The sequence below is a fragment of the Haliotis asinina genome, chromosome 16, assembly GCF_037392515.1.
Source record: "Haliotis asinina isolate JCU_RB_2024 chromosome 16, JCU_Hal_asi_v2, whole genome shotgun sequence".
In the NCBI taxonomy this organism is placed as follows: domain Eukaryota; kingdom Metazoa; phylum Mollusca; class Gastropoda; order Lepetellida; family Haliotidae; genus Haliotis; species Haliotis asinina.
The window spans coordinates 22,836,321-23,124,678 of NC_090295.1; the positions used below are offsets into that span (position 1 = coordinate 22,836,321).

A 288,358-nucleotide genomic window follows, 5' to 3' on the forward strand; every position below is an offset into this window, starting at 1 on the left:
TCCATAGTGTGTCCATGTAACCTCATATCTCAAGGTGTATCCATGTCACCTCATATTCCACTGTGTGACCATGTCACCTCATATTCCACAGTGTGACCATGTCACCTCATATTCCACTGTGTGACCATGTCACCTCATATTCCACAGTGTGACCATGTCACCTCATATCTCACAGTGTGTCCATGCCACCTCATATTCCACAGTGTGACCATGTTACCTCATATACAGTGTATCACTGTGTCCAAGTCACCTCAAATTACACACTTTTCCACATCCTTTATTTATTGTTCTGCCAAACATGACAAACTCAGTGGTTACCATTTCATACCACAGTCAGCCTGTATTCGTCATCTCGAGGTGATAACCTATATCACATTTTTTACATGAATCTTTTTCAGTGACACACAATCAAACAGGGAACACGTTTTGACCAAGTTATCTTCAATACTCGCGTTTTACAAGCCTGTGTTAGCCATTGTGTAACAACGTTTGAAATGCATTACGTAATATATGTTGCTATTAAGTAGGTGGCAAAGGTTTGCGATAATTTGTCCTGGAAAGTGCTCCAAGGTTCTTCAAACGCATAGACATCCCAGGCAACCAGAAGTTTGGGGTAAGGTCTATAACAGGTGTAACAATTAATATAATCCTTCGTTGATTAATGTTGGTTTCACATCTAGTTCTGAAGACCTTTAAAGATATTCTTGCTCCTCATTACCGTCCGAACCAAAAATTCGACCCGACTCAAATATTGTTTATTTCTTACGCTGGAGAAATTGCAACTTTGACTCTCAAAATGTACATGAATTTTTCACATTTCTAAGTCTTGATTTTCTGTTGTAGAAAAGGTGTAAGTTTCAAAAAAAATCCAGGTGTTTGGGGAAATAACAGAAAATCTGAAAATGAAATCCGACTGACACATATTTTTCATTTTATTTATTTATTTATTTATTTATTTATTTATTTATTTATTTATTTATTTATTTATTTATTTATTTATTTATTTATTTATTTATTTATTTATTTATTTATTTATTTATGAAGTGATGAGAAACAAGAATTCTGTTATATGTGGCCTAAAGCATCGATTTCCGGTGACCATGTAGTTTAAGCTTAGGAATTAGGAATATCAATATTCTGTCCTGGAAGCAGTTTCACCGGGGAAATAATACACCATGCAAAATATGGAGGAAAGTGAAAAATAATTAAAGAAAATCCCACTGACTCACTTCCTCTTTATTCGCCCCATGGTTATAGTGTATTGTGATTTATCTTCATTGACTTAAAACCCGTGAAGATAAGGGTTGTAACTGATCTTCAGCAACCTACCCTTACCGTAATACACGACAAACGAGATCAGGTGGTCATGCTCGCTGAGTTGGTGAACACATGTCATCATGTCCCAATTGCGTAGCTCGATGATCATGATGTCAATCACTGGATTATCTGGTCCAGTCACAGACCGCCATCACATAGCTGGAAACTGCGTTAAACAAGATACAAACAAAACGCAGCCCATAATTCGTTTTGTTTGATCGGCGTTTTAGAAGTTGAGCCATTTCTGAAGCATGTAACTTGTATGGATGGTAATTTCTTTTTTGGGACTCAACCCAACACACGTACTAGAATCCATACTTTACTAACAAAGTGTAATCCCAAATGTATCATAAGTTACATTTTACCCCTTTCTAAAATAGCATTGTGTAATCGTATATATACATGACACGGGTGGCACTTAATTGAATGAAGCCAGGTGGCGATGACGAACGACGAGTAACGCGGAAGTATCCCCCCGTAACGCATACAGACAATGGGTCTCCTCCACCCAACAGCTCTGGGGGATTAAAACAGTTACGCTTGATTTACTGTGCAAATACTGTTCGTCGTAGGCAGTTTGTAGACGCCTTAAAACAACAACATTTATGGTTCAATGAAAGGATTAGTACTACCTGTTCAGGAGCGGACATTGCTTTTTTAGAAAGGTGGGGTGCACACTTCATTTTCACCCGTTTTCACGAGTATATGGATAGTCAATGAACAAACTTTGTGGATAAAAGGAGGGTGCATCTATCACTAAATTTCGTGAAAAATCTATGTCATAACAAAGACCGTTAACAAAACTGTGTGGCCTTTTCTGACATTGGCTTGAATTTCCACTGTCCGATTTTCTCTGCCATGCGTCATGCTTTGCGTCCGAAAAACGCAAGCAATACTTTTTTCATTTAGACAATACACTAGGTGGGAATTTTGCATGCGTTGCGATCCGATGCAATAAATTGGTAGATAGGTAGGCCTTCTATTTTGACACATCGCAAATGAATTCGCAAGAGGAGTTCCCACGATGAAGTCATTTCAATAAGGTATTTTCCCAACACATGGGCAGTAAGGTAAAGGTATTTCCTCATCTTTCCATAAAAATGCACGAATCCCACTGCAGAGAAGCTGTGATTTTGGTGGGATAATATTCATAATATGTTTGGGCTCCTGTATGTACATAACATACTATAAAATGACAAACATTTGATGAATTTCATTCTCAGGACAAGCAGAATGACAGGGAAAAGACGTCAGTTGATGTCTTATGCAAAACTTTGAGTGAAATGAAACATTGTCAAAGACAGCAGAAAACAGGGGTGCTGAAACACACCAGCTACAGAAGCTTCTTTTAAAGGAAACGTTGCTACCAGCTGCATGGGAAGTCTGTCTTCCATATGTACTAGTCTGTTATGTTTGGACGTTTGAATTGAACATGGTGCTAGTGATTTTGGCTAGTTGTTTTTCCCACAGTATTTCATTTCACCCAAACGCAACGAATTTGTAATATGTTGCTTTACTGCAACTTCTAACATGTCGTTTGAAGTGCTTTTTTAGCACACAAAAAGTTGCATTTACCTTAGAGCATAACTGACCTATCCACGTTTAAATTTATATAGGACTATCAAAATTTAGGTTGTTCCCATACTTTTTTGTTTGTAGTATATTTTCTACTTACATTTAGTTCAATGTTTAGAAAAATCATCTACGGCTGTTAATTAATTTAATTGTTTCATTTTAAGTACCACTGTAGATATTAAAGAGTTCTTTAACGCTTACATTTTGGGGAACGTTGAAAAATCTTGAACATATCTATTAGCTGCACAAAATGCAATTCTTGATGCCACCACAGAGTCAAAAAGCTCTGTCTTATGTCGTACACGATCGCACGAAGTGTATTGGAAAAGACGCCGACTAACGTGATCGGATAGTCAGGATAACTTTAGTTGATGCAGGTCATGGTACTATCCGAATTGCGTAGATCGACGCTGTTGATCATTGGATTATCTGGTTCGGATTCGATTACTTACAGACCGCCGCTACATAGCTGGAATATTGTGTGCGGCGTTAAACAATAACCAAACAAGCTCAACTAAATTCAACAGCAGTGTCGGAAACAGATTCAGTCACGGCAAACTGAACAAAAGAGGGCCTCATAAAGGTCTGTTTAAATGCATGTAGTGAAAATTATATCTGACACTATGCCATTAGCATTTTAATGCTTTTTATATCGCAACAAAGCAATTGACGGGCGGATACTAAATTTCATACAGTCGTTCATAAATAGCAGATTTATCAGTCAACTATAATAAAACTATTTCGGACCCATACCCACAGCATTATGAGAGTAGCCTTTCTTCAGGGTGCGGTGGGGTAGCCTAGTGGTTAAAGCATTTACACGTCACGCCGGCGACTCTTGTTCGATTCTGCACAAGGGTACATTGTGTGAATACCATTTCCGGTGTTGACATTGCTGAAATATTGTCAAAAGTAGCGTAAAACTCAACTCACTCAGTAGATTTCTCCTGCCCTTTTCAACTACTCTATACAAACCCGTTACAACAACACCTAACAACATAAACAAAGCCCTACTTGAAACATTCAAACACAACAATCCACTCTGCCTTACACACCTGGATAAACTCCCATAAAGCCATACAAACGCAGCAGTCTGGCAGAATTCCAGATCAGCTAGTGCATGACACGCCGTAACGCCGCGCCGGACCGTTGATCTATGGGCTGTTGAGTTCTGCGACAAAACTACCGTATTTCTTCTAATCTTTGTTCAACGGACTTTGCGCGTTTTAGAGGCCCACAACTTACTTATTGCACGTACTAGATGGATGCATCGTAGGAGGATTCCGACGCTTACACATATTTTTTGTCTCGGTCTCCTGGTAATAGTGCCCCTTGACTTCAACAGGCTTGGCAGATGCAACACTGGGTCCGACAGTGGAATTCAGTCACCAAGATCTGCAACCGCCTTTCACAGACCTCACAGGACTGTTATATCTTTTGTAGTCGCTCTGCGACTTTGAGATTTAAGAACTGGAAAGTGCACATGAAGCTGAATAGCATTGGATTTCCCCAGTTTATAGCCCTAAGTAATGCTTTAATGGCCAGTTCATATCTGAGTAGGTCAACGTTAAAATCGTGGATAATGTCTTAGAAAATTGGAGGAAAGAAATAGCAAGGCAAACAAACAAATCCAGTAACTGTAACAATGAACTGCGCTTTTGTTGTATTTTTAAATCATCTTTTTCCCAGAAATCTTCCAAGGAGACGCTTACAATGAAGCTGCAAAAGAAATAGTTTTGCTGGCCAGTCGAGGCTAGTTATGCTCAAAGTTAACAGACAATATAATAATTCACTTGGCCGAAATTTGAATGTAGAAAATAAGCAAAATACCATCAAAAACAAATAAGAAACCATAAGAAATATTTCGTTTAGGTTCAAATAGGTCGCTAATATGATTAACATTTTTATCAGACCATAGTCTTACACGAATTAGAAGTATAACAACTCAACATGTCGGAGAAATGACCCTCCGAAAATTCACAAACCAGTCATGCGAATGTCTCTGGAAATTGCAACATAACACAGACACCAGTGAAATCTTTAATAGGCTGGTACACTAAAATGACAATGTGGATGGACTGTGACCTTCACACCCTAGGAGCATTGAACTCTGATCACGTTCTCAACCCTCTGATGTTGATGTTGCATTGGTGACTGGCACTGTAACTTCACTTTCTCTACAGCTTCCACATGACCAAAACATGAAGCCCAATGTAAAATTTAACATGTCAGTGAAAGCGCTCATAAAATCATCATAATAGCCACTGAGAGGCCGAGTCCATTCCACAAAGAGCTCATAATGCTAAGGTGTGCATATACTTTAACACACTTACATTCTCTTTATGAAACGGGCCCTTGGACAGTGTTCTAGTTTTGAGATTGGGAATTAGATCTATCTGAAAAGAATGCCTTATGTTTTGCAGCTCTCAGATGTTTAAAATAATAACTTTGGTGAAACCCTGAGCATGAGAGTTGTGCTGAATAAACAGGTCACAGTGGACCAGATTCATAATCACTACTAAACCTCAAGGAAAAGACAAAATTACTGGGCTTCAAACAGCCATCAGTATTTGACTGATTATTAGTGCATCTTTACACTGCTATACCTCACACCTGATAACCTATAAAAGTCCAGGTAAGAATTGCTATTCAAGAACACACACTTGTTTATGAGGCATGCAGCAGGATTTGGTGGTCAGTTTCCAAAATCCTTTAAGATGTCAATCACTGGATTGTCTGGTCCAGACAATTATATACTGACCACTGTCATACTGCAGAATAATAATCTGATATTGTAGAAAAACAAGGCTGACAAAATGATGTCAGGAAAAGATTTGTGTATTTGCTCATTATATACAGTCAACAGTCAGTATGACGGAACATATCAAAGTTACAAAGCATTAGTACCATCAACAGTCAAACTGGCCGATTGTTATCACTCGAGCCAAGTACCAGACAATACTCAGCACAGTGCAGAACAGATTAATTGTGTAAACAAATACTACACAGAACATTTCTTAAGGAAGCTGAATGCAGAACTAGACTAATTAGAGGTCCTTACTTCTTCACTAATGAACAAAACACCAATACTTATGGTATTACTGGGGTCATGATGCACTGATGGAAGCAAAATACAATCTTGACATGATCACTGAACTGTTGCAAACTTGTATAAATCCTTTATAGGAGAGCTCAAAAATATTTTGTCACAGGCGGAATTAACTGTTTTACAAAGAACCAACATACTTAATCAAAGATATGTTTCAGCACATTTATTAAGGTGTATCTAAACTGGTGTTTAGACAACTTGAAAGCTTTGTCCAAAGACATAAAAAACCTCCATAACAAGAAAAAAATAACAGCCAAAAACAAAATATGAGGGCAAGAGAATCTGGGGTCTTGATAATAGCCTTGTTTAGCTTAATTGTGAGGAGAGTATGAATGACTAACACCTGAAGTCAAGAGCTGGCTTGCCAGGAGCATATCCATGATTTTGGAGAAGGTGTGCACTAATTCATGAAGTCCAAGTTAGGGAAATGCTCCTCAGAGAAAATTTGCTCACATCTGGTAACATGCCTCAGCCAAGTAGTCAAGGTGGTCACATTCAATGATGTGTACAAATTATCTCTGCATTGTTCTGAAGTCTTTCATGTACCTGATAATTATAATCATAGCAAGCAGCATGATGCGCAGTAAGTAAAAAAATGCCTCCACTGTCTGAGTATTTATCAGCTCTGCGAGTACAGTGTATTCTCATGATCTATGAGGCAGTGTAATTGTGGTTACTCTCTTCACACATTGTCACATCCATCTGACCACTGGCGGAGGTCAACAGATCCTCACTCCTTTGACCACTGGTTGAGTCCGACATTCCAGCGCTCTGTCCTGACTCCAATCGAACTGGACTAGCTGCCTTGCTCTTCTCACTTGGTGTATCTAGGCTGTCTGCAACCTGGGGGGATGGGGGGATACTATGTTCAGACTCCAGTTGAACTGGACTAGCTGCCTTGCTCTTCTCACTTGTTGTATCCTGACTGTCTGCAACTTGGGGGGATGCCACAGACTGCAGTGTTGGGGCCAACACATGGTTCCTGCCAGTCTGGCTATTTTCATCAATGTCTGTATAAGGAGTGTTTCCTGACGTGTCAGCTTTGGTGTACAGCTGGAGAGGTCGACGGAACCCTGAAGAAATTATTTTTTTCATGTGAATGAAAGATAAACATTAACAAATATTGCTTTCAAGAATAGTGATAACCTATAGTGACAGCCAAAAACATTGTTTGAAATACCACAAGATAATTAAGTGAGTAAATGGATTTGAACCCTGGTCTTCAGCATGATGATATAGGGTTAAGATGGCTATTTCATGAAACTGGCCACTAAAAGAAGGCTTGTGCTTGTTACCATCCTTTAGAAAGTGTGTATGCAACAAGTGTTGGCAAATGTCTGACTAACGCAAGCATCTATGTTGTCATGGTACTTCCCCTCATGTGTAGTAAACTTTCTATAATGTCAACAAGCACTGAGTGTAGATATCATCTTCAAAAGATCTGAGATTATTAGTCAACATTTCAAACCACAACATGTCTACCTTACCACAATAACTAAGTGATAGAACATGCAATATTAAGTTGAATCCCTGTTTTAATCCCAAGGGAGTTGGTTTTCTGTCACCTGGAACAGTATTACAGTAAAATCATAGTGGGTGAACATAACTTGGAGGGAAATCTGGAAGGAATCCTGGCCTCAGATATTACTACCTTGATGAAATTCGATGAAAATTCCCATGGAGCTTAATGCTTAGATTGGAACCCCAAATCACAAGTTTCTGGTGTATCCATGAGATCTAATCCACACACAGTGTACAAGACATACAGATTTTGAGTACTGCATCAGCTACATGCCCAACTGAACTTAACAGTAATGTATCAGAGAAATAAACAGCACATCTGATGCGTTAGTACTTCAGTCTGGATTTTTAGTGAATGTTGCAAATTAACACCTTAAATACCAAAATGTGTGCCAATGCAGTTGAGTCTTTTCACATTCATGGTAACCATGGTACAGAAGACATGTGGATTATATAAATGTTGTGCCCATGAGTATGCTGTAGCATTAAACAAAAAGGTGCCACTGCACATTTTTCAGTGTGAATGATACTTGCCTGAAGCATTGATGGGGTGGTGAAGGGGAGATAATTTGAAAGAAGCCATCAATTCTTCCCAAAGTCATCCACATAGAGACATAATTCTTAACAGGTAGACTTAAAAGAAACAGATTCCCATATGGCTGAGATATCAGGGGTGGCGTCTAATCTTCTTTATCAAGCCATATTTACCTTGAGTGAAATGGGTTCAATTCTGTACACACACTATCTTTGTTCGCACTGACTACAGCATTAATATAAACAAGATATGCTTTGATATTTGGTGTGCACTGAAAATGTTGGACATTTACAATCGATTCCCACCATGTTTGATTGAAGCTTACGCAGGCAATCAGCATTATTCCAGCTATATGGCAGGGGTCTGTACGTAATTGAGCCTGTACCATATAATCCAGTGATCAATAGCATGAGCATAGATCAAATTGGGATATGATAAAATGTGGAAAACAAGACAACAAGCTTGATCACCCAATGCCACCGGTTGACTTTTAAGTCGCATGACAAGCATGGGTTGCTGAAGACCAATTCTAATCCAGCCTTCATGGGTCTGATGATCAGGTGATTTACCTTTTGATTTGTTGAAAGGCACTCCAATGACTTCACACTTGGAAAATCCAACCTCTTTCAAAAGATAGTTTGGAAAGTTCTCGGGTCTCAGCTTTATGTTCTGATAATTCTTGAAGATTGTTTCCTGAAATAAGAAAACATGTTATAACATGTATTATTTTCATTTCAGCGTAAAATATATACAGTGGAAAATGTCTTAAAACCTCTTCAACTCCGAAGTGTTCTACTTATACTGAGTTCTTCAACTTGGAAAATAGTAAAGTCTACACTGAGCCACAGGACTGAACCCCAAATCTTCTTACACTTCAATATGCCTCCTCAGATAAAATTTGATATCTTATTTGGGCTGTGAGAATCACTGAAAATGATGACACTTCCCCATACAAACAAGATCAGACTGGGTGAATTAGAATCTTGCAACTCAAAATTGCTTCTTTCATCATGCCAGTTTAAAGGGGCACTGATGTTTCTCGCCAATGATACAATTACGAAATCAAACTGCAAGCTGGTCACCCGATCCCTCAACACGGGAACGTCACCAGTGGGACATTAACATGGGTGGATGCCCATCACGTTATTTGTCATCATTCACTCGCTAGTCAGTTAATGAATTTATAACAGGTATAAGTAGTGGTAACACCATCAGATTACCCAACGAAGACTCCCATTGGGCATTTCTCCTGTCTGGGTTAAACACTCAAATGATGAATCAAGGTCTGATGTGGCACATGTAATACATGTTATGTAATTTGTGCATGTAAGTGCAGCAAGAGGAATTATCAGCTGAGTTACAAAGACAAACATCGATCAAAGGATTAACCAATAACACGCTGATTTATTAATTACTTTTATCTTCCACAGCCGATTTGTCAAAAGGTAGTGTCGATTTACTATTCTATATTGAATACAACATGTTGCAAAGTGCCTGTGTAAGAATAACACCCTTCCTGCTAATGATTAACAACCAATCTGTTGACTGATCGCTCATTATTGGTTAACTAAATTACTTAGAATGGCGTACACCATACAACTGGTTGCCAGGTGTGCTATCTTGGGTGACCAATGAGACTACACACCAATGTGAAAAACCTGAAACGATGGATCACTTTTTCGCATAATAGACTGTTGAAAGAATCATGACACAGAGCAGGATTATCTACCACCTGCAGACGAATGGCATATCGTACTTTTATGTGGACACAGACGGACATATTTCTGAGTGAGGTAATAGCCTGACATTGCTATAGCCTTAGTCTATTTTAAATTCAAAGTTTGCATTTTGCTTTAATTCATTTGTTGTAGCATTCAACAGAATGTATATGACAGATAACATACACTAGGTGTGTGAAATATGATTCCCGTTTGGCAATCTATACAATATTTAGATACTACAGTCATGTCATGTCATGTTATAAATCCACCATAAGAACAAGCAGATCATGTGCTTCTTTTCTAATGAAGTTTTAAAATGCACACACAAATGATAATAAACTAATTAGGATTATGAGACAAAATATAAAGATGTACATTTACCTTGTTATTTTTCAGTTCTATTAGTTTTTACCACTGACCGATCATAAGAAGTGTTTTAATTTCCTTTCATAATAGTGAAGTAAAAGTAACTTTTGTTGATCAGTCGAAACTTTCAATAGCGCATTTGGGTGGTGCAGAAGAAGTTACAAACCAGTAACACATTCTGGGATATCATCCAGGCACTCATGGGAAAAGTACAATAACAAAAGCAACAACCCGTCCATGGAAATTGATCTGCATCAGTGCCTCTTTAATCTGTACCATTTACCAGAATTGTACATTTTCAAATACCCTTCTGAAGGCAATTTCAAAGTTTGAAATTTTCATGTTTCTTAGCAACATGATGATGGTCTGTAAGTAACTGAACTAGTGATTGATACTGTGAGCAATGCCATCCATGAATTAACATAGTCAACAAGCATATACTACCATTATTTTCACGATTATTATTACTAACAAGTCATTATTATTACTATTTTCAAAATGATTATGGTGATTGTTATCCTTACATTCAACTTCTTCCTCTTCTTGTAGGAAGCCCATGCTTGCGGTTCTAGGATGAGTTTGCCTCCAGGTCTGAGTAGCTTGAATATTCTTTTGAATGCACGCTTCAATCCATCATCGCCCCAGTTGAGATGAATCCATTTTGTGATGCTGAGAGCTAGGACCAGATCATATTCTTCTTCCTGGAACTCCAGCATCTCATCACTTTCAAGCACTATGTTTCCCTGTAAAAGAAATTACACTGTTATTCCACTTGTTAAGTGCAAATTTTACAAAAGGAATTTGTATTCATATGAACTATGAAAATATATTATTTTGCTTAAGTAGTCAAAATCGCAATCTTCCATGACCATCTCTGTGCACAAAAGAACAAAGGGCACTGAGATTGCTGAGATTTAGAGGTTTGTTGTTTATTGCACTCGGCAATATTCCAGCAACAAGATCAGACAATCCAATGATCAACAGCAAGAGCAATAATCCCTGCAATTGGGTTATGATGACGTGTCAACCAAGTCATCAAGTCTGACCACCCGATCATGTTACTTGCCTCTCACAACAGGCATGGATTTCTCAGATTGCGAGGGAATTTCAGATTTTAAGCTGGTTTTTTATATCACTGAGATTAATGCGTAAAATCTTGCAGAGTAAGTCAGTGAAACCGTGATCAAAGTATATCACATGAAAATGAATACACGGTTATTGTCAGCACAAGAAAACTGCAGCATACCTGCATGAACATCAGGTTATTTGGAAACTGTGGAAATTCATGTCCCTTTCCGAGTGGAGGAGCTGCCATTGGGCCATAGTTCACCGAGCTTGATGTTGCAAACTTTGTTGTGTCAGCTGAACAGGAAGCCAAATAGTAGCGGATGTTCTTCCTGGCGATTTTGATCAGATTTGCATCAATGTCCATACCAATGATCTTTCTCGGATGATAATCTCTGGCGATGGCTAAAGTCAAATGCCCTACATTGCAACCAATGTCCAACACATCCTTTGTCTCAAACCACTCCGATTCAAAATTGATCATCCTGTGATCTTGTTCTGCACTTGGATTCCTGTAGCCATAGTACCTATTGTAATTGCCATAGATAAATTTGGGATTTTTTGCAAACTTCACCGGGCTTTTTGTTTTAGAAAAACTAGAACTTTTTTGGTTGCTGAACTGTCTTTTGGTCTTTTTCGGTGGTGTAAGCTTAGGTTCAGGGCTACTTGTACAGAATAATGCTCTAGATGCATCAAAAGTTGTCTCAGAAATATTACAGGATTCACTAATGGTCTTCCTCCTCCTACGGAGTTTTGGTGATGCTTGGGGGATGACTGGGGATACTATCTTATTGCTGCATTTGTTGGTATTAGCACTCTGAACATCAAGAGTCAGTTCACCACTCGACAATTCATCGCAAATATCGTGACTGGTGTCAATGTCTATTTTCAACGCCTCTAAAAGATCCCTCTTCTTCTCCCCTGGTCCCTCTTTCAACAATGGAGTAGATGTGGAGTGAGATGTACTTTCTTTACGCTTATGTCTGTAACTTCTTTTCCTCTTCTTGCATATTCTACTCATAAACGAATCATCATCAGCATTTAAATTCAATGGGTCTGTGATGTTTGGTGGAATAACGACTTCAACTTTCTGTCGATGTGATGGTGTGGGTATGGGTGAAGAAACAGGTGTTGATTCATTCAAGACTTTTCCTTCTTCATCATGATATAAACTGTTCAGATTGAGAGGATCATTTATATTCCCTCCTAAAAGAAACTTTGTTGGTAAAGTCATCTTTTTACCAGTAACCTTTGCATCCATAAGGAATTTTCTTTTCTTCATGAATGAAATGTGAGATCCTTGAGCAGTTTCACCAAGCTTCTGAGGCATTGAATAACGCCTTTTCCTGTACTGAATTTCTTTCGGCTTGTCTGCCCTGGAAAACGAATTCCTGTGCTGTTTTTCTCCATTTTTATCTTGAAAAGACACATCTTTACCAACTTTATTCTTCGACTCTTTCTGTAACTTCTCGTCGCTGCTATCTCCTGGTTTTAATCGTTCTCCACATTGGAATCCTTCGATTTTAAACTGTGACTTTGTCGGGGTTTTGACTTCCACGCTCATTTTGGCTATAAATGTTTCCTCTTGTGTACAGCTATCACACTGTCACATCCCCACTGTCTGGAAATACTGCTTATGACATATGCTGGAAACCTCTCAGCTGTTTTTAACAGACGACGCAATGACGATACATGTCTAGCGCCCCCTGGCGGACCTAGTGCGTGTCGACATCGTACAAACGTAAATAAACAATACACCTTCAAAAGTAATATTACAGCTGCGTGTGGAAAGGGGCTCGGTGACGTAGCAAACGAAACGTCCTTAAACACCATATATCGCCGATTATGCAGTCCTGTCGGCCAAATTGTAGGCGAACAACTTCTCCCCCTCGCACCTGCTTGGAACACACAATGCCCAACGCGCATGCGCAAGAGTTATAATACAGACACATACTATTTTCCTCACAAATAATTTCTTTATCAACAAACATTCCAGCTATTTTCCGTGCAACACAGTGGTTTGGGTGAAATTCGCTAGTGGCGACATGCCAAAACAGAATGCAACTCTTTGCCAGTACGTAGTTTACCTATCATGTCAGGTAGTTTACCCACCATGTCAGTAGTGCTACGATTCCTACGTATAATGGTTTAATCTTTGCTTTTTGTAAAATAGAAGTCTCAGTTCATCAGCACCAACTGATTTGAAACGGTATACATGCAATGATGAAGCATCGGTTTGACAGAATGTTTGGTGAGAAGGTGTTTTATTACCTACAGGTTGTGATTATCCAAATGCATAATTACTGAAAAATATTGCTTTATAAAGATACCGCAGATATTTCGTGTTTATAAATCAGACTGAGGAAGTCGATGATTTAGTACTATTTTTTGTTCACATCCTTAGATATCTGGTATTATAAAGCATACATGTTGCGATTTAAAAGGGACACAAATCGGAGGAAACTTGACCAACAAACGTTTCATCAAGGAAAATAGAAACAATCCTGGTTTGATTATGATTAAACTTGAATGAAAGGTTGTTCGTCTGCTGCTTACAGAATTCATATATTACGTCACATGATGATAAAATGATAGGCTAATTTTGATACACAGACACCAGTGTGTCGGTATGTGTGTGTGTGTGTGTGTGTGTGTGTGTGAGAGAGAGAGAGAGAGAGAGAGAGAGAGAGAGAGAGAAACCGTGTTTGTGTGTCTGTCGGTGTGTGTGAGAGAGATCTCGAATGTGTGCATGTGTGTGTGAGAGAGCGTGTTAGTGTGTGTGAGAGAGTGTGTGTGTGAGAGAGAGAGGGAGAGAGTGTGTGTGTGTGTGTGCGTGCGCGCGCGTTACTCTCCCCTACCTGTTAAGTTACAGTAAGCTTATCACTGATGTAAGGATTATGGTCGATCAAAAATGAAAAACGTTCAGCATGTTTCAGGCCTCTTGAATATTAAATTATCACACATACCCCTTCTCTCCCTCTGTGTGCGTGTGAGGGCGCGCGCGCGTGCGTGCGTACGGGTGTGTGTGCCTCCGACAGCAAAAGAGTTTGTACAATGAGTGAAGCCCATTTTCGGATGACTCCCGGACTCATTAACTCATTCAAATAATTCCAGGACTCTAAAATTTTACATGTAAGTACACTCACTCTTGGATGTACCTGTGTGTGTGTGTGCCTGTATATACTGTGACTGGAAAGGGGAACGTACGTACAAACGTATGTCCCCCCAACACCATGTCACGTGCTCATTCCATGCATACGTCGTGCATACGTGACCTGAGTATCAAGGATAACGTACATCTCGCCTGTACACATTCTAACAGGCTGTCCTTGCCCAACAGGCCTACACAACAGCGTTCCCTGTGATTGTGCACTCATTTCTGGCAGCCATGTACTATAAGCAACACGTACAATACTAACAAACTGAAGTACAACAACATCGGTTTATAAAAATATATATTCAAGTGTTCATATTTTCTTAACATCCTGCCCTCATGAGCACACATATACAACTGTACTGTGTATCACTGCGGGCACGTCAAAGGGTGTACCTGTCCGTACGACAGCGGTTTGCCGGGGTCAAGACTTCAAGTCATGGAGACTATTATTAGACATTTTCCTATCGTGCATGCTGCATTGTCTCACAGTTCCTGAAGCACATCATTTTCGCTGCTGCCTAGCCCTCCTGGCTAAAGCCCATAATGAAGCAGGTCTAGATTAACCAGGTCCAGAATACATGTATACCCCAATTCACTGGGATCCTTTTCAATTTCAAAGAGTCTATTTGTTACTTTGAGATTCGTGTTAGAAGTGGTCTTCAATTACCCATGCTTGTCGTAAGAGGTGACTAACATGTTACCCATGAGAGGTGACTAACATGTTACCCATGAGAGGTGACTAACATGTTACCCATGAGAGGTGACTAACAGGATCGTGTGGCCAGGCTCGCTGACTTGGCTGACATGGGTCAACATATGTCTCAACAAGCAACACACAAACGGAGAAAACAATACATCCGACACAAATTAAGTCGCTTTCACACTTTAACGTATACCAACTGCGTAGATCGATGCTCGTGCTGTTGGTCATCGGATTATCTGATCCAGACTCTTTTTACGGAGTTAAACAACATCCAACCAACCAACCAACCAAGTAAAACTATGGATAATCACCAACTGAATTCTCATGAGGCAAAACAATAATTTGGTTGAAAGATGCTTCGTCAAAAATTCGTACAAATCTATTTACGGTCTCTCCTTTCTGATCACTATAATATGATGTCTCTAGACCTGAAAACATTTCAAGTGTCATCGCCTCAAATAGCTGTAAAACTGCTGTTGTGGCGTTAAAAAATGCTCACTCATTCTTCATTTCCAAAGAATGTCATTTTCTAATATCAGTAACAAGATTTGGAAATATCAAAACATTGTGAACATGTGCCTGAAATAATCTAAGGATGGACAAGAAATCGACTTCTTATGTTGCATGGGATGATTCATGGGGGTGGAGGCGTGTGGGAGACGGGGGGAGGGGGGAGGGTCTGCCGATGTGTTGGTAATCATACACTGTACGTGCACGTTTGCGTGTGCATGTGCATGTGCATGTGCATAGGTATCTGTACGTTGTTAATGCACTGTTAATGTTGTCAGAACGGTTTGTCAGAACCAGAAATTCAAGTCAGTGTATGTGGTAGCGAGAACTGTTCACGTCGCATGGGTATACAGGACATATCCCACAACGAGATATGTTCCCGAGCCGGACTGCTGGTCACGGCCTGTACAATATAGGGTGGGACAGCATTGTGCCTAAAGCGTTCGATCGTCACCCTGAAGCGCTGGGGTTGATTCTCCGCTTGGGTGCAGTGTGTGAAGCCAATTTCTGTTGTTCTTCGCTTGTTGATACTGCGGGAATATTGCTGAACTCTAAACGACTATACTAGGTACATAAAGAAACTGTGCATACAAAATTTAGAATCTAAATTTATCACACCTGTGTAGAAACATAAGGATTTAAAAATTAGTGACATGTGTCCAACATGCATGCATATGCCACGTTCCGTGACGTCAGTGGTTTCATCCTTGGGACGAGCAATACGTTGTTGCACGTGCATTCCGGTAAAGGGAAACAGAGCAAATGAATGCCACGTAATACTGTCAGTTTGGAAAGGTGAACTCCTGCCCTTGCGATCGTTCCAAAATAATTAACGGCTATTGAACGCATAGTATGCCAAGGCTAACGACTGCAGAACGTCCTGATGCCATTGGGATGTTCCGTTGGGGAATGTCTCAACGACAAGTGGCTGCATGTTGCCACTGTCACTGGTGCACCATTTCTGCACATTTGAGACACTACCAGAACGGATAAGGGTGACCCACCTTCCCCAAAGGTTTCAGACTGTAGTGATGACTGCCCGGACCATCCCAGGACGTCACAATATTCACCCCAACACAGTTCGACAACGTTTGCGTCATCACGGGATCAGACCATGACGTCCCGCCATACGACCTATCCTGACACATAGTCAACGGCGAGCTCGTCGAATGTGGTGCCGAAATCATGTCCGCAGACCCTTGTTTTGGTGGAGAAATGTTTTCAGAGATGAGTCTAGGTTTAACATTTCCAATAGTGATGGACGCCAACGTGCATATAGACGAGTGGGGGAGCATTGTGCACAGGGCTGTGTCTTGGAGAGGAATCGCTTTGGTGGTGGTTTCGTGATCATTTGGGGTGGAATAACAGCACGTCAAAGAACTCATTTGGTGATTGTTCAGAGCAACTTAACTGGTGTGGGCTACAAGGATCACATTCTTCGAAATGTGGCAATTCCTTTCCTGCAACGTCATGGCTCTGGTTTATCACTCCAACAGTGGAATGGAATTCTTGCAACATCACAAAGTTTACTCACTGCCTTGGCCTGCAAATTCACCGGATCTCTCCACGATAGAACATGTTTGGGACGAGATGGATCGACGTCTACGCCGTCTTGCTCATCCGCCAGATAACGCCCTTGACCTTGCAACAGAATTTGAGACAATTTGGCGTGACATCACACAAGCCTTCCTTGCACGTTTGATAGACTCTATGCGTAGTCGATGCACTGTTGTTCTCAATGCCGATGGTGGACATACCCGTTATTGAGCTTCTGACATGGTCGTTTGACCCGTCCCGCTTGTGGACTCGCGACGTCATTGTCATTGACTTTTCAACTGAAATTCTCCAGACCTTTTAGGTCTCATGATCCCTCGATTAAAGTGTACATGTACCCATGAAATTGTTATCGTACTTATCAACTGGGATTACATTTTGACAATTCACAGTTTCTTTATAAGGCTAGTATATAAACTGACTCCCTCGCGCTTCGTGTATAACTCGTTCATAAAAACAAATGAGAGGTGTGGAAGTTTACGTAGTTGTGTGTGTGTGTGTGTGTGTGTGTGAGAGAGAGAGAGAGAGAGAGAGAGAGAGAGAGAGAGAGAGAGAGAGAGAGACTGACACTGGTACAGTTATGCACTATATTTCAAGCATTGAAAGCACATATTGATGCGGGTAATTAACCTATTGTGGGTATAGGGACCGTAAGTTTACTTCGTTTTGGATTGAGCTGAAAATATAGTGTAACTACACGGGCAACATCTATATATTCACGGGTATTAATAATATACTCAGGTCAGTCATGGATGGAGATTTCTCGAATCTTTTATTGGTATGTTATTTTTAAATATAACTGTGAAATGTACAAACCAAGAAAAGAGTTGCATTACATAATGCAAAACAAGGCATTAGTGGTTCAGAGAATAGTTTCATGTTCCGTGCATTATGGGAAGGGTATAAACCGGAAGTTTTGATATCGTCTGTTTTTATGTTGGATTTGCAATCTGTCAGAGGTGGCATTGAAAACTAAAATAGCGTTGGCAGAAGTTTTAAAAATGCATGTATATGCGTGAGATAATTTCATGTATGTATTCTTTTGCGTGCTCTGACAATGCTCCTGATTTTCATGTCGATCGAACGTGAGTTTGACCTAGATAGTACTAAAGTAGGCCATTCCAGTGTCATTCAAGTGGCGGGAGAATATGAACACTATTGATCAGCTGTACGTTCGGAACATAAATGCAGATTTCTGTTTCGGAAACTTAAACATACTTCGTTTGAGAATTCATTGCAGTTTTAGATGAGCGTTGGGTGAACATCGGAAGGGCCAGTATAGGCCCTTAACCCAACTCCTTGTGTTGTATACGGGCTGTCTGTTGTCGCGGCTTTTGTGAAATTTGAAAACATTGGCATTGCAGAAACACTACAGTACATAAACGAAATGCGTAAAATAAATCCATCGCTCCTACAAAAGTAATTTATTTCATTGGAATGCCATGACTGTAATCGTAGAAATATTAAAATTCATCTTTGCAGTGACTTCTGGAACATTTTGAAACAAGTATAACCCCTACCGCTATTACTTGTTGCACAAATCAAACCTTCCTTGGTCAAGAGTAATCCTACGACAACTACAAGATCATTTGCATATTTTCTGTCCTAAAACTGCAACAGGAAGTGACGTAATTTGCAACTTAATTCTGCACACGGCAACAAACTGCTTGGTACGTACATGTTAAGGCACCAAAATTCCTTTTGTTACATTATTGTTTCCGTGCGTCGAAATGTAGCTATATATAAAATCGAGATGTTTTGGTTAAAAACTTGATGATGATATTAATCTTAATGAAATACCTGAATAATTGTTAATTTTAAAACTCTTTAGTTTCGTTATATGTTTGACACCATAATGACAGCGTCCGAAACTAGTAGAGCGTGATATTTAAAAAAAATAGTGATAGGAATAGAGGGTTGCTTCAATTGCAGAGATCCTGTTGAGCGATTTTGTGGCACATTATTTGCAACAGAAATGAAGTTTTAAACACCAATCAACTGAAATTAGATATAAATGACAGTAGAGGTCCATACTCCCGACATTGAAACATAACCGCGATAATAGAAGGTCGCATGATAATAGTTTTACATGCTTGCATCTTTTATATATACTAGCTGGAGGGTGAAAGTAATTTTCTTCACACGTAGCATCTTTTGTTTGTCCATTTGAAAGGTTTCCGATTTATGCGCCAGCCTACGCACCTCTTTAAAAAAAACAAACAAACAAAAAAACATCCAATACACACCCGACACACAAACATAAACCATGAAACAAATTTTTAAAAATGGACCAAACATATACCAAACACCCTGCCTTAATTAGGTTTTACATACCATTCCTGCCAAACATTCATGCTTCGTGTGAAATCAAATGTTGGAAAACATAGATGACATTTTTTTTAACAAATAACATTTATGCAGATGACTTTTGGCATATGAGCTTTATGCCTGATTTCACCTCTAAAATTAACTCCAATTTACATGTTTTGATTAATACTGACTTCACAGTTGAATTCTATCATGTCGCAGTTTATCCATGGCAGCAATATGATTTTGCTATGATTCACAATGTCTATAGCCAGATTTTGTTTGATTCAGACAGACTTATCTGAGTGCAAGCAATTTTATGAACAATGGAGACAGGGAAGAAAAAGGCTAAGCAGTCTTTTTCAGGTTTGTACTTTGCTATCACATTAGTTATGTGACATGATATATGCAACAGAAATCAGTTATGTGGACTCTTTAGAAATGTACTCCATAGAATTACATCTTTGAGTGGTATTGACATGACGATTCAAGTAACATGGGTCCAAATAAGTCCTCAAATCTGCACGATATCATTCAGACTGTGTTTGAAATGTTTATTTTGGTATTTGTGATATTTGCTTTCACTCCCTTGGATATGGTCCCACAAAACAGGTCAATTTGAGCTTGTAGACTCAAACATGTAGCATTTAGTGTACTGTACTGTAGTTTTGCAATTTCTGATTTGTCTGAAAACATTCCTTGAAATTGTATAAGTACTTATGTCCATTAATTACTTTTCTTGAAATGGTTAAATTCTTAGTTGAATTTGCCATAGGGGACCATTCATAATGTATGTGTGTGTGTGTGTGTGCGTGTGTGTGTGTGTGAGAGAGAGAGAGAGAGAGAGAGTGAGAGAAAAATAATATATGATGTTTTTAATGGAGAATCTAGTACAGAGAGGCCAACCACTCTGATTTTGGAGGAGTTACTCCAGTTTTCAAACACAAAATCTACACTCCCATTTGTCTATAAAAACCTACGATTTTTAGAAAATACAAGTATGTTGAAGTATATGTGGTTAAGTATGCCCAGAAATAGCATATTTCCAGCAGACTGAATTTATTTTTGTAGGGGAGGCCCTCCCAGACACCCACTGTCAGAAGGGTCACGATCCCCCTCTCATACTCAGCCCTAACTGGCACCTTCAGGGCTCAAGAATTGCTTGAAAGGCATGACTCTACTTTCTTTTGATTCAGGGTTGGCATCTCTGCATGTACATTGTAAATGAATTTTCATAACAATTGCATGCACAAATCTGCTGACAAATCAATCTCTCTCTTTCTCTCTCTTTCTAGCTCTCTATCCTCCTCCTTCCCCCCCCCCCCCACACACACAGACAGACAGACACAGACAGACACACACGACATAATGGATGATTGATCCACCAATAATTTTAATTGGTAATGCACCCAATTTCTTGAAGAGATATTGCAATGAGCATTTTGTGACTTTTAATTAAACTTTTCAGTGCCGTCTGTAAAATGTGATGTCATACCAGGCGACAAAGAGAAGACAGTACCATGTTTTGATAAAAACATCTGTAAGGTAACAAAGTTAAAAATAATTAGTTTTCCATTCATTAAGTTTCCATGAGTTTCTATGATTTCACTGATACAGTAAGAGTTTAGAATAGTTTATCTGTGCACACACTTCGTGTTACCCATAACAGGCTAAGGTATCAGTTGGATGATATATTTTTACCATTCTGCATGTTTCCATTTTATCTTTTTCTGCTGAATGACAGTGTATTTCTGATTGCAGAAAGTTGATGACAAATCCAGAGGGGTAGACAGCATTAATTTGAAACAGAAGAGACTGCAAAAGCAGACCGTAAATTTTTAGTGTTATTTTTTAATAAATACGGTAATGGATGATGACGCTAGATTCTTATTTAAATAATAAATGAAATACACATGTAGACTTTCATTTGTTACAGATAAAGGAAGCAAAATTTCAGTCCTGGACATATTTCACCTGCAAATAATACAGGATCTATGCATGAAATGCTAGAAAACTGTTTGTATCCTAGATGGGACTCAACCTAACAAAAATGGTAGAATCTTTACCTTACTGAACATGTAATCCCAAATATAACATGTCTTGTATCCCCTAATATCTAATGGTTCAAATTATATTTCTGTTGTAGCCTGCAGCAGATGGGGATGTGCCTAAGCCAAGAAAGGTAGTTGGCAAGTCACTGACAGATGATGAATATGATGAAATCTTCATGGCTGTCTTACAGAGTGTCTCCAGTGCAGAGAAAAGAGGAGAAGGTAGTTCCAATAATGGGCATTGCATTAAAGGCAAAATAATGAAGCCAAAAGGCAGTGCAACATATGTCATATTTGGGATTTCACTTTCTTAGTAAAGTACAAATGCTAGTACTTTTTTCGGTTGAGTCCCATCCGGGATTCGAACCCGCACCCTCAGAGTCAGGCACCCGAGGGTGCGGGTTCGAATCCCGGATGGGACTCAACCGAAAAAAGTACTAGCATTCGAACCCGCACCCTCAGAGTCAGGCACCTGAGGGTGCGGGTTCGAATCCCGGATGGGACTCAACCGAAAAAAGTACTAGCATTTGTACTTTACTAAGAAAGTGAAATTCCAAATATGACATATGTTGCATTTGACCACTTTCTAAATGGCATCGTGTAACCAAAAGGCAGTGTAGATTGATAGTAGTCTCCAGGAGTGACACCAGGTCAAAGTTGAAAACAATGGCCAAATGATGATGTAAATTACATGGTTCTACTAAAAAATGACAAATGCAGAATTAATCAGGTTTGATTCATACGATTTGATCATGCATTAAGCGCTATGAGTCAAAGTGGATGTGGGATGCAGCAATATTGCCAAAGGAATGGAATGTTGTCAATTTCAGTACATAGGTGATCCAGGATTCATCCTGATGACAAAAGTTGATGCAATATTCAGTCTAAGTAACACAGATAAAATAATTAGCGCATCACAGACAATGACACCAATAACAACAATTTCTGACATTCATAGACTTTTTACTCATATTTTCATAAATATGTATACATGTATTTATCAACGGTCCATTTAGTAGATCCTTTCTTTTGTCAAATCCATTTTGTAATTAGACAGTATGAAATGGAAGTTGGATCTTGTTGGCTGTGATCAGGAAATCAGTTTAAAATATTTGTGAAGAAACATTTGAGATCCCAGGACTTCATTCTAATAATTTCAAAAGTATTACTGGATGCTGTCAATGTTTTAACCTCTTTTAAACATGCGATTGTGTCTCTTAGCATCTCAGAGGTGGATATTAGGTACTGTACAGATATATTATTATTTAAAAATAGTTCCATGGTTAATGGAAGGATCGAGCACCCACAACTCTTTTGAGACTAAGAATTGGTATAGACAAGAATAGAATTTTTTGTTTTAAGTGTCTTCTAAAAAGGCAGGAAAGTGAATCTGGTGTTAACCAATTTTTGTGACACATGAAGCACTGGCATAGTGCTAACAATCTTTTTTCATGTTTCAAGTATAAAAAGACTAGATCCAAAATTGTTTGTGTTACATTATGAGAAAATGTGATCGATTACTTGGTCATTTGGTCACTACAAACAATCATTGATTGTTTCAGTTCATCAGAACACTACAAACAGTACTTTACTGGTCTTTGAATATTGCCCAGTTGATGCTAGATAACCAACTGATGTGCATATTTTTAAGGAAAATATGGTCAGTCCTGTTATTTGCAAGTAAGAGAAAATGGTGTAGACTTTCAGTTAAATCAGTTTCAGATGACTCTGCTAAAGAGAACCTTATTCAGGAAGAATCTGACAAAGATGAAACAAGTAGTCAGGTGATCGAGGTGATAGTGAAGGTGGAGGAGACTGAGGATCAGAAGGACTTTGACTACATGGAAAATGAAGACATTGACAAATGGGATAAGTATGTAGAAATGATACGAGAGATGAGGCCGACTGATTTTGCTCATCGACAAGACACCAGTACTATAGCCAATTTTTTATTGATCTTTGATTGGGTTTGATTCAACACTGCTGGTATGCCAACTCCAAGTTTAGATGTACTGTTTGATTATTCCGTCAATAATCATTTTCCTATTTGTGTACAGGTCATTTCTTGGTTTAAATCAAGGCACTGATCAAGACCACAGAAACTGTTTGAAATTAATGGTATTCAGTTTGTAGAAATAGGTGATTCACCTTCAAAAGAGTGTTAACAGTACTCTGTTTTTTCACCCCCTGCTGCATCTCAGTCAGGTTTGGTGACCTTTACCTTCATTTCTAGGTCAAAAGGGGACTTTAAACTTTTACCCCTCTCAGCAAGATATCTCAAGAACCATTCACTGGATTTTCTTCATATTCAAATCCAAGCTTATTCTAGGGAGGGCACAAGAACCAGCAGATTTTGGTGACCTTCACGTAATTTTCAAGGTCATGGAGGCACTTTGAAGATTTCAGCATGTTAAGCTGCATGTTAAGTTGTCAACATGTTATCTCAAGATCTGGTCACAGGATTTTCTTATTCATCACCAAGTTTCATTTTTGGAAGGCACATTTCACTTTGTCTTAAACTATTGATTCATTTTCAGTGCTTTTTAAGTTTAATTTGATAATTTATATCACCTTAGCTTGTATGTTGTTTGAAGTGTATGTCATGATGATGGTAATGATTTGTTGATTTAACATGATTTTCTCACATATACCTACTCCACACATGGGTCCTAGGAGGGTGAGAACTGGAAAATATGTTACCTGTTGTCACAGAAACCACAAAAATCTTCCGAGAAGATGTATCGCTATCAATCGTATCATGTCATAATACTCCTCGTACAGTGCCCAGAGTTCAGAAAATGTTCGGTCAGCTGTTTTTGAGATCACCTTGTATAGATTTATTTTACTGACTTTCAATGCATTATTTAAAAAGAAACTTCACATTCTTTCTTCAGGGCACTATAAAAGAACATGGGATGGTAAGATGATTAAATTGTTATTATTTCATTGCTTAGGTCTGTGTGATGTTCCACAGTCAGTTCCATTAGGCTACATCACCGTTCCACAACATGGGTATACAGAATGTCAAGGCACAAGAATATAAATTCGGAATTTCTCAGTTCAATATTGTCTATGGCCACACCGCACATTCACCACTGCCAAACACCATCTCCTCATCGACTGCCTGATGCTTGTGAACATGTGGTTGGGGATTCGGCGCCATTGCTCTTGCACTAAGCGCTAAGTTCCTGCAAGTTCTGAGGTTGGTTCCTAAGACCACAAAGCCTTCTCCCAAGTGCATCCCATACATGCTCTATTGGATTTAAGGTCAGGGGAGCTCGATGACCAGTCCAGGACATCGTTGATTCCAGCGTTTTGAAGGAAAGGCCGTGTCAACATTGCGGTATGCGGCCAAGCATTATCATGTTGGAACTGTAGACTTGGGCCGTGAGCTGCCATAAAAGGAACAAGTTCAGGGGTGAGCACGAGGTCACGGTAAGCAGGAGCTGTGAGGTTTCAACGGATGACCAGAAGTCGGGAATGGTTGTTCCCACAGAAAGCACCCTACACCATGCAATTTCGCCCCCGAAACTGTTGACTTCCTGTATACAACATTGGGCATCCTGTTCACGACATCATCCCCAGACTCTATGCCTGCCATCCGCAAATATGAGAGTGAACCTGGATTCATCGCTAAAGACGACTCAATTCCAGTTTCTCTGGGTCCATCCATGGAGCCGGCAGAAATCTGTCATGTCGGTGACGTAGGATGATTTGATGGTCTTCTGCTCATGACGTCACTCATGGACGACCCGACCTTTGGCGATCAGAAGTGGTGCCAGTTTGTTGTAGACGACCTCTCATACACAGTCCGACGGCTACATCCCATAGCTCTTGCGACGTCAATAACTGATCTTCCTGCTTGCAACATGCCAACAGCACATTCACGTTGCACATTTGACAATTGTGGCATTTCAAGTACTGTTAGAACTGTGGTTTAAAAGTGTTTTTTCTATGCTTGAGGCCAATGCAAACATGTGCAAATGAAGAAAACTTCGATGTGAAAATCATGTGATCGACTGCATGTGCAAAACCTGATTTGGCACTAACATCATTTGTACGACAAATGGATGGGTTTGAGTGGGTTTTGCTACCGTTTATCTAAAGTCGAAAGATAGGGATCCCATTTCGGATACATAGATGTATCATCATAGAAAAATTATTCATTATTTTTAGAAATTACATTTTGTGAAGTTTCTTTTTTGACTCAGTATATTATATACACTGAGTCATTTGCACACTCAAATAACCATTATTATAGCAGTTTTAAGCTTGTGAGAATAGGTTTCACCGATTTTAAAATTCCATTCGAGAGGGAGATGCCTTTTTGTTTACACGTCTGTAGCAGTATACTGATAATTTGTACATTTAACATGGCGGTGACATATATAAGTTGTATCCTTCTCGGAAGGGTAATAAGATATGATGTATACCTATTTGTAGTAGTGTCATTGCTCGCCTACTGGCTCAGGTGACACTGCTGCAAAAAGATGTACACAGTCCACATCGTTTTACCATTGAGAGAAGCACACAACTTATGTTATATGTCTTTCTGTTTCATGTAAGTTCTTCCATGTGTTTACAATTTACGAGACCAACAAAACTGTTGCCTTATCAGTCTGTGACATTTTCCACAAGCATGAGGTTCAGCTGTTCATATAAAACAACAAAATCCAATCCTTGTCAGTGTTCACAAATAGTGTCTGACCCTCTGACAAATCTGGCAGAATTACCAGCGGTCAGATAGAAATCACCAACCTGCCAGCCCCAGTGTCTGACTGAATATTTCACAATCTCTTTTTGTGAAGTTGTTATTTGCGGCATATGACACTTGTTTGCTGTTCAGAAATCTTACGTTTGTTATCATATAATGTTAATATTTTCAATGCCAATTATAAGAAATGTCAAATCTGAAATGTTTTTTGAACTTTATTCTGTGGGTCCTGTGAATTTTCAGTGGGTCAGACAGACTTCTGAAACTTACAGGACCCAATGTCCTGTTACTTTGAAACACCATCGCGAACACTGCCTTGTTAGGTGCTATTTTTCAGCAATGCTTGATTGAAACTACTTGTTTTGTCTACAAAAAAAGTAGTTGAAGCTGACTTGTCCCTAATTTTATAGAACCACAGCTGGAGGCAATTTGTTTCAGTAAAACATCATTATCCAGGGATAATAAGGAGAAAGAAAACAATGTGCAAATGACACCACTACCTGAGATTCAGTTTACGAAACCCGACTCCACTGTTAAAGGCATGTATATCAACTTGTGTAAAATTACCAAATTTGCACATCTTGTAATTTTTGTGAGGAATCCCTTTTGTTCACATCAAAGCCATTTTAGTCTTGTATAGATGTAAGATATCCAATGTTTTGTCTTAATATTTGGTGAAGCATTTTCCACTATGGCGTTCAAATATATTTTCAAAAGTGTCTTGCCACATGAACATTTTCACTGAAAAAATTTAGAAGCCCACGGAAAAGTAAAATCCCATTATTTCATTCCCAAAAAGGAAAACTGACTTGTCTGGGGCAAATTGGGATTTTTTAACCCCTGACACTGAATCATGTAATGACATCTGATTTCTTGTGCTTTTCAGATACATATACTGCTTCGGCATTTTGTACCAAGTCAGTGAAACCCCCAAAAAGCAAACAGGCCTGTAGCCGCAAAGATATTTGTTCAGGTATGTATTTACTGCTGTGCACCAAGATGTGTATCATTGTTGCTCTAGATAATTAAGAAATTACAAGACATTTGAAGTCACTTTGAAAGACTTGTTTTATTACGACTGTGTTGTCTTTTGTTTGATAGCCATCATTATTTCTTTTCACTTAATGTATCTTCACTAAAAGAATTTCTGTAATTCGGCACGTCCCAAGGATCCGTGTTTGGCCGTCTCTTGTTCATGCTGCAAGGTGTTGATCGTCACAGCTTTGCGAACAACATGCAACTTCTGAGAACATCTGCAGGCAAATGTTTCCAGAATGCTCTCTCCCATGTGGAGGAGTGAACTATTACCATCAAGTCATGACTGACTTGTAACAAACCATAGGTGAACGATGGAAAAACTGAAGCAATCATTGTTGGACAAAATCAGGTAACACATCCATTTGGAGAAAGGGACACTTCAGTTGGTAATACCAACATACCATTTGCTTGTGCCATCAGAAACCATGGTGTTGTGATTGACCCTGATCTGCAGATGGAGGGCCAGGTTACCAACTCTTGCAGAAACTGTTGTCACCATATTCGCAAGACTGGTCACATTTGACGAATGATCTCCAGAGAAGCCACATGTGTCCTTGTACACGCTTGTCTACTGAAACAGTCTGTATTACAGCTTGTCAGAGAGTCACCTCACGAAGCTCCAGAAAGTGCAGAACACTGCTTCAAGGATCTTCAGCAGAACAAAGTACACTTGCAAGGCAAAAGTAGAATTTAAGACACTCACGCTTGCTTATCAGTGCTTTCAAACAACTGTATGAAGTTACCAAAGTAACATAATCTCTGACCACAATCAACTGTGAGAACATAAAAATGTTGATCTTCTACATTCACCTATCTTGCTCCTTCTCTGGAACTCTGTTCCTAATGATATCAGGCTGTCACCAAACCTAGACATCTTCAAACCTCATTTAGTGAAATTCCATGTCTGAAAATACTATCACTGGTGAATTTCCTTGTTCTTACTTGTTTAAAGTACAGTGTATATACTCACCATTGTGCCAAGAGCAGACACTTTGTTAGGACCTTGAGTATTTTAGTATAAATTCACTCGTTATTATTGTTATTAACTTTCTTGTGTGTCACATGCTGGCTAAAGGGATTGACTTTCAAAATATTTTAACATCATAAGAGGACTGGATTATTGAGCTTTGTGCATGGTGTCATGGTGTTAAATCCTTTAATATTTGTGACTGAAGTGTGATTTTTTTTATGTAATGCATGGAACCTAACCAGTGTACAATTATAACAAAATAGTTGAAAGGGCTGAAGAGATAAAACTATGATTTTGATTCACAGAATAATGAAAAAGCAAATGCTTTCGAAAAATATATTTAAAGAGGAGGATCTTCATCATAGCCTTTGTGTAGAAATTCAGTGTCTTAGTGTGTCAACATTGCACAAGATAACCTTATTGATTGTTTTAGATAGTTTACAGACAATGATTATTTTATAGAACTCTTTGTGGTCAAATTAATAACATTTAAGAGCCTTCAGAAATCTAGTTGTCACTTTGGTTATAATAAAATGTTTATTACATATCACAGTATATGATAGGAAGGAAATAGGCATTATCAGGTAGGACTGATAATCATTTAATTGCTTTTCTTGTGGATTTCATTTCAGATACTGTGCATTCGACATCAACAAGTGACACTAAAAAAGTGAAAAAGACAAGTACACTTCCAAAGAAAGTTGGAAAAGGTTTGATTTAGAGCATTTGTTGTCAGTGGTAATCACAAGTATTAAAAGTGCAAATACTGTTCTCTATGACAAGACATGGTTTGTTTGAATGCTAAACATAGAAAATGTACAGAATACTGGAAAATGTAAAGTGTGTGGAAACCCATGTTTCCATTCAATGGAATTTGAATTTGAATTGGATTAACACTTCAGAGTAAGTTTGTTGACTTCATTCAGTGTTGCATATGTTGTATATATTTGTCTTATCAACAGGACACATTGCACCTTAAGTCCGCTAAATTTCCCAGTCTTTAGCATCTTGTCCCAGTGTTCATATGCACTGTTAAGAAATAGTTTGTAAAAGAACTTGCACAAAGCAATATGATACAACAAAGCAATATGATACAATAAACAATTGTATTAAAAGAATACCAAAGTTTACAAACTAATATAAATCACTACTAAGACAAAATAACATTGGCAGTACAAAGTACTGTTGTAGTACAAATTCAAAGGCAGTACCATACAAACACAGTGATTATAGCATTAATGACTGCAGTAAGTCACTGCCTCAATGTCAACAGTGGTCAGGTTTCCAAAATAGTCCTTGGCTGAATGATCTCCACTCAATTTGCTGATCTACTTGTATTACTTGAGATATAATGGGAGATCAAAACGAGTTAGCTCCCCTTGTATTCCTGAGAAGATTCAAGATTAGACTTTCCCACTTTGTGAGTCTGAATATTGTGAAAAGGACCATCGGATTGTAGTGCACTGTAATTCAGAACCCTGTCTAGATATAGCAAACGTCTGTGAAAGGTTATACACATGGAAGATACAGAAGAAATAGCACTGTCACTTAAAAAGAACAGAAATACTTGATACATTTTACTTCTGAAGGTTATTATTGTAACCACAGATCATTGTCAGCATAATTACTGGGGCCATTGTATGTTGAAAAGCATTCACAACTGTTTTTATGTCACAGAAAAGAAACAAGAATCCCAGAAACCTGAGACTTCTCTGAACAAGGATGTTAAAGTGAAGAAAGTGAAACATGTACAAAAAACCTCACTGAAAAAGAAGATGAGTGAGAGGGAGCTTGAGGATGTAGGTGAGTGAGGAATGGTCATCTCCACAGTCAGTAACATTCCAAGCAAAATGACCTGAAGTATGAGCAGTGATTTCGGCCAGTTGATGATGCACAATTAATCAAATAATCATATGTGACAGTGTAATCTGTAGTTGGAGGGCAAGTCCAAGCAGCAGGGTAAGGGGGTGGTACTCTTGAATGAAAACCAACACCTGCTGGGGTGTGAGCTGTGACTTGCACCACAAGTTGATTGCTCAAAATATGTATACTGAGAGGCATTAAAAACGCATATTCTCTACAGTAAGTCCATTTTAGAGATCTTGCTGTTTCCAAAAGTACAATATGGTGAAAAGATGCACAGTTGTGCCCCGTTTATCCCTAACACTTGTGGTTTTATTGAAATTGTCCAGATAAGCGAATTTTCAGATATCTGGACTACGGGCCATATGTACAAAGAAACGTTCAAAGAAACGTACAAAGAAACAAACATAGTAGGCATGAGACATAATCTTTATTGATTACACATAAACAAATATCAGTGCATACAATGTCTCATATCTCTTCATGCAGTTATGCTCGCTTGAAGAAATCAATCATAGCCTTTTGCACTGGCTGTGTAGACAAGCGAGGACTTTCGCCAGTCAGTTGGTCACTGTTGACATTCACAACATCAGCAGCAGCAACAGTCACATATACAACTTGTGCAGAGGATCATAGTGCATCACCAAGTTCCGACAAGGCCATGTCTTCTTGTGGGTCCTCATTTGATTGGATAATATCCACATGACGAAAACAGTTAGCAATTGTCTTTTCGCTCACAGCTGTCCAGGCTTGCTTGATCATCCGGATTAATTATAGTGACCCACAAATTGACACGCCTCAAAGTTCACTCAGTGTCACCTTGCTACTCAGAGGTTGTTAATCTTCTCACACTTCAAGGACTGCCTACTTCTTTCATGTTACGATACGCGAGGCCCTTGGTAATCGTGTGTGTAAACATACAGGTGCTCAACCATCTGGTTATACAAGATAAAAAATGCACATAATTTAGTGTTTTGAATGTGAAAATGACCATATGGTTACGGAAACCGGATTTCCGGATAGGTGAGCAAGTTTACAACGGTGTGAATTCATTTTAAGGAATTTTCGTTCGGAAGGCGAGTTTTCCGGATATGTGAGGTACGGATAAACGGGCCACGACTGTAGTTATGAAATGCACAGCCCTAATGTGTATGTTGGAATCCCACATTTTCAAATCACAGGGATGTGACATATTGAACGTACCAAAGAGCATTTCTAATGACAAACCAGTTGGATGAACAGAAAACCATGGTGCACATGCAATGGGCACACTCAGCTCCCATAATTCTCGATGCCTCGGTTGACCAGTGCATGTCCAAAGGAACTGAACCATTGGAGTGCTGCATGCTGTTGCCAATCACTTCCATGTCCACCAGACGACCCAGTCAAGGCTGTCATAGAGCAATATATAAAGTGTCCAAGACTATCTTCATCTGCCTGATGAGCAAAATCGGACTATATCACTGTCATCCCTCTTCTTCTTCGGAATCACTTCAGTACCTTGCAGACTCCAGCCTGCATAACTGCCCAACGAGGGCTCACACAGTATTGAGATGTGTCATTTGACAGTTGTGTGTTCTCATTACAACTTGTTTTGGGGATGCTAGTAGAGACATCGTTGCATCCATAATCCCCTGTAAACACAGCAGTTCTGTTAACAAGTCTTCATAATGCCCTTTCCTGTACCATCATATGCAAGTTATGGACAAATGAGAAATATGTCCGACATACATTCCTGATGTGTCTTTTTATTGCGTCTTAGTATATTTTATTTTTATTTCACCCTGTAACATTATGAAAAAAATCAATAATCAATAAAACAGTCATGTCACATCTGTACATGTCTGAGATATTGCACATAACGGAAAGAGTTCCCCCTTATTATTTTCCTAGTAACATTTCAGAAGTAATGCAGCATGGTTTGATCCTATATATTGTAATTAATGTTTGGTCTTTTAGTTATGTTTTGTGAGTTTTCTCTTGTGATTATTGTTTTTCTTTTTGTTAATAATTTTAGTACGTATTAATTTATGAATATACTCAATATAAGGGAACACCTGAAAGTACAAGTGTTCCTTTATTGTTTTCCAGGTTTCTTCACAGGCTTTGTATTGTACTATGGATGAAATTCTAGAAAAAAGGAAAACTTGTTCCCCTCATCTCTTTCCATGAGTATACTATTTGAGATTGGGAAATGGGAATAACACTTACTCCTACAGGGGCTGGGAAAGGCAGGATTCATGGGCACATTAAAATTTTGAAATTTACTATTGATACAAAGGCAGGTGCCCGTGGTAAATTCAGAAAATGGCTAATAGTCTTGAAAATGGCCCATCACACATGACCTACATGTAGCAGGGCGTGGAGTCATCCCACAGATGACATCCTTACCTTGTCAGCTTGCTGACGGGGTTAACCTCTTTGGTCATGTGGACAAGGCGTCCGACTTCGGATCAGAGGGTCCGTCGTTCGAATCCCAGCACGGGACTCGGAAATTTTGTGGCCGCTACATTGGCGCCCAACGTGGGGCTGAGCACGTTCATATGAAATTTGAACAAAATAAGCCTCAGTACCCAACTATGCGGCCCGGGACGTGCCTTCTGTTGACGGGGGAGTATGTAGCAGGGCGTGGAGTCATCCCACAGATGACATCCTTACCTTGTCAGCTTGCTGACGGGGTTAACCTCTTTGGTCATGTGGACAAGGCGTCCGACTTCGGATCAGAGGGTCCGTCGTTCGAATCCCAGCACGGGACTCGGAAATTTTGTGGCCGCTACATACACATCACAGAATATTAAACTTAAAACAAAAATAATGTTTATAATATGCTTAAATGCTTAAACATTAGAACCTACTTAATATTTATAATTTAGGTATCTAACCTTTAACAGGGAGTATTTGGAGAAGAAATTTGGAAGTCAGACATCCATCAAAACCGCCAAAACTGTTGTTTTAATGAAGGTGCCACTTGTGCAAATGTTGATGGATGACTAATTTATATTGTGCTGATGTTGGTGAAGAGCAATAGACAACAATAATCTGACAAAAAAGAGATCAAGGAATAGCTTGCCTTCTGAATGAAGCAAAGAACACCCTGCTTTCCCACAATAGAGCCCAGGTCCAGCTTAGGGTAATCAAGCTTGAGACAAATACCATATATACTCCAATAAAACCTCATTCATTAAATTACCACAACCAAACGGTTTAAATACATCATTATGTGTGATATTTAAACAAATAAATAAAATTTTAAAATATGACACAACCACACAGGATATTGACTTGATTGAGGATAGTGTCCTGCTCTAGACCCTATGTTCGTACATAATTCAAATAGAAACAGAGAATCCCATATGATTTTCAGGGACTTTGAGACCTACAGTGTCCCACCCTTTCATTCAGTTTGTTCTAAACTTGGAAATCTTCCTCAAACGTCTTTCTTTAACTGTTCGATTTTAAAATACAGCAAATTTGCTTTACAGTGCAGAAGCATGGGAATCCTAAAGACATGATTGTTTAGAGAAAAAAATCCATCATTTGTCATGTTGAAAATGCCCTCATGTTGGGCGTCAAAGCATGGTTTGTGGTGAATGTGGTGGATGTCCACTACATTTTGCTTTACAAATTAGAAGCCTTGAATTCTGGTAAATGATGTCAACTGAAAAGAGCCTACAATATGCTCTAACATTTAGTAGATACGACAATAGGGGCAATGTATGAAAAACATCAGAGACTTCACACATTGAAAACCTTTATTACATATGGTCAAGATGTTGTCTGTGTAATAGGCCCAGACAGTCGGTAATGTTTGTATATTTTTTAATGAATTCCAGAAATGCTCCCTCCCCCAATATAGATTTGCAATATTGGCATTTGAATGAAAGTAATGTTTATGAATCGTGTAATAGTGTTCTTGAAAGTGGAAAATAATGTCTAAAAAGTTCTGTGACTCATTTGTGAGATTTAGATTGTGTTTTTCAGAATTAATGATCGATAAAGGTAGAAAAATAGGAAATGATGTGAAAAAAAGTATTTATATGTTCTTGTGAGAGGAATAGAAAATGAAATCCACATTTTCTTTACATGTCCTACTTTTAAAGACCTGTGAATTCTGTTCATACCCAAAATGTAAATCACCAGAAATTGCATTCTCTTCTTTTATGATCTCTAGAAATGATACCGATATTTCACACTTGTCATTATGTTTAAAGCATGCCAAAATCTTAAGAAACAATGTACAAAAGCTATCAAACATTCAGGTGTTTAATTCAGCAAAATTTTCAACACCAGCATAAACTCAGTCTCTGCATTTTTTTTCTTTTATGATCGCTGGAAATGCTAGTGATATTTTGCACCTGTCTTTATATTTAAGGCATGCAATAATTTTAAGAAATAATGTACAGTGAAATCTATCAAAATAACAGCTGTCCAATGCAGCAAGTTGTCAACACCGGCCTAAACTCTCAGTGGCATTTGTGGCTAGTACGTTCATTTAAAAACTCTGCAATCCGGCAGCTGTCAATTCCAGATCTCAGCATGAGATGAACCAGCCAAATATGCAGTAATCAGCCCTGTGAATTTCGGCATGTGGCGAGGAATAGGCCAGATCACCAATCAATCCTGAATTGATATAATGGGATTATGAGGGTGTGGCAGCCATCACACATTGAATAACTATGTGGTTGCCAACAAAGATAATTTGAACTTAGTTCAGTTTGGTTATACTTGTAATCAAAATAGGCACAGAACTGAAGCACTTTACTTCATCTGGTGAGATGCACCTGCTGTCCCACATTGAGAACTGAGAGAGTGTCATTTGAGAAGAAACTAACCAAAGCATCTGACTTTTTTCATATTGTGTTAATTTATCATGTCATGTTATTAAATGAATAAAGGTGAATATGAGGTCAGTTCTAGTTGTAGGTAACAGCTCTACTGCTGTCTGGCACTGTCTAAACTGGAATATTTCTTCAGTTCTGATGAGTGCTGATTTAGAATGCTTCCACTGTATTGAAAAATATTGTGTGTTCAAATTGTTGTGTAAGTTACAGTGTATTGTGTGTAATGTATGGGGGTTGGGGGCCTAACTACAGTAAACGTCTTCTGAGCAGAAAAATGTTCATTCTTGTTACAGGCACATGGGTGCAATGTGTTAACAGCAACTGCTTGAAGTGGAGGTATCTTCCCAATGTCTCAGACCCAATGGCGCTTCCAGACAGATGGGAGTGCAGGATGAATACTGGTTGAGTATCAGTCCTCAAGATGGATATTGACTGAACATTGCTCTTGTGTATTATCAAAACTGAACTCCCTTGTGTCTACTTGTCATCAACACTTGATGGCCGTCTGTAAATATTAAAGTCTGGACAAGACGATCCAGTGATCAGCATCATGACTATTGATCTGTGCATTTGGGATATGATGACATGTGTCAATCAAGTCAGCAGGTCTGACCACCCATCCTGCAAATACATGGGTTGTATCAATTCCAAACCACATCTGTGCAGGTATTTCCAACAAATATTGTTGGATGACACATAGTCTGTCTCACAGTCTCTGAACCATATTATTTATCCCACTGTCTTGCCCTCCCTGCAATGATAAAACCCCAGATGTAGCAAGAGTAGATTTCCATGTTCCTAAACTCTGATCCCCCTGGGGCTCCATTTCAGTTTGGGTTTGTTTGTTACTATCAAAATTATATGTTTTCAGAGACAAAGCGTTAGTGTAGATGAGATGCTACATTATGCAAATAAACATGCACTGTGAAACTGATATATTTTAGTTAAATGTAAAATTTACTATTTACATGTATGTAGTTATTGTACCATACTAACATTTTAAAACAGAATCATTTATTTCAAACTTCAAATTCATTTGTTTTATTTGGATGTTAAATGTTTAGCATGCCACTGAAGGGAAAATTTGATGAAAGAGCTTTTATGATGAAAGTGATGTCAGGCTTTTTCCAAACTGAAAATGTGGACAAAAGATACCTAGAAACCAATCTGCCAGTACCCAAAACATTGCCCTGAAATTTCGGTGGTAGGGCAATAGGCTCACAAGGACATAACACCTTCAGACAAAACACCCCTAGGCTAAACGCCCACAGGACAAAAAGTCCTCGGTGGGTAGGGCAAAACGTCCTCAATGAAGATACAACAGAATACCAACAAATCTTTCTTGGAGCACATGAATTTATTCTCACATGAATATAACATGATATGATATAACATTAAATAAAGTCTGTAATAGCACATAATTCACCAGACCAGTTGATACTTGTAATACTTGTAATACAGTTAGTACAAGTCTAATATTGTAGCCAGTACCAGTTAGAAACACTGGCAGTGACTTGTCACCATTGTTGAAGTCTTAGCACAGATTTCACAGTCTGTCTTTGTAGCGTGGCCTTGCTGAAATCCTTAAGTAGCTCCCACACTGACAGATGGTCGTGGCCAGCTAGTTTTTTGAAGGCGCTGTTCTAGGCTTCGCACATGTTGTCTGTTCTCTGGTCATCAGTTTGTGTGGCATCTGCTACGTTCCATATATGAGGACTGAAGAGCGGGTGTGTGCGTTGAAATCGAATGCTGGGAACACTGTCACCAGTAGCTGGCCTCTGGAGTCTGCGGAAACTTCATGACACATAGTTGGCATCAAAGTAACTCTCAAGTTCTTCTAAATCATCCGGGATACAATCCTGTAAGAATGACATGCCATGAGTCACTTGCTCAACAGGTAAGAGGGCCAGTCCACTGAGCATACCACAGAAGTGATTCACCATGGAGTTGTTCTCAGTGCATTCAATGGACCTATTTCAAAATCCATGATCACTTTCGTGGGATCTGCACTATATCCTAATTCTTCACGCTTGCTCTCTATGACATGGAACAGTTGTTCATACATGTCCTGTGTCTTGATGGAGAGGAGGGCATAAACACAGGTGACAGTTGCGTCAGACACTTCAGCCCGAATGACGTAAATCCGGCTGTAAAACTTGAGGGATAAGGAGAAGCAACCATCCATATACCATGTAGATGATGCAGTAAGAACTCTTAGTGTTTCTGCGGTGGCAAAGATGGTAATCCTCTGGTTTCCGGATTCAGTAGTGGTGTCATGGATGATGAAGGGTCTGGGGACACTGCCACCTGTGGTATTCCAAGGCTCTTCAAACGTCAGGTTTGCCAGGGATTCGGGCTCTGTGGGATAAGATGCAGATTTGGTGTACATATACTCATCTAGCGCTAGCTTGACACCACCTTATTGTTCCTAATAACCTCCATGATGCAGTGTGATATACTAGACTTTACAGTCTTAACCCCTTATGTACAGGTGTGGAAGGATGAATTGATAATGCATCATTAACTGTAATAATGGTGCTGACCATCTTAACATGTCACAACGAGTACATTTGGCAGACTTCATTCCACAGTTAAAATAACAACATCATCACTGAGGAGCCCATAACAACTGTCAGCAGTGGGAGGATATGCAAAGAAAACATCATGTTAACTCCTGTCTTCTGGTACTTATCTGTAACAACTGTCAGCAGTGGGAGGAAATGTTCAGAAAAGATCATGTTATCTCCTGTCTTCTGGTACTTATTTGTAACAACTGTCAGCAGTGGGAGGAATTGTTCAGAAAACATCATGTTATCACCTGTCTTCTGGTACTTATCTGTAACAACTGTCAGCAGTGGGAGGAATTGTTCAGAAAACATCATGCTATGACCAGTCAACTCACAGAGGGTGTTTTATCCTATGGGTGTTAATTTGCAAGGTCTTTTTGTCCTGGGGGCGTTTAGCCTAGGGGTGTTTTGTCTGAGGGTGTTATGTCCTTTATGGGCTTATTGTCTGCCCACATGAAATTTCGCATCCGAGGTGGAATATCATCTCATGAAGTGACACCGTGAGTGTATTTTCCATTGAAATTTGACGAAGGAATGATATCTTAAATGATCACCTCTTTCCCATGTCCCAAACACTGTATGAAGAAATGATTGAATATTGGGATATGTTGTCACACAATATACTACAAAACTTTTATAGGTACTATACATAGATGCATTCAGTCATGTATTGCAGGGCAAGGTGGTCTCACAAGGTACTGAAAAGAATCATATCTCAATATATTAGTTTGAATATAACTTTCATAGTTTTTATGCATTTATTAAATATTTGCTGAAACAACTTTCTCCATAATTTTGTGTTATACAAAATTGCTATTGTTCAGACTAAAAGTGCTTTATGGTTCAACTTCTTTATTATACAAGGTCACAACGTTTCGAGACAGATTCTAGTCTCTTCTTCAGGTGAAGTGAGGGTAAAACTAAAGGGTTGCAGTATATATACACATAACAGTAGACTGATAACAATGGGTAACAAGATATACAGGTTTCTATTAATTGATGTACAGGCTTCAACTGATTGGTGTGCAGGCTTGTGTTGGAATGTGCAATGTATGGCTATGTATTTTTCTATTTCAGTGGCAGCTTTTAACAGCTGTGAGAAACCAGAGGAATCATATGATGAATCTGAGCACATTTTCACAAAGTACACAGAGGGTTCTGTTGTTCTGGCCAAGATGGCTGGGTATCCATGGTGTGTGAAACAATGGACAGTCATTACCTTAAAACTTATTTTAGTTTTGAATCATACAGTCTGCAATATCTGACAGTATTACAGGAACACACTGGGTTTTAGAAACCGGCAAACCAGTCAGGCTGTAATCAGAGAAAATGGTGGTTCATATAGTGTGAACCTGAATATGAGGGAGGTATATTTTTCACGAACCAGTACACTGATAAGGATTTAAATGAAGCTGATGATTTTAATTTAGTTGTGTCCTGTATATTCTTGATCAGAATCACTCCTGCCAAATACTAACCCTCAAGCAGCTTGTGATGACTATTTCTATACATGTATTTTACAGTTAGATTTCCTTTCATTTATTGTTTGTCCCATACTGAAAGTGGAAGACGAACACATAGCGCCTTATTAAAAGTGGCCAAATGTAACAAATTATTTTTGGGATTACGCTTTCTTAGTAAAAATTCAGATTCTAGTACAGTTGGGGGGTTGATATAACCCTACACCCGGTTTTAACGACAGCTTAGTCAATCAAGATAATGTCAACAGACTCAGACACGAAGGTTTGTTCAGATTGCGACAATCATACAGGCAAATTTACAACTCCTTCTACCTCTCAGAGTACCCCTGCCTCCGTTGTGTGCCCAGGTTTAATCGGTTAGATTTTTTAACAAGTGGAAGTGAGTTGTGATTAGTGCGCTCAACTTCCCAACATAGTCGCCTCATGGAGAGACAAACCAGTCATGAAGTCAAGTCATAGATGCATCCAGGGTATAGTGGAGATATATTGTAACATATAGCCTTGAGATTATCAAAGATGTGTACTGCACTGAGAAAGAGAATCCCAAATATGATTTGTGTCCGAGCTGTGTGTAGTTTTCTATATGCAGGAACATGAACCTTGGATAACATGCCAATTGCAACATTAAATTGTGGTAATAAATTATCCCCAGGTGGCCTGCCATGATAGAGATAGACCCTGATTATGAAACCTACTATGAAGTTGGTCATCCAGCCAGTATGTTACCAGTAAGTTCCTAATGTTTTTCATGCGTCATGCTCAGTCCCTCCGTGCATGTGTGCACACTTGTCTGTTTCGTAACAGAACATTAAAACTGTTCACTCTTTCCAAACCAGACTTGGCACATAGATAGGGCTAGTGGTATACTGGTGCCTTTGGTAGTTTTTGAAAGTATAAATAAAATATTTCATATTTCAATGGCAACAAGTTTGACTTTGAATTTGGTGAGTGTGCTCTTTTGCAGAGCAGAACCATTCCCTATTTCTTCACCAAACTTGGCACAAAGATAGGTATGGTGGTGTACTGGTACTTGTTGGTTATTTTGGATTTCTGAAATACAATGTTATTTTTTGCTTCCAACAAGTTTGGCTTAACTGAATTTGGTGGTAGTGCTCCTTTCTGGAGCAGAACATAATAACCTTTCAGTACTCTCCTTTCACTTTGCCATGTACACACCAAACCACTTGACATCATCATAACAAGCTGACATATTCATGAAGAGTAGTTTGCTATTGCGGGGAATATTGATGTCTTTGTCGTCTTGTTAATATTTGTCTTGATAATTTTATCATTGTTTATGATAAGAAGTAACTCAGAATATTGAGGCAGCAGAGTTTTCCAAAAGTGAATCAGGATTTTTTTTAAACATTTTTCTCACGTTGAGATTTGTTCAGTACATTTTCTTACGAATTCTCAAGTAAAGGTAATTCATAACATTAGTGTGACTCATGAAATAGCAAACATTTTATATGTTTGTGCTTTGAAATGGTTATTGGTATCCCATCAGTGTTTCTGTTTTCTGGTATAACCAGACTGGTTGAATGGTACTAAGTTAAAATGACCAGAAATTTCAAAGCTGACTGTCATCGTGTCCTGCAAAATTTAACATCATCATTCCATTGACCTCTGTCAATTTTATTTCTCCTTGAAAAATTACATTTTCAGATTTATATGAAGGTGTTGTCAAATGAAAAATAACTGTTTTGGAAAACCCAGCTCTAAAATAGCCTCATTGATGCATTTTGATACCCATTACATTTCTGATTGGTTGTTAAGGTGCAAGTTCTGTTGCACAAAGAAAAGCATGATCACTTGACTGGTAAAGCGTACAAATGACTTGTACTTGAAATGCTAGCTGGTCACAATCTCCAGCTGTAAAAATTGCCTGCGTAGACACTGATCCCAAGTACCACAGTGGGTGTACCTCTTTGTATTAAATAAGTTCAGATGTTGATTTGTGCCTGATTTATTCTTTCAGACCAAGTACCATGTGGTTTTCTTTGATAAGATTGTGTCAAGAGCCTGGATCAACATTGCATCAGTAAAGCCATTTACAGAAATTGATGTGTTACCTGTAAGTGTGTGCATATGTGCAGGCTGGTTGTTAATGCAGCACTTGACAGGATTCCAAGTCTAGGCATATCCAGTGACTGATACTGTGAACAAAATCCATTTTGTCAGGATGTCATGATATGTCTTCAACTACGTCCCCAAACTTGATCTGTAAACTTGCCTTTCAACTGGTAAATGTTGCTTGCAACCAATTCATTACTGTGAGTAAAATATGAAGGGAAAAAGCACCATTTAAATATTTTAATGTGTTTAGGAGACTGCAGATGGTCAGGAATAGTTAGGTTGTCTTGGATGAAGATATACTCGTAGTGAAAGTATTGACTAAATATTCATTTCAGAGAAAATGCAAGGGTCATGACTACACAAGGGAAGTGAAGATAGCTACAGACAATGCCAATGCAGCCTTAAATCTCCCACTAAAGGTTAGTTGCTTTGCACAAGAGTGAGTGAGGTTAGATACACACTGTTTTTTACAATATTCCAGCAATATTGTGGCGGGGACACTAGAAATGAGCTTCATGCATCATACCCATATGGGCAATTGAATTCGGGTCTTCAGAGTAACAAGCAAACACTCTAACCACTTGGCTGCCCCACCGCCTCTTGTGAGAAATGAGGCACAACTGAATATGAAAGTTATAATAAGTGAGGATGAACACACTCATAGCAGTCTGACAAAATACACTGAACTGTTTTTAGTCCTGGCCATGTGCTGTATAACCAACACGCATATAACGAGTGAGTGAGTTGAGCTGAGTTTTATGCTGCTCTTAGCAATACTACAGCAATATTATAACGAACCTGGATCTTTGGCTTGATCTTCAACCACTAGGCTACCCCACTGCCCTAGCATTTAACAAACTGAAGGCAATGCGAAGTAGTTTTATGGTTGTGTATGTCAATGAGAATAATTGATGTTTATAACAAACTCACTGTTTATATCTAAACTGGTCACACAATTAATCAGGGCCCATTAATCAACTGTTTCAAGACATGTACAGAGATGCCCACCTCTACGATTCTATTGTAGTCACTACAAATTTTAGCCACACTACAGAAAACGATTAGAGAAATTTTACAATATTTGAAGAAAGTTTGTTTAAATTTGGATATATCGTCCAAAGCATATATTTTTGTTGATTAAATACATTTTTTTCTGAAACGAAATGACAAAATGAAAGGTAATGCTGATAATTTGGAAATATGCTGTTGCAGGTATGAGTAATGGCAGCTTTGCTCTTGATTTGTGTCACATTATCTTTCTTAGAATTCATCATGATTTTTGAGTGGTCAGTTAACTACTAGTTTTAATGGTTGTTCAAAGTTGTAATAAACAATTGAAGGCAAGGATTAACTGGATTAAGCTGTGATACCTTGTGAGGGACTTACACCCACAGTTTAAAGTAGTAAAGCAAGGGATAGGCTATAGTATTTGAAGTTGACACATAAGGTCCATAAATCAAATGACTGAAATTAGACTGTTCAGCATCAGAAAAAATCATGGCAGTCACACCATCCTGTAAGTATTTACTAATATTGTGTATGAGATGATAAATATTGTAAATATGATGTCATGTAACTTGATCCAAGATGTCTGATATTATTACTGAATGTGTAATTACAGTCCTGATGCTTGTTTCAGGAAAGGTTGAAGAAGTATAGCTTTTCAGCCCGCTTTTCTGGAAAATGGGGGGATTTTAAGAGCAATACTGACCAAGGTGAGGCAACAAAATATATTCTAGGTTCTGAGGCATTACATGGAAAATACCTTACAGCAAACATTCACTGTTTCTTACTTAATTTCAATTCCAAATTCAACAGTATATCATTCTGACCCGTTGCTGCCTTTGCCTGAAAATATGGGTTTGTTCTGATATAGTAGGCATTAACAAATGAGAGCAAGTGTAATAAAGCTTACCATAAATAGGAGCTGTTCCTCTTCAGCATGACATGTATTGTGGTTCTGAGGGATGACAGATTCATGTCCTGACACTAAGGTATTTGAATTGAACAGTGACTCTCAAAATAGTTATCCCATATTTTATGAAAAAATATTTCATGTTAACACTTGATGAATAAATTCTTATGAATACAAAACATGTGACATTGATTTAGAATGTTATCTTAAGAAACTTTTTTCATTACAGACAATGCCAAGGACGAAAGGAAAAAGTCGAAGCTTTCAAAATGTTCAAAAAAGAGAAAGATTGAACAGGAGGACAATCTTGTTGATGATGAAACTTTAAACCAAATACTTAACAATTCACAGTCTGTGTTGTCTGATGTTGCTGGAATCTTGGATTCAATGGAAAATGATGACTTCAATTGTAATGCAAGTAAGTATTTTAATCTGGTAAGCCTTTTCCGTTAAATTTTGATTCTGGAAACAAACTGTAAAGAAAGCAAATGATTTTTCTGAAAGAGTGAGTGAGTGAGTTTAGTTTTACTCCGCACTCCACAATATTCCACCTATATGACTCGATAAATACGATAAGCAAAGTCACCTTTTATGGCAAGCATTGGTTGCTGAAGTTCTTTTCTACCCCGGACCTCTATGGGTCTTTTTCTAAAGGATGATAATGCTACATAAGAGAAATGAAGAAACTTCCTTTTCTAAACATGCAACGACCCATGAAGGTCCGAGGGTAGAATAAGCATTCAGCAACCCATGCTTGCCATAAAAGCGACTATGCTTGTTGTAAGAGGCGACTAACAGGATCGGGTGGTCAGGCTCGCGGACTTGGTTGACACATGTCATAATGTTGATCACTGGATTGTCTGGTCCAGACTCGATTATTTATCATTTATCACTTTCACAAGATCTGAGATCACTGATTTATAGATACTTTTATGGAACTGTTATAGGAAAGACTTTATACAAGGGAAAAAAATTGTTTTTTACTTCAAAATTCAGCTTGAACATCACAAACATCTGCCAGGAATGGGAAAAGGTCTATTCTTTTCAACTACTCCAGGAACAATATTTTCTTAAATGAAATTTCGTGCACAGCAGACACCCGATGTTAGGTTTCTGCACACGGATACATGACTAAATGCATATCCTTTGTTACAAAAGGAATAAAATAAAAAGTATTTGGTCATTTTGTTTGTCATGAAAAATTCCCAAGATAGATTTGTTATTGCTAATGAAGGAGAAATCCGATTTTTAACATATTGATAAAATTTGATGGTTATGTTGAAGTTTGAATCCTGACACTCGAAAAAGCTGACTCATATGTCAATTATGTCAATACTGTGAGTAAAGAGAAATGCACTACAGTTACAGCCAGGAGATTCAAAAGGGAAATATGTTTGGATTTAAGTTTTATATTTTGTTTCAGATTCTGAATATCAGGTTTCAAAGCCTAACTCAACTGTAAAGAAAGTGAAAATTGAGGGAGGTGATCCTGATCTTCAGGGTAAGCAGATTATCAGTTTTTGAAATCAGGGTATCTTGAAATTCAGGATAGCAGTATACTGAATGGACAATCTCACAAAAGAAGTCATAGTGAGATTGAATATTGTGTTGGGCAAAGATTGATTTGCTTATGGAGTGGAGTTATCTCCCTTGTATCACAATGCAATGTCCAATGTGGCACTGCTTCAATTTGTGTTATTTTGCTGTCTGTTTCAGGGTAGTGTGTGGTATCAATGGCACAGTTAACATATTTCAAATAAGACATATATATAAGGCAATAAACTTACTTGGCAACTTTATTGTCATTGAATCAATCAGCTGAACATCATGTTTAATTTGCATCAACCTCATATTGTATGAAAATTTTGATATGGCCCAGAAAATAAGGGGAAGATAGAGTCTCTGGGATTTGGAGCTTGGTATGATATACAATGAAAGAGCCTGCAAATGTTCTCATCATTAGAAAGAGAAGAACATCTCCCTTTAAACGTTTTAGTGATATGTAACTGTTTTAATGATTCCGTTAGTATTTTTTTAACCCCCCAAAAATGCAAGTTTTAGACTTTCATCCAAGTAAATTGCATTATCTTGGGTATTGTGCAAGCAAATCATATTCAGGTTACATCTGAGATGTGGACTCACGAAAATAAGATCCTTTCTCAGCCAAGGAAGGAATCTCTTTAGTACATCAGACAGCTACTTTTGATTCCTTCAGTGTCTAGATGATGGATAGATGAAATTCAGTGATTACAGTCTGTATACCTTGCTATTTCCAGCTAGAATGGAATATCTTTGGAAATGTTTATGTGTTTGGGTTTTTTGTTTTGTTTCGTGTTGGTTTTTTTTCCTTTTGAGGGGGAGGTGGAGAACTACTTTGTATTTGATCTAAGTGAGATACTGAAAATATATCCATGAGCGTAACACATTTTTGCCAAGGCCACTTCTGGCACTGTCATTAGGTTTTAGGTGGCATCATCTGCAATGTATTGCTTTATATTGTTATGGAAGCAAATACATTATATCTTTGTTATTTCAATTTCAATCTCAAACTTTTCATTAAAAAACATTCATTACTGCATAGTTGTAAAACTTGCTGTATTCATTGCACCCCAACTGGAAATATAACACCTAACATATGATGTATTCTGCTTCCATTGTAGTTTCAGATGCCAGATGTGGAGATTCAGAGAGTATGAAGGAAGCTGCCAAGTTCGAGGTTGCCAAGCTAGACATGGACATATTTACCATGGAGTTAGGTTCTGTACAACTTGAATCACAAGACCAACTGAATACAGATCTTCAGGGGGATGATTGCTGCAGCGCTGGAGAAAGTATGGCTTTGCCAGACTCTGTCAATACTGGAAATATAGATGAAACAGGGGCAGCAGAAATGCTTAACACAAATTCAGCAGGTAAGAAGAATAAATCTCAGAAGAAGAAATCAGCTGATGACAAGGATAAGAAACAACACAAACCTAAAGAGCCAAAGCCTTCAGGAGAACAAGACATCTGTGTGCAGGAAGAAACTACCAAAAAGAAAAAGAAAAACAAGAGAGATGGAACAGCAATTGAGTGTCCTGAAGTAAATTTGGAAAAGAGTAAAAAGAGGACTATAAAAGAAGGAAAGACTAGAGATTGTAGTAACAGAAAACCAGGGGAAGACAATGTTGAATGGAAAATGCAACACAAAATGGATGGAAAGAAATCTGACAAGTCACTGAAGTGTACTAGACGTGATGGGAAACCTGAAAGTTCTGTTCTTGGTATGTGTAGTTATAATAAAATGAAAATAAAGAATATATCTAATGAAGGAACAGAGGACAACAATACACTGGAGATCAAGAGAGAAAGTGAACAAAGACAAAATACTGTCTTAGAACTGAAGACCAATATGGGGCAAGACAAGAGAATCAAGAAAAAGAAATCAAAATTCATCAACCCAGTACATGCTGCAAGAGAAAAGGTTTCTAACACTTCAAATTCGGACAAAAAATCTGGAGATAGTGAAGTTTATACAGAAGATAAGAAATACATGACAGACATAAACAATGAAAATACATTAGTCAAACCATCCAGTCAAAGCAGCCGAAAAAAGGTTTTACTTAAGGAAACAGAACAGGATATGAGTGATGGCGAATTGTATTTAGATTTCAACATTCCTGTCAAATCCACCCTTGACAAGATTGATAGTGATGATGATGACTTTATGCTTGATGAGCCCGACATGTCAATTCACAGATCTGCTATGGTCACACAAGAAGAGGATTCAGATCCTCTGGATTTTGAAGAGTAAGATTATGTTTCAGAGGCTATTAACTTATACATTGATAAGTGCTTCTACAAACCTGAACTGCACAATATGGGGTTTCATGTCCCCATAAGGAACAAACATTTATATGACCATTGAGTCAAATATTAAAATAACATTTTTTGGTTTGAATTGTGAAAATTTCTATGTAACTGTTAATTGTGACTTCAAGATATTTATGCTGTTGAAATTAACAAAAATTAAAAAAAGATCTTTTTATGGTAGCCGTTGACAAGAAATATTTGCAATTGTAACTGACTTTGAAAAAACATCAGCAACCAGTCCCTGAAATCTGTAATTTGTTAAATCTGTATGAACAGTAGAATGTTTATTTTTGAAGGTTTCTTTTGTTACAGATATATTCTTATTGTGTTGCATTCTTATCAGTTATGTGTTGGACCATATGATTTTAGTTTTGATTTTGAAGTCTTAGCATTGAGATTTTTACATATTGTTAATATTTATTGATTCTGCATTTAGCTCAGGTGAAGTTAAGCAAGTCTGGAAAGAACTCACAGTTCATGGCATATTGTTGACTGTTATTTTACAGAATAACCACATTATTGTTCATCTGATATTGTTTTCAATTTTATAACAAATAAAAACAAATTATGTTGATGTATGCTTTCTTCTTTAAGTTAGAGTGGTGAGTGAGTGAGTGAGTGAGTTTTAGTTTACGCCGCTTTTTAGCAATATTCCAGCAATATCACGGCGGGGGACACCAGAAAATGGGCTTCACACATTGTACCCATATGGGGAATCGAACCCGGGTCTTCGGCGTGACGAGCGAACGCTTTAACCATTAGGCTACCCCACCGCCCCTAAGTTAGAGTGGAGTGTGGAGCTCTTAATAAGTCTTGGTGATTCCAGAACGGTATTTACATTCAGTTGTGTTAATACTGTTTTTCACTGAATCATCTACATAAGTGGTGCCTACTGCTTTGGATGGAACACTATACATATTTTGAAGAGCTCACATGTGTTGTAGGAAAAACACAAATGCAAACAGAAGCTGGTTTAACCCAGTAAATGGTTTTATTTTTTAACAAAAAAAAGACAAAATGTTTGCCAACACTTTTGTCGATCACAAGATCTTATGTGACCGTGTATTATGCTGGCATTTTAATCTGAACATAGGGCACACCTACTTCCATTAATACTGACATCTCCCGTGGAACCACCGCTGGGACGAACTCAGCTGGAGAGACCCGACAAGGAGACGCTGGCCGGACCGAGGGTGGCCTAGTAGCCAAGTGAAAATAGATAGTGTCCTTACTTAATGTTGTAATAATGCATATCATTCGAGAGAACGCTCTGAGTAGGGTTCTTTAGTATTTTAAACTCCCCTCTACTGCCTGAAACCCTACCATAAAAACAAGCAACACAATGAGGAGATATAATGAAAGTCAGGGTTAGCGTTTGGTAGTGACTTTCGTCTCTACCACCCGCGAACTCTCGAATGACACGAAAATGGTGCCGCGCAAAATTTATAATTTTTATGACGTCACACGCCCTGTCGAATGAAAAGGCGTAGTTTCCGCCATAGTGTTTCTTGACGTTATGTCCCATTAGAGATAGAAAACATTTGGTGTTTTGTTTGTTAATATCGTTATTTTGCACCATATCTCGTCAACCATTTTCATTAGTATGCAATTCTCGGAGAATTTGTTGAAAATAAAACTACTTAACAACTGGAAACAAACAATACGCTTTCATAGTATAAAATTTTGTTTATAACTGTATGTAGTTGTATTCCTATTAGTACATCAGGTGCCCGTCAACCAATAACACGACAGTACCGCAGAAATGGCTGAAAATAACCTGTTCTTGACATTTGCAGACGAAATATTGTGATCGTAACTGAATTATGGCATTATAGGACCATCTTTGGCATTTTAAGGTGAGATGACATACGAAGACTATCTCAAGGCGATTTTTTACTTTATTGGACGTCTTTACTGTCTATCTTTACCTATTGTACAGCAAATTATACCGTTCAAACAATGATACTGATAGGCAGTCAGTCACATGACGCTGTCAAAATCACAGACGATATATCGTCAGTAGCCTCTCGCATACTTTCCTACGAGTTCATTGTCTTTCTTTGAGCGGAGCTTATTAAGGTTTAAGATGCCGTCGAGCCTGTACTGATATTCTATGGTGACAGCTGGAAAATTTTGAGATTTCATAAATTATCATAATAATTACCTATGGACACCATGGCCTTGGCACTCGCAGGAACCAGACCTAATATTGATATCTGTTGAACGCTCACAGATCACTGTCTGAAGTGGATTTGTGTCTGGTGAATTTTTCTTATGTACCTTTTCATGAAGAATATAAAATTATTTTGTGTAGGTATAGACACAACCTTGTCCTATTTTGGATATTACACAGTAAGGTCAGCATTGTGACATCTACAAATATTCTGTGCACATGATGAGTTTTAGATAGAGAGTGCTATGTCTTCATTGTACTTCTCTAGTTTAAGGCTTGTGATTTTTATAACAAATTTATTATTGAAACACTTGTATTGTCATGGTTGGACCTGAAGTTCTATAACATGCCATTTGAATATAAATGTTAAAATCATGATGGGTGACTGTTCGGTGCCAAGCTTATTAAAATTAAAAAATCATTTATGTGCATATGTAATGTTTTGTATTGCATACTGTCTATCATTCACTTATTTCCTATTGGCCTGTGAACATCTGGGTTAGTATTGGTCTTTAGCAGCTCATGGTTTGTACTAAGAGGTGACTGAGAGCATTGGATGGTCAGACTTGCAGATTTTGTTCACACAAGTCATCATGTCCGTGTTGTGTAGATTGATGCTCATGCTGTTGACCACTTGATTGTCAGATTTAGAATCGATTATTTACAGAGTGCGACCATATAGCCGGAATATGCTGACTGCAACGTTTAACTACAGAAAAACGTTAATGATCCTCCTGTCATTACTGAACCACAGTAATCTCTTTCATGATTTTCAAAACCTTCTGACATTGAGATATCACCTCAAAATCCATACATCAGTTACAGAAAAGCTTATATAGAGTTTAGGAACTAACAACATTCACATTTCCTAAGCCTGAATGTACTTGCCTAATATTAATCCTTTGATAGTCAATTTCATACAATATATGTTTTATGTGGTACCTGTACCCCCCACCGCTATCAAAAACCAAAATTACAAACTGACATGCATACCTCACCCTAAATATACATTCAGTAAACTAGAACAGGTATCAAAAACAACTTATTTCAGTGATGGAATATTAAACCGGGGAAGGACTCGCCTTAGAAGAAATTTACAATTTAAAAAGACCGAGGTACGGGCGAAAATACTGGCCTTGGCCTTGAATGAAACATTGATTTCATAAGCAGTCTTTGACCTGTCCACAATATTCAGTTGATCATACTGACATCATCACTTAGACATTCATTGTCAGTAGAGAAGCACATCATCTGTAAGGAAGATCCAGTTGTAGATAATGAGTAATAAAGGAAGGTAGGGTAGCCTTGTGGTTTTCGTGTTCACACACCAATGACCTGGTTCGATTCCTCACATGGGTAAAATGTGGGGAACCTATTTCTGGCGTACTCTTCCGTGATATGTTAATGAAACTATACCTACTCATTCATGGACTAATGCTGAATCTCTAAATACATATGATTTTAAGAGCAACTAGTAGTCCCATTTAAATTGGAAATGAGCACCAGTAAGATGCTAGATTTAGAACCTGGGGAAATCTAGACTTTCTTCAGCATTGCAGGAAAGGTCAGGCAGCTGAGTAGTAGTATATACAATGGGGGTTTTAAAACACTTTCAAGAAAAGTCTCTACAAAGCCTTATTTACTAAATAAGGCTTTGGTTGGGCCCTTAGCTCTTGCTACTATTACCCCTACTACTTAACGTGTGTTGGAGGTAACACTGTGCCGTACGGTACGATCAATAATTCTTCTCTTACCCGGCCTATGTCACGTTTACCTCGATGAAACAGTTTAACGTGAACCGCCTATGATCTCTTTGGTGTTCATAATAAAGGCTTGTTGGGCTTTTTGTATCCCCTGTTCTATGTACTTTTTTTTCTCGTCCTCGCTGATAGCAGACTTACGAGACTTGGATCGAATATCTTGTTTCATTCCGTTATATTTTGTGAGTTCAGAGAGGATTGAACGAAACTCCTCTTCTGAGATCTTACTATCAGAGAGTGCCGTGGAAATACGCCCACTTACTGTGTTGAGCTTTGCTTCGGCCAGAATCCTGATCTCGTCGTGTTTCAATACCTTACGATGCAGTCTGCGTGATACCAACTTAAGCGCCAACCCTAACACCCCTGCCACCCCAGCTGTTATTTCAATACCTAGCACTATAGGTGCAGCCACGATGGTAGCTAACAACCCAACACCTGCCGCCCCTAGTCCCATGCTGGTTATCATAAGGGTAGTGTCAGCCCCGTCCACGATATTGAAAGCTCTATGGTACTTTTTACATAGTGCTTTCCGCGTGTCACGGTCTTGTTCTAGTTGGCGTTTCACATCACATAACTGCCTCAAGCGGAACCCATCTACGGTTTCCAGCGTCTTCGCTACTTCCTCTACGACTGGGTACAGACCCATCTATAATATATATTTTGAAAGATATTTTAATTGGGTTTCAGTTAATAGTCCATAAGTGAATTTGAATTCTACAAGTTCTAGACCACTATTCAGGGTAATAGGTGAGAGGTTAATAGACTTTCCTGTTGTAATAAAAACCCCACTGAGGCTTATTAAGTGGTTTATATGACCCGAGGTATCCCGTTGTATAACAATACGACAATATTGACCTATGTGTTCGTCATACCAGTGTATTGTCAACCCGGGTACAATTTGGTGTACTCTTGAGGTGTTTTCATTGCTTAAATAAAAGAAGACTTCTATGATGAGTGTGGAAGGGGAGAATATATCAACAAGATTTATATTACTCAAATTATTGCTAAATGTTAATTTATTTTTCAATATAGAATTTAACCCATTTTTTTTGTCACCAATAGTTACCATGTGTAATCCCCTCTCCGGAATGAAATCCCCGACCCAGCTACCGTTGTTACTAATCTTAGAGATCCACTCATTTTCGCCTATTGTGATATAAGGTGAGGCGAGTGTTAAGTTGATCACCCATTTGGGCTCTTTAAAATCTGATAACGACACCCGTCTGTACACGTTGTCTTTGAAGTGCAGGATATATAAGGTGTCTTCCTCACCAGGCTGATCGAATCCCTCCGTATCTCCTAGGTCGTTAAGTGTAGTGTTGGGACGATGACTGGTCATTATTATACTATTACGATATAATTTCCAACTGGTTTTTTGATAATAGTTCAGGGGTGAACTTCATACCCATGAAGTGTATGTTGTCAGGCAGGAAGATATTGGTTAGTGATATCTTGTTTTCCACGATCACGTTGACCCCCTGCAGACTGGTGTTGGAGCCGACACCCACCCGCACGTAAACGTTGCAAACTTGATACTGGTGTCGTTTCCCCCACCCGAGTTTGATCCCCTTCACGATCTCGACATCATTCCCCGATGGTTCCCCTAGGTAGACTTTGATGATCAGTGTTGAGTTTGCCGGTAGACTCTCTAGTATAATGACCACGCCTTCGAATTCAGACACCAACTGCAATTTCACGTTTTGTATGGCCGGTTTACTCGATAGCATGTGGGCTGCCATAGTGTTGAGTGGGCTGACGACTACGCTACGTCTCTGAGTTGGGACGTAAGCCACGAGCAGGGTTCCATTGTTCACGACTTTGTTTAGGTGGTTGTCTTTGTTATCCGTGAACACGTAGGGGGAGCCGAGCCTAATATTGAGAAACCAGTCGTTATCGGGTAACAACACCCACTTGCATAAAATGAACACACTTAGAAGTGATGGACATAAGATATACGGACTGACTATAAACAAGACGTCCCTGTCGCCTATGGACACGAAACGTTGGATAGCTATTGATGGGATAAACACATACGCGTATGGACATGAAAAAATTTGAGGCTATTTTCTACAGCCCGCGTGGGTACTGGAAAGGAGCTAGCGCAGTAGATAAGCTAGCTAAAATAGCGCGAGTACCCCCGGAGGAAGCCAAAGCGTGGCTTGAAAAACAAGCCCTGTGGCAGATCTATTTGCCGGCACCACGCTACGTGCCTAGAAGGAGGTTCGGTATTAACATACCTAATAGCGTTCACCAGGCAGACCTACTGTTCCTACCCCACGACAAGAGGTACAAGTATGCCTTAACCGTAGTGGACGTAGCCAGTCGTTACAAGGAAGCCGAACCCTTGACCACGAAAGATTCGGCCCAGGTAGCCAGAGGATTCGAACGCATATACAAACGCAGTCCGCTGACGTGGCCAACAGAGCTGCAAGTTGACCCCGGACGGGAGTTCATGGGTGCCGTGTCACAACTGCTAGCCAAACACGATACAAAGGTCAGGCGTGGCACGGCCGGAGCCCATCGCAGCCAAGCCATAGTTGAGAGATTTAATAGGACTTTGGCTGAGCGCTTGTTTGGCCATCAGTATGCTAGGGAGATGGCCACCCCGGGAAAACGATCGACTGAATGGGTCACGAGGTTACCCAAGGTGGTGTCGGCAATCAACCATGAAGTCACCCGTCTCACCGGTAAGAAACCGGCAGACGCTATCAAACTAAAATCAATAGTTGCAGAGTCGGCCGCTCCATTGCGTGGGAAGGAGAAACAGATACCAGATAGAGCCCTAGTGAGGTATCTATACCAGCCGGGGGAACACGAGGGTGATAACCGTAAGCGGGCCACCGATCCTATATGGTCAGTCAAAACTTACAACATAAATAAAGTGGATATGAAAGCCGACGAACCTAACTTATACTACTTGAGGGATGGGCCGGGTAGGGGGTTTGTAAGAGAAGAATTATTGATCGTACCGTACGGCACAGTGTTACCTCCAACACACGTTAAGTAGTAGGGGTAATAGTAGCAAGAGCTAAGGGCCCAACCAAAGCCTTATTTAGTAAATAAGGCTTTGTAGAGACTTTTCTTGAAAGTGTTTTAAAACCCCCATTGTATATACTACTTGAGTATACGAAAATAATGTGATGGAAGTACTGTCAGACTGGGTAATTCACTTTAAGTGATGATTTGATCATGTATCCTCTTCTATAGTCATCATTTAAATAGGTGAGTCTGTAATTAAGCATAAGACATTTTGAATAACAACTTCCTGTTTACTGCAAATAGTGACATTTCAGTGTAGATTCTTACCCCATAATGAAGCTATAAGTGTCATTATTCAGTATGATATTTTTTGGAACAGGGTGGTTTTGATATCATACTTTAGTAAAATGCATCAGTCATCTCATAGGTTTCAAATGGGGAATGGGATTGTTACACTTTCAAATAATATCTTGTAAGTAAGGAGAAAACGTGCATCCGAAATTTTGGTAGACAATGTAACACCGGAGGGGGAGTGATTTTGCGACCCTGATGGTTTTACATTGTCTACTAAAACAGAGGAGAATTCTTTTCTCTAACATATGAACTGTCAATGATGGGTAATTAAAATGTAAATTATCATTTAATGAAGCTACAGAACAATAGCCGAAGTGCGCTTAAAATCAATTTAATGAAAGTAACTATAAGTAGATAATTTAACCTCACTACCCTCGTCGGCCCAGGGCCGTGTGGTACAGCGTCTGACTTCTGATCTGACATTTGCAGTTCCAATCCCGCTAGGGAAAACATTTGTGTGGTGAGTTTAATCTTGAACAAAATTTTGCATTTGATTTCAAACACTCATGTATCATTTGAATGTTGATGTTCATATAAAGTTAGGAAAAGTAAAACCTGGGAAGCGGTCTTACTAACGAAAAGTAATACCTGGGAAGAGGTCTTTCCAGCGAAAAGTAAAATCTGTCCCTCCAAAACAAAAACCTCAAATGCGGTTACTCTCGGAAAACAAGAGATGACCTAATATACAGTGAGAAGCACACTTTAGGTTTATATATATGTTATGTATTAAACATGTCTCAAGGATGTCTTTGTTGTTTGCAGAACTGGCATTGCTCTCCCTGCCAAAGAATTGCTTATGAAACCAGTCAATAAACATAACTTCCTGAATATGGTGATGATTTCAGCATATCATCACACTGTGCAGATTGATTACAGTTTGTACAGGTGTAGCACATTCTAATTAGATGGACAGATGAAATATGATCACCATTGCAAGCAGTAATGTTTTTCTGATGAATTGTAATCAATGAAATATTGGTTGTACGTGCCAATAACTGTCATTTGTGGTTGATGTTTTTTCATCATAATGTTCATTTATTCTTTTGATTTGACATTTATGAAATAATGGGTGTGAGATTCTAATATTTAAAATCAGTCTTTTTGAAAATTGATGAAAATACAGACAACAATGGTTTTCAATTTAATATTTATTTGATTAATGTTTTTATTACATTTTCCCTGCTCTGAACAAGAATGTCGTCATCACTTTCCCAGACATAATAACATTGCTTTCTATAGGCACATAAATACTCATTTTTGATTGCTTTATTGAACTTCCTAGTCTTCCCTGCCTAGAACTACAACTATAGTTCAAATGTGTCCAGGGTTCATTCATGAAATCACAGCTATACTGATCAACTTATGATCAAGTCAAATGTGTGGAACGAAGCAAATGTTTTGTTGTATAAGTTAGGCATACTGGTTTTGAGCTAGAACAAAGCTCCAGATATTTTTTCAAGCAATTGGGTGTTTACTCCCATGCCTGTTTATGTATGAGCAATTGCATGTTTTGAGGAGTATCTTGCATTTTGTGTACTCTCACTAGTTTAAAGAATTAAATATTTTCATCCAGAGTTTCTTATCCTTAGTGGGTAATTAACACCGATCTAGACTTGCTTTATTTAGGGTTTAATCATTGAAAGGAATGCTAGGCTGTTGGGAAAATAATATCATTCAGGAACTGTGAAACAGACCAGTTCTGAGCCACACATATTACCAGCCCCATGTGTATGTTTTTGACAACAGAATATGTCACCAAAAGCCCTGTGACTTAATGGCAGACCAAGGTAAACCCCATTCCTATGAACCTCTGTTCTAATATGGCCACATTTCCCGGCTCATGTAAAGTCCTATAATGGCAAAAAATCACAACATGAATTTCCTCCCTTCTATCTATCCATTGATATTATATCGACTTATATCAAACTTGTCTAATGCAAGCAAATATGAGGCCACAAATACTCCACCTCTGTCGAGGACTTCACCTGTAATTGTCGGGTACACAACACATTTATTGGCTAGCATGTCCATGGTTGTATAGGGTGATGGAGATGCCATTGTCCCGCCTTTCCAGTGAGTGAGTGAGTTTAATTTTTCACAGCACTCTGCAATATTCCAGCTATATGACGGCAGTCTGTAAATAATTGATTTTGGACCAGACAATCCAGTGATCAACAGCATGAGCATCAATCTGTGCTATTGTGAATTGATGACATGTCAGCAGAGTCAGTGAACCTGACCACCTAATCCCGTCAGTCGCCTCTTACGTTAAACATAGTGGCCTTTTATGGCAAACATTTGTTGCTGAAGGTCAGTTCTACCTCGGACCTTCACAGGTCCTGTCATTACATGACTGAGTTCTGTTTAGAAAAAATATGTCTGGTTTTCTGGAAGCATATAAACATAACCACCGGTTCGCAAATAATTACTTTGGAAACCAACATTGCTGATGGCACAACTAAATCTGATTGCAACCAATCACGAATCCTGAACACTTGCACCTTGAAAGGGCCTTATTAGAACAAAGGTTTGTAGGAAGATATGACAAATAATCTCTGTGGGAAATGAATGGGTAAACCCCTGTTCTCAAAGAAAGTCAATACACATCAAGACATGAGGCCTGACACTTAGTGTTGGGAATCAATTATCGGAGGACTTTTGATTATACTATTATTGATTATGATCAAAATATATACATTTTTTATGTAATCACAAATTTTAATGGTTTTTCCCCTTTTGTATTTTTCTATTTAATGTCCATTATAACTAAATGGGCTTCATACATTATGCCCACATGGGGAACTGAACCTGGGTCTTCGGCATGACGAGTGAACATTGTATCCACTCGGCTACCCTGCCATCCCTCATATGAGCAAGTGAGAGTGGTTTTATACAGGTTTGAGTTATATTCAAACAGTATCATACATAGTCTTCACACATAGTACCAGTTCAAGGAAAGGCTTTATCCTCAATGCCGTCCCTTTGCTTCACGTCTTACAGACAGTGCTAGTAATTATTTTTAGTCATATTAAGTGTGAATAACATTTTTAGAAAAATAACCAGCTCTTCATAAATCTCATTATGCTGCTCTGTAACTATCTATTATCTGGTTTGGGGAACTATATAAACACAGTCTCTTTGTCTGTCTGAATCAATTCAAATCTTTTACTTTCATATGGTAAATGTCTGTATGAGGATCAGAAGTGTACGGGATGCTTCCTTTTCCCCAACAACACATGGTGAGGTGTCGTTGTGAAGAACAAAAGGTCAGGATGACTTTGTTCATTGGCAGAAATTTGTTGTGATTAAAGCCTTGTGACAGTCAACAACTTTAGCCAGAAGTCCGCCCTTTTGCATAATGATTGGAAATGTGTGACTTAAATACCAAAGTGGGTCATTGTGTGATGATTGACACAAGTGTGAGGAATGTCCACACCACTGTAAACACTTGTTGATACTTTATTATGAATTGTAATGATACAAAGTTGCTTGAATGAGTTCATGCTGCTTATACCATTATTACAGCCATATCATGGCAGGGGACACTGGAAGTGGGCTTTGTACATTGTATCCATGTGGAGAATCGAACCCAGGTCAGGTCTTCAGCATGATGATCGAACACTTTAGCCACTATCCTAACCAACTGCCTTATGAAACTGAGACAATTCTGAGACATTGGAGGCCCAAATGGGTGTATTGTGTGAAGCCCTTTCCATGATATTATTAGGGTATTTGCTTTTACTGAAAGCAGTGTAGAACTGCCCTGATAAATTTCAGAGAATAGTCTCAGGATTATAAAATGAGCACTAGGTTTTAGACATTCAGACAAATATAAAAGAAAAGGCTGCAGAAAAAATTGATGCTGGTACTGGGTCGTGTGGGATGCACAGTAATATTATTTGTGCTTAATTGAAAATTGAATTTTTCCGTAATTATAACAATCACTGTAACTTACAATTTATTTCACTAAACCATTTCATTACTCAACAGAACCACCAGATTTCTGTTAAGGACTTTTGAAATTTGTATTTGCATGTCATCTGGACCCTTACATTTGTAGGTCAAGGTAAACCCTGGAATAAGCACTATAATGTTGATAGGTACACATTCTTTTGAATTTTTTGTTGCATAACTGAAGCTCATAAATTATTATACTGAATATTACCATTGCACACCTCAGCAATTGTGTTTGGCTGAGAGATGGACCAGTGCCAAGGTATTGCAAGGCTCTAATATGAACTGCTCTTCTCCACAGCATATAGTCTGCTGGCTTTGGTACAAAACCTGCTGGTGACATTTGAACACCCTGAAGAATATATCCCCAGTGTACCATTAAGAACAAAGAGTGTGCAAGTTTGTAACTAAAAAATTACTTGCATTTTGGAATCATTTCCTAGCTTCAACTTTAGTTATTTTTTGGACCCCGGAGAATTACCTCCATAAAGGTGACAGAGCAATTATGTGTGAGTTTTTTAATAGCTTGTAAAGATCATCTCAGAAAGTAAGATTCCTTGTGACTTACACATGTTGTAATGTGTCTTTGATAAAGTTGCTTATGGACCATCTGTTAAGGTAATGGAAAGAGAGGCGCGTCTCTAAATTTGTGCTGTTACGATTCACTCAAATATTCAGTGAGACCTGTGAAGGTCCAGGGGTAGAATAGGCCTTCAACAACCCATGCTGGCCATAAAAGGTGACTGTGCTTGTCGTACGAGGCAACTAACGGGATCGGGTGGTCAGGCTCGCTGACTTGGTTGGCATTGGTTCTCAATTGTGCAGATCGATGCTCGTGTTGTTGATCACTGGATTGTCTGGTATAGACTCGATTATTTACAGACTGCCACCATATAGCTGGAATAATGCTGAGTGTGGTGTAAAACTAAACTCACTCACTTGCTCACATATTCCATTAAATTTGTCAAAGAGTATCCTTTTATAAATTCAGTTCATTAGTCGCCATCACTGGAATAAAATATTAAAAAAGGGTGTTTTTACCAGAATTCAAAGCAAGATATGCAAAATGGAATTTATCGAAACCTGTGAGTGTGTTTAGTTTTACGCAGCGCTTAGCAATGTTCCAGCTATAGGGCAGCTAAGAGTGGGTAATTATACCGGTTAACTGGTGTATTGCAATTTGGTAGGTCTAAGATATCTGCATTGACAGTTAGGTGGTTTATTGTGATAAATTGTCATGATTTGACATATCAAAGGATATACTTTGTTGATGTTTCACTAAATTTATTTAATAGTTTATCACCAGCTGACTTGTTACTGTATTTGTTACCCAATATTTGTTATTAATACCGATTTGTGTGATATATGTCATAATAGCCTCATACAGCTCTACTCTTTGTCATGATTGAATAGTCAATTTAAAAGATAATTTCTCATTAAAGCCACCAGAACTAAAGTATGAATGCATTGTTTTATGATAGGTTTTGAGTCTTTAATCCAGTCTAAGTAAACTTATCCTCGGTACTTTTTGTTACTCTCCACTACGGAGTCTAACAAAACCTTATGGGAGGTCACGTCAGGTAACCTTTGAGATTGACCAATCAGAACACAGCTTACCAAATCACAAAAGTGGACATTCACACATACCTTTTAAACTTTTTATCTCGAAAAGATTTGTACCAGAACAATTACAAATGCTATTTAGCGTACGCTCTCTTCCGGGTGATGCACACAGCGCAAGTACAACCATGACAACGGTGAGTAAACAGTCGCGGAAAATAGTGTTTTGGGCTTTATTCAAGGATGTCATCTTGTGGATATATTAGCTAATGGTAACCATGTCAACAGAAACCCTAATGCGTATATACTGCAGGTCAAGTAATTGTGTTTCGTGCAGATTAAAGTGCCTCCGATCCCTAAGTAGTAGCCGTTGTCTGATTGGTTAAGTCTATTTAACCGTCTCACGTTTGATTGGATGGTCATTGGTCTCTCAAACGTTTCCTGACACAACCTTCTACTAGGTTTTGTTAGACTCAGTGGTGGAGTGTAACAAAATACACTGAGACTAAGTTTACTTAGACTGGTCTTTAATTGTGATTTCTATACAAGTCCATTTCTGTTTTACTAATATATTTCCTACCACAGGTTTTAAATATTTCATTTTGTATTGATCTTATATTCACATCCTGACACAAATGACAATCAAGTTCCAAAGTTTCTAAGAAATCAGACCCAGACAACCATAGAAAAAAAGCACAAAACGAATCAACAGTCAACTTAAAGTGCTCAAGTACAACTTGATGATTGTTAGACTGTTTACCAACAAGAATGTTTTATGCAATGAAAGTCAGTTTTACTGACTGCCTTGTGTAGTACATTTATATCTGATTTGTTACGCTGGGTCTGTGCCAAATGCAAAGTGGCTAGACTGGAATATTTTGCATAGTCGTGAACAAATGAGATCTTGTATGTGATGATCCATCCATCCATAGCATGACCTGACATGACAGTATTGCCCATTACTCAGGCACATGTGATATTTTCATTCTACTGCACACTTAGCTATTCACCCGTACAGTGAGTATGTTTTCCATGTGTTTTCAAAATGGCATCATTTTTGTCTGTTAATATTTAACTTTGTGGTCTTCATCCAGATCATTTAGAATTTGGTTGGTATCTATTTTTACGAGCTTTCAGTGGGTACCAGGTTATGCTGATGCACGGTATTATACAATATTCACTTCCTTTTTGGGGCATATGTTTTGATAAAACTGCAAAGGGCACATACATTGAGTAGAACTATGGAGACCTATGGTGGTGTGTGGTGACATGTGTTCAGAGGCCAGGGGCTCCTATTCTTTAACATTGCACTAAGGTTACCTTAGTAACCAACAACCATCCAAGTGCTTTGTGAATGGTTTCAGACCCAGGTCCGTGAGTTGAAGTTAGCAAGGTTCACACAGAATCATTTCTTCAGTGACTGCAGCTTGACTCTGAGAGTTTCTTGGACTTCAGTCCTGCCCCACAATAAAGCACTTTTGACACATGTGGTCTCACAATCATTGAATGGGTACCAGGTGGTATAAGATGTTGGCTTTTAGCCTTTTAGTGCCTCAGCTTGGGTAAACTGGGGTGTATTAACTGAGTGTGACTGAGTTGGGTTGAGTCTCAACTGTCACTTTACCTGATGAAAGTATCTAATGATCCCGAAACATGGAGCGGAAAGAATAAAGGAGATTTGACCAAAAAATATCTTGGTCATCTACAACAAGTTCTAAATGCCGCTAAAAGGCAGCAGGGTACATGTAGTGCACCCATCACAAAGTCCAGGAACAGATAGCAGAACTAATCACAGAAATGCTAAAAACCACAGCATTCTACAGAATGAAGTCACTTGTGAAAAAATACCGAAAAGGAAATTCACCTCAATTTTAGAAAGTAGATTTCAATACATTGATTAAGAGTGAGACAGATTCTTTGGACATATTGTCAGCAAGAGAGTCAACCACAGGTGTTTTTCATAAGCTGATATGGCTGTAACTTATGTGTACCTTCTTGTTTATTTTTTTTAAACTAGAAAATAATGTCAAATTTCATATAGTCACCTGACATATATAGCTTGACTAATGAGAAGGCATCCTTGATATCTTCAGGGTATACGTTCCGATAAGTCTCCACTATACCCTGGACGCATCTATGGCTCTGCACGTTAAATTTATTGCCTTCTCACAGTAGCCAATCAGTTAGGCCGCCGTTATAACTGAGCTTGCCAGTGTCAACAAAGGTAGCGGTCGCAACTGCAAAGGTTTGCTCGCAGTGCGTCCCAGATTTTAGTGAAATCATACAAACAAATTGACAGGTCCGAAACTTTAAAACAACATATGCAAAAACTCCTACCTCTTCCAGAGAACCTCTGCATGGTTTCTGTTGCCAAGTATAATCGGTTAGATAATTAAAAAAACGAAAGTGAGTTGTGATTGGTTCGCTCAACTTCCCAGTGTAGACACCTTACTGGATCAAAAGACAGTCAAGGGAGGTAATAAATTTATCGGGCAGAGCCGTAGATGTGTCCAGGGTATAGTGGAGACTTATCGGAACGTATACCCCTGAGATATCGAGGATGATGAGAAGGATGTTCAGATAGATTGATTTTTAGGATACAGCTGAACTTGAGGGAACCTTAAAAGGTTGAGTTTTGAGGGTTTAGGACAATCAACAAAATGACTAAAAAACACCAAACATCCTATTATCAGAGAATATTAGTGCCTTAGATGTTGTGTTATCTAATCTGCATTTAACATGTGTCAATGGCAGTAACAATGCAGTAATTTGCTACTCACTCGTATATGAATACAATAACCAACTTGCACCTGCTGGTCATGTGTACATGTTAATTAAGCTTGACTGATGTAATTGCAACAGTGAGGATGAGTGAGCTGAAAGTTTGGTCAGTTTAGGTATATGATTTATGTTTTATAGGTATACATTTGTGTTGAGTCAAATTAGGTGCTTGGGATTCCCAAATGAGGTTTAAACTAGAATATTTGATCCAGTATAAAATATGATAAGAATATATGAAATGTGAGTCCAATTAATAACCTGGAATTTGACACATCCAAATCTGACAAAAATGAGATTCAACTGTAAATCTAAACCACCAGTAATGATCATGTTATTGAGGTGTGGAAGAACAGGAGATCGCAGCGTGTTACTGTATCTGTATAGTGATGGGTCAGATTATCAGCCCTGCCATATTTCAATGAATTGGTTCAAACTTTACTTTGTTTGCTAACTCGAATACCTGTATTCAGTTGGGTTATTAACCATATTACATGTGGTGACTGTATCCTCGTCACAGAGGGCACATTATATTGCTTGACACTGTATGGTTTATGATCCAAAGGTTCAAAGCAGAATGAAGACCATTTTATGTATATACGGATTCTTTATTCTGTATAGGCAGTGTTTTGACAAATTCTAATGTCCTTGTCGAAAAACTACCTTATAATCTTTGTCAAAACGTATCTGTGTACAATGTAGAAGTTGCATATCCATAAATTGTCCTCATTTCTCATCTTGTCTGAATGTCTACAATGCCAATCAAAGAAGTACAAAGCAGAAAGTGTATCATGAAAGTCTTAAAAAATATGATGTTAGTTTCTCGTTCAAATAGTGTTGCAGTTGGCTTTTCTGCTTAGTATTGACTAATTGAGCATGGAAGGTCAAGGAGTCATTGGTATTGTACCAAAGTTTCAGTTTGAATGTCTTGATGTCCCACTGAGCAATATTCCAGCTATGTGGCAGCAGTCTGTAAATGATCAAATCTGGACCAGACAGTCCAATGATCAACAGCATGAACATAGATCTGTGCAATAGAGTGAGTGAGCGAGTTCAGTTTTGCGCCACATTCAGCAATATTCCAGCTATATGGCAGCAGTCTGTAGATAATCGAGTCTGGATCAGACAATCCAGTGATCAACAACATGAGCATTGATCTGTGCAATTAAGAACCGATGACGTGTCAACCAAGTCAGGGAGTCTGACCACGCAATCCCGTTTGTCGCCTCTTACGACAAGCATAGTCGCCTTTTATGGCAAGCATGGATTGCTGAAGGCCTATTCTACCCCGACCTTCATGGGTCCTATGCAGTTGGGATATGATAAGATCTGTCAACCAGGTCAGCAAGCCTGATTTCCTGGGTTCCTGAATACCAGCGTTAACCCAGATCTTCATTTCTATGAATACTGATAAGTGTCGAAGCAGTATACTCACAGTAAAGACCTAAATACTTCATTCCAATTTTATCCTTTTGAACAAAAGCATCTAAACCAGGCTCACTTGAGTTTGATATAGATTTGTCCATAACCATCTGTTGTTTCAAGTTGTTGAAAAAAATCTGTGACCTTATTTAAATTAATGTTTACTTTTGAACCTTTTAAGGTTTTAAGTTTGTGATGCCTGACATTCACATTTTACATATGCGTCCCTTCATCAATCAATAGATCCAGAATGATCATTTGATTGACTGAGTGGCTTGTTTCATTAGCTCCATGACATAATACACAGCTCCTAGAATGATTCACCCATTCATGAAAGTATAAAGTGAGCCTCAGTTTCGTTACAAATGTTTCATTGATTATGATGATGACATAGGCCCGTAGTTTAGCCTGTGGCCAGTTTGGCTCGTGCAGCCATGTTTGTCCATATCCTCCATTATAGAACCCACTCAAGGGAGGCCAGGTGTGAAAGAACAAGAGGTAATCTGTTCCGCTAGACTAAATGACAAGACCAACAGTTACTGAGGCGATGCCAAATTGACATAATGTCTGCAGATCAATACTCAATCCATTCCCAGCATCCTTTGCAAGTTCAAGCTTAATAGTAATGGATACGTGACGGAATTCTGATCAATATTTCCTAGTTCCTTTGAGGATGGCACTTTGCTGGGCCAGAAATACCATTACCTATGCTAATTTATTAATTTATGAAGAAATATTCCCCAGTTTGCTCAGAACGAGACTGTGTGCCAGTGGTTTCCTGCGTGTAGTGAACAAACAAATGAATAATGTGGTAGCTGGTTGGCATAGAATCAGACATGACGTGATACATTAGCAATTCTTCCCAGCCTCAATGATAATAATAAATACACCTATAGAAAAATGGTGGATCTTGACTTGTCTCCGAAGAACTGCATGGAAGGACAGGCCTTCCAGCATGGATATTAAATAGGATGGAGAATATTTGACAGCCTGACAGAGTTCTAACATCTGGTTCTTGACATCGTGGCTATTTGCTTTCAGGGACTGGATCCTGAGGGGTCGGTCTGGATCCATTTCAACACAAGAGATACAGACCGTATCGCTAGAAACTAACATTTTTGCCAAGTCGGCTGGGAGGACTGCATTGATTTCTGGAAGAAAAATGTAAGTTTCATTATCATCTTTCAGGATTTTGAACCAGTGGAGAGAAAGATGTGTGTCTTTGGTTATGTCACTGTAAAATATGTAATCTTATGACGGAATTTGACAACATCATGTCAGCCACAGTAATGTCCATTTCATTCTGGTTTTGACATTTAGTCTGTCCCAAGACATTTTGGGTACATAGTAATTACAAGGTTTCCCCATAAATTTGTCAGAGCCATGTAATGATGACAAGAATTGACTGACAGGAATGATCTAGAGGAAGCGGATTGTATCAAGGGATTGCAACAGATGAAAACAACTGTGATGATAATAATCTATTGTGTCACGTACATCTTGAAATAAAGTCAATAAATGATGGGATGAAAATTTTGTGGTTTTGGACATTCATTGTCAAGCTGCTTTAAGTAAAAAATTCAGTTCTGTGTTATGACACAACTGTGACTCATCAAGGATGGTGACGAGAAAACATATACATATTGATTAACAGTGCCATTATTAGTGCAAAGCTATTTGGTTCTGTGTTACATGTCAATAAGATGTACTTAGTTTGAAAATGAAGACTGTATTATGGAAGATGACGCCATGGTTGAAAATTGAATGCTGTTAAGATTCAGTCAAAATGGCTGAATTTTATTTGAATGTCTGTCATTTGCAGTGACAACTTTAAGAATCAGTAATGTTTGTAATCCAGATTTAAGGAAAATAAAATTCACAGCATGTAAAGAATAAATGTAAGTTATGTAACAAAGACAAATGTGTTGCTTAACTATTCAAAATTAATCATGAAATTTAAGAGATGGTTGTCAGAACTCTAATGTTAAAAGCTACAGGGTCAGTAGAATCAAAGTATTCAGTGGGAGATACAGTAACCTCAAACTACATGCTGTCCTCCATCATTTTGAATGCTGAAAATGTCAAACAGTCTGTGTATATGACCCCAGTGTGCGAAATAGCCACTGGTCCACTAGCCAAAGGTTTCTACAAATTTAGGATGGCCAGTAAATCTCCACAGTCACTGGCTCGCTTGGCAAGTGAATTTTCATGGCATCAAACTGTAATGTATTAATGATGAAAGCTGTGTGTACATTCACATGTTGGGCTAGTTAATTGCCACTTTTTACAGTGTTCCAGGTACATTATAGCGTGTTTGCTGAATAAGTTGTATCAGACATTTACCACTTTGATGAAACACATGGGTTTATTGCTGGACATTCTCTGGGCCAAAGGGATTCAAACACTGATAGACAGAAGTTGGTTTCCAAGGGAAGTAACTCTACTTGGCAATTGCAATGCCTTAAATGACTGGTCCACGTGCACCCATATAGATTGAAGTTAGTTTGAACTCACGAGTGATGACAAAAGTTTTTCAAAAAGTGCCTTCACTAATATGACGAAGATTGTACAGGTGTAGATTGTTGGAACCGATGAGTTTTTCATGGTAAGCACTCACAGTCAGATCAAGACACAACTGATTGTGACCCTTCAGTCAGGAACGAGTCATTGTGATCCTGATGGAACATGTTATCTTGTATTCAGTGGAGTTATATTTATAAGTAGAGAGTATAAATTGGAGAAAATGTTTATTAGTGTACAAGAGTATAAATGTGTTTTTAGTTAACCATCGCATGATCTCCAGTTGTTTTGGGTATTTTTGCAACAGCTCCTTACCAAAAGACTTTTTTTTCATTGTCATCCAATCATGCAAGTAGTGGGTGTATGGGGGTTGACACTATTCTCTGCAGTAGTGGTGTAATTTGTACCAGACAGTAAGCACATTTTTGTATGGACACAGTAGGCCAAAATAAATCCAGTATAAGGCAAATATGATGAATTTTTGGCAATGAATCCAAGCAGTTGATGTATAATTTATAATTACTAGTTCAACAAAATATGGATTTTTTCAGGGCAACATTAAGTCACCCAGACCTTGATTCAGTTTGATTTGATTTTCGATATTGGACCCTTGATTTGATCATTTTCAATTTGATTCGTCAAACATGTAAAGACATCAATCATTTAACTGTCGGAGTGGGCTGTTTTAGTGTGAAATCCATCAACATGGCAGTGTCTACTAACATCAATTATAATTGGATAATTAGCTCAGTGTCAACCAATCATGTTTCACCTTATTTCAGTGCTTGAGACTGATAAAATAACATTTTGACTGTGTGGAAATGATTTAAACTGGTATTCAAATATGAAATGGAAATAGTGGTAATGATTATTGAAAACAGAAACTTAAATGTCAGATTCAGTTTTCGATGGATCAAACCGATTCCTTTAAGCTTTACATGTTTTTAACCACATTGACTTGTGTTAATTTTTCATGACAGTATTACTGTCAATTTCAGTATGCAGTGTTAGATTTGGGTGAAATTTTGAGTGGGTCCAAATTGATGAAAATGATGTTTCTGGACCCCCTCCAATGTTAAACAGATGGGCAGATGTAAAATAGAGAGGGTCCTCACTGAATCTGATGAGTCAAAACACTCCGAAACCCTCTCTTGAGCCAACACTGAGTATGTAGGCATGTTAAATGTTGTCCTGTTTGGCTTGCATATACTGCATCTTGCAAACATTAACAACACCCAAATTCAAGTAAAAACAAACGGAGGGTAGCCTAGTGGTATAAAGCATTCGGTCATCATGCCAATGACGCGGTTTCGATTTCCTACATGAGTGTTATGCTTGAAGCCCAGTTCTGGTGTCCACTGCCATGATATTGCTGAAATGTTACTAAAAGTGGTGTAAAACCAAGTCATATACTGAAGTGAAAACACAAAGTTCCTGAATGTTTGATCATATTGTGATAATATAGTGAATTCTTGAAGGGGTATGGTTGACAACTCACTGAATATGCAAGGGCATCATCATGAAAGTCCTAACTTGTACTGGTCATAATTAAGCTCAAAACACAATACCCCTTTGACATAGAATGAAATGAGTCAGTGTAGCTGATGATTTGGTCTGAATGGTGGTTACATGACTTGCATATTTGAAACAAGAAGATTTGGGTTGTAGACCGCTTGCTCCTCTGAATTTTCTCTTGGCTCAGACTAACAGTCATTGGTGTGTCTTGCCTTGATGAATGTTATAAACCTTCTTTTATCTCTCTTTGTGATGCACTGGCAGAACACAACTTTGAAATAGCAAAATTACCCTAGTTTTTTATGTTCCATGATTTGTTTGTGAATCTCATGATGTCAGTTTCTAAAAACAATTGTTAAAAAAAGCATTTCTGCAGTTACCATATGAAATGTTTTGACTTTCCAGTATTTTCTTCTTTTGGCCAAAGATTACTATCACCCTGTTTTTCAGAGACACATAAAGAATAATCAGCATGTATGTAATTGCTTTGTCCTTGAAGTGAGTTGATACTTCTCTTATTATCAAAATGAATAGAATAAGAAACAAAAACTGCGATTGAATTCCTTCACAGATATGGCAATCAGAATGCCTCATTAACAAGAGGTCACCTTGACTAGAAGATGCAAGGTGCGCTTTAGATATCCCAATGAAATGGGAAACAACAAAATCAATTTCAAACACCTGGAACCATTTGTCAATTAGCCTGAGAATATCACCGTTGGAGAAATGTGTGACCATTATCAACTGTTGACAGTGCTTGAGGATCTTTATCATGTCCATGATATTCAGGGTTACATCACACACAGGGTCAAGGCTGACCTTGACAAAGCCGTGATACAATGCTGTATCTACAACCTTCTTATCATCCAGCAGCATGTCGAGGCTGATTTAAACAACTGATAACACAGAATAGTAAAGATAAATAAAAGGACTTGCCATACGTGGCTACTTCTGTTGGAAAGACTTCTGTCTTGATAAAGATGTGATACATCTTTTATTATCAAAAGGAATAAAAAATGAAATCCTTACTTCAAGTCAGTTCATATGTGTAGAGGGGTAGTGTGAGTGGCCTAGTGGTTAATGCATTCACTCATCATGACAAAGATCTAGGTTCGATTCCCCACATAGGTATAATGTTTTAAGCACATTTCTGGTAACCTCACCATGACATTGCCTATATATTGCTAAAAGTGGCATAAAACACACCTCACTCATTCATAACTTTTGTCCTCATTATTAAAATTTAGGTTGGGAAGACGGAAGTCTTACCCATCTATTTTGGGTATGCATTTTTAGCAGTTTTAGTTTCTGAAGGTCATAAAAATTACTTTCGTAAACATGTGGCTCAATGCGAGTAATTCATGAGTTTGCTGCATGCCATGTTGTTATGGAAGTTCTTCACATAATCTTTCAATGTTGATGTCGGATATCCAGTATTTATAAATCACTTTGATGTTCACTTTCATGGCTTTGATAATATTAAACCACACAGTTGAGATGATCACCCAACTTTTCAATTAAACCATGCTGTCTCGTCCGTGGTGATTAAAAGGATCAAAACAAATATGGCAGACAGATTGTATGCAAGTGCAATAACATTAAATGACTGGTCATGACTGTTATGCCTAAATTATTGAATATTGCGATCAGAATGCTCCAATTAATCATATGTGTTCCTTCTGCCAGCATTTATCAAAATTATTCATAACTGAGAAATGTGTCGGGCAAAGTTTGCATCCCTCTTTAATTAGAGTCATGGCTGAATGAGACACGAGAGACTATCTTAGAAACAGGGAAAAGACAGTGTTGTCAGTGCAGACAGAGTTGTCAGTCGAGTCAGTGGGTCAGCATGGTCCCTTGTGGTCAGTCAGCATTAGTGAAGGTGGTGTGGCTAGTCATGATAATTGTAAATTGAGGCCTCTGCTGGAATGTTAGCTTAGGGCTCTGTTTGCAAGCCTTGGGAGTTGGTGAATGTCAGAGGTTGCATGGCTCACAGATTATGGAATGGATTGGTATCTTGCATTTTGCCTGTCTTAATATGTCATGAGGACAACTTGTTGAAGTGGCATTTTAGAAGTTGGGAACAAACTATTAAGAATAACAGTACAAGAATCCTTATTGAAATGTTGCACTCATGAATGAAAGTTCTTATCCATAAGGTTTGTTCTGTCATAAGAAGATTCCAATGTTTTAATATGTCATTCAACTGTTTGTTTTTTTTGTATACATTGAACCTGCGTTTTATAAATTCATTTTTATGCTTAGACATTCTTTACAAAGTAAATCATATTATAAAGACCATGCTGAAATGAAATGTTACTTAATTGATTAAAAAGTGCAATGTTGACAAAGGTAACCAATGGCTCTACAATGTACAGTCATAAGTAAATGCTGTATACAATGCTGGCAATAGAGATCAACTGTCAGAAATTGTGTAATTCATAGCGCTGACTAAAATGTTCAATGATTCGAAATGTCATTCATGGGAAGAATTAGAATTATTGATATGGAAGTTGAGTGAATGATATTATTGTGCACAAACTATTGTGATAAATTTAGTATTAATTTACTAGGACACTATACAAAACTACATCTTCATTTGTGAGCTACCTCTAAATTACAAAGCAGTTGAAGTCATAAGTATGACTTGCAGCACAGTATGGTTAGTAACCACTGATCAATTTTAACACAATGAAATAAGTCATGTCTGTGGTGAACTTGAGGATAATTTTCTATCAGATATGAAATAAATATTGTACATGCACACTTGTCATGAGAGTTATGTGTATTATTGTATGCTGTTCATTTGATAAATGTACGTATTGACCAGCCTCTTTAACATATGTTCACATTGCAGTGTTCAGCTATATTACATGACATCTGGTATCCAGTGTTTAGCAAGATACTGATACAATAATTAGTACATCTCAGGAACATCTGGGAGTAGAGGGTAACAGTCTCTTTGTCAGCCATGCTTCAGGTGTTAATTGGTTGTATTGAAACCACAGTCGTTATTTCTTTTGTCATTACAATTGTGCAGGTTGTTAATGTTGAGTCATCTGATTCTTTGCAATCTGCTTCAACAGTTTAGGTTAGATTCATACTTGGTTTCTTAAATTATATAATTTAGAAACTGGTTACTCCATTTTAGTTAAAAAGGAGCCACAGTAAACTAGGGAGTATCAGAACCTGAAGCTGAGGAACATCAACAGCCTTGACAATTCTATTGTCTATTGTGGAAGGGTCTTGGAAGAAGGGAAGTTATGTGGTTCATGGACTGAGAGTCAGTCTGAGGTATACTGAGTGTGCTTCATTAAGGACTGAATTATTGAAGTGAACCCTAATCCTGTGGGTTTGCCAGTTTGGTTTGGGCATGGTTACCTGAGCCTTGATGCACAAAGGGATCTGAGCTCTGAGACAACACTACAAGATAGACTTGCAGTTGTCACAGCACCAAGAGGATATAAGCTCCCACACTCTGGTACAGTCTTTAAGTCGTAGTGTTAATATTGCTTAGGCAGGCTTCTTGGCTTGGAGTAATTTATGGAGATGTGAAACAAAGACAGTGTACTTACACCTTTGCTTGATTAAGCTGCTTGATCATTACAAACTATTCATCTTTACTGATGATACATGTCAGATTATTCCAGTTACGTGATAACTTACAAACCTTGTCATTTCCTTAAAAGAAACCATTGTAATGACCTCTTAATCATGCTCACAAAATAGGAGAGACTGTTTCCTGTTAATTTGTCTGTCTTGTGAACATTGAAAGTACCAGTAATTGTGCGTCATTTTATACGTGACATTGTCCTACTCATGTCTGTGCTAATAGTGAAAGTCATAAGTACATGGTTGAATAGTTGAATAGTACATAGTTGAATTTTGAGGACTGACCTGTTTTTGCTTTCTTGTGGTTTTAGTATCCTGTCCATGATGGATTATCTTGTCTTTAATAAGTAGTATGTAACATCATTTTGTTACATGGTTGTCAAGGTGACCCCTGAAATTGTGGAATTTGATACCAACTACAAAATACAATTTTGGGGTCTTCATGGACTACGTCCCTGCAGAACCTAATAAATAACTTGCACGTTCTTGGTGTTTGACTGCTGCTTGAAAAGTAAGAGTAATGCTTCTAGAGTAATGCTTAGTTGCTGAATATATATGTCAGTTTGATAGAAACAAGCAATACATTTTACATTTCAAAGGAGCTGACATAGAAGTTTCAAGACTGAGGAAACTCTACACTAAATGTCCTGGTTATATAGACTTGCTGTATTCATGGCTTTAGCTTTGCAGAAGGGTCTAGACAGAAGATAAAATAGTGTGGTACAGGGACTGTGTGACGGACTACTGTTGCAAATCTGTGTGTATACAGTATACATACTACTTGGTACTTAATTACTCTGTTATTTGTAACAACAGAGTCAACCCCCTCTCCCTCCCTCACTTATGAGTCCTCTTCTTGTGGTGAGTCTGAGGAAGACGTTTTTTTTAAATGGGAAGGCATTGCCAAATTCTATGTGTGTTTTATGTAATTAATCTATTCCATTTTCTAGTTACAGTTAAGCTGCCATCATGTCATCAGTCAAGGTAGCCGTGAGGGTTCGCCCCTTCAACTCGAGGGAAACATCAAGGGATGCTGAGTGCATTATTAGTATGCAGGGAAACACTACAGGTAGGAGTTATGTCCTCTTGATGGCCTTGTGTTGTTGCACCTTTATAGTTCCTTATTCTTGTCACAACCGTGAATGGTAAATCTGTCGCCAATAACTAATGTCGTTTATACAAAATTTGTGATAGTTATCTTCAAGAAAGGCAACTTTGATTCTTATTGTTGCTGTCATTTCTTTTATGTGATTTTTAAAGGCATCATTTTTCTTGAGGAAATTAATAGATATCAATTTGGCAACAGAAGGAACATTATTTGGAACTTTAAGTCGAAAAATGATGCATGCCTGTCTCCGATGATGCCCATTTGGTCATTGGGTTTTTCCGAAGATCAAACAGCCATAACTAAACGAATTGTAAACTTGGATGATTAACATATTTTTCCCTTTGTAATTTACATTGTCATTTAATATACATTATACCATAAGTTGATATACAGTATACATTATTTTCCAAATTTACTGTATCCTCAGCACTTATGTAAAACAGAAACTTACTCCAGAAAGAGTCTTTGACCAAGGTACCTGAAGTCAGATGATTGTTCTAGTTGATTTTTCTTATTTGTTTTTGTTTTTTTGTCTTTTTTTTTACTTTCTCAAAGGGAGGAAAGTGTTGTTATAGGGAGCATGAGGTGGTGAGTTGTGATAAATGATTATAGAGCCATATACTTCTACTGTCTGTGTGTCTCTTGCAGTCATCGTCCCACCTAAAGACAAGAAGGACGGGTCGCCAAAGAGCTTCAACTTTGACTATTCCTACTGGTCACACACAAATGTAAGAATTTCAATAGTTTTGGCTGTTATAATTCATTCTAGTGTTCATTGAATCAAACCATGTCTCTTTTCAAATTCAGTTCGTTATTCATGATCATTAGTGCTGCGTCTCTTTGAGTTCACCGGAAATCAGGGTCAGTGGGGTACCCAGGTGGTATTTTTTGTTTGCTTGAAATTAAAGGTTTGATTTCAAGGGTACAAGGTGAAGCTCATTTCTGGTGTCCCCCACTGTGATATTGCTGGAATATTACTATGAGGGGAGTGAAAGTAAACTCGCTCGCTCACTCACTCACTCACTCACTCACTCACTCACTCACTCACTCACTCACTCACTCACTCACTCACTCACTCACTCACTCACTCATGACCCAGTGGCATAGAAACTGTTCATTCTGTCAACCACTTGTTTGTCTGGTCTGGACTCATTCATAGTGTGACCCTTGCATAAATCAATAGTAGCATTGCAACTATCAAGACCAAGCTAAAGTCATGATCACCTTACTGTTAAGATAACTGTGGAGAACAGGGCCCCCTGTTAGTCTGTCCAAATCCTATTATGAATGTCTACCAATTTTCAGTGAAACATCATCGCTTTGAAATGATACATTTATGAAAAAATTCTTTATCCAGATAAATTAAATGATACTATCCAGATGAACAGTTTGATTGCATTCATAAAGCTGTAATGTGACATGGTTGAAATATTGCTGACTGGGTATATGATGTCCTACTGACATTTGATGGTTGAGTCTTATTTTGAATTTCTGTTTGAAGGGGGTGAGCAAGTAAAGTATGTAATGACATTTGGACTGCTGATGTAACCGCCTTCTTATTATACGTGGAGTGTGGTTACACCTAGCAGTGACACTGCGGCTTGAAGTCTGTGTGGGAGGGTGCAAAGTGTGTATGTCTGAGTGATGTGTTATTACACATAATCACACACTTCCTGTGTATGATGGGGGCCTCAGGACATCTATGTCAGTGCAGCTGTTTTCGGGTGATTCATAACCCCGGGAACACAGCTCGTCAAAACAGCCATCTGACTCATGCATGTTGATTTGACATTGCGCATAAAAATGTCAAAAGATCAGAAGAGAATATGTTTTTGCTTTGATTGATAAGATTTTTTAATAATCATCAAACTGCAGTTGATTCTGAAACAGTAATAGCGTTTTTAGTAAATGTTGACTTGGAAATAAGAAATGGTTATCTTGATGGCAGAACGATATAGATACCATGACAAGCTCACACACCTTTTCCTAGCTCTTCACTGAATGATCAGTCTTGTTGTTTATTGGTCACAAAATACTTAATTTGAGAACCATAACACTCAGCTGAATTTAAAAACTATGTCAGTGATGTGTTAAAATCATATTTTATATTTGATACAGGGAAAAATCTTTTAAAAAACCCAAACATTTGTATTTAAGTCTTCAAAAACACTCAGTCATTACATACTGGTTCATGGTTGATCTTGTCAAGACAAGTTGTAGTTTTATCTGTCTCGATGTCTTGTCACTGAACCCTACATCAAGCTTCCTCAGTATTTGTTGCTCACACTATTGACCTCTGGTTGATATAGTCAAGTTTCAAGTATCACCTGTCACTGATAGAGTTTCACCGTGCTCAGTCAGAGAAACCAGTCTTCTAGCTCCCTTATAATTTGTTGCTCACACTATTGATCTCTGGTTGATATAGTCCAGTCTTAACTGCCTCCTGTCGCTTACACAGTTTCACAGCGCTTTTGTAAAACCCCACTCCTGTCATCCTCATAATTTATGGCTCACACTGTTGACCACTTGTTGATCTGGTCCATTCTGAAACATCACCTGTCACACAGGGAAACCCTACTCCTAGCTCTCTCATAATTTGTTGCTCATGCTGTTGACCACTGCTCATTTAGACCTCACAGTATCATTGTTCAACACATCATAGCCCACACATGTAGCTTGCTCACAACAGCTTCATCCCGTGTACACATTATCATCTCTGCTGCTGGAAATGGAAAATCAATAATATCTGAGGTAAACTGATTTGATATACAAGTAAAGCTTCCTGTAGAATCCTGCTTATTATCCCCTGCTTATTATTATACAATTGCAAGACAAAGCCATGTTGCTCATCAGCTCCGTGCACTGCAAGACATGGTAAGACACAAGTATTGATCACCTGGCTTTCAAGTAGCCTGATGTAGATAGGACAAGATTACTGAGTGCACAGTATTCACTGTGGCTTCCTCCACTATGCTTTGATTTATTCATCACATGGCGTGTTTCATCTTTCTGAGCATTATTATTTGATTGTTTATGCTCAGAAGCTTTTATCCCCCAGCATATAATGTGGGGGCATATGATATAGTCTATGCCTTGTCTGTCTGTCAGTCCGTCCGTCCGTCCATCATTTTGTTTCCGGAGCAAAACTCAGAAACCGTTCAATATTTTTAGACCAAACTTGATAGGTATAAAAATCTCAACCTATAGTTTTTGCCTTTTTCTATTTACAGAGTTTGGGCATTTTTAATTTTTTTTTGTATTTCCATGGAACATGTTGGTGTTAGTCAGATGGTGGGGTGGGCTTTGTTTCTGGAGCAGAACTCAAAAACTGTTCAATATTTTACTGCAAAACTTAGTATATATATCAATCAGAAACTTAAGTGGTACCTTTTGCTATTTACAAGTTTTTATGATTTACTGTTTTCTCAGGTTTTCATGGAAACGTTTCAGACATAGTCTCAAAAGTGTGAGATGTGTTTCGTTTCCGGAGCAGAACTCAAAAACTATATTTTTCTGCAAAACTTGGTAGATATATCAATTAGAACCTGAAAGGGTGCCTTTTGCTATTTACAGGTTTTTGTGATTTCTTAGTTTCTCAGTTTCCATGGAAACAATTCGGACTTTGTCTCAGAAGTGAGAACAGAAAAACAAACATCAAACCATCCATTCTGGATTTGGAAAAGCCAAGTGTGATTTTTATCCCCCCAGTCATGTAATGCAGGGGACATAGTCAACGCCTCGTCAGTCTGTCCATCCGTCTGTCCGTCCGTAATCATTTTGTTTCCAGAGCGTAATTCAGAAACTGTTCAATCTTTTTTTTACCAAACTTAATAGATATAATAATCTCAACCCATAGTTGTGCCTTTTGCTATTTACAGACATTTGGCATTTTTATTTTGTTTGTTTTTCCATGGAACATGTTGGTGTTGTCTGAAGGTGGGATGGGCTTTGTTTCTGGAGCAGAACTCAAAAACTGTTCAAAATTTTTCTGCAAAACTTGGTAGATATATCATTCAGAACCTTAAGTGGTGCCTTTTGCTGCGTACAGGTTTTTGCAGAAGTTTTGCAGAAAAGTATGGAACAGTTTTTGAGATGTTCTCCGGAAACCAAGCCCATCCCTCCATTTTGAGACAAAGCCCAAAACCTTTCCATGGAAACCGAGAAAATAATAAAGCCCAAAAACCTCTAAATAGCTAAAGGCACCACTTTGGGCTCTGCTACATATATCTACCAAGTTTTGCAGAAAAATATGGAATGGATTTTGAAATGTACTCCAGGAATGAAGCCCATCCCCCCATTTTGAGATTAAGTCTTAAACAGTTTTATGGAAACCGAGAAAATAATAAATTGCTCACTCACCCATGTTCTTATGTGTTTCAGCCAAATGACCCGATGTTTGCATCACAGAGCAAAGTGTATGAGGATATTGGACTGGAGATGTTGGACCATGCATTTGAAGGTTACAATGTGTGTATCTTTGCATATGGCCAGACTGGGTCGGGAAAGAGCTACACCATGATGGGAAAGAATGAACCAGGACAACAGGGGATCATTCCGCAGGTTAGTGGGTCGAGGTCATTTAGTATTGATGTCAGAATATAATGATGTAATACCTGCATAATAATCTTAATTAATAGGTTCAAAACAAAAATGCCTTCAATAGCAGCTTCCTTTAAGGCCTTTAATGTTGAAATAAATATGCTGCATTGAAATGAAATTTTATTGTCTGATTTCTTGACATCTTTGAATATTATTTTTATGCTTTTATGAATATTGATGACACATTTTTAGTGTATTATGTGAGATACAGTGTTGCCAGCATACTGAAGTGATTTGTTTGGAGAGTAATGTGTGGAATTATATTTGCAGCTTTGTGATGATTTATTCCAACGGATCAGAAAGAGCGAGAGTGAGGATGTCCACTTCTCAGTGGAGGTGAGTCTTGTGACAGGAAGTCTATGTTCTGTCAAACAATGTTGTGTCAAACTTGCGGTTGTCCTGAAGTAAAAGCTAGCTTCTTTCAGGGGCTTTCTTTATTGAACAGTTTTCTTTGCATCCAGCCATGGATAACTTAAAGTATTCAAGCAGGTCCCTTGAACTTTAACACAACAATGTTTGACTGTATCTTATCAATCTGCCATAAGTAATAAGGACAGGGGAGCAGATTGCATTTCTGCAGAATGTCCATATCTTATTGCTAATTACAAGATATAACAATGTTTTTGACGATTTTAGAAACATTCGGACACAGGGAAAAGGTTCTGGTGAATTCACAGACAAAGGAAATTCTATGGAATAGATAAAGGACGAGCACCCATACTTTACTTGGATGTAAACATGATGTTGCAAAAACAAAGGACAAAGTTGTGCCAAGGCCTTTCCTCTCGTGGTAGTATTTATAAATATCCCAATGAAATACTGTCATATGTTTTCAGTCTAACTCATAGCACACGCAAAATTACTCAAGTTTCTCTTACCAGAAGCTGCATAAACTCAACCTTTTACATTTAAAGCAGACTGCAAGATCTCATATAAACTGGATGGTTTGTGGAAATGCCCAAATGACAACGTTGCTCTTAGCTTTGTATTTTTGAAAATTTCAACAGTATTAATTATTATATTTTACTCAGGCATTTTAGATTAGCAACAGTGAATGTGTCTGGGTGTTCAAAACTCTACTTCTATATGATCACAAGAATAAACAAGAGACCCACAGTTATTGAAAATTCAGGGTTTTTTCTCATTTCTATTTTTGAGAGTCAGCAGATTAAAAATCCAATTCTGTCTCAAGCTGCATTTTGAAACTATATTGACTCTTTCGATTTCAACCTCAGTCAAAGGAATTTTAGATCCACAAGTCAATTCTGTCTTCAATACTGCCTTAGCTTCTTACCCACTTTCACACAATTCCGCACTAGACTTTTGAAACCCATTGTGTATCTGTAAAATTTAGTGAACCCCACATGGCTGGTTTGATGCCTCACTGCCAGTAAAGTAATGAATTCAATGAATTTAAATATAAAATGTACTACATATTATGACTAGAATCCAGTTGGAAAAAAAGCACTTACCAAGAATCTTTTTATGCAGTGAGACAACATGATCATTAAAGGGTATTTAGGAGTGATTTACATGGGAATCAGTGTTGTGGAAAGAAAAGGCATTTTTTGTCAGTGTTGAAATAGCGGATTAGAACCAAGATTAAAATAAATAAATTCCTTAATGTGCACAAAAGAAATGGTTTGTATGTAAACTGATTGCTTTGCGCAGGTAATTTGTTGTAACCTGCTCCCACAGAGCTTTACATAAGTCAGATTCATGGCTTGTTATCCTTTTTGATATTTTCTAACATGATCCAATGTCATATTTTTTTATACAAAACAACATTCAGTTGATTTAAAATTTAATGGCTCATTTTCACTGCACTGAACATTTTGGCGCTATGGGTGCTAATGTGTCCATTTTCGAAGACATTCTGTGTAGAGACTCAAAATGCCAAATAACGGCCATCAATATACTGTCACCAGAGGGCGCCACTCATCGGAATGTTTATTGATTTGTTCGTTACTTGCCTCACAAAATCGTTAATCTGCTGAGTTGTCAGTATCTTGGCTTAAAGGATGTATGCCCAAAATAACTTCTTATTTCAGCCAAATGAACCCTCTCAAGGTTGAAGAGATGCATGGTGAATGGGCTATACAGCACAGGCATTGATAAGCTTTGATCATACTGATAATGGTCATTTTCATTATCAGTGATGCTATTATTGTAGATATCCAAGAAGGTTATTGTTCGAGAAGCTTTGACATTCTTGTCAATCCTATTTATGACCCATGCCTGCTCCTGCAATTCCACTCAAAACAGTTTATAGTCTTCATGAATCTTCAAAAAGATGAATTCAAGAGGAAATATTTCAAAAATAATTTTGTGAATATTTAATTGCAAACTGTGAAGTGTCTAAAAAAGAAGCAAACCGAAATTAGCACAGGCCAGTTTGAACATTTATACAATTACATGCTTTAGCACTTTTGTCAGTGGATGCTCAGTACATTTGTTGCAGACTTGTGTAATGAAAATGGATTTCTGAGGCTTTAAATTGTTATGAACCAAATTGTTTGTTTGAAGACTGTGAAGATTACCTGGTGTTGACAATTGCTTTCAGATAGAACTTAATTCAAACAGAAGTATGTCTTTCCATATACATTAGTGATCTACAAGACAGGATATGTTGATCAGTAAATCATTAAAGCAGCACCAATACAAAGATCATGATTTCAGCCAGGATGTGTTGCCCAAAAAGGAAGCATGTGTTATTTCTGCGCTGATTAAACAACTTTTGTTATTCTGATCAATACAGCAAATTTGACACTTTGTACGAGCAGACGTGTGAACATTTATCTACTGTTAATAGCATATGCCTAATTACACCTCCAAACTATGGCTTACATCCAAGTACTGCATCAGCAAATGAAGGGATTTAAACTGATAAATTGGATTCCATGGTAACGCTACCAGCAATGTGATTACTAGCAGCTTACAAAATACCCTGTTCTCCAAGTGTCCAATAATAAGATTTTGGAACACCTCGATATTCTTACCAATCAATTTCATTGCAAGATGAAAATGAGAGACTGTTCATGCAGACAACGACGTTTTGTCGTCATTGCCGCTGAGATTTGCGTCAGACAAGGCAGATTGTTGGCTTGGCCTGGCTTCTGGACCATATATAGCTGTAATGACGCTGTACGAGATGCTTGATGGACCTGTCCATCACTGCAACCCAGTCACTGTTCAAGGGAAAAAATCAATAATCTCACCTGCTACATTGTACCCTCGTTAGTGAAGAGCTTTTGCTTTGCTTGCGGGTTGGAGATTGGTTTAGAACTGTGGAGGCGGGAGCTTGTGCTTACAGAAATATTTACCTTGAACCACTTGACCTTTAAACAGCGTGTTTTGAAAGGACTAAATGAAGCAGATAATTGCAGGGTTGAATTCAGGCATTATGCAAGTTTGAGGGAAAGAAAACAGATTTTATTGAACTGTTGATGGATGAGCTGCTTTTGAAAACATTAAATACAGTGTTTTTTTGTGTGGAGCTGTAGCATCAACACCAGAATTTAGTTAAAGATTTTACTTTCTAATTCAACATTTCGGTACTTTTTCTACTACCCTTATAAGACATGTTACCCAGTGTAAAACTATTCACAAAAAAAATAACGAGAACCACTTCTTGATACCATATCAGTTTTTGAAACAAAACTTTATGGATAACAACTTCGTATTTATTGCATAGAGCGACATTTCAAAGTAGGTTCTTTCAGTGTTATCAAGCTAAGATAACTCTCAGGACCATCCTCCAAGGCAATGGCCATAACCTGCCTTCCAAAAAGCAAACCCACAAAGGATTGATCTACAAGATTAATTGTGAATGTGTGGTGACTCCTGTATGAGCAAAACCTCCCACCCAACTGATATCCTCATAGAAGACCTCCACATCCAATGCAGACAGCAAGTCAGCTCTCTCCGATCACCATCAAAGCAAGTTTGACAACATGAAAATCCAATAAACCAAACCACGAAAGGAACATTATTGGAACCCATCAAAATCCACTATCACAAACCTTTGATCAACAGAGACCAAGGATACTACATACCATCAGCCTATGAAGAATTAATCACAGAATAGAATCTATAAAACACCCAATCAGTTTGTTATTACAACCTACTCCCCATGTTTATTGGCTTCCTCACCAGTTTCATTTGTTGTTACATTATATGCCCATAGAAAAGAAAAGGGGAACACATAGATGTGCAAGTTTCCTTTTAATTATTTCTACTATTTCACAGACAGTGCAAAACATGTCCTTTGAAGATACCTGGTAAAGAATAAAGGAACACTTGTACTTTCACATGTTCCCTCATTCGTTTCTGCGAGTGTTCGTGCATGAGTGTGTGCATGTTTGTGCGTGTGAGTGCATATGTACCAGTTGGTGAAAGCAAGTCAGATTTAGGTGAATGAGTACGGTATTTTAAACCTTTCCATCAATATTGCAAGGCAAACTTGAACATTGAATATTTTCCAAAGATTCAGCTTAATACATATGATATGAGGTTATGGATATGACTGTTTTAATGAATAAACAATAATGTTGAAATGAATAATTTGGGTTTTTTTTTTTCAACTGATGCAAAATAGCTTTACAATACTTTTCAGGTCATTGTGATGTCACTGGTTACCATGGCAACATAATCAAATGACACCACTATTCACTGGCAATGCAGTGGAGTAGCTGAACATTTTATACTCAAGACACAAGTTATTATGATTTATAATTGAAAGTATGAAGAATAGTTTAGGATGATAATTTAGGAATCTGACCTTTGAGTCATTTCAAAGATAAACTGTCAGCACTCTGGAAAGAATTGTCAGAGGACCCTCGGGCAGGACTCGCCTTCTATAAGTCTGTAACAGCAATTCAAATTAATTTTTTGTTTTGCAGTGTTTTCCTTGTTTTCAATTTGGAAAGACAGAAACTTATTTCATAATGAGAAGTAGTTGTTTTTGTCTTTGAGGAAGACTTTGAAAAGATATTGCTCTCCATGCAAACAGGAAGTGTTCAAACTGTTTAGAAATAACCACATACTTTTCTTAGATCTTATAGACGTACAAGGAAAAGATAGTGCTCTCCATGCAAACAGGAAGTGTTCAAACTGTTAAGAAATAACCACATTCTTTTCTTAGATCTTTTAGACGTACAAGGGTTTGATCGTTGATATTGTATGATACAATACCTATTTTGTTGCGGGGTTAAGACTGTTCTTACAAAAAATTCTTTGATTTTGAAGTTTGTTTTATTAACATAACTAATGTATTCGATAATTTAAGTCAAAAGATCAGATTGCAACAATTATGAAAATGCTTCTGAACAGATGCAATATTTCTCTTGAAATTTGAAATTTTCAATTGTGAAATATGTTGAATTTCTATACCAATTCTGAAATAGTTCAATTATGTTGATGCTCTCAAAAATATTGTTAGTACTATTTTGATACATCTTGATCAATGTTGTGGCAGCATGCTATTGTTTTGATGGTGATCTAAATTTTGTGGTTTTTTTTGTGTAGGTGAGTTACATGGAAATCTACTGTGAGCGTGTGCGAGATCTCCTGAATCCAAGCAACAAGAATGCGCTACGAGTCAGGGAACATCCATTGCTGGGACCTTATGTGGAGGATCTCTCGAAATTAGCTGTCCAGTCCTTTGAGGACATCAAGAACCTCATTGATGAGGGAAACAAAGCAAGGTACAATGATACAAAGTATCAACTCACATGGAAAAATGTATAGTCATCTGTACTTCTAACTCTTGTTGCAATATGTAAATTAGCTTAACTGGATAAAGGTGCATCTTTGGGCGAAATGTAAGTTGAACTTGTGTGGCAATGTATAAATTCAATTTGCATAGCAAAATTTAAATTCAACTTGTGTGACAAAATGTAAATTTAACTTGTAAGAATATGTGAAATCAATTTATGTAGCAGTTTTTCACAGTCAACGTTTGTGGCAATATGTAGATTTAACTTGTGTGGCAATCTGTACAATTAACTTGTGTGGCAATATATAAAGTGAACTCTCCTGAATTTTGAGGTAAGCTGCTCTGATAAAGTCATTGAGGTAAAACTTTGTATAGTAATACAGGGAAGTATGAGGTTAAGTATGTTGATGAGGATAGGATGAAACTGATCTGAGAGGACCGCCTTCCCATGATTGATTGTGTACCATCATCAGGTTTCTGAATGGAAAATTAGTCAGACTGTTTGAATCATTTCAGAACTGTGGCTGCAACCAACATGAACGAGACCAGCAGCAGATCTCACGCTGTCTTCACCATCATCTTCTCACAGCGCAGATATGACTCAACTACAAACATGATTGGAGAGAAGGTGGGCTGCCATGGTTACATGCATCAACACTAAGGGGTAGTGGAGTTGCCTTATAAATTCGCTCATCACGACAAAAACCTGGGTTCGATTCCTCACATGGTTACAGTGTATTAAGCCCATTTGTGCTGGGATATTGCTAAAGTGGCATAAAATGAAACTCCTCACACTCACTCACTCACTGTAATGACTCACTTGCATTTGACAGACTGGAATTGATGAGGATTTCCAGTCTGAAGAGGTGCGCAACACCACAGAGCTGCACATTACCCTTTTACCTGTCGTCTATTCATCTATTTCTGGGCCCACTTGCACAAAGCAATCTTAGCGCTACGACTGTCTACGTCTTATGTTGAAGAATAGGAGTTACAATCATTGAAGCGCTAAGATCACTTTGTGCAAGTCAGCCCTGGTGTCACCCTGCTGTGATATTGCTGGAATATTTCTAAAAGCAGCATAAAACCAAACTCACTCACTCACCTCACTTGTCGTAAAAACGGACTACAAATACAGAGTAACATTCACATGATAGTGTGTTGTTGTACTGAAAAACATGGGAATCAACAAGTGATGATCACAGATTCCGACCAATAACTTCCAGTTTGTTTGTCTCAAAACAGTATGCAATTGTATTCTGTAATCAAAGGAAATAACCACAATAGTGCAGAATATTTATAAGATTTGCACCTGTGGTTAAATGGGATAAAATTATCTTACATGTGTGCTTCTTGAAGTTGTTATATAAATTCCTTCCATGAAATTTGTTAAGGTCAGCAAAGTGTCCCTAGTTGACTTGGCTGGAAGTGAGAGAGCAGACTCGACAGGCGCAAAGGGAACTCGCTTGAAGGAAGGAGCTAACATCAACAAGTCCCTGACCACCTTGGGCAAGGTCATCTCGGCCCTTGCGGAAGTGGTAAGGCCATTCAGATATACTTGTTTGTTATCAGAGTAGTGTGCCATTTCACTTGGGTACAGACTTCAGAGTTTCTGTGTTTGTGAAGGTATACTGCATATTTGCGCATTGTGAATACCAGGTTTTACTCCATCACTGCAAAACTGCCATTGGAGTTGATTTTGTTGCCTGGCATGATTAATTACAGATCAGTATCATATATCTTGAACGTTTCAGAGAGCAGTGTTTCACAAACATTGTTTTATAGTAAACAAGACTTGATGGCTTATTAAAACATATTTGTGGTTCAGAATAAAAATGAAACTTTGTGGCGATCAGTATTGCATGTAGCTCGAGGAAAAATTCAGATCATGTCCTCATTCCTCATGTTGAAAGCAACTAATGTTTTCTCTTTGTTTTCAGAGCGTGGCTCCAGTAAGTGATGATTCGATATGCAACATTGCCTTTGTTTCTTATCGTTATTGTCTTTATGTTTTTTTCTTCATTTCATTTAGAGGATGCCTTCATGTTGCTGGATTTGACCCAGTCAGTGTGGACACCAGTTGAAAACTTCAGATTAGTTCCAGTACTTGTTGATACATGGAACTTCCAGTCTAAGACATGTTAACATTTCAGACTCAAATTGTCTTTCCAACAATCTTCGAATATCCCTTGCTGGATAAATTCCACTTTTGACTTGTATTAAAAATCCCCTACATAGCCTTCAGGGCCTGAATCAGGAGGGCAGCCAATACCTCTAATATTGCCCCATTATGTCATGATGTAATTGCCAACTCCTGTTTGTTCTCTAATGTACTGGAGATCCTTAAGGATTTCTACTGAAGCAAATAGTGTCATAGTTGTGCCATTGTTTACCATACTGCACTGGTGATACTGGCCTCATCACGATAACGGATTATACCCAGATAGAATAGATCTGTCAGCTAGTCCACGTCATCCTTGCCAACAACAATTATTGATTGTTTTGGGGTCGCTGTGACATTGCTGCCTATTGTGGCAAACAACCAAAACCTGCAAGTTGTCAATAAATTGGTCAATTCTTTTCCAGTGATAATTTCTATTTCACAAAATTGATGCATCTGTCTCCTGTGGCTTGGTCGGTACAATTTGTGTGACAAGCATTTTGACAGGGAATGTTAATTTACAATCACAATAATATTTCTGTTGAGACTTTCAATATTTGGAAAAGGTGTTCAGGGAATATGAAGGCATCTTGTCAATTTGTGAAAGATGTCTTTTAGCGACATTTACAATTTGTTATAGATGACCGACATATATGACATATTAATCTTCTTTAATCTTTTCCACACAACAGTTCACCTGATGAAGGGATCTGTAATGACCCCAAATGTGTTGAAAAGATTAAAGAAGATTAATCTGTGAAATATCTTGGTTATTTGTGGAAGGTGTCTGTTTTCCATTCAACTTATTGGACAGATCTTATTTTTCTTTTGTCTCTGTATTTTGCTTTGTTTTAGAATCAGTGCTTTTATTCTTATGTATATGCATGAATTGATGTAGTCGTCTATAAACTACTGTGTGTTCAGAACAAATTAAGGGGTGTGGGTTTCCTAGTGGTTAAAGGGTTTGCTACTCACACAGAAGACTTCTGCTGTAATATTGCTGTAATTTTGCTAAAATTGGAGGAAAACTAAACTTGTTCACTCTGAACAAAATGTATCATTGGGTGAAATCAATCAGCTGAAAGCATGACACAAGAGTTTGTTTCTGTAGTTTGATCTGTGAAATGAATGTATTGTTTTCCTGTCAACTGACTCCTCTGCCATATCCAAGCCAATGTTTGGCATTCTTTTATGGTGTCATGAAAACATGTAACGAACTGTCAGCTAATGCAAATGGCATGTGCGGGATATTTTGTTATTCTTTTGTTGATGTATGTGACTGAGTACATGTGGAATCTGTATCAGGCCAGCAAGAAGAAAAAGAAGAGTGACTTCATCCCATACAGAGACTCTGTCCTCACATGGCTGCTGAGGGAGAACTTGGGTAAGAACAGTTAACAATTTGGATTGCATGGTTCTTGCCCTGTCGACATTGGCACTGATAGTGGGCATTAGACAAGGGTTTATCTTGACTTATTAGAGCAGGGGTCCAGGGACCTCCATCCATCATCTTTGTTGGTAATATCAGGGTCCCGTAGGTATTGAAATGGTGTGGTGTTATACTCATCTTTGCTGGTAATGTCAGGGTCCTGTAGGTATTGAAATGGTGTAGTGTTATACCCATCTTTGCTAGTAATATGAGGGTCCAGTAGGTGTTGAAATGGTGTAGTGTACTGTACGTTTGGATAATTCCAGGAATGAATCAGTGATCTTGGAACAGTGATCATGACTGATGAGTGAAATAACACATATAGACGTTTGAGAATATTCATACTCTTTTTAGTCAGGGTCTCAGTCGATTTCATCAGTCCCCTGTTAGGGAGCATGAGCATCAAGTTTGTTCTTAATTTGTGTTCCAGGTGGAAACTCCAAAACAGCCATGGTGGCCGCTCTTAGTCCAGCTGACATCAACTATGATGAAACCCTCAGCACACTCAGGTGAGTTTCATGTAAACATCAGTAGCCATTAACCAAGACAGAATCAATGTTCAGTTGCTTTGAAATACTTTGTCTGTCAGCTAAAAAGGTTTACTTTGGAATCTATTGATTCTGGTTGTCAAGGTAACCATCGGAAACCTGACCTTTTGTCAACTTGGATAATACTATAATTAATATGAAAAATAAAAACTTTATGTGTGAATTGAATTATTTTATACATGTTATCTGTTTTCAAATGATATGTCTGCAATGTGGCCAGTGTTTTTTCATGTATATATATTCTGTTGAAGATCTGCGTAAAATTACAAAAGAGGATATTCTTTTAGTCAGTTATTTTTATCCCTGCACACCTCCCCCGCCCCTGCTTCTCTAATGTTGGAAAAACAAGGGAACAAAGTTATTATTATTAACATTGAAAAGCTAGGGCAGTGCCTATTGATAGCAGAGCTCCCAAACCACTAAGGGTTTTTTATGTTTTCTTGACAATTTGAGTTTGTATTGAAAATAAGGGTAGTGGTCATTACCAGTGCACAGCTCAGACCAGTTGAAAATTGAAAAACCTTTATGAAACTTGTTAAACAGATCACAGTGGTTTTTTGAAGTGCTGCTTATAGGTGATTTTGAATTTTTCATTTTTGTTGTTTTTTGTTTTGTTTACTCCCAAAAAATAATCCTCCCCGAAAATACTTTATGTTTACTCTGCAATGTTCCATTACTCCAGATATGCTGATCGAGCTAAACAGATTATGTGTAAGGCTGTGGTTAACGAGGATCCGAATGCACGGTTGATCCGAGAACTGAAGGAAGAGGTAGCAAGGCTGAGAGAACTCTTGGCTAGCGAGGGAATTGAGATTCAAGCAGGTGGGTAGAGTTACCCCGAGTTACATCAGCTGAATCAGAGTTTCTTTGCATCATACCTGCCTGAAGGTTTCATTTACAAAAGACATACTTCAACTACATGTTTTCTTAGAAAAATATTATCAGTACTGATACAGAAACAGGAAGATTTGGGTGATAAATGATGTCAGCAACTCATGCTTGTCACCAAATTCAAGAAATGGGATTTGGTAGTCAGACTTGTTCTTCATGCATGTTGCCAAGTCTCTATTGTGTCAGTCAGTACACACAATGTCTGTCACTGGATTGTGTGGTCCAGACTACTTTACAGACCACTGGCATATAGCTGGAATATGGCTGAGTGTGATACTAAACAACAAATAAACAATCTTGTGATGCAGATGTAAGTATTTCTTAACACAGTAAATTTTAACATTTTACTTCTGACAGATGCCTTTGACTTCTTGTGAATTTATGAAAGTTTTTCTATATTAAAACTCTTACTTTTGCCTTCTCTTTTCCCAGTTGATTCAAATTCTGACAATCCCGTGAAGTTTTCAACGGGTAAATTGCACTAAACAGCACTTTCCCACATGGCAAAAAGATTTTGAAGTCCTCTATCTCGTGTGGCATCTCTGGAGGGGCATTCAAAAACGTTGAGGATAAGCTGCAGTGCCCAATTTATCCAATTTAATCAGTCTGTTTCCAAACAGTAATCTTGTCTGCAGTGGTAGTTTTACCTATCGAAATATGTTTATGGTGAGATGATCATATCATCAATAGCTGCAGTGCTAAGAAGTGCAATATTGAATCATTTGGAAGGTCTTTGTATATCAAATCTAAAGACTCTGAATTTTGCTTATTAACTATTGATGGCTTGACAAGATAGTGTGTTTTATATACATCCTCTTCAGTTTAATCTGACATTGAAGTAAACCCTCCACTGTACAGGAGACGATCGTCATTCTGAATTAGTGACATGTAAAATACGATACAGAGTGTCGTCTCAACATTTAACTCATCATATTATACTGTTCCCCTGTCCCTCTAAATCACCACCAGAGGTGGAGGACTTCACTCCGTTGCTTTCCATTGTGCAACAAGCCACTCATTTGCTACAAACATGCCACCACCATTACCTTTGTCTAAGTTGCCTGCAGAAAAGTAGAACAAATTATTTTCTTTGTCACTCAGTACAGATATACTTCCATGTGAAAGAATAAAACCCTGTGAATCAGAATGGTTACATTCCAAGAGAATTTGTCCAGATTAACAGTATAAACATACACTTAACATCAAAGGTTATGGATCACTTGTTTCTTTCAGTTTAACAGGTAATCAGTCATTGCATGACAGTGACGGCAGTGATATGACAGAATAACATCTAGTTTCTGAAATAAACATATACTATGAAAACAGTTGCTATAAAAAGGATCCCAGATACTTTCCTCATTTTCAGAAACTGATAATCTGGACTTATCATATTTTCTTGACTTCTTTTCGCATGGACAAAACTGGGTATATTTCATGGTCTATTTGATAGATAAGCAATACCATTAAATTGGCTAATCCTTAGGGTTGTGTACATAGTTATGTGTCTAAATATAGATGGACATTTCTAATGTCATTAAATGGGGATTTCCATATTAATGGTGTAATGATTAGGTTTTACTGCAACTATCTTAGATCTGCTGATATGAGATGCCTGTGATTTAATACTTTAGTTCTAGCAGTTGAGCTCTAGCATTTTGGAAATGGCCTGTGCAAGAAGCATTGTTTAAATCAGACTGCTGTGTACATGTAAAAGGATAACCATGTTGACATCAGAAGCTTCTGTCCTCTGTTCCTGCTGCCCTGTAAAACAACCCCTTGTCTGAACATGCCAATACTTTATAAGCGGAACAAATATGTTCTTTGACTGAACATTGCTTGTTTCTGCATCAGCAGTTTTACAGCTATTTCATTTGATCATAAGTCTCATGGAATATAGAATTTTTTCATTGTTGACGTCAATGTGGATGTGCATGAATAATTGTTAAAAACTGAAGCTTAATGTTTAGCTTTGCTCACATTAGATGATTGCATGATAGTAACATAGATTGATGAGGACAAAATAGAAATGTGTACTTGAAAATATGTGGTAGAACATTTTAGAAATTAAGAATTTTAGAACTTTTAGAAATGTTTTTCTTAATAAACGGTAAAACTGATTCTCCCTTTAACCTTCCTATGAGTTAATATAAGAGGAAGATAAAATATTTAATGCTTTTCAGTGGCTTGGATACAGAATATAGGGCACTCTCCTTGCACTTTAATTCTGTGTCTCCATGTAGGTAATGGAAGCATGTCCGAGCATGTGAAGGCCTTGCGGTCTCGGAAGAACTCTGTTACTATTGACGGAGGGGAAGATGCAATGGAAAGACTCCAGATGTCGGAGAAACTCATTGCTGAACTGAATGAATCGTGGGAAGAAAAACTCCGTAAAACAGAGGCCATTCGCAAAGAAAGGTGAGAAGTTGTTTCGGGATTGCTTGCAATAAATGAAGGGGAAAAAAAACTGATGTGGGACAAACAGTTCTTAAAATCTCACTTCAGAGAAAGAATTGAAAGTGTGTTTATAGTTCTCTTCAGCCCAGTTAAAGAAGGATTTATTTGATATATTTGATCATGAAAGACAACATTTTTCAAGTGGGCAATGTTTTGAGCCAGCATTTTTCAGAAAATGTTGGGCAGAGTATTATCAGGATATCTGTGTGCAGTTCTGCCAGGTGAAGTAACAAGCAACATACGTTCTGTTCTTCTACTACAGAGAGGCTGTACTAGCTGAGATGGGTGTGGCTCTTAAGGAAGATGGAGGAACTATTGGGGTGTTTTCTCCCAAAAAGGTGAGCAGACCGAAAATTGATCTGTTTTAGCTTTTATGTTTATGAAGTCTTCTTTGTGTGTTGTTCACCAGTCATGAAATGGACCCAAAATGACAGTCTCTGTAAAATGTTGATGCTTCTAATTTTGGTATCCCTTGAAGATTTGGGTTGGAATTGATGGCTACCAAAAATGTGTGGTCAGGCTGGTGCCTGGCATCGTATCCCCATTTGATAGATCAGTCACTAGGGTTATTTGTCCATACATAGTTATTCACAGGTTGTTGTCATTAAACTAGGATATTGGTCAGTCTGGCCTCAAACAACACACACTGTTGCCATTAAACTAGGATATTGCCAAGTCTGGCCTCAAACAACACAGGCTATTTGCCATTAAACTAGGATATTGCAGAGGCTGTTTCCATTAAACTAGGATATTGCAGAGGCTGTTACCATTAAACTAGGATATTGCCAAGTCTGGCCTCAAACAACACAGGCCGTTGCCATTAAACTAGCATATTGCCGAGTCTGGCATCAAACAACACAGGCTGTTGTCATTAAACTAGGATATTGCCGAGTCAGGCCTCAAAGAACACAGGCTGTTGCCATTAAACTAGGATATTGCAGGATTTGAGTCTGGCCTCAAACAAGAAACAAGCTAATCTAAAGTTTTGGGTTGCTGATGACCACTGGTTAGGTGTGTCAATGATCCCATGTTGCATTTCTTACCATCAGAGATGAATAAACATTGCTTGGTTTTTTTATAGGAAAAAACCACCTCTGATAACATTTATCACATTATCAAACTAAATCCCACTCATCCTCATTCAGACATCTAAATGGATTGTGTGCTGGGCATTTCTTAACCAAGGAAGGGTTTTGTGAATGGTGTGTATCTATGTACCCTGGTTTAGTGTCTAATTACACAGTGATACTGTTGGCCTTAGGTTGTGGGTTGTTTAGGGCACTTGTTGTGATACTGGTATTATAATCTCCCTTCCTTCTTCCAGACCCCCCATCTTGTCAATCTGAATGAAGACCCTCTAATGTCAGAGTGTCTCATCTACTACATAAAGGATGCGACCACCAGGTGAGGGAGGAATATAAATGAAGATATGTTGATGATATTTTGTGACAGATTTTTGTATCGTTTTGTAAAACTCTGAATTCCATCGTCTCTGCCCAAATTGTTGTCACAGGTAAATCTCTGGATGTGGAAACCATCTGAAATACCTAGATTTGATTCTTTATTCTATATTTCAAATATGTTTACCTCCCACTGAAGATGAATTCAGATGAACAAATCTTACAGTTATAAAATGAATCTGTTTTATCTTCCAGAATTGGTCGAGCAGAGGCAAAGAATCCACAAGACATTCAACTGAATGGAACCTACATTCTAGAGGAACATTGTCTGTTTGAAAACAATGAAGGTACGAAACTTGCTGAATACAAATAATCAGTCTAAAGAGGATGTGGGCATTCCCCTCCTTTTTCATCTTTTTATTTTTACTTTTCATACATTAGCAACGTGGAAAAAAATTCTCTCTTTTATTTGCTATTTTTTATTGCATTATTAATAATGCAATTATAGTAATAATAATTATAGTACAGGTTCAAAAGAGCCCACTTCTTCTTCATGTCAGAAAGATTAGTAATTTGGAAGACACCATCTCCTTTGGCACTTTTGGGAATAGACTTTGAATAAATGTCCAACAACCTTCCTTAAGTGAACTGCTTGGGACTGACCCAACACTTTCTCCTGCAGACAATGTGACGCTGGTTCCATTTGATGACGCGTTGTGCTATGTGAATGGCAGACAAGTGATGGAAGCTACTGTCCTGAAGACTGGAGCCCGTGTGATCCTTGGGAAGCACCATGTCTTCCGCTTCAACCACCCCCAACAAGGTGGGAACTAGTGGGGAATATGGAGTTCAATAATTGCAACTCAGTAATTGATCGATAATCAATTATAATCAATTGTAATCGTAAATGCCGCCACCAAACTCATGTGGGTAATAACGGAACACAATCATGGCATTGTGGAAACACACAGGTACAGATTCATACTATGATCAGGTCGATTGATGATATTGAGACATGCATGCATGCATGTTGTTTACATTGCATCGGTTGTTTAAAACCAACATAGCAATAAGAAAAACTAAATTTAAATTCGATATTTCCATTGTTATGAATGCTGACTAGTCTCTCGAGCTCATGCATAAATGCTGTCAACAAGCTAGATCAATCTGATGATTGATTTTTCAATCAATAACTCCAGCAGTAGTGGAAACAAGCTTTCCTGAGGTTTATACACTTGAAGCAGACCTTCTAAACAAACATCTATCAGTTGCAAGACCAGATAGGTGAACATGAAAGGAAAAAAATGGGTCTGCATCGTGTGCGGATATCTTTCCAGGGACTGTTTGATTTGGAGAAATGGCTGTGTAACATGAAAGCCTTGTGGTTTTGTGTAATGGTTCTGATACCTGTAGTTTGTCAGAATTGTTTCCCAAACAATCAGTAGGCTTTTGATTGGCTTCTAATCTGACAACATCTAGTGTAATTACAGTGTATGAAACTCCTACAAAAAGACAGGAAGCCCACAGGGCTGATAACTAAAAATATTGCCGACCCTGGTAAATGTAAGCAGCCCTGTATTAAAAGTAGGAAATTGAGATTTGGAGTTAAAAGAAAGTAGTTAATAAGTTATTTGTAATGAGGTAAACTTAAACATGTATAAAAGCAAATTTAATAAAATCATGACTTGGTGGACATTGTTAATTATTTAGTGTCGCTGGCATCAGAAAAGAACAACATTATTCATTGGCTGAAAGCATTCTCTAGACCAGTCACATTTAGTGTTTGATAAATGGGCAAGTTGATCACAAACTATACAGACATTATCTAGTTACCACGATTGTAAATTATTTTCGAAATATTTCCCGTAGTCATTGACATGGTCAAATACATACCATAGAAAATGTATTGGAGCACAGGGACAGCTATAAAATAAAGTTGTAAGCTGGCCATGTAGCTAGCAAGCAATTTTTTCCGCCAGGCACATGCTATTTCATGCACTGGTAATTATTGTGGAATGTTAGTGAAATGAATACGATCCATGAAAGAAGTCATGACAGATACTGAAATTCCCTCTGATGAAAAGAGAATATGTAAGCGATAGCACCAATATTGCTAACTGTGGCATTTAACAAGATTCACTCCGCTGACGGGATGTATACATGAACAGTATATGAGTTGAAGTCTCTTGTATGATTCTCAGTAACCATATTTTGTTTTCAGCTCGCCTGAGTCGTGCTCTGATGACGGAGTCCATTGACGTACCTATAAGTACGTATTACTGTAAAGATGGTAAACTTGGATGCCATGGATTGTATCCTGCATTACCGCATCTGTAACGCGACTCAAATATTGCTACAAGCCCTGTAGAACCCTTTCCATTCACTCATACTTGTGATTTGAAAGACTCTCAGTATTACGTGTACCTGAAGTCATAGTGATGCATATAGAAATGATCCCTACTTTTTGTCAGTCTTATATGTAAATATGCCGGGTTAGAAACTAGCACGTAACCGCCAGCCTAGGTTGCAGGGGTTCAAAAAAGTTTTGAAAAGCCTCTTGCCACAAGGCAAGTGATCACCCGGGTTAGACTCAAATGCAATATGTAAAGCCCATGCCTGGTGTCCCCAACCAAGATATTGCAAAAATAATGCTAAAAGCAGCATAAAATTCACTCACTCATGAGTGATGTTTGTTGTAGCTGAACCGGTGGACTGGAGTTTTGCTCAGCTGGAACTGCTTGAGAAACAGGGTATTGACCTCAGGAAGGAGATGGAGCAAAGGTCAGTCCGCTGTCATTGGAGCTTTTAGTTTGGGGAGCAAATACTTTTGTCACAACCTTAATGGGTAGCCAAATGGTTGACGTTGTGTTGCCAAAGGCACTGTTTTCACTCCTGATTGCAGGGAAGTGAGGTAGCCAAGTGGTTAAAGCATTTTCTTGTCACATGGAAAACCTGAGTTTGATTGCCTGTGTGTGTGAAGTTATTCTTGTTGTGATAAATTGTGATGGTATGCATGGAGTGATATATCTGTGATGTCTGTTGCTAGGTTATTGAACCTGGAGGAGCAGTATCGGAAGGAGAAGGAGGAAGCAGACATACTGTTTGAGCAGCAGAGAAAGGTACGCCAGTTGGCACATGTTCAGTGGTACTGTGATTCTGCAGACAGGTTAGGAGTAAGAATGGAGAGGGAAGGTTTTGATGGTGAATGTTGGTTGACCATTCAACTGTTACCCAGTGTGAAAATGCTGGGATGGAGAGGGTTGGGTTGAGATGCAAAGTTCATCAGTAGTGTGTGAAGAAATGAAAAGTTAATCCATAGCTTGGGCTGATTTGTCTTTTTGGCTGCCCAGAAACTGTTCCTTATTCATTGAGGAAAGAGACGAGCCAAGATCCATCAGTAGTCCCTTGAAGGGTTACAGATGCTAGAGAAAGAGCAATGATGCATTTGTGCGTCATATTAATGTGATGCATGAAAGACCAGTGACAACTGATTGGAACTGAATATCAGTAACCTATGCTTCTATTAGAGGTGACGAAACAGATCAGGTTTGGTGACTCGATTGATGGCATGCCATTGCGTCCCAATTGATTGATGTTCACATAGTCAATCACAGGATTGTCTGGTTCAGATAGATTAGTGTGGCACTCAATTATTATCTGCTGGCATCTAGTGGAAACGTTGATGTATGACTTTGAACAACAAACTGGCAATGTAAATATCACTAAATGTAGCTTTAATCAAGAGCATGGAGATGTAAACTAGTAAACTATCGTTATGTTGCAGGACTACGAGTTTCGTATTCAGTCACTGCAGGAGCAGGTGGAAAGACACTCCATGATGTCCAGCTGTGTCACGGATGACTTCTTCGAGGATGAAGAACCGGAAGGTACAATCAATGTTTACATGTACTGTACAAGACAAAATAAATTAGGGATATTGGTATTTTTATGACTGATATTTATCAGTGTGTTAATGAATAAATACATCATTATTCATAATTTCAGAGTTTACAAATATCCCTAACTATTTTTGTCTAGTATATATTAGATTGTCAATGTTTTTTCCAGACTTTGGCAGAAACATTAGATTTTTGATTAAGTCTAACAAATCAACATTTTCAAATGTTTAAAGATTTAGTCAGGACCCATGTTTGGATGGTATTCCAAGTAATATCTGTGTTAGTGCCCCCTGTGTATCATCATGGTGGTCATTAAGCATAGATAGCCCTCAGCAAAGTTTCAAAACTGTTTTGTGTAAACAGATTGACATACAACATGGTGATTAGGTGCCATTCTCTGAAAGTTTGGGATCGAATCCCGGATGGGATTAAACCTGTCAAAAGTGCTAGAATCAGTACTTTGCTGAGAAAGTCTTTTCCCTAAATGTGTCGTGTGGTATACGCATGTGTGTTATGTCTCTCCTCAGAATGTAAGTGGACCAATCGAGAGAGAGATTTGGCTGCTTGGGGTTTCCGGAAATGGAAGTATCATCAGTTCACATCACTCAGGGTGAGGAAACATCAGCATCTGTTCCTGAAACAAGGCAGCCATCAGTCCTTAGTGTTTCACCAAAATTGTGTGTGAGATAGCAGTGTACAGCAAAGTTTACCAAGAACTGGCATGAATGTTATAACACAACTCCAAGACTTGGCTGAGGATGTTAAGACTTTGTGTCTTGAAACTACCTTATTTAAGCCCTTTCCTTCTAAATGTGATTTAAGAAATGTTCAAAGAATGCTATATATGTTTCAGTTGCAAAAGAAATTGTGATTACAAATAGAAAGTTTGCATGTTTTGTCCCACTAATATATTCTGAGAGTCCTTTTGAAGAGGTAGTGGCATGAAGGAAATCCCACATAACACCTTGTTCTGTTGACAGGATGACTTATGGGGCAGTGCAATATTCCTCAAAGAAGCCAATGCAATTAGTGTTGAACTGAACAAGAAGGTAAGACCTGATTTTATGATGCGTAATTTTCTTGATGTAATCAAACTTAGTGAAGACAAATAAAATGATTTGTACAAAAGTCACAACGAATCATGTTTCATGCAGAATTAGTATAAATCACTCCAACATCCAATCTGATCCTAACGGCACTTACAAGATATTTTATAAAGACACAATGTCACACATTTGGACAATATTTTAGCTTATATTATATGTATGGGGGCATACACACTCACTTTAGCATCCTATTGATGCAATAATAAACTTATTGTCCCATACCACCAGAGATGCCAACTTCTACGATTTTATCGTAGTCGCTACGATTTTTTAAATTCAAACGACGCCAATACGATTCCATTAGAAATCCTACAAAATTTGAATAAAATGCATTAAAATTCGGATATATAGACAAAAACATATATTTTCAACTATGAAATACATTTTCGGACTTCACGTACCTTCCATTCATCATATTTAATGATATATTTGAACTGGAATGATTGCAAGTAACAAACGTAATTTTAGCAATGCCGATTTCAATACCTTTGCGATTTGACACATTTAGTTGCTGCGGAAATAATTTAACCATGTGTCCATAATATCATTCATTTTTTTCTCCGAATCCATCATGATTTTGTTTATTTAGTGGACTACGAATTTTATGGTCAAACTACTAATTTTGAACATTGAAACTATTTGCAACACTTTAAGGTTGGCATCTCTGTACCACTTGTCTGAAATCGACAATTGAAATTTCGGAACAGCTTTTAGGAAGAGAACACTTGCCATATAAAGTATTGCTTCTGAGTTCGAAAACAGTCACACACAGTTTTATCAGTTTTTGACTAACTGGTTTCAATCACAAGTTGTGCATAGCATATTTGGAAAGAGCATTCATTAGTTTCAACTTTTTAATTTAATATTATAATTTAAATACGTAATTTGGGGGTATAAATTACATGGTGCTTTACCTGAGGGCTGATAGTCAGTACTATTGAGAGAAATGCATCATTTTATTTTATAGAAAGTGCCTTTAGGTGTCCATTCCTGAGATTAGACTAAACCAATAATTTGGGTAACCAACTCTCCCACAGGTACAGTTCCAGTTTGTCTTGTTGACCGACACCCTCTACTCACCTCTGCCTGGTGATCTCATGAACCCGGAGGACAGGGACTACAGCAGACCATTCCCCAAAACAATCGTCGCTGTTGAGGTACAGGATACCAAAAATGGTGCCACTCATTACTGGAATCTACAGAAACTTCGGTAAGTACCCATGCATCTGATAATGACCTTATACTATTTCCATCACAAGATATCATGTGTTTTGCTTGAAATTCAAACATATCAATCATTTATCAGTGATGAAAACATTATTTCTTTTTCTGATTGAGATTCCAAACAGTATTTCGTAAGATGATATATTTTTAAGTGATTCCATCTTTTGAATTGTTCTTTTGTAGACTGTTGCATTGTTGCAGTTTTTTGTTGTTTGTGGTCTGTCTGATTCCTCATCACTCAGTGCATGTGTTGTCTTTCCTTTGTTAAATATATCATACATCTTTGTTTTTATTCCTGTCTATATTTCTGTTTTATTTTTATTGATATTTTGAAACTAAGATTTTTTTCTATGATTTGTTTGTTTATTATTCTATGTATAGGTGAAAAGTCATTTATATTTTTTTAGTTTTAATTGAAAAACATTTTTTAAGCAGGTTAATTTACAGATCATATTTTGTAATTTTGATGTTAAGCTTATGTCTTGTATTTGTTTGTGGCTGTCCTCTCATGCTGTCTTGCTAGAGTTCTCTCCCCTGCCTGTTTCTTTCTGTTCCTCTTTTGGGCAAAGCTTGGAACTTGTGCCCGGTTTGTAAATACCTTTCCATTATCTTTTGATCCCCCCTTTTCAAATTTCCCAGAAATATATTTCCTGCAAGTTTTGGTTATCAACAAATAACAAGCATGGGTTCCAACTTTGTCTAAGTCTCAAATATTTGATCATTTTGAATTATAAGTGCTTGAAATTTTCCAGGCACAAGTCTGTTAACTTTCTTGTATTTTTTTATGATTTTTGTGAAAAATGAAACTGTCAATGTTACAAAACTGCTTTGCTTTGGTTTTGGTATTATGTTTGCATATACAGAATTAAGATTTAAATATTGCCTTTAAAAGAAAAAGGATATTTTGATTTTCAAACATGTAGTTGTTCAACAGTTTTAATAGACATAAAAACAAAAGGTTAGCATTTTGCAGACAGAAAATGGAAGAAAAGTATCTTTAGTTTTTTAAGTTGCCTAAATTTGCTCTTTTTGGATTACTGGTTAAATATGAGTTCAAAATTGTCCGTCCTCAATTTCTGTTATGCCTAAGGTTGGAATAAATTTTATGTGAATTCTGATGGTATTTAGATTAAACCAAACCCCTTTTTTTGAGGAGGGGAAACTCACAGCAGTGGACTCTCATTAAAACTTTTGAACAATTACCAATACAAAATACACCAAATAAAATGTGAAATTGTGAATTTCTTTTCCCACGCTTGACGTAGACAACGGTTGGAACATATGCGAGACATATACAATGAAGACCTGTCTCCGGACACGCCCGAGGCAAAACAAGATTTTTTCCATTGTCTCGCCGGTTGCGGACAACAGAACATGTTTAACTTTTATAACCTTATCCCATCCAGGTCGGTTACCCTGTTGTAACCTTGGTTTATATTTTAGTTTTGTTTTTCAGTTTTCATTGTTTTAGTTTTTGTTCATGTTAGTAGTGTTTTATTCCTCTGTTTGGGCTTTTTCTTCCACTGATGATTGTGAAGGCCAAAGTTTGTCACATTCATACAGTTTTCAGAATTTGTTGAAGGTAGGACTGGATACATATGTTAGAGCTTGGGAATTTGAGAAATAAAGTATTTCAGTTTAAAGAAAACAGGAAACATACATTTACATTTATGACATTGTTACTTATATCAACAAGAGAAAGAAGTACATTATTTACTCAGTATCTAAAGAAATTATACATCACAACCATGTTTTAACATACAGTAGAGAATGTGTTAAAAGTGTTATTTGAAAAGCAAATGGGTCATTTTGTGATAATTTGAGTTTCTGTGACTTTTTAAAAAAATCAGTAATCTTTAATTCATTTTGAAAGAAACAGAAAGAAGTATGAAAAGTTTGCAAGGTTTATTATAAAGGAAAGAAATTTTGGTTTTCACAATTGCATTTATCTTTTTGAAGTCGATGAATATTTTTCAACTGTATTCCAGCTTAAAGTTTAGGTTTACTGTTAGAATTACTTATTAAATTTGGGAAAAAAAACATTGTGGCCTTACCAATCATGCTGATGTTCATGGTGAATCATTCCATTTGCAGCTTGTTACTGTGGTTACTTCCCAAATGTTTTTGTACATTTCCAGTGGCTGTCAAGTAAATACTGTATAGGAATTGTTTTTGTGAAAATTGTCATTCATTTATGGAATGTAGATTGACCTTTTCTTCCACAAATTGAACTTGCATGAAGTGTTTGTAAGGGTTACATAAGAACCTACATTAAGGCTATATATCCCAGAACTGCAGGTCTTTTGCTGTCTTTCATGGCTTTTGGATATTTTTCTAACATTCATCATCCTAGTTGTTGCTGTAATTCTACAAATAGTAATGTGATCAATCATGCTTTAATATGATCCTTTCCCAAACAACCCATTGGTTGCCATGGTGAAAACTATCAAAAGACAAAAGACCATTTAGATTGTTTATGCCACCAATTTTACTCCGATAATTATGTGTATCAAATTGCTCAGACAGGTATTTAATAGTCTTTCTACTGGAAGAAAAAGTCTGTTTTATTTCCGCACTAGGTCACAGTTTTGTGTGACCTTATACCTGAGAATTTCCACTGTATTGTATGATGTTACCCTAACACCTAGTTACATTGAACATTAAGATGTTAACAACTGACATGCAAGAAAGTCTTGCAAGTGCAACATTATTTGCTAAAGCTTTGGTTGTTTTGAAATGTTGTTGGCATGGTAGCATTAAATAACCTTTAAGCCATTCTATGGCTGGAATGTTTCCAAACTGTGTTTAGGAAAATTGTATATGGATAACAAAATGGTTCAGTTTTGCCTGTGGCTGTGTTGTTACCTAGTGCATGTTTCCCTGCTTTATGCCATATCATTGTTACCATGATGTGCAAGGACGTTGTAACTCCCATACTTGATGAAAATACGAATGTGTATCATCATGTGTCTGTTCTCCTTGGTCAGGTAATGAATAAAGCGTATCACCATTGTGGTAGGCGGTTAGTGAAAGCTTCAACTCATACTGCTAAAGGCCTAGGTTGGATTCCCTTTATGGTTAGAATGTGTAGAGCTCATTTCTGGTGTCCACCTCTGTGATGTTGCTGAAATATTGCTAAAAGTGGCATAAAAGCCAGTTTACGAAATCGCTTACCAACAAGGCAAAAATCTAGGACCTGCATCTCTTAAGCTTTCTTCCACATTGAGCTGATAAGCTGTGATGTAATAACGCTGTAACTCATTATGCTGCTCGTGTTACCCAGATTGTAACATCATAACTCTTAACCTATCGAAACTGTTCTAGCTTGCTGTTACCATGATTGTTTCACTTGTGCTTGTAACACCATAATCTAACTGCATACTCTCAGGAGTTGCTTTTCATGAAGTCAGTTTGTTTGTATTAAACACCTTATTGTGGTTGTACACGGAAAATGTCAGAGTTGTGAGTTGTTGCTATGGTTACAGACAACGCCTGGAGTTGATGCGGGAGATGTACCACAACGAAGCAGAGTTGTCCCCCACGTCCCCCGAGCCTAACATTGACTGTATGAGCGGCAGCGATCCCTTCTATGACCGCTTTCCATGGTTCAGGCTTGTGGGCAGGTAGGCACACTTCCAGTTTTGTGTGCATTGGTTGGGGAGGCAATCAGTGTGTTGCGTGTATTTGTAGAGGATGAGGGACAGTGAGGTAGCTTATTAGTTACAGTGTTCGCTCGTTACACCTCATGTTCATGAATACAATGTGGAACCCATTTCTGTTGTCTCCTGTCATGATGGTGCTGGGATATTGCTAAAAGCATAAAAAAAACCATGCTCGCTCACTCACTCACTCACTCACTCACTCACTCACTCACTGTAGAGAGTGATACTGTGAAAAGATCTGGATAAATTCATGACTGTTTGTGAACATGATCACTATCCTTTAAGCTCATCTGAGGAGTTAGATATAAATTGTACAGTACTAAAAATTAAGCAAGGAAGTTACAGTATCCTTTTCATTAGTTGATTTCTGAAACTTCAGGATCTGTACATATTAAAATACAAAATGAGCAAATCCCCTGTTGCCACTTAATTTTGATTACTACTCATATTATCTGAGAAATGTGCAGTTTCTCAGTGTGATGGTTTTATTTGGAAAATGATGCTGAATCATTTTGGGCAGAGAAGTGTGGTATTATTGGTTGAATATAGCAGTGGTAAAATATGCAGTTAGTTACTAAACTGAAAGTTACCCTAGTAGGACCTGCAACTGTATAATGAAATACGAAAGAAATACTATACCATTTTTGATGTAATTTGTGGTACCATAGATTATCCAGTGATTTTGAATCTTAAATTGCAGAGCATTTGTTTACCTGAGCAATCTGTACTACCCAGTACCCCTGGTACACAGGGTAGCCATTGTCAGCGAGAAGGGGGAGGTGAAAGGTTATCTACGGGTAGCTGTACAAGCTGTAACAGGTCAGTTTGTGACATGATACATAAGCCTGCTTTGATTTATTTGTTGTGTATCATGCTTTATTCAGCAATATACCAACTATGCTGTCATCTGTAAATAATCAAGTCTGGACCAGACAATATATATAAGACTCACAGCATTGACTGATGGATATATTTTGTTGAGGGTAAATCTTTTGGTGCAAGTTTAATGGCTGGTATTTCTCCTCCTGTTAAGAGTCAGAATTTAAAAACAAAATTAAATCAGAAGTTTTGGAGGAACCTCTGATCAAAGAGTACAATTTATGTTTGTAACCAAATGTTACATTCTACACAGAATTTCTTCAATTGTCAGGGATGTGTAATAATTATACAAGTTATTGATAAAGGCCCTCTAGGGAATACCTGTTGGTTGGAGGTATATCGCTGATTTTAATGCTGCATTGAAGTCAATGGTTGTATGAGAACTATATGTAAGATTTGAATTTAGAAATGTTTGAAGAATATCAGTTGGAAATAACAGAATGGCTGATATATAAAGCGGGGTTTCATTATATCAGCGATGCTATGACTCCAAGACTTACACTGTCTCATGTTCTGTCGTTGGAAAACAAAATACCGATTTTTCATGGCCTATTTACTGTTATCTTGTATCATGTTAATTTGTGTTGCACTTAGAAATTAAACAAACAATGCTTTTCTAAATTAAATATCACCACAAAACATATCAGTTAAAGGTTTTCCATTGCAAACGTATTTTTTTTTCAATGAAGGTGCACCAAGGCAACATGCATGGTGTGCTCTGTCTTTACATAAAGCAACTTGTCACAGTGTACATTGAGTCTCGAACCAGACCAGAAGGGAGAAGTTGTGAAACCATTTATATCATTTCTAAGGGAGAGTTATCGCTCCTCGCAACAAAAATATCGCCCATTAAATACCTGCATGCAACCAATCTTGTACTGTTGAGATACTTACATTTACAGATACCAGTTGAGGACAGTCAATCACAGTTGTCTGGAGTTTGTGCTTAAACCACTTCTTTATTTATCATTTGAGAAGTCTTCATTGATTTCTGTCTTGTTGCAGAGGCTGATGATGCTCCTGACTACACCCCAGGTATCAAACAATCAGGAAACGCCAAAATCTCATTCAGCGATGCCGACTATTTTGCATCTGTAAGTTTTTAGTCATAAAGTTTTGTCAAATGGTACAGTGGAAGCTCTCAAATCCAGCATCCCTCAAATCAATATCATCACTAGAAATTGATCCCAACAAAGGCTAGTTAATTTATGATCATTAATATGCTGTCCACTCTGGCATAAGTCCATTCCATATTTCGGCGCAACAAAAACTGCCCTATTTCCTGTTTGTACAGTAAATAATATTCTCTAAACTGGCATCAGGTTTCTCGGTTATCTTGTTGAGTGGTTGATTGGCTGAACTTGTGATAACAACACAGTGGATAACCATCAACATAAGGCTGATTGATGTTCCAAGTTGGTGAGTGACACATTTTGAAGAAGCAGAGAATTCAGTCATATTTTACAGCACAGGGAAGATCATACTCAGGTTGAAAAGAAGAAAGTTCTCTAAACCCTCTTTCCCTCTATACCAGCATTTTTTACCAGTCCCAATAAATGCCGGTTTAGAGGGCTTCCACTGTACTCTGGAAGCTGCCAAACCAGCATCTGTCCAATCCGGCAAGTTGTCAACATTGGCATAAAATCTCAGTCCCATCTGTGGCATGTACATTTATCATCAGCTCTACAATCCAGCACATTGCCTAAACCAGAATAATTCTTCAGTCCCAGTGAGTGTCAGTTTAGACAGCTTCCACTGTACTTGAAATTTGAAATGTGATAACTCTCCGCTGTTCGCAGCAGCCCCTTTCTTTCATTTGTGGATGTAATATAGCCTGCATATTTTTCCTGCAAGAAACTATGACTTACAACTAGGAGGGATGAAAAATGTATACATCTCTCTACGTTTAGAATTACACCAATGAAAGGCATTGCAAATGATATGGTTACATGCCTATTCTTTTGAGAGAGAATATTATTTACCTAATAAGCACAGCTCTTGCATACAGTCACTTCACACTTGATTTGTCACAATTAAACATGGATTATCATGAAAGCACTGTGAAAGTGATGGACGTGAACTGAATAAATGTTCCCTTTCATTTCAGCCATCTTTCTTTCAGAAACAACTGACCCACACTGAATTCCCACCAGCCATTGTTGGTAAACCACCCGTATCTGTTCCCTCAATGGAGAATCTGAGAATAGTTGAGGGAGAAGGACAGTCCCCAGAAAACACAGACACAGTCAAAGGTAGATATTTCCATCACACTCACAAGATTCTGAAAGTACCTGATTCTCCAATTTGGTGTTTTTTCAAGATAGGGGCGATGTAGCCCAGTAATTAAAGCGCTACCTCGTCATGCTTAAGACCCTGGTTCAATTCCTCTCATGGGTACAATGTGTGAAGCCCATTTCTGGTGCCCCCCAACGTGGTGTTGCTGGAATATTGCCAAAAGCAGCATAAAACCATACTCGCTCACTGAAAGTTTCAGTGCATATTGTTCCATGAAGCCATCTGTACTGAGAACTGAGCACCCTAGGGCGGTTATGTGTTGTCTGATGTGTTTGTGGGCCATTATCCTCAGACCATGTGGTTTGATGCTTATGCTTTCAGCCACTGGTTTTTGTGGATGAGACTTAATTATTTACATTTATTTACTTATTGATTGTAATAACTGATTAATTAATCAACTGATTGTGACACAGATACTGTGAAAGGTTGAAGCTCTTCAGATCATCTCTTTGTATGCTTATCAGTAAATCAGTCTGTGGGGATAGTGTGTCTAACCATTTGTGGCATTGTGCATCTGCCATAACCCAGCTGTGTCTGGTGTTGCAGTGTCAGACCAGAATGTGACAGCTGACAGTAAGAAGGTGGTCAACCTGGACCAGTGTCCAGATATCAACTCCAAGGAGCTGCCAGAGCACCTGCAACTCGGCTCCCAGTTCCAGTTCCGGGTCACTGTGCTCCAGGCCTCTGGAATATCACCAGAATATGCAGACATCTTCTGCCAGTTCAAGTGAGTAGTAACCTGACACAAAGCAGCGATAACCTTAGTGGAGTTAGTGCTTTAGAATTCCTTTGTTCATTTGAACAAAATTTCAGGGTGTTCCAAGAATGGACTATGATTGATGAGCTCGTTACTGTTACCATAAAATCCCTTCCTGGAATCAGTAATGCATTGATTTATTCCCAGTAGGCAACAAGTTAATATTTGATTAAGATTATCAGACTTTGGTTGGAGCAAACCAAAAATGAAGAGTGACTGATGATTACATTCACATTGATTCCTTATTGAAGAATTTACAGTATATAAGGTGAATATTGAAGGAAATACGAATGATTCAAGTTGAAGATGGTTTGCCTTTGGTGTATGAGATCAATGTCAAGGTCAGACCATTATGTGTATGTTTCCATTCCAGCTTCCTGCACCGACATGATGAGGCGTTCTCCACAGAACCTCTGAAGAACACAGGGAAAGGCCCACCGCTCGGCTTCTACCATGTACAGAATGTAAGTCCCTTCCACTTTACACACGGAAGAAAAATCCAGATTTATGGTAATCAACTTCTTTATTGTGGATAACACGACGTTTCGAAGCATATAAAGTAACTGATATCCACAAATCTGCCTTTTCTTATGCTTTTCACTTCCAAATGCCCTTCAAAGATTTACTCCCAGAAACATAAGAATTTGATTCTTTTTAGAAAGATGAAAATTTTAAAAGCTTTGAGTTATCAACAAATGAAATATCAGTATTGAAATTGACATGGGTATGTTTAATGCTCAAAGATCAGTGTAAACATTGTGAATTATCTTGCATCACACATAAATGGCACTTTTTGATTGTCTGAGCAGACTTCTAAAATTTTCAATGCACCACACTTAATGTGAGTAATATGTTCTATGTTAGAAGCTGGGAATGTGGGAATTCATTAATACTTTCTGTTGCATCAAATATATGAGTTTCATGTGATGTACATAAATTACTGATGTTTTGCGAATGCAAATTGATGGAGAGAAATAATTCGAAATTTGAACATACACAAACATAGAGGGTACATGAACCCATGCCCCTCACCTCTTCGTGACCAGTGAACAACTTACAATGTTAGGTCATGTTATACTGGGATGAGCTGTTTAATACAATGTCAGTCTGATTAAACACAATATTAATGTGGGGAGAATGGACCTCTCTGCTGCAGTTCACTGTGAATGTGACCAAGTCGTTCATTGACTACGTGAAGACACAGCCACTTGTGTTCGAGGTGTTCGGTCACTACCAGCAACACCCACTTCATGAACAAGCCAAGGAAAGACCCTTGTGAGTATTCATTTATCTCTGTTATTGTTTGTGATCATGTTATACCACAACCTGGAATTTTAGTTACAGATGATTCTATAGGTGGAATGTCAATGATACCGTCATTAGAGGAGCAGATGGATAGTGCTATGAGTAGATATTATTGTCTTGGAGATGCAACTCTACTGTTAATGCCCTATGGTGCAAATGAAGACAGCTGTCTGAAGCTTATTTAAAGGTATATTGTTGTCAAGGGAGATTATTTTGAAAACTGACATCCTAACAGTTTTGATTGGGAAGGATTTCTTTCAAAGTGCATGTTCTCAGTCTATCCACTGAGGTGTATGGCATCACAGGATGCTAGCAGCGTCACAGCAAGACCTCACATTAAATATTCGACAACCAACTGGAAATTTCAAATTCAAATTTTCTTAAGCTTTTTCAGCAGAATTCGATCCCCACCAAGCCGGAGTTTCCCATCCCACCTGCCTGTGTCAAAACCTGTACCATCACCCAAGTATGGAGTCATCACTGCCCCAAGGTGAGGATCTGTTTCTGATATCTAAAGAACTGTATGTGTCCCACGTGAAGCACTTGTTTCCCAGTGTCACGGTGTAGCCCTGCTTCCACACTCTCAGTGTCACGCCCCTCTGAGCTGTTAGCTCATCAGTTCCACCTGAGACTCCACCCCAGCTAGGACACATCTGGATGCCAATGAGCCTTGAGAACATTTAACTTGTAACAAGCTGACTGGGTTGGTGTATAAGCACCAACTTGCTGCCCATTTATCGTCAGTTATATGTTTAGTTTCATAAATTCAGTCTCTATGTCCAGATTTGACTTTCCTGGTCTGTTTGGAAAATCATGTTGGTTTTTTTAGTATTGAAGTACTTTAAACAGTATCTGATATTCCTTCCCAAATTTAAAGTAAACAGTCTGGATTATTTTTGTGTTTTTATTAACTGTGTTTGGGTAGTCTTTTAGGGTTTTCAGTGCTAATTAAAGTAATAAAGTAATAAGTCACCTTAAGGGGAACAAAGAGGCATACTGCTTCAAACACAGCAAGCTATAACAAATGCAAGCATAAAGATCATTAGATGAGTTCCCTCTTGTCAAATATTGAATTTGTGAACATATCTAAATGTATTTGACTCTGTGGCCATGCATATGCTTGTAAATTTACACATATTTATCCTTCTTTAAAGCTACCAGTTCTGGTAATTCCCACTATTGTTGTTTCAACTTTCTTTTACTCGTTCATTCCTATCAACAACGGTCCTGACATTGTATTTTTTTATTATTATTACTTTTTTTTTTGTCTTTGTGTGTGTTACTTTATGTGCCAGATAGCATGTGTGCTTCGTATTTTCTGTAATTTCTGGTCAGTGTTGTAATATGCACCTATTCTCCCCAACCAGAAAGAGAGACTTGTCTCTTGTAATGGACATCACTAAGGCAGCTGGGATTGGGTAAGATGTTTCGCATGAACGATGGTGGTGGTCGCAGGACATGTAGTTTGTAGTTTGAGTTGTCTGCCCTTACAACTGACGGGAGCTTTGAATCCATAATCATGCTTTTGCTTTGAACTTTACAGAGGTAATTTTTTTTTTCTTTTTTTTTTTATCTTTAAATGGTAGAGAATATTTTTTTCTTTGGTTTGAATCAATCTATTAAATGTGTTAATGTCTGAATCTTGTCTCAATCAAACCAACACTTTTGGTTTGGAGTGATATGCCCTTACTATTGACAGGAGCTTTAAGTTTATATCCTTGCCTTTTCTTTGAACTTTCATAGAGGTAAAGTAAGCTGTAGTTTCCTCTGAAGTTTGAGAAAATAATTAGGTAAACAAGACATTTTGAACTATTGATTTGAATCTGACATCACGTTTTGAAATTGTAAGATGTCTTAAATTGTCACAGATCCGTGTTCCTCACATGGGTATAGTGTGTGAAACACTTGGTATTTTACTTGCACAAAAGTTTTGCGAAATTCATACTTGCATCTTCCATTTCTCTTTCCATTGTAGAGGATGTAGTTATCTGCCCTTTGCCCATTTATGTGCATGATTATGTGTCTTATATTGATTATGAACAAGGTTGTTTTCTAATGTCAGTAGCAGGTACAAGTGGCGATTTGATGTGTGCAAATTGGAGTAACAAAATTAACTGGTTCAAATATTGTTTTGCACTGATCATGTTTCAAGGTTGTTCAGCACCACACCTCCACTAATGGGTTTCATCAAGGTGGTAAAATGTTTGAGATTTACTCCTGCCATGATATAACTGGAAGAATAATCAACCTGATGTGAAAGCAAATTCACTTGAGTTGTACCCTTAGAGAATGAGCAGTCTTTATTTAAAACAATTGTGGAACCTCCTGTAGAACCATCCTTCATCTGCTCCCTATGCATGAAGCTCACAGTGGGCATTCAAGGTTTACCTGTTCTTCACTACAATCTGATGTTACTAAATGTACTTCTTTCATGAATTAAGTATAATGGCTGACTTCAACTTGTTTTCCCAACTTTCATATCTATTTTACTGAGGCAAGTTTATTTACAGAACTTTAGCTCAAAATCAATGCAAATTGTCAACAAGCAAGCCAGAAGATTTAGAGTTTAGTGTTAAATCAGAGATACTGTCTTGTCAAGGCATATAACAACATTTATTCACTCGTTAGTGGGGAGTTATGAGTTAGTTATGCTCATGGTAACCACTGTTTCGACTGGTTGACTATTGTATTAAACACCATCCACTCAGTTAAACATTCACACAAGTATATCAGTTCACATGGATATCTGTGACATAGGGCAGCAACTGGATATACCAATTCTGATTTATCTGCTTTTTATCATTGTGTTGATTAACATAGTTTGAATTTGTTTATTAACTGAATTTATTGTTTATTAAGCTGTTGACTAATATATTTTTACATCTTCTGTGTCATGTATAGTCCAACTGCATGATCTTGCTTTCCAGTGTATCCGTAAACCCAGTATTTAAATGCTTTTATGTTATCATAGTTATTAATTATCATCCTTTAAGTAAGTGCCATTCAGATCTGCATTGAAGGAAACGAAACCTCAAGCACAGTTTCACTGAGTTTCCTTGTAAGAATGTAAAGGACGTGTTTAATTTCTTGAAATGATTTTAATTTGCCTCCTGGTGAGATCATTCGTGCAAAGCCACTGTGGCTTCAGTTCTCAGGGAATGGTTTACCGTTGTATAGTGGTGTAAAAACCTGAAAGTATGGTTAAACTACTGTTCAGGAAATTAAGCCTTATATTTGGTTTCTTTCAGCTCGAGCCCCGTCTACTCCAGATGTGATCTGCTTGTGTGGTTTGAGATCTGTGAACTGGCCCCCAATGGAGAGTGAGTCATCTATTGGTGTTTTGCAGTGTTTATATCATATCAGGAGTTTAATGGAATGGAAAGAGCTAGTGTGGTAAATACTAAGAAATGAGAGAAACATTGTTGGAAAGAATGTGATACTCATAACATGAGGTTTTGTGTTTCCTCTCTTATTTTATATCTGTTGACAAAACATTTGGGGAGTTGGTCTAAACTTAACTGAAAAGTAATCGACTAAACTTGAATAAACTATATATTCATCATCTGTATGATCATTTATATTGTGAACACTATGGAGAATTTATCAGAAACTAATGCGGTTCTGCGAAGCTTGTACAGAAATGGAGAAATTTGAGTGGAAGAGTGAACTCTAAATTTCTCATACTGACTGTCCCAAAGCGATTTGTGTTGGTGGGGTAGCCTAGTGGTTAAAGTGATCACTCATCACACTGGAGACCTGGGTTTGATTCCCCAGATGGGTTCAGTGTGTGAAGCCCATTTCTGGTGTCTCAAGTCAGAACATAGTTAAATAGTGTGAAACTCACTCACTCACTTATTCAAAGCAAATCAGGCCATCTATTCCATATGGAAGTCTAACACTCTCCATACAGTGGAGTCTTTACAGGATCTATTCTTTATGCCACTTGTGTATTTGAGCAAACAGTTCTGTATTCGAACCATCATGTTTTCTGAACAATATCCCTGACATTTGCTACAGAGTGGAGATAAATGTTGGTGTGTGATCAGGTGGAGCTAAATAGTGAGACATAAACGCCTCATTTTGCAACTTTGAATCTCATGTTTTGTGCTTTGTGTGATGCAGGTACGTGCCGGTGGTAGTGGATCACGGGGAGGAGCTGCCCACCAGAGGGATCTTCATGCTGCACCAGGGTATACAGAGACGCATCCGCATCACTATCGTACACGAGCGACGACATGAACTGCTGTGGAAGGACGTGAAGGAGCTTGTTGTTGGTATGTCCTCCTTGCACCAGGGTGGTTTTGTTGCATTGTATATTGCATGGCTTGGACTTTTCAAGTGATACTTATCAGTGCACAGATCGATGCTCATGATGTTGGTGATCACCAGATTGCCTGTTTCAGTTCCAAGTATTTACAGATTGCTGCCATTTAGCTGGAATATTTCCAAGAGTGGCGTAAAACTCACTCAGTCAGTATTTACAGATTGTTGCCATATGGCTAAAATATTGCTAAACATCAATATTTAATAAAAAATTTTAAGTTCACTTTAATGCATCTGATATATGTGCGCAGGTCGTATCCGCAACACCCAGGAGTACCGTGACTACGACGGAGAGATGACTGTTCTCTCCCTCAACCTCTTCCCTGCCCACTTCCTTCAGTACTCCAACGACGACAGGTGAGTGAGAACTGTAGATGGCACTTATTGAAGAGGGGATGGGAGCTTGACATCTGTAGATATGTGAAGTTACAAATAAAGCACCATGAGTTGTTGAGATGTTAAGAGCTTCTTGACGAAAACATTCAGTGTTGTTAGTACCTGTCCCTCTGCTGACATCCTGTGTACCAGTCAAGGCTGCTCTTGCTGGAAGTAATGAAAGTAATTTTATCATGTCTCTTGTTAGATGAGCCAATCAGAGACCAGAACCACTAACCTCAATTGAGACAATGTGCTCTCAGAAATGCATTCACCCTACCTACTTCACATAAGTATTTCTATACAGGCATTCGTTATTTTGACACTGCCTTGGGTTTTCATATCATTATTTGTGATGTGCAGGTACATTGATTTCTTACAATGTCATGTTTGTGAATTTACATTTGTATTAATCATGGTTCAGGTTTCAACATTTGTCCCCAAACCTGAAAGAGTTGTCTCCCTTTAACAAACAAATGTTTTTTTTGGGGGGTGGCCTGTCGTGAAACGTGGAAACTAGTAGCACCATACCTTACTATATGTTGTTTTTGAATCCAGTGTATCATCACTTAAAAGCAGTGAAACAACCGTTCCTGTTTGATTTTCACATGTCTCCAGTTAATGGCATTATTACAATTTTGTAAGATCAATATTCATTCATATCCATGGAAATGGAGAGGGTGACTAGTCAACTGGATTGGTCATGTGATTCCGGTGTGGCATGAATCATTTTGCTGTTGTCTTTTCTTGAGGGACATAGCACTAAACAGTTACCAGATCATTTCAGGAGAATGAAAGATGACTAAATAGGTCAATATAACTATATAACTGTATAACACATTGTGTTTCAGGGTCTTCTTCCAGTTTGAGGCAGCCTGGGATAGCTCCCTCCACAACTCTTCCCTCCTGAACAGGGTCACACAGTACGGGGAGAGGGTGTACATGACACTATCTGCTTACCTGGAGGTACGCATCTCACCAACACCAAATTACAGCTAGGTTTTGGTTGCAGTTTAAATGCTTTTTTTGTTTGTTTGTTTAACGCATCAGGGATGTATTGGTCAAACGAGCAAGAAGTAGCTCCGGGAACATTGTGACAATGAATGTTTGAAGTTGTCCATAAAAAGTATGATGTATTCTGTTTTGTAGATCTTTGAGCATATGAAAAAAGATTTTGTTATGTGAATGGTAGAACTATAAACTTCTTGCTCTCCTTCCACAGGTTGAGAACTGCGCCCAGCCTGCTTGTATCACCAAGGACCTGACTCTCATCATACACTCCAGAGACACCAAGATCTCAGCTCCAAGGTAGGCTGCACTCCAGCACTGTAGAAAGTCTGTCTGCTCACCTCATGACTGTTTCATGTGGTCAGATCTCAGCTTCTTGGTAAGCTCAGAAACTGTAAGGAATTTGCCTGTTGATATATTTCCAAGGCAGGCTGCACACCAGCACTGTAGAGAGTTTGTCTGTACCCACCTCATGCCTGTTTCATGTAGTCAGATATCAGCTCCTTGGTTGGCTGCACTCCAGCACTGTTGAGAGTTTGTCTCTTAATATATTTATTTCAACTTGACATCACTGAATGTCATTCTCAGTAGTTTTCTATATTTTTCTCACAATGTTATTCTTCAAAACATAAATGCAGCCAGATTTGAAAATATAAATGTTCCTTGATTTGTAAAATCCTGTTAATTTGTATGTTGTCAAATAGATGGCGGTGTCATAATTCATTTAAACTGAAATGTCTTCTAGCTGTGTGTATGATAAGTACAAAAGTCTCAGTTGTAATTTCTTCTGTTTGCTTGTATATTCTATAGTGTGGCTTTTGTAACTGTGTAACAACCACTTATGTTATACTGATGTCATGTATGTTGTATATATCATCTTGTAGTTTTCTAGATCCACCTGGCCATACGCTGTAGTAGATGTCAATATCATGCTTAGATCTGTCTGTCATAGTCTCTCTCAGTTGGTGGTACCAGTGGTGTCAGTAGTCAATATATCCTCCAGCCTTGCATATAGCATCACAACTAACAATAGGTACAGAAGCTGTTTAATTTATGGTTGAGGCAAACACTAATCAGATGGAATTGTCAGCACGGGAGAACTGGGCCAGTCACTGTAGTTACGTCCCTTGGACCAACCAGGGCACTATGTCAACATAATACCTTTAGTCTTTGGTTTCCTGAGCTTATGTGATTCTTCTATGCAATGTTGAACTCAACTCTCTCTCATTTAAAGTATTTTTTGCATAGTTTTCTCTTAAAAGTCTTTTATCCAGCTTTATGAATGTCAGATTTGTCTTGTTAGATATACTCAAATTGTTAAATGTACTCATGCTGGTATTTACTTTTTGAGATGTTAATCAAATTTGCAAATTTAATAATTCACAATATTATAACTGCTGAATGGATATATTGTAAGTTAATAACTTCAAAATATAACTGCTTAATCTTCAGTGTTGAATCTTTTGATAAAGGTTCAAGTTATGTTTAAACACTATTTCCATTTCTTCTAAACATGATAATAGCGGTCTTGTAAAGGATGGAATATGGGTTGGAATTTTAGTTATGTGGCATGAAAAGTGATGAACCTTCACTGAAATCCCACCGCAGATTTTGGTGACATTGCTGCAGCCCAGCATGTTGGGGGGCTTGTGTTTGTGTTGTGTGTTGTATTGTCTCTGTATCATCTATATCATGTCTTATTTACTGTTTGTGATGTCAGCAGTCAGCACTTTGGTGTGGCAGGCATGAGAGGGATGAAGGGAAACAACTCACAGTCAGCATAGCATATTTGATGAAACTAAAGTTGGGATCCTTGGAAAGGAAGATATTTCTGTTGGCATGTGCCGGTATTGTGTTCATGAATTGTTCAAGAACAATGGTTGTGAGAGAATGTATTTTGAGGTTGGGTAAAATGCACAAGCTTTAGTTTCAAGGTAAACTCAGTCTTTGACCATTACCTCTTTGGTTCTGTTTTATTTGGTGTTTCTGAAAATACATTATCTTCCTGTAATGTGACGACAGTTGAATAGCACATCTAGATCAAAGTAGCTAGAAGAATTTCCATTCTTTGTAGTGGGGATCATAGGCCTAAAAAATATCCCACTGTGAAGGTGGTAATGTAGAGGCGGAAGTATATATCATAACATTGGTGCACACATCTGAGGGACACTGTGCAGACACAGGGTGTAGTTGACTCACAAGTCTTGCTGCTCTCCTCTGCAGGTTGCAGGATGCTTCTGTACAAGGTGATCTTAGTTGCTTAGGTGACCATCCATTAACATATGACTGCCATAACGTTATGGTTGCTTGGTTCAACAGCATCCAGTGCATTAGGCAGTACCTTGTCTTTTTCTGAAACATATACCCAATTTGCTCAAATGGATGTGAATATGTTAGCTGTGACCCAAAAGAAACACAAAAATGAAGTTCTGTCGTCCACCTTAGAGCTACGACAGTTGCAACTCCCATACTTTGACACAGGCTTACAGTTGTCATACCTTAAGAGTGCTTTGTGCAACTGGACCCAGGACCATCAGAGCAGAATAAAAGAGTTTAAGTGACTGCAGCAAGGCTTGTTGATGTTGTGAAGCTGGCTTTGGTGGTGATGTTTGTGGCGGTGTTCTAACCGAGGCCCTGTTTGGCATACAGTGTTCGTTTCAGGGCTCTGCGCAGTCTCTTTGGTGGATCAAAGAATGCAGAAAGCAACCGAGTGTCTGGTGTCTATGAACTGTTCCTCAGGAAATTCTCTGAATCAAGTAGTCCAGGTGAGTCTTTTTAGAATGTCATTTGGCATTATTTTGTCTTTGGATGTACATACCAAGATCACATTTCATTAAGATGAAGTAACTGGCAACATCCATTTGTTGCTGAAATATTACCTGTCACTGTTCTATGAATCGGTTATGATCATGTAACCAAAGTTCTTGAGGTTAAAGGTACTTTGTGCATTTTTATTTGGAGATACGTGAAATGCCGAGACAATGTGAAAGAAATAAAAGTCAGGTAGTAAAATGTCAAAATATTTCACTTTAGCATCAGTTAAGGGACAGATTCTGAAAAATTGATGTTTCTGCAAGAAATATGCAATGAAAGGACAATTGTTTTTGCTTTTATGCAGGAGTGCAGCGGCGTCAACGGCGAGTGTTGGATACATCATCTACGTACGTGCGTGGGGAGGAGAACCTGAACGGATGGCGCCCTCGCGGCGACTCCCTCTTGGTTGACCATCAGTGGGAACTGGAGAAACTCACCAGGCTGCAGATGGTGAGATATTCCTTCCTACTGATTGGAGTGCAGAAGGGTTTTGATCCCTTTGTCATTCAAAAAATATAAGAAGATAGTATTTGTTGTTACCCTCCCTTGTCCTAGGCATGAGAGAGGATTGATCGTGTCACAGTCTGTGTCAGTAATTGTGAATCCAATGTTCAGCCAATTTTCACCTTATATAAATAACTGCAAGGGTAACCAAATGTCTGTAGCTGTAGAACACTAACAGAACTTGATGATTTTTTCTGTATTTCATTAAGAATATACTGCTTTGAAATAAAGGAAATGTTTTGTCAGAAAGTTAATTCATGCTTCAGCTGTTATAATAGTGGCTGTTTAACATAAGACTCATGATTAGTATTTATGGTGTGACATGAATGCACAATTTTAGTGTTATGGTGAAGGCATGGAATCACCATGACATGTGGAGCCACAGAGCGATCGTAGCACTATAGTGATCGTAAGTCCCATTCTTGAACATAGGCAGTCATATCTGTATGATCGCTTTGAGGAATGGGGCCGTGGTCCATACATTAGTGAGACAGTCACAGTCTACCGGTTATCAAAAGGTTTTGATCAGATTTCTGATCCGAGACACTAATTTGCACTATATTCCAAGTATACAATTTCTGTGTATGTCAGTATGGTTTACCTTGAGAGAAAAGTGCTATGTGTTTAACCATGTTTTTTGCGTGGTGACATAACAACCACAGGAATCAGTTCAATGTCACATTGCAGGTGGAGAAGGCTCGCCATGTGCTATTGCTCCGTGAGAAGCTGGCTGAGCAGAACAAGACGTCAGAGCTGAGCAAGCTGGACAAGGACATCGTCAACATGCAGGCCAAGTATCGCAGTCAGAAAGCCAAGGAGGAGGAACTGAAAGAGTTACGATCTGACGAGAATCCAAAAGATGTAGACATAAAGGAGAAAGATTTGACAAAAACCTCAAACATTTACGAGTTGAAAACGGATGGGGACAGAGAAAAGGAGCTTGCTGCTAAATGTGTTAAGCTGATGCTGCAGGGAAAACCACCTCTCAAACCACCACCTGTCAGGGTACGTAACATCACAGGACTCTTGAGTCAGAAACAAGCACCTGTTATGGTGTCTGATACCACCACTTTTCTGGGTCTGAAGCAAGCACTTGTGATAGTGTTTGATACCATCACTTGACTGAAACACGCATCTGTTATGTTGTCTCATACCACCACTTCTGTGGGCACCTGGTGTCTTACACCACTACTTGGTAATGCTTAATTCAGGATGTTTCCAGTTTGATAGTGTCTAAAACTGCTACCTGTTAGAATTGGTTGTTTGTGGGGGTTTAGGGTTTTACTGTAAGCTGCATACCTCTATTTGCTTGCGTTGTTTTACCAGACATCACTCACGGACTCCATGTTAAGCTCAACGACTGCAACCTCTGAGGAGAGTGACAGTATGCAGCAGTCAGGAGCAGAATCTCTGGGCATCAGCATGACAAGTTCAACAGCATCTGAACTCTTCAAGTAAGGCCATTGCATTTGAGCTGTTAACATGATAATCATCCTCATAGAATGCAAACATTATAACAGTCATGAACAACATCTGTGACTACAAGAATCTGACGTTTTCAGATTTTAGTATTCATTGTGGCTTATAAATTACTTATGTGATTAATGTTTCAATAGTTATTCTTTGAAAGAGCAATTGAGACAAACAAACACTAAACTTCCCTGACTTTTATCCAAACTGTGTAGGGTGATGCTCATGATTTTGGTCACTGGATTGTCAGGTTCAGACTCACCATAGGGTGACCACCACCATTAATCTCGAATATTTCTGAATGTGGCATTTAACAACAAACAAACACTCAGTGATGTATATTCAAACTGTGTGTTAATGTATGGTACAAAAATAATCAATGTATCCTGCAGTTACATGATAACTAAACAAGAATCATAGCCAACTCAGGGAGGTGGGGTACCTAAGAGATTAAAGTGCTTTCTTATCATGCCAAGGACTCAGCTTCAATTCCCCACATGGGTGAAATATGTGAAACCCATTTCTTGTGTCCCCAACTGTGATATCGCTAAAAGAGGCTTTAAAGTAAACTCACTCACAATCAACTCAACCCTTCTCCTATCAGACCCACCAACCCCACCATCATCCAGCAGTCCAGATCTTGTGACAACCTGACCTCAACCCCCAACAGCAGTGCAGAGAGCGGGGACAGGAAGTTGTCGTTGCCGCTGAAGGGAATCCGTGCCGACATGGAACTGCCCATGTATGTGCCCGATGTGGAGGAGGTGCGCGTCAGTCCTGTTGTGTCCCGTCGTGGCTATCTCAACTTCATGGAGGATAAGAGCAACGGCTGGGCCAAGAAATGGGTGGTAGGTGGTTTAGCGTGTCTCACAGAGGATTGGTGGTGATGCCTTGAAAGTTAAGCCTTGAGACTTGTATGTCAGTGTTATAGTATACAGATTGGTGTATGGAACTAACTGTATAATGTCTTCCATGATAAGCAGAGAAATACCCATTAACAAGCAATACTGAAGACTAGTCTCTTGTAGTTTTTATACATACATTTGGGAATGTGTATTGTATCATGAACTATTTTCTTCAGATCGTGCGTCGTCCATATGTGTACATCTACAACAATGAGAAGGACCCTGTTGTCCGTGGGCTGATCAACCTTGCAACTGCACAGATCGAGTACAGTGAAGACCAGCAAGCCATGCTTAAGGTATGTGTATGATGGCATTGTTGGGTCAGAAACTGATAAACCTGACCTGTATATTTACTTGATGATACTGTACCAGTTCCCAGAATGAAAAGATTGAACTGGTTTGGTTTGACATGATTTGACCTCAAAATCTGATAGCAGTCCATATCTCTCACAAATAGACATGACATGAAAAGCCACATATGAACCTTTGAACAGAGAAGTAGAAAAGAAAAGACCAGAAAAACTTTAATTTTTTGCAGCTGAAGCAATTGTCATTTTTCAATAAAGACAATATTCTCACACAGAAAGATTCCGGCATTCTGAACCAAGACATTTTGGTTTTATGATGCTTTTGGCAATATTCTACCAACATCATGGTGGGAGACACCAGAAATGGGCTTTTTACATCATGCCTTTGTGGGAAATCAAACCTGGGTCTTTGAGTGAAGGTCTAGGGTAGCAACCCATGCTTGCCATAAAAGGCGACTATGCTTGTCGTAAGAGGTGACTAACGGGATTGGGTGGTCAGGCTCGCTGACTTGGTTGCCACATGTCATCGGTTTCCAACTGCTCAGATCGATGCTCACGCTGTTGATCTCTGGATTGTCTTGTCCACATTTGATTATCTACAGACTGGAGCCATATGGCTGAAATATTGCTGAGAGCACCTTAAAACTAAACTCACTCACTCACTCACTCTTTGAGTAATGAGAAAAACATTAAGACTTAATCCAGCAGTGTCGATCCCACCTTTAAAACATCTTGTTTTCTTTTCTCAAGAAGTTTCAAATGTACATTCATTTGAATCCAAACATTTCGGCATGAGGTTTCCAATTTGTAAAGTTTCTGATTTGAGATCAAAGTTTGAATACAGCATCATTTGTATTCACTATGAAAAGAGCGAACAAACCAGCTAGATTTTAAAAATGTCATGGTAGAATTCATATTTCGTTCCATGCTACTGTAGTAAGTTTTGATGTTATTACTTGGATTCCCGCCTAACCTTGACATTCCCTCCCTTCTAGACCCAGAACACATTCTCTGTGATGACGAAACATCGCGGGTTCCTTCTGCAGACTCTTGACGACAAGGACTTTCACGATTGGCTGTATGCCATCAACCCCCTGCTGGCTGGCCAGATCAGGTGTGTAACCATGACAACAGTGTCCCAAATAACGGGTATCGGAACCACAATGATGGATGGTTTGACTAAAGCCTAGTCTCTGTGTAATGTATATAGTAACAAATAAACCCATTTAAATTTAAAAGGAGATTCAGTAGTGTGGGAGATTCCGATCCTGAGGAAGTCCAGTCTTTCTTCATTTAGGGCTTTAGCATTGCAGGAAGTTTAGAAAAAAGGGAAACTAATGTGGTTCAGGGACTGTGAAAATGACTATGAGATGTTAAAGGGTTTGGATGGAACATGTTCATTACAATGTAAATAGAATCTGGTTTTTTTATTGATAAGAAGTCTCATTTCCACACATGAAATACACATGAATAAATAATACATGTACCCCATTTTCAACACTGTTCATCTGTTTTCAGGTCCAAGCTGTCAAGGAGGAAGCAGGCAGTAATGATATGAAATATGTTGTTATCAGTGATGGTAGACTGTCGAAAAGATTCTCCACATATTTCCCAGCATTCCATTGTAGCAACAAAGGAGACTAATCAATTTGTTTTCAAAAGGGACATAACTCTAACGAATGTGATAAGTGTATAAAGTTGTAGTGTGTTCCTAGTCTGGTATGTCAACAAGCTGCTTACATGAAATCAGAGGCCAAAATATCTTCAATCAATTTTGAAAACAAACATTGCGTTAGTTTAGTTAAAATGGGATGGCCATGAGATGAGAAGTTTTCAGAGTGAAATGTGCAAATGTCAAGTTTTAAAGGTTGAACGTGAATGTTTGGGCAGTCCCTTTTTTAACAAAGCTGAGATGATATGTAGTCTTGTTTAAGTGTTTATTTTGTTGCTGTTTTGTTCCTTCATTATTGATTGAAGATACAATCATGTTATGTTCCTCACAAATTTAGAGTTTATTCAAATATTTGGCAAATGTAATTAATGATTCGGAGGGAAAGTTAATTCCTTACTGCAGATGAAGGAGTTTGTTTACACATTATTTGAAATCATTTTGGCTTAAGCAACCATGAGCCCCAAAATGCTGAGCATACAAGGGAAATAACTCCTGAGAACTTTGAGTCAATGTGTTCAAATATTTGTCATTGTTTGTTTTGTGTCAGAAATTGGTGCTTCATCCAAAATGTCATTTTCATGCTAGGGAGTCCTTGTTTGATTATCTCCTGACTGGGTAAGAGAAATGTAATTATTCAGAGTTAAACAGTTGCACAACTGTTGTTCCACACAGAAAGCATTTCAGAACAAAATCTAACTGATAATAATATTAGTCACTGCAGCATAATACTGTCGAACAGGAAGTAAAGAGTTAAGGGATCCTGTGTATTCTCTTACAAGTTACAACTTTATCGATCGTCTGTTGCGGAGGTAATCAAAGCAAGGTCACGTATCAGTTTGGATATCCAGAGAGTGTTCATGTAGGGTAATCGCAATATGTAGTATACTTCATGTGAATTTTGACCTCAAGTCTTGTATTGCCGAATCAATTATTCTACCCTACTATTTACTGTGTATATTGTCCATGTTGCCGTGTGGTTGAAATTGTGATATTCATGTTGACTTCCTATCAACTTAACATACCAGTGCTGATAAATTATTCACAAATTAGTTCATATTATTAGTGTTGGATGTACTTAAATCTTTTGTCTTTTTGGGCATAATTTATTGGGTAGAGTGGTCAGTCAGGAGGAGTGACAAAGGAAGCACCTTGAATGACTTTGGAGACAGGAATGTCTTGGTGATCTTGATTGTCTGAAGAATGACAAAGTTTCAGTATGTTCTTTCCTATCAGGGAAAAGGATTGACTTCAGAAAAAAAATTGTTTTAGATGGTTTCCCATTGGTTTTTTGGAAAATATTTTTAAAACATACATTTCACTCCAGAAACAAGGTGTTGATTGTGATAGTGAGAATCATGTATATGTTGGTAGACCTATGTTAGAAGACAGATGTGAAGACAGTATGAAACAAGTTCTAACTGCAACCTTCCATTGTTGTTGAACCATCTTAAGTGAATTATATTCAGCGGTCAGAATTTGCACTGTTCATGTTTCTTTGTCACTTCTTTGGTGAAATGATCCTAGTCCATTGCTAATCTCTGTTACACTGCAGTGTGTCTTCACTTGCTCAGTTGACTAGCTCACAAACAAAATATGACATTGTTTATCTCAATATACTTCCGTCTATGTTGAATAGTGCTCCTATGTTGTGACATAGAATTACATAGTTTTCATGTCAAGTCCAGCCACAAAATGTTAGGGATTTAAAATGAGTGAATTAGGCAGTATACAGGGTTTTGACTCCAGTCTTTTTTGTTGTAGTAACGTTGAAAACAAGATGATATTGCATTGCTTATAAATCTGATCATTATGCCAGTTGTTTAGGTGCATTTTGGAGTCGTTTATCAGTTTAAAGGGTTCATAAACATCAGACTTCATTAAATGATATTTCTAAAGTGTTTGATAATAATGTATACCTAGCTGTTAGCCATTTGGGTCATTTGAGTGTTAATCATATCAAAGTGTCAAAAATGGTCACGTTTGATGAGTTTACGTGATACAGACAGGTCATTTAGCCTCCTTAATATTTTGTGGGTCATATGTTTCATGTACATATGTAACCATGGTAACAGCATTTATTCACACTATGTGACTACAGTATATATACACTCATCTTGTTTGTATGTAAATGTGACTATGGTTAGTGTTTGACCAATCCCATTACAATTATTTGGGGTCGGATGTTTAAATCCCAGTGTATTGATGTCTTCAGTATGTATTGTTAGGTATATCCAAAAGAATTCCCAAATTTACAGATCACGATTAAATGCGGATTGGACGTATATCAACAAATTCAGTGTTAGTTTGTGACTCCTGAAAATTAGAAGACAAAATATGGAAAAAGTTTGATTTTAATGAAGTCAAGAGTACATGTCAACGATTTCTAAATTTGGTTTGAGTGGTAGAAGGTTATGCAAATGAATTTATTTTCAAATACTAATAAGCATAATTTTTTTAACTGAATGAAAGTACATTTACATTCAAATGTGTATCATATTTGTTATCATTTTGAAAAATATTTTTGGACTGTATTGTTTATTTTTGAGTTTTGTTTTCTTATGAAACTGTGCAAACAAGATTATGTGATTGGTTGTGCTTTTGAATATCTAATATTCAACGGAAAATAAAGAATTTCCCAAAGATTCATTAAAACGGAAAAAATATGTTTTATGCATTTTTTCAAGGGCATTTAATGGTTTTAAGGCATTTTCTTGAAAAGATTAGCTGTGAAGTTGAACAATGAGTCAGATGAAATTACTTCATATTAGAAGAATGACTTCTTTGTTAGATAAATATTTTGTGCAGGCCCTTTCATTCATCATTCTGGAGGTAACATCTCTTATGTTCAAACACCTTTCATAGTATTTAACAAAATTTTTCATAGTATTTAACAAAATTACCAGTCACAAATTTAAACACATTCTATTAAATCTTTGATTTAGGTCAAGTTCTGGTAACTGCCGTTTAACTGTTTTGAGATGTATGCACAGAAATAAGTTGGAATTATTTGACTTGATTTTTGCACAAATGTTTGAATTTACCTGTATACACAATGCATTTAAACAAAAATACAGGTAATCAAATATTTTCCCTAAGAACTGTGATTGCTATTGTCTTTGTCAATTGTACAGTAATCAGTGTGCTATTGTATCTAGCTGATTGTTTCATGTAAAATATGTATGTAGTGCTTGAAATGCTTCTTGTATCATTTCTGCTTGATTAACAGATGTACAGCATAGGTGTATCTTGTTCAAGTTGTTGATCATTCTATGCATGTCTCTTCATAACTCTCTCATTTATGCCTTAATCTGTACAACTTCACAAACAGACTTGTTTCCATTCTTTTGAATCAAATGTTTCTAAGAACATAATTATGGGTTTATCAAAACATACTGAAAATATTGAATTACAAACCCTAAAGATGTTTAGGTTTTATATCTTAGGTTATAAATTTTTGAGTTATGAAAAGAAAATCTCACATAAACATTCATTCCATGACTATCATGATATATCAACGTGCAATATTTATAATCTGTGAAAAATACACCTGTTTTTTTTTTCTTTGTTATTGCAGTCTGAAGGCATATCCAAAAATGTATCTTTTGTTACTGAATTTTATGACTTTTTCTTGAAGACTATTTATGGTTCAGAATGAAAATTTATGTTCATTTTGAAAATGGGTATTAATACTCAGTTAATCCTCAGGTATGTAGCAAATTAAACGTCTTTAATTTGAAATGAATGGTTCTTCTTAAACATCTTTAAAAACACTATAAATCTACCAGATGTATGTACTCTTTCAGAGGACATAGCAAATAGGCAGGTGTTTGGATCTAATTCCGACTTCATTAGAAATTATTTTTGTAAAGGGTTTGATGTTCACAATTCTAGAATTGTATTGAGATATTCTGTCTTGTTCTTTTTGCTGAATTTGCAAAAGGAGCAGGCAACCAATAATGGATATAGTTTTACGTGAAGATTCCATTTTTGGAATCATTCCTATTGAGGTAAGTATCCATATTTGGACCTATTTCGCATCTTTCGTAAGGAAATATTCTCAATTCAAATGGTGAACTTGAACACTTGACTTTATCTGAACTGGTCGTAAATGGAAGTTGTATAATTTGATGTGAAAATCTTGTGTTTACTTATTTAATGCTCTTCATCCACTTTCATTTGAAATGGATGGTTATCTTTGGATTAATCCTTCAGAACAAACGTACACGACTGTGTATGAAGATTGAATGTGTACGGAGTTACACACATGGCATGGTTGTTCTTGTTACCACGTTATTTAGTGCAACAGGGAGACTGCTCAACTTGAGTCCACGCTGTCATGCTTCCGGAAATGGAACATTCACTGCCCAAAAGTCAGTGCTGCCAGCTTGATTGAAAAGGATCACGTATCAGGCAGAATGCTATAAACATCTTTCACTTTGTCCCATTTCATAATTCCTTTTAGATAATCACTTTCAAGCACTTAATGGTTAAATCTGTGCTATTTGTAAATTATTACTTACATATGTACTGTAAAAACTGCTTTTTGCCTTCAAATGGCTTTCTACAGATTGTTCATGAAGGTTTGAACCTGATAAGCACAGAATTCTGTGTGCTGTTACTGCATTGTTCTCACAAGCCAATCAGATCGTTTCTCACATCAGTGGTTGACCCACACATCAGAGAAATCGGCCAATGAAATCCATGTTATATAATTGTATCATCCAATCATATTCTTTGATAGTGTCATCCAATTCAGATAGTTAGGCAAACCATTCCAGTTGTCTATCACAATACTCATTGGCTTTCTAGCCTGTGATGTCATTGTTGCATCAGATATTTGTTGTATGCAGTATAAACTACCTGTTCGCAATACTGTGTATTTCTGCCAGTACGTGGAAATAAATATTGCTTAGTGCAATGTGTCTGTTGTGTTGTTTAAAGTTCATAGATATACACATACCACGTAGTGCTGGTATTGACATTACATACTCACAATACGAAAAATGTGGTCACAACGATATAGAGTCAAAGTATTGTGCAGTGTGATACGGTACGAATTTCGACACAAGGTGGCGATATACGTATACGATACTAAGATCTTTAATTCTAACACCAACTATAATATATAAAACACCTTACGATCAAAACAAAAACAATTCGAGACTATCTAGTCCAACGTTGTTTGTTCGGAAACAAGATAATCATGTTAATAAACGGACCTGCATGAACTGATTACATGCGAGCGCAGTCTCACAGTAACTGCAGTACCTGAACTGAACTTTATTTTCACTCAGGCTGCAAACCGCATCGGTATACCATCCTGGGCACTGGAGATGCGTCCCTTTGGCTGCCTTCCCATAACTCAGTAACGTTTCCAAATAGGCTCGGTAGGGATAGGTTCCCATGGAGGGGGTGATTTCCAACTGGTTGTGTCCCACTTGCACACGCACTTCTCGAAAGAGGGAATGCATCATGTTGTTCACCGTGGACATGACGAGTCGGTCATCCCCATCATGAGTGGCATCCGTGCCATCGGTATTCTTGATTTTGAGGCAGATGCGAAGGTAACACTGATTCAAATCGATGTACGCATTCACAGGGTTGGCAATGTTAAACTGGAGGGGACCCGCCACCAAAGGGGGTGCCAGAGGACTGTATCGAATCCACTGACCCTCTTGAACTGACGTCACCACAGGAGGAACCGAAAAGAGATCCAACTGTGACTTGCCACATTCACAAGCATCCCGGCGCATCATCTTGACAGGTCTGCCCAACAGGTCTTGACAGGTTCGTGTCTGGTGTTGAACTGACCCTTGTTCATGGGAATGATCCTTTTGTATGTCAAGTCTAATGTCACAAAGTTCCATGACGACTCAAAACAAAGCTTGGCGTTTTTGTTGTTGTTTCTTCTTCTTCTTCTTCTTCTTTATGGGACCAGACGGCGGATTTCGTTTTCTTTTGTGTGCCGGTGATGACTGTGACTGCAAGGTGGTCAGTAAGGCCTGTTTTCCATGATGTTTCAAACTGTCCCGTACACTACGACGTCCAGAACGAATATCTTGCACTAAGCCTGGCAGCATCTTCACACCGGTTTTGAGAGCCGATTTTCCCACCGTCTTCAGCATGGAGAGGGCTGAACGGCCCAAGCTTCCCAAGATGTTTCCGAGACCTCTCCCACGTTGATGAATGCGACCTCGGTACGCAGCTAAACCTCGTCCTTGCTGTTGTAGGCCACCCAAGCCGGTGCTGCACCGGTGTCGGATACACTGATGTCCTACCATGTCAGTACATGCCCAGACGACGGGGACGGAAATGGAGTGTCACGATGGTCTTCCCACTCTGGAATGGCACGGGTCGTCCTATGTCATCCATTAAATAGATTTGAATGGCATCCGTGGTTCCCTGACGCAATCCCATGTAGCGTACATGCTGGGGAGTTTTCATCACGACGCTGTCTTCCATCATTCGACGAGATACGGGAACATACATCAGTAAGGGAGCCATGGTATCCCCAACAATTTGATCTTCTACCACATCCGAGTAGACGTACACCGTATCAAAGCCAGCCAGATGGTCGGCTTCCTGTTCCCCCACCACAAGAGGACGGTCAAACACACTCACTTGGACAGGGTAAGTGGAGACTTGACTTATTTCCTCTGCTTCGTCGACCACGGGGAGTTGCATGAATCCGAGCATGCGTACCAAGGAAACAGGCAACACCAGTTGAGTGGTGTAGGCAGACATAATGGCATCGTGGTCTGGTTGGGTGGCTGTTTTGCAGGAAGAACCCGAGATGGCCCTGCACATGTCTTTCGGTGTGGGAGCATAAAAGTTGACGTGCGTTGGGCCACGCATTTCAAATCGGAGTTCTTCTTTGGGGTAGTTCACGGTGACGGTGTAACGACCTCTGGCATCCGCCTGGTACACATTAGCTGTATGTTTTTCCAACAATCGTGCACAGGCACGCTGAAGCAGGATGTTCAGTCTCTGGACCAGTTCTCGAGCGGAATACACGCCTTCGGGAATGATCACCTTTTCGCTGACGGCTCGTATGATGCCTGGGTTCTCTTCGATCACGGTCGCATCCGGTGCTCCTGAACTGTAAATCCTGGTCAAGCGTTCCAAGTTCACACGAAGCACAAACCAGTTGAAGGGGTACGACACGTTGTACCACGTCATGGGAAAATGAAGTACACTGACGCCCACTTCCCACTCTTGACGATTCAATTGAATGGGAAAGGAGAGTTTGACTTCGTAATGGTTCACCTTGTTGTCGGGATGAACATCCATGGACGCATCGCTGGGTAAGGTGACGTAAAAGTCCCGCTTGGAGGAAAACAAGGACATGGTCATCCTTGCGCTTAGGGAACCAGACTGGACACGGAGGGAGTCGAAGATGCGGTAGCGGCAGCAGGAGCAGAAGAAAAAGAAGTCAACGATGACGGCGACGATGATACCAACGTGGGTTGTGGGAGCAAGTATCCCAACGAACTGGCCAACAACGCTGTCCACAACTGTTTCTCACCGTGGTCCAATGCCAACTGAACCATACTCATGACGACCACGCCATATATCAGCAACACTTGGGAGAAAAACACCACTTCACTGCGTGGCAAGTCCATGCCAAAACAACACCAACGTGAGGAGGAGGAGGAGGAGGAAGCCTTGTTGTTGTTGTTCTCCTTGCACCTGAGCCTGGGTTCGCTCTGCATGATTGGGCAGGGAGTATGACCCAAATGACGGTGACAGAGGGATGCCACCCTTATTTAAAAGACCAAATGAGCCGCAGGGATCCATGAATCGAAGCTGGCCGGGTAACCTGACCACCTCACTAACACTTCGTCCTTCTTTTGACGCCGTCGACGTTTCAAGACCTGATCGACTTTGTACACGTCATCCGTTTTCTGAATGGGTTGTAGTTCCTTGGGGTAAAAGGTGCCTTGGAGCACTTCTCCATGATCATCTTTCACTCGGTAGACAGGAGGCACACGTCCTTTCACGACGCGATCCACGGTGAACAATTCGCTGGTCCAGTTGGGAAGATACCCTTTGTCAAAGGTCCCTTTGGTCTTGTTCAAGCGAACACGGGTCCCAGGTAACAAGAGAGAACGCTGGTGTTGATGGTGCTTCTGCTTCTGCTGACGTTGCTTCTGCCGTTCCTTCTGGCGCTCCATGTGATCCAACACCCGAATTTCGTCGTAAGGGTTGTGGGGATGCACATCCACGGGTCGCTGTCCGATCGTGCGATGAATGCGATGATTGTATCCATGCATCAGCTGGGGTAAAGCCTTGAGGTAGTGACGTGTTCCATGTTGGGTGAAATAACGCCACATACGGTTTTTCAACGTTCTTTGAAAACGTTCCACCACCGAGGCTTTGGTTTCTGGGTTTTGGCTGGTGTAGAAATGAATGTCCTGTTTCTTGAGGAAGACTTGGAAAGGTTTATTGACAAATTCGGTCCCTTTGTCCGTCTGCAACATGGAGGGCACACGTCCTTCAGCTTGTTTCAGGATTTGTTGAAAGGCTTCGATCAACGTGGTGCCGGTCTTGGACTTCATGGGTTGCACCCAAGCCATTTTGGAGAAGACATCGATGACACACAGCAGATACCGGTAACCTTGGTTCTCTTTCTGATAGGCGAGGAGGTCGCTCAAATCGGCTTGCCACAATTCGTCCACACCGCTCACACGGTAATGATCCCTGGAAAAGGATCTTCGGGCAGGTTTGTGCAAGGTGTACGTGTCCTGGGTTTTCAACCATTGTCGAACCTGATGTTGCGTGAGTGGGGGTTTCCCCTTCTGGGTCCTCCCCTTCTGGGTCCTCCCCTTCTGGGGTTTCCCTTTCTGGGGTTTCCCTTTCTGGGATCCCACGGCTTGCTGTTTGACTGCTGCTTGCCACAAACCACGCCACCCTCCATAGCCTGCTGGATGTTTGGGATCGTAATAAGTATGGTGAAGCCATTGTGCCCAGGCAGGCGACAAAGAGGAGGAGGAGGAGGAGGAGGACTTGCTGCTGTTGTTGTTGTTTCTCTTGGGACGTCTCATGCTAACACTGTTGTAGATGTCACCCTCTGCTCTCTTTTATGATTAAAAGTCAATCCATTGACGCACTCGGTTCAGAGGGGAAGAGGGAGTCTCTGTCTTCTTCTTCTTGACGCCAGCAAGATTCGATTGAGGTGGTGTTAAAAACAAGGTTTCTCCTCCTGGCCGTTTGACAGGGGTGTCAGGTGGTGTTGCCTGTCGTGTGCCAGGTTGCTGGGTGGTGGATGCTGATCCTTTTGTTTTCATCATCCAGGACCAACGGAGAGGGTTGCCAATCAGTTCATGAGGGACGTTGCTGGAAGCGAGATACTGAGCCAGAACGTTCCAACCCCGTGGAGGATCTGCTTTGGTACGTTGTCGCACCAGATCATTGATGAGATCCACCATGTGAGTCCCAGGCATGGGTTCCCCTTCCACCACGAATTGACCGTTTTCATTCCAACCCAAGTCAGGATGGGCTTGTATCCGTGCCATCAACTGTTTGGCCTTGGCTTGCAGCGTTTTAGGAATCGTTTGCACCACGTCATTCAGAATGAGGTCAGAGGAGGAGGAGTGTTCTGAAACAAAAGAATCAAAGAACAACATGAGTCAGTGACTCTGTAACCGGCTTCGCGCTCTCCATGCTTAGGATGACAGCTCTCTTAGTCTTAAGACTTGTAGACCTAAGACTTCTAGGCGACCTCTACACAGGCCAGAGTGTAACTCAGTAAGTAAACCGTACTTACGGGGAGCAGCTAGGAGGGGAGGAGTCCCTCTTTTCCCGAGGGGTGTTGTTCCTTCCTGACTGGTGTTGGCAGGGATTCCATTCCATGGTTGCGTACGGCTGGTGCGTCGTGCTGTTGTTGTTGTTGCTGCAGCTGCTGCTGCTTTGTCTTGAAACGCCAACATTTGTTGCAACAAGGTGTTATACTGCTGCTCTCTGTCCCTGAAGGGTATCGTGTCATCACGAACGAGGGTATCCATATCGTGAAGCGTGTGTAACCGTTTCTGTTCCAACAGGTTGGACTTGAGCAAATGACGTTGTCGTTTTTTGTCTTGCAGACTTTGCCATACCTCTTCGGGGACCATCACCATCTTCCGTGCATGCTTCATCATGGTGCAGAGACAACTAACCCCAATCCGAGAGGATCCCTGTATTTATGATCATCGCCCCAACAGACCAGACACCAAAGGACCCACCACCGAGGCCAAGGCAGACAAGAGACCCAATCCCCTGCCTTTCTGTTGTAACAGTTTGCGTTTCTTGACCACAGACACTTTCTTTTTCATCAACGTATGCATGAGGGGTCCATGCTTTTGTAAACGATGGCGTTGCTGTGCTGTCATGGGAATGTTACCTCCATACAAATTCACCACACATTCGCAGATGGCTTGAATCAGTTCCGATGGAGCATGTTTCAAAATAGCCTGTCGCATGGCTGGTGTTGCTGTAGGACTACACACATGACAGAGCGCTTCTTTGTGACGTTTCAAACGGGCAGACATGATGTTCCTGCTGCTGCTGCTGCTACCATGGAACTGACGGGGATAAGGATGGGATACCTCTATTTATTTAGGGTAGCGTTGGTGGAGGAAGTGGGAGTAATGCCGTTGTCTTCTTGTTCTTCTTCTTCTGGCTTCGTAACACCATGCGGGTCAAGGCTGCCCCTGGGCCTGTTTTCTTGTTGTTGCCCTTCTTGGTCTGTTTCCTGGAGTGACGACGCCCCTGAGGTTTCCTTTGAGGCTGCCTTTGAGGTGGCCTTTGAGGTGACCTTTGAGGCTACCTTTGAGGTTTCCCTTGAGGTTTCCTTTGGCGACGAGTTGGGTGTTGTCGCTTCTGTTGTCCCTCCTGCAGGTAGGACTGCCAGTTCAACAAGATGCGTGTCAACACGCCTGCCAACGTTCCACTGCCACTGCGTTTCATCAGGTAATTCAGACGTTCATCCACAGGCAAACGTGGATTAGTGATCTTGGTCAAGACGTCTTGGTGTCTCAACAGCCAGGTCTTGTGTTGCGTCTTCAAAGGAACACGTCCTGCTCGCATATTTCTCACGGCGATGGCAAACCATTGCAACAGCCGATGACGTCCTTTGATAGCCACACTCTCTGCCAAAGGCAAGCGTTTCACAAGGCGGATGGGTTTGACTCTTCTGCGTGTCGTCGGTTTGGAGCGTGTCGGTTTGGTGGAGCTAGGAGCACGAGGTCGTTGAATCATGGCCGGAGACGTCAAGGGTTGAAAGGGTTGAATCATGGTAGGAGACGACGACGACGAGAACAAAGGGGTGACATCAAAAGAAGAAGAAGAAGAAGAAGAAGAAGAAGGAGGCGACAAGGTGACGGCAGGTGAAGCACGATGCGTATAGACAGGGACAAACGTGTTTGCTGCTGCCGCCATGGTGGGAGTGGCGGGGTACAACTCTTTTAAGGAAGGTCTTCTGGGTTTGGCAGAGGAGGAGGAGGAAGCAGGAGGAAGAGGTGTCCTGAGACTTTCGTACAACCGTTGTACACCCGAGCGATGACGTTCGGTGGGATCACGTCCCAAGGTGGTGGGGAGGGTTTTATGAGCGGGTTTAAACAAGCCTGTGGCAACAACAGCACGTTTGCGGGGCTGGGTCTGTTTTTGTCTGTTTCCCATGGCAGGTCAGACTCAACTGATGGGTCAGGTCGACAGTCAGCGCTATTTATCACTTGGGAACGTAAAGGGTGGTGGGGTTGCGAAAGAGATGGGTACGCACACGATGCTCTTTGGCCGTGGTGGGTTTCAAGTCCAGAAACAGATAGGAATAAGGAGCCAAGGTGGCATCCTCGTAGGCTTCTCGAAGGAAAGCCGTCTGTCCTGGAAAGATTTGTCGAGCCAAGTGATCCATTTGAGAGGCATCTCTCGGGTTTTTAAACAGCACCAGATAGTGAGCATTTAAACTAATGGTGCGATGATGAGGTGTTGAGGCAAAGAGGTTTTGCGTCAGGTACAACACGGACGTGTTGCGATGATGACTTTTCTTGGTAAACCATCGCAACACGTCTGCCTCTTCCTCTTTGCTATGATCGCCCAGCAAATCGTCAATGATCAACCAGTGGGGTGCAGGCAAACCACCCCCACCCCCACCCCCAGCCCCAACAGACCCTGCTGCAGGTAACTGCGCGTTGGCTTCGCTCATGGTTTGCACAAAGGTCAGGGGAAGGTTTAACTTTGATGTCAACACTTCCAAATCTTCGTGCATGGGTTGCCATTCACTGTACACCCAAACGATCCCCTGAGGGGGTAGATCGAGAATCCCTGGTTGAAACACGTGTTCCAGCAACGTTTTGACGAACGACGTTTTACCCGACCCTGTAGGGCCTGCAATCAACATGGTAAAAGGATGACGTAACGTGAGTGGGGTGACCATGGCATCCACCAGGTCGTCGCCCCTTAACAGTGTCCCTGACTGTGTCCCTGACATGGTCCCTGACAGTGTCCCTGACATACGTCTTATCGCTCTGCAGGTGACACCAGAAATGACCTCAAGGATCGATGAACCTTGAAGATATATACAACACATTCAAACCATTCACATTGAATTTTATTGGAACAACACCAACAACTTGTGAACCACAACAACAACAACAACAACAACAACAGATCACCACCAGTTCAAATGGTCGTGAGGATTACAAGTCGAACAACGTAGAAAGTCCATTTGTCCAGGATGAAAATGATTTTCATCGTTAAACATGGGAATGTCTGGATAGTCCTCGGGAGGTATCATCTCGGATGCAGTCGTCTCGGATGAAGTCGTCTCTGGAGCCATCACGGATGTCATCATGGGATCTGCCGTCATCAGGTCTGAATGAGCAGACGTGTCGGCGGAAGTCTCCCCTGACACTGTTGTTGTTGTTGTTGTCTGCTTTGCATCAGTCATGGGGACAGTCGACGGTGGCATCTCTGGTGACAGCATCGGTAGTAGATCATACAAGTCTTGTAGATCAGGAGGCAACTCATCGTGGGGTGTTGCGTCGGGGCTAGCAGGAGAGGCTAACTTGTCGGGGCTAACATCAACAGTTTGCTGACACTTGACACTCTGTGGGTCTGCTGCCTTGGTGGTGGTAGGGGCTTCCTTCTTCTTCTTCGTCTTCTTCGTGGTAGGGGTACCTTTGGGAGGGGTACCTTTGGGAAGGGTACTCTTGAGACAAGTACTCTTGGGAGAGACACTCTTGGGAGAGGGACCCTTGTGAGAGATACTCTTGGACACCTTCTTAGGGGATGCCTTGACGGGAACCTTCTCCTCCAACTTCTGTTTCTTTTGTTTTGGAGGAACCGTGGCAGGGGTATCCATAGGATTAACCAGGGTCTTCTTGGTGGGTGTTTTCTTCTTCTTCTTCTTGCTGACCACCACCACCACCTCCTCCTCCTCCTCCTTCTGTGTCTTCCTCGTCATTGTGGCGGCAGGGGTTGTCGTCGTTGTTGGTGGTGGTATCACCACCCATTTAGGAGGGACAGCCTTGGGTGTCTTGACTTTTGTCTCTTTGGAGGATTCCGACTTACGAACGGTATAAGTGACACAGATGAGGTCCTCATGGATGATGAGTACGTCCTTCACATGATAGCGTTCATCCTGGAGAAGAGAAAAGTACCTCGAAGGGGATTGGATGTATTCAGCCCTCATGATGTGGTCCATGTTGGAAGAAGGGAGCAGTGGACAATCTCTAGTACCTGTAACATGGAATGGTAAAAATATTAACATCAACGTTTCGACGGTTGCATTGTGCAAGCATGATGCCCTCGGGCCTACAAATGCTCTGTGCGGTCGCGTACTTTGTTGAGTTAAGTAATTGAAAACCATACTTACTGTGCTGACGTGGAGATGCTGCCATGCTGACTGAACTGGTGCGACTGAAGACGTCTCGATGGATCCCGAGTTTTTTATACAGCAGCTGCACGTGCTATGACGTCACGCATTGACGTCACGCATGGCGTCACGAGCCTGTTGCTTCTGCACCGCCTCTTGCACCGCTTGTCTGATCTGTTCTAAGAAGTGTCTCTCTTCCAGATACGTGGCGATCACAAACAGCAACGTGAACAACATGATGATGAATGACAAGTCTCACACACAAACTCTTCTTTATATATACACATACATGCGATGACATCATGACCTTGGATGACATCACTCGGTCGTCTCTGTCACTGTGACTGCTTCTGCATCGCTTCTCTGGCCTGTTCTAAGAAGTGACTCCGTGACTCCGTCCCTCCATAAGATCAGCCTTCTACGATCATCCCAAACATCCTGCAGAGTCAGTTGTCGCCTGTCACTGGGTGGAGTCTCTCTGGGAGTCTCTGTGGGAGCCTCTCTGGGAGTCTCTGTGGGAGTCTCTACTCCCAACACTCTCATGGCGTCTGTCTCGTCACATTCCTTCAACGCTTTGCAAAAGAGGGTGTAAGCTTGGGGTCCTCGCCGGGGTAGAACATCTAATAAAGCTCTGATCCGATTGTAAGAGGTTTGTGGTACCTCCATGATGTCAGCCTTCATGAAGAGGGTAAGGAGTTTAAACTCCACCAATTTGTCGACCACGGCTTCGATATCTTTGATGGCTACGACGAGACTGAGGCGATTGGTCCTGAGCTTATCACAGTGAACGGACTGCATCCTTTTGTGTTTTTTGGCTTGGGGGTGCCGAAACATACCGAAAACCAAGAGGTGAGTGTGTGCTCTCTCTCTGACGACTAAAGTCAGAATGAGGAGTTGCGTTGAGGAGGTCTTTATGACGCGTGACGTCAGGACACGTGACAACAGGGTTTGACCAATGAGGTGTTAGGAGGGTGTGCGACCATGGACTCCACCAGGTCTGTGCCTTACAAGATCATCATCATAAAAAAAAAAAAAAAAAAAAAAGGGTGACCATGGACTCCACCAGGTCTAACCCTGAAGACAAATGACACGACACATGAATATCCATACATCACATGATGTTTTTTTTTTTTATGACTCTTGATAAACATACAAAGAAACAAACCATGTATACAGTATCACCAGTTTTCTTGTCCATGACATGATCAGCAACCACCACAACAGTCACTTTGTTGAGTCCACAGGCATAGTCACTCGCCCTTATTGCCATAAGGTAGTGTTTCGACGGGCATGCCTTCGGAATCGTAAATCACGCGTCGCTTGGTGTACACCATGCGGTACACTTTGCTGGTGTCCTTGGACAGCAAGGTGTTGTTCTGGCGGAATCCTGTCCGTATGATCCGACGTGGATAGGGGACTGTGATGCTGACTCGATCCCTCTTACAGATGAGATTCTTCATGCTGTCAAAGTGAACGTATTAACTTGCTCTGTGATTCAGAGTAAATCCTCGGACTTTGCTGACAGCTACTACACTGCCGTCGGGTTGAGGATGCCGTAGCTTGTAGGTGTAGTTCTTGGGCCCTGCCGATGCAAAGATCTGAATGCTATTGCCCCCTCCCAGCTCGTCGGTGAGTTCTCCCAAGGTGTCTCCCAGTGGAGGGTTGTACTGTAGGGGACGATGAATGTAAATGATGCTGTCTGTATCAAAGTACAGGACGCGGCGATCCAAAGGTTTCAGATAGGAGTAGAGCTTGAGACGGGCTTGGGCTGTGACCCATGCTGCAATGACCACGTTGTGAGCAGGATGTGGGTCGCGAAATTCTGGGCGAGGTTCATACGTGACACAGAGGAGGTCTTCGTTGATAATGTTGACATCCTTTACTTGGCACCGTTCATCCCGAAGGAGGGCAAAGTACCTTTGTGGAGAACTGATGTACTCTGTCCTGTCGAACCCGATACGTTGACCAAACTTGCCCCAGTGGTTGTTTAGGCAGGCTTTCGCGAGGGCACGTAGTCCAGGGTTTTTGCGAATGTGAGCACTATCCAACGTGACTCCTTCTTTTTGCTGAATCTCCCTGATGTACTCCTCGGGGTCTGTACAACCTTCAGGGTATCTGCTGGCCTCTTGTTTGATCTGGAAGAAATTGTTTACATACTTGGCAAACAATCCTCCCTCTTGCGTGTCAGGGTCGTAGGTGGTGAGACTGTCAAAATGCCAAGCCTCGTAGATGTCAAGGACTTGATAGCCACACTCTTGAACGGCATACTGCAACTCCTTGCTGACGTAGGTGCCCACCCATGCTCGATCTTCGTCACCGTGGGGACAGGAGCCAACAAACTCTTCTTCAGCACAAGTGCGACACAGAGGAAACAGCAGCTTGCCATGGACGCGGTAAGGAAGCACAGGATGGTAGAGGTCCGTGGGTGGCAAGACCCGACACTGAATGAGTCCATGTAGGTCAAACAAGTCTGACACGGGAGGATGATCCTTGATCTCGGGATGTCCCAGCACAAGTGCGACACAGAGGAAACAGCAGCTTGCCATGGACGCGGTAAGGAAGCACAGGATGGTAGAGGTCCGTGGGTGGCAAGACCCGACACTGAATGAGTCCATGTAGGTCAAACAAGTCTGACACGGGAGGATGATCCTTGATCTCGGGATGTCCCAAGGGGTACGTGCCATACTTGCAGATGTAAGGGTAGAGAGAACACACGTCCACATATTTGATCTCTTCCTCTTCCTTCGCTTCATAGTAGAGTTTGGTGGCGTTGGTGCGTCCTCCAAAGAAAGCCTCTCTGGGATCCAAGGGGTCAGGCAGGTAAGCCTGAGGTCCTTGCAGGGTGGTCAGGAACGCTCTCAGATCCTCGGTGTCTTTCTGTTCTTTCAAGAAATCACATTCCCACTGGGTCACTACTTGGTCGATGTCAGGATGCTGTCGTAACACACCGAGCCGGTACATGGTGTGATGGAATCGTTCCCAAGGGGTTGTGCCCAGGGTGGCATGGGTTTCACATCGACCTGTCTTGTAACATCGAGTACAGCCATGCCAGAAACAACCCAGGTATTCGTACACGGTACGTGTGTTGGCATCGTAACCGTCCACAGTGTAGCGGCTACCATCACCACCATCAAAGCCAGCTTCCCCACCATTATGAGCATGTTGAATGTGGAGGCCAGGGTGTTGATGCATGATCCAGTTCAACCAGTGCAGACACTGAAGAGAGTAACGACGCTGTGGACGATAACCTTGAGCAGGTATGATGGCAATGGTACGTGGTTCCAAAAACAGCTTTCTGAAAGTGAGCATGCAAGCCATGGGGAGAGTCACTGCTTCGTAGAAAGGGTCCACGTCATTCTGCTGAATGAAGATGTGACGAAAGGCAGCACAACCTCGACGCAAAATATCCACATCACTCTGACAGTAGGCCAACAGTTCTTCGTCCAGATCAAAGGCGGCCCCTTCAGCCACTCGTGCATCGTATCAGGTCAAGAAAGCTTGACGTTCTGCAGGAAACATGCTGTCAGGATCATAAGTGGAGACGGGAGGATAAGGACCCACATAGCCTTGGTTATGGTCGGTGTTGAAAAAGTGTGGAAAGTATCCTTTCTTGAGTTCCGTCAATCCAAACGTTTTTGGAAAATGTTTGAGAGCCATGGTGAGGAAATTGAGGGAATCCTTGAAGACGAGACGCCCCACGTTCATTTGTAAGATCTGATTCCCTCGTAGCGTGACCTGCGGTGCTTTCACGAGATGGCGGTGGAAGTACTGTTGGAGCAAGTGTCCATCATACCCACGGTAATTGTGAGCCATGACCAACACTTCGTCATCGTCAATGGCAACGTTTTCTTCTTGTTCTTCATCATCGTCTTCTTCTTGTTCCACATCAACTGGGGAGGATGGTTTGGCGCGTTTCGAGGGTGGGCGGTTTGATGATGGTGCCTTCCGTTTCTTTGCGGTTTTCTTTTCCGCCAGACTGAGCAACCAGTCGCCCATGTCCTTCAAGGTGGTCGCCCCTCGAAACACTTTCATGCGACTAGGTCCTTCTCCTTCTTTACGCCAGGGACACTTTTCGCAAAGTTCACTCGAGGCCTCAGAGATACATTTGCCACATCCCAGATGGACGACACACAAGTTGGGAACGTGTGTACCTTGATCTTGGGTGCATTCAAAGTCATAAAAGATAAACTGACGCTGTTGCCGTTCTTTGTCTTCATTCCTTTTTTCACCATCATCGTTGCATTTGGGTGGTTCGATGGGTGTCATGTAGCACTGATGGTTGGGTTTCAAGGGCTCTTTGCAGATTTTGCAATTACGATTCGTGCCACACTTGTGATTGGCCATCCCCTGGATGTGTCGAACGTTGACTCTGGCATAGCAGTGATGACAAGTATGGATGGTGGAGCAAGTGCTGGGATGCTTGGCAGAGGCTGCTTGATGGCGCTGAAAACAGGTGGGGTTTCGAAACCATCCTCCACATTGAAGGCAGGAGAGTCCTTCGTTGACCACGTCACCACAGCACCCAGCATGTAGGCACCACTGGCAACAAAATTCGCGAGTGCAGCGATGATTTTCTGGGTGATCGTATCCTTGGTCACAGGTGTCGCAGTAATACGAATAACCTGTAAAAGCGGCCATGGAGGTGATGACATCGTAGTGGTGATGGTGATGATACAAGTGCAGGATCTTGGTCGGTTGAGGCACCTCGCTCTTGTACAGGAGCCGATTCATGACATCCTGAGAGTAAATTTTGAGTTGATAATAAGGAGCCAAACGTTGACTGAACAAGTCCCATGTGGCATGCCCTGTACACAGTCCTTCGGGGATCTTCAGTTGTGTAAATAAGGCCTTGGCTGCTTTCAGCTGAGCGGGTCTACGATGGTCGCAGAGGTACTTCCATTCCTTGGTCCATTCCTTCGTCACGGGATCCGGTTGGTGGACATGGTGGCTGGCCACGACGAGGGCGCGAGCAAAACAGAGTGGATCGTTTTCATTCTTGATTTGGACAATGCATTGTTTCTTTTCCAGGAAAACGTTCAAGCCAGCAATGTGTTTGAGACGTCCGTGTCCCTCGCCAAGACGATCAGGATCATCCACGTGCAGTAAGAAAATGTCCATCGTGTCATCGATGTTCAAGTCACGGTTACTCTGTTGCACGTTTTCCACCTTGGTCATGATGTGTTCCCCCTGGAGGTTCTCCATACGTCGAAACGTGATTCGAATGGGTGTATCCAAGGCAGGGTGTTCTAGGGTCAGTCCCACTCGATCCCCATCATGACCATTCACTTCGTTTCTGAGATCTTGCAAGACGGCATCAAATTGCTCCCTGAGAACGATGGGTAAGTCTTCAGGTTGTTGACGTTGCAGCCATGCTGGGTTAAACCTAAGTTTGTAGCGATGACTGTCAGTACGGAACTTTTTAGTGACTAGTTTGGACGCCGGCTCCAACTGGTAGGGCTCAGGATCCTCTTCAAGGTCTTCTGCTTCAAGTTCATCGCTGTTCGTGGTCGTTGACGGCATGATGAGAACTGACAAGACCCACGCGGAGCCGGCTTTATATAGACGGTTTATGACGTCACGCTATGACGTCATCGTAGGCTGAGCAGAGTGAGCCAGTGCTGGCAGTGTTGGTCTTTGTCGGTCAGTGTCAGTCAACCAGGAGTTCGTGGAGTGCACCAGGAGTTCGTGGAGTGCACTAGGAGTTCGTGGAGTGCACTAGGAGTTGGTGAAGTGATTTATATGTTTCCGAGGGGCAGGCCCATGACGTCACACATCCCTATGACGTCGCGTCACACAAGGCCAGTGACGCTGATTGGCGGTTCGCACCAGCGTGACGTCATCGACTCTATATAAACTCGAGGTGTTCCAGCTTTTCCTCATCAGTTGCTGACTGAAGCTTGAAGCATGCAGACGTCTCCCGCCGTCGCCGCCTCCTCTGTGTCCTTTCGTTGCCGCCTGTGCGAAACAGATGACCACAGTTATCTGCACTGCCCCAAGGTGACCTGTACCGAGTGTGGTGTTCAAGGACATCGCCATTACATATGTCCAAAGAAGACCAACAACGGCAGTATCAACAAGCACGATAACGACACGTGTTACAACTGTGGTAAAAACGAAGGTCATCGCAGTTACGACTGTCCACATCCCTGTCGTCACTGTGGCCATGAAGAGCACAAGAGCATGAACTGCCCTAACAAGACCTCGAAACGTTCGGCTCCCACCAACCGGTCGAGTGAACCGCCGAAGAAAGTGAGTAAACAGGAAGACAATCGCCTACTGACTCGTCTCCACGACAAGATCACCCTCGTTCAAGAACGCATGGACACCATGTACACTCTCATCCAACGCATCTTGGAGTTTGTTGAACCCATGGACGATGACGTCTCCAGCGACAGCAGCAGTGGACCACAGTCATAAACCAACCCCCCCAAACAATATCAACGGCCCTTTTCAGGGCCACCCACCTGCTCCCTAAAGACTGCTTGAAACACGATGCATCCCATCCCATCGCCGTCGTTCCACTCACTCTTCCCTCCTCCCCCTCTCCTCTCCCCCTCTCCTTCCCTTCCCTTCCCTTCCCTTCCCTTCCCTTCCCTTCCCTTCCCTTCCCTTCCCTTCCCTTCCCTTCCCTTCCCTCGTCCCGTCCCGTGCCGTGCCGTCCGTCCGTCGCCATCTTGAAACACGCTTCCTTCTCGCGAGATCCCGCAAGATCACGCGAAATCGCGCACAAACCACCGTTGCTTAGCAACACCCCCGTTGCTAACGACCACGTCACACCTCGTACACACCAACTCATGACGTCATCCTAAAACAATCAAATGACGTCACACCCCGTACACACCAACTCATGACGTCATCCGAGAACAATCGAATGACGTCACCATGCGGGTCACGTGACCGGAAGTGCCGCCATCTTGAAAACGACGCCAGAGAGACGCTGTACACTACTCCCAACCGTTATATGAATGTAAAACCATACTCACTCACTCGGAGAAATGAACGAGCTGCGATATTGATAAAACTTCGGGGTGTTAAAAATAATCGGGGTGAACCGGGATTCGAATCCACAATGACAGGGACCGGAACAAAAGAGTCTGTACCTTGTATACTTAGTTTAGTTGTTTGTTGTTTAACGACTCCTACAGCAATATTCCAGTTATAATGGCGGCGAACTTGGACCAGAAAATCCAGTCAACAATGAACATCGATATACTTGGCGGTCTCGCACATACCTTTTGAATAAACCGTACCCACCTGTACATGATCAGCTGGACTACATGTACACAACTAAGCGTATTCGTACCAGTGTACAAAATAGATTCCAAATTTTGTTTGTCAGTAGGGCTAGCTATGCCTGAAAGTTACAAGCCCACAAAATAATTCACTTGCCCGAAATCTGAATGAAACCACGTATTTCACCATTAAGCTGCTAATATGCTCAACATTTTTATCAGGTGATAATCTTGCATGAGTTAAAGGTATTCGATCACGTACCAAGTCGGAGAGAGTGACATATCTACAAACTGATCCCATGAAAATTCACCAGCCACGCGGGCCAGTGACTGGAGATTTACTGGCCCGACTGGATATTTAATAGCTACGGGCTAGTGGGCTCCTATTGTTATCTGAGCTGATGAAGTCATCCTCATCAGGCCAGCTGGACACTGAGTCCAGCACAGCCAGATACCATAATTTCGGTGTAAGTTTTCAGAATTAACTTCAGTTAAATATGTTTTTCATATATATCAATAAAAAAAACTATTACAATTTTCTGCATTTTTTAAATAGCCATGTTTTCCAAAACAAATAATCTCAAACGTCCTCTGCTGCAAGAGTGAGCAATATTCCAGCAATGTCACAGCGGAGGACACCAGAAATGGACTTCATTCTTTGCAACTATGTTGGGTATCGAACCAGGGTCTTCACCGTGACGAGTGAACGCTTCAACCTTTAGGCTGGTTAGCTCCCATCAAGTACAGTTGTCAAAACACAGGGGTAAGCTTGGAGGGATGGCCTTGAAGGTCTTGTGATCACTAAGAAAGGCCAGCGTGGCGTGACAACGGCGACTTGAAAGGTGAAACTAACACCAAGCGCTAGGGTGTGACGACACATTCAAGGAAATGACGAACGAGAAATTAAATCAAATAATTTCAAAACGTGTTCTCAAGAAAGTCCATGCAAAACATATAATTATGTTTAACAAATAATGTTTTCAAAATAGAATATTCTTTCGTTATGGGTTGTCCAAACCCTGTTTCACCAGTTGTCTGTGTATGCATCCTTCGGATTTCCGGTTAGTTATGCGATTCTCACCGTGTGAGAAGAAGCTCATGTAAAGATGTAAATGTTCTGTTTTATTGTTGCAATGATAAAAAAATAAATAAACAAATAAATAAACCAACAAAAAACAAAAACAAAAACAAACAAAAAACAAAACAAAACAGACGAACACGTTTACATACAGTGTTCCCAGAAATTATTGAGAAAATCTTTGTTTTTTTTCTAATGATGCTAAGATTGGAAAAATGGCTTTCACTATGCACTAAGCATACTAAATAAGGGAGACAACTCTTGAAGGCTTGGAAGCCAGCTCATTACGTCAAGAGTTATCTCCCTTGTCTGAGCAGACGGCTTCCTGTGTTGACATGGCAGAATCTACAGCAAGAGAGAAAAGAAAGCTCATTCTAGATGATTTTGAAAGGGGTGAGGCTGATGCTAAAGTGTTAGCTTGTAGACATGGTATTCCTCTGTCTACAGTATACAGAACTATGAAGAATATTCAAACAGGAACCGGGATAGAGCACAAAGCAGGGGCAGGTGGGCCTAGGAAATTCAGTGTTGTGGATCGCCGAAGACTTGGGCAGATTGTGAGTAGGGGCAAATTGAAAAGTTTTGAGAACATCAGAAATGAAATGATTAGCAGAGGAAGTCCTCAGGTATGCAATGAGACAGTTAGGCAGGAAATACAGAGACTTAATTGGGTGAAAAAACGTGGAATTCCCTCGCCGTTGATGAAAGATGCACAAAAGGAAAAACGTTTAAACTGGTGTCGGGCTCATGAAAATCAAGATTGGGATAATGTTTTCTTTTCGGATGAAAGTTCTGTTTGGCTTTTCTCTAATTGTGTGAAAATTTGGACCAAAGATACTGTCAAACCTATCTACCAGCGACCAAAACATAGCCCGAAGTTTCACATGTGGGGTGGCATATCGGCTAGCGGAGTGACGCCATTGTGTGTTTTCACGGGAAACTTGACAAAAGAAAGATACGTTGACATTCTAAATGGTCACCTTCTTCCGACAGCACAAACATTGTATGAAGATGATTGGATTTTCCAGCATGATAATGACCCAAAACACACTGCGCGCTACACAAAACAGTGGTTGTCGGGCGAAAATGTTCAAGTTTTAGACTGGCCCAGTTACAGCCCAGACCTAAACCCAATTGAGAATGTGTGGGGAGTCATGAAGGACAGAATAAACCAAAAGGGACTGAGAAATATTGAAGATATGAAGGCCGAGGTGGTCCAATATTGGGATACCCTGTCACACGATTACCTACAAACTTTGATGGGTAGTGTGCCTAGGCGTATTCAGGCATGCATTGCTGAACGAGGTCTAACAAAGTATTAAAACAAGACTGAGACTGTTAAAGGATGATGTTTTAACATGTTTATGTAAGTAAAACGCCAGAAGTTAAAAAACGTAATGAGTTACATGACGCAACATGATTCTCAATAATTTCTGGGAATACTATATACTAATACAACTAATATCTTTTATCTTTTCCAGGTTCTCCGAATTCTGAAACACCTCATCACTATGGAGTAAAACACAGCAGCGTCACTGACCACGATGCCGTCCGTAAGTTTCAACGTCCTACTTTATAATTGCCATTACCAAAACAATAGAGTCGAACACGGATAATTCAGGTAATATAATTGTTATCTTTTCTAGGTTCTCCCAAATCTCCAATACCCCATCTCTGTTGGGCAGATACACAGTATCGTAATCGATTTCGAGATGGCGACGTATGGGCCTACAGCTCTATCCGCTCCCACACACAAGTAAAGGCAGCCCTGTAGATTGATCACAAACAGGGTAACCCAAAACAGCTTTATGTCTTGAGTAAAACAGGTTTTCGCATTTGATACTTTTATGCATTTTTGAATAGAGAATAAACTTTTAAAGAAAAACAAAATTAACCATATGTGTCTTATAATATTCTTTTTCATGTTTTCATTTTTTTCTAAATAAACTCAAACCACGCACCCCTGCCTTCTGTATGTACCCCAGCCTGTCTCAGAGTCCATGAAACACATTAAAATTTTCCCTTCGGTCTCTCCTTCTATGCAGTGGAGAAGCAAATCTAGAGTAGATTGTTTGATGCTATGCTAAACTCACTCCCTCACTATTGCATCCAAGCATAGTTCTAGTCTCTGTACGATTTTCACTAATGGTAAAACTAGATCTGGTTAGACATGTCTTTTACTTCTGACGGATAGATTTTATTTGTTTATCATAACACACACGGTGGCAGGAAAATACATGTAACTGTTTAAATACATAATTCGTGAACCAATGTCATCCAAAGTCTCTACTGACTTAACACCAAGCAGGAAATAGATATCCTCAGGTGCGCGCGTTTGCGTGCTTTTGTGCGTTTGCATGCATGCATGTGCGTATATGTCCAGGTGTTCTAAAAGCGCGTGGAGTTTGTTTCCGCATGAGAGTGAACATATCAATAACGACCTAAAATCTCTTCAAAAACCGGATAAGAATCCGGAGCTGCTGAACAGAATGGCGGAAAAGAAATGTTATTGCGCTTTTGTGACTCCTAAACACACCTGTACCTGTGCACAGGTGGCACATACGGAAGCGTACACGGATCGGTCAAACAGAGAGGGGATATTTCATTGGTTGGAGCATAGATGTGTCGACGCACCTCTTTAATATACGCAGCAGCTTAGCCATATAAGTGGAAGAGCAACCAAGTTTGACAGATCGACCCCGTGGACAACGAGGTAAGATATGGTGTTCATATAATTCAGTCTATGAATTTACTGTTAATTTCGAAATGTTTTACATTTAAAAGAATTAAGAAATGATCCAACATGAGATGGATTTTCCGTCGAAATTCGACGTCTAGTAATTTTACAGTTTAAGTAATTGAATAACAGTTCTAATTGTTTTATTGTACCACAGCTATTAAGTGACGGGGGAAAATGTCAGCTTGAACCAGAGAGTCATTCTCTTCCTACAGAGGTTACTCCTGCCATATCTTCTACGTTACGTAGGATGATATGACAGGAGTAACCTCTGTGGGAAGAGAATGCCAGAGAGTTTTACGATTTTACAAACGTTTTGGTATGAAATACCAGAAGGGACATTGTCACGTTGTCTCAGTCACACACAAAAAAAGCAAAAAGTGTCAAAATCACCCAAAAGGCGACAATGGAACAATGCGACAACGTGCCACTTTGGCCATCTGTCGCTTTGCCGCTATGTCGCATTGCCGCTATGTCGCATTGTTGCGCTTTGAATAATATGTAACTATTCATCCAAAGCGCGGCAGTGCGACAACGCTACACTCTACAAGGCCGTAACACGTCGGAATGTGGCATTGTCGCCCTATGTGGCAGTGTCGGAATGTGGCACTGTCGCCCTATATTAAAGGCGTGTAATGAAAACTTTAAACATACGCGACAATGCGACACAATGAACATGTTGCTTTGTCGCGCTTTGGTTCATTTTGACGCTCTCTCTCTCTCTCTCTCTCTCTCTCTCTCTGTGTGTGTGTGTGTGTGTGTGTGTGTGTGGTTCTTTCTTTTAGTTTTCCCTTTGTTTGTTTGTATTTTGTGACGGCGACAGTGCGACTTCGCGACGATGTTCCTTCTAGGATTCCATAGGTTGGCCATTGGCCGACATCCGGAAACATCATCAAGTAGATCTTCTATCGGTCAGTTTTTACAGCTGATCCATTTTTATCCGACTATCAGGTAAAGGATGTAATTATAACGTTTCTTTGAATCCAGTATCTTAGTATTCAGCACAGTGGGAATTCCTGTTAGGTTTATATATAGGTCCCAGCAATATACGCTTCTCTGAGTTCATGGAAATTTAACGATATGGAAATTAAATGTGTAATTGCAGCATTGACCTTTGAGAATTGTAAATAACTGAGATATTGCCTAGAGATTTGACTTGTGGAGTAAAGGTTACAGTAAATGAGATATGGATGTAAGTGCGCGGACAAGAGGGGACGAGGTGCGGGTTGAGATCTCGCAGAGAACGTCGGGATCATGTATGACATTAAGCGGAATCCTCGAATAATTGGCTGTCTGGAAATATCGAGTCTAGATCAGACGATCCGGTGATGTGTCAAAATGTGAAGATCAGTTATAATCCGGATCTTCACGGGTGGAAATCTTAGAGAGATGGTGAATATAGTGGCAAGGTGTTGGGGCTGGGGTTTGCCTGGGGAGTTATAAGCTGCGGAGGGGACTTTAAAGGGAGATTTGTTAGATATTTAATGTTCTCATTTGACTTTTTGCTAATCGTGTCTCGGCGAGAACTACGATCAAGTCGCATGTGAAATTATTACAAAGTTCTAAAAGTTTGTGTTTTGCATGAAGAACACTAACTGAATGTGCCAAAACATACACAGAGGCACGTATTAATGAAAAGGATGTTTTATTTAATTGAACGCGTTCTGTGTATGGATGTATGTATTGCTATATACCCATTCTCGATGTTACTTTCTATAACCATAGAAAATAAATTGAAAGCACAGAGTCTCTAAACTGAGGCCTGGAATTAAAGAAAGATTTGTTCTTGCGTGCAATTTCCTTAATACAGAGGATTTCTCTGTTTATTTGAGCTCAAATTTAAACACTCAACGAAGAAATATTTCGGGATGATTTGCACTGATCACCTGGAAATCCGAATAATCAAACTGACATATATTTGATCACTAAGGTGGTAACGAGATCGTGACAGTGCTGTATAAATGTGTAATAAATATAACCCATTTTGCTTTTACACATTTCTCTTTTTTTATATTGACAGGATGAAGACGGTGTGTGTTTTTGCGTGTCTCCTTGTCGTTTGTGGGGCACTTTCCTCCGACCTAGGTGAGCAAACGTTTCTATGCAACATCGAATAGCTTGAGTTTGTCAGGATACGCTCATCATAGGTTCGAATTCCGTTTGAACCCTGGTTAAGATCTTTCACCTTTGATTTCAAGTGTCATCATAGTGCGGTGGATTAGGCTTGGTGACACATTGTTGACTCTTATCATTGTATTCAAACAGCGTAAATCGGTGCGCGTCATGTCAGTCACTGGATTGTGTGGTCCAGACTTTATTATTTACAGACTGCCATCGTGTACCTGGTGATGGGAAAGATGGGTTAGCCTAATGGCTAAAGAGGTCGCTTGTAACACCGAAGGCCCGGGTTCGCTTCCCAACATGGGTACAGCGTGTGCACAATTCCTGCTGTCCCCCACCGAGATATTGCTCTAATATTGCTGAATTTGGCATAAGACCCAAGTCACTCACTACTGTTCGTTGTGAAAACCTAATATGTATTTTCTGATGTCAGAGCCAGCCTTTATATATCTCGTGTTTCCTTCCAGTTGCAGTGGAGGTAAAAGGTCACCACTTCTGCACATGCGTAATCCGCTGCTGCCCTTTCACTGGCCCATCCATCTTCAAAAGAAGTTTGACCCAAGCTTTCTCAGACATGGCTCACATTCGACATAAGCGATGTTGTCGTTGCACTGACTGCAATCAAACTTCTTAGTTTGATTTATGAGTGTGGTTTAGTACGTCTGTACTAAACCGAGGACCCTGGGGTGGCCTAGTGGATAACGCGTTCGCTAGTCACGACGAACGCGCAGGTTCGATTTTCCTCATGGTATAGTTTCTGGTGATTTTGCTGGAAGCTTGGTACAAGTGGCATAAAACTGCATTCACAACTATACTATATGTACATTCTGTAAACATAGTGTTCGATTGTGATGAAATTACATGTCAAACACTATGAGATGAAATGGTTGTGAAATGTTCAACGTCATAATGAGTATAGAGTAGAATGTGTGACCGGGTGATTCAGTGCTGGTTTCGATATCCGCATTACGAAATTACGTAAAGATTCACATAATTGGAAATTGTTAGGAGATTCGCCTGTGAGTAATTGTAATTGGTCTGTATGTGTAAGATGAGACAACAAATTTCAATGTGTGTTCTCATTGCTTTAGGTAGTAGGGAGTATCACTACTGCCTACTATAAATTTCAGACAGTGTTATTATTGACTCGGTCAATACACTCTCTGACTAACCTTTAGGCATCAGTTGTCTTACTGACTAGGCAGTACCCTATTGGCTAGGCAGTAATGCTGTTGACGGTGTTTCCGTAGTAACGTGAACATCAGGAAATCAGGAGACACTGACTCTATACACATTTTTCAGTGCGCTCTTCATGTTGTTTTACATTGTCCTATACATATCCTTCTACAAATGCGACAGTCATTACATATTCATACAACAGATTTACTCCACCGCTTGACCTGAATAACGAAAAGCACGTCTAACCGCATCACTTATGTAAATAAAGGATCGATGCGCAAATCGACATAGTGTTACACGTTTTTGGATATTTTCTCAGTGAAAGTGGACCATTCTGTCAAAGAATATTGAGTACATGTGTAAACTCGTCCAAACAGAAATCGATAAGAAATATATACCATATATTGAATGGACCAGGGAGGGCATGTATCATGGGATGTGCAGAATGTCACGTGTTTGTATGTCCTGAGGTGATACCGTAAAGCGCAATGTACCCATATGCACAAATCTTTCCTGTTGTTTCTCTGAATATACATGTGATCGATCTCATGTTCTGTTGGACCTGTATAGATTCGGGTGTAGAAGTGATCTACAGCAACCCCTGTTTGTCTCCCCGTGAAGATCCGGGCGATAATCGATCTTCACCAATCCATGGTAGTCGTATGAGGTGACTAGTGGGATCGGGTGGCCAGACTCGCTGACTTGGTGGACATGTGTCATCGTATCTCAGCTGCCGAGACAGATTCTCATGCTGTCTGCTGTATCATCGGATTGTCTGATCCATACTCAAATATATACAGATCACCATCATGTTGCTGCAATACAGCTTTAACCAACAAACAAATAACGTTCCTTTGCGCTGAATCTCAACCGTTCATCGACTGACTGTCACTGTTTTAAGTTATCTTGTTTATAAAGTAATGATTGTTTTGCGCAACTGTTATCAGTTTTCTAGTTGCTAGAGTACCAAATCTCCCTTAAAGTCTCATCTAAAGTATCTCGTCTCTCTCGGCCACATGCATAATGTTACGTCTATCCGTTCTTAAATTAATATATTAGTTTTGAGATCAGTACATGTACTTTAAAGTTAAAGTGACAAGCACGTCAACGCTTGCCACCTTAAGTATGTCGTCCCTCTCAATTATATATCGCTGGCATGCATTAATTTCTTTTCTTACTTTGAACTTAAAATGATTAGCAGGGGATCGTGTGGTCAAGTTTGCCGACTTGGTTGACACATGTCGTCGTTTCCTAGTTGCGTAGATCGATGCTCATGTTGTTGATCACTTGATTGCCTGGTCCAGTCTCGATTATTTACAGACCGCTGCCTTATAGCTGGACTATTACTGAGTACGCCGTAAAACTAAACGCACTCAATCCTCACTGTTTAGGGGCCGGTAGCCTAGTGGATAAAGCGTTCGCTCGTCACGCTAAAACCTAGGTTCGATTCCCTACATGGGTACAGTGTGTGAAGTTCATTTCTGATGTCCCATGTCATGACAATGGAAAAAGATTGCCAAAGTGGCGTAAAACTAAACTCATTCAGTCATGATCATTTGGTTGGGTACGAGGGGCAGCTATCACCCTTACATTGACGAATGCCGAATGTATGTACAGCACTGTTTTCTTATATTAACCGTTGAATGGCCTGTAGAGGCTCGTCTGATGTGAAATCTCGTAAAGTCGTCAGTAAATAAACTTATAAGTATACTTTAGTTTTTCTACATGTACATGTGTATCAGCAGAAAATATAACGTGAAATACAATATTCGAATTTCTTTGTATTTTGTTTGTTAATATGGAACACACAAAATACAAAGTAAGAAAACAATCTCCAAGCCCTTTCCACTGCACGAGAGAGAGAGAGGGGGGGTGGGGGTTAGGTGAGAAGGAGAGGGGGCGGGGGAGGAGGGTGAATAGATGGATAGAGAGGGAGGGGGATGTGCTTTGAATGGTAAGGATGATGACGAGAATGCACTCCAGCAGACCCATTGCTGACGTTAAATTTGATCAGATATGTCAGTAATTTCATGTGCATAATCATATACTGCAATACTGCGCATTTAGTTTTCAAACATACACTTTATTAATCCAGGCTATTTTAAGTACCACGTTTCCCCACACAACTAAAGATGTGACACAGCGAATCAGCGTGAAGCTGGGGTACGTACTTCTCAACGACACAGTTTCCTTGTTATCTCCCTCGTCACGGATGTGCTAAGGATTCATGCGTTATTCACGTCCGGACTGTCCCACGCTCCTCTGCTCTCTGCTTTCAGTCAGTGCAACTTCGAATGTTAAAATGATTGTTCTTTTAACCGAGGTGGTGGGATAACCTCATTGTTAAAGCGTTCGCTTGTCACTCCTCAGATCCGTGTTCGATTCCCTAAATGGTTATAACGTGGGAAGTCCATATCCGGTGTCACCTGCTGTGATATTGTTGGAATATTGCTGAGCGTGGCGTCAAATAAAACTCACTCGCTTTTAAACCGTCGGCCGAATGGTTTTTGTTGTGTTTTTTTTTATTAGAGCACAATCAAAATCAACCATATATTTAAGGCAATGGGTTTTGTTATCACTACATATTGATGTATGGGTAATTTGATGAATCTGCTTTTGCATCAACTGTTTGAACAGGACATATCTTTTTCCAAGGCAAATAAATGAAACATATACCAGGGCAGCTTGGAATAAGTATCATCGAACTGACAATAAATTAACAACAGTGTCTAATGATGAGTGAAAATAAAGTCAACAAGCAAAATGAAAGAAAAAGAAACACAAACGTGATAATGATAAAAACCCTGAAAACCAAAACACAAAATATGAACTAAACCCAAAAGGGACACCAGTAAAAATAATACTCCCGCCCCGAAAAGAAACAAAAACAAAACAGCAACCCTCCCTCTACAAGCAGAGAGTAGTTGGATGGGTGGCCACTTTCCGCAACTTGACGCCTAAGCGCTTCATGTGCCCTACCCTGATTAACATGCAGCAAATGTAGTGTCTCCTTGGTTAAATGTGCATCACAATGTGCCTAAGTTGAATCAGCAGTGGGTACCCGGTAGGATAAGATGGTAATATTACCTTAGTATTCTTGAGCTTAGGAGGATTGTACAACCTACAGCCCGGCGATGTGGTTAAAGCGTTAGCTTATCACTGAAAAGGCTCGGGTTCGAGTCCTCACGTGGGTACGAGTGTGAAGCCTATGTCTGGTGTCCTCTGCCGTGGTATTGCTGGAATATTGCTAAAAGTGGCGTAAAACCCGACTCACTCACTACTGTTCATTGTTAAACACGTGTATTTTCTGATGTTTGACTTAAGGAATGATAGGGTAGCCTGGCGGTTTAGGCACTCGCTCGCCCCGCTGAAGACCTGGGTTCGCATCGCCACACGGATCAGTGGGTGAATAAGCCCATTGCATTGCCCTCCGGGTGATATTGCTGGAATATTGCTGAAAGCGATATAAACTCACTACTGTTCATTGTGAAAACCCTATATGTATTTTCTGATGCATGAAGCAGCGTTTGCATATTGCGTATTTCCTTCCAGGTGCTGCAGCGAGTGTAAAACCACACACACATACTGTCGATATAATGAGTGAGTGAGTTTAGTTTTACGCCGCACTCAGCAATATTCCAACTATATGGCGGCGGTCTGTAAATAATCGAGTCTGGACCAGACACTCCAGTGATCAACAGCATGAGTATCGATCTGCGTAGTTGGGAACCTATATGACATGAGTCTTCCAAGTCAGCGACCACCAGATCCCGTTAGTCGCCTCTTACGACAAGCATACTTGCCTTTTATGAAAATCATGGGTTGCTGAAGGCCGATTCTGCCTGGACCCTCTGGGGTGTAGGGTAATAATTATGTACATGTACATCGCTTAATACACATCAGCACATTCACATGTATGCAGTAACTGTATCGACGAGATGAATACACCTATGTTGAAATATTCGTTCAAGGATCAGGACATGAATATTATTGATCATAAACAATTTCGTCTTGCGTGTATAAACAAGAAGCCTTCATCAGCCAATGAAAGACGAGCTTCCTGGCCCGGTTTGCTGGCTCCGCCCACTCCGACGTCCGGGTTGCAATGTACATAAACCACAGACTTGCCCTTGATTGAGTGACAACCCGCATTTCATGCTTGTGATTCCCTGCAAGGTAGGCATGTTTTGGAGATGCATTTTCTTAACAATCAACGATAATATAGAATTTATTTTAGGTAAGAGGGCAGAACGCTGAAACAGTGTTCAGTTACATTGTGACGTGGATGCTCACATATTGCTGACTCCGATCCTACCCGTCCTTATTTCATCCTCATAGTGAGTGAATTAATGTTTACGACGCACTCAGCAATATTCCAACTATATGGCGTCGGTCTGTAAATAACCGAGTCTGGACAAGACAATCCAGTGACCAATAGCATGAGCACCGATATGCAGAACTGGAAACCGATGACATGTGTCGAACAAGTCAGCGAGGGTGACCTCCCGATCCCATTAGTCACCTGTTACGACAAGCATAGGCGACTTCTGTGGCAAGCATGGTTTGCTGAAGGCCTATTCTAGCCCGGATCTTCACAGACCTTTATCCTCATAACATCGATCACCAGGCACAGTGCCAACAAGTACCATAAATCTCGTATTTGTTATGAATTCTTTGAATCGGCATGAAATATGTGTAACCAATTAGAACAAAGGTTTGTTTGTGTGTCTGTTACAGTGTTGTTTGGCGCCGCAGCAACATTTCAGCAATATGGCGGCGGTCTGTAAATAATCCAGCCTGGCTTCCAATCCACAAAGCGTTCGTAACTTTACGATCTGTCGTAACCCTTTAGTTTATCACATTCTTACGAAGGTCGTAGCGCAACGAAAGCTTTATGGATCGGGACACAGGACCACACGATCCAATGATTAACAGCATGATCTACACAAATGGGATACGATGACTTGTTGACCGAGTCGACGAGTCTGGCCACCCGATCCCGTTGTCGACTGTTAACGACAAGCGTGGGTAGCTGAAGGCCAGTTCTTTCTCGGATCTTCACTGGTACGATATGGGTGTCATCCTTAAGCTGTTAATATGATGAGCGTTTCTAACAGGGTATACTATTTCATGATTTAAAGAAGTATTATAACTTGACAAATCAGAGTGATTATTTACAAATTGACCCCATGAAAATTCAATAGCCAAGTGACTGTGGAGATTTACTGGCCCGACTTGATTTTTACTAGCCACGGGTTAGCGACCAAGTGGCCATTTCGCACATTGGTCACTCATCATTCAAATGATACACTTTCGAAGGCAAGCACTGGGCAGTTTGTTTGGGCTGAGGCTCGATTATTTACAAACAAGGGTCATAAAACTGGACTATTGCCGTATCCATACCTTATACATATCCATACCTTCATTCACAATGGTATCTGATAAGAAGTGAACTTACTCTTCACCCGAAAATATACCGATCCCAGTTGTAAACACACAAGTAAGTGGGACAAGTATATGTATCTGTTAAAGGAATAAAAATAAATAAATGAATAAAACGAAATTATAAATAAATAAAACGAAATAAAAACAAAATCATTGAAAATAATAATTTAAACATAAGTTCCGCATTTTATTCAATACTATTGACTGATCATTTCACCATTTCGTGTTTGTATTATTCTATTGTCCATCAAAAGTGGGCGTTCATTTGCTTTTACCTGACTTTCTTTTTTCGCACGAATGGAAGCTGTAACTGCACGAGAGTAATTATATTTGTTAACATCTTCATCATCACAACTGTTGTTAATTTCAGGATGAACATAGCCGTCTGGATCTCCGCGTTTGTGCTCCTGGTGCCTTCAATCGCCTGTCAGTCATGTAGGTATATCCGCACTCGTATGGAACCCCAGAAGGGACATATATCGCGTTGTTGCATCATGTGGAAAACTCAATGAGTTAATATTCATCAAACTGTTTAAATGTAAACGAGTCAAATTTCTTTATATTTTTTAAATGATGTTTCATCATGAAAAATGTACAACCTGGCATGTAAACCACCCCGTCATCATTTGTACTCTTAACTTTATAGGGCCGGTGGGGTTGCCTAGTGGTTAGTTAAAGTGTTCGCCTGTCACGCTGTACATCCGGGTTCAATTCCCCACATGGGTACAATGTGTGAACCCCATTTCTGATGTTCCCCGCTGTGATATTGCTGGAATGTTACTAAAAGCGACTCAAGACTCACCGATCGACTGACATAACTTCAGAGTGGCGGCCTAAAACTAAACTAAACTCACTCTCTCATTCACTCACTCACTCACTCACTCTTATCAACGAAAGGTCCCTACTTGAGTGATTCGACTGTACAATTTCGAACTGAGAGTTTAATTTCACGCTGCTTTTAGTAATACTAATATCCAATATATGACCCCGGGGGACACCGGAAATGGGCTTCACTTACTGTACCCATGAGGGCGTGACGAGCGAACGCTTTAACCACTAGACCACGCCACTTCGACTTGAACATATGTTTGTAGTGGATCGAACCTGGGTCCCCAGCGTGAAGAGTGAACTCTTTAACCACTAGATCACGCAACTTCGACTTGAACATATGTTTGTGGTGGATCGAACCTGGGTCTCCAGCGTGAAGAGCGAACGCTTTAACCACTAGGCCATCCTACAACGTAAACATCTTACTCGTTTGTAAACACTTTTACTCGTTGTTATTCTACAGATGAAGGTTATGCTAACGACATAGTATACTGCACGTGTGAAATCAGATGCTGTCCCGAATCCCTGTCGAAACTGAGCAAGAGGAGCGTTTCCCAAGCCTTCTTCGACATGGCCTATGTTCGACACAAACGGTGTTGTGGATGCACGCGTTGCCAGGACTACCCATGGATGTCTGACAGAAGATCGAGATGGAATTGATGTCATGCGACTGTCTCCGTAAAACTCCTCAACGATGAAGAAACAAGTGTAGCTGATACTCATTTCGATGTTATTGTTCCCACGGGAACCTTTGGACATCCCACCAACAGGTTCCCAGAAACTAAGATAAAATTCCAACATATTTGAAAAATGTGGAAAGGGGTAATGATGAAAAATAAATCATTTTAATATCTTAATATCAAGTCTTTTTCATGAGAGGTTCAGTTTATCAGTCGTCTTCGCCTATTGAGCCTCGACTTCAAGGATTTACAAAGGCTTGAGCTAAGCTTACTCCACAAGTCTAAATTATTCAGGTCGATTGTTTCATATATAAGATAAATATTAGAAGATATATCTTTTTAAAGGTTTCACTGTGAGAAAAAGTACAATCGTCGTTTGTGACGAAAAAACTCTCATGAATCAGTTGTAATGTACGTAATGTATGCGTGTACCTGGCATCAAGCGTCAAACCCATCTCACTCACATTCATTCTCATTAACCAGTCTTACTCACTCACTCACCCACTCACTCATCCATTCTCACTAACTCAATCCAATGGCCAGTGTATAATGAGTGTGATAGCATGTTCACCTGTGCGCTAGGTAAAAGTCGAAGAGTTCAGGCAAATATATTCTTCAACAAAAGTAGAGGAACTTCATTTTTAATTTAAGATTTTAAATCAATGTTCATATGATAATGAATGTGTTCATCATCACTTGCACTTCCTTATGACTATAGTTGTTTGTGCAATAATTCTTCTTGAAAGCTGATTGGGTAAAACTTTAATTTTCTCACAAAAACGGCTTGAAACAAACACTAACAACTGTGATGCAAGATGAAAAATGATCTACTGTGATTTATCGACCCTCTTGAAAACGACCAGAATCAAGAACGACACCCCATGCGCGTGTATGAGGCTACTACGATATGCACGTGCATTCCATGCGTTGTGTTTTGGGGGTGGTGATAAAGAGAAATGGCTGTGCTTTCACAAGTTGTGTCTTTGTGGCCTTTATTGATTTTCGGAAAGCTTTTGATTTGATAGACAGATATAAACTATTTCACATTTCGCATAAAAATGTATTTGTGGGTAATTGCACAATGTTCTTAGTGATATGTACTGTAAGGTTAAATCTTGTGTTAAAACTTACCATAGCATGTTAAGTCCGGTTTTGTTTGTTTTATTCATTAATGAATTAATATCAGAATTAATACAGAGTGGCTTAAGGGGTATATTTGTTCATGACCAGTTAGAAAAAAATTTATTTTTGTTGTTTGCAGATGATTTTGCTTTGAATGATGATGCAGTTATAGGGTTACCAAAAAGTTATATTTTTTGGGAAAGTTTTGCATGAAGTAGGGACTGAGCGTATATTTTAACAAGAGCAATGTAATTGTATTAAGAAATGGCGGAATTTTGAGGAGTGCGGAAAGGTTCTATTCTGGAGTTTATTAAAATCTGCTACATATCTGCTAATTTTCTTCCAGATTAGTTTCGTCAAAGGTGTGTGGGACTTGAGCTGTTCAGGCTAGAAAAACAAGCTTTCCGGTTCTAAGGCTGCGAAAATCGTTTCCAGTGCTACCAAATACTGATGCAGACTTCTAAACATGCCTGACTATTACTAAGACAGTGCTATTTTATTCTATTATCTTTAGACAAGGTATCACGAAATTCATGGGCAACTAGAATAAAAAAACGTTCTTTTTCAGTTTGGGTTTGGATTTGTTTGGATAAACCAGGAAATTGGTGATCACAAAATATTCACTGAATCATGTAAACAGAGATTACATGATAATTTATACCAGTCTTGTCAATCATCTCTCGATGGCAGTCATAAATCTTGGTACTATAAGCAATTCACAACTTTGTTAAATACAGGGAGCTACTTGATAAATAAAGAAGCCCTTCAATATTTAAAGAATGTATATGCCCGATTTCGGTTTTGTAATTGTAAACTAGCAGTCAAACCCGGTTGACCTACTAATGTTGTTTACGATGAAAGGCATTGCCTGTTTTGCAAATTAAATGGTGTCTTCACTGTTGAAGATTAATGGCATGTGTGTTCTACATGTTTTGTATCTGCATACTTCCATATCAGAAAAAGACCGTATCAACACATTTTGGTAAATGCCCATCAATTACCAAAATTGGCATTCCAAGATTTCAACGTCATCTTTTTGAATACATGTAACTATGGCAATTTTAAAACACATTAGGGAGTTTAGTATGTACTAGAGCCGTTACAGGATCTCTTAAAGAATATGCTGTAAATTTCGTTGTGCATCTCATAAATTGAATGTTCAGCCACTACGTTTGAAACGTTTGAAATACCATAATCAAGTGCTGTGCTCGATGTGCAATTTAGGATCTGTTGTAGATGTACTTCATTTCCTTCTGGTATGTCCTTATTGTAAGAAGTGTAGAGACCTGTTTATATCGCCACATCACTATAATAATGCATGCCATTTGTCTAATTAATGTCAACAACAAATCCTGCTCTTATAAAGAGGATATCACTGTTCCCCAAAAGAAGTTTACCATGTTAAGTAGTCGTGCATTGTATATCACAGGTGATGGTAACCTGTAAACCTTCATCGATTCCCGCAATCTGACGTATTTCTAGGTGACTACAAGTAGACACTTGCCAAGACCATGGCAAGCTGAATGCTTGCCTGGGGAGTACAAGATCACCCATTCCACATTCCACCCTGGTAACAGCTTCACGACCCTTAAAGTTGCCACAATTATAGGTAACATATCCAATGGACTAAGGCTACAAAACAATGTTACTGTATTAAGTATTAGTATAGGAATCAATATTGTTTGTATTATGAAATATACCCCGCAACCTTTTATTTAACTTCCCACCTCTCTCTTTGTTCACATGACGGGTATATTTGAGACGTCAGTGATGTCTTTATCTGAACAGCAATTGTTTTTCTAACATCCAAAAATCTGTGAGGACACGACCTCTGCTAATGTGAGCAAGACAGATTAACACCATGAGATGGTTCATCACATCACCAAGGGGGAATCTCATTAAGGAAAGAGTCGCTTGAAGGAACGAGTCGCTTAGACATGTGCCCGAACGGACATACTTAGTAACTTAGTTATTTCCCAGCAAGCTTGCCCCATAGGAATATACAAATAAAGTTTGGTATGGAGAATGAGGACGTCACGTTGATGTCCAGTTCGATGTTTTTCTCACATAGTTGATCCAGGGTTGCAGAAGATGAACAGTATGCTGGTACATGTACTTGTGTCTGGTACTAACGTAAGATTAATTTGTAAAATCCCTATTTTGTGTTCCTTCTATACCCTGTTTGAAAATATATTTGAGCATTATATAGATCGGTGTGTGTGTGTGTGCGTGGGCATAGTTCAAATTTAGGTAAACCGATTTTGGCATGAAACATATGAAATGTATTTGAGGCTGAAAGGTCGCCGATAGATTAGCATGAAACAGCCCTGTGCGAATAAAGTACCAGTCCCTAAATATACTTCTACTCACAGAAACTGATTATGCAAGTAGTGTAGACAGGTGGCTGGAGTCCGCATGTTACTGCATGTGTTTGCATTGGGTTACTTGAATAACGCCGCACTAAGCAATATTCAAGTTATACTCATAGCATATTTCAATCGATTTTAAGAATGAGAACATACCCGCAACCTTTCCAAATGTTTACTTGATAACACTCACATAAAGATAGCACTATATATACAATATGCATTAGCGTATAAAGATCGTGAAAAATATCAAACCGACACTACTTTCAAATTACTGTAGGGCGATATCTGGGTTTGAATATTACTATCTATAAATCATTCCTTGCAGGTTTTACTCAACCCTTCCAAAATTTATGCAATAATTTATACTCGATCATCTGAAGATTCTTCTTTTAGAAAATTAATTTTGCATGTCATGTATATGGCAGATGTTTAATAAGAAATCACAGCGATTTCCACGATTAGCATAATCGTGAGTGGTCCCTCAAAAACGTGTCTTCTTTTTCAGCCCATATTGTACATTTTAAGTAGTGTCCACCCCCGATATGGAACATGTGCAAGCCAAGTATATGTACATCAGTATATGTATCATCACAACCTTTAATGTGTGAACTAGACTTTCAGTAAGCTGTAAACAGTTCTCATGCCTTGTTTCCAGCAATTTCAAGCCTGTAAATATTTCCAAATATCACTGACCATCCAGGCCGTGACATACGAACTCCTGCACAAAGGGACCCTTTTTGATTGAATTATCGTTGTACTATTGACCCACTGAACAGTAACCTGTCGCATTGTCCACACCGATAAATATTTGTGCATTCCAATCGTCCAGTGGAAACACGGGTTTTCAGTGACTAATAGTTCATACGAATATTGCAAATAATACAAATCAGACGATCACAAATGTAACTTGTTGTCTTTCTTTTGTGGTACAATGTTATCAAGAGCTGTTGGCATCTTGAAGTACTCCTTTACACTGTCCATAATGCTTTAGAGAATTTATTAACACTGACATAACACAGCTCTGAATAGATTCCGAACTTTTGGTTGATGGTCCTTTGTGGTTCAGTGTTGTCAAGAGCTGTTGGCATCTTTTAGTACTAACTGACACTGACAATAACGGGTTGAAGAATTTGTCATTCTTGATCAGCTCGTCTTACACAACTCTGAATATATGGTATCATTCAGGTTTGTTGTTGACTTTCTTTTGTGGCACAGCGTTGTCAAGCGCTGTTGGCATCTTGTAGTATTCTCTGACGCTGTCAATAACGGTTTGTAGAATTTGCCTTTCTTGGTCAACCGAAGCTTTACACAGCTCTGAATATTCATTCACATATTCTTTGACTCCTTTAGGAGACTCCACTGGTCCGTCAGGTTCGGCTGGTTTCACACATGGGGTAGTCGTGGTCTGTTTAGTCCCCTGCAGCGTTACACGTCTGCGTTCAACAGTCATCGAGAGGCAGTCAAATATCTCGCTCTTTGGTGAAGACGAATGCTTAGATGTCCCAATATATACAGCTCTACCCTTCGTGTTTGAAGAATGGCTCAGTGGTAGCTCCTTGAACCTCACACTCTTCTTGGGTTCAGAAAGCCCGGACGATTCTTTCAATGTGTTTGGCGCTTCTTTACTGACAGTGCGACAAGGCGCTTTTTTAGGTGAACCCTTAAGCATATAGTTTATTATGTCCACCTTGACCGTCTCTTTTTCTGGGTCATGGTGGTCATTTGAGTCATGTTTTTTCTCCAGTGAAGCCTCTCCATCAACACTTCTTTGTCTGGGAAGAGACCTTTTGGGGACCTTTTGGTAAACTTCAGCACTTGTATATTCCTTTGGCGTGGGTGAGCTAGCCCCAGATATGATAACTTCGGGAATGGGATGATGAATGCGATGTCCGGTACCCACAGACTGGCTGCTGTCCCAAATATCTTTCTGAACTGTTGACGGAATTTTTGCATTTACAGTATCCCTTGTCAGATCAACCTTTTCAATGCCCATCAATTCCTTGCTTGAGTCTTTGGTGTCAGGGGTATGAACTTGAGTTTGCTTTGATGGAACTAAAGGTCCATCTGTTTTGGTTGATGTTGTGCATGACACCTTTTCCTGCCCACGTTCCAGATCGGAAGCCACAGTGATCCTTGTAACCGATGTGTTCTGTTGAACATTATCCAAGACGTCGTTTTTTAATAATGATGTGGGTTCAACAAGAACTTTGGTGCCTGCTGGTTGTTTAACTTCACGACTTGATCTGGGTGTAGTCCCGGCAATAGTGTATTCCATTGACTCCCACAATTTGCAACAGTTTGGATCAAATGCTGCATAACCACATCGACCTCTCTCAAACACAATAAATGGACCTTTTCCCCACGGCGATGAATCTTGTACGTTTTGTGTGTTGTGTACCTCGTCACATTCTGTTTCATCATCCTCTTCCTTTAGACATTCTGCAGCATTGACAGCAGAGGGTGAGACTGCAGAGTCGGGAGAAGATTCAGCCCTCTGATGCAGTTGTCTAAACCACAAGCTCAGCCTCCGGAATCCTGAAGATTTAGGGCCATCTTCCTTTTCTTGGTTATCGCCACTAACATCAGCTCCACCTCTGTTGAAGAATCTTGGTCGGAATCGACGTAAATAGGACCAATGCCCAACATCATTAAGCTCCTCATCATTAGTGTCATTTTTATCAGCCTGATTCTGGACTGTCCATTCTGCTTGGTCGCCCTCAGTCGCAATTTCTTCCTGTAGGACCTGAGAACCTTGATCACCACTTCCCCGAACTTGGGTGGTCTGGACGCAGCATCCTCCAAAGGAACAACACTTAGACTCTTCCGACTGGTCAGAATCAGAACTCAGTTGACTGGAGAGGGAGGCACGTTGCTGTGACTTCGCATTGCATTGTTTACCACACCAGGTAAAGCACCAGTCTGTGATGCAGCTACAGGAGATGATGAGGTCGTCGTCACGAGTGGAACGACCACGGTAGCGACGGACGCTGCTCCACATCTGTAATGAAATGAAAATGTCCTCAGATTTTCTACAAGAGCATTCGTGTGGCATCTGTCATGGAGAATTTATGTTTACACCCATTCCGACCTGCTGTCAGCTCGGCACATTGTACTAACATGTTTTGAATCACATTATTTTTGTTAAAATCCTGTATTATCAGAATCCTTAGAAAATATGGGTCTGTTGTCTTGGAAACGAATGACATTAAACCGAATCAATAGAAAAATAGTAAGCGATAGGTTACCATTGTGCCTTATTTTATCAACGTCTTTCCACGGTTAAAATATATGAAAACCAACACAAAACCTTGAATAAGAACATTTTGCTCTATCCAAACTATGAAATATGTGAGATTCAAAGCAATCAATATTTGACAAAGATCGCAAATTCTGGTATCGTGAATCGATTTGTTTACTATTCCCATGAAACATATGCAAACTATATGAAAAAAACCCTCTCCTGATTCAGTATTTCAACATTACCTGAAGATATGTATTTTAGAGAGCAACATAATGACAAGTAATTATTTTTACCCACCTCCCTGCCGCAATTCAAACTCCAAGTTCAATGGAAAATCACAATGCTGGCATGGCAACAGATTGGTGAAATATACGACATATGGAACCAGCCATTGCACGTCCAGAAGATGTCCAAAGCGGATATACGTATTCCTTCACGTGGTTCTAGTTCCTCCGTGTAAATACATTACCGACGACCTTTAGCGGTAACCCAAAACGAGATCTGGTGAAAGCGTTGAATTCTTAATAACAGACGTCAAAGAGACTTTCTGAGCTTGCAGCTGAACATATCTGAGAACAGCGTCGACACAACCTGGAATGGAGACTCATGGCTTGCATACCGTTATATTTAACGCTAGTCTGAAAACTTTACATCTCTGAACTGTGAAACGTTACTTGCACACCCTTAGTTTTGATAAATACCTTAAGTTAATGAACTGAAACTGATTTGAAAATATTGTCAGTTTTGACACAAGTAATGCACCGATGATTATGTCTGGTCATACAATACCAGATTGCCTATCCATCACATTCTAGAGTCGTCATGTCCGGTTCAACTGATGCAAATTACTTTACAACCTTGCTGATTCGGTCATGCTGTAATCTTAAAAAAACAAACTCTTTCATACAATCTGTTTGGTGCTACGGATTGATCGGAACATATGTACCGCAGTCTTCCTGCGTCTCTTCAAAACTTTGCCAAACGTCCCTACCCTAGTCACCCTGTATCCCTCATAAAATTGCCAATCATCCTTATTCCAGTCACCCTGAGTCTCTTCATGAAATTGCCAAACATCCTACCCCAGTCACCCTGTGTCTCTTCATAAAATTGCCAAAAAACCCTACATCAGTTACTCCGCGTCTCTTTATAAAATTGTCCAAATTATTTGTCTCCTTTCGCAATGTGTTTTTCGAATCTAATGATTTCCAAGCCTTGATATGGCATATTTAGTAGAATTTCCTATGTTTCTAAGAACTTGGTAGCAGTCTAACCTTGATAAGAATTAACATTCTGCCTTTAACTGATGTTTAATGCTAGTGGGATTCGAACCCGGGAACAACAGGCCCTGGCTTTGGGACGATGCGTAATTTTGAGCAGAAACTAGAAATTGGCAATATTTTTTTATACTGACATCAAATCGTAGTTACATTTGTACTTTTTCTTTTGAATTTCATATTGCAAAACAAACATAATTCTTCATCATGGTATAATGAAATATGATACGTTTGCAATGAAAAATTTAAAGCTTAGCCGGGTAGAAATCGATACAGTTTCCATGGAAACAGCAGTCAGCTTGGCAAATTATTCAAAAGTGCTAGATGTGCCATTTTCCTTTTCTCAGCTATTACTATTGATTTCGTTATGGTCTAAAAGATGTAGGATGCCTGTCATTGTGTGCCCTGAAAAGAGATTCTAAAGGAAAATAGTTTCAATTTGAACATGAAAAAGACTATTTGTGAGTTAGAACCGGGAAGTCTATCAAGCACTAACATAGATAATATCTACCAAGGTCATAGTTATTACTGATACAACCGGAGGTAGCCAAGTAGTTTGAAGCGTACACTCGTTACGCCGGAACCAAGTTCGATTCCCCACATTTCTACAATGTGTGAAGCCCATTTCTGCTGACCATCGCATGATATTGCTAAACGTGGCATAAAACTAAACTCGCTTACACCACCAAGCGCCTAAAGAGTCGTGGTTCGATGATCTAGCAACAATGTATCAAACTGCAGTGAAAGATGGTACTTCATGTTACCCTGTCCCACTCGCCTCATCACAGCACGCCCGGGCACCATACGAACACTGAACAATGGATACTGTGTCGTCTTTAGGTATCAGTCCTAAGCATATATAGCTTCTAATTGAAAATGAGAATTCCAAAGTTAGCAATGTTAGCAAAACCTGAATTATTCCAAAACTGTAGAAGTTACACACACACACGTGCATGCAAACGCCCGCACACACACCCTCACATCCATGGATGAGGATGATCCACTATCTACGCGCCAAAACATTAACGTCAACGACTAACCCAAATTGACATCAGCGTTACTTACTATTCCATAAAATCGTCATTAGTTTTGAATGGTAAAAGTAGCTACACACAGTGGAAACAATAAGATTATGTCTTGGAAGCCTTTACCCACGGGGTATAGGGTGTGTGTACCCTCTGTGTTGTGTTCATTGTAACCCTCGACTGATGACACCAGCAACACATCAGGCACATCAGATCGGAAATCCCTCGCGACACCTTTATATTAAGCAATAGGTGAAAACCAACAGTTACTATGTAAACTGAAACGGTGTGCCTCGTCATTTTTTTAAAAAAAGCAACTTTCTATGAAAAAAGCTACATTATTCATTGACATTTGTAAATTATACACGTATTCAACCCTCAGAAAATAACCACACCAAACAAATTTCTGCTAGCCAGATGGCCAGAAATCCATTTGTCTGACAACCTACATGTCGATATATACAATATATGGAGTTGATAAGTGTTGTATGTCTTCAGATGACAGACTGGATAGATTTAGTTCAGTTTAGCTTTGAGTATTATAGTTATTTTACATTGTGTCACCTCCATCTGGACATCGTAGGGGAAAACGTTGGGCAGGTGGGCTGGAATTCCAACCACGATCTGTATTTGTATACTAAAGGCACCTTCTCATCGAATTGCGGCATTTTGCACAAATACGTTCGGATGTCCATTTGGAGAATATAAATCCAAATTCAAGCCTACTATACTGTATATCCCTGGAGGTTCTCACATGTAAAAAATAAGGACAATTTATTTTTTTGTGTGCATCCTGTTTGTAAGAGAAAATCAAAAGAAACTAAAGCTTCAAGAGATAATCCTTGTGTGCCTCGTTATCATTCTGGATTCCCCAGTTCAAGCTGATGGCAATTTTAGGATATAAAGCTACCGTCAATTTCTGTCCTTTATGAGAGGCATAAAATATGCAAGCGTGTATCAAACTCGCGCTTTTCTGTCTCGGTGAGATTGACAGTTCTCAGACTACGCATGCACCAGAGATGTTTCGAATCATCCTTCTTCACTTTAATAAATCATGGTTCATGTACAGGCTACAATGAACGAACACAAACGAAGGTCAAAGTGCACAAGACGACATCGTTGAAATTAATATTGAGACTGTTGTCGAACAACTGGTACAGTTTCCTTCCACTGACATTGTTGCCAAGATGTCGTTGCGCTATCGAAGATGAAGCTTCCTCTCTTAAGCTGAGCCTCATGGAGGTAGCTGAAAGAGGTCGCTGAGCAGATTTGGACCTTGTGGACGTTCAAAGTCATGTTGCCATGACAATACATCGCCACAGACAAGACTTCTTGTGGTGAAAATTTTCAAAAGTATTTCATGTAAGTAGTGATGTGTTATGTTTTTCGTAAATAACCCTATTTCTCCACCACATATGTGTGTTATACATAACATCGCCATTGTTGGACTAAATCGATAATAACAGACTGAGTCAAAATGTGGTATTGATAATATACTGAAAGCAGTCACTGTTTGCAAAATGCATTCAAGAAGTAACATAAATTTCAAGGCATACTGGTATTGAATTAGTTTTTTCAAATAATATCTGTTTGTTAGTGGATAACGTATGTTAGACATTACTGGTTCAATTTAGTAGGCTGAAGACTGTTCAAGTCTTGCAATAGGTGTGGTGATAGTTGTACAGTTACTAAAGCAAACACGAAGTGTTTACTATTAAATACTTTGTATGTTTTCTCTTTGACGTTTCAGACAATGAGACTACACTCCGAGACTACTCACTGAACACTGCAGGTATATTGGAAGTCTTAAAGAACATTAAAGATTAGAACTATATATTTTGTGTTACGGTGCACTTTATTCAGCTTACAATTTTCTGTTAAACGTAGAAGTTTTAACATGCGTATTTCCCGCAACTACCAAAGGAATGTACTATAAGTAATGGATTGCATAAACAATTAAACTCCTTTCAGATCTACTACATCCGTGGATTACAGGTGTGCTCTGTCAGTACATAACGATGTGGCGTAACCGAAACAGACAACCACAACCTCCCCCTGATTACTGGTCTCAAAGTATTGACTGGATAGATTCATGCATTCCGTGGGAGTGTTTTAGGAATTTCAGGAGGGGGCGCTGGTTCTACAGATGCAGAACATGGGACACAAACATAAGCTGTGGATTTTTCGGTAATTGCTGTAGAAAGAAAAGACAAGATTCCCTTGACTCAGCTCATGGAAGTGCAACAGCAGGTGCTCCAGGCTGTGATGCCCAAACCAGCAACAGAGAGAGAGGAGGATCCTCTGGATGTTTGTGCACATCAAAATCAAAACATGGACCATTTTGTTTTGGACGCCAGTTTCAGTCACATGCAGCTGGCACGACAGGTATTCCAAAACGCAATACAGGATATGCAAAACTTTTGCATGGGCAGAGTCACAAATCGTCTTCAAATGTTGAATTTCTATCACATAGATGCCCAAATCCGGTAGCCTTTCCCAGGTCAAATGTGAACAGCATCAATGACATTAGGTTGCTTTCAGCAGACAGGAAAAGTACATTAAAGTACTCATGGACAGAGGAGAGAGACTCTGTTGTATTCTTCCAAGGATGTTGTGGCTATGCAACATTCAAGCCTAACTGTTGTACAGGCCATCCTTATCTATCTCGATGCCAGTCTCTCAGTGAAAGCCTCCTCTCTTCTAAAAAAGACTATGAAATTGTCTTTTTTCAAGGTAAATGTGGATATGCCTGCTTTGATTCCAACTGCTGTAGGCTCTGGGAAACGATGCATTACAACATGAGAGACGATTCTGAAGAGAGTGAGTGTTCCAGTCCAACACACTCCAATTATTTGGAAAACCACAGCGAAAACGAAATGGAAATTGCACGTGTTGATGTTCATGCAAGGGAGACAACTGTCACAAAGTTTCACCAGGCAGGCAATTCACAACCTGCTTTGCCTGAACTATTAGTTTTATCCTGTGGAGAGCACCAGCAAACATCGGGACCAGTAGGCTCTAAGATGTTGCTGGAATATCTAAAGCATGCAAACGCAAAAGGTGATCGAATTGGTTTAGTTCATACGGACGTTGCAAAACCGCATGACCATGTAGAAAGTCAATTTCATCCATGTCAAGATTCATTAATCATGGAAAATGATGAAACACGTGAAATGAAATGCAAAACCCTTACGTCAGAAATGGAAAAAGAAAATATCTGTGATGGGGAAGGTAACAAATTGGCTCGGCGTGAATCTTGTAACTTAAAAATACATGATCAAGTAATTGATAGAACTTCTGAAACAGAACAAGGGCAGAAACAGAACCAAGTACCAAGAAAGCTTTGCAAGACTGCCGAGACAGTTTCTTTTTGGACTCCCAATTCAGCTTTAAATGGAATTAACAATTCTGAAGAAATAACAGGTGTGGTGAACGAAACTGTTAAACAAGATTCAGCAGCATCTAAATTATCCCTGCAGTCCCGAAACATTTCACTTGAGGTTATCCTGCAAAGGTTAAATGAAACCAAACAGTCACAGTCTACCGCGAGTACGACAGTGGCATCCGAAATACAGACGAGGCAATTTACAAAAGTTGATCCTGCTTTCAACGATGTTCACGACTGTAAACAAACAGAGGCTGTATCTGGTGATCTTGCCAACACTCACTTGGAAACATGTGTGAAAAATGGAAACATTTCATTTGTAGCTGTCAGTTCTCCAAAACGTGAAATTCGGGATTGTGTACAGCCTGTAAATGAATTTGATGAACTCCCAGAAACCCGCTTAAAAACATCTTTAGATGATGAAATCATTTCTTCTGAGGCTCTTGAATCATCTGCGTCAGTGCCCAAAGTATTGATAGAATCCGATGTGCAAATGGGGTCCTCTAAAGTGAGTGACAGAGATATGCAAAACCTCGCCGCCGAAATTTCCTTTCGAGCTATTAATGCAGCCATGGTTGAATGTGAGAACTCTGAAAACACAGCTGTGTGCAAATCGCCTCAAAGCAGACTCACTAGGCAGTCAGAAAGGTTTGAAGGACCGAGAGTCTTTGACGTTGGTTCTGGTGAAAGGGGTGATTTTCAAACGGGTGGTCATGACAGAGAGTTGCTGTTTGTACATTTAACAGTATCACCTGTTTTTGAGTATGGGTCTTCTTCAGGATTGTCAGTGCTTCCAGATTCTGACAGTGATGAGAATCCTTGTGATACTCACGTTTGTGATACCATGGACAGTTTTGGTGTCCGGGGACTGAGAAAAGGGGTGGCTGATGGTTGTATTAATTCCAGCACATCATGTGGAAATTGTATGGACAGTGTACATACAAGTGAGAGTCCCAAAGATGACTTGACAAAGGATTCTGACCTGGAAGTGACAAGCAATGAAACAAGGGAATCCTACAAACAATGCCAAGGTATTCCTGAACATACATCAGATGATTCTGCTCCTCAGATCCACCCCCATCACAGTTTTGACAAGACCACTAATTGCAGTTCAAGAAATATTAAAAGGGAGATTAATGCCATCCCTAAACGCAGATCAAAGTATAAACTCCATAAGAAAAAGAAAAGCATCAAAAGCAAATTGACCAGGCAGTATGGATCCATTGCAGATGTCTCAAAACACAATGATTTTCTGCAAAGGTCACTGAAGCTTATAAGCAGATTAAACCCAGAACACAAATGCTACAAAAAATATGAAAGAACCACATCCATTAAATCACAAGCTAGTAAAGGACTGGTCAGTAATCATCACCAGCAAGTTAAGAAAAAAGTAAAACGGACAAAGACTGATAAAGTCAAATGCAAAGCAGACAAAGTAGAGAAGAAACATAAAATTGCAGCATCCAAGAAGACAAGCTGCAAACCAATGAGTGATCAAAATCGAAAGCATGATGGAGAATCTGTCCCTGCCGACAATGATAAAACTGCGAATGATGACACGTGCAAGACAGTTTGTTCACGTCTACCACACCAGTTATTTTCATCCCATTCAAAGCTGACTGTTAACAACAGAGCAGGCTCTCATCAAATAGATAACATGAGCACTGACATGGAGACAAGAGGTGGAGAATCAAGTACCAGTGAAACCATAATGGAATCATCTTCACATTTTGTTGAAGATGACAGGCGAAAAAGCAAATCAGTGGCTGAAATAAAATCACAAGGGGATGAAAGACATAGTAATCACAAAGGTCTAACTTATGAAGCATCGAACCAAACGAATGGAGGGATCCCATCCATGTATTCACCATGCTATGGAGGAGACCTAGCTAAAGAGGATTCCCAGAAGGGTAAGAATAAAAGAAAACAAAACGGGAAGAAGAAGAAGACTCAATCTAAATCAACGAGAACTGAAGATACTGCAACATTAACATCCCAACCCATGATTCTAGGTCGTGAAATAGATGATGGGACTTATGACAGCTGCATACAATTACCAGACTACAAACCAAGCAGTACAAATTCTTCACAGACAAGGATGCGTTCTGACAAAACGGAACTATTCAAAGAGGATATGGCACAGTACGTGTCTTTACAAACAGAAAACGCGAGTAAACGTGTGGAAAGCGGAAGTGATCGTCATAACGTCTTAGCTAAAGAACCACGTAGCTTTGCCGTTATGAAAGACTCGTTGTTTTGTAACTATGAAAATAACACAGAACTAAATACATTTCAGACCAGGAACAAATTACAACAAAACATAAGCACAGATTCAAACCAGCTCAGGCTTGTTTCCCCTGGTAGCGAGTCTGTTGAAACATTAGAGGCAGACCTTTCAGAAAAAGGAAAATGTATAGGAGACGAGAAAAGACCAACTAATGGGTCCCTCACATTTCAAACTGATGAACAGCTATTTCTTAATACAGACAGTTCAGACCTGGCAGAAACATCATCCCATGTATCTAAGTGTCCAACCACACACTCCGCACCAGTGACATACGGCAGTGTACCTATGTCTGGCAGGTGTAAACAACTTAAAAACGACCAGTCGCAGACTCATTGTCTTCCTGAAGCCAAACACAACACTATTCGACGCTTAAGTGGTGGTATTGATCCGCACGGGCATATGACACACAACCCCATCTGTCAGGCCGGACAATCAATCACCAGTTCAACACTCACTACGCGACCTCAGCTATCACACTGTATACCTGGCAGACCGGGCCAAGACACTGATAAAGGTCTACTTCATCACAGTCGAGGTCACAATGACTTGCTGTACGACCCACGTGTCGACATTCTTGTCGGGGAAAGTATTGTAAAAGCATTAAGTGACTTGAGTTGTTCAGATTCGCCAGTTCAAACACCCCCAACTTTAAGTGAAGGAAAGATATCGAATGACCCAGAAAAGTCAACATATAGTCTGAAGACTGGGAATGCAGGCTCTATGGTTAGTAAGCATCATACCCAAGCGAAAACAAAAAAGAATGGTAGATCCGGGGAAGTAAATCGGGGCCCTAAAGCTCGCAAGTGTAGTGCAAACACAGACAAAGAATCCTCAAGTGTTCTGGCTCCAGATTTTCAAATTCCTGACCTGATAAAAGATGGTTTTTATTACATGCAAGATCAAAATAAATCTCAAAAGGGACATGAAATTACCAGCCAGGATGTGTCACGTGACAAAAAGATTCACGAAGACAATAAGAACCTGCCACAAAATATGGACAATGAAACAATTAAGCCCAGTTTATCTTTTGATCACAACAGTGTTAAAAGTGCGAATCAGGAGAAGGTCTATCTAGGAAGTTTAGTTCGTGACAATCAAAGGAAGACAACCCCTGAAGCAATCGAAGATGAAAATGGAAAATCAGTGAAGGGATTATTGATACCAAGGAAATTATCCCAAAGAATGCATCCTACTCGACCAATCACCAGCCGAGGTTCGGAAATGCCTGCTCTGCGTTCACAAACGAGAAATAAGAAAAACAAAAGTAGGATACCAGTTCCCGGTCATGCAGTGTACGTAGGTTCTGTAAAGCATCCACGGATCAATACTCAACAGTCACATATGCTAAGACCTGATGTAGAAAGTCTCTCGGGCGTCACACAGGTATTATCAAATGGGAACGAGGCAAGTGAGTCCAACTCTCTGTGTGTAGCTACATGTGAGAGGGCTGATAATAACCAAGCAATCAATAAACAAACTGGCGGCACTCGTGACTTAGGCGGCAGGCAGCAACCCCACAAACCTAACATAACATGTGTTGACGGAGGATCAACCAAACAGATTCCCACAGATGATCCAGGAACATGTAAGTTGGGTAAATCAACGAAAAAGCGAAGTAGGAAAAGAATTTCTTCAAACAGATCCGAGCCCATTCCACGTGTGGCTGATTTAAGTAAAAACTTATCTCATGATCACATAAGGAATCAAAGAATAACCAACTGTCAGGATGGAACTTGTTTGAGTAGTGTTGCAAACCCGGAGACCAAAGGAAAAGCAAGTGCAATTAAGAAGGTGGAAAGCACACTGTATTCCCATGGAAGTATTGACTATGGGGTTATAGCACTGGGACCTAACTCTGAAGGTGAAGCTACTGAAGTAGAATCAACTACTTTGAAGGATTCATCATCAGGTTTCAGCTCAGACAGGCAACTTTCACAAAGGAATGTAATTTCATCACCAGTTTATGAGAATGAAAAGGGGTATCATCCTTGGATTGGCGTTCATGAACAACCAATCACAAGGGACACTGACGCTGCAATAAAAATATCAGGAGACACTGAGATATTAACCATTGAAAATATAGACTTCAGTTCCGAGGCTGAACTTTTTTCAGAGCAGCTATCAATACTTCATGATAATGAGAAAACAGCTGACTCCCAAGGGGCTCCTATTGACAACCAACCGTTAGATGCGTATATATTCTCTACTGATAAACGCGTTGCACGCTGTGCCTCAGAAAACAGTTACATCCCGCCCTATGACGACAACGAACTTTCCGAGAGACAAAACAACACTGAGTATGGATACAATATATGTCTGAATCCACACAATAGATTCAGCTCAAGCGTGACGAGTGCATCCATTCCAAGCAGGGGCTGTTTTCGCTGTGATCCATCCTCACCAGTCAGGGATCCTTTGGCAGGACAAGACAACCATGCTGGAATATTGCGTCCTTGCAGATATTCTCTCGAAAGTCGGCTCAGTATTGATATAGCTGAGGGAATTGTGAACGGAGGAAAGACTGATCCCACAGACACCTGTGTAAGTGATTACGTTCGAGAGTATACTGAACTCTGTAAATCTTCCATAGATACAGAGAGAAGAATCTTAAAAACAGTGTTAGAAAGTGTCCGAGGGTGTTATAGTTCTGGTTCAACGGAGAATCACACACTCTCCAACACACAAGAAAATGTTGGTCACCTGGATGGTGACTGCTCACATAGCAATCAATACGGACGCAACTCATATTTAATTGATTCCAGAACCAACAATGATGGTGAAGAACTCAGCAGCTCCCTGAATCTGTTTCCAGCTACAGACTCTAATATAGGCTCCCACTCCGGAAACAATCACCATATTCTGAACCAGAATGATAACGAAGGACATGTTTTATTCAAGGCTATAACAGAGGAAACTGATGAAGAGCTAAGGGCAGAGCTGTCAGTGGGATTAAACGGACGCGCGATAACTAGAGAGCGAGCCACGCCTTCCCTTGAAAGGCGGAAACGACTGCAAAGACAGAAATGTGTGGACGAAGGGAGTGATTCTGTAGACGTCAGTTTCAAAAGGATAAAACAAGAAGGGAAAAAGCATCCTACAAATCAAGGTAAAACCACACGTGACAAGCGGGCAAAACAGAGCAACAGAATTAAGCAAACAGCGTCAGGTGAAGGGGTAAGTGGAGGGTCTAGGACGTTGAAGAAACCCCCTTTGAAAAATCTCAACTCCAAACTGCAGACACGCAAAGGCTCTGCCCTAACGCCAGATAAAGCTGATAAACATATTTTGAACAGACATTCCACAAATCCCACGGGTCCAAGACGGTTTACTGCAGTCCCTGTCAATGAAAGAAGGGTTTCCGGAACAAGTGGTAGTGAAGGAGCAAACAGTCAGAACAGCTTAGATGATGTTGTTGTTGTGGAGAAGCAGAGAGACAACAAAGGAGGAATTGTGAAGAAGGAGAAGAGGTGTAAAACGAAACATAAGATCTCCTACTACGACGAGGACGGCCAGAGTTGCAGGAAGTCTACCGTGACAGTAAAAAGTGAAAACTTTGAAGTGGGCGTTATTCAAACTGAAGATTCTGTAGGATTTACACCGAAACCAGAAGGAGAAACGTTCTCGCACAATATGAACTATAGGAATAGGAAGGACAGTCGGGGAACGAGAGAGAGGGGAAGGTGGAGCAGCAACGACAACGACAACGACAACGACAGATATGAAGACGTCACGGAGGGAAGACGCTCTGCTGGAAAGCTGTCGAGATATTCTGATCCGGATGTTCATTTACGAAAGTCACCAAGATACGAGGCCCGTGACAATGACAAAGGAGCGTATAAAAGTGGAAGATTTGAGGACGTCACAGACGACGCAGATAACGCTGACGGGGCAGGGAGAGATCGCAGACAACAACGGGGGTCGCCTGTTGACTATACAGCACCCGCACTTGGTGATGACTCTGAGAGAAGAGGAACTAATTCACTGATAAGGGAAAAGGTGGCATCGGATGAGGAATATGTGTCAATGATTGCACAGGGCAAGATTTCGTTTTTGCAAGACCTTGAAGGATGGCGGGAAGCGTATAATTTGGATTCAGACGTTATTGAGGTGGAAGCAAGGAAACTCATGGCTGGGGATCTAAGGAATCTGTACAGAGACCTCCCTGAACGAGACAGGCGTGAGGTCGTGAGGAACATAGAATATATGGATTCTCTGACGCACGATGATCTCATCAAGTCTCTCAGAACGTGATAGATGTTTTTGTTTGAACTGAAAGTGAAATTTGCCAAGAGGTAAAGAGACGTGAGTAGTCGCTACTTAGTTTAGTTGATCACACTATGTGATACATAGCAGTGGCCGCAATAATATGAGCTGATATACAGCGATGACTAACTGAGTATGGTTTTACGACACTGTAGAAATATTCCAGCAATATCAGGGAGGGGAACACTCGAATTGGTTCCATGCATTGTACACATGTGGGGAATCGAACCAGGGTCTTCGGTGTAACGAGCGAACGCCTTAACGACTTGGCTAGCCCACATCCCCTAAACAGATCTGATGTGAAATCAGACCATTGCAATTTCTTCATGACTCCGTATAACTGGGTATTTCTGTGGTTAATTTCTTAGATTTTGCAGACACTCGTGCAGTAAGTATTAGATTTAATGACTGTCTGGTTTGTTGGTGACACAAAGCCCCATGGAGGTCCGGATTGAATCTTCAGTAACCCAGACTTGTAAGAGGCGAGTAACGGGATTAGGTAGTCGGAATCACTGACTTGGTTGACACATGTCATCGTATCCCAATTGTGTAGATCGATGTTGATCACTGGATAGCCTTGTCCGGACTGGAAAATTTATAGACCGCTGCCATTAGCTGAAATATTACTGAATGCGGCTTTAAGCAGCAAAGACAACATATGCATTATTATGATGTTTTCACGGCTAGTCGTGCTCGTCTTTTTACTAACGGGTTAACATAAAGGAAGGAATGACAAAATATACAAGATTTCTGTTGAATTCATTCTCTTCCCACAGTGGTTACTTGTCATATCTTCCTACGTAACCTCTGTTCTAATACGACCCTTTCATGGTGCGAGTGTACAAGACTCGTGATTGGAGGCAATCAGATTTAGTAGTGCAGTCAGCGACCTTGTTTCAAAAGTGATCGTTCGCAAGATCTCGGTAATTTCCGGATGCATCCTGAAAACTAGAACCTCTTCCCGAGCGCGATACTCAAATGTTTCTTCTAGACAGAACTCAGTCATGCCATTATTTGTTTCTCCACATTGCTTGCATTTGTCAAGCTGAATCTAGGCCGATATAACACGTGTTCTGATTGGACAGGAAAAAAAAGGAATTAAATTTACTGAAATATTTTGCAGTTATGAGAACCGCGAAATATTCTCCGTATTAGAACAGAGGTTCGTAGGAAGACATGACAAGTAACCTCTGTGGGAAGAGAATGGTTGAATTATGCATTAACGTTATTAACAGCAAAATCATACATTATTTGAAATGTTATTATAAGTGTGTCATTCGTCCCTTTATATTGCTGTCAGGCTCTCTCGGCGTATGTAACGCGATTGGTGAAGGTTTCACGATTTCAATTTAACAAAATGCTCGAGACAATAAATATAGGCTTGCAATATCCGTTACACGTTGTTTTAATGTGTCCCGAATGCCGTCGATACTTCAGAAAAGGTGTTCTTTGTTTAACAATACTTACCTGGATCATCTAAAATAAATCCACGCTAGACTTCCTCATCCTCCTGCCTCTCCCTACCCCAACCCCCACCCCCCACCCTCCCTCTCACACACACGATAAATGACGTAAATGAGCCAAACACAAGCACTAGAAGTGATCTTGTGTCAGACAATGGGGGTGCACGCTATTGGGAAAAGGGGGGTGGGGGTTGCACACTTCTTCTTGACTTCACCCGATTTTCAATGGACATTTAACAAATTGTCGGGACAAAAGGGGGCACCCCCTCCACCTCAATCTCCCAACACACACACACACACACACACACACACACACACACACACACACACACACACACACACACACACACACACACACACACACACACACACACACACACACACACACACACACACACACACACACACACACACACACATGGATCCGCCTATGGTACGATGGTGTAGGCGTCATCAGAGAATATTTGACAGCATAGTTTTATTTCAGACATATGGAGAAAATCTCCAAATCGGGCACATAAGTTACAGAAGTGATGTCCGATACAATTTCCCATTGTGACCTGCATCATATGTTGACGAGTTTCGGGTCGACATTTGACTGGCCTTTGCGTGTGTTTATGACGGGTAGAGCAGGATATGCTCACCACTGGAACACGTCACTGCTTATGGCGAAAAACGTACGACTATTTATAAATAAAATCTTCTTTATTATTTCATGATGCGATTTTTCGGTATACAGGTCAGCTCTTGCTGAAGCTGGGTTTAAACAGTTGAGTGTTCTTTTGAAGAAGGAATAGTTTTGTCGGTATTATTTACAAATTTACGTTTTACACTGATAGAGTATTCGAGATAAACAGTATATTTCATATACCCTACTTTACCACACGTACGTCACTGTACGAGAATTCCAATAACATTACACTTTAACAACTTTGATAATTTGTGTCTTATCATGTTTATTTAACTGAAACAATCTCATGGACAAAAATTATTTCTACGTCAATCCGATGTGGGTCGATAGATATGGTGCATTGTCACTGGGATCTCTAACGTCGCTGTGCTACTGAATCATTGATAAATGTCTTCATTTCATATTTTCGTCGACCGGAGATCGATATGCAACAACCAGTAAGAGCCAATCACCCGAAAAGAGCTCAATGGTCAATTTGGATGTCGATTTATTTTCTCTGGTTTATCAGTGTGTGCAAGATTAGGCACGTTACAAGGCAACAGTGAGCAATGTCAATAAGCAAATACCAATACCATGTTCTCGTTTTATCTCTTTTGAATGGAATACGATAAAATATAATATCAGGTCTTATCATTCAGATAAGGAGTTCTATTTGACATGTTTATGTGTAGCTTTGCATTGACGGCTATGCGTATTCGATTCTTATTCCGATAAGGAGAAATTTGAGTTGCGTGGGGCCTGTGAAGACCCGGGTCCACAGCAACCCATGTTTGTCGTAAGAGGCGACTAAGAGGATCGGGTGGTCAGGCTCGCTGACTTGGTTGACACATGTAATCTTATACAAATTACGTGGATATGTGCTCTTGTTGTTGATCACTGGATTGTCTGGTTCAAACCCCATTATTTACATATATGCCTTCATATAGCTGACGTATTGCTGAGTGCGGCGTTAAACAACAAACCAACCAACCCTAACATGTTGCCGGCCTACCCCTGTATGTCTCTATGTGTCTTTGTCTCACTTTGTCCAGTTGTATGTCTCACCCTGTATGTCTACCTCACCATGTTTAGTTCTACCTCACCCTGTATGTATATGTGTTTCTCTGTCTCAGCACGTTGTCTCCCTCTGTGTCTTTGCCTGTCTCACCCTGTATGTCTACCTCACCATGTCTGGTTCTACCTCACCCTGTATGTATATGTGTTTCTCTGTCTCAGCACGTCTCCCTCTGTGTCTTTGCCTGTCTCACCCTGTATGTCTACCTCACCATGTCTGGTTCTAGCTCACCCTGTATGTATATGTGTTTCTCTGTCTCAGCACGTCTCCCTCTGTGTCTTTGCCTGTCTCACCCTGTATGTCTACCTCACCATGTCTGGTTCTACCTCACCCTGTATGTATATGTGTTTCTCTGTCTCAGCACGTCTTCCTCTGTGTCTTTGCCTGTCTCACCCTGTATGTCTACCTCACCATGTATGATTCTACCTCACCCTGTATATATATGTTTCTCTGTCTCAGCACCTTGTCTCCCTCTGTGTCTTTGCCTGTCTCACCCTGTGTGTCAACCTCACCATGTTTGGTTCTACCTTACCCTGTATGTATATGTCTTTCTCTGTCTCACTTTGTTTTAATGTCTGTCTCACATTGTTTTGTGGTCTGCCTCACCGTGTATGTCTACCTCACTATGTTCATTCTGTATGTATACCTGTTTCAACACGTTACCTCACCTTGTCTATTGATTTCCCTAACCCTGTATGTCTCTCCGGTACCTCGTGTACATTATAATGCAGGTTTGTAATTTTAGGGGCGGTTGAAATATTAGAGCGAAGATCATTTCTGGCAACTCCTTCGTCTAAGACCACCAGACATCTGAATATTGATTAGAAAGAACACATCTACTCAAGATCACGCACGCACATATGCCATTAATGTTTTATCGTTTATTAAATATTTACTTAAGAGTGTACATGACGTGAGCGGGTTACGTAAGGCCATTAAGACCACAGCTAACACAGTTACACCCGTAACCCGGCGATCATTAGATAGAGATAAAAAGTTTGACTAACGGGACTTGCAGGACAGTATTTGCCTTACCGTATTTACCTTACGGTATACACAAGGACTCGCGGTATATGTCAGATCTAGCTATGGGATCCTGGGCGAAAGATGCCCATAAACCCACAAGCTCATTTTCACCAGGTTATGTACGGACGCCAAATACTTCATAATCACATATCTACCACATAGCTGACTTAATCTTTAAGTAAATACTTTAGGTGCATCATGACAATTTAGCATCATGTAGAGGAAAAACCTAAATAGAGGACAGCATTTCACGTTGTACATTTTCACAGAATTATATTTTCCTTTTCATTCGTTTTACTAAGAAAATTACCGTCGTTCTGCTTGGATGATGGGTTAAAGGTCATGTGCAACCAAAAATCAGACATAATTAAAACACAGTTATCACTTATTCATAATATATGAAATGCGTTACTGATTAAGAAAAAACAAAAAAACAAAATTATACGCGTATAATCGCAAATAAAAAGTGCAATATTTTGTACGAAACGAAGCAGCCGCGATACCGAACCCAGTCAGAGCCGGCGGGTTTGCACTCAAATGTAACGAAGACTTTTCATTGGCCACTTGTTCATTGCCGATACGATTAGCCGGCTCTTTGTTTATGGCTTATAAACCCGATAGGTGTTAATTTCAAAATGCATGCGGTCAGTGATTGAAGGTGTGCATTGCAAATTGTCATTAGCAGACAGGCAGGCAGAAATATAGGTGTCAATAAACCAGATATTGAGTTTTCTCTCTGACGGTGTCTGCTCATCACAATCAACATGTTTTTTTTGTGTAATGAGTTGATTATTTACTTGTTTGTGTAACCAAACAAGATTAGACTACTGCTCACGACCTCATACTCCGGGCAGGCATACTGTTTCAAGTTCTACTACACAAAATCAGAATCACATGCTCCCCATTGACCCATGACAGCGGTGATTGGATGAAATAGTGTAATATGTTTTAAAAGCACATCCATCCTGTAATTAAAACGGACCACAATTTTAAGTATTCGGTGCTGTCATTTTTGAATCACCATGACTTATGCTTATGTGTGCACCGATATTTGATGCGGAATGGAGGGTTGAGGTGTTCTGCTTCCTGTACTGGGAAAAATCGCAAGACTAGTTGGAAGGAATTTGTGTTTTATTGTAGTTTAAAGGCCAGACTGTACCCCTATGTACATGGAATGGCTGTTGATAGTCTGGATATGTATGGGGTTTTTTAATATAAGGTTACTATAGAAGTCTATGGGAAAACATCTGGTGTCGTGTAATCTTCAAGCAACCCAGCAAAAATAACTTGGTTTCCGTTATTGCGGAAACCTGATGGATACTGGGTAATGTAGGTTTCCGCTGGGTTTCAGTTTCAGGAAACGCGCAATGAGAGCTTCCGCATAGTTTCCACAACTGAAACTAACAAGTCTTAGTTTCCGTCATGTTTCCGTCAACTGAAACTGTAGTTGGAAGTTTCCATTTAGTTTCAGTTTACTGAAACCTTTATAGCTGGAGTGAGTAAGTTTCTGGTCTTGCGGAAACCTTGTGGATCTTGGGTAATGTAGGTTCCCACTAGGTTTCTGTACAAGGAAGATGACAATGAGAGTTCGGTTAGTTTAGAAAGCTGAAATATGTTGTATTATCTTGTTATATTTATTACATATTTATTTGAACAAAAAACAAACTCTGGAAATGTTATGATTCAACTGTTTCATTTCTTAGAAAAGGTCACATTTTAATGCAACAGAGCAGTTGCAGTAGTACACAATTCGCTGTATTAAGAAACTGGCGCGCTCAGAGAAGAGTAACAGAATTCTCTCCACACAAGCATTGCTCAGGAAGTTGGCACACTGAATGAAGACGAGCTAGTCACTACACAAAGTGCTTTGTTCTTCTGTAGATGTTTGTTGGTGTATGCGAGTCCTGGTTAATATCTGGCGAAACATCTGAATCCGAATCAATCAGGCTCTCACATTGTGGTGGTAATAGCTCGCAAACCTTGAATGTGCTGTTAATATCTTGGTCACTGTCAGTGTCTGGAAAGGAAATGGACATTCAGTTTGAATCATCAATTCAACTGAGAGACAATTCACTGAAGAAAAGCTTGTAAAATCTTAACATTTCCAATGAATGAAACACAGCAATATATATGATAATGCAGATAACATGTATTACAAATATTAAATACGTATTACCATTTGCTCACTTTCAGTTATTACAGTTACATGTATGATACATACATTAAATATATTAAACATGGATAGCAAAGTGACAGTGCAAACTCGATTTTTAGTGAAATCTAAAAATTCTTTGATGACTTACCTGATGAAACATTTGTCATTCACCCGAAAAATCTTTACAAACTAACAAACATCTTGTCGTTACGGAGATGGAGATAACGTGTTTTTCTTGAAACAGACGTCTGGCAGTGAGGACAGAAAAGCCGTATTTCTCCTGGAATTTAAAATATATGTATATATTACGCTTTACACTTTGAGTGAGGTCAAAAAGGTTTGTTGTATGCACTTACATAGTGTCTGCTTCATTATAAAGCTATATGAATAATATTGTTATAATAGAGATTCCCTTACCGGGCATATAACAGATAATATAGCGTGAATTATAAATACCAATGAAGGCGTCTTGTCATTCTCCGAGTTTGTTGGTCCACAATCCATATCTGTAAATCAAATAACTGACACAATGATTCTTTCAGAAATATGAAACTTGAGGTGTGATGATAATGTCAAACCTGATGGATCTCTAACTTAACTGAAACTCAACGGAAACTTGTTTGAGCATGGGTAACGGATACCGTGCGGAAACCCTTAGAAAGTGGGTAATTGAAAGTTTCCGTCATTGCGGAAACTCAGTGTAAAAGAACGGAAACTTACTGGATTCATGGTGGAAACTTAAGTTTCAGTCCACTTTCCATCAGGTTTCCGCACTGCGGAAACCAGGTTATTTTTGCTGTGACCTGTTCACTGCGCATGCGTAATGAGCGCTGCGCAACATAGTTATTAAAACCATTTCCCCCCTAGCGCTGGGGTAAAATTACTGAATCGTTTCAGCTCCGATTTCGCGGACTTTTTTTCATCGTGTGTTTTTTTTTCAACTTTATAGGTTGAATTGGCATTTTTGATGATTTCTTTCGGAAAGTGCATACCGAAAGGTATCAGAATCTGCAAAGTTGTGTTTTACGTTGCACGTGACCTTTAACATTGCGATATAAACATTTTACACTCGCTTCACGGTTTTACTTACAGCACAAGTGTCTTTATTTAACCCTCAGTGCTCTTTGTTGACATTCAGATTATTCTCTGAAGTGTTTAACTAAGTTCTGTCCAAATCCAAAATGCATATAAATATTATATAAATTAGTTTTCTTTATTAACACTGACTTACGTCGATGCACTGTTTGGATGAAAAACAATATTTCTTTGCATTGATATCTTGTTTTCGGATTCGGAGCAGATTTACATTTAATGGCTCGACTTATATGAATTGCCGGTCACAGAAAGTATACAATTGAAATTCGCTTAAACCAAGAAATAAAGAGCGTCACCAAACCGGTACAGGGCTGAAAACTATCGTCGAAACACAACAAACTTAGATTAAAAAAAAAAAACAAAAAAAAAACACGTTCCGAAAAAAACATCATCGCCAGATAAAAAGGTCACGTTTCTTTCATTTTAGTTAAGTTAAACGTGACGTGTATGCCTTATTTTGTCCGGATGTGTAGATACTGATAATTTCATTCGTCGCCGCTCGTCCCTCTCCGTAACCTCCGAGAACAACACGTCCGTCATCTTTCGTCCGCCGATGTAATAGTCGAGTCAGAAGGCTCAAACGGCAAGCACCTCGTTTCAAAATGGCGGTGGGGGTAGTCTTGTGGTTAAAGTGTTCTCTCATCACGCCGAAGGCCGGGGTTCGATTCCCAACATAGACACAATGTGTAAAATCCATTTCTGGTGTGACCCGTCCGACCACCCTATGCCGTTAGTCGCCTCTAATGAGATGCATGAGTTACATGAGATCAATATGTGAGGCCCATCTCTAATTTTCCCCGCCGCGATATTGCTGGAATAGTGCTAACAGCGGCGTAAAACAATATTCACTCACACGTTTCACGAACTAACGAACGATAATCGAAGGTTACTATATGCAAAGACTACAGGAATGTTTTCGTCCAGATCATTGGAGCTTATCAGCTATTCATTGCGGAATTTACCGCTGGGAAAGCCAAGGCGATGTGCTTCAAACACTGCCCATTGAGTTCTGCACAATAGAATAGAGATCGCATAGCTCTGTATCGATCACAATACGATGCAATGAATAATAAGGATACAATGCACGAAAGTCATTGATCATCCTGCCGACAGACACAAAAACACTGATTTAATGTTTTGGTGAAGTAAAAAAGATCTGACTAAACAACAGAGCTTTCCATTTAAACATGGAAGCAACGGCGGCGGTGGGACTGGTGTTTCAGTCTCGGTTACCGTCCGTTACATATTTTTAAAAAAGTTTGAAGACCAATAAGTGACATTCTCCGTTTCTGGAAACATGACATGCGTAACGATAACGCGAGATTTTGGTCAATTTCTCGAAATTTTCAAGATTTGGCCTGTTTGGCAACTGAGTTAGTGCGTTAGGCTTACGGCGCCTAAAACGACAATTCAGTGTTATCGCTGTGTGTGTGTGGTGGGGGACCCATCAAGATCAGGGCTAGAATTGATCTTCAGTAACCTATGCTAGTCGTAAGGGGCGATTGACAGGCTCGCCTACATAACTGTCACATATCTCAATTCCGCAGATCGATGCTCATGCTGCTGATCACAATATTGTCTGGTCCAGACTCGGTTTATTTGAAGCCGAGCAAGAACTCTGAAACTGAGTACGGATGAAGTGCTTAGTTACACAGAACATCCTTACACGACTACGGGAGGCAACTCTCAGTATCCAAGTTAGACCAGAGTCACCGATAGCAGGCTATTTTATGCTAGAAAATATTGTCACATTCGTGAAAACATTTGTGTGCGAAATATGAACAAAACTCGTCTTCCACTTCGTTACAACTCTCTCAGTTACAACGTCTTTTTAATACATATCTTCTCTTTTAACAGTCAGCTCTCTTGAGCAAAGGTCTGATCCATTTCCAATCTTCTAACCTTGACAGTATATTCCTCTCGGCATAGCCCGCTAGTCGGCCCTGAAAGAGACACCGGATGGTCAGTGTGGAGTGTTACAGGTACATTATTGTATGTTTGGGTTAAGGACTCACTCAGGAATATTCCAGCCCAGAACCGATGGTCTGTAAATACGCCGAAACGTGCCAAAATCGGACAATGTCTAACCCTGCCAAAACCGGCATAAAATTTTTGTCCCGCCATTTAGAACGATATTATGCTCATCAAAACACTCTCTACTCCGGGCAGGCATACCGTTTCAAGCTCCACGAACCTGTTCACGATTTGTTTCGGAAAGAGCATACCGAAAGGTATCAGAATCTGCAAAGTTGTGTTTCACGTTGCATGTGACCTTTAACGTCGGATATAAGTGTCTTTATTTAACCATCATTGCTCTTTGTTGATATTCAAATTATTCTCTGAAGTGTTTAACTAAATTCTGCCAAAACCCAAAATGCATATAAATATGTATAAAATAGTTTCTCTTCTCTTATTAACACTGAATTATGTCGATGCACTGTTTGGATGAAAAACAATATTTTACTTCGGTTCCATGGGGTGACTGTTTGGATGTGTTTCACTGCAACAGATACAATGATTGACCATAAACTTGGTTTTAAGCAGGGATACATTGATATATGTCAGCTTAATCAGCGATACTTATATAATTATTATATAATTATCCCCAATCCGCGTTAGTTCCATCGTACACGTAGTCTTATGGGGGGGGGGGGGGGGTGAGTGAGGGTCAGCGAGTGAGTGAATGTATTAGTGTGCTTGAGGTTTCGTGTTATTCTAAAGCCATAGTTCTAATGTATAGGGTGGAGATCAGCGAAAAGAATGCGCATCCCAATGGCGTTTATCGATGCTCTTGATGTCAGTCACTGGACTGGCTGGTCTAGATTCTAGATTCTAGAAAATCACTTAGCTCTCATTGAATGTAAGATCCCTACACTTGCTTATCAGTCCATTCATGGTATACATACCAAAGAGAGTTTTGCGTTTATCCATATCTTATCTGCTCTGTGTAACAAAGTGAAACCTTAAATACTTTGCATACCAGAGCATGGCATCGGTCAAAGAATTCCCCTCCCTGTGAACTTAAACTGTCTCCAACCCTTTACAACTTAAGTGTGATCTCAAAACCTTTCTGTACAAAACCTTATATATCAATTGACTTCATTAATACTTTATTTATTGTTAGCGCTATTAGAATACCCTGCTGTGGTTTGGCTTTGTATAAATGGAGACTTAGAGCGGCATTAAATAATACACGAACCAAAGGGAATTATGAAATATTTTAAGAGAGATACTTTTAGTGTAAACGTGATACCGAATTCATATATAGATTTTGATAATGCTACGTTACAAAAGAAATATCTTAAAAAGATTTTTCCCAAATCTAAAGTGATTTTAGCCTAACCGTTTTTGTCTGGTATTGTATATATTTTAAAATATTAACTCAGCAGTGAAAGAATGAACTTGACGGTCTAAGGGAGACAACTCGCACAATCATCGACCAGTTGAATGTTAGAATGGGAAGGGTCACAGAGGACTTGATATACAACAAAGATTATGCCTTTTAACACCGAGATACAACACCCTACCGCTCTCGCGCTGTTCCATCCACCTCTCGGTCGGAGACCGGAAAAGGTCCGGGTAAGAATTTGCCTTCGTCTTTTAAGTGACTCATGCTTGTCATAAGAGTCGACTAACGGGATCGGATGGTTAGGCTTACAGAATTGCTTGACACATGTCATCGTATCCCAATTTCGTGGACTGATGCTCATGCTGTTGATCACGAGATTGTGTGGTCCAGACACGAGTATTTACAGACCGACGTCATACAGCTGGAATATTGCTGAACGCTACCTTAAACAACTGCAACAAACCTGGTTCGGAAAATATTGTAGGATCGGAAAATACCTTCATGCATGGATGTCGGCGGACGCTTTCCACAATTCTCCTGCAGTCCGACTGGCACTCGGATTCCTTCGTCACATTCCGACAATGTTCAGCGATGTCAGGAATTAGAAGCTCTCTGACCTCTCCCAAAAGCTGATGAAATGTGCAATCTCCATATGACCTTTCTGTAATGAGTTTTGAAATCATTTCATACAGCTTACCAAGAACGTCTCTTCGTTCAAACGACCCAAACCCATGCAGATTACTACTTCTATTTCTTGACACGAAAAGACTTCTTCAAATCAAATTACGTTTTACACATTATTACAACATTTTTAACAGGTTGTGCGTCTGATTTTTCTGTGTAAGTAACGGCATTAGTCACGCACACATGCGCATGGGATCCTTTTTGTGTTAATTACTAGCAGTGTGATGTCAGTTTTTATGGGATTTATCAGCTTGATTTTAGTAAAGTCCAAGTAAATAATCCGCATTAAATTTCGAAGATATCAGTAATGTGTTCTTTTTTCAAGAAGATATGTAGCTCGTACTAGGACTAAACATACAATTGACTGAAAATATATCAGTCATTTAAAGTCATTCATACATTCTGTCATCACCAATACACCGGACGTTTTCCAAGAGAGTGCCTACGGAAAAATAGCTTGCATTCCTCAGAATATCATTGTGTTGCATTTACCAAGTTAGATGAAACATGGTCTAAAAATAATGATGTGAGGCGTCAGTAAAATATTGGTTGGTCGTTCCATCACACATTTGGATTTTCGTGATATTGATGGGATATTGCAAAAAGCGGAGTAAAAGAAAACTCACTCACTCATCGCTTATAGCAGTGTGGGTACACAAAGTACGTGGTTCAGACTACCAGGATTCGACGTTTAGTTTTCCTACGGTGGCTGGGAGGGTTAGATTGCTGATTTTGTGTGCTGACTATCTGACGCCTCATCCTGGGACCGTAGGTTCGAATCCCCATGTTAATATAATTAATTTTGTAATTTACAGGAAAGTATAATCCTGAATGAAGGATTTCTAACATATGGCAGTTTTCACGCAAGTAATTTCACATTTTATCACATATCATCATTTTAAGACCAAGCCATGAACAGGTTGAAATTTGTCGTAAAAATGTTAGGGCAAAACATACCTCCTTGCCGTCCACACACGTCATACTCGGCCAACTGGACACACTGCTCCAAGTGGCCAACAGTTTTCACGCAAGTAATTTCACATTTTATCACATATCATCATTTTAAGACCAAGCCATGAACGGGTTGAAATTTGTCGTAAAAATGTTAGGGCAAAATATACCTCCTTGCTGTCCACACACGTCATACTCGGCCAACTGGACACACTGCTCCAGGTGGTCAACACGTGGATAGTACGTCACGAATGCAAAACACATCTCCGACTGAAATGTAAAGAAGGACAGATGTCGCAAACACTTTGTGTCACAACTAATTTTCAGTGATCCATTCAAGCAATATTTCGGGGCTATTTCGCCCTTTACGCCCACGGCTTACGTTACAGTGGATAATAGGATAATCGAATAATCTTGACTGGTTATCATTTGTCGTTGACGTTTCGAATTTACAGAGTAATACGCAATCGGTCTATTTTTCGGTCACTTGAATGAAATTGTTGGAAGAGGCACTCACTGAAGTCATTTATGTCTGCTTACACTTGAGAGGTAGCCCAGTGGTTAAAGCGTTCGTTCATCTCCCCCAAGGCCTTGTTTCGATTCCCCACGCGTGAAGCCGGTTTCTGGTGTTTCCAGCAGTGTTATTGCTGGAATACCGCTAAAGTGATGTGAAAATCAACTCACTCACTCATTCAAGGTGATACACTATCAAGGACTTACGCTTGAACCTTCACCATAGTACACAGGATGATTTCGGAATCTGTCTCCTGTTTTCGTGTCAAAGTAACATGTGAGTAGTATAGGGAATGATAGTCCGAAAACACTTTTCAAAACCCCCTCTAAAAAGCCTCATTTAGTAAATGAGGCTTTGGTGGGACCCTTAGCTCTTGATACTATTGCCCCTACTACAAAGCCACGCCATCACGTTTACCGTGACTTGGCAGGCGGTAACACTGTGCCGTACGGTACGATCAATAATTCTTCTCTTACAAACCCCCTACCCGGCCCACCCCTCAAGTAGTACAAGTTAGGTTCGTCGGCTTTCATATCCACTTTATCTATGTTGTAAGTTTTGACTGACCATATAGGATCGGTGGCTCGCTTACGGCTATCGCCCCTATGTTATGTTTATATCGATGAAACAGTTTAACGTGAACCGCCTACGATCTCTTTGGTGTTCATAATAAAGGCTTGCTGGGCTTTTTGTATTCCCTGTGCTATGTACTTTTTTTTCTCATCCTCGCTGATAGCAGACTTACGAGACTTGGATCGAATATCTTGTTTCATTCCGTTATATTTTTTGAGTTCAGAGAGGATTGAACTAAACTCCTCTTCTGAGATCTTACTGTCAGAGAGTGCCGTGGAAATTCGCTCACTCACTGTGTTCAGCTTTGCTTCGGCCAGAACCCTGATCTCGTCGTGTTTCAATACCTTACGATTAAGTCTGCGTGATACTAACTTAAGCGCCAACCCTACCAACCCTGTCACCCCAGCCGTTATTTCAATACCTAGCACTATAGGTGCAGCCACGATGGTGGTTAACAACCCAACGCCTGCCGCCCCTAGTCCCATGCTGGTTGCCATAAGGGTAGTGTCAGCCCCGTCCACGATATTGAAAGCTCTATTATATTTTTTACATAGTGCTTTCCGCGTGTCACGGTCTTGTTCTAGTTGGCGTTTCATATCACATAACTGCCTCAAGCGGAACCCATCTACGGTTTCCAACGTCTTCGCTACTTCCTCTACGACTGGGTACAGGCCCATCCTATAATGTATATTTTGAAAGATATTTTAATTGGGGTTCAGTTAATATTCTATCAATGTATTTGAAGTCTATAAGTTCTAGACTGTTAGTCAGGGTAATAGGTGAGAGGCTAATAGGATTTATTGGTATAGAATGAACCCCACTGAGGCTTATTAAGCGGTTTATAGGACCCGTGGTATCCTGTTGTATAACAATACGACAATATTCGCCTTTGTGTATGCTAAACCAGCCTATTGCCACCCCGGGTAAAATTTGGTGTCTTATTGGGCGGTCTCCATTGTCTGAATACTCAAAGAAGACTTCTATGATGAGTGTGAAAGGGGGGGTTATTATTTCAGGATTACTAAATGTTAATTTATTTTCGAATGGAGCCGATAACCCATTTATGCTACTTCTTATTAATGTCCTCTCCGGAATGAAATCCCCGACCCAGATACCGTTATTCCTAATCTTAGAGATACGCCCCACTTCAGTTAATGTGATATAAGGTGAGGTGGGTGTTAAGTTGAGCAGCCATTTAGGCTCTTTAAAATCTAATAACGACACCCGTTTGTACACGTTGTCTTCGAATTGTAGGATGTATAATTCACCTTCCTCACCAGGCTGATCGAATCCCTCTGTATCTCCCAGGTCGTTAAGTGTAGTGTTGGGATGATGACTAGTCATTATTATACTATTACGATATAATTTCCAACTGGTTTTCTGATAATAATTCAGGGGTTAACTTAATACCCATGAAGTGTATGTTGTCAGGCAGGAAGATATTGATTAGTGATATCTTATTTTCTACGATCACGTTGACCCCCTGCAGACTGGTCTTGGAGTCGACACCCACCCGCACGTAAACGTTGCAAACTTGATACTGGTGACGTTTCACCCACCCGAGTTTGATCCCCTTCACGATCTCAACATCATTCACCGATGGTTCCCCTAGGTAGACTTTGATGAACAGTGTTGAGTTTGCCGGTAGACTCTCTAGTATCTTAACCACACCTTCGAATTCAGACACCAACTGCAATTTCACGTTTTGCATGGCCGGTTTACTCGATAGCATGTGGGCTGCTATAGTGTTGACTGGGCTGACGACTATGCTACGCCTCTGAGTTGGGACGTAAGCCACGAGCAGGGTTCCATTGTTTACGACTTTGTTTAGGTGGTTGTCTTTGTTATCCGTGAACACGTAAGGGGAGACGAGTCTAATATTGAGAAACCATTTGTTATCGGGTAACAACACCCACTTGTCATCTTCGGTGAAGACGAGCATATGTGGTTTGTTTTTGACGATGGTAGTGCTCTCAACATCGTCTAAATCGAACAGTTTACCTCCGAATGATGGGTATATTCTCCAGTTGTCATCACCGGTGTTGACGAGGGCGTACTTAGTGTTGGCTGTTGCTCCTGTGGTATCTATCATATCACTTAGGGCTCCACCGGAGGAGACTTCAACGCGTTTGTAAATGTTGTTTTTCAGTTGCAAGGCATACGATTTACCATCTACTCCGGGAGCGTCGAAACCGCGTGTGTCTCCGAGGTCGGAGATCCCGATATTGACGCATTTTTTCACTCCGGGCCCTTGTGCGCTGGTCATGTTACGTGAAGCGTTAAGCTGAGGTATCCTATATTTACAGGATTATGATTTATATCTAACACCGATATTGTCAGCTCAGGTATGTTGCCCTGGGTTAATCTCTTATACTGCCGTGGTGAAAATGACTCGGTTCTACCGTCGTTGAATTTCTCAGTTTTCACCGGCACTGCTCTCAATATAGTGGAAGGGTGACCTCCTTGAATGTTATACGTTGTGCTCACCTGACTGAGATGAATGTACAGCTCTCGGTACGGTACTAGGTCGGGTAACTTCGTGCCTGTGACGGTTGTTGTTGGTTTTATCTCGTCAGGAGACATACCGAGTATCCTTGCTAATGGTCGGCCGAGCCTCAAAGGGTTTATTCCATTGTTGATTAACACCACTGTACCGTTTGAGTCGTTCATCTTGAGTTCGGCTCCCAGGGGTTTGAAGACCTCGTCGTTTAGAGAGCACACGCTGTAGTAGCCGTCAGTTATCTGGCTGCGAGTTCCACTGACGAACAGCTTATTGTTGCTGATATTAATGTTAGTCCATTGCGGTAGGTAGGTGATATCGCAGAGTGCGACTTCGAGTTGACCTGACGTGTTATCGATCGCGTGCGTCAGCTGAACGGCCTCACCGCTCGTTATTCCTGGAAGTGTTATGTACATATTATAATATATGAATTATAAATTATAATATGGATTTAGCACACTTGAAAATCGTGGTGAATGCAGATGGTACGGGGTTTAAAACAACCTTTATTGATATCTTTGAAAAGTATGTTGTGTCTGTTAATAACGCGCAGGCGGTGGTAAACTGGAATCAAAACCCAATGCAGTTTTGGCAGAACCAACTCAACTTTGCTGTGTGGTGTGCGACGACAGGGTCGGGTGTGAAACCAGACTACGGTATAGACGAACTGAGTAAGGCGGTTATTTTGTTTCATATTTATTATCAAACGAGACGAATATTGAAGGAAATAAGTGCTCCTCTTCCCCAAGATAAAGCGTGGAGTATGACGAATAACCCCTATGATAGACGCGCTTATGAACGTGTTTGTGGGGAGTTTGAGATTCCAACGAATAAAGACTTTCGCCTTCCTGGTGTGAACCATGGTCTCGGTATAGTTCTCGTGTACTTCTACAGGTCCGGAAAATATTATGCCGGTTCTAAAGATGGTTCATACAACCCACACCGTCATACATTTACAGGCCCCACAACGAATGAAAAGATCCATGTCAGCTGTATAAAACAAACCAGTCCTGATGCAGCCACAGCCTGGACTAAAATGATCTCAAAAACATCGAAAGGATTCACTCGTGCTGGTACAATACGCTTGAACGACTCGATTCGAACGTACGTGTGGGCGCTGTTGGGTGCGCAGTCGATGACGCGTTCTAACATCCTCGGTAAGGGAACTGCTTACGACGCTCAGACACAATTCGTTTCCAACGTTGAGGATGCTATCAATTCTCCAGTTGATCTCCCGAGGGCCATCGACCGTTACCAAAACGTGTTAGAATACGCCAGATCGAAAGTCAATTACGTGTTCGGCGTGGGGTTATACATGGCTCCGAGTGATATGCAACTGAGAATAAAAAAAGTGGTGGGTTATAACAACAAAATAGTCATAGCCACGGCGGACCAAAAGTTGGGTAAGTAGTATAGGGAATGATAGTCCGAAAACACTTTTCAAAAACCCCTCTAAAAAGCCTCATTTACTAAATGAGGCTTTGGTGGGACCATTAGCTCTTGCTATTATTGCCCCTACTACAAAGCCACGCCATCACGTTTACCGTGACTTGGCAGGCGGTAACACTGTGCCGTACGGTACGATCAATAATTCTTCTCTTACAAACCCCCTACCCGGCCCATCCCTCAAGTAGTACAAGTTAGGTTCGTCGGCTTTCATATCCACTTTATCTATGTTGTAAGTTTTGACTGACCATATAGGATCGGTGGCTCGCTTACGGCTATCACCCCTATGTTATGTTTATATCGATGAAACAGTTTAACGTGAACCGCCTACGATCTCTTTGGTGTTCATAATAAAGGCTTGCTGGGCTTTTTGTATTCCCTGTGCTATGTACTTTTTTTTCTCATCCTCGCTGATAGCAGACTTACGAGACTTGGATCGAATATCTTGTTTCATTCCGTTATATTTTGTGAGTTCAGAGAGGATTGAACGAAACTCCTCTTCTGAGATCTTACTGTCAGAGAGTGCCGTGGAAATACGCTCACTAACTGTGTTCAGCTTTGCTTCAGCCAGAACCCTGATCTCGTCGTGTTTCAATGCCTTACGATGCAGTCTGCGTGATACCAACTTAAGCGTCAACCCTAACACCCCCGCTATCCCAGCTGTTATTTCAAAACCTAGCACTATAGGTGCAGCCACGATGGTGGTTAACAACCCAACGCCTGCCGCCCCTAGTCCCATGCTGGTTGTAATAAGGATAGTGTCAGCCCCGTCTACGATATTGAAAGCTCTATTATATTTTTTACATAGTGCTTTCCGCGTGTCACGGTCTTGTTCTAGTTGGCGTTTCACATCACATAACTGCCTCAAACGGAACCCATCTACGGTTTCCAGCGTCTTCGCTACTTCCTCTACGACTGGGTACAGACCCATCCTATAATATATATTTTGAAAGATTTTTTAATTGGGTTTCAATTAAAAGTCTATCAATGAATTTGAAGTCTACAAGTTCTAGACCACTAGTCAGGGAAATAGGTGAGAGGTAAATAAAATCTCTTGTTGAAACATAAACCCCACTGAGGCTTATTAAGTAGTTTATAGGACCCCCGTGGGTATCCTGTTGTATAACAATACGACAATATTGGTTTATGTGTTCTTTAGCCCAGTGTATTGACACCCCGGGTAAAATTTGGTGTGATATTGGGATGGTTATATAGAAAGACGTAAAGAAGACTTCTATGATGAGGGTGGAAGGGGAGAATATCTCAAGCTGCCTTTCGTGTAAATAACTACTGCTAAATTTTAATTTATTGTCTGGATGAGCCCTTAACCCATTTTTTTCGTAACTAATAGATTCTGTGTTTACTAATGTATTCTCCGGAATGAAATCCCCGGGCCAGATACCGTTGTTCCTAATCTTAGAGATATACCCATTATTTAATATCATATTAGGTGAGGTGGGTGTTAAGTTGATCAGCCATTTAGGTTTTTTAAAATCTGGTAACGGCACCCGTCTGTACACGTTGTCTTTGAAGTGTAGGATGTAGAATTCATCTTCCTCACCAGGCTGATCGAATCCCTCCGTATCTCCTAGGTCGTTAAGTGTAGTGTTGGGACGATGACTAGTCATTATTATACTATTACGATATAATTTCCAACTGGTTTTCTGATAATAATTCAGGGGTTAACTTTATACCCATGAAGTGTATGTTGTCAGGCAGGAAGATATTGATTAGTGATATCTTGTTTTCTACGATCACGTTGACCCCCTGCAGACTGGTCTTGGAGTCGACACCCACCCGCACGTAAACGTTGCAAACTTGAAACTGGTGTCGTTTCACCCACCCGAGTTTGATCCCCTTCACGATCTCAACATCATTCCCCGATGGTTCCCCTAGGTAGACTTTGATGAACAGTGTTGAGTTTGCCGGTAGACTCTCTAGTATCTTAACCACACCTTCGAATTCAGACACCAACTGCAATTTCACGTTTTGCATGGCCGGTTTACTCGATAGCATGTGGGCTGCTATAGTGTTGACTGGGCTGACGACTATGCTACGTCTCTGAGTTGGGACGTAAGCCACGAGCAGGGTTCCATTGTTCACGACTTTGTTTAGGTGGTTGTCTTTGTTATCCGTGAACACGTAAGGGGAGACGAGTCTAATATTGAGAAACCATTTGTTATCGGGTAACAACACCCACTTGTCATCTTCGGTGAAGACGAGCATATATGGTTTGTTTTTGACGACGGTAGTGCTCTCAACATCGTCTAAGTCGAACAGTTTACCTCCGAATGATGGGTATATTCTCCAGTTGTCATCACCGGTGTTGACGAGGGCGTACTTAGTGTTGGCTGTTGCCCCTGTGGTATCTATCATATCACTTAGGGCTCCACCGGAGGGGATTTCAACGCGTTTGTAAATGTTGTTTTTTAGTTGCAAGGCGTACGATTTACCATCTACTCCGGGAGCGTCGAAACCGCGTGTGTCTCCGAGGTCGGAGATCCCGATATTGACACATTTTTTCACTCCGGGCCCTTGTGCGCTGGTCATGTTACATGAAGTGTTAAGCTGAGGTATCCTATATTTACAGGATTATGATTTATATCTAACACCGATATTGTCAGCTCAGGTATGTTGCCCTGGGTTAATCTCTTATACTGCCGTGGTGAAAACGACTCGGTTCTACCGTCGTTGAATTTCTCAGTTTTCACCGGCACTGCTCTCAGTATAGTGGAAGGGTGGCCTCCTTGAATGTTATACGTTGTGCTCACCTGACCGAGATGAATGTATAGCTCTCGGTACGGTACTAGTTCGGGTAACTTCGTGCCTGTGACGGTTGTTGTTGGTTTTATCTCGTCAGGAGACATACCGAGTATCCTCGCTAATGGTCGGCCGAGCCTCAAGGAGGTTCTTCCATTGTTGATTAACACCACTGTACCGTTTGAGTCGTTCATTTTGAGTTCGGCTCCCAGGGGTTTGAAGACCTCGTCGTTTAGAGAGCACACGCTGTAGTAGCCGTCAGTTATCTGGCTGCGAGTTCCACTGACGAACAGCTTATTGTTGCTGATATTAATGTTAGTCCATTGCGGTAGGTAGGTGATATCGCAGAGTGCGACTTCGAGTTGACCTGACGTGTTATCGATCGCGTGCGTCAGCTGAACGGCCTCACCGCTCGTTATTCCTGGAAGTGTTATGTACATATTATAATATATGAATTATAAATTATAATATGGATTTAGCACACTTGAAAATCGTGGTGAATGCAGATGGTACGGGGTTTAAAACAACCTTTATTGATATCTTTGAAAAGTATGTCGTGTCCGTTAATAACGCGCAGGCGGTGGTAAACTGGAATCAAAACCCAATGCAGTTTTGGCAGAACCAACTCAACTTTGCTGTGTGGTGTGCGACGACAGGGTCGGGTGTGAAACCAGACTACGGTATAGACGAACTGAGTAAGGCGGTTATTTTGTTTCATATTTATTATCAAACGAGACGAATATTGAAGGAAATAAGTGCTCCTCTTCCCCAAGATAAAGCGTGGAGTATGACGAATAACCCCTATGATAGACGCGCTTATGAACGTGTTTGTGGGGAGTTTGAGATTCCAACGAATAAAGACTTTCGCCTTCCTGGTGTGAACCATGGTCTCGGTATAGTTCTCGTGTACTTCTACAGGTCCGGAAAATATTATGCCGGTTCTAAAGATGGTTCATACAACCCAAACCGGCATACATTTACAGGCCCCACAACGAATGAAAAGATCCATGTCAGCTGTATAAAGCAAACCAGTCCTGATGCAGCCACAGCCTGGACTAAAATGATCTCAAAAACATCGAAAGGATTCACTCGTGCTGGTACAATACGCTTGAACGACTCGATTCGAACGTACGTGTGGGCGCTGTTGGGTGCGCAGTCGATGACGCGTTCCAACATCCTCGGTAAGGGAACTGCTTACGACGCTCAGACACAATTCGTTTCCAACGTTGAGGATGCTATCAATTCTCCAGTTGATCTCCCGAGGGCCATCGACCGTTACCAAAACGTGTTAGAATACGCCAGATCGAAAGTCAATTACGTGTTCGGCGTGGGGTTGTACATGGCTCCGAGTGATATGCAACTGAGAATAAAAAAAGTGGTGGGTTATAACAACAAAATAGTCATAGCCACGGCGGACCAAAAGTTGGGTATCAACCCCGATATTAACACCCCCTATATCCCACACATCCCACCACGTGAAAAGGGTATAGTGGCGCCACCCCCGGAGCCTAAAGTTCATGTGGAGGTACCCCCGGGGGGTGTGGGGGAAACCCCCACCTATCAGCAGCATATTGATAATAAAACAGCCTTAGTGATTGGTGGGGTAACTTTGGGACTTATTTGGTTAAAGATTTCTTAGCCGCTACGTACACCAGACCCGCCACGGCGACGATGGCTGCCCACAGGTTTTGACTGAGCCACATGGCAGTTTTAGACAGAGCGCTCAACAACCACGAGACGATGCTACCCAGTATGCCGGGAAGGGCTTCGGCGGCTTTACCAGCCAGTTTAGCTAGGCCTTCCCCGAGTTTTTTGATCCAGTCTTTAACACCACCACCACCGCCTGGAGTTCCACCGCCGGCACTTGGGGGTGTGGGGGCACCCCCCACCAGTGACACCACCAAGGTTGATATGATGAAACCCAATGCAGTCAGAATGCTGGCGATGGTGATCCCTTGCTCCCGGAACAATATCCGAATCCTGTTGGCTAAAGTTGTATCTTCATTCAGTATTCTATCGATTGTTTCCCGAATGCGACTGATCTGGGATCGAAGATGTTCACGATTCGAGGAAGCGGCTTCCAATCGTGTACGTCTCTCGTCTTCTAAATCGCGTAGTCGTTCATTGATACGATTCTTCATATCATCGTCGTCAGTTTCGGTGAGTTTGGTTTTTTCCCTAGCGATGTGCTCGTCGATTTCGTTCAGTTTCCCCATGTTGTTCACGAGTTCTCCACGCACGCGTTTCACGGCTTCGTCTAAGCCGTACAGTTCCCTTACCGGAAAGTCAAACCCCGGTAACGGTTTGTCCCAGTAGGTGCTCAACAGTTTTTCTATGCTGTCCGAGGCTTCTGTAGCACGCTCTGGCGTCATTTCATCTATAGTGGTGAGGTGGGATCTGGTAGCTTGCAGATCTTCTTTAACGATCTTAGGTATTGCACCACCGTAATCACGCATGTTTAGATGTTCACGGATAAATTCAGCACCACCATTGCGGCTGGCTAGAGTTGACAAGGCCAGTGGTTTTTTATTGATCTTGTTAAAGAGGTCAACCCCTGGGGCAGACTTAAGACGTAGAACACCCTTTGTATCAACAAAAAAATTCTTATGGTATATACCCTGGGGTTCAACGTAGTTTTTATCGCTTTTTAAACTTTTGTAATAATCATTTACCGTTGTTTCCAAGAGTTCTTGGCTCAATGGTGAACTAGTAAATGAGGTCTCCTGCTCATCAGATGCCTGGGCACTAGCGCCCCGCATATCATCCATAGGTATGTCTTCATCCATTAGTATTTAAATATATTTTATTTATATATAACAATGTACGGTAGAAAATTAGATCCTTTCAGAAAATTGAGAGAGCCATTAGGTGCCAGAGCCGTGCGACAGTCGGTGACCATCACCAACAACCCCAGCAAGATAGACCAGAATCAAACTCTGCTGGTTAGATTTCCAAACCTTGGTGAGAATGACCTCATTGTACCAGGCACTGTTCGACTGGCGTTTAATATCACGTTGACCTCCGACAACGACAAACGCGAGCTAGTGCGGAACGTGGGTCGAGCTATCATCAAGAAAACGACCGTCAAGATCAGCGGTAACGAGGTACTGAGCATCGACGACAGCGACGTGTTTCACTGCTACAAGGATCTCTGGAAAAGCGAGAGAGAACGAGTCAATGATGTGTACCAGGGTATCAGCAAATCAACCCGGGCGCGCATAGGATACGTCTTCACGACAGACCAGCAAGACAAGCTATCGGACGGTGAAAAGGCCATCGCTCTAGCATACGGGAATCGATTCTGCGTGCCGCTTGACTTCGAGTTGCTCACGGGACACGCGCCGTTTTACCAGGCCGCGCTGGGTGATAGACTCGAATACGAGCTCACGTTTAACGACTATAGCAAAGTAGTGCGTACGCCGAACGGTGATGAGGCCAGTTATGCCATAGACAACATCTCTCTGGAGTTCGACATGGTCACTAGCCCGGAGCTGGCCAGGCAGGTTCGAAGCCAGTACTCTGGGAAGATGGCCATCCTGTACGATCGCGTACTGAGGCATAGATCAGTCGTGCGAGATAAGAGCGACACTGTGTGGAATATCAACCTGAACGTGCCGGCGCGATCGATGAAAGGTATCCTGGTCGTCCCCGTGGAGGATTATGATCCATTCCGGAGGGACAGCGAAAAGTTTTTCAACCCCGAGATTGAAAAGGTGGAAGTGACTATCGAGGGCGTGCCCAACCAGCTGTTCAGTCATGGTATGAGACCACACCAGCAGTGGGATGAGATAAAAAAGCTACCAGTGGGGGATTATATAACAAAGGACCTGGACCTCGGCTCCGTGCAGATCGGTGAATACCTGACCACCAAGTACGCCCTATGGTTGGACATGCGATCCACGGATGATGATAAACTGCACGGTAGCGGGCGTCGTATAGATAACGGTAGCGAAGGGATAACCATCCAGATTACTAAGAAGGCTCAAACCGCTGGTAAGTTGAAATTATATCTGTACGTAATTATGGACGCGCAACTTAATATAGACAATGGGAGATTCGTGCAAGCCATCTACTAGTGGGGGAGACCCCCACACCCCCCTGGGGTACCCACAACTACCCACTGACCCACACTGTGCCATAGTGTGCGGGCAGACTGGCTGTGGGAAGACCGTTTTCGTGTTGGATATGTTAGAGGGTTACTACAAGGATGTGTTCGATAACATCGTTATCATGTGCCCTACTCTGAGCATGAATAAAACGTACGCGCGACCTTGGGTGATGACGGACCCGGACGTACACAAAATCGACCCTGGGACACGCCTGCAGGACTGGTTGAAAGCTCTTCACGAGAAATTTAAAGGGGAACCGACGCTGTTCATACTGGACGACTGCAGCGCTAATCGCGAGATAACAAAAAAGAGAGACATGCTATCGTACCTGGCCTTCTCCGGCCGGCATGCAAATCACAGCGTCTGGGTGCTAACGCAGAAGTTCAACTCGGTGTTGAAAGACCTCAGGGAGCAGACGCGATGGGTGGCCTTATTTCACTGCAAGGACAGGGATTCGTTCGAGGAGTGTTTGAGAGAGAACGATGTGATGAGTAAATTAGAACGGGAACGGGTAAAGAAACAGCTCGCTGAAACTAAACACGCTAAGCTCGTACTAAAGACCGACCAACCAGTAGCATATATAGTTTGTTAAGCAAAGCTAAGTAAAAGCTAAGCAAAGCTAAGCAAAGCTAAGCAAATGCTAAGCATAGCTATGATATTTGAAGTATTTGTCGTGTGCAACTTAACTTTCATTTCTCTGTGTTTTGTCTGCATCGGGTATTATATAGTTAAAACTAAATCTTACTTGTTATATTATAAGATGGAGTGTGAGGAATTGCTCGAACAATTGTCTGTGGAGGGTTCCCCAACTGGGGATTCCCCCAAGCGAGAGAAACTGGTGGCGTTGGCTGTTGGCGGCAAAGCCAAACATTACTTTGGAGACTACACCCCGGATAAAATTCACAAAATGTCAGCCGAAGAAATCGATAAGCTGTACGCTAGATACGAGTCCCGGCTCGGAGCAGAAATGACAAAGACAATAGGATCGGCTATGACCCAGATATACACCGGTATTGTGTCACACTTCCTTCCCATTCCACCAGAGCGCCGACTTTACCTATGGGAGGACCTAGATAAAGACCCTTTTATCGAACACGCCGTGAGCTCTATCAGCTGCGGGCTATACCACAAATATGGTATGTTGTTGGCTCCAGTGACGGCGGCGATTATCACAGCAAAACATTGCCAATTTGAGAGAAAGAATAATAATAATAGTATAGATGGATGCTGCACAGGAAACCCCAGTGGAGGTACCCCCAATAGTGATGGAGGAGACCCCACCCCCAACAGTGACCCCTTCAGTGGAGGTACCTCCAACAGTAACCAGACAGAAGAATCCTAAGAGAGTAGCTGCCGGTAAAAAACGGTGGTGTAACCAACATAAAGTGACCAACCCAACCCGACTGTTGTTGGCTGTAGGCGTAACTGCTGCCGTGGTTATAACATGGTTATACACCTCCCACAGTGAGCCACAACCCAACAGTGAGGTAACCCCCAACAGTGGGGGTATGGGGGTATCCCCCATGGTAGACCCGCATATCATGTTATAATTTAAAATATTTTATATCATATACATAATGTCTGAGGGGAAAACGTTCGTCAACGACGCATACCACGCCACAGTGGTAGCCAGTCTAGCCGTAGGGTACGCTCGGTTGACTAAAATGGTGCTTAAACAACCAACTATCAAGCTAGATTTCAACCTGCAGGATATGGGTATGCTCATAATGAACCTTGGTATGGCGATGGCCACAAAAGACATCCTAGTAAAACAAGGAATAATACCTGATAATATAATGAAATAAATATAGGGATGGCCACGATAGCTATGATGGTTGGTGGGGCGTTAGTGAATGCCCTGGCATTTTCCGGGAGTAATTTCCTCTTCTCGAAACTACGAGATGATCACGCGGCTGAAATACAGGAAGAAAGGAAGCGACACGATCTCGCTACTGAGAAATTACAAAGAGCACAGGCCGAGTACGCTAAAAAACGCCTCCAGAGGCTCGATTTCATTAACGAACAACTCCAGCGTGAAAACCATGCCGTTCAAACATTCAACGATGTCGATGAAGCAATGAAAGAATACTACCTACTAACTGGTAAACGATTGGAAGCGCTCAATGAACCCACACTCGCTCAGTACTACACACCATCCAAGGGACAAATGAATCGTGAACTGGGCTTCATAGTGTTGGGTATAGCAGCTACTGCGTTGGTTGCTAAGCAATTAAACTAAAATACCTATATAAGTAAACATGAGACCCGCTCCATACCGATGCGAATATATACTTATGGGGAAGACCGAGGCCTGTGGTAGGAAATGCAGGAATCAGGGGTTCTGTTGTTTCCATATGGGAAGTCCTAACTACACGTGTTCTGTGTGTGGTATCGGGGTTAAAGGGCACTACTGTTTATGTAAAGCTCACGGAGCGAACGTAGTCAGACATCAACTCATATACGAGAATAAAAAAGACTACATAAAAGAACGTAGGCGACTGCTCAAGATAAAATCCAATTAGAGATTGGTTCTCTTAGGTGTAAATATGTCTACTATACATTCTTGAATATGGAAGCCTATCTTACGGTAAAACAATTAAAAGCTATAGCAAAACAGCTTGGATGCCGGCGTTATTCAAACCTGGGGAGAGCCGGGTTAATCGAATTGTTATCAAATAACCAAACACTGATCGATGCCTACATAGATTCACACAAGCTGTTGGAAGACTTACGAGAATTGTGGCCAACAAACCGAGTTTGGTTAATAAGTGATTACAAGAAATAAAATATTTTTTATCAAGAGTGGAGGAGTTACCTCCCCTTACTGTGAACCAATTAGACATTAGTTCTCTTAGGTGTAAACACAATGACTACTGTGCGCGAGCTCAAGAGGGTCGCAAAACAGAGAGGTGTTATCGGGTATTCTAGAATGCGGAAGCCAGCATTGTTGAGATTACTAGGTTTAGAAGTCCCTCCTACGGTAAAACAGTTAAAAGCTCAAGCGAAACAGCTTGGATACACGGGTTATTCAAAATTGGGGAAAGCCGGGTTAACCACATTGTTATCACATACCCCTGTACCCACTGTAAAACAACTGAAAACCGAGGCACACGATTTGGGTTTAGGCGGGTATTCTCGTATGAGAAAACCACAGCTTTTAGAATTATTACGACAGAATAGAGCTATTGACCTACAGTTCGTGCGCACTAAGCACGCTGTAGGCAACTATTTGGGAAGTTGGCGCATGCACGTCGATAGAAACATAGACATTACAGATATTAAGCCTCTGATAGCTGATAAGGTCAACCAGGAACTAAATAATCTAGGAAGTATCAAGTTTCAGATCACAGTGAAAATGTCGCTCGATAAGCAGGTTGGGAGTACCACTGAGTATATTCAGCCTTACTTCCGAGGTAAACAAGAGGTCGTCACACATGCAGAGACCATTGACGCATCAATCGATACAAGTTTTCAGCAGATACGAGAATACCTAGAACGCTACACACACTTAGGGTCCGGGTGGGCTGTAGATAAAATCGATAATGTCTATCTAGATATAGCTAAATACATGCCGTTCAGAGGTGGGTCATACCTAGCCTTGCCTCCCTACTATAAGAACAAACAAGCCATAGTAAACGTTAAGAATAGAGGAAACGATTGCCTGAGGTTATCTATCAGGTCAGCCTTATTTCCAGCTGCCACTAATCCGAACAGACCTTCTAATTATCCACAGGATGATGGGCTCAACTGGGATGGTATAGATGAACCCACCCCAATATCCCAGATCACTAAAGTAGAAAAACAGAATAATCTGGCTATAAATGTCTTTGGGCACGAAGGTAATACAACAATAATACACAGGGTCAGCCCGGTGAAGGATTGTCAAGTTATTAATTTATTCATGATTCAAAAAGGTGAAACGTATCACTACATCTCAGCCGGTTGTTGCACGACCAGTCGAAACACGTTGGGGAAAAACACTTTTGTGTACGATGCCTACACTGTTTCAGTCGGGCTGATTTATTAGAATCCCACCTGGAGGATTGCCAAGGTGTTGGGCAGACGGCCATACGAGTCGACATGCCTAAGGAAGGTGAAAATATCCTAAAATTCGACAATCACAAGAATCAAATGTCTGTGCCTTATATCATATACGCCGACTTCGAAGCCTTAGTTGTGGGTGGGGATTCCCCCAGTGGTGCCTTCACCCACAAGACACAAGAGCATAAAGCCTGTTCGTTTGGATACATTGTCGTCCGTTGTGACGGGGAAACGAAAGCTCCGGTAGTGTATAGGGGTCCTGACGCGGCTGAAAGGTTTCTAAAGTGCTTGCAGGAGGAAGAAAAAATTATTAGGAATGCATTGTATAAAATCGCTCCAATGCGTATGACCAGAGCCGACATACTAGCTCACGCCAGTAGCACTAACTGCCACGTGTGCGACTCGCCACTTAACGGTGATTCGGTGAGAGATCACTGTCACATAACTGGTAAGTATAGAGGCGCCGCTCATAACGCGTGCAACCTCAAGCTTAAAATCAACCCTAAGACAATAAACATCCCCGTTGTCTTTCACAACTTGAGAGGATACGACTCTCACTTGATCATGCAGGCCATCGCGAAAATCGATGGTAATATATCGTGCATCCCAAACAACATGGAGAGATACATCTCCTTCAGCTTAAACGGACTTAGGTTCATTGACTCGTTTCAATTCCTCCTGTCGTCACTCGACAGTCTGGTCAAGGCCAACAATACCTTCCCTATCACAGATCGATACACAGACGCCGAGACTAGACACCTGCTCATGAGGAAGGGCGTATACCCATATGAGTACATGGATAGCTGGGCTAAGTTCACAGAGACCAGACTACCTCCTATCGACTGCTTTTATAGCAAGCTGAATGAAGCGTCCGTCTCACGAGATGATTACTCGCACGCGATTAACGTATGGAATAAACTGGGTTGTAAGAACCTTGGCGATTATCACGACCTGTACTTGAGGACAGATGTACTGCTGTTAGCCGACGTGTTCGAGACGTTTCGGCAAACATGTTTCAAGCAGTATAAACTCGACCCCGCATGGTATTACACCAGCCCAGGTCTGTCGTGGGACGCCTTGCTTAGAAAGACCGGAGTTAATTTGGAATTGCTCACAGATTACGACATGCACCTATTCATTGAGAAGGGCTTGCGAGGTGGGATTTCCATGGCATCCAAACGATACGCTAAAGCAAATAATCAATACGTGAAAGGTTACGATCCTAACAAACCAACCAATCACATTCTATACCTCGACGCAAACAACCTGTACGGCTGGGCCATGAGCCAGTATCTACCTACAGGGGGATTCGAATGGGTACCAAACGTTGATGTTATGAGCATTGCACCAGATTCGAACAAAGGGTATATCCTCGAAGTTGACTTAGAGTATCCCAAGGCATTACACGCATCGCACAACAGCTATCCCCTTGCACCCGAACGTATGAAGGTTAACACAGACTGGATGTCTGAGTACCAACATAACTTGTCAGGTGGTCGTGTGGCGGACGTTGAAAAACTCGTGCCTAACTTAATGAATAAGACCAAGTACATAGTTCACTATCGCAACCTACAGCTGTACCTGTCATTGGGTATGAGGCTGACCAAAATACACAGGGTGCTCATGTTCGACCAGAGCCCATGGATGGAGCCCTACATCAGAATGAACACAGACCTACGAAAAAAAGCCACCAGTGATTTTGAGAAAAATCTCTACAAGCTCATGAACAACTCGGTGTTTGGTAAGACTATGGAAAACCTTAGGAAACGTGTAACCGTGAAACTGGTTAGATCTAGTGAGGAAGACAAGCTCAGGAAATTGATAGCCAGTCCGGCATTCAACCGTAATAAAATATTCACAGACGACCTAGTTGCCATACACATGAAGAAAAGCCACATAAAATTCAACCGACCTGTTTACGTTGGGATGAGTATCCTCGATTTATCCAAACACCTGATGTACGACTTTTACTACAACGAGCTTAAGAAACAGTACGGCGACAGGTGCGAAGTGCTGTACACTGACACGGATTCCCTGCTGATGGAGATTCGAACCGAGGATGTATACGAGGATATGAAAAAACACATCGATTTATACGACACCAGCGACTATCCTAAGACCCATACCATGCACAGCACGGTAAATAAAAAGGTCCTAGGTAAGATGAAGGACGAGTGTGCTGGCACGCCAATAGCTGAGTACATAGGTTTGAGACCTAAGATGTACTCCATATTGAAAGCCGACAATAGTGAGATCCGGAAGGCTAAGGGGGTTAAGAAGTATGTGGTGAAACAACACATCAAACACGCCAGATTCAAGGAGGCTCTGTTCAAGACCCGTACCTTTAGGCATAAGATGAACACGCTTAGAAGTGATGGGCATAAGATATACGGACTGACTATAAACAAGACGTCCCTATCGCCTATGGACACGAAACGTTGGATAGCTATTGATGGTATAAACACATACGCGTATGGACATGAAAAAATTTGAGGCTATTTATTACAGCCCGCGTGGATATTGGAAAGGAGCTAGCGCAGTAGATAAGCTAGCTAAAATGGCGCGAGTATCACCAGAGAAAGCCAAAGCGTGGCTTGAAAAACAAGCCCTGTGGCAGATCTATTTGCCGGCGCCACGCTACGTACCTAGAAGGAGTTTCGGAATTAACATACCTAATAGCATTCACCAGGCAGACCTACTGTTCCTACCTCATGATAAGAGGTACAAGTATGCCTTAACCGTAGTGGACGTAGCCAGTCGTTACAAGGAAGCCGAACCCTTGACCACGAAAGATTCGGCCAAAGTAGCCAAAGGATTAGAACGCATATACAAACGCAGCCCGCTGACTTGGCCAACAGAGCTGCAAGTTGATCCAGGACGGGAGTTCATGGGTGCCGTTTCACAACTGCTAGCCAAACACGATACAAAGGTCAGACGTGGCACGGCCGGAGCCCATCGCAGCCAAGCTATAGTTGAGAGATTTAATAGGACTTTGGCTGAGCGCTTGTTCGGCTATCAGTATGCTAGGGAGATGACCACCCCTGGAAAACGATCGACCGAATGGGTAGCGAGGTTACCAGAGGTGGTGTCGGCAATCAACCATGAAGTCACCCGTCTCACCGGTAAGAAACCGGCAGACGCTATCAAACTAAAATCAGTGTTAGCAGAGTCGTCTGCTCCATTGCGTGGAAAGGAGAAACAGATACCAGATAGGGCCTTAGTTAGGTATCTATACCAGCCGGGGGAACACGAGGGCGATAGTCGTAAGCGAGCCACCGATCCTATATGGTCGGTCAAAACTTACAACATAGATAAAGTGGATATGAAAGCCGACGAACCTAACTTGTACTACTTGAGGGGTGGGCCAGGTAGGGGGTTTGTAAGAGAAGAATTATTGATCGTACCGTACGGCACAGTGTTACCGCCTGCCAAGTCACGGTAAACGTGATGGCGTAGCTTTGTAGTAGGGGCAATAATAGCAAGAGCTAATGGTCCCACCAAAGCCTCATTTAGTAAATGAGGCTTTTTAGAGGGGTTTTTGAAAAGTGTTTTCGGACTATCATTCCCTATACTACTGGGTATCAACCCCGATATTAACACCCCATATATCCCACACATCCAACCACGTGAAAAGGGTATAGTGGCGCCACCACCGGAGCCTAAAGTTCATGTGGGGGTACCCCCGGGGGGTGTGGGGGTTTCCACCACCTATCAGCAGCATATTGATAATAAAACAGCCCTAGTGGTTGGTGGGGTAACTTTGGGACTTATTTGGTTAAAGATTTCTTAGCCGCTACGTACACCAGACCCGCCACGGCGACGATGGCTGCCCACAGGTTTTGACTGAGCCACATGGCAGTTTTAGATAGAGCGCTCAACAACCACGAGACGATGCTACCCAGGATGCCGGGAAGGGCTTCGGCGGCTTTACCAGCCAGTTTAGCTAGGCCTTCCCCGAGTTTTTTAATCCAGTCTTTAACACCCCCACCGCCACTTGGAGTTCCGCCGCCGGCACTTGGGGGTGTGGGGGCACCCCCCACCAGTGACACCACCAGGGTTGATATGATTAAACCCAATGCAGTCAGAATGCTGGCGATGGTGATCCCTTGCTCCCGGAATAATATCCGAATCCTGTTGGCTAAAGTTGTATCTTCGTTCAGTATTCTATCGATTGTTTCCCGAATGCGACTGATCTGGGATCGAAGATGTTCACGATTCGAGGAAGCGGCTTCCAATCGTGTACGTCTCTCGTCTTCTAAATCGCGTAGTCGTTCATTGATACGATTCTTCATATCATCGTCGTCAGTTTCGGTGAGTTTGGTTTTTTCCCTAGCGATGTGCTCGTCGATTTCGTTCAGTTTCCCCATGTTGTTCACGAGTTCTCCACGCACGCGTTTCACGGCTTCGTCTAAGCCGTACAGTTCCCTTACCGGAAAGTCAAACCCCGGTAACGGTTTGTCCCAGTAGGTGCTCAACAGTTTTTCTATGCTGTCCGAGGCTTCTGTAGCACGCTCTGGCGTCATTTCATCTATAGTGGTGAGGTGGGATCTGGTAGCTTGCAGATCTTCTTTAACGGTCTTAGGTATTGCACCACCGTAATCAGGCATGTTTAGATGTTCAATGATAAATTTAGCACCACCATTGCGGCTGGCTAGAGTTGACAAGGCCAGTGGTTTTTTAGTGATCTTGTTAAAGAGGTCAACCCCTGGGGCAGACTTAAGACGTAGAACACCCTTTGTATCAACAAAAAAATTCTTATGATATATACCATTTGGTTCAACGTAGTTTTTATCACTTCTTAAACTTTCGTAATAATCATTTACCGTTGTTTCTAAAAGTTGTTGGCTCAATGGCAAACTAGTAAATGAGGTCTCCTGCTCATCAGATGCCTGGGCACTAGCGCCCCGCATATCATCCATAGGTATGTCTTCATCCATTAGTATTTAAATATATTTTATTTATATATAACAATGTACGGTAGAAAATTAGATCCTTTCAGAAAATTGAGAGAGCCATTAGGTGCCAGAGCCGTGCGACAGTCGGTGACCATCACCAATAATCCCAGCAAGATAGACCAGAACCAAACTCTGCTGGTTAGATTTCCAAACCTTGGTGAGAATGACCTCATTGTACCAGGCACTGTTCGACTGGCGTTCAATATCACGTTGACCTCCGACAACGACAAACGCGAGCTAGTGCGGAACGTGGGCCGAGCTATCATCAAGAAAACGACCGTCAAGATCAGCGGTAACGAGGTACTGAGCATCGACGACAGCGACGTGTTTCACTGCTACAAGGATCTCTGGAAAAGCGAGAGAGAACGAGTCAATGATGTGTACCAGGGCATCAGCAAATCAACCCGGGCGCGCATAGGATACGTCTTCACGACAGACCAGCAAGACAAGCTATCGGACGGTGAAAAGGCCATCGCTCTAGCATACGGGAATCGATTCTGCGTGCCGCTCGACTTCGAGTTGCTCACGGGACACGCGCCGTTTTACCAGGCCGCGCTGGGTGATAGGCTCGAATACGAGCTCACGTTTAACGACTATAGCAAAGTAGTGCGTACGCCGAACGGTGATGAGGCCAGTTATGCTATAGACAACATCTCTCTGGAGTTCGACATGGTCACTAGCCCGGAGCTGGCCAGGCAGGTTCGAAGCCAGTACTCTGGGAAGATGGCTATCCTGTACGATCGCGTACTGAGACATAGATCAGTCGTGCGAGATAAGAGCGACACTGTGTGGAATATCAACCTGAACGTGCCGGCGCGATCGATGAAAGGTATCCTGGTCGTCCCCGTGGAGGATTATGATCCATTCCGGAGGGACAGCGAGAAGTTTTTCAACCCCGAGATTGAAAAGGTGGAAGTTACCATCGAGGGCGTGCCCAACCAGCTGTTCAGTCATGGTATGAGGCCACACCAGCAGTGGGATGAGATAAAAAAGCTACCAGTGGGGGATTATATAACAAAGGACCTGGACCTAGGCTCCGTGCAGATCGGTGAATACCTGACCACCAAGTACGCCTTATGGTTGGACATGCGATCCACGGATGATGATAAACTGCACGGTAGCGGGCGCCGTATAGATAACGGCAGCGAAGGGATAACCATCCAGATTACTAAGAAGGCTCAAACCGCTGGTAAGTTGAAATTATATCTGTACGTAATTATGGACGCGCAACTTAATATAGACAATGGGAGATTCGTGCAAGCCATCTACTGATGGGGGAGACCCCCTGGGGTTACCCACTGACCCACACTGCGCTATCATATGCGGGCAGACTGGCTGTGGGAAGACCGTTTTCGTGTTGGATATGTTGGAGGGTTACTACAAGGATGTGTTCGATAACATCGTTATCATGTGCCCTACTCTGAGCATGAATAAAACGTACGCGCGACCTTGGGTGATGACGGACCCGGACGTACACAAAATCGACCCTGGAACACGCCTGCAGGACTGGTTGAAAGCTCTTCACGAGAAATTTAAAGGGGAACCGACGCTGTTTATACTGGACGACTGCAGCGCTAATCGCGAGATAACAAAAAAGAGAGACATGCTATCGTACCTGGCCTTCTCCGGCCGGCATGCAAATCACAGCGTCTGGGTGCTAACGCAGAAGTTCAACTCGGTGTTGAAAGACCTCAGGGAGCAGACGCGATGGGTGGCCTTATTTCACTGCAAGGACAGGGATTCGTTTGAGGAGTGTTTGAGAGAGAACGATGTGATGAGTAAATTAGAACGGGAACGGGTGAAGAAACAGCTCGCTGAAACTAAACACGCTAAGCTCGTTCTAAAAACCGACCAACCAGTAGCATATATAGTTTGCTAAGCAAAGCTAAGTAAAAGCTAAGCAAAGCTAAGCAAATGCTAAGCATAGCTATGATATTTGAAGTATTTGTCGTGTGCAACTTAACTTTCATTTCTCTGTGTTTTACCTGTATCGGGTATTATATAGTTAAAACTAAATCTTACTTGTTATATTATAAGATGGAGTGTGAGGAATTACTCGAACAATTGTCGCCCGCAGGCCCCACTGATGACAAGCGAGAGAAACTGGTGGCGTTGGCTGTTGGCGGCAAAGCCAAACATTACTTTGGAGACTACACCCCGGATAAAATTAACAAAATGTCAGCCGAAGAAATCGATAAGCTGTACGCTAGATACGAGTCCCGGCTCGGAGCAGAAATGACAAAGACAATAGGATCGGCTATGACCCAGATATACACCGGTATTGTATCACAATTCCTTCCCATTCCACCAGAGCGCCGACTTTACCTGTGGGAGGACCTCGAGAAAGACCCTTTTATCGAACACGCCGTGAGCTCTATCAGCTGCGGGCTGTACCACAAATATGGTATGTTGTTGGCTCCAGTGACGGCGGCGATTATCACGGCAAAACATTGTCAATTTGAGAGAAAGAATAATAATAATAGTATAGATGGATGCTGCACAGGAAACCCCAGTGGAGGAGACCCCAGTGGTGGTACCCCCCACACCCCCTATAGTAACCAGGCAGAAGAATCCTAAGAGAGTAGCTGCCGGTAAAAAACGGTGGTGTAACCAACATAAAGTGACTAACCCAACCCGACTGTTGTTGGCTGTAGGCGTAACTGCTGCCGTGGTTATAACATGGTTATACACCTCCCACAGTGAGCCACAACCCAACAGTGAGGTAACCCCCAACAGTGGGGGTATGGGGGGTATCCCCCATGGTAGACCCGCATATCATGTTATAATTTAAAATATTTTATATCATATACATAATGTCTGAGGGGAAAACATTCGTCAACGACGCATACCACGCCACAGTGGTAGCCAGTCTAGCAGTAGGGTACGCTCGGTTGACTAAAATGGTGCTTAAACAACCAACTATCAAGCTAGATTTCAACCTGCAGGATATGGGTATGCTCATAATGAACCTTGGTATGGCGATGGCCACAAAAGACATCCTAGCAAAACAAGGAATAATACCTGATAATATAATGAAATAAATATAGGGATGGCCACGATAGCTATGATGGTCGGTGGGGCGTTAGTGAATGCCCTGGCATTTTCCGGGAGTAATTTCCTCTTCTCGAAACTACGAGATGATCACGCGGCTGAAATACAGGAAGAAAGGAAGCGACACGATCTCGCTACTGAGAAATTACAAAGAGCACAGGCTGAGTACGCTAAAAAACGCCTCCAGAGGATCGATTTTATTAACGAACAACTCACGCGTGAAAACCATGCCGTTCAAACATTCAACGATGTCGATGAAGCAATGAAAGAATACTATCTACTAACTGGTAAACAATTGGAACCGCTCAATAAACCCACACTCGCTCAGTACTACACACCATCCAAGGGACAAATGAATCGTGAACTGGGCTTCATAGTGTTGGGTATAGCAGCTACTGCGTTGGTTGCTAAGCAATTAAACTAAAATACCTATATAAGTAAACATGAGACCCGCTCCATACCGATGCGAATATATACTTATGGGGAAGACCGAGGCCTGTGGTAGGAAATGCAGGAATCAGGGGTTCTGTTGTTTCCATATGGGAAGTCCTAACTACACGTGTTCTGTGTGTGGTATCGGGGTTAAAGGGCACTACTGTTTATGTAAAGCTCACGGAGCGAACGTAGTCAGACATCAACTCATATACGAGAATAAAAAAGGCTACATAAAAGAACGTAGGCGACTGCTCAAGATAGACTCCAATTAGAGATTATACACACCTACGTATAGCTATGTCTGTGGAAAACATATTCAAATATGAACTGGCCTTATGGGGCAGCTTCAGATTTAAGATAATAGTGGACGTGGTATGGATTAAAGAGGGTGTTAAGTATACTCGCCCCTTCGAATGGGAGCGGGATATCGCGTCTCAATACCATATAGAACGTTTTTCGAGTATAAGTGAATACAAGGAATACTATACCCAAGGCGAGTACTGGATTGAAACAGCCACACTATATATTTTACCAGGTACGTGGGATGATTTGACAGAATGTCTAGAATTGTACCCGGCCACCAGAAAATATTTTTTAAGAGTTACCTCCCCTTTACTGCCGACCAATTAGACATTGATTCTCTTAGGTGTAAACACTATGGCTACTGTGCGCGAGCTCAAGCGGGCCGCAAAGCAGAGAGGTGTTATCGGGTATTCTAGAATGCGGAAGCCAGCATTGTTGAGATTACTAGGTTTAGAAATCCCTCCTACGATAAAACAATTAAAAGCTCAAGCGAAACAACTTGGATACACAGGTTATTCAAAACTGGGGAAAGCCGGGTTAACCACATTGTTATCACATGCCCCCGTAGCAAAACCTCCCACTGTAAAACAACTGAAAGCCGAGGCACACGATTTGGGTTTAGGTGGGTATTCTCGTATGAGAAAACCACAGCTTTTAGAATTATTACGACAGAATAGAGCTATTGACCTACAGTTCGTGCGCACTGAGCACGCCGTAGGCAATTATTTGAGAGGTTGGCGTATGCGTGTTGATAGAAACATAGACATTACAGATATCAAGCCTCTGATAGCTGATAAGGTCAACCAGGAACTAAATAATCTAGGAAGTATCAAGTTTCAGATCACAGTGAAAATATCGCTCGATAAGCAGGTTGGGAGTACCACTGAGTATGTTCAGCCTTACTTCCGAGGTAAACAAGAGGTCGTCACACATGCAGAGACCATTGACGCATCAATCGATACAAGTTTTCAGCAGATACGAGAATACCTAGAACGCTACACACACTTAGGGTCCGGGTGGGCTGTAGATAAAATCGATAATGTCTATCTAGATATAGCTAAATACGTGCCGTTCAGAGGTGGGTCATACCTAGCCTTGCCTCCCTACTATAAGAACAAACAAGCCATAGTAAACGTTAAGAATAGAGGAAACGATTGCCTGAGGTTATCTATCAGGTCAGCCTTATTTCCAGCTGCCACTAATCCGAACAGGCCTTCTAATTATCCACAGGACGATGGGCTCAACTGGGATGGTATAGATGAACCCACCCCAATATCCCAGATCACTAAAGTAGAAAAACAGAATAATCTGGCTATAAATGTCTTTGGGCACGAAGGTAACACAACAATAGTACACAGGGTCAGCCCGGTGAAGGATTGTCAAGTTATTAATTTATTCATGATTCAAAAAGGTGAAAAGTATCACTACATGTGGATAAAACATCTCAGCCGGTTGTTGCACGACCAGTCGAAACACGTTGGGGAAAAACACTTTTGTGTACGATGCCTACACTGTTTCAGTCGGGCCGATTTATTAGAATCCCACCTGGAGGATTGCCAAGGTGTTGGGCAGACGGCCATACGAGTCGACATGCCTAAGGAAGGTGAAAATATCCTAAAATTCGACAATCACAAGAACCAAATGTCTGTGCCTTATATAATATACGCCGACTTCGAAGCCTTGGTGGTAGGGGAATCATCCCCCAGTGGGAGTTTCACACACAAAACACAAGAGCATAAAGCCTGTTCGTTTGGATACATTGTTGTCCGTTGTGACGGGGAAACGAAAGCTCCGGTAGTGTATAGAGGTCCTGACGCGGCTGAAAGGTTTCTAAAGTGCTTGCAGGAGGAAGAAAAAATTATTAGGAATACATTGTATAGAATCGCTCCCATGCGTATGACCAGAGCCGACAAGATAGCTCACACCAGTAGCACTAACTGTCATGTGTGCGACTCGCCACTTAACGGTGATTCGGTGAGAGATCACTGCCACATAACTGGTAAGTATAGAGGTGCCGCTCACAGCGCGTGCAACCTCAAGCTTAAAATCAACCCTAAGACAATAAACATCCCCGTTGTCTTTCACAACTTGAGAGGGTACGACTCACACTTGATCATGCAGGCCATCGCGAAAATTGATGGTAATATATCGTGTATCCCCAACAACATGGAGAGATACATCTCCTTCAGCTTAAACGGACTTAGGTTCATTGACTCGTTTCAATTCCTCCTGTCGTCACTCGACAGTCTGGTCAAGGCCAACAATACCTTCCCTATCACCGATCGATACACAGACGCCGAGACTAGACCCCTGCTCATGAGGAAGGGTGTGTACCCATATGAGTACATGGATAGTTGGGTCAAGTTCACCGAGACCAGACTACCTCCTATCGACTGTTTTTATAGCAAGCTGAATGAGGCGTCCGTCTCACGAGATGATTACTCGCACGCGACTAACGTATGGAATAAACTGGGTTGTAAGAACCTTGGTGATTATCATGACCTGTACTTGAGGACAGATGTACTGCTGTTAGCCGACGTGTTTGAAACGTTCAGGCGGACCTGTTTAAAGCAGTATAAACTAGACCCCGCATGGTATTACACCAGCCCAGGTCTGTCGTGGGACGCCTTGCTTAAAAAGACAGGAGTTAATTTGGAATTGCTCACAGATTATGACATGCACCTATTCATTGAGAAAGGCTTGCGAGGTGGGATTTCCATGGCATCCAAACGATACGCGAAAGCAAATAATCAATACGTGAAAGGTTACGATCCTAACAAACCAACCAATCACATTCTCTACCTCGACGCAAATAACCTGTACGGCTGGGCCATGAGCCAGTATCTACCTACAGGAGGATTCGAATGGGTACCAAACGTTGATGTTATGAGCATTGCACCAGATTCGAACAAAGGGTATATCCTCGAAGTTGACTTAGAGTATCCCAAGGAATTACACACATCGCACAACAGCTATCCCCTTGCACCCGAACGTATGAAGGTTAACACAGACTGGATGTCTGAGTACCAACATAACTTGTCAGGTGGTCGTGTGGTGGACGTTGAGAAACTCGTGCCTAACTTAATGAATAAGACCAAGTACATAGTTCACTATCGCAACCTACAGCTGTACCTGTCATTGGGTATGAGGCTGACCAAAATACACAGGGTGCTCATGTTCGACCAGAGCCCATGGATGGAGCCCTACATCAGAATGAACACAGACCTACGAAAAAAAGCCACCAGTGATTTTGAGAAAAATCTCTACAAGCTCATGAACAACTCGGTGTTTGGTAAGACTATGGAAAACCTGAGGAAACGCGTGACCGTGAAACTGGTTAGATCTAGTGAGGAAGACAAGCTCAGGAAATTGATAGCCAGTCCGGCATTCAACCGTAATAAAATATTCACAGACGACCTAGTTGCCATACACATGAAGAAAAGCCACATAAAATTCAACCGGCCTGTTTACGTGGGGATGAGCATCCTCGATTTATCCAAACACCTGATGTACGACTTTTACTACAACGAGCTCAAGAAACAGTACGGCGACAGGTGCGAAGTGCTGTACACTGACACGGATTCCCTGCTGATGGAGATTCGAACCCAGGACGTGTACGAGGACATGAAAAAACACATCGATTTATACGACACCAGCGACTATCCTAAGACCCATACTATACACAGCACGGTAAATAAAAAGGTCCTAGGTAAGATGAAGGACGAGTGTGCTGGCACGCCAATAGCTGAGTACATAGGTTTGAGGCCTAAGATGTACTCCATATTGAAAGCCGACAATAGTGAGATCCGAAAAGCTAAAGGGGTTAAGAAGTATGTGGTGAAACAACACATCAAACACGCCAGATTCAAGGAGGCCCTGTTCAAGACCCGTACCTTTAGGCATAAGATGAACACGCTTAGAAGTGATGGACATAAGATATACGGACTGACTATAAACAAGACGTCCCTATCGCCTATGGACACGAAACGTTGGATAGCTATTGATGGTATAAACACATACGCGTATGGACATGAAAAAATTTGAGGCTATTTATTACAGCCCGCGTGGGTACTGGAAAGGAGCTAGCGCAGTAGATAAGCTAGCTAAAATAGCGCGAGTACCCCCGGAGGAAGCCAAAGCGTGGCTTGAAAAACAAGCCCTGTGGCAGATCTATTTGCCAGCGCCACGCTACGTACCTAGAAGGAGTTTCGGAATTAACATACCTAATAGAATTCACCAGGCAGACCTACTGTTCCTACCTCATGATAAGAGGTACAAGTATGCCTTAACCGTAGTGGACGTAGCCAGTCGTTACAAGGAAGCCGAACCCTTGACCACGAAAGATTCGGCCCAGGTAGCCAGAGGATTCGAACGTATATACAAACGCAGTCCGCTGACGTGGCCAACAGAGCTGCAAGTTGACCCCGGACGGGAGTTCATGGGTGCCGTGTCACAACTGCTAGCCAAACACGATACGAAGGTCAGGCGTGGCACGGCCGGAGCCCATCGCAGCCAAGCCATAGTTGAGAGATTTAATAGGACTTTGGCTGAGCGCTTGTTCGGCTATCAGTATGCTAGGGAGATGACCACCCCTGGAAAACGATCGACTGAATGGGTCACGAGGTTACCCAAGGTGGTGTCGGCAATCAACCATGAAGTCACCCGTCTCACCGGTAAGAAACCGGCAGACGCTATCAAACTAAAATCAATAGTTGTAGAGTCGGCCGCTCCATTACGTGGGAAGGAGAAACAAATACCAGATAGGGCCCTAGTGAGGTATCTATACCAGCCGGGGGAACACGAGGGCGATAGCCGTAAGCGAGCCACCGATCCTATATGGTCAGTCAAAACTTACAACATAGATAAAGTGGATATGAAAGCCGACGAACCTAACTTGTACTACTTGAGGGGTGGGCCGGGTAGGGGGTTTGTAAGAGAAGAATTATTGATCGTACCGTACGGCACAGTGTTACCGCCTGCCAAGTCACGGTAAACGTGATGGCGTGGCTTTGTAGTAGGGGCAATAGTATCAAGAGCTAAGGGTCCCACCAAAGCCTCATTTACTAAATGAGGTTTTTTAGAGGGGGTTTTGAAAAGTGTTTTCGGACTATCATTCCCTATACTACTATGTGAGTCGCATCTCGTCTCCTGAAAAGAATGATCCAAAACATTATCACTCATTTAAAAATGAAAACCGTTGCAAACAAAGAACCCCATTCAATATACAGCATGAACACCTATTACCAATATTAGACAAATCACCGTGAGAAAACTGCATATTGCTGAGAGCGACTCATGAAGAGACGGGTTAGAAGAGATGTTCAGCAACCCATGCTTTTCGTAAGAGACCAATAACGGGATCAGGTGGTCTGGCTGACAACCAATCAAAAACCTTATTTACAATACAGCCAGGGCTGTGGTTAAAATGTTCGCTCGTCACACGCTGATGACCTGGGTTCGATTTTCAAAGTAGGCACAATGTGAAGCCCATTTATGGTGTCCCCAGCCTCTATATTGCTGGAGTATTGCAAAAAGTGGCGTAAAACTATACTAAGCTCACTCACTCTCAATACATTCCTCCATCACCTGGCTTTATCTCCACGGGTGTATTGTGCACGTGGATGGGCGACAGCTGGTACTGATACTCGGTGTCATCAGCGACAGTCTGAATCAACTTCCCGTCTCGGTAAACCTCGAGTACCCCTCGTACGCCTGAAACAACACGCTTGAGTGAACCTGACACATTCAGGGTATTATTAACAATTAAATTAAATATGTATTCTGGGTATCATTAAAGGCACAGTACAGTTTATATAACGAGTGCAGCAGTACAATTTTCTGAAATAATAATTTCTTCACCATTTTTAAAAAAAATGAAAATATATGTTGATCATAATACATGAAAATAATATATGATTGCAAAAATCTAGATTTTTGTTTTTAAAACGATATTGTCCAAACAGTTATTCGAATCCTTGTGATTAAAGGGTGCGACTAAGTCTTGTGGTAGCAACTTCATGAATGCAACACAGTTGCAGTGTGAATACACCCAAACCGCCACGTTCTGAAATCGCACACAACTAGCCGCAGCTGAATTTTAAGATATAGGATTTGTCGTAATGCTTATAAGTCGCCAGTACTCGGCCAGTGAAATCGCTTAAATCTGTGTCCACCTCAGAGTGACGTCCCTTGCACAACAGGGTTAAAATTTGTCTTCAAAGACGACATATGTTGGTCGTAAACATGCAAGAAACGGAATCGGGTGCTCAGACTCGGTAGTGTGCATGCCACCGCTTCCAAACTGCGTAGATCGATGCTCATGATGTCAACCACTGGATTGACTGGTCCAGACTTTAGACTTACAGGCCGCCTCAAAGCAAAAGAAATCACGACGAAAAGAATTGGATTGGAAAAAAACAATACACATACTTACCAAGGTAATGCATATGTATGTACGTCCTAGTGAGGAAGATTGAACGTGGAAGGAGGTTCTTCGTACAGTTTCCGCTACAACTACCAACTTCACGATGATTGGTTACCCCAGGAGGAATGTCAAGGTCACTCTGGCCAATTTGAACATTCCCTGCATCATAGCGACGTAACATCCGGGTGTAGTAAATGCGCATGCCCGAATTATCTGTAAGAAAGACAGAAATATAGCTTATGCCTGACCTTTATGTAGATACATGTAATCAATATTCGTGCTTGCGTCTAACGCCGCTTTTGGCAGGTTCCCAGTTATTAAATAATCAAATCTGCACAAGTCAATCCAGTGATTGATATCATGAGCATCGATCTGCGCAATTTGGGAAACGCTGACATGCCAACAGAACCTGATTACTCGATCACATTAGTCGCAGTTTACAAGCATGGGTTGCTGAGGATCAGTTCCACTCCGGATCTTCACAGTTATCAGATTTGTGTGTATCAGGTTGCCTTTATTGTTATTGAAACTTACTATCAATTACATATCCAACGAAAAGGGTTGGATACATTCGTTTGAAACAACTTGGTATGGAGTGAGTGAGTATGGTTTTACGCCGGAATCGATCCAGGCTTTATGTGAGACGAGAGAATGTTTTCGTCACAAGCATAGAATGCTTTCGTCACAAGAATAACAGAATAAACGTTTCAGGTTCACGTGTACATATGTCAAGAAACGATGATACTGTTCATAGCTGTGTTAAAGGAAACTACCTTTCTTATCCGGTGTTATCTTTGAATATCAGTCACAAACACACAATGGTTACGCGGGTGAGTTGAGGTTTAAGCCACTTTTAGCAATATTCCACCAACATCACGGCGGGGGACACCAGGAATGAGCTTTACACATAAATCCCATGTGGGGACTCGAACCCTGGTATTCGGCGTGACAAGCTAACGCTTTAACCACACGGCTACCACGCTGTAAAACAAACAAGTCTTAAGTGTCTGTCACGATCTTTGTGCGCCACTGTGCGTCTGGATACGCATTCTGACAAAAGAGAATACAGATATTATTTTGGCTGATGAATGAGTGGGTTGGCTGAGTTTAAAGCTGCTTAAAAACATTTCTGCACCAATGATAAGTGATTAGAGCATTCCTTGGACGTTTGAGCTTCGGTTAGTTGGTTGGTTGGTTGTTAAAGCCCGCATGACGGAGGTTTAATAGTCTAGTCTAATAGTCTAGTCTAGACCAGACAACGCTGTAATCAACAGCCTGATTGTCCATTTTCGCATTAGGAATAAGCAAGTCTGATCTCGTTGAGGTCTCGTTGGTCTCGTTTTGAGCTTTGGGCCAACCAGTGCATATGATGCAAACCTCGAATCACACCGGATCTCTGTCAGAGGTCTAAGGGAGACAACTTTGTTAATCGAATGTGCGAAACAACTGGGCCAACATATGGCTGAACAATACCTGTCATGTTCTTAACCCTCCGCGCGTTGTTCCAGTGTATCTGTAGTGACATAAAAGGGTAGGAGCCTTTCCCAAACCGGATACCAGTTCCTGGATGCGCGCACACCTGTCCCTCAACTCCCATGGTCCACTGCGCCAACCAAGATTGGCACCTTTGGTCGATAAAACTACACTGATGAGGACTCTGCTAAAACAAATTGATGGATTTTCAAAGAAGTCAAAATGGAAGTAGACAGACTAGATTTATCTTCCGAAAAGCACTGGAATGTCCAAATACCACACCTTCTTGGGCTGTGAGTCCAGACTTGAAGAGGTGATTTCAAGGCGAATCTATTGGCTATTCTGCAGATACTAATGAGTATTATATTCCATTCTTTGTCCTTGAGAAGAAATATGAAAAGAGCACGTTTGACTCTTAGTCATTCATCACAAGGGACAACTGTTTCAAACCGTTATCCATGAAGGACCTTTCTAACAATGTCAGTTTTGGATTGGTTATTGTCTTATTGAAGTAAGAGAATTGACCGGCAAGTTCTGATTAATTTCTTTTGTAAAATGTTTTAATTATTAATTGATAGATTAGATAGGCTACCGATATTGTTAGTTGCATCTTGAAAGGGGTTAAAGTATCCTTTTGAGAGGATGCGTAAGTCTCAGGACATTCAAGCAAATCTAATTTTGATTTACCAAGCTCTTAATTGTAGCATAAATGTCATTTTAGGTTATGGCACAGTCACAAGCGCCAACGACTGGACGGATGGTGTACAGAGGCTGCAGACACCATTACAGGAAGCAAATGTTTAGTGTTAGTCCCCTCAATCCATCGACCTCCGTTGCTGGCGATCTGTAGCTTGTTTTTGTGTATTGTTTGCGTGAGTGAGTTTGGTTTTACCCAGCACGTAGTAGTATTCCGGCGAGGACACCAGAAATGGACTTAACTCATTGTTCCCATGTGGGGAATCGAACCCGGGGTCACGGCGTTACGAGCGAATGCTTTAACCACCTGGCCACTCCTCCTAGGTTTGAATAGTGCTATTATTGTAACGTTACATGCATGTCATAATTCTGACTGTGAAACTCCAGATGTTTTACTGTCCATGTTAAATTTGCATGTATTCCTTATCAATGTCAATCTTGTTCTCGACTCGTCATGGCTGAAATCTTGCAGATGTCACGTTTAGTACTATCTCACTCATTGCTCCATAAAGGATGTTTTTTCAATGTGTGTATGCCCTGAAGTGAAGGTATCATTCGAGGTTCAAAAACCAATGACGTGTCTACCAAGTCATCGAGTATATATTTCACTGGCAGTATTAGCACATGATATGGACCTGATACTGTGCAGCAGTGACGTCATCAAGTAATTAGTTACATATGGTGTAAGGATCTACTTGACTAGGGGTAGGGTAGTGGTTAAAGACTGTCACGCCGATGACCGGGGTTCAGTCCCCAGCATGGGTACAATGTGTTAAATCCATTCATGCTTCCAATTTCTGGTGTCCACCTCCGTGATGTTGGTGGAACATTGCTAAAAGCGACGTAAAGCCATACTCTCTCACTGCTCTGAATAAGTGATGGAGTTTAAGTCTCACCATGTCCCCAATTTTGTGTTGGCAGCCAAACAGCAGCAGGTGGTGCATGACGTCATGGTTGTCGATCAAGGGTTCAAAGGCCACTGCGTGGTATGCATCGTCACCTGGAACCTGTACATAAAACAGTAGAAGAGACTGAGTTATGTGGGCATTATGCCTTAAAGTTGTTAATCATACACAGAAACAACTAAATTTGTGTTTGAAATGGAGAGACAGAGGGAGAGACAAATAGAAACAGAGGGGAGCCATATAAATAAATTGAATAATCCTAAAATTCAGGATTGACAAAGGTCCCTATCGCGGATGGGAACAATCACATTGAATCCCATGATTCCTGGTAAGAAGTGAAAAACTATCCAATTCAGTTTTTAGAGAAATTCAAAACGTCAAGCGACGGACTACAACATAGTCTATATGACAAAATGAGATGAAAAAAAAGCAATGATTTAAAATGAAGCAAGACAGTCTTTGTTTTATATAAGCAATAACCTTGAACTGTTGACAAACATAGGTCGTTTCCGAGTCAGGGACTTCTATTTCCGGTATACGGATGTCAAAGTATTTAACATCCGGGTTATTTGTGACAGGACAGGTGTCCCCTGTGACGTCCTTCGCCAGATAGAGAATCAGACAGATGATTAATTCTGCGAAGAACAACGCAAATGCATGTAAAAGGCGATACAATATGAATTAATTGTCTGAAATATCTAGACTCGTTGTGTGATTTAAAAACACTTCACAATACATGAAAATACATAGACTGTTTATCTTATTATGGCGTCATGTCACACAATCCGACAAGATTCAATTGTTTGTTGATTGTTTAACACCGTACTCAGCAATATTCAAAAATTGGTGACCAGTGTTAGCAATACTTTAACTTACCAGTTGTCCATCAGAGCCTGTTGGCTTTAAAACGTACAGGCCCTGATTGAAATCTGTGGTCCCTTTTTGTTAAACTCAAACCAATAAAAACAAAATAGACCACCCTCTACACAGTTTTTCATTGTTTAATTCTATCATTAAATGGAATGACATCAAATTCCTGTTGAAGAAATAAATTGCCAGATGATTTACTGAAAGCCAACAAGGGTCTGCAAATCTTTGAAACTGCCGGTCTGATACAATAACAACCGGTGCGGGACCTTCTGGTCGGCGTTTTGTTTTTCGAGCACCGGGTCAGGTGGTCCGGCTCGCTGACTTGGTTGACAACATGTCATCGTCATCGCCAGTCGATATTCATTCTGTAGATCGATGTCCATTCTGTTTATCGCTTTGCTTTGTCCAGACTCGATTATTTACACACTGCCTCCAAATAGCTGGAATATTGCTTAGTGCGGCTAAAACTAAACTCACTTCCTTCATGATTCGTCATCAGCAACCCAAATTATCGTCAGAGGCGACTAAAGGGATCGGATGGTCAGGCTCGCTGCCTCGGTTAGATCGATTCCCTTAATGGCAATCACTGGACTGATGGTTACACACAGGTTTCTAATGTTTCAAGAAGCAGGTAACTTGAATAGCTTCTTTATAAGATTCACTGCGTTAGCATCGAAACCAATGGGGGCGGTCTGATAGCCTAGTGGGCTTCAAAGCGTTCGCTCTTCATGCCGAAGACAAGGTACTCTTAAACATGGCGCAGTGTGTCAAGCCTATATCTGGTGTTCCCATCGTGATAGTGCTAAAATATTGTTAAATGCGAGCTAAAATTACACTCACTAGCTCACTTGGAAACAAGGATTCAGTTAAGTGAAATGAATCAGAGGCGTGTTCAGAATCGTGAGCACCCACGAACGCCATCGAGCGCTCGATCCTGAACGTCTGTGCCCGGACGAGCGCACGGGAGCGCCCGCGAACCATTGTCACATTTGCCTCTCCAAGCGAACAAAGATGGCGACCATGTTCATTTGTTTTCATTAGTAAGCATTCACCTGACGAAGGGACAAGGAATGGCCATGAAACGCCGTGTAATCAATAAAGAAGTTGACATCCATAACATTTTGTCTTATATACATGTTTAATATCATTTATCACCACTCGCCCTTTCCGTAACCTCAAACAAGAAGACGAAAAGCTATATTCGGCTTGTCCCGGAATAACACCACGAGTTGGCCACGAATGGTTTAATGTCACCAAGCGCTCATGATCACATCTATTCAGGACTCACGCGGTTCTGAACACGCCTCAGTTGTGTGTAACTGTTATGCAACAAGCCAAGATGCACGAGCACGCCGTCTTCCCCCTTCAGGTATTAGATAAGATAGTCAAGTATCACATGTTGTTAGCAAGTGTGGATGAAAGGATACAGGTGGCTGGGAATATTGCACGTGTCGGATGTGAGGTACGTCTTATTATTATTGTGGTTGTCTAAACATATTGTTGTTGTTGGAAAACATAATAACAAAATGCTTCGGTATACCTTTAACCATCAAACAACGAATAATATCAGTAGGAGGTGTTTGAAAGGGACAGGTGAGCTACGACTGTGAATATAATATTCATGACATTTACATGTGTGTTCATACCGTTTGGAATATGTTTGACACGTATTTAAAACCATACTTCAAATGTGATACATACAATTACCAAACACAAACGTAAGTTGCAAGAGAAACTGTCAAACCTGAATTCCGCGCCGCATTGAGACAGAATCACGGTGGCTACTGTCACAATCGTTTGATGACATTGAAAACTTGCATACTGATCATCATTCTGTCTCTGTCAAATGATTCCATTTCTTTACATTTAAAAAGGTGGTGAGGTAGCCTAAAGGTTAAAGCGTTCACTTGTCTCGCTGAGGACCCAGCTTCGACTCCCCACATGGGTATATCGTATGAAGTTCATTTCTGGTGAAATTGATGGGAGTTTGCTAAACCTAAACTTCAATCACCTCGTTTCAAAATTAACGACTTAAGGTTGTTTCATGTTAAATACAAGTATTTTCGTCAAGATCATTGGAGTATATGAGTTTACCATGGGGGAAAATATAGTCGGTGTACTTCAAATAGCTAGGACTGTCTGGATCAAATAGAAAATGAATAAATGTCAAATTTGAGAAGCTAGGCGAAGAATAACAAAATAATCATACTGGTACATGACATTTAAATTATTCAGTCGACGGCTGGAGAACACAAAGTTGTTGCATGCTTTTAATTATATCATATCATATACCTGAGTTAAGAATGGAAACATCTGATGAACTTGGACAATTGCTGTCTCTTAACTATTATTGCTAATTATTGATTACACATTTAAATACTCGTATAAACACAATCATCATGTAGTTTACCTTTACTTGGCCATGACAACATTGTTTTTTGTTTGTTTGATTGTTTGTTTGTTTAACGCCACAATCAGCAATAGTCCAGCTACATGACGGCAGTCTGGACCAAACATTCCAGTGATCAATAGCATGAGAACTGTTTACGCAAACGGGATAAGATGACACTTGCCAATCAAGTCAGCGAGCCTGACCACCCGGTGCCGTTAGTCGCCTCTTAAGACAAGCAGGGCTAGTGAAAGACAATTCTAAGTCACACAATAATTTCTTACTTAATTGCAACTAAGGGACACACGCTCGGGAGTAACACCATGAGCATATTATGATTTCTAAAGCTTTTTCGCCTATAAGACAAACCGCCAAAATTGACAACACAGTCAAATCATGATTTCTCAAGGTTTTGACACAAGAGATACCCCAGAAAGATATTGTTTGTTGCAACAACAAGTAAAGCTCCCAGATCACACAATAAATAATTAAAGTATAAATACTACCAGAAACACACCCAGAATCAATAAATAAAAGACTAATCCCTCACTACTTGCCTGAAATCGATTTTTGAAAACCAAGTAATGTTACCTAAATACTTATTATTATGTTTTAGATATATCATATGGTAACTTCCCTGAGGGTGGATATTTAGTCTATTGAGGGAAATGCATTATGTATTTTAGAGACGCATGGTATGAAGTAGTGCCATTTAAGATCATGTCTTATCTCGTGACCCGCAATTTGTCCTAACTCGCGACAGTCACGTATTGCCTACCTACGGAAGCGTATTAGCGCCACGGTGAAAATCTTTTTCAGTCTCATTATCTACTACGTAGGACTTACTATCTCCTACGTAGGACTTAGTATCTGCCACGTAGTACTTAATATATCCTTCTAAAGGTTCGGATTATGAAGTGTGGTTATTAAATTGAGAAATGTTTGGTTATGCAGGACCTTAGATAGTAGAAATGCACGCCGATGCATGTTTTTGACACTAACGCAGTGTTAATACACAGTGTTATTTTGTGCGTGTGTGTGCGTGTGTGTGTGGCGTGGACCTTGATCTAATTGCAGTTAGGGGTGTTCTCTCTCACACACACACATACACACACGCACGCACGCACACACAGAGGAGGGGACAAAGTTTTCTGTTATTAAATTCTCGTTATGACACGTCCTCCGAAAGTTTTGCTTGTCTTCACATGAGGCTAGGTTGGATCAGATACAACGCTCGTTTGCGGTGTATTTTTTCGTAATTGTTTACAAGTTGTCTTGACTCGAGTGGAAAAGTGTTGAATGCGGCATAAAGCAATACGGAATTGCAAAAGGTTGTCATTATAGTCGTTTGTTACAGTGAACTAACTGCAAAGCGTAACAATAGGGCAAACTGAAGGCAGTAAAGTACAACAGTCGGTTGTAACACATTAAAGTAATATGCAACAATTATACTACCCATCAAAAGTCTAGACTCACTCAAAACGCCCACTATATGTATATGTGTATACATGGTTACAACGAACTTTGGGGGAAACAACATCAAACCTTATGCAGATTAATTGCATGAGGATGATTCATCAAACTGCTGAAAAGCATGTGCAAATATCGTGCATGTGAACTGCTGCGTTTTTGTGTTTGTATACGAATTTGCCATTTTTCACCGAGTTTAATCATTTGTTGAACGCATGACAATAATCTTGTCAACGTTACGAATATGTTTTGTTATACATCAGTTCATGTGTAAACAATACCTTTAAACGGTGCGGAATAGTTTGCAAATTCTAGTAGAGAACAGTTGACTGAAGTATGCGGCTACATTTACACTAGTGAGTCTAAAATTTTCATGGGTAGTATAGTTTAACACAAGAAAAGGAAGGAAACAGTAGACTCGGAGAGTAAATGAAACACATGATAGTAGACTCTAATGGTAAATAATCTCTGAAACAGTGACTGAAACAGTCAAAAAGGAAAGGTTTTCCGTGTCTGGGGGAGCTAAGTTCACTACTTCAGATTAATGTATAATAACAAATATCGAGCATCTCCTACAGGAGATACTACGTCCTACGTAGGAGATACCAAGTCCCACGTAGGAGATACCAAGTACTACGTAGGTGATACCAAGTACTACGTAGGAGATACCAAGTCCTACGTAGGAGATACCAAGTACTACGTAGGTGATAAGTCCTAGGTTGGTGATACTAAGTCCTACGTAGGAGATACCAAGTCCTACGTAGGAGATACCAAGTCCTACGTAGGAGATAACAAGTACTACGTAGGTGATTCCAAGTACTACGTAGGAGAAACCAAGTACGACGTAGGTGATAAGTCCTAGGTTGGTGACAATAAGTCCTACGTAGCAGATAGCAAGTACTACGTAGGTGATACCAAGCCCTACGTAGGTGATACCAAGTACTACGTAGGAGATACGAATCACTACGTAGGTAATAAGTCCTAGGTTAGTGATAATAAGTCCTACGTAGGAGATACCAAGTACTACGTAGGTGATACCAAGTACTACGTAGGTGATACCAAGTCCTACATAGGTGATAAGTCCCATGTTGTGGACAATAAGTCCTACGTAGGTGATACCAAGTACTACGTAGGTGATACCAACTCCTACGTAGGTGATACCAAGTCCTACGTAGGAAATACCAAGTACTACGTAGGTGATAAGTCCTAGAGTGGTTATAACAAGTCCTACGTAGGAGATACCAAGTACTACGTAGGTGATACCAAGTATTACGTAGGAGATAACAAGTACAACGCAGGAGATACCAAGTCCTACGTAAGTGATACCAAGTCCTACGTAGCAGACACCAAGTACTACATAGGTGATACCAAGTACTACGTAGGTGATACCAAGTACTACGCAGGTGATACCAAGTACTACGTAGGTGATGAGTCCAATTTGGTGATAATAAGTCATACGTAGGAGATACCAAGTACTACGTAGGTGATACCAAGTCCTACATAGGTGATAAGTCCTATGTTGGTGATAATACGTCCTACGTAGGAGAAACCAAGTACTACGTAGGTGACACCAAGTCCTACGTAGGAGATACCAAGTACTACGTAGGTGATAAGTCCTAGGTTGGTGATAATAAGTCCTACGTAGGAGATACCAAGTACTACGTAGGTGATACCAAATACTACGTAGGAGATACCAAGTACTACGTAGGTGATACCAAGTACTACGTAGGTGATAAGTCCTAGGTTGGTAATAATAAGCCCCACCTAGGAGATACAAAGTACTACGTAGGTGATACCAAGTCCTACATAGGTGATAAGTCCTATGTTGGTGATAATAAGTCCTACGTAGGTGATGCCAAGTACTACGTAGGTGTTACCAAGTCTTACGTAGGTGATACCAAGTCCTACATAGGAGATACCAAGTACTACGAAGGTAATAAGTCCTAGGTTGGTGATAATAAGTTCTACGTAGGAGATACAAAGTACTACGTAGGTGATACCAAGTACTACGTAGGAGATATCAGGTACAACGTAGGAGATACCAAGTACTACGAAGGTGATAAGTCCTAGGTTGGTGATAATAAGTCCTACGTAGGAGATACCAAGTACTACGTAGGTGATACCAGGCACTACGTAGGTGATACAAAGTCCTACATAGGAGACACCAAGTACTACATACGTGATACCAAGTCCTACGTAGGAGATACCAAGTACTACGTAGGTGATACCAAATCCTACATAGGTGATACCAAATCCTACATAGGTGATAAGTCCTAGGTTGGTGACAATAAGTCCTACGTAGGTGATACCAAGTACTACGTAGGTGTTACCAAGTCCTACGTAGGTGATACCAAGTACTACGTAGGACAAACCAAGTACTACATAGGTGATAAGTCCAAGGTTGGTAAAAATAAGTCCTATGTAGGAGATACCAAGTCCTACGTAGGTGATAAGTCCTAGGTTGGAGATAATAAGAACTTCGTAGGAGATACCGTGTACTACGTAGGTGATACCAAGTACTACGTAGGTGAAAACTCTTAGGTTGGTGATAATAAGTCCTATGTAGGTGATGCCAAGTCCTACGTAGGAGATACCAAATCCTACGTAAGAGATACCAAGTACTACGTAGCTCATAACTCCTAGGTTGGTGATAATAAGTCCTACGTAGGAGATACCAAGTACTACGTAGGCGATACCAAGTGCTCCGTAGGTGATACCAAGTACTACATAGGAGAGAGCAAGTAATGCGTAGGAGATACCAAGCACTACGTAGGTGATAACAAGTCCTACGTAGGAGATGCCAAGTCCTACGTAGGGGATGCCAAGTCCTACGTAGGAGAAACCAAGTCCTACGTAGGTGATACCAAGTACTATGTAGGAGATACCAAATACTACGTAGGTGTTACCAAGTACTACGTAGGTGATAAGTCCTAGGTTGGTGATAATAAGTCCTACGTAGTTGATACCAAGTCCTACGTAGTTGATACCAAGTCCTACGTAGGTGATACCAAGTAATACGTAGGTGATAAGTCGTAGGTTGGTGATAATAAGTGCTACGTAGGAGATACCAAGTATTACGTAGGTGATACCAAGTCCTACGTAGGAGATACAAGTACCAAGGCTGGTGAAAATAACTCCTATGTAGGAGATACCGTGTACTACGTAGGTGATACCAAGTACTACGTAGGTGAAAACTCTTAGGTTGGTGATAATAAGTCCTATGTAGGTGATACCAAGTCCTACGTAGGAGATACCAAATCCTACGTAAGAGATACCAAGTACTACGTAGCTCATAACTCCTAGGTTGGTGATAATAAGTCCTACGTAGGAGATACCAAGTACTACGTAGGCGATACCAAGTGCTACGTAGGTGATACCAAGTCCTACATAGGAGAGAGCAAGTCCTACGTAGGAGATACCAAGCACTACGTAGGTGATAACAAGTCCTACGTAGGAGATGCCAAGTCCTACGTAGGGGATGCCAAGTCCTACGTAGGAGAAACCAAGTCCTACGTAGGTGACACCAAGTACTATGTAGGAGATACCAAGGACTACGTAGGTGATAGCAAGTCCTACGTAGGAGATACCAAATACTACGTAGGAGATACCAAGTACTACGTAGGTGATAAGTCCTAGGTTGGTGATAATAAGTCCTACGTAGGAGATACCAAGTACTACGTAGGTGATACCAAATACTACGTAGGAGATACCAAGTACTACGTAGGTGATACCAAGTACTACGTAGGTGATAAGTCCTAGGTTGGTAATAATAAGCCCCACCTAGGAGATACAAAGTACTACGTAGGTGATACCAAGTCCTACATAGGTGATAAGTCCTATGTTGGTGATAATAAGTCCTACGTAGGTGATACCAAGTACTACGTAGGTGTTACCAAGTCTTACGTAGGTGACACCAAGTCCTACATAGGAGATACCAAGTACTACGAAGGTGATAAGTCCTAGGTTGGTGATAATAAGTTCTACGTAGGAGATACAAAGTACTACGTAGGTGATACCAAGTACTACGTAGGTGATAAGTCCTAGGTTGGTAATAATAAGCCCCACCTAGGAGATACAAAGTACTACGTAGGTGATACCAAGTCCTACATAGGTGATAAGTCCTATGTTGGTGATAATAAGTCCTACGTAGGTGATACCAAGTACTACGTAGGTGTTACCAAGTCTTACGTAGGTGACACCAAGTCCTACATAGGAGATGCCAAGTACTACGAAGGTGATAAGTCCTAGGTTGGTGATAATAAGTTCTACGTAGGAGATACAAAGTACTACGTAGGTGATACCAAGTACTACGTAGGAGATACAAGTACCAAGGCTGGTGAAAATAAGTCCTATGTAGGAGATACCGTGTACTACGTAGGTGATACCAAGTACTACGTAGGTGAAAACTCTTAGGTTAGTGATAATAAGTCCTATGTAGGTGATACCAAGTCCTACGTAGGAGATACCAAATCCTACGTAAGAGATACCAAGTACTACGTAGCTCATAACTCCTAGGTTGGTGATAATAAGTCCTACGTAGGAGATACCAAGTACTACGTAGGCGATACCAAGTGCTACGTAGGTGATACCAAGTCCTACATAGGAGAGAGCAAGTCCTACGTAGGAGATACCAAGCACTACGTAGGTGATAACAAGTCCTACGTAGGAGATGCCAAGTCCTACATAGGGGATGCCAAGTCCTACGTAGGAGAAGCCAAGTCCTACGTAGGTGACACCAAGTACTATGTAGGAGATACCAAGGACTACGTAGGTGATAGCAAGTCCTACGTAGGAGATACCAAACACTACGTAGGTGTTACCAAGTACTACGTAGGTGATGAGTCCTAGGTTGGTGATAATAAGTGCTACGTGGGAGATACCAAGTCCTACGTAGTTGATACCAAGTCCTACGTAGGAGATACCAAGTCCTACGTAGGTGATACCAAGTAATACGTAGGTGATAAGTCGTAGGTTGGTGATAATAAGTGCTACGTAGGAGATACCAAGTACTACGTAGGTGATACCAAGTCCTACGTAGGAGATACCAAGTACTACGTAGGAGATACCAAGGACTACGTAGGTGATACCAAGTACTAGGTAGGAGAAACCAAGTACTACGTAGGTGATAAGTCCTAGGTTGCTGACACCAAATACTACGTAGGTGTTACCAAGTAGTACGTAGGTGATAAGTCCTAGGCTGGTGATAATAAGTCCTACGTAGGTGATACCAAGTCGTACGTAGGAGATACCAAGTCCTACGAAGGTGATACCAAGTACTACGTAGGTGATAAGTCGTAGGTTGGTGATAATAAGTGCTACGTAGGAGATACCAAGTACTACGTAGGTGATTCCAAGTACTACGTAGGTGATACCAAGTCCTACGTAGGAGATACCAAGTCCTACGTAGGAGAAACCAAGTCCAACGTAGGAGATTCCAAGTACTACGTAGGTGATAAGTCCTAGGTTGGTGATACCAAGTCCTACGTAGGTGATACCAAGTACTTCGTAGGTGATACGTCCAAGGTTCGTGATAACAAGTCCTACGTAGGAGACAACAAGTAGTACGTAGGTGATACCAAGTACTACGTAGGAGATACCAAATGCTACGTAGCTCATAACTCCTAGGCTGGTGATAACAAGTCCTATGTAGGTGATTCCAAATCCTACTTAGGTGATACCAAGTACTACGTACCTCACAACTCCTAGGTTGGTGATAATAAGTCCTACGTAGGAGATACCAAGTACTACGTAGGTGAAACCAAGTGCTACGTAGGTGATACCAAGTCCAACGTAGAAGGTAGCAAGTACTACGTAGGTGATTGCAAGTCGTACGTAGGAGATAACAAGTCCTACGTAGGTGATACCAAGTACTACGTAGGTGATAAGTCGTAGGTTAGTGATAATAAGTGCTACGTAGGAGATACCAAGTCCTACGTAGGAGATACCAAGTACTACGTAGGTGACACCAAGTCCTACGTAGGAGACACTAAGTCCTACGTAGGAGATACCAAGTACTGCGTTGGTGATACGAAGTACTACGTAGGAGATACCAAGTACTACGTAGGTGACAAGTCCTAGGTTGGTGATACCAAGTCCTACGTAGGTGATACCATGTACTACGTAGGTGATACGTCCAAGGTTCGTGATAATAAGTCCAAAGTAGGAGATACCAAGTACTAGGTAGGTGATTTCAAGTACTACGTAGGAGATACCAAGTACTATGTAGGAGATACCAAGTACTACGTAGGTGATAAGTCCTAGGTTGGTGATAATGAGAACTTCGTAGGAGATAACAAGTACTACGTAGGTGAAACCAAGTGCTACGTAGGAGATACCAAATACTACGTTGGTGTTACCAAGTACTACGTAGGTGATAAGTCCTAGGTTGGTGATAATGAGTCCTACCTAGGTGATACCAAGTGCTACATAGGAGATACCAAGTCCTATGTAGCTGAAACCAAGCACTACGTAGGTGATACCAAATACTACGTAGGTGATACCAAGTCCTACGTAGGAGATACCAAGTACTACGTAGGTGATACTAAGTACTACGTAGGTGATAAGTCGTAGGCTCGTAATAATAAATGCTACGTAGGAGATACCAAGTACTACGTAGGTGATACCAAGTACTACGTAGGAGATAGCAAGTACTACGTAGGTGATACCAAGTCCTACGTAGGAGATACCAAGTTCAACGTAGGAGACACCAAGTACTACGTAGGTGATAAGTCCTAGGTTGGTGATGCCAAATCCTACGTAGGAGATAGCAAGTCCTACGTAGGGGATGCCAAGTCCTACGTAGGTGATACCAAGTCCTACGTAGGTGATACCAAGTACTGTGTAGGAGATACCAAGTACTACGTAGGTGATACCAAGTCCTATGTAGGAGATACCAAATACTAGGTGTTACCAAGTACTACGTAGGTAGGTGATTTCAAGTACTACGTAGGAGATACCAAGTACTATGTAGGAGATACCAAGTACTACGTAGGTGATAAGTCCTAGGTTGGTGATAATAAGAACTTCGTAGGAGACACCAAGTACTACGTAGGTGAAACCAAGTGCTACGTAGGAGATACCAAATACTACGTTGGTGTTACCAAGTACTACGTAGGTGATAAGTCCTAGGTTGGTGATAATGAGTCCTACCTAGGTGATACCAAGTGCTACGTAGGAGATACCAAGTCCTATGTAGCTGATACCAAGCACTACGTAGGTGATACCAAATACTACGTAGGTGATACCAAGTCCTACGTAGGAGATACCAAGTACTACGTAGGTGATACTAAGTACTACGTAGGTGATAAGTCGTAGGCTCGTAATAATAAATGCTACGTAGGAGATACCAAGTACTACGTAGGTGATACCAAGTACTACGTAGGTGATACCAAGTACTACGTAGGAGATAGCAAGTACTACGTAGGTGATACCAAGTCCTACGTAGGAGATACCAAGTCCAACGTAGGAGACACCAAGTACTACGTAGGTGATACCAAGTACTGTGTAGGAGATACCAAGTACTACGTAGGTGATACCAAGTCCTATGTAGGAGATACCAAATACTAGGTGTTACCAAGTACTACGTAGCTCATAAGTCCTAGGTTGGTGATAATAAGTCCTACGTAGGTGATACCAAGTCGTACGTAGGAGATACCAAGTCCTACGTAGGTGATACCAAGTACTACGTAGGTGATAAGTCGTAGGTTGGTGATAATAAGTGCTACATAGGAGATACCAAGTCCTACGTAGGTGACACCAAGTACTACGTAGCTGATCAGTCCTAGGTTGGTGATAATAAGTCCTATGTAGGAGATACCAAGTCCTACGTAGGTGATAAGTTCTAGGTTGGAGATAATAAGAACTTCGTAGGAGATACCGTGTACTACGTAGGTGATACCAAGTAGTACGCAGGTGATACCAAGTACTACGTAGGTGATAACTCTTAGGTTGGTGATAATAAGTCCTATGTAGGTGACACCAAGTCCTACGTAGGAGATACCAAGTACTACGTAGGCGATGCCAAGTGCTACGTAGGTGATACCAAGTCCAACTTAGGAGATAGCAAGTACTACGTAGGTGATAACAAGTCGTACGTAGGAGATACCAAGTCCTACGTAGGTGATACCAAGTACTACGTAGGTGATAAGTCGTAGGTTGGTGATAATAAGTGCTACGTAGGAGATACCAAGTACTACGTAGGTGAAACTAAGTACTACGTAGGTGATAACTCTTAGGTTGGTGATAATAAGTCCTATGTAGGAGATACCAAGTCCTACGTAGGTGATAAGTTCTAGGTTGGAGATAATAAGAACTTCGTAGGAGATACCGTGTACTACGTAGGTGATACCAAGTAGTACGCAGGTGATACCAAGTACTACGTAGGTGATAACTCTTAGGTTGGTGATAATAAGTCCTATGTAGGTGACACCAAGTCCTACGTAGGAGACACCAAATCCTACGTAAGAGATACCAAGTACTACGTACCTCATAACTCCTAGGTTGGTGATAATAAGTCCTACGTAGGAGACACCAAGTACTACGTAGGCGATACCAAGTGCTACAAAGGTGACACCAAGTCGTACGTAGGAGATAGCAAGTCCTACGTAGGAGATTCCAAGTACTACGTAGGTGATAACAAGTCCTACGTAGGAGATGCCAAGTCCTACGTAGGGGATACCAAGTCCTACGTAGGAGATACCAAGTCCTACGTAGGGGACACCAAGTACTATGTAGGAGATAGCAAGGACTACGTAGGAGATACCAAGTCCTACGTAGGGGATACCAAGTACTATGTAGGAGATAGCAAGGACTACGTAGGAGATGCCAAGTCCTACATAGGTGATACCAAGTCCAACGTAGGAGATACCAAGTCCTACGTAGGTGATACCAAGTTCTACGTAGGTGATGAGTCGTAGGCTCGTAATAATGAGTGCTACGTAGGAGATACCAAGTACTACATAGGAGATACCAAGTACTACGTAGGTGACAACAAGTCCTACGTAGGAGATGCGAAGTCCTACGTAGGGGATACCAAGTCCTACGTAGGTGATTCCAAGTCCTAAGTAGGTGATACCAAGTACTATGTAGGAGATACCAAGTACTACGTAAGTGATACCAAGTCCTACGTAGGAGATACCAAATAATACGTAGGTGTTACCAAGTACTACGTAGATGATAAGTCCTAGGTTGGTGATAATAAGTCCTACGTAGGTGATATCAAGTCGTACGTAGGAGATACCAAGTAGTATGTAGGTGATACCAAGTTCTACGTAGGAGATACCAAGTACTACGTCGGTGATAAGTCCTAGGTTGGTGATACCAAGTCCTGCGTAGGTGATTCCATGTACTACGTAGGTGATACGTCCAAGGTTCGTGATAATAAGTCCTACGTAGGTGATACCAAGTCCTACGTAGGTGATGCCAAGTCCTACGTAGGTGATACCAAGCATTACGTAGGAGATACCAAATACTACGTAAGTGATAAATCCTAGGTTGGTGATAATAAGTGCTACGTAGGTGATACCAAGTGCTACGTAGGAGATAGCAGGTCCTACGTAGGAGATACCAAGTCCTACGTAGGTGATAACAAGTCCCACGTAGGAGATGCCAAGTCCTACGTATGGGATACCAAGTCCTACGTAGGAGATTCCAAGTACTACGTAGGTGATAAGTCGTAGGTTGGTGATAACAAGTGCTACGTAGGAGATACCAAGTACTACGTGGGTGATAAGTCGTAGGTTGGTGATAATGAGTGCTACGTAGGAGATACCAAGTACTACATAGGTGATGCCGAGTACTACGTAGGTGATGCTAAGTCCTACGTAGGAGATACCAAGTCCTACGTAGGAGATACCAAGTACTACGTAGGTGATGAGTCCTAGGTTGGTGATGCCAAGTCCTACGTAGGTGATATCAAGTACTACGTAGGCGATACGTCCAAGGTTCGTGATAATAAGTCCTACGTAGGAGATACTAAGTCCTACGTAGGTGATACCAAGTACTACGTTAGAGATACCAAGTACTATGTATGAGATGCCAAGTACTACGTAGGTGATAAGTCCTAGGTTGGTGATAATAAGTATTTCGTAGGAGATGCCGTGTACTACGTAGGTGATACTAAGTACTACGTAAGTGATACCAAGTACTACGTAGGTGATAACTCTTAGGTTGGTGACAATAAGTCCTACGTAGGTGACACTAGGTCCTACGTAGGTGATACCAAGTCCTACGTACGTGATGCCAAGTGCTACGTAGGAGATACCAAGTACTGCGTACGTGGTAAGTCCTAGGTTGGTGATAATAAGTCCTACGTTGGTGATACCAAGTCCTACGTTTGAGATACCAAGTACTACGTAGGTGATAAGTCCTAGGTTGGTGATAATAAGTCCTACGTAGGAGATACCAAGTACTACGTAGGAGATACTATGTCCTACGTAGGTGATACCAAGTACTACGTAGGAGATACCAAGTGCTACGTAGGTGACAAGTCCTACGATGGTGATAGTAAGTCCTACGTAGGAGGTACCAACTACTACGTAGGTGATACCAAGTACTTCGTAGGTGAGACCAAGTAATACGTAGGTGACACCAAGTCCTACGTAGGAGATGCCAAATACTACGTAGGTGTTACCAAGTACGACGGATGTGACACCAAGTCCTACGTAGGTGATACCAAGTCCTACGTAGGTGATACAACAAGTACTTAATATAAACTACGTAGAACTTGGTATCTCCTACGTAGGACTTGGCATCAGCTACGTAGGACTTGGTGTCACATCCGTCGTACTTGGTATCAGCTACGTAGTAGCTGGTATCACCTACGTAGTACTTGGTATCTCCTACGTATTAGTTATTATCACCAACCTAGGACTTTTCACCTACGTAGTACTTGGTATCACCTACGTAGTACTTGGTATCACCTACGTAGTACTTGGTATTTCCTACGTATTACTTATTATCACCAACCTAGGACTTATCACCTACGTAGTACAGTGTTTCTAGAAATTATTGAGAAAATCTTTGTTTTTTTTTCTAATGATGCTAAGATTGGAAAAAGGGCTTTCACTATGCACTAAGCATACTAAATAAGAGAGACAACTCTTGAAGGCTTAGAAGGCAGCTCATTACGTCAAGAGTTATCTCCCTTGTCTGAGCAGACGGCTTCCTGTGTTGACATGGCAGAATTTACAGCAAGAGAGAAAAGAAAGCTCATTCTAGATGATTTTGAAAGGGGTGAGGCTGATGCTAAAGTGTTAGCTTGTAGACATGGTATTCCTCTGTCTACAGTATACAGAACTTTGAAGAATATTCAAACAGGAACCGGGATAGAGCACAAAGCAGGGGCAGGTCGGCCTAGGAAATTCAGTGTTGTGGATCGCCGAAGACTTGGGCAGATTGTGAGTAGGGGCAAATTGAAAAGTGTTGAGAACATCAGAAATGAAATGATTAGCAGAGGAAGTCCTCAGGTATGCAATGAAACAGTTAGGCAGGAATTACAGAGACTTAATTGGGTGAAAAAACGCGGAATTCCCTCGCCGTTGATGAAAGATGCACAAAAGGAAAAATGTTTAAACTGGTGTCGGGCTCATGAAAATCAAGATTGGGATAATGTTTTCTTTTCGGATGAAAGTTCTGTTTGGCTTTTCCCTAAGTGTGTGAAAATTTGGACCAAAGATACTGTCAAACCTATCTACCAGCGACCAAAACATAGCCCGAAGTTTCACATGTGGGGTGGCATATCGGCTAGCGGAGTGACGCCATTGTGTGTTTTCACGGGAAACTTGACAAAAGAAAGATACGTTGACATTCTAAATGGTCACCTTCTTCCGACAGCACAAACATTGTATGAAGATGATTGGATTTTCCAGCATGATAATGACCCAAAACACACTGCGCGCTACACAAAACAGTGGTTGTCGGGCGAAAATGTTCAAGTTTTAGACTGGCCCAGTTACAGCCCAGACCTGAACCCAATTGAGAATGTGTGGGGAGTCATGAAGGACAGAATAAACCAAAAGGGACTGAGAAATGTTGAAGATATGAAGGCCGAGGTGGTCCAATATTGGGATGCCCTGTCACACGATTACCTACAAACTTTGATGGGTAGTGTGCCTAGGCGTATTCAGGCATGCATTGCTGAGCGAGGAGGTCTAACAAAGTACTAAAACAAGACTGAGACTGTAAAAGGATGATGTTTTAACATGTTTATGTAAGTAAAACGCCAAAAGTTAATAAACGTAATGAGTTACATGACGCAACATGATTCTCAATAATTTCTGGGAATACTATACTTGGTATCACCTACGTAGGACTTATTATCACCAACTTACGACTTATCACCTACGTAGTACTTGGTATCACCTACGTAGGACTTGATATATTCTATGTAGGACTTACTATCACCAACCTAGGACTTATCACCTACGTAGTACTTGGTATCACCTACGTAGTACTTGGTATCACCTACGTAGGACTTGGTATCTATTACGTATTACTTATTATCACCAACCTTGGACTTATCACCTACGTAGTACTTGGTATCTCCTACGTAGGACTTGGTATCTCCTACGTCGGAATTGGTATCACCTACGTAGTACTTGGTATCTCCTACATAGGACTTATTATCACCAACCTAGGACACATCACCTACGTAGTACTTGGTATCTCCTACGTAGGACTTAGTATCTCCTGTGTAGGTATTGGTGTCACCTACGTAGGACTTGGTATCACCTACGTAGTACTTGGTATCAACCACGTAGTACTTGGTATCTCCTACGTAGGACTTACTATCACCAACATAGGACTTATCACCTACGTAGTACTTGGTATCACCTACGTAGTATTTGGTATCTCCAACGTAGGACTTGGTATCAGCAACGTAGTACTTGGTATCACCTACGTAGCACTATTATCACCAAACCACGACTTATCACCTACGTAGTACTTGGCATCACATACGTAGTACTTGGTATCACCTACGTAGTATTTGGTATCTCCTAAGTAGGACTTGGTGTCTCCTACGTAGGACTTGGTATCTCCTACGTAGTACTTGGTATCTCCTACGTAGGAGTTTGTATCACCTACGTAGTACTTGGTGTCTCCTACGTAGGACTTGTTATCACTTACTTTGTACTTGGTGCATCCTACGTAGTACTTGGTATCACCTACGTAGTACTTGGTATCACCTACGTAGGACTTGGTATCACCTACGTAGTACTTGGTATCTCCTACGTAGGCCTAATTATTACTAACCTAGGACTTATCACCTACGTAGTACTTGGTATCACCTACGTAGTGCTTGGAATCTCCTACGTAGTACTTGGTATCAACTACGTATGACTTGATGTCATCTACGTAGGACTTCCTATCACCTGCGTAGTACTTGGTATCACCTACGTAGGACTCATCACCTATGTAGGACTTGGTATCACCTACGCAGTACTTGGCATCTCCTACGTAGGACTTCGTATTACCTACGTAGTACTTATCACCTACGTAGTACTTAGTATTACCTACGTAGTTCTTGGTATCTCCTACGTAGTATTTGGTATCACCTACGTAGTACTTGATATCTCCTATGTAGGACTTATTATCACCAACCTAGGACTCATCACCTAGGTAGGACTTGGTATGACCTACGTAGTACTTATCACCTACGTAGTACTTAGTACTACCTACGTAGTACCTGGTATCTGCTACGTAGTGTTTGATATCTCCAACGTAGGACTTGGTATCAGCAACGTAGTACTTGGTATCACCTACGTAGCACTTATTATCACCAAACTACGACTCATCACCTACGTAGTACTTGGCATCACATACGTAGTACTTGGTATCACCTACGTAGTATTTGGTATCTCCTAAGTAGGACTTGGTATCTCCTACGTAGGACTTGGTATCTCCTACGTAGTACTTGGTATCTCCTACGTAGGAGTTGGTATCACCTACGTAGTACTTGGTATCTCCTACGTAGGACTTGTTATCACTTACTTTGTACTTGGTGCATCCTACGTAGTACTTGGTATCACCTACGTAGTACTTGGTATCACCTACGTAGGACTTGGTATCACCTACGTAGTACTTGGTATCTCCTACGTAGGCCTAATTATTACCAACCTAGGACTCATCACCTACGTAGTACTTGGTATCACCTACGTAGTGCTTGGAATCTCCTACGTAGTACTTGGTATCACCTACGTATGACTTGATGTCATCTACGTAGGACTTCCTATCACCTACGTAGTACTTGGTATCACCTACGTAGGACTCATCACCTATGTAGGACTTGGTATCACCTACGCAGTACTTGGTATCTCCTACGTAGGACTTGGTATTACCTACGTAGTACTTATCACCTACGTAGTACTTAGTATTACCTACGTAGTACTTGGTATCTCCTACGTAGTATTTGGTATCACCTACGTAGTACTTGATATCTCCTATGTAGGACTTATTATCACCAACCTAGGACTCATCACCTACGTAGGACTTGGTATGACCTACGTAGTACTTATCACCTACGTAGTACTTAGTACTACCTACGTAGTACTTGGTATCTCCTACGTAGTATTTGGTATCACCTACGTAGTACTTGGTATCTCCTACGTAGGACTTATTATCACCAACCTAGGACTCATCACCTACGTAGGACTTGGTATGACCTACGTAGTACTTGGTATCACCTACGTAGTACTTGGTTTCACCTACGTAGCACTTGGTATCCCCTACGTAGTACTTGGCATCTCCTATGTAGGACTTGGTATCACCTACGTAGTACTTGCTATGACATACGTAGTACTTGGTATCACCTACGTAGCACTTACTATTACCTACGTAGTACTTGGTATCTCCTACGCAGGACTTTGTATCACCTACGTAGTTCTTGGTGTCACCAAAGTAGTACTTGGTATCTCCTACGTAGGACTTATTGTCACTAACCTAGGACTTATCACCTACGAAGTACTTGGTTTCACATATGTAGTACTTGGTTTCACCTACGTAGTACTTGGTGTCACGTACGTAGTACTTGGTGTCACATATGTAGTACTTGGTATCACCTACGTACTACTTGGTGTCACCTAAGTAGTAGTTGGTATCTCCTACGTAGGACTTATTATCACCAACCTAGGACTTATCACCTACGAAGTAGTTTGTATGAACTACGTAGGACTTGGTATCTCGTACGTAGGACTTGGCATCACCTACGTAGTACTTGGTATCTCCGACGTAGTACTTGGTATCACGTACGTAGTACTTGGTATCACGTACGTAGTACTTGGTGTCTCCTACGTAGGACTTATTATCACCAACCTATGAGTAATCACCTACGTAGTACTTGTTATCTCCTACGTAATACTTGGAATCTCCTACGTAGTACTTAGTTTCACCTACGTAGTACTTGGTATTTCCTACGTACGACTTGGTATCACCTACGTAGTACTTGGTATCACCTACGTAGTACCTGGTATCTCCTACTTAGGACTTATTATCAGTAACCTAGGACTTATCACCTACGTAGTTCTTGGTATCACCTACGTAGTACTTGTTATCTCCTACGTAATACTTGGTATCTCCTACGTAGTACTTAGTATCACCTACGTAGTACTTGGTATCTCCTACGTAGGACTTATTATCACCAACCTAGGACTTATCACCTACGTAGTAGTTTGTATGAACTACGTAGGACTTGGTATCTCGTACGTAGGACTTGGTATCACCTACGTAGTACTTGGTATCTCCGACGTAGGACTTGGTTTCACGTTCGTAGTACTTGGTGTCTCCTACGTAGGACTTATTATCACCAACCTATGAGTAATCACCTACGTAGTACTTCTTATCTCCTACGTAATACTTTGTATCTCCTACGTAGTACTTAGTTTCACCTACGTAGTACTTGGTATTTCCTACGTAGGACTCATTATCACCAACCTAGGGCTTCTCTCCTACGTGGTACTTAGTTTCACCTACGTAGTACTTAGTATCACCTACGTGGGACTCATTCTCACCAACCTAGGACTTACCACCTACGTAGTACTTTCTGTCTCCTACGTAGTACTTGGTATTTCCGACGTAGTACTTGGTATCACGTACGTAGTACTTGGTATCTCCTACGTGGGACTTGCTATGCTATACGTAGTACTTGGTGTCACCTACGTAGCACTTACTATTACCTACGTAGTACTTGGTATCTCCTACGTAGGACTTTGTATCACCTACGTAGTTCTTGGTATCACCAAAGTAGTACTTGGTATCTCCTACGTAGGACTTATTGTCGCTAACCTAGGACTTATCACCTACGTAGTACTTGGTTTCACATATGTAGTACTTGGTTTCACCTACGTAGTACTTGGTGTCACGTACGTAGTACTTGGTGTCTCCTACGTAGTACTTGGTATCTCCTACGTAGTTCCTGGTATCACCTACGTAGGACTAGGTGTCTCCTACGTAGGACTTTGTATCACCTACGTAGGACTTATTATCACCAACTTAGGACTTATCACCTACGTAGTACTTGGACACATCTACGTAGTGTTTGGTATCTCCTACGTAGGACTTGGTATCACTTACGTAGTACTTGGTCTCACCTACGAAATACTTAGTGTCTCCTACGTAGTACTTGGTATCACCTGCGTAGTACTGGGTACCTTCTACGTAGCACTGATTGTCACCATCCTAGGACTTATCACCTACGTAGTACTTGCTATAACCTACGTAATACTTGGTATCTCCTACGTAGAACTTATTGTCACCAACCTAGGACTTATCACCTACGTAGTCATTGGTATCACATATTTAGTACTTGGTATCATCTACGTAGTACTTGGTATCACCTACGTAGTACTTGGTATATCCTACGTAGGACTTTGCATCACCTACGTAGTACTTGGTATCACCTACGTAGTACTTGGTATCTCCTACGTAGGACTTTGCATCACCTACGTAGTACTTGGTATCACCTACGTAGTACTTGGTATCACCTACGTAGTACTTGGCATCTCCTACGTAGGACTTATTTTCACCAACCTACGACTTATGACCTACGTAGTACTTGGTATCACATATGTAGTACTTGGTATCACCTACGTAGTGCTTCGTATCTCCTACGTAGGACTTGGCATCACCTACGCAGGACTTGGTATCACCTACGTACGACTTGGTATCACCTACGTAGTACTTAATATGTGCTACGTATTACTTGTTATGACCAACCTAGGACTCATCACCTACGTAGTACTTCGTAACACCTACGTAGTATTTGGTATCTCCTCCGTAGTACTTGGTATCACCCACGTGGTACTTGGGATCACGTACGTAAGACTTGGTATCTCGTACGTAGGACTTAGTTTCACGTACGTAGTACTTATTATCACCAACCTAGGACTTATCACCTACGTAGTGCTTGGTAACACCTACGTAGTATTTGGTATCTACTACGAAATAGGAGTTATTATCACCAGCCTAGGACTTATCACCTACGTAGTACTTGGTATCACATACGTAGTACTTGGTATCATCTACGTAGGACTTGGTATCAGCTACGTAGTACTTGGTATCACCTACGTAGTACGTGGTATCACCTACGTAGTACTTGGTATCACCTACGTAGGACTTGGTATCACCTACGTAGTACTTGTTGTCTACTAGGTGGGACTTATTATCACCAACCTACGACTTATCACCTACGTAGTACTTGGTATCACATATGTACTACTTGGTATCACCTACGTAGTACTTGCTATCTCCTACGTAGGACTTGGTATGACCTACGCAGGACTTCGTATCACCAACGTACGACTTGGTATCACCTACGTAGTACTTAATATGTGCTACGTAGGACTTGTTGTGACCAACCTAGGACTCATCACCTACGTAGTACTTCGTAACACCTGCGTAGTATTTGGTGTCTCCTCCGTAGTGCTTGGTATCACCTACGTAGTACTTGGTATCACGTACGTAGGACTTAGTATCACGTACGTAGGACTTATTATCACCAAACTAGGACTTATCACGTACGTAGTGCTTGGCAACACCTACCTAGTATTTGGTATCTCCTACGTAGGACTTGGTATCACCTACGTAGTACTTGGTATCACCTACGAAATAGGAGTTATTATCACTAACCTAGGACTTATCACCTACGTAGTACTTGGTATCACATACGTAGGACTTGGTATCAGCTACGTTGGACTTGGTATCACCTACGTAGTACTTGTTATCACCTACGTAGTACTTGGTTTCTCCTACGTAGGACTTTGTATCACCTACGTAGTACTTGGTGTCACCTACGTAGTACTTGGTATCACCTATGTAGTACTTGGTATCTCCTACGTAGGACTTATTATCACCAACCTACGACTTATCACCTACGTAGTACTTGGTATCACATATGTAGTACTTGGTATAACCTACGTAGTACTTGGTGTCTCCTACGTAGGACTTGGCATCACCTACGCAGGACTTGGTATCACCTACGTACGACTTGGTATCACCTACGTAGTACTTAATATGTGCTACGTAGGACTTGTTATGACCAACCTAGGACTCATCACCTACGTAGTACTTCGTAACATCTACGTAGTCTTTGGTATCTCCTCCGTAGTACTTGGTATCACCTACGTGGTACTTGGTATCACGTAGGTAAGACTTGGTATTTCGTACGTAGGACTTAGTTTCACGTACGTAGGACTTATTATCACCAAACTAGGACTTATCACGTACGTAGTGCTTGGTAACACCTACGTAGTATTTGGTATGTCCTACGTAGGACCTGATGTCACCTACGTAGGACTTCCTATCACCTACTTAGTACTTGGTATCACCTACGTAGGACTTATTATCAACAACCTAGGACATATCAACTATGTAGGACTTGGTATCACCTACGTAGTACTTTTATCTCCTAGGTAGGACTCATTATCACCAACTTAGGACTTATCACCTACGCAGTACTTTGTATGAGCTACGTAGGACTTGGTATCTCCTACGTAGAACTTGGTATCACCTACGTAGGGCTTATTATCACCTAATTAGGACTTATTGTCACCAACCTAGGACTTATCACCTACGTAGTACTTGGTGTGACATACGTAGTACTTGGTATCACCTACGTAGTACTTGGGATCACCTACGTAGTACTTGGTGTCACCAACGTAGGACTTGGTGTCACCTACGTAGTACTTGGTATCACCTACGTAGTACTTAATATGTGCTACGTAGGACTTGTTATGACCAACCTAGGACTCATCACCTACGTAGTACTTCGTAACATCTACGTAGTATTTGGTATCTCCTGAGTAGTACTTGGTATCACCTACGTGGTACTTGGTATCACGTACGTAAGACTTGGTATCTCGTACGTAGGACTTAGTTTCACGTACGTAGGACTTATTGTCACCAAACTAGGACTTCTCACCTACGTGGTGCTTGGCAACACCTACGTAGTATTTGGTATCTCCTACGTAGGACTTGGTATCACCTACGTAGTACTTGGTATCACCTACGAAATAGGAGTTATTATCACCAACCTAGGACTTATCACCTACGTAGTACTTGGTGTCACATACGTAGTACTTGGTATCATCTACGTAGGACTTGGTATCAGCTACGTAGTACTTGGTATCACCTACGTGATACGTGGTGTCACCTACGTATTACTTTTTTATCACCTACGTAGGACTTGGTATCACCTACGTAGTACTTGTTGTCTCTTAGGTAGGACTTATTATCACCAACCTAGGACTTATCACCTACGCAATACTTTGTATGAACTACGTAGGACTTGGTATCACCTACGTAGGACTTGGTATCTCCTACGTAGAACTTGGTATCACCTACGTAGGACTTATTATCACCTACTTAGGACTTATTGTCACCAACCTAGGACTTATCACCTACGTAGTACTAGGTATCACATACGTAGTACTTGGTATCACCTACGTAGTACTTGGGATCACCTATGTAGTACTTGGGATCACCTACGTAGGACTTGGTATCACCAACGTAGTACTTGTTATCACCTACGTAGTACCTGGTATCACCTACGTAGGACTTGGAATCTCCTACGTTGGACTTGGTTTCACCTACGTAGGACTTATTATCACCAACCTAGGACTTATTATCACCAACCTAGGACTCATCACCTACGTAGTACTTGTTTTCTCCTACGCAGGACTTGGTGACAGCTACGTAGGACTTGGTATCACCTACGTTGTACTTGGTATCTCCTACGTAGGACTTATTATCACCAACCTAGGACTTATCTCCTACGTAGTACTTGGTATCTCCTACGTAGTACTTCGTATCACCTACGTAGGACTTGGTATCACCTACGTAGTACTTGGTGTCACCTACGTATTACTTGGTATCACCTACGTAGTACTTGGTATCACCTTGCTAGGACTTATTATCACCAACCTACGACTTATCACCTACGTAGTACTTGGTGTCACCTACGTAGGACTTTGTTTCACCTACGTATTACTTGGCATCACCTGCGTAGTACATGGTGTCACCTACGTAGTACTTGGTATCACCTACGTAGGACTTGGTATCACCTACGTAGTACTTGTTATCTCCTAGGTAGGACTTATTATCACCAACCTAGGACTTATCACCTACGCAGTGCTTTGTACGAACTACGTAGGACTTGGTGTCACCTACGTAGTGCTTCGTATCACCTACGTAGTACTTAGTATCACCGACGTGCGACTTATTATCACCAACCTAGGACTTATTATCACCAACCTAGGACTTATCACCTACGTAGTACTTGGTTTCTCCTACGCAGGACTTGGTATCACCTACGTACGACTTGGTGTCACCTACGTAGTACTTGGTATCTCCTACGTAGGACTTATTATCACCAACCTAGGACTTATCTCCTACGTAGTACTTGGTATCTCCTACGTAGTACTTGGTGTCACCTACGTTGTACTTGGTATCTCCTACGTAGGACTTATTATCACCAACCTGGGACTTTTTACCTACGTAGTACTTGGTATGTCCTACGTCGGACTTGGTGTCACCTACGTAGGACTTATTATCAACAACCTAGGACTTATCAACTATGTAGGACTTGGTATCACCTACGTAGTACTTGTTATCTCCTAGGTAGGACTCATTATCACCAACTTAGGACTTATCACCTACGCAGTACTTTGTATGAGCTACATAGGACTTGGTATCTCCTACGTAGGACTTTGTATCACCTACGTAGTTCTTGGTATCACCAAAGTAGTACTTGGTATCTCCTACGTAGGACTTATTGTCGCTAACCTAGGACTTATCACCTACGTAGTACTTGGTTTCACATATCTAGTACTTGGTTTCACCTACGTAGTACTTGGTGTCACGTACGTAGTACTTGATGTCTCCTACGTAGTACTTGGTATCTCCTACGTAGTTCCTGGTATCACCTACGTAGGACTTGGTGTCTCCTACGTAGGACTTTGTATCACCTACGTAGGACTTATTATCACCAACTTAGGACTTATCACCTACGTAGTACTTGGACACATCTACGTAGTGTTTGGTATCTCCTACGTAGGACTTGGTATCACTTACGTAGTAATTGGTCTCACCTACGAAATACTTAGTGTCTCCTACGTAGTACTTGGTATCACCTGCGTAGTACTGGGTACCTTCTACGTAGCACTGATTGTCACCATCCTAGGACTTATCACCTACGTAGTACTTGCTATAACCTACGTAATACTTGGTATCTCCTACGTAGAACTTATTGTCACCAACCTAGGACTTATCACCTACGTAGTCATTGGTATCACATATTTAGTACTTGGTATCATCTACGTAGTACTTGGTATCACCTACGTAGTACTTGGTATATCCTACGTAGGACTTTGCATCACCTACGTAGTACTTGGTATCACCTACGTAGTACTTGGTATCTCCTACGTAGGACTTTGCATCACCTACGTAGTACTTGGTATCACCTACGTAGTACTTGGTATCACCTACGTAGTACTTGGCATCTCCTACGTAGGACTTATTTTCACCAACCTACGACTTATGACCTACGTAGTACTTGGTATCACATATGTAGTACTTGGTATCACCTACGTAGTGCTTCGTATCTCCTACGTAGGACTTGGCATCACCTACGCAGGACTTGGTATCACCTACGTACGACTTGGTATCACCTACGTAGTACTTAATATGTGCTACGTATTACTTGTTATGACCAACCTAGGACTCATCACCTACGTAGTACTTCGTAACACCTACGTAGTATTTGGTATCTCCTCCGTAGTACTTGGTATCACCCACGTGGTACTTGGGATCACGTACGTAAGACTTGGTATCTCGTACGTAGGACTTAGTTTCACGTACGTAGTACTTATTATCACCAACCTAGGACTTATCACCTACGTAGTGCTTGGTAACACCTACGTAGTATTTGGTATCTACTACGAAATAGGAGTTATTATCACCAGCCTAGGACTTATCACCTACGTAGTACTTGGTATCACATACGTAGTACTTGGTATCATCTACGTAGGACTTGGTATCAGCTACGTAGTACTTGGTATCACCTACGTAGTACGTGGTATCACCTACGTAGTACTTGGTATCACCTACGTAGGACTTGGTATCACCTACGTAGTACTTGTTGTCTACTAGGTGGGACTTATTATCACCAACCTACGACTTATCACCTACGTAGTACTTGGTATCACATATGTACTACTTGGTATCACCTACGTAGTACTTGCTATCTCCTACGTAGGACTTGGTATGACCTACGCAGGACTTCGTATCACCAACGTACGACTTGGTATCACCTACGTAGTACTTAATATGTGCTACGTAGGACTTGTTGTGACCAACCTAGGACTCATCACCTACGTAGTACTTCGTAACACCTGCGTAGTATTTGGTGTCTCCTCCGTAGTGCTTGGTATCACCTACGTAGTACTTGGTATCACGTACGTAGGACTTAGTATCACATACGTAGGACTTATTATCACCAAACTAGGACTTATCACGTACGTAGTGCTTGGCAACACCTACCTAGTATTTGGTATCTCCTACGTAGGACTTGGTATCACCTACGTAGTACTTGGTATCACCTACGAAATAGGAGTTATTATCACTAACCTAGGACTTATCACCTACGTAGTACTTGGTATCACATACGTAGGACTTGGTATCAGCTACGTTGGACTTGGTATCACCTACGTAGTACTTGTTATCACCTACGTAGTACTTGGTTTCTCCTACGTAGGACTTTGTATCACCTACGTAGTACTTGGTGTCACCTACGTAGTACTTGGTATCACCTATGTAGTACTTGGTATCTCCTACGTAGGACTTATTATCACCAACCTACGACTTATCACCTACGTAGTACTTGGTATCACATATGTAGTACTTGGTATAACCTACGTAGTACTTGGTGTCTCCTACGTAGGACTTGGCATCACCTACGCAGGACTTGGTATCACCTACGTACGACTTGGTATCACCTACGTAGTACTTAATATGTGCTACGTAGGACTTGTTATGACCAACCTAGGACTCATCACCTACGTAGTACTTCGTAACATCTACGTAGTATTTGGTATCTCCTCCGTAGTACTTGGTATCACCTACGTGGTACTTGGTATCACGTAGGTAAGACTTGGTATTTCGTACGTAGGACTTAGTTTCACGTACGTAGGACTTATTATCACCAAACTAGGACTTATCACGTACGTAGTGCTTGGTAACACCTACGTAGTATTTGGTATGTCCTACGTAGGACCTGATGTCACCTACGTAGGACTTCCTATCACCTACTTAGTACTTGGTATCACCTACGTAGGACTTATTATCAACAACCTAGGACATATCAACTATGTAGGACTTGGTATCACCTACGTAGTACTTTTATCTCCTAGGTAGGACTCATTATCACCAACTTAGGACTTATCACCTACGCAGTACTTTGTATGAGCTACGTAGGACTTGGTATCTCCTACGTAGAACTTGGTATCACCTACGTAGGGCTTATTATCACCTAATTAGGACTTATTGTCACCAACCTAGGACTTATCACCTACGTAGTACTTGGTGTGACATACGTAGTACTTGGTATCACCTACGTAGTACTTGGGATCACCTACGTAGTACTTGGTGTCACCAACGTAGGACTTGGTGTCACCTACGTAGTACTTGGTATCACCTACGTAGTACTTAATATGTGCTACGTAGGACTTGTTATGACCAACCTAGGACTCATCACCTACGTAGTACTTCGTAACATCTACGTAGTATTTGGTATCTCCTGAGTAGTACTTGGTATCACCTACGTGGTACTTGGTATCACGTACGTAAGACTTGGTATCTCGTACGTAGGACTTAGTTTCACGTACGTAGGACTTATTGTCACCAAACTAGGACTTCTCACCTACGTGGTGCTTGGCAACACCTACGTAGTATTTGGTATCTCCTACGTAGGACTTGGTATCACCTACGTAGTACTTGGTATCACCTACGAAATAGGAGTTATTATCACCAACCTAGGACTTATCACCTACGTAGTACTTGGTGTCACATACGTAGTACTTGGTATCATCTACGTAGGACTTGGTATCAGCTACGTAGTACTTGGTATCACCTACGTTATACGTGGTGTCACCTACGTATTACTTTTTTATCACCTACGTAGGACTTGGTATCACCTACGTAGTACTTGTTGTCTCTTAGGTAGGACTTATTATCACCAACCTAGGACTTATCACCTACGCAATACTTTGTATGAACTACGTAGGACTTGGTATCACCTACGTAGGACTTGGTATCTCCTACGTAGAACTTGGTATCACCTACGTAGGACTTATTATCACCTACTTAGGACTTATTGTCACCAACCTAGGACTTATCACCTACGTAGTACTAGGTATCACATACGTAGTACTTGGTATCACCTACGTCGTACTTGGGATCACCTATGTAGTACTTGGGATCACCTACGTAGGACTTGGTATCACCAACGTAGTACTTGTTATCACCTACGTAGTACCTGGTATCACCTACGTAGGACTTGGAATCTCCTACGTTGGACTTGGTTTCACCTACGTAGGACTTATTATCACCAACCTAGGACTTATTATCACCAACCTAGGACTCATCACCTACGTAGTACTTGTTTTCTCCTACGCAGGACTTGGTGACAGCTACGTAGGACTTGGTATCACCTACGTTGTACTTGGTATCTCCTACGTAGGACTTATTATCACCAACCTAGGACTTATCTCCTACGTAGTACTTGGTATCTCCTACGTAGTACTTCGTATCACCTACGTAGGACTTGGTATCACCTACGTAGTACTTGGTGTCACCTACGTATTACTTGGTATCACCTACGTAGTACTTGGTATCACCTTGCTAGGACTTATTATCACCAACCTACGACTTATCACCTACGTAGTACTTGGTGTCACCTACGTAGGACTTTGTTTCACCTACGTATTACTTGGCATCACCTGCGTAGTACATGGTGTCACCTACGTAGTACTTGGTATCACCTACGTAGGACTTGGTATCACCTACGTAGTACTTGTTATCTCCTAGGTAGGACTTATTATCACCAACCTAGGACTTATCACCTACGCAGTGCTTTGTACGAACTACGTAGGACTTGGTGTCACCTACGTAGTGCTTCGTATCACCTACGTAGTACTTAGTATCACCGACGTGCGACTTATTATCACCAACCTAGGACTTATTATCACCAACCTAGGACTTATCACCTACGTAGTACTTGGTTTCTCCTACGCAGGACTTGGTATCACCTACGTACGACTTGGTGTCACCTACGTAGTACTTGGTATCTCCTACGTAGGACTTATTATCACCAACCTAGGACTTATCTCCTACGTAGTACTTGGTATCTCCTACGTAGTACTTGGTGTCACCTACGTTGTACTTGGTATCTCCTACGTAGGACTTATTATCACCAACCTGGGACTTATTACCTACGTAGTACTTGGTATGTCCTACGTCGGACTTGGTGTCACCTACGTAGGACTTATTATCAACAACCTAGGACTTATCAACTATGTAGGACTTGGTATCACCTACGTAGTACTTGTTATCTCCTAGGTAGGACTCATTATCACCAACTTAGGACTTGGTATCACCTACGCAGTACTTTGTATGAGCTACATAGGACTTGGTATCTCCTACGTAGAACTTGGTATCACCTACGTAGGGCTTATTATCACCTACTTAGGACTTATTGTCACCAACCTAGGACTTATCACCTACGTAGTACTTGGTGTGACATACGTAGTACTTGGTATCACCTACGTAGTACTTGGGATCACCTACGTAGTACTTGGTATCACCAACGTAGGACTTGGTGTCACCTACGTAGTACTTGGTATCACCTACGTCGTACTTGGTATCTTCCACGTAGGACTTATTATCACCAACCTAGGACTTATCACCTACGTAGTACCTGGTATCACCTACGTAGGACTTGGTATCACCTACGTAGGACTTATTATCACCAACCTACGACTTTTCACCTACATAGTACTTGGTATCACCTACGTAGTACTTGGTATCTCCTACGTATTACTTATTACCACCAACCTAGGACTTATTTTCACCAACCTAGGACTTATCACCTACGTAGTACTTGGTTTTTCCTATGCAGGACTTGGTATCAGCTACGTACGACTTGGTGTCACCTACGTAGTACTTGGTATCTCCTACGCAGGACTTATTATCACCAATCTAGGACTTATCTCCTACGTCGTACTTGGTATCTCCTACGTAGTACTTGGTATATCCTACGTAGGACTTATTATCACCAACCTAGGACTTGTCACCTACGTAGTTCTTGGCATCTCCTACGTAAGACTTGGTATCACCTACGTAGGACTTCCTATCACCTACTTAGTACTTGGTATCACCTACGTAGGACTAATTAACACCTATGTAGTGCTTGTTATCTCCTAGGTAGGACTTATTATCACCAACCTAGGACTTATCACCTACGCAGTACTTTGTATGAGCTACGTAGGACTTGGTATCTCCTACCAAGCTACGTAGGACTTGGTATCTGCTAGGTAGAACTTGGTATCACCTACGTAGGGCTTATTATCACCTACTTAGGACTTATTGTCACCAACCTAGGACTTATCACCTACGTAGTACTTGGTGTGACATACGTAGTACTTGGTATCACCTACGTAGTACTTGGGATCACCTACGTAGTACTTGGTATCACCAACGTAGGACTTGGTGTCACCTACGTAGTACTTGGTATCACCTACGTCGTACTTGGTGTCTTCCACGTAGGACTTATTATCACCAATCTAGGACTTATCACCTACGTAGTACCTGGTATCACCTACGTAGGACTTGGTATCACCTACGTAGGACTTATTATCACCAACCTACGACTTTTCACCTACATAGTACTTGGTATCACGTACGTAGTACTTGGTGTCTCCTACGTATTACTTATTATCACCAACCTAGGACTTATTTTCACCAACCTAGGACTTATCACCTACGTAGTACTTGGTTTTTCCTATGCAGGACTTGGTATCAGCTACGTACGACTTGGTATCACCTACGTAGTACTTGGTATCTCCTACGCAGGACTTATTATCACCAATCTAGGACTTATCTCCTACGTCGTACTTGGTATCTCCTACGTAGTACTTGATGTCACCTACGTAGTACTTGGTATCTCCTTCGTTGGACTTATTATCACCAACCTAGGACTTGTCACCTACGTAGTTCTTGGCATCTCCTACGTAAGACTTGGTATCACCTACGTAGGACTTCCTATCACCTACTTAGTACTTGGTATCACCTACGTAGGACTAATTAACACCTATGTAGTACTTGTTATCTCCTAGGTAGGACTTATTATCACCAACCTAGGACTTGTCACCTACGCAGTACTTTGTATGAGCTACGTAGGACTTGGTATCTCCTACCAAGCTACGTAGGACTTGGTATCTCCTGCGTAGAGCTTGGTATCACCTACGTAGGACTTATTATTACCTACTTAGGACTTATTGTCACCAACCTAGGACTTGTCACCTACGTAGTACTTGGTATCACATACGTAGTACTTGGTCTCACCTACGTAGTACTTGGGATCACCTACGTAGTACTTGGTGTCACCTACGTAGGACTTGGTATCACCTTCGTAGTACTTGGTATCACCTACGTCGTACTTGGTATCTTCCACGTAGGACTTATTGTCACCAACCTAGGACTCATCACCTACGTAGTACCTGGTATCACCTACGTAGGACTTGGTATCTCCTACGTTGGACTTGGTATCACCTACGTAGGACTTATTATCACCAACCTACGACTTTTCACCTACGTAGTACTTGGTATCACCTACGTAGTACTTGGTGTCACCTGCGTAGTACTTGGTATCTCCTACGTAGGACTTATAATCACCAACCTAGGACTTATTATCACCAACCTAGGACTCATCACCTACGTAGTACTTGGTTTCTCCTATGCAGGACTTGGTGTCAGCTACGTACGACTTGGTATCACCTACGTAGTACTTGGTATCTCCTACGTTGGACTTATTATTACCAACCTAGGACTTGTCTCCTACGTAGTACTTGGTATCTCCTACGTAGTACTTGGTATCACCTATGTAGTACTTGGTATCTCCTACGTAGGACTTATTATCACCAACCTAGGACTTATCACCTACGTAGTACTTGGCATCTCCTACGTAGGACTTGGTATCACCTACGTAGGACTTCCTATCACCTACTTAGTACTTGGTATCACCTACGTAGGACTTATTATCACCTACGTAGTACTTGTTATCTCTTAGGTAGGATTTATTATCACCAACCTAGGACTTATCACCTACGCAGTACTTTGTATGAGCTACGTAGGACTTGGTATCTCCTACCAAGCTACGTAGGACTTGGTATCTCCTACGTAGAACTTGGTATCACCTACGTAGGACTTATTATCACCTACTTAGGACTTATTGTCACCAACCTAGGACTTATCACCTACGTAGGACTTGGTATCACATACGTAGTACTTGGTATCACCTACGTAGTACTTGGGATCACCTACGTAGTACTTGGTATCACCTACATAGGACTTGGTATCACCAACGTAGTACTTCGCATCATCTACGTAGTACTTGGTATCTCCCACGTAGGACTTATTATCACCAACCTAGGACTTATCACCTACGTAGTACCTGGTATCACCTACGTAGGAGTTGGAATCTCCTACGTTGGACTTGGTATCTACTACGTAGGACTTGGTTTCACCTACGTAGTACTTGGTATCACCTACGTAGTACTTGGTATCACCTACGTAGGACTTGGTATCACCTATGTAGTACTTGTTATCTCCTAGGTAGGACTTATTATCACCAACCTAGGACTTATCACCTACGCAGTACTTTGTATGAACTACGTAGTACTTGGTGTCACCTACGTAGTACTTGGTATCACCTACGTAGTACTTAGTATCACCTACGTAGGACTTGTTATCACTAACCTAGGAGTTGTTATCACCAACCTAGGACTTATCACCTACGCAGTACTTTGTATGAAGTACGTAGGACTTGGTATCTCCTACGTAGAACTTGGTATCACCTACGTAGGACTTATTATCACCTACTTAGGATTTATTGTCACCAACCTAGGACTTCTCTCCTACGTAGTACTTGGTGTCACATACGTAGTACTTGGTATCACCTACGTAGTACTTGGGATCACCTACGTAGTACTTGGTATCACCTACGTATGACTTGGTTTCACCTACGTAGTACTTGGTATCACCTACGTAGTTCTTGGTATCTCCCACGTAGGACTTATTATCACCAACCTAGGACTTGGTCTCACCTACGTAGTACCTGGTATCACCTACGTAGGACTTGGTATCTCCTACGTTGGACTTGGTATCACCTACGTAGGACTTATTATCACCAACCTACGACTTATCACCTACGTAGTTCTTGGTATCACCTACGTAGGACTTGGTTTCACCTACGTAGTACTTGGTATCACCTACGTAGGACTTGGTATTCACCTATGTAGTACTTGTTATCTCCTACGTAGGACTTATTATCACCAACCTAGGACTTTTCACCTACGCAGTTCTTTGTATGAACTACGTAGGACTTGTTATCACCTACGTAGAACTTGGTATCACCTACGTAGTACTGAGTATCACCTACGTAGGACTTATTGTCACTAACCTAGGACTTATTGTCACCAACCTAGGACTTATCACCTACGTAGTACTTGGTTTCTCCTACGCAGGACTTGGTATCACCCACGTACGACTTGGTGTCACCTACGTAGTACTTGGTATCTCCTACGTAGGACTTATTATCAACAACCTAGGACTTGTCTCCTACCTAGTACTTGGCATCACCTACGTAGTACTTGGTGTCTCCTACGTAGGACTTATTATCACCAACCTAGCACTTATCACCTACGTAGTATTTGGTATCTCCTACGTAGGACTTGGTATCACCTACGTAGGACTTATTATCAACAACCTAGGACTTATTATCACCTATGTAGGACTTGGTATCACCTACGTAGTACTTGTTATCTCCTAGGTAGGACTTATTATGACCAACCTAGGACTTATCACCTACGCAGTGCTTTGTATGAGCTACGTAGGACTTGGTGTCTCCTACGTAGAACTTGGTATCACCTACGTAGGACTTATTATCACCTACTTAGGACTTATTGTCACCAACCTAGGTCTTATCACCTACGTAGTACTTGGTATCACCTACGTAGTACTTGGTATCACCTACGTAGTACTTGGGATCACCTACGTAGTACTTGGTATCTCCTACGTAGGACTTATTATCACCAACCTAGGACTTATCTCCTACGTAGTACTTGGTGTCTCCTACGTAGTACTTGGTATCACCTAAGTAGTACTTGTTATCTCCTAGGTAGGACTTGTTATCACCAACCTAGGACTTATCACCTACGTAGTACCTGGTATCACCTACGTAGGACTTGGTATCACCTACGTAGGACTTATTATCACCAACCTACGACTTTTCACCTACATAGTACTTGGTATCACCTACGTAGTACTTGGCATCTCCTACGTATTACTTATTATCACCAACCTAGGACTTATTTTCACCAACCTAGGACTTATCACCTACGTAGTACTTGGTTTTTCCTATGCAGGACTTGGTATCAGCTACGTACGACTTGGTATCACCTACGTAGTACTTGGTATCTCCTACGCAGGACTTATTATCACCAATCTAGGACTTATCTCCTACGTAGTACTTGGTATCTCCTACGTAGTACTTGATATCACCTACGTAGTACTTGGTATCTCCTACGTAGGACTTATTATCACCAACCTAGGACTTATCACCTACGCAGTACTTTGTATGAGCTACGTAGGACTTGGTATCTCCTACCAAGCTACGTAGGACTTGGTATCTCCTACGTAGAGCTTGGTATCACCTACGTAGGACTTATTATTACCTACTTAGGACTTATTGTCACCAACCTAGGACTTATCACCTACGTAGTACTTGGTATCACGTACGTAGTACTTGGTCTCACCTACGTAGTACTTGGGATCACCTACGTAGTACTTGGTATCACCTACGTAGGACTTGGTGTCACCTTCGTAGTACTTGGTATCACCTACGTCGTACTTGGTATCTTCCACGTAGGACTTATTGTCACCAACCTAGGACTCATCACCTACGTAGTACCTGGTATCACCTACGTAGGACTTGGTATCTCCTACGTTGGACTTGGTATCACCTACGTAGGACTTATTATCACCAACCTACGACTTTTCACCTACGTAGTACTTGGTATCACCTACGTAGTACTTGGTATCACCTGCGTAGTACTTGGTATCTCCTACGTAGGACTTATAATCACCAACCTAGGACTTATTATCACCAACCTAGGACTCATCACCTACGTAGTACTTGGTTTCTCCTATGCAGGACTTGGTGTCAGCTACGTACGGCTTGGTATCACCTACGTAGTACTTGGTATCTCCTACGTTGGACTTATTATTACCAACCTAGGACTTATCTCCTACGTAGTACTTGGTATCTCCTACGTAGTACTTGGTATCACCTATGTAGTACTTGGTATCTCCTACGTAGGACTTATTATCACCAACCTAGGACTTATCACCTACGTAGTACTTGGCATCTCCTACGTAGGACTTGGTATCTCCTACGTAGGACTTCCTATCACCTACTTAGTACTTGGTATCACCTACGTAGGACTTATTATCACCTACGTAGTACTTGTTATCTCTTAGGTAGGATTTATTATCACCAACCTAGGACTTATCACCTACGCAGTACTTTGTATGAGCTACGTAGGACTTGGTATCTCCTACCAAGCTACGTAGGACTTGGTATCTCCTACGTAGAACTTGGTATCACCTACGCAGGACTTATTATCACCTACTTAGGACTTATTGTCACCAACCTAGGACTTATCACCTACGTAGGACTTGGTATCACATACGTAGTACTTGGTATCACCTACGTAGTACTTGGGATCACCTACGTAGTACTTGGTATCACCTACATAGGACTTGGTATCACCAACGTAGTACTTCGCATCATCTACGTAGTACTTGGTATCTCCCACGTAGGACTTATTATCACCAACCTAGGACTTATCACCTACGTAGTACCTGGTATCACCTACGTAGGACTTGGTATATCCTACGTTGGACTTGGTATCTACTACGTAGGACTTGGTTTCACCTACGTAGTACTTGGTATCACCTACGTAGTACTTGGTATCACCTACGTAGGACTTGGTATCACCTATGTAGTACTTGTTATCTCCTTGGTAGGACTTATTATCACCAACCTAGGACTTATCACCTACGCAGTACTTTGTATGAACTACGTAGTACTTGGTGTCACCTACGTAGTACTTGGTATCACCTACGTAGTACTTAGTATCACCTACGTAGGACTTGTTATCACTAACCTAGGAGTTGTTATCACCAACCTAGGACTTATCACCTACGTAGTACTTGGTTTCTCCTACGCAGGACTTGGTATCTCCTAGGTAGGACTTATTATCACCAACCTAGGACTTATCACCTACGCAGTACTTTGTATGAAGTACGTAGGACTTGGTATCTCCTACGTAGAACTTGGTATCACCTACGTAGGACTTATTATCACCTACTTAGGATTTATTGTCACCAACCTAGGACTTCTCTCCTACGTAGTACTTGGTATCACATACGTAGTACTTGGTATCACCTACGTAGTACTTGGGATCACCTACTTAGTACTTGGTATCACCTACGTATGACTTGGTATCACCTACGTAGTACTTGGTATCACCTACGTAGTACTTGGTATCTCCCACGTAGGACTTATTATCACCAACCTAGGACTTGGTCTCACCTACGTAGTACCTGGTATCACCTACGTAGGACTTGGTATCTCCTATGTTGGACTTGGTATCACCTACGTAGGACTTATTATCACCAACCTACGACTTATCACCTACGTAGTTCTTGGTTTCACCTACGTAGGACTTGGTTTCACCTACGTAGTACTTGGTATCACCTACGTAGGACTTGGTTTTCACCTATGTAGTACTTGTTATCTCCTACGTAGGACTTATTATCACCAACCTAGGACTTATCACCTACGCAGTTCTTTGTATGAACTACGTAGGACTTGTTATCACCTACGTAGAACTTGGTATCACCTACGTAGTACTGAGTATCACCTACGTAGGACTTATTGTCACTAACCTAGGACTTATTGTCACCAACCTAGGACTTATCACCTACGTAGTACTTGGTTTCTCCTACGCAGGACTTGGTATCACCTACGTACGACTTGGTGTCACCTACGTAGTACTTGGTATCTGCTACGTAGGACTTATTATCACCAACCTAGGACTTGTCTCCTACCTAGTACTTGGTATCACCTACGTAGTACTTGGTGTCTCCTACGTAGGACTTATTATCACCAACCTAGCACTTATCACCTACGTAGTATTTGGTATCTCCTACGTAGGACTTGGTATCACCTACGTAGGACTTATTATCAACAACCTAGGACTTATTATCACCTATGTAGGACTTGTTATCTCCTAGGTAGGACTTATTATGACCAACCTAGGACTTATCACCTACGCAGTGCTTTGTATGAGCTACGTAGGACTTGGTGTCTCCTACGTAGAACTTGGTATCACCTACGTAGGACTTATTATCACCTACTTAGGACTTATTGTCACCAACCTAGGTCTTATCACCTACTTAGTACTTGGTATCACCTACGTAGTACTTGGTATCACCTACGTATTACTTGGGATCACCTACGTAGTACTTGGTATCTCCTACGTAGGACTTATTATCACCAACCTAGGACTTATCTCCTACGTAGTACTTGGTGTCTCCTACGTAGTACTTGGTATCACCTACGTAGTACTTGTTATCTCCTAGGTAGGACTTGTTATCACCAACCTAGGACTTATCACCTACGCAGTACTTTGTATGAGCTACGTGGAACTTGGTATCACCTACGTAGTACTTGGTATCACCTGCGTAGTACTTAGTATCCCCTACGGAGGACTTATTATCACTAACCTAGGAGTTATTATCACCAACCTATGACTTATTACCTACGTAGTGCTTGGTTTCTCCTACGCAGGACTTGGTATCACCTACGTACGACTTGGTATCACCTACGTAGTACTTGGTCTCTCCTACGTAGGACTTATTATCAAGAACCTAGGACTTATCTCCTACGTAGTACTTGGTATCTCCTACGTAGGACTTATCAACAACCTAGGACTTTTCACCTATGTAGGACTTGGTATCACCTACGTAGTACTTGTTATCTCCTATGTAGGACTTATTATCACCAACCTAGGACTTATCACCTACGCAGTACTTTGTATGACCTACGTAGGACTTGGTATCTCCTACGTAGAACTTGGTGTCACCTACGTATCACCTACACGTATGTGATACCAAATACTACGTGGGTGATAAGTCGTAGGTTGGTGATAATAAGTTCTACGTAGGTGATAATAAGTCCTACGTAGGTGATACCAAGTCCTACGTAGGAGACACCAAGTCCTACGTAGGAGATACCAAGTAGTACGTAGGTGATACCAAGTCCTACGTAAGTCATACCAAGTCCTACGTAGGTGATACCAAGTGCTACATAGGTGATGTGCTATGTTGGTGATAATAAGTCCTACGTAGGAGATACCAAGTACTACGTAGGTGATTCCAAGTCCTACGTAGGTGATGCCAAGTGCTACGTAGGAGATACCAAGTACTACGTAGGTGATCAGTCCTAGGTTAGTGATACCAAGTCCTACGTAGGTGATACCAAGTCCTACGTTGGAGATACCAAGTACTACGTAGGTGATACCAAGTCCTACGTAGGTGATACCAAGTCCTACGGAGGAGATACGAAGTACTACGTAGGAGATACTATGTCCTACGTAGGTGATACCAAGTACTACGTAGGAGATACCAAGTACTGTGTAGGTGATGAGTCCTAGGATGGTGATAATAAGTTCTACGTAGGAGGTACCAAGTACTACGTAGGTGATACCAAGTACTACGTAGGTGATAGCAAGTCCTACGTAGGAGATAGGCACCCGTGGCGAGCCACCTCCTCGTGGTGGGTGCTGGGTAACGCCAAGCGCTCGTCGACATCCCCGTAGTGGACCCGGGGGGATATTTGGTCCACCAACCCGTTTGCCGTGGGTTGCAGCCCTGTGTCGGCGGAGGAGGGGATCCTGGTGGTTGAGAGCAATAGGAGCTTGCAACCGTGTTCCTGTTGCTCAATACACCACTTCGGCCCTGACTTCGCCTAGACGGGTGGTCGAATAGGCCCGGTTCGACCAATCGGCTGGTCATGCCAAGCCCTGTGCATGAGGCATTATTATATTTATCAATGCACATATATCATTTGGAATCGTTGTAAATTTGGACTTGGCTTTATAATCTAAAACATTTTGAATTTGAAGTATGTTGTTCTGTAATTTGCCTAGAGTCCTATGCCAGAAGGCGGTGGCTCATGGGCCAATCTGGTAGAATTATTAATCTCTTAATTCTTCTGCTGGAGTATATCATCCGGGTATCCTTGGTGCTGCAAGCTGGAGGCCCGCTTGCTTTAGCATTGTCCTAGTGATACTCCGTGGTGGGTGGGGAGCTCGGATGATGAACCATATGACACCAATCATGGCTTATGAAATACCCCCCAAAAAAACCAAACGTCCACTTGAAATTGATCCCGTTGATACTTCTCATAGACCGTCTCTATCGATTGAGTATTGGCCACGTTTCCTCGTTATTGAGACTCCGGACAAGACACCATTGAAGTTGAACCCTTTCGCAATATCTAAGGGCATTCAAGGTATTGCTGGGGATGTCAAGAACATTAGACGCTTACGTTCGTGTGCATTGCTAATAGAGTGTGGCAAGAAACAGCAGACAACCAATCTGATGAACATTGAATCTTTTGTGGGCATTCCGGTCACGGTCTCTGCTCACAAGACCTTGAACACAAGTAAAGGTATCGTCAGAGATCGTGATCGGTTGTTTGCTGACATGTCCGAGCTTGATATAGCATGCGAAATGAAGGATCAAGGTGTGCTGTATGTGAAGCGCTTTTCCACCCGAAAAAACAATGAAACAATCCAAACAAATACCTATCTGTTTTCTTTTTCATTGCCAAATGCTCCCAAATCAGTAGAGGCGGGTTACTGCAATATCCAAGTTGAAACCTATATCCCCAACCCGCTCAGTTGTTTTAAATGTCAGAAATATGGACACGGTGTATCTACCTGCACATTGTCTGTTGTGTGTGCTCACTGTGGTGAGAAGACACACACAACAGAAGATTGTGACAGTGACTTTAAAAAATGCACTAACTGCTCTGGCGACCATTCATCTTCGTCAAAACAGTGTCCAATATGGAAAGAGCAAATGGCGATTAACAAAATAAAGTTCACCCAAAATATCTCTTTTTCTGAGGCAAAGAAACTGATGAAGAGATCTGACCTTCTAGAAAGTTATGCTACAGTAGCAAAATCATCATCTGAATCCAGCTCAAAAATAACAAAATCATCCACAGGATGCCAAACTACCTTGACTTGGGTCAGTTCCGACTCCCCACAGGTTTTATACCCTGCTATATCATCCCATACTGAGGAATCACTTCCTACTACATCAAAGTCCTCTGATCATAAGTCATCTTCACAGTCACGCTCTGAGTCTCATTCAGCAGCTGATAGACAACAAATTGTTAAAACTAAACCCAAACCTAAGTCTGATGCTTCAAAACAACAAAGTGGCAGAGCTCCTAAGGGGTCACAAAATAAAATTCAATTGTTTAATAAATATGGGTCTCTTGAAGATATGGACGTTTCTGAAAACGTCCATTCTAGGGCACATAGCTTGTCGCCCTCCAAAAGAGTGCGGGGTAGATCCCCAAAAAATCCCCCCAAAAGATAGTTTATTCCAATAATATTGTACAATGGAACTGCAGAGGTTTGAGGACTAATTTACATGAATTACAGCTATTAGTCCAAGATTTCACACCTTCAGCGTTATGTCTCCAAGAGACATATTTAAAACAAACAGATGCATTTGACCTTCGCCATTTTAATGCATATCACCTCTGGGTGATAGGGCCACTGGCGGATCATCCATTCTAGTCAAACAAAACGTTATTCAAAGCCCTGTTTCACTTAATACTAATATGCAGGCTGTTGCAGTGAGAATTATTTTACATGTAGCGTTTACGCTATGCTCTCTTTATATTCCACCATCTTCGGCTTTTGCCAAAACCGATCTTCAAGCTCTATATGATCAGCTCCCGAAGCCCTGTATTATAATGGGAGATTTAAATGGGCACAACCCACTCTGGGGTAGTGCAACAATAAATGGTAAAGGTAAAGTACTGGAGGAATTTTGTTTAGATAGTGATTTATGTATTTATAATGATGGCTCCAATAGATGTTTACATCCTGATACAGGAACCTATTCTGCTCTCGACTTGTCAGTCACAAATTCAGAACTACTAAATGAATTCGAATGGTCAGTCCACAATGACCTCTGTGGAAGTGACCATTTTCCTACTATATTAAAAGCTGTAACTCCATCTGATGTTCCTCCATCATCAAGGCGGAATTTTACAAAGGCTAACTGGACTTTATATGAAACACTGTGTGCTGAAAAACTTAAACCCGAACTTTTTATTGACGTTCCACACATAAGAAAACCATCGTTCAACGATGAGTGCAAACAAGCTAGGAAGGCAAGGAAAAAGGCAGAACATTATTTCCGTCGCCATCCTATGGTACATAATTTAAATAAATTTAAAATTTTAAATGCTAAAGCGCGGCGTACTTTTAAACAAAACAAACGCCAATCTTGGCAAAATTATGTGTCCAAAATAAATTCTCGGACACCCATGTCCAAGGTATGGAACATGGTCCAGAAAATCAAAGGTAAAGGTACTAAATCTACTGTCCATCATCTCAAACATGGAGATCAATTGCTTACTGAAAAATCAGATATTGCTGATAAACTAGGTGAAACCCTTGCTAAACACTCTTCCTCTTCAAATTATGTACCAAAATTCCAGCAATATCAAAAACAACAAGAAAAGAAAACTATTAATTTCAATTCTGATAATGGGGAAGATTATAATGAAACGTTTTCTATTCATGAACTCCATACTGCTTTTGATCAAGCTCATGACACTGCTACTGGAGCTGATAACATACATTATCAACTCCTGAAGCACTTACCAGAATCCTGCCTAGAAACTCTTCTCAATATTTTTGATGATATTTGGACATCGGGTAACTTTCCTCCCTCATGGCGTGACGCCATAGTAGTACCCATACCTAAACCTGGACGTGATCATACGGATCCATCCAATTATCGTCCGATTTCATTAACTAGCTGTGTTTGCAAGACCATGGAACGCATGATAAACAATCGACTAGTTTGGTACTTGGAAACAAATAACCTTATAACTGATATACAGTGTGGTTTCCGTAAAAACAGAAGTACTGTCGATCACTTAGTGCGTTTAGAATCATTTGTTAAAAATGCACTAATTAATAAACAACATGCTGTGTCTATCTTTTTTGATCTAGAAAAAGCATATGACACAACCTGGAAATATGGTATTTTAAGAGACCTACATGACTACGGCTTGCGAGGTCGTTTACCTCAATTTATAGCAATTTTTTTAAAGGACAGACAGTTTCAAGTTCGAATGGGTTCTACCCTGTCTGATCATTACAATCAGGATCAGGGTGTTCCACAAGGCAGTATTTTGTCTGTCACACTTTTTAGCATTAGCATAAAGATAAACAGTTTATCAAAAGTTTTAAACGATTCAATTGATGGATCGTTATTTGTGGATGATTTTAATATTTCTTGTCGTGGGAAAAATATGCATACTATTGAACGACAACTGCAGTTGTGTTTAAACAAAATAAATAAATGGTGTCTTGAAAACGGCTTTAAATTTTCTAAATCCAACACTAACTGTATACATTTTTGCAGAAAATATAAACCACATAAGGACCCTGAACTATCTCTAGATGGCACTCCCATCAAAGTTGCAAAGGAGGCCAAGTTCTTGGGCCTAATCTTTGACTCCCATTTAACATTTCTGCCTCATATCAAGTCCCTTAAAACTAAATGCTTGAAGGCTCTTGACTTGTTGAAAGTTGTTTCCAACTCAAAGTGGGGAGGGGATCAAGCAACCCTCTTACACCTGTATCGATCACTCATACGTTCGAAACTCGATTATGGTTCCATCGTATATGGTGGAGCCTGCAACAGCAACCTTAAACTTCTTGATTCTGTCCACCATCAAGGCTTAAGACTTTGCCTTGGGTCTTTCAGAACTTCACCTATTGATAGTCTCTACGTTGAGGCCGATGAACCATCTCTTACTCAACGTCGTATAAAATTGTCTTTACAATACATTACTAAATTATATTCTAATGAATCTAACCCTGCCTATAACTGTGTGTTCAATCCCCTTTATGAGGATTTGTATAACAAAAAGTCTTCTCTTGTTCCACCTCTTGGGCACAGAATTAAACCATTTATTTCTTCTGCCGGTATTGAGCTGGAAAGTATATCGCCTTCCCGTCTTCTTTCTTCTCCTCCTTGGCAGTTGGTTAGGCCACAAGTTGACCTAACATTAACATTTTTTTAAAAATCAGAAACAAATGACTTACAATATAAACAAGAATATCATCAATTAAAGCATAAATATAGCAATTACAAACCTTTATTTACAGATGGGTCCAAGGACGGTGGCGCAGTGGCTTGTGCCACTGTCATTGGATCCAGAACAATATCTTCTAGATTACCAGGTAATAGTTCTATTTTTACAGCTGAAGCTAACGCCATATTAACAGCTCTCAAATATATTCAAAGACACCCGTAACGTAAACAATATATAGTCTATTCCGATTCTCTTTCTTGCCTTCAGGCTATTAAAAATATTTCTTGCAAACATCCACTTTTAATAGAAATTATTGAATTGTATAATGATCTTGCTACTGGCCAATACGACATCGTCTTTTGTTGGTTACCCAGCCATGTAGGCATTTCTGGTAACACACTGGCTGACCTTGCTGCTAAAGCAGCACTCAACAAATCTGTGACACCACTTCTTATTCCTTATAGTGATTACAAAGCCACCATTAGATCTTATATCCGTGATCTGATGCAAAAGAAGTGGGACACCCAAGTGGGTATCAATAAATTACATGAGACAAAACCTTACATTGGTTATACCCACTTAGGTTGTCAGTCCAGATTTGAAGAGGTTATTTTGCGACGATGTCGTGTTGGCCACACTAGATACACTCATGCGTACCTGTTAAAAGGTGAAGATCCTCCATTTTGTATCCCTTGTGATGAGAGAGTCACGGTACGTAAGTCCACAAACATACAAAGTAAATTCTAAATTTCCACGTTTTTAATGGTAGTATAAGTGTATTTTTATTGTATAGCTAGATTTCCGAAATTGCTGACGGCTGAGGGGATGATGTAAATCCAGCTAGGGTCCATGCAGGTAGCAAAAGTACTGTAAGTCCCCATGGTCCCTAGTATGGTGATCTACCTTCAGTTGTTGGCAATCTATAGCCCGGTTTTATATTGTATTGTCCTCTATAGATAAATTGTTTTAGGCATAGCTACTAGTTTTACATTCATTTCTGTGATGTTCTAGTTGTTTTACTGTCCTTCGTCGACTGATTGTTATAACACTCATATATTCCATTTTAATGTTCCGTTCCCGTCACGATATGGCTGAAATATTGCCGATGTGACATTAAATTTTAACTCACTCACTCACTCACTCACTCACGTAGGAGATACCAAGTACTACGTAGGTGATACCAAGTCCTACGTAGGAGATACCAAGTCCTACGTAGGTGATACCAAGCACTACGTAGGTGATAAGTCCTTTGTTTGTGATAATAAGTCCTACGTAGGAGATACCAAGTACTACGTAGGTGATAGCAAGTTCTACGTAGGAAATACCAAGTACTACGTAGGTGATAAGTCCTAGGTTGGTGATAATAAGTTCTACGTAGGTGATACCAAGTCCTACAAAGGAGATACCAAGTACTACATAGGTGATACCAAGTCCTACATAGGTGATAAGTCCTATGTTGGTGATACTAAGTCCTACGTAGGTCATACCAAGTACTACGTAGGTGATACCAAGTCCTACGTAGGTGATACCAAGTCCCACGTAGGAGATAGCAAGTACTACGTAGGTGATAAGTCCTAGGTTGGTGAAAATTCCTAGGTTGGTGATAATAAGTCCTAAGTAGGAGATAACAAGAACTACGTAGGTGATACCAAGTCCTACATAGGTGATAAGTCCTATGTTGGTGATACTAAGTCCTACGTAGGTCATACCAAGTACTACGTAGGTGATACCAAGTCCTACGTAGGTGATACCAAGTCCCACGTAGGAGATAGCAAGTACTACGTAGGTGATAAGTCCTAGGTTGGTGAAAATAAGTACTACGTAGGTGATACCAAGTCCTACGTAGGAGATACCAAGTCCTACGTAGTTGATACAATGTACTACGTAGGTGATAAGTCCTAGGTTGGTGATAATAAGTCCTACGTAGGAGATAACAAGTACTACGTAGGTGATAGCAAGTCCTATGTAGGTGATACCAAGTACTACGTAGGTGATACCAAGTACTACATAGGTGATAAGTCCTAGGTTGGTGATAATAAGTCCTACGTAGGAGACACCAAGTACTACGTAGGTGACACCAAGTCCTACGTAGGAGATACCAAGTACTACGTATGTGATACCAAGTACTACGTAGGTGATAAGTCCTAGGTTGGTGATAATAAGTCCCACGTAGCAGATACCAAGTCCTACGTAGGTGATACCAAGTCCTACGTAGGAGATACCAAGTCCTACGTAGGTGATACCAAGCACTACGTAGGTGATAAGTCCTTTGTTTGTGATAATAAGTCCTACGTAGGAGATACCAAGTACTACGTAGGTGATAGCAAGTTCTACGTAGGAAATACCAAGTACTACGTAGGTGATAAGTCCTAGGTTGGTGATAATAAGTTCTACGTAGGTGATACCAAGTCCTACAAAGGAGATACCAAGTACTACGTAGGTGATACCAAGTCCTACATAGGTGATAAGTCCTATGTTGGTGATACTAAGTCCTACGTAGGTCATACCAAGTACTACGTAGGTGATACCAAGTCCTACGTAGGTGATACCAAGTCCCACGTAGGAGATAGCAAGTACTACGTAGGTGATAAGTCCTAGGTTGGTGAAAATTCCTAGGTTGGTGATAATAAGTCCTAAGTAGGAGATAACAAGAACTACGTAGGTGATACCAAGTCCTACATAGGTGATAAGTCCTATGTTGGTGATACTAAGTCCTATGTAGGTGACACCAAGTACTACGTATGTGATACCAAGTACTACATAGGTGATAAGTCCTAGGTTGGTGATAATAAGTCCTACGTAGGAGACACCAAGTACTACGTAGGAGATACCAAGTACTACGTATGTGATACCAAGTACTACGTAGGTGATAAGTCCTAGGTTGGTGATAATAAGTCCCACGTAGCAGATACCAAGTCCTACGTAGGTGATACCAAGTCCTACGTAGGAGATACCAAGTACTACGTAGGTGATAAGTCCTAGGTTAGTGATAGTAAGTCCCACGTAGCAGATACCAAGTCCTACGTAGGTGATACCAAGTCCTACGTAGGAGACAGCAAGTACTACGTAGGTGATAAGTCCTACGTAGGAGATACCAAGTACTACGTAGGTGATACCAAGTCCTACGTAGGAGTCACCAAGTACTACGTAGGTGACACCAAGTCCTACATAGCAGATAGCAAGTACTACGTAGGTGATACCAAGTCCTACGTAGGAGATACCAAGTACTGCGTAGGTGATAAGTCCTAGGTTGGTGCAATAAATCCTACTTAGGACATACCAAGTACTACGTAAGTGACTCCAAGTACTACGTAGGAGATACCAAGTACTACGTAGAAGACACCAAGTACTACGTAGGTGATATGTCCTACGTTGGTGACAAGTCCTACGTAGGAGATACCAAGTACTACGTAGGTGACACCAAGTACTACGTAGGTGACACCAAGTCCTACATAGGAGATACAAAGTCCTACGTAGCAGATACCAAGTACTAAGTAGGTTATACCAAGTCCTACGTAGGAGACACAAAGTACTACGTAGGTGATACCAAGTACTACGTAGGTGATAGGAAGTCCTACGTAGGTGACACCAAGTCCTATGTAGGAGATACCAAGTACTTCGTAGGTGATAAGTCCTAGGTTGGTCATAATAAGTCCTACGTAGGAGACACCAAGTACTACGTAGGTGATACGAAGTACTACGTAGGAAATACCAAGTATTACGTAGGAGATACCAAGTACTACGTAGGTGATAAGTCCTAGGTTGGTGATAATAAGTCCTACGTAGGAGATACCAAGTACTACGTAGGTGATACCAAGTACTACGTAGGTGACACCAAGTACTACGTAGGTGATAATAAGTCGTACGTAGGTGATAATAGGTCCTACGTAGGTGATACCAAGTCCAACGTAGGAGATACCACGTCCTACGTAGGTGATACCAAGTACTACGAATGTGATACCAAGTACTACGTAGGTGATAAGTCCTAGGTTGGTAATAAAAGTCTTATGTAGGAGATACCAAGTACTACGTAGGTGATACGAAGTACTACAGAGGTGATACCAAGTCCAACGTAGAAATTACCAAGTACTACGTAGGTGATACCAAGTCCTACGTAGAATATACCTAGTACTACGTAGGTGATAAGTCCTATGTTGGTAATAATAAGTCCTACGTAGAAGATACCAAGTACTACGTAGGTGATGGCAAGTGCTACGTGGGTGATACCAAGCCCTACGTAGCAGATGCGAAGTACTAAGTAGGTGATACCAAGTCCAACGTACGAGATACCAATTACTACGTAGGTGATACCAAGTCCTAGGTTGAGGATAAGTCCTACGTAGGAGATACTAAGTCCCACGTAGCTGAAACCAAGTACTACGTAGGTGATACCATGTCCTACGTAGGAGATGCCAAGTACTACGTGGGGCAAAAGTCCTAGGTTGGTGATAACAAATCCTACGTAGGTGATAATAGGTCCCACGTAGGTGATACCAAGTCCTACGTAGGAGATACGAATTCCTACAAAGGACAAACCAAGTACTACGTAGGTGATACCAAGTCCAACGAAGGAGATACCAAGTACTACGTAGGTAATCGGAAGTCCTCCGTAGGTGATAAGTCCTATGTTGGTGATTATAAGTCCTATGTAGGTGATACCAAGTACTACGTAGGTGATAGGAAGTCCTACGTAGGTGATACCAAGTCCTACGTAGGAGATACCAAGTACTACGTAGGTGATAAGTCCTAGGTTGGTCATAATTAGTCCTACGCAGGAGATACCAAGTACTACGTAGGTGATGCCAAGTCCTACGTAGGAGATACCAAGTACTATGTACGTGAGACCAAGTACTACGTAGGAGATACCAAGTAATACGTAGGAGATACCAAGTACTACGTAGGTGATAAGTCCTAGGTTGGTGATAACAAGTCCTACGTAGTTGATACAAAGTCCTACATGGGAGACACCAAGTACTACGTAGGTGACAACAAGTACTACGTAGGTGATACCAAGTCCTACGTAGGTGATACCAAGTACTACGTAGGTGATAAGTCGTAGGTTGGTGATAATAAGTCCTTCGTAGGTGATGCCAAGTCCAACGAAGGAGACACCAAGTCCTACGTAGGTAATACCAAGTATTATGTAGGTGATGAGTCCTAGGTTGGTGACAATAAGTCCTACGTAGGAGATACCAAGTACTACGTCCGTGATACCAAGTACTACGTTGGTGATACCAAGTCCTACGTAGGAGATACCAAGTACTACGTAGGTGACACCAAGTACTACGTAGGTGATACCAAGTACTACGTAGGTGATAAGTCCTAGGTTGGTGATAATAAGTCCTACGTAGGTGAAAATAGGTCCTACGTAGGTGACACCAAGTCCTACGTAGGAGATACCAAGTCCTACGTAGGAGATACCAAGTACTACGTAGGTGATACCAAGTACTACGAATGTGATACCAAGTACTACGAATGTTATACCAAGTACTACGTAGGTGATAAGTACTAGGTTGGTAATAAAAGTCTTTCGTAGGAGATACCAAGTACTACGTAGGTGATACGAAGTACTACGTAGGTGATACCAAGTCCTACGTGGAAATTACCAAGTACTACGTAGGTGATACCAAGTCCTACGTAGGATATACCTAGTACTACGTAGGTGATAAGTCCTATGTTGGTAATAGTAAGTCGTACGTAGAACATACCAAGTAGTACGTAGGTGATAGCAAGTCCTACGTGGGTGATACCAAGTCCTACGTAGCAGATACCAAGTACTAAGTAGGTGATACCAAGTCCTACGTAGGAGATACCAATTACTACGTAGGTGATACCAAGTACTACGTAGGTGATAAGTCCTAGGCTGGTGATTATAAGTAATACGTAGGAGATGCCAAGTACTACGTAGAAGATACCAAGTACTACGTAGGTGATAATTCCTAGGTTGGTGATAATAAGGCCAACGTAGGAGATACCAAGTACTACGTAGGTGATGCCAAGTCCTACGTAGTTGATGCCAAGTCCTACATGGGAGACACCAAGTACTACGTAGGTGATAACAAGTACTACGTAGGTGATACCAAGTCCTTCGTAGGTGACACCAAGTACTATGTAGGTGATAAGTCCCACGTAGCTGATAACAAGTACTACGTAGGTGATACCAAGTCCTACGTAGGTAAAACCCAGGTACTACGTAGGTGATAGGAAGTCCTACGTAGGTGATACGAAGTCCCACGTAGGAGATAGCAAGTACTGCGTAGGTGATACCAAGTCCTACGTAGGAGATACCAAGTACTACGTAGGTGATACCAAGTACTACGTATGTGATACCAAGTACTACGTAGGTGATGAGTCCTAGGTTGGTGATACCAAGTCCTACGTAGGAGTTACCAAGTACTACGTAGGTGATACCAAGTCCTACGTAGGATATACTAAGTATGACGTTGGTGATAAGTCCTATGTTGTTGATAATAAGTCCTACGTAGGAGATACCAAGTCCTACGTATTAGATACCAAGTACTACGTAGGTGATACCAAGTACTACGAATGTGATACCAAGTACTACGAATGTGATACCAAGTACTACGTAGGTGATAAGTACTAGGTTGGTAATAAAAGTCTTTCGTAGGAGATACCAAGTACTACGTAGGTGATACGAAGTACTACGTAGGTGATACCAAGTCCTACGTGGAAATTACCAAGTACTACGTAGGTGATACCAAGTCCTACGTAGGATATACCTAGTACTACGTAGGTGATAAGTCCTATGTTGGTAATAGTAAGTCGTACGTAGAACATACCAAGTAGTACGTAGGTGATAGCAAGTCCTACGTGGGTGATACCAAGTCCTACGTAGCAGATACCAAGTACTAAGTAGGTGATACCAAGTCCTACGTAGGAGATACCAATTACTACGTAGGTGATACCAAGTACTACGTAGGTGATAAGTCCTAGGCTGGTGATTATAAGTAATACGTAGGAGATGCCAAGTACTACGTAGAAGATACCAAGTACTACGTAGGTGATAATTCCTAGGTTGGTGATAATAAGGCCAACGTAGGAGATACCAAGTACTACGTAGGTGATGCCAAGTCCTACGTAGTTGATGCCAAGTCCTACATGGGAGACACCAAGTACTACGTAGGTGATAACAAGTACTACGTAGGTGATACCAAGTCCTTCGTAGGTGACACCAAGTACTATGTAGGTGATAAGTCCCACGTAGCTGATAACAAGTACTACGTAGGTGATACCAAGTCCTACGTAGGTAAAACCCAGGTACTACGTAGGTGATAGGAAGTCCTACGTAGGTGATACGAAGTCCCACGTAGGAGATAGCAAGTACTACGTAGGTGATACCAAGTCCTACGTAGGAGATACCAAGTACTACGTAGGTGATACCAAGTACTACGTATGTGATACCAAGTACTACGTAGGTGATGAGTCCTAGGTTGGTGATACCAAGTCCTACGTAGGAGTTACCAAGTACTACGTAGGTGATACCAAGTCCTACGTAGGATATACTAAGTATGACGTTGGTGATAAGTCCTATGTTGTTGATAATAAGTCCTACGTAGGAGATACCAAGTCCTACGTATTAGATGCCAAGTAATACGTAGGTGATACTAAGTCCTACATAGGTGATGAGTCCTATGTTGTGATAATAAGTCCTACGGAGGTGATACCAAGTACTACGTAGGTGATAGGAAGTCCTACGTAGGTGATGCCAAGTCCTACGTAGGATAGGCCAAGTACTACGTAGGTCATAAGTCCTAGGTTGGTGATATCAAGTCCTAGATAGGTGATACCAAGTCCTACGTAGTTGATACCAAGTACTACGTAGGTGATACCAAGTACTACGTAGGTGATTAGTCCTAGGTTGGTGATAGTAAGTCCTACGTAGGAGATAAGAAGTACTACATAGGTGATACCAAGTCCTACATAGGTGATAAGTCCTATGTTGGTGATAATAAGTACTACGTAGGTAATACCAAGTACTACGTAGGTGATAGGAAGTCCTACGTAGGTGATACGAAGTCCCACGTAGGAGATAGCAAGTACTACGTAGGTGATAAGTCCTAGGTTGGTGATAGTAAGTCCTACGTAGGAGATATCAAGTCCTATGTAGGTGATAGCAAGTCCTATGTAGGTGATACCAAGTACTACGTATCTGATACCAAGTACTACATAGGTGATATGTCCTACGTTGGAGATAACAAGTACTACGTAGGTGATACCAAGTCCTACGTAGGACATACTAAGTACTACGTATGTGACACCAAGTACTACGTAGGTGATAAGTCCTAGTTTGGTGATAATAAGTCCTACGTAGGAGATACCAAGTACTACGTAGGTGATAGCAAGCCATACGTAGGTGATACCAAGTCCTACGTAGGAGAAATCAAGTACTGCGTAGGTGATGAGTCCTAGGTTGGTGATAATAAGTCCTACGTAGGAGAAACCAAGTCCTACGTACGTGATACCAAGTACTATGTAGGAGGTACGAAGGACTACGTAGGTGATGAGTCCTACGTTAGTGACAACAAGTCCTACGTAGGAGAAACCAAGTCCTACGTAGGTGATACCAAGTCCTACGTAGGTGATACGAAGTACTACGTAGGTGATAAGTCCTAGGCTGGTGACAATGAGTCCTACGTTGGAGATAACAAGTACTACGTAGGTGATAGCAAGTCCTACGTAGGTGATAAATCCTCTGTTGGTGATAATAAGTCCTATGTAGGTGATGCCAAGTACTACGTAGGAGATACCAAGTCCTACGTAGTTGATGCAATGTACTACGTAGGTCATAAGTCCTAGGTTGGTGATGATGAGTCCTACGTAGGAGATAACAAGTACTACGTAGGTGATAGGAAGTCCTACGTAGGTGATACCAAGTCCCACGTAGGAGACAGCAAGTACTACGTGGGTGATTAGTCCAGCGTAGGAGATAGCAAGTACTACGTAGGTGATACCAAGTCCTACGTAGGAGTTACTAAGTACTACGTAGGTGATTACTCCTACGTAGGAGATACCAAGTACTACGTAGGTGATACCAAGTACTACGTAGGTCATGGTAAGTACTACGTAGGTGACAAGTCCTACGTAGGTGATACCAAGTCCTACGTAGGAGATGCCAAGTACTGCGTAGGTCATAAGTCCTAGGCTGGTGTAATAAATCCTACTTTGGACATACCAAGTATTACGTAAGTGACACCAAGTACTACGTAGGAGATACCAAGTACTACGTAGAAGATACCAAGTACTACGTAGGTGATAAGTCCTAGGTTGCTGATAACAAGTCCTACGTAGGACATAAGAAGTACTACATAGGTGATACCAAGTCCTACATAGGTAAAATCCTATGTTGGTGATAATAAGTCCTATGTAGGTGATACCAAGTACTACGTAGGTGATAGGAAGTCCTACGTAGGTGATGCCAAGTCCTACGTAGGAGATACCAAGTACTACGTAGGTGATAAGTCCTAGGTTGTTCATAATAAGTCCTACGTAGGAGATACCAAGTACTACGTACGTGATACCAAGTACTACGTAGGAGATACCAAGTACTACGTAGGTGATACCAAGTGCTACGTAGGTGATGCCAAGTACTACGTAGGTAAAAAGTCCTAGGTTGGTGCAATAAATCCTCCTTACTACATACCAAGTACTACGTAAGTGACACCAAGTACTACGTAGGAGATACCAAGTACTACGTAGAAGATACCAAGTACTATGTAGGTGATAAGTCCTAGGTTCGTGATAAGTCCTACGTAGAAGATACCAAGTACTACGTAGTTGATACCAAGTACTACGTAGGTGACACCAAGTCCTACGTAGGAGATACCAAGTCCTACGTAGCAGATACCAAGTTCTAAGTAGGTTATACCAAGTCCTACGTAGGAAATACCAAGTACTACGTAGGTGATGCCAAGTACTACGTAGGTGATAAGTCCTAGGCTGGTGACAATAAGTCCTACGTAGGAGATAAGAAGTAGTACGTAGGTGATACCAAGTCCTACATAGGTGATACCAAGCCCTACGTAGTTGATACCAAATACTACGTAGGTGATACCAAGTACTACGTAGGTGATAAGTCGTAGGTTGGTCATAATAAGTCCTATGTAGGAGATACCAAGTACTACGTAGGTGATTCGAAGTACTACGTAGGAAATACCAAGTACTACGTAGGAGATAACAAGTACTACGTAGGTGATAAGTCGTAGGTTGGTGACAACAAGTACTTCGTAGGTGATGCCAAGTCCAACGTAGGAAATACCAAGTCCTACGTAGGTGATAAGTCCTAGGTTGGTGATAATGAGTCCTACGTAGGAGATACCAAGTACTACGTAGGTGATACCAAGTACTACGTTGGTGATACCAAGTCCTACGTAGGAGGTAACAAGTACTACGTAGGTGATGCCATGTACTACGTAGGTGATGCCAAGCACTACGTAGGTGATACCAAGTACTACGTAGGTGATAAGTCCTAGGTTGGGGATAATAAGTCCTATGTAGGTGACAATAGGTCCTACGTAGGTGATACGAAGTCCTACGTAGGAGATTCCAAGTAATATATTGGAGATACCAAGTCCTACGTAGGAGATATGAAGACTACGTAGTTGATACCAAGTACTACGAATGTGATACCAAGTACTACGTAGGTGATAAGTCCTAGGTTGGTAATGAAAGTCTTACGTAGGAGATACCAAGTACTACGTAGGTGATACGAAGTACTACGTAGGTGATACCAAGTCCTACGTAGAAATTTCCAAGTACTACGTAGGTGATACCAAGTCCTACGTAGGATATACCTAGTACTACGTAGGTGATAAGTCCTATGTTGGTGATAATAAGTCCTACGTAGAAGATTCCAAGTACTACGTACGTGATAGCAAGTCCTACGTAGGTGATACCAAGTCCTACGTAGCAGATACCAAGTACTAAGTAGGTAATACCAAGTCCTACGTAGGAGATACCAATTGCTACTTAGGTGATACCAAGTACTACGTAGGTGATAAGTCCTATGCTGGTGATAATAAGTCCTACGTAGGAGATGCCAAGTAGTACGTAGAAGATACCAAGTACTACGTAGGTGATAAGTCCTAGGTTGGTGATAATAAGTCCTACGTGGGAGATACCAAGTACTGCGTAGGTGACACCAAGTACTACGTAGGTGATACCAAGTCCTACGTAGGAGATACCAAGTCCTACGTAGCAGATACCAAGCACTACGTAGGTGATACCAAGTCCTACGTAGGACATACCAAGTACTGCGTAGGTGATACCAAGTACTACGTAGGTTGTAAGTCCCAGGTTGGTCATAATAAGTCCAACGTAGGAGATGCTAAGTACTACGTAGGATATACCAAGTACTACGTAGGTGATACCAAGTGCTAGGTTTGAGACAAGTCCTACGTAGTAGATACCAAGTCCCACGTAACTCATGCCAAGTACTACGTAGGTGACACGAAGTCCTACGTAGAAGATACCAAGTACTACGTAGGTGATGCCAAGTACTACGTAGGTGATGCCAAGTCCTAAGTAGGAGATACCAAGTCCTACGTAGCAGATACCAAATACTGAGAAGGTTATACCAAGTCCTACGTAGGAGACACCAAGTACTACGTAGGTGATAAGTCCTAGGCTGGTGATAATAAGTCCTACGTAGGAGATAAGAAGTAGTACGTAGGTGATACCAAGTCCTACATAGGTGATACCAAGTCCTACGTAGTTGATGCCAAATACTACGTAGGTGATACCAAGTACTACGTAGGTGATAAGTGCTAGGTTGGTGATAATAAGTCCTACGTAGGAGATAAAAAGTGCTACGTAGGTGATACCAAGTCCAACATAGGTAATAAGTCCTATGTAGGTGATACCAAGTCCTACGTAGGTGATACCAAGTCCTACGTAGGTAATGCCAAGTCCTACGTAGGTGATACCAAGTCCTACGTAGGAGACACCAAGTACTACGTAGGTGATAAGTCCTAGGCTGGTGATAATAAGTCCTACGTAGGAGATAAGAAGTAGTACGTAGGTGATACCAAGTCCTACATAGGTGATACCAAGTCCTACGTAGTTGATGCCAAATACTACGTAGGTGATACCAAGTACTACGTAGGTGATAAGTGCTAGGTTGGTGATAATAAGTCCTACGTAGGAGATAAAAAGTGCTACGTAGGTGATACCAAGTCCAACATAGGTAATAAGTCCTATGTAGGTGATACCAAGTCCTACGTAGGTGATACCAAGTCCTACGTAGGTAATGCCAAGTCCTACGTAGGTGATACCAAGTCCTACGTAGGAGATACCAAGTACTACGTAGGTGATTAGTCCTAGGTTGGTCATAATAAGTCCTACGTATTAGATACCAAGTACTACGTAGGTGATACGAAGTACTATGTAGGAAATACCAAGTATGACGTAGGAGATAACAAGTACTACGTAGGTGATAAGTCGTAGGTTAGTGATAACAAGTCCTTCGTAGGTGATGCCAAGTACAACGTAGGAGATACCAAGTCCTACGTAGGTGATAAGTCCTAGGTTGGTGATAATGAGTCCTACGTAGGAGATACCAAGTACTACGTGGGTGATACCAAGTACTACGTTGGTGATACCAAGTCCTACGTAGGAGATACCAAGTAGTACGTAGGTGATACCAAGCACTACGTAGGTGATCCCAAGTACTACGTAGGTGATAAGTCCTAGGTTGGTGATTATAAGTCCTACGTAGGTGACAATAGGTCCTACGTAGGTGATGCGAAGTCCTACGTAGGAGACACCAAGTAATACGTAGGAGATACCAAGTCCTACGTAGGAGATATGAAGTACTGCGTAGTTGATACCAAGAACTACGAATGTGATACCAAGTACTACGTAGGTGATAAGTCCTAGGTTGGTAATGAAAGTCTTACGTAGGAGATACCAAGTACTACGTAGGTGATACGAAGTACTACGTAGGTGATACCAAGTCCTACGTAGAAATTTCCAAGTACTACGTAGGTGATACCAAGTCCTACGTAGGATATACCTAGTACTACGTAGGTGATAAGTCCTATGTTGGTGATAATAAGTCCTACCTAGAAGATACCAAGTACTACGTAGGTGATAGCAAGTCCTACGTAGGTGATACCAAGTCCTACGTAGGAGACACCAATTGCTACGTAGGTGATACCAAGTAGTACGTAGGTGATAAGTCCTATGCTGGTGATAATAAGTCCTATGCTGGTGATAATAAGTCCTACGTAGGATATGTCAAGTAATACGTAGAAGATACCAAGTACTACGTAGGTGATAATTCCTAGGTTGGTGAAAATAAGTCCTACGTAGGAGATACCAAGTACTACGTAGGTGATACCAAGTACTACGTAGGTGATTCCAAGTCCTACGTAGGACATACCAAGTACTACGTAGGTGATACCAAGTACTACGTAGGTTATTAGTCCCAGGATGGTCATAATAAGTCCTACGTAGGAGATGCTAAGTACTACGTAGGATATACCAAGTACTACGTAGGTGATTCCAAGTGCTAGGTTGGAGATAAGTCCTACGTAGGAGATACCAAGTCCCACGTAGCTGATACCAAGTACTACGTAGGTGATACGAAGTCCTACGTAGGAGATACCAAGTACTACGTAGGTCATAAGTCCTAGGTTAGTGAAAAGAAGTCCTACGCAGGAGACACCAAGTACTACGTAGCTGATACCAAGTACTACGTAGGAGATACCAAGTACTACGTAGCTGATACCAAGTACTAAGTAGGTGAAACAAAGTCCTACGTAGGAGATACCAAGTACTCTGTAGGTCATAAGTCGTAGGTTGGTGATAATAAGTCCTACGTAGGAGATACCAAGTACTACGTAGGTGATACCAAGTACTTCGTAGGAGATACCAAGTACTACTTAGCTGATACCAAGTACTACGTAGGTAGTACAAGGTACTACATAGGAGATACCAAGTACTACGTAGGTGATAATTCCTAGGTTGGTGATAACAAGTACTACGTAGGTAATACCAAGTCTCACGTAGGACACACCAAGTACTACGTAGGAGATACCAAGTACTACGTAGGTGATACCAAGTACTACGTAGGTGATAGCAAGTCCTACGTAGGGGATTCCAAGTCCTACGTAGCAGACACCAAGTACTAAGTAGGTTGTACCAAGTCCTACTTAGGTCCTATGTCCTAGGTTGGTTGTAATAATAAGTCCTACGTAGGAGATACCAAGTACTACGTAGGTGATACCAAGTACTACGTAGGAGATACCAAGTACTATGTAGGTCATACCAAGTACTACGTAGGTGATACAAAGTACTACGTAGGAGATACCAAGTACTTTTTGGGTGATACCAAGTCCTACCTAGGAGATACCAAGTACTACGTAGTTGATTCAAAGTACTACGTAGGTGATAAGTCCTGGGTTCGTGACAATAAGTCCTACGTAAGAGAAAAGAAGTACTACGTAGGTGAGACCAAGTACGACATAGGTGATTAGTCCTATCTTGGTGATAATGAGTCCTACGTAGGTGATACCAAGTACTACGTAGGTGATACGAAGTCTTACGTAGGTGATACCAAGTCCTACGTAGGAGATTCCAAGTACTACGTAGGTGATACGTCCTAGGTTGGTGATAGTAAGTCGTACGTAGGAGATAAGAAGTACTACGTAGGTAAAACCAAGTCCTACATAGGTGATTAGTCCCATGTTGGTGATAATAAGTCCTATGTAGGTGATACCAAGTACTACGTAGGTGATGGGAAGTCATACGTATGTGATACCAAGTCCTACGTAGGAGATACCAAGCACTACGTAGGTGATAAGTCCTAGCTTCGTCATAATAAGTCCTTCGTAGGAGATACCAAGTACTACGTAGGTGATACGAAGTACTACGTAGGAAATACCAAGTATTACGTAGGAGATAACAAGCCCTACATAGGTGATAAGTCCAATGTTGGTGATAATAAGTCCTATGTAGGTGATACCAAGTACTACGCAGGTGACAGCAAGTCCTACGTAGGTGATACCAAGTCCTGCGTAGGACATACCAAGTACTACGTTGGTGACACCAAGTCGTACGTAGTTGATACCAAGTCCTAAGTAGGAGTTACCAAGTACTACGTAGGTGATACCAAGTACTACGTAGGATGTACCAAGTACTACGTTGGTGATAAGTGCTATGTTGTTGATAATAAGACCTACGAAGGAGACACCAAGTCCTACGTAGGTGATACCAAGTAATACGTAGCTGATACCAATTCCTACATAGGTGGTAGGTCCTATGTTGGTGATAACAAGTCCTACGTAGGTGTTACCAAGTACTACGTAGGTGATAGGAAGTCCTACGTAGGTGATACCAAGTACTACGTAGGTGACAAGTCCTAGGTTGGTGATAATAAGTCCTACGTAGTTGATACCAAGTCCTACATGGGAGACACCAAGTACTACGTAGGACAAACCAAGTACTACGTAGGTGATACCAAGTCCTACGTAGGTGATAAGTCGTAGGTTGGTGATAATCAGTCCTTCGTAGGAGACACCAAGAACTACGTAGGTGATACCAAGTACTACGTAGGAGATACCAAGTACTACGTAGGAGATACCAAGTACTACGTAGGTGATAAGTCCTAGGTTGGTGAAAATAACTCCTACGTACGTGATACCAAGTACTACGTAGGAGATTCCAAGTACTACGTATTTGACACCAAGTACTACGTAGGTGATACCAAGTCTTACGTAGGTGATAAGTCCTAGGTTGGTGATAATAAGTCTTACGTAGGTGATACCAAGTCCTACGTAGGAGATACCAAGTCGTACGTAGGTGATACCAAGTCCTACGCAGGAGATTCCAAGTACCACGTAGGTGACACCAAGTACTACGTAGGTGATAAGTTCTAGGTTGGTGATAATAAGTCCTACGTAGGAGATACCAAGTCCTGCATAGAAGATAACAAGTCCTACATAGGTGATACCAAGTACTACGTAGGTGATACGAAGTACTACGTAGGTGAAAAGTCCTAGGTTGGTGATAGTAAGTCCTACGTAGGTGATACCAAGTACTACGTATGTGATACCAAGTCCTGCGTAGGAGATGCCAAGCACTACGTAGTTGATACCAAGTACTACGTATGTGATGCCAAGTAGGACGTAGGTGATAAGTCCTAGGTTGATGATAATAAGTCTTACGTAGGAGATACCAAGTACTACGTAGGTGATGCCAAGTACTACGTAGGAGACACCAAGTACTACGTAGGAGATGCCAAGTACTACGTAGCTGATAAGTCCTAGGTTGGTGATAACAAGTCCTACGTAGTTGATACCAAGTCCTACATGGGAGACACCAAGTACTACGCAGGTGATGCCAAGTACTACGTAGGTGATACCAAGTCATACGTAGGTGATAAGTCCTAGGTTGGTGACAATAAGTCCTACGTAGGTGATACCAAGTCCTACGTAGGAGATACCAAGTCGTACGTAGGTGATACCAAGTACTACGTAGGAGATACCAAGTACTACGTAGGAGATACCAAGTACTACGTAGGTGATAAGTCCTAGGTTGGTGAAAATAAGTCCTACGTAGGTGATACCAAGTACTACGTGGGAGATTCCAAGTACTACGTATTTGATACCAAGTACTACGTAGGTGATACCAAGTCATACGTAGGTGATAAGTCCTAGGTTGGTGACAATAAGTCCTACGTAGGTGATACCAAGTCCTACGTAGGAGATACCAAGTCGTACGTAGGTGATACCAAGTCCTACGTAGGAGATACCAAGCACCACGTAGGTGATATCAAGTACTACGTAGGTGATAAGTTCTAGGTTGGTGATAATAAGTCCTACGTAGGAGATACCAAGTCCTGCATAGGACATACCAAATCCTACGTAGGTGATACCAAGTCCTACATAGGATATACTAAGTACTACGTTGGTGATAAGTCCTATGTTGTTGATAATAAGTTCTACGTAGGAGATACCAAGTCCTACGTAGGTGATACCAAGTAATACGTAGGTGATACCAATTCCTACATGTCTGGTAAGTCCTATGTTGGTGATAATAAGTCCTACGTAGGTGACACCAAGTACTAGGTAGGTGATAGGAAGTCCTACGTAGGTGATACCAAGTACTACGTAGGTGATAAGTCCTAGGTTGGTGATAATAAGTGCCACTTAGTTGACACCACGTCCTACATGGGAGACACCAAGTACTACGTAGGTGATACCAAGTACTACGTAGGTGATACCAAGTCCTACGTAGGTGATAAGTCGTAGGTTGGTGATAATCAGTCCTTCGTAGGTGATACCAAGTCCTACGTAGGAGATACCAAGTACTACGTAGGTGATACCAAGTACTACGTAGGAGATACCAAGTACTATGTAGGAGATGCCAAGTACTACGTAGGTCATAAGTCCTAGGTTGGTGAAAATAAGTCCTACGTAGGTGATACCAAGTACTACATAGGAGATTCCAAGTACTTCGTATTTAATACCAAGTACTACGTAGGTGATACCAAGTCTTACGTAGGTGATAAGTCCTAGGTTGGTGACAATAAGTCCTACGTAGGTGATACCAAGTCCTACGTAGGAGATACCAAGTCGTACGTAGGTGATACCAAGTCCTACGTAGGAGATACTAAGTACCACGTAGGTGATATCAAGTACTACGTAGGTGATAAGTTCTAGGTTGGTGATAATAAGTCCTACGTAGGAGATACCAAGTCCTGCATAGGACATACCAAGTCCTACGTAGGTGATACCAAGTACTACGTAGGTGATACCAAGTCCTACGTAGGAGATACCAAGTCGTACGTAGGTGATACCAAGTCCTACGTAGGAGATACTAAGTACCACGTAGGTTATATCAAGTACTACGTAGGTGATAAGTCCTAGGTTGGTGACAATAAGTCCTACGTAGGTGATACCAAGTCCTAGGTTGGTGATAATAAGTCCTACGTAGGTGATGCCAAGTACTACGTATGTGATACCAAGTCCTACGTAGGAGATGCCAAGCACTACGTAGTTGATACCAAGTACTACGTATGTGATACCAAGTAGGACGTAGGTGATAAGTCCTAGGTTGGTGATAAAAAGTCCTACGTAGGAGATACCAAGTACTACCTAGGTGATGCCAAGTCCTACGTAGAAGATACCAAGCACTACGCAGGTGACAGCAAGTCCTACGTAGGTGACACCAAGTCCTGCGTAGAAGATACCAAGTACTACGTAGGTGATTAGTCCTAGGTTGGTGACAATTAGTCCTACGTAGGACATACCAAGTACTATGTTGGTGATACCAAGTCCTACGTAGGTGACACCAAGTCCTACGTAGGAGTTACCAAGTACTACGTAGGTGATACCAAGTACTACGTAGGTGATACCAAGTCCTACGTAGGTGATAGGAAGTCCTACCTATGTGATATCAAGTCCTACGTAGGAGATGCCAAGTACTACGTAGGTCATAAGTCCAAGGTTGGTGATAATACGTCCTACGTAGGAGACACCAAGTGCTACGTAGGTGATACCAAGTACTACGTAAGAGATACCAAGTATTTCGTAGGAGATACCAAGTACTACGTAGGTGATACCAAGTACTACGTAGGTGATAAGTCGTAGGTTGGTGATAATAAGTCCTACGTAGGTGATACCAAGTCCAACGTAGGAGATAGCAAGTACTACGTTGGTGATACCAAGTACTACGAAGGTGATACCAAGTCCTATGTAGGTGATACCAATTACTACGTAGGTGACAAGTCGCAGGTTGGTGATAATAAGTCCTACGTAGGTGATACCAAGTCCAACGTAGGAGATACCAAGTCCTACGTAGGTTATACTAAGTACTACTTAGGTGATAAGTCCTAGGTAGGTGGTAATAAGTCCTACGTCGGAGATGCCAAGTACTACGTAGGTGACACCAAGTACTATGTAGGTGATACAAAGTCCTACGTATGTGATACCAAGTACTACATAGGTGATAAGTTCTAGGTTGGTGATAATAAGTCCTACGTAGGTGATAATAGGTCATACGTAGGTGATGCCAAGTCCTACGTAGGAGATACCAAGTCCTAGGTAGGAGATACCAAGTACTACGTAGGTGATACCAACTCCTACGTAGGAGATACCAAGCACTACGTAGGTGATACCAAGTACTACGTATGTGATACCAAGTAGGACGTAGGTGATAAGTCCTAGGTTGGTGATAATAAGTCTTTCGTAGGAGATACCAAGTACTACGTAGGTGATACCAAGTACTACGTAGGTGATAAGTCCTATGTTGGTGATAATAAGTCCTACGTATGTGATACCAAGTACTACGTAGGTGATAGCAAATCCTACGTAGGTGATACCAAGTCCTACGTAGGAGATACCAAGTACTACGTGTGTGATACCAAGTACTACGTAGGAGATACCAAGTACTACGTAGGTGATATCAAGTCGTACGTAGGAGATGCCAAGTCCTACGTAGGTGATTCGAAGTACTACGTAGGTGATACCAAGTACTACGTAGGTGATAAGTCCTAGGTTGGTGATAATAAGTCCTACGTAGGTGATGCCAAGTCCTACGTAGGAGATACCAAGTCCTACGTAGGTGATACCAAGTACTACGTAGGTGATAAGTACTAGGTTAGTGATAATAAGTCCTACGTAGGTGACACCAAGTTCTACGTAGGAGATACCAAATACTATGAGGGAGACACCAAGTACTACGTAGGAGATGCCAAGTATTACGTAGGTGATACCAAGTACTACGTAGGTGATGATTCCTAGGTGGGTGATAATAAGTCCTACGTAGGTGATACCAAGTCCTACGTAGGAGATACCAAGTCCTACGTGGGAGATACCAAGTACTACGTAGGTGACACCAAGTCCTACGTAGGTGATACCAAGTACTACGTAGGTGATACCAAGTACTACATAGGTGATACTAAGTACTACGTAGGTGATACCAAGTACTACATAGGTGATAAGTCCTAGGTTGGTGATAATAAGTCCTACGTAGGTGATAATACGTTCTACTTAGGAGATATTAACCATTAAGTCCTACGTAGGAGATACCAAGTACTACGTATGTGATACCAAGTCCTACGTAGGAGATACCAAGTACTACGTAGGTGATATCAAGTCCTACGTAGGAGATACCAAGTACTACGTAGGTGATACCAAGTACTACGTAGGTGATACCAAGTCTTACGTAGGTGATACCAAGTCCTACGTAGGTGATACCAAGTACTACGTAGGTGATAGGAAGTCCTACGTAGGTGATTTCAAGTCCTACGTAGGAGATGCCAAGTACTACGTAGGTCATAAGTCCAAGGTTGGTGATAATACGTCCTACGTAGGAGACACCAAGTGCTACGTAGGTGATACCAAGTACTACGTAGGAGATACCAAGTATTTCGTAGGAGATGCCAAGTACTACGTAGGTGATACCAAGTACTACGTAGGTGATAAGTCGTAGGTTGGTGATAATAAGTCCTACGTAGGTGATACCAAGTCCAATGTAGGAGATACCAAGTCCTACGTAGGTTGTGCTAAGTACTACTTAGGTGATAAGTCCTAGGTAGGTGGTAATAAGTCCTACGTCGGAGATGCCAAGTACTACGTAGGTGACACCAAGTACTATGTAGGTGATACAAAGTCCTACGTATGTGATACCAAGTACGACATAGGTGATAAGTTCTAGGTTGGTGATAATAAGTCCTACGTAGGTGATAATAGGTCATACGTAGGTGATGCCAAGTCCTACGTTGGAGATAACAAGTCCTAGGTAGGAGATACCAAGTACTACGTAGGTGATACCAAGTCCTACGTAGGAGATACCAAGCACTACGTAGGTGATACCAAGTACTACGTATGTGATACCAAGTAGGACGTAGGTGATAAGTCCTAGGTTGGTGATAATAAGTCTTACGTAGGAGATACCAAGTACTACGTAGGTGATACCAAGTACTACGTAGGTGATGAGTCCTATGTTGGTGATAATAAGTCCTGCGTATGTGATACCAAGTACTACGTAGGTGATAGCAAATCCTACGTAGGTGATACCAAGTCCTACGTAGGAGATACCAAGTACTACGTATGTGATGCCAAGTCCTACGTAGGAGATACCAAGTACTACGTAGGTGATATCAAGTCGTACGTAGGAGATGCCAAGTCTTACGTAGGTGATTCCAAGTACTACGTAGGTGATACCAAGTACTACGTAGGTGATAAGTCCTAGGTTGGTTATAATAAGTCCTACGTAGGTGATGCCAAGTCCTACGTAGGAGATACCAAGTCCTACGTAGGTGATACCAAGTACTACGTAGGTGATAAGTATTAGGTTAGTGATAATAAGTCCTACGTAGGTGACACCAAGTTCTACGTAGGAAATACCAAATACTACGTGGGAGATACCAAGTACTACGTAGGAGATACCAAGTACTACGTAGGTGATACCAAGTACTACGTAGGTGATAATTCCTAGGTGGGTGATGATAAGTCCTACGTAGGTGATACCAAGTCCTACGTAGGAGATACCAAGTCCTACGTGGGAGATACCAAGTACTACGTAGGTGACACCAAGTCCTACGTAGGTGATACCAAGTACTACGTAGGTGATACCAAGTACTACATAGGTGATACCAAGTACTACGTAGGTGATACCAAGTACTACGTAGGTGATAAGTCCTAGGTTGGTGATAATAAGTCCTACGTAGGTGATAGTACGTTCTACGTAGGAGATATTAACCATTAAGTCCTACGTAGGAGATACGAAGTACTACGTATGTGATACCAAGTCCTACGTAGGAGATACCAAGTACTACGTAGGTGATATCAAGTCCTACGTAGGAGATACCAAGTACTACGTAGGTGATACCAAGTACTACGTAGGTGATACCAAGTACTACGTAGGTGATACCAAGTCCTACGTAGGTGATACCAAGTACTACGTAGGTGATAAGTCCTAGGTTGGTGATAATGAGTCCTACGTAGGTGATACCAAGTCCTACGTAGGAGATACCAAGTCTTTCGTAGGTGATACCAAGTACTACGTAGGTGATAAGTCCTAGATTAGTGATAATAAGTCCTACGTAGGTGATACCAAGTTCTACGTAGGAGATTCCAAATAGTACGTAGGTAATACCAAGTACTACGTAGGTGATGATTCCTAGGTTTGTGATAATAAGTCGTACGTAGGAGATACCAAGTCCTACGTAGGAGATGCCAAGTACTACGTAGGTGATACCAAGTCCTACGTAGGAGATCCCAAGTCCTACGTGGGAGATACCAAGTAGTACGTAGGTGACACCAAGTCCTACGTAGGAGATACCAAGTCCTACGTAGGTGATGCCAAGTACTACGTAGGTGATACCAAGTACTACGTAGG

At 41.0% G+C, this 288,358-nt stretch overlaps 5 protein-coding genes and 3 long non-coding RNA genes across 25 annotated transcripts; 5 read left to right on the forward strand and 3 right to left on the reverse strand.

The window, feature by feature from the left end:
• Nucleotides 1-4,920: 4,920 nt before the first annotated feature.
• LOC137267863 (7SK snRNA methylphosphate capping enzyme-like) lies at nucleotides 4,921-13,164 on the reverse strand. The gene is made up of 4 exons (XM_067802300.1): nucleotides 11,391-13,164; nucleotides 10,669-10,887; nucleotides 8,627-8,750; nucleotides 4,921-7,074 (listed from the first exon to the last, which is right to left on the reverse strand). Exons 1-4 carry the CDS (start codon nucleotides 12,771-12,773, stop codon nucleotides 6,653-6,655), a joined length of 2,148 nt encoding a protein of 715 aa, XP_067658401.1. The 5' UTR covers nucleotides 12,774-13,164; the 3' UTR covers nucleotides 4,921-6,652.
• Nucleotides 13,165-18,615: 5,451 nt separating this feature from the next.
• LOC137268050 (PC4 and SFRS1-interacting protein-like) lies at nucleotides 18,616-46,827 on the forward strand. Its single transcript, XM_067802552.1, has 19 exons — nucleotides 18,616-18,803; nucleotides 19,732-19,806; nucleotides 20,909-20,985; nucleotides 21,202-21,270; nucleotides 21,587-21,713; nucleotides 23,208-23,364; nucleotides 26,644-26,744; nucleotides 27,092-27,178; nucleotides 28,846-28,923; nucleotides 29,891-30,016; nucleotides 35,211-35,318; nucleotides 38,562-38,676; nucleotides 39,618-39,693; nucleotides 40,944-41,039; nucleotides 41,377-41,460; nucleotides 42,681-42,756; nucleotides 43,186-43,374; nucleotides 44,380-44,457; nucleotides 45,617-46,827. Exons 2-19 carry the CDS (start codon nucleotides 19,767-19,769, stop codon nucleotides 46,747-46,749), a joined length of 2,817 nt encoding a protein of 938 aa, XP_067658653.1. The 5' UTR covers nucleotides 18,616-18,803; nucleotides 19,732-19,766; the 3' UTR covers nucleotides 46,750-46,827.
• Nucleotides 46,828-48,553: 1,726 nt separating this feature from the next.
• LOC137268011 (kinesin-like protein unc-104) lies at nucleotides 48,554-125,165 on the forward strand. 18 transcript variants are annotated; one of them, XM_067802489.1, is made up of 48 exons: nucleotides 48,554-48,664; nucleotides 64,830-64,952; nucleotides 72,386-72,504; nucleotides 73,192-73,271; nucleotides 76,924-77,103; nucleotides 77,413-77,478; nucleotides 82,669-82,847; nucleotides 83,375-83,486; nucleotides 84,253-84,396; nucleotides 84,799-84,810; nucleotides 86,325-86,403; nucleotides 86,879-86,957; nucleotides 87,679-87,818; nucleotides 90,128-90,302; nucleotides 90,604-90,679; nucleotides 91,666-91,745; nucleotides 91,997-92,088; nucleotides 92,424-92,564; nucleotides 93,963-94,010; nucleotides 94,441-94,522; nucleotides 94,788-94,860; nucleotides 95,526-95,628; nucleotides 96,168-96,250; nucleotides 96,621-96,689; nucleotides 97,784-97,956; nucleotides 99,236-99,376; nucleotides 101,456-101,593; nucleotides 102,333-102,451; nucleotides 103,517-103,605; nucleotides 104,619-104,763; nucleotides 105,353-105,533; nucleotides 105,937-106,027; nucleotides 106,720-106,838; nucleotides 107,254-107,358; nucleotides 108,023-108,034; nucleotides 110,117-110,188; nucleotides 110,991-111,142; nucleotides 111,443-111,548; nucleotides 112,418-112,532; nucleotides 112,789-112,874; nucleotides 115,224-115,339; nucleotides 115,693-115,838; nucleotides 116,580-116,897; nucleotides 117,219-117,346; nucleotides 117,967-118,210; nucleotides 118,444-118,563; nucleotides 119,571-119,689; nucleotides 120,094-125,165. In XM_067802489.1, the coding sequence occupies exons 3-48, from the start codon at nucleotides 72,405-72,407 to the stop codon at nucleotides 120,131-120,133; spliced, it is 5,268 nt and encodes a 1,755-aa protein (XP_067658590.1). In that variant the 5' UTR covers nucleotides 48,554-48,664; nucleotides 64,830-64,952; nucleotides 72,386-72,404; the 3' UTR covers nucleotides 120,134-125,165. The 18 variants fall into 18 exon arrangements, with proteins under 18 accessions (XP_067658590.1, XP_067658582.1, XP_067658586.1 ...); XM_067802481.1 differs by lacking the exon at nucleotides 108,023-108,034 and adding an exon at nucleotides 108,236-108,286; XM_067802485.1 differs by lacking the exon at nucleotides 108,023-108,034 and adding an exon at nucleotides 108,236-108,286 and having other exon boundaries at nucleotides 115,236-115,339.
• Nucleotides 125,166-145,079: 19,914 nt separating this feature from the next.
• On the forward strand, nucleotides 145,080-150,294 carry LOC137268468 (uncharacterized). The gene is made up of 3 exons (XR_010955034.1): nucleotides 145,080-145,119; nucleotides 147,164-147,228; nucleotides 147,732-150,294. It is a non-coding gene; the product is annotated as an uncharacterized lncRNA (long non-coding RNA).
• A 2,278-nt stretch (nucleotides 150,295-152,572) lies between these two features.
• LOC137268585 (uncharacterized) lies at nucleotides 152,573-155,573 on the forward strand. The gene is made up of 3 exons (XR_010955044.1): nucleotides 152,573-152,619; nucleotides 154,259-154,323; nucleotides 155,180-155,573. It is a non-coding gene; the product is annotated as an uncharacterized lncRNA (long non-coding RNA).
• A 24,781-nt stretch (nucleotides 155,574-180,354) lies between these two features.
• Nucleotides 180,355-181,290, reverse strand: LOC137268935 (uncharacterized). The gene is made up of 3 exons (XR_010955054.1): nucleotides 181,208-181,290; nucleotides 180,900-181,031; nucleotides 180,355-180,613 (listed from the first exon to the last, which is right to left on the reverse strand). It is a non-coding gene; the product is annotated as an uncharacterized lncRNA (long non-coding RNA).
• Nucleotides 181,291-183,696: 2,406 nt separating this feature from the next.
• LOC137267704 (DBH-like monooxygenase protein 1) lies at nucleotides 183,697-222,806 on the reverse strand. Its single transcript, XM_067802169.1, has 11 exons — nucleotides 222,734-222,806; nucleotides 221,496-221,650; nucleotides 221,007-221,117; nucleotides 219,415-219,598; nucleotides 217,951-218,154; nucleotides 217,104-217,229; nucleotides 216,647-216,665; nucleotides 187,551-187,620; nucleotides 187,001-187,100; nucleotides 185,693-185,856; nucleotides 183,697-183,789 (listed from the first exon to the last, which is right to left on the reverse strand). The coding sequence occupies exons 1-11, from the start codon at nucleotides 222,804-222,806 to the stop codon at nucleotides 183,697-183,699; spliced, it is 1,299 nt and encodes a 432-aa protein (XP_067658270.1).
• A 60,214-nt stretch (nucleotides 222,807-283,020) lies between these two features.
• LOC137267706 (uncharacterized) lies at nucleotides 283,021-288,266 on the forward strand. The gene is made up of 6 exons (XM_067802170.1): nucleotides 283,021-283,027; nucleotides 284,093-284,218; nucleotides 284,300-284,586; nucleotides 285,757-285,949; nucleotides 286,227-286,429; nucleotides 288,144-288,266. The coding sequence occupies exons 1-6, from the start codon at nucleotides 283,021-283,023 to the stop codon at nucleotides 288,264-288,266; spliced, it is 939 nt and encodes a 312-aa protein (XP_067658271.1).
• Nucleotides 288,267-288,358: the final 92 nt, after the last annotated feature.

Excerpts from the sequence above, each read along its gene's own strand:
- LOC137267704 (XM_067802169.1), bottom strand. The coding sequence starts at position 222,806 with ATGGCGTTCGTGGGTGCTCACGATTCTGAACACGCCTCTGATTCATTT. Across the intron at positions 218,155-219,414 it reads GAGGGTTAAGAACATGACAG|ATAATTCGGGCATGCGCATT; the intron begins GTATTGTTCAGC and ends TCTTTCTTACAG. Across the intron at positions 217,230-217,950 it reads CATACATATGCATTACCTTG|GCGTACGAGGGGTACTCGAG; the intron begins GTAAGTATGTGT and ends GTGTTGTTTCAG.
- LOC137268050 (XM_067802552.1), top strand. The coding sequence starts at position 19,767 with ATGGAGACAGGGAAGAAAAAGGCTAAGCAGTCTTTTTCAG. Across the intron at positions 20,986-21,201 it reads TTGATAAAAACATCTGTAAG|AAAGTTGATGACAAATCCAG; the intron begins GTAACAAAGTTA and ends TTCTGATTGCAG. Across the intron at positions 44,458-45,616 it reads AGGTGATCCTGATCTTCAGG|TTTCAGATGCCAGATGTGGA; the intron begins GTAAGCAGATTA and ends CTTCCATTGTAG.
- LOC137268011 (XM_067802481.1), top strand. The coding sequence starts at position 72,405 with ATGTCATCAGTCAAGGTAGCCGTGAGGGTTCGCCCCTTCAACTCGAGG. Across the intron at positions 73,272-76,923 it reads CCTACTGGTCACACACAAAT|CCAAATGACCCGATGTTTGC; the intron begins GTAAGAATTTCA and ends TATGTGTTTCAG. Across the intron at positions 118,211-118,443 it reads GCTGGGCCAAGAAATGGGTG|ATCGTGCGTCGTCCATATGT; the intron begins GTAGGTGGTTTA and ends TATTTTCTTCAG.
- LOC137267706 (XM_067802170.1), top strand. Across the intron at positions 284,587-285,756 it reads TAGGTGATACCAAGTACTAC|GTGGGTGATAATAAGTCCTA; the intron begins GTAGGTGATAAG and ends GATGATTCCTAG. Across the intron at positions 286,430-288,143 it reads TAGGTGATACCAAGTACTAC|GTTTGTGATAATAAGTCGTA; the intron begins GTAGGTGATAAG and ends GATGATTCCTAG.
- LOC137267863 (XM_067802300.1), bottom strand. The coding sequence starts at position 12,773 with ATGAGCGTGGAAGTCAAAACCCCGACAAAGTCACAGTTTAAAATCGAA. Across the intron at positions 10,888-11,390 it reads ATAACCTGATGTTCATGCAG|GGAAACATAGTGCTTGAAAG; the intron begins GTATGCTGCAGT and ends TTTCTTTTACAG. Across the intron at positions 7,075-8,626 it reads GCCTTTCAACAAATCAAAAG|GGTTCCGTCGACCTCTCCAG; the intron begins GTAAATCACCTG and ends TAATTTCTTCAG.